At 36.2% G+C, this 288,358-nt stretch overlaps 2 protein-coding genes across 3 annotated transcripts; one reads left to right on the top strand and one right to left on the bottom strand.

The window, feature by feature from the left end:
* The first annotated feature begins 10,356 nt into the window (after positions 1 to 10,356).
* APPL1 (adaptor protein, phosphotyrosine interacting with PH domain and leucine zipper 1) lies at positions 10,357 to 43,449 on the top strand. Of its 2 annotated transcripts, XM_068557409.1 has the most exons (22): positions 10,357 to 10,531; positions 15,633 to 15,731; positions 16,990 to 17,049; positions 17,572 to 17,643; positions 19,901 to 19,988; positions 21,775 to 21,816; positions 22,372 to 22,430; positions 25,255 to 25,401; positions 26,299 to 26,381; positions 27,119 to 27,277; positions 27,973 to 28,161; positions 29,651 to 29,693; positions 30,896 to 30,952; positions 33,400 to 33,491; positions 33,898 to 34,080; positions 35,607 to 35,659; positions 36,261 to 36,435; positions 36,530 to 36,566; positions 37,205 to 37,351; positions 37,936 to 37,986; positions 38,284 to 38,373; positions 39,205 to 43,449. In XM_068557409.1, exons 1-22 carry the CDS (start codon positions 10,478 to 10,480, stop codon positions 39,349 to 39,351), a joined length of 2,127 nt encoding a protein of 708 aa, XP_068413510.1. In that variant the 5' UTR covers positions 10,357 to 10,477; the 3' UTR covers positions 39,352 to 43,449. The 2 variants fall into 2 exon arrangements, with proteins under 2 accessions (XP_068413510.1, XP_068413511.1); XM_068557410.1 differs by lacking the exon at positions 38,284 to 38,373.
* Positions 43,450 to 60,677: 17,228 nt separating this feature from the next.
* On the bottom strand, positions 60,678 to 280,216 carry DNAH12 (dynein axonemal heavy chain 12). The gene is made up of 73 exons (XM_068557202.1): positions 280,047 to 280,216; positions 265,243 to 265,324; positions 265,014 to 265,040; positions 249,943 to 250,132; positions 249,223 to 249,295; positions 248,457 to 248,615; positions 248,047 to 248,242; positions 246,042 to 246,230; positions 245,033 to 245,189; positions 244,291 to 244,382; positions 227,417 to 227,595; positions 224,081 to 224,216; positions 218,375 to 218,500; positions 217,309 to 217,443; positions 216,782 to 216,975; positions 215,526 to 215,769; positions 198,925 to 199,110; positions 198,100 to 198,300; positions 194,954 to 195,148; positions 187,963 to 188,084; positions 187,586 to 187,868; positions 185,473 to 185,592; positions 185,005 to 185,161; positions 184,601 to 184,773; positions 180,331 to 180,483; positions 179,837 to 180,076; positions 179,255 to 179,500; positions 178,808 to 178,927; positions 166,960 to 167,069; positions 164,105 to 164,288; positions 163,832 to 163,972; positions 160,033 to 160,116; positions 159,301 to 159,489; positions 151,755 to 151,874; positions 150,227 to 150,415; positions 148,364 to 148,515; positions 144,857 to 144,995; positions 143,624 to 143,790; positions 141,216 to 141,471; positions 139,184 to 139,483; positions 138,329 to 138,507; positions 134,460 to 134,652; positions 132,961 to 133,122; positions 129,291 to 129,485; positions 124,898 to 125,031; positions 123,470 to 123,632; positions 122,677 to 122,757; positions 122,164 to 122,340; positions 119,805 to 119,936; positions 117,919 to 118,008; positions 117,135 to 117,275; positions 114,953 to 115,194; positions 113,794 to 113,941; positions 113,341 to 113,486; positions 105,162 to 105,376; positions 104,267 to 104,459; positions 102,767 to 102,959; positions 98,369 to 98,541; positions 93,538 to 93,678; positions 88,598 to 88,756; positions 88,260 to 88,404; positions 81,397 to 81,547; positions 80,933 to 81,186; positions 80,589 to 80,729; positions 78,626 to 78,763; positions 77,095 to 77,328; positions 76,625 to 76,813; positions 74,728 to 74,831; positions 72,970 to 73,174; positions 64,375 to 64,512; positions 63,827 to 63,918; positions 62,090 to 62,157; positions 60,678 to 60,869 (listed from the first exon to the last, which is right to left on the bottom strand). The coding sequence occupies exons 1-73, from the start codon at positions 280,214 to 280,216 to the stop codon at positions 60,679 to 60,681; spliced, it is 11,883 nt and encodes a 3,960-aa protein (XP_068413303.1). The 3' UTR covers position 60,678.
* Positions 280,217 to 288,358: the final 8,142 nt, after the last annotated feature.

Genomic DNA, 288,358 nt, shown 5'->3' with positions numbered 1-288,358 from the left:
ATAAAATAGATTGGTGGATGGATAGATATGTGATTATAATTAAACATTATTCTATAATTGTAAACAAATAGAACTTCTAGTCCCATAAAGTTTTCCAAAATGAGAGACATGTTCTGTGTTTGCACTATCCAATATTGTAGCCACTAGCCACATGTGGCTAATGAGCACTTGAAATGTGGCTAGTGCAAGTGCTGGTGCAATTAAATTTCAAATTTAATTATCTTGTAATTTATTTACATTTAGGTAGCCACATTTTGCCAGTGGCTACTATATTGAACAGCACAGACAGAGAATATTGCCATCACTGCAGAAAGTTCTGTTGGACAATGCTGGTCTAGAAGTACAGAACAATGTTGAAAAGAGTGATGACGAAAACAGACATCCTTGTTTTGTTCCTGACATGAGAATAGTGTTTCACCACTAATATAATGTCTACTGTTGGTTTCTAATAAGTGCTGTTTATCTAGAGTAATGTTATAATGAATACAAACACAAAATATCTATAGTGATTTATAGCTTTTAAAGCATTTTTAGTGTATTTGTGCTTAATCCTTCAATAAATCCTCCACTATTTGGTAGTTGAGAAAACAGAGAGTTCAGTTGTAATTTGCAGAAGTCACCAAATAGCAGTGGCAGAGCCTCGACTTTTCCGTCTCCAAATTCCCTGTTCTTTTGATTTTATCAATTAATGGCCACTGTAACATCTTCACCAATGATCTCATAATATAAACATCAAAGTGTACTGATGAATTAAGAAAAAGGTTGTGAACCTAATTGGGAAAAGAACTTGAAAAAGAATAGATACATGTATATGTATAACTGAATCACTTTGTTGTACAACTGAAACTAACACAACATTGTTAATCAACTATACTCCAATATAAAATAAAAAGTTAAAAAGAAAGAAAAAGGTTGTGAAACCTTGCTTATGATCAATCCTCAATATCTTTCAACAATTATTTTGAGATGAGAAATAAAAGCCTGACACATTGACATTGAAGAGACTTTAGGAATTGTAAAATTGGACAGCCTATATTTTAAACATCTACATGTTCAAGGTGAAGTAAAAGTTGAGAGGTTTATGTTTTATTTTGCTTTAGTAACTTGTAAATCAACTCAGGCTTTGCTAACATTTATTTTCTAATTATGTATTTCAATTAAGTCCCAAATCATTAACTATCAGGAAAAATGCCCAATGTGTTAGGTGTTTTGGCAGAGATTTTCATAAACCAGTCATAGCATAATAAGAAATAAAATCAGCCTGTGAGCATAATAAGAAAGAAATGCAATAAGCAAAGCTTTAATGACATTTGCCCCTTACTTTTGCACAGGAATTACACTGTTCTATTTGAGACCCTCAGTATTTTTAAATATTAAAATGTGTTTTCTAAAATAAAATATTTTTTACTATTACACATACAGTATCTTCTAGAGCAATGTTAAAGTAGACATTCAATAAATATTTGTTGAATGAGTGAATAAACGGATGGATGGATAGATGGATGGATGGATGGGACTATCATCTTCCTCTAATGTCAGGAAGAGTTGACATTTGTAAGCTGGACAAGCAATGTAAATTCTGTGTGTTTACTATTGTTGCCATTGCTTTTTAATGTGTAAAAGTATTCCCAGTTTTCTATGAACTACTTATGTATGACTCCAGGGTAATCCACAAATTAGACATTATGACATTCTGAAACTATAATTCAATAAAAAGTGAGATGGGGGATTCATTTTTAAAATCTGAGCTTAAAATTTAAAAATCCTGAGGCACAATTCATATCTGTGACACTCTTGTCATTCCTCAGGCCCTCCTCAGCCATCATTGTTACTTGAGACACATGGTATATTTCCCAGTGGCTACAAGGCTCAGGAGAGTTGGGACTATTTCACACACTTCTGTCTCTCCCAGCACCGCTCACAGTGCCCATCAAACAGGAGATATTAAATAAAGATTTGTAGAATAAGTTCACTCTATTTATAACATTTAGAAAACATTTTAGGCTTTGCTCTTCTCAACTTCAAGAGTATAGTTTCATATTTTTACACTTTCAAATCAGTCAAAATTGTTTTCAGTATAGTGCCTTGCATATATCAAGCCCTTGATTTTAAAAATTTGATATAAAATCATCTAAAACTCTGATACATTTCTATTTTTAAAAAAATTCATTTAATACTATGGTACATAGAGTAAAATATGATAGTCTCCTTCAATTCTACCCCATTTTTACTCTCCAACCCACTGGCCACCACTACTAACAGTTTAACGCTGCTCCTTCCTGTCTTTTTAGAATGCCTTGACATAAAGAAGTAGATGCATGCACACACGTTTTTATCCACATGGAGTCAGACACACATACTATTCTGCAATGTGGTTCCCCCACACTGACATGACATGACATCAGCACGCACAGCTCTACCTCATTCTTCAACAGCTGCTTGGTGCTACATCAAGTGGAAGAACCATAATTTACTGAACTATACCCCTGATAATGGCACTTATGTTTGTCTCTAATTTTTTAAACTATAACAAACAATGACTACCTTGTTAGCACATACGCAGGAGTATTTCCATGAAAAAGTTTCTTTGAAGAATATATTATTTCTTTATCATCCAAAAATAAACCAGAATTTATTATGAAAAAAAAGAATATATTATTTTTTGCTGGATTCTGCCATATTTCCTTCTAAGAAATCTTTACCAATGAACACTCCCACCCAATCTAGCCCTTGTCTTTATGTCCTCCCCAGATTGACAGTGGGAAAAAGAAAACTCAGGGCTAGGTTAAATTAGACTCAGGATTTCCCCAGCCTCAAAAATCAAAGATAAAATAGTTTAGGATTTAAGGCTCCCAGGGGCTCAGGCCTACACATTAGTGCCATTTAATCTAATCATTGTAGATTAAATGAGAGTTGTCAGTTAACCTGAGAACCTGATTGTTATTTATAACATTGTTTCTGGAGGATAAATGTCGTGGTTCTTATCAACTTAGAAACAACCTTTTGAATCACAACAAACATTTATTAAACTCCAGCATGTATCAGGGATGTACTAGGTAACCAGGGGATGAAATGATTTCTGCCCTCAAGAAACTCATGATCAAGAAGGTAGCCATTAATATTAATTTTGTTCAGTGTGATAATGCGATTATGGTTATATTTTTTAAAATGCCCTTCTAAAAGAGATTCTACTTAAGTATTTACAGGTGAAATTTCAGAATGTCTGGGTTTTGGTTGAAAATACTTCAGGAGGGCTTCCCTGGTGGCGCAGTGGTTAAGAATCCGCCTGCCAATGCAGGGGACACGGGTTCGAGCCCTGGTCCGGTAAGATCTCACATGCTGCGGAGCAACTAAGCCCGTGCGCCACAACTACTGAGCCTGCGCTCTAGAGCCCGTGAGCCACAACTACTGAGCCCACACAGCACAACTACTGAAGCCTGTGCCCCTAGAGCCTGTGCTCCGCAGCAAGAGAAGCCACCGCAATGAGAAGCCCGCGCACCGCAACGAAGAGTAGCCCCTGCTCGCCACAACTAGAGAAAGCCCGCACACAGCAAAGAAGACCCAATGCAGCCAAAATAAATAAATAAAATAAATAAATTTAAAAAAAATCTTATATTATAAAAAAAAAAAAAGAAAAGAAAATACTTCAGGAAAACCCAGAAAGAAAACAAAGGTAATTGAAGCAAGTGTTGCAAAATGTTGATAAGTGCTACATTGGACTGATGGGTATATGTGGATTCATTGTCTCCAATGAATAGAAATATAATAATGTGGGTTCATTATTTTCTGTACTTTTGTAAATATAAATAACAAAATTCTCATTCTTCTAGGAACACCAATCAATAAATACAAAATTTCAATATAAGAATATAATAAAGATGTGTGCACAAGAGGCTATGGGAGCAGAAAAGGGCCCAGATCGCTTGAGTGAGACTGAGAAGGGCTGAGGAGTGGTAAGAGCCCAACTCTGGTGTCATACTACTTGGGTCCAAATTCCAGCACTGTGCCTTTTTTAAACTATGTGACCTTGGGCATGTAACTTAGCCTCTCTGTGCTTCAGTTTCCTCTATAATTAAATGGGGATAATTATAGTAACTAATTGAGATCAAATGAGATAATACTTGCAAAGCCCTTGAAGTAACACCTGACACATAGTAAACATTATGTAAACAGCTTGCTATCATTTATTACCATTATCAATGTTACTATGAAGGCTTTTCAGAGATGTCTTCAGGTAGAGATGTTTCAAGAAAAGGTCAGAGAAAAGCAACGTAATGAAGGCCAGTCAGGTATAGGGCTGTGTGTGTGTGTGTGTGTGTGTGTGTGTGTGTGTGTGTGTGTGTGTGTGTGTGTGTGTGTGTGTGTCTGTTGAGGGGAGTAAGAGGGAGGAAGTGAACCTGATTCCCATATTTCTAGCTTATGTGACCAAATGGATAATGACATCATTAACAGAGGGAACAGAGATGAAGGAGAGTTTACCACTTGAAAACTGTATTTCTAATCATATAAACAAATGACAAAGTATTTAGCAAACTGAATTACCTCAGAATTAAAATACAGTTCCCAGATTGAGAAGGTAAAAAACTGATGAAAAATTGGCAGCACACCCAAGCACTCTGTGTGGATGCCTTCTTCACCCCACTGGGGCTCTGAGACCCTGCACTAGGCTGCCCTTCTTCATGGATGTTCTCCACACCCCTTGTGTTCTGAAGTCCTGCAGTAGGCTTCCAACCTGCACAAAAGTCCTCCTCATCATGCTTGGACTCCGCAACAGCCCTCTCAGGCACCCTCACCCCACACTTGCTCCAACATCTTGCTGCTTGGGGGCTGCCCCTCCAACCAAAATGCTGTTTTTACCCATCTTGTGCTCTCACGCCCCCCTATGTAGATGAGGGGGCTCACCTTGCACGGGCTCTGGCACCCCACACCAGGGTGCCCCTTTGTGAGGACGCTCTCCTTGCCCCTGCTGGCTTCAACACCCCGTTCTGGGCCCCCGTGCCTACCCACCCTGCATAGACTCCTACTTTATTTGGCCACACCTAATGGCTTTAGGGCTGAATTATTCAGAAAGGGAAGAGAAAAAACCACACAGCTGTTTTTACATGAAATCACTGTCTTCTGTTATTAAGACTTTACTTTTGACCCTGTATATAGAACATGACTTAGCTAAATCACTCATGCAATTTTTCCTTTAAACCAATACATCTCATAAAGTATTGAGTTTACTTAAGACAATGTTAATTTGCCCATGATTTATGATATCTCATATCACTAATTTATACAGTTTCTCCAACATTTGTTTCAAATCACAACCTCAATTAAAGGTGTTTTGGGGACTTCCCTGGTGGTCCCATGGGTAAGACTCTGTGCTCCCAATGCAGGGGGCCCGGGTTCAATCTCTGCTAGGGGAACTAGATCCCACATGCCCACTGCAACTAAGAGTCCGCATGCCACAACTAAGAGTCTGCATGTCGCAACTAAGAAGTCCGCATGTCGCAACTAAGAAGCCCACATGCCGCAACTGAAAAAAGATCCCACGAGCCACAACTAAGACCCGGCGCAGCCAAAAACAAATAAATAAACAAATAAATAATATTAAAAAAATAAACAAAGGTGCTTTTATCAAAAATCAGGGTAGATGTCAAAATCCTCACACCTTTCCTGCCACCCTGATCTCTATGCAATTCCCAAAATAGCCAGCCACTCCTGCCTTAGGGCTTAGGGTGTCTGCCAGGTTGTTCCTCTCCCGGAACACCCTCTCCTCAGATGTCCCCATTGCGCACTCCAGTGACTCCTTCAAGGTTTTGTTCAGATGTCACCTCCTCAATGAAGTCTACTCTGACAAGCTTATTTAAAATTGCAACTGCCCCTCATCCCATTTTCCCTGCTGTTTTCCATAGCACTTCCCACTTTCTAATATACTACTGATATACTTCTAATACTACATGTTTATTTTTCATTGTCTTTCTTCCTACCATCTCCACTAAACTGTAGCTCTGCAAGGGCAGAGATTTTTAATATTTTGTTCATTACCTAATAAATATTTGTTGAATGACGACAGCCATTTCCTGAGGTAGTTTGAATCCTAAAACTAAATTCAGAGCACCATCTAGTGTTCTTAGAAGGATATGCTGATTAACTCTGAGACTTCTCTGCACCAGCCATGATATACACAGTACTGGTTTAATCAATTCTCAGTAACTGTTTTTTTTACTGCCCTCTGTGGTTCCATAAAAAGTAGAATGATTTCAGTGATTAACCTGTCATGGGACTTATTGGTTTCTCTAAGAGCAACCTCTTCTCCACTGACTTGCCTATTGCTCCCCAGAACTTCTGGGGAGTAGGAATGTCATGCAGATCTTATATCTTTTAATCTGAGGGCATCTCCCCTCCCCGCACTGCCAAAAACCAAAACACAAAAACAGGGTAATAGCCTTTGCTGGTTTGGTACCTACACCATTTCTCCAGAATATCACAATATATATTTATTGATTAAAAATTTTTTGATTTGACCACAAAAGCCCCTAAATCAAAGTGATAAAACACTAGCAAGGGTAATATTATTTAAAATAGTATCAGGATTCTCTAAGACAATGAGGACAATCTTCTGATTTAGAAAATATTGGCTTCTTTAGTTATGATAAAGAGGGGAAAATGAAGAAAATGAAAGCTGCCTTAAAAGCACTGAAACATTTAATATTTAAGAGTAAATAATGAAGAGAATACTTAGCTGATTTTTACTGAATGCTTATTGTGCCCAGCACTATTCTGAAAGCTCATTAATCATCTTCCCAACTCTATCATGTAGGTTCTCTATATTAAGCCCCAGTTTTTAGATGATGAAAGGGAGACACAGAGAAGTTAAGTAACTTGACTCAAGTCACAGAACTAGTAAAGAGTGAGGCCAGGATTCAAAGCCAGCTAGGCTGGCTCCACAGTCCATGTCCATGAGCTCATGCCCATGCTTTTATTCACCTCCCAACAGAAACAGGAATGATGCTGCTTGGTTTCACAGTTCTTGGCTTGGTCAAAGAAATTAGTTTACAATGTCCTCATCTTCCAAAAACGAATCAAGGCAACCATAAAAGAAACAGGCATATACAATTATCCTAGAAGTAAAGTTTTATTCTTTTCACAGTCAAGAAAGTAGAAGCTATGGAATTTGCCTTTCCAAGGATTTATGTTTTAGCCACAAATTTGCAATCTAAGGACGCTGTGGCAAAGAGCAAAAGCAACATTAATATTAAGGTCAAAGACCAGAGTGTGGTTTGCAATGGGCACAATGAAGAATCGCTTGGTCCTGGCTGCCCACCCACCTCTTTTGGAACACACTCCTTAGAACTTTTGATTCTACCCCCCAATTGCCCACAGCTTCTCCCTACTCGACCACTGGTTCAAATGTTTTAGAGTCGATGGAATGACTCAGGTTCCCAAAATATCAATTAATATACTCATTTCTTGAATTTGGTTCATCTCAGCTGAATGCTAAGAAAACAGCTGAATTATCTGTTAAAGTGAGTCTCATTAAGGAGTGATTTATTAGGTAACATCTAGAATTATTTGCATTATATATTATACTCTCAAAACGAGCATGAATTACCCCAGAATTTCAGGTTGATGGAGTCTTTCAGGGGATGTTTGTAAGTGGGAAGATTCCCAAGCTCTTTAGGTGATTCTGGAAATGGTGCTCCTCTCACCATCCTCAGCTGGAACCAAAGACTCTTTCCTAAATATTTACTTGACCCTTTAAATTTTCTAAACTACAAGGTTATTTGGTAAAGGGAAATGGTTATTTTCCATTTTGGATAGAGTTTTTCAACATGTGGTTTGAGGATGACCTGCTTTGGATTCACCTGGGAGATTCCCTGTCCTACCTCTGACCTACGGCATCAGAATCTTCAGCTGGGCTCAGTAATCTGTATTCTAACAACCTCCCCCAGATGACTTTTATGTGTGCATAAGTTTGGTAACCACTAACCTAAGGGGATAATTTTAAAAGGTAAAGCACAAGTGTCATTTGGGTTGTTGGACTCTTTCCTATTATATACCGCAGACCAGAACTTCAAGAGGTATCACGTAAGAACTTAATTATAAGAAGATCAAATATAATTTTAGGAGACTAATAATTAACAAATCTACTTACAAGACTCTATGTCTTTTTGTTGTAAATTATATTGTGAAACGTCTCAATGAATTCTTTGGTGGATGTCGTTTAATCCTGCCTTGCCTTCCATAAAATTAACCTGCTGGCCAGTTTTTACTATGCTACCCACATAAGTCTCCAGCAACCCTTGAGGCGTTCTCTGAACAAGCCTCATTTCCTGTATAAAAGGAACCGAGTTTGGTCAACTGTACACAACTTAGGCTGATTAAACTTAAACTGGTTATCAAAGGAGACTGCAATTCTGCAGTTTTAGAGGTGTTTTAAAATAGGAAATACAATCATTTTTCTGGTTGAGCAGAGTGAACAGTAGCCTAAAGCTAGAGGATCCAAATGGAAAGCCTTTCAAGATTCTTTCTAGCTTTATAATTTGACTAAACTGCCTCTCCACCCAATTGAACATCCACTTGTTTTTGTTTGCTTTGTTTTTTAATCAGCTGAGCCTGGCAAGAATTCCTTGCCTCTCTCTGATAATATAATAGCCTCTTGAGAATCCTTGCACAGTTTAGGTGCACATAACATACAAAAAAGGAAACCATTTAACTTGATGATAATACCCCACCCAGATAATTCAGATACCTAAGATAATTTTTCATTGGAATTATTTAGTTTGGCCAAGTTAACTGGCCTAACCCCTTCAGTTGCACCATGTAATAACTCTTCTTCACTGTTTTCACTTGTCACTTACTCCTGATTCTTATCAATTGTCACTAACTTTCTTCTTCTTCACTTATAATCTAATTACAGTTCAACCAAGAATGTTACTTACCCTGAAAGTCTTCCTTCTTTAGAGCCAGGTTGCATGCCACTGTGCTGATAGACAAGAAATGTTGAAGGCCAGAGTTGTATTGCTGAGATCTGTATGATGCCGGGTACATCCAAGCAGCTGGGAAGCAGTAATCCTGTAAGAACTGACTCCAAACCACCTTTCAAAAACTAAAGATCTCTTCTACCGGGTGACTAGTTGATAAACAATCTAAGGGGAGAGCTCTTATTGAAATCTAAGGATTATTCTGTGAAACTATACTGCAAGTCTACCTGGTAAAACTTTAAAAACTTGATTCTATTTTTCCTTCAAGAGATCATGGTAAAATCTAGTATTTGAGTTTAAAATAAGTAACTTCCATTCCGGTTACTGTATTTGGATTTGTTCCACTGTACCTGTATTTATTTCAATTTATCTGTGGAATTGGGCAACTAATAATCTTTATTCAGCATTTCTTATATTTCTTGAATGAAAATGGGATGGATTGGTGGGATTAATGGCTAGATATTTAGAAGACACTAGTGATTCTGCCATTTTCTCTGTATAATGATTCTTCTCTAAGGAATGTGGACATATAGAGATGGACAAAAGAGGCAGAAGTTCTAATCCAGACCGAGTTCTAGAAGTAGAGCTTCACTTTTCTTTCCTGTAAAAAAAGTTAGAGGCTGAAAAAGCTATTTAAAGATTCTTCCAAAACTTTAACAGAAATGCTGATCAGTTACCAGCATAATAAATCAGTGCACCCTGACTTTAAAAAGACGTTTTGTGATTTATAGGAAATATGGAAGTCTGAATTGTGGCGTGTCAGTCTCTCAAGGCCAGGTAAGAACTGACGAATTGGCAGCAAAGTCATGTTTTTAACTGAATATACTGATATGCAAGTGCTCAGAAAAAAATCTTTCGGAGTCTACTGTCCACGAATTTACCAGAAAGCCAAGTTAACGACACAACTGATCACTCAGATCTGAGTTAGCCAGCACCATTTTGCTGGAGAGGGGAAACTGGACGCTTCAGGCAGGGTTGGGAAGGTTATAATTTGAGGAAACTAAAGAAGGCGCCAGCAGGGAGGTCTCCTTCATGGTCTCTGACGAAAAATGTTGCGGGAGTAGTCAAACCGCCCCGAATTCCCCAGTGCTGTCTTCACTCGAGGCTCTGGTTCCAGAAGACGCACGTCTTGCTAGGGGAAGGCGGTCCCCTACGATTTACAACCAAACGCGCGGGAGCAGGGCTGGTGTTGGAGGTGCGCAGTAAGAGTCGCCTCCGCCGCCTCGGAGGCCCAAACTCGCGGGCAAGCCCAGAGCAGTGAAGGAACCTCCGGGCCAGCCCCGTCGCGGTGACGGGCGTCGCCGCGAGCCAATGGGCGCGCCGCGAGGCGGGGCAGGCAGGCCAAGGGGGCGGGATTTCCCGCGCGGCAGCGCGGCCCCTTGGCTCCTGGCGAGAGCGGTAGACCCATCGAGAGAGGGCGGGTCGCGGTCAGCTGCTGCAGGCGGGCGGGCGCGGGAGCTGTGGGCGGCCGCCGCATATTTTGCTGCCGCCCTACCTCCGCCACGATGCCGGGGATCGACAAGCTGCCCATCGAGGAGACGCTGGAGGACAGCCCGCAGGTGAGGCGCGGGCGGCGGCGGGCTGCGAGGGAAGGAGCGGGGCTGGCCGACACCAGGCCTGGCGCCGCCGCGGCCGCAGGTGCCAGCCCTGGCCTAGGTGGGCTCCGCCCCCAGTGCCCCCGCCGGTAGCGGGCGGCGCCCCGAGCCGCGGAGGCCGGGCCGCCCTCCCGAGGCCCGCGTGGGCCTGCGCCGCTGGGCCGAGAGCCGTGTGCGGGGTCTGGGACGTCGGCGGGCTGCAACCGAGCCGCGGCCGCCTTGGCTCGTGGGCCCGGCGGTCACGTACGCCCGCGGGGCTCCCTTGTATTTGACAAAAGATGCTTTATAATCGCCGTGATGTGAGGTGGTAAATCCCGAACCTGGAATTTTCTCTTCGAAAACCTCTTCGGAGAAAATGCAGAAGGAGAAAAGACCCGTAGACTTAATGATTTCGACCACGCTAGGGAAGGAAATGGATAGTTTTTGGGGGGGAGATGCTGAAAGACTGTTGATATGCCCGTGCGGAGAGTCCTCGGCGAAGCCCGTCAAGGGTCCCAGAGCCTCCCGGCCGAGTGTCGTGGCCGTGAGTGTAGCCGCTGTCACTCGGGCCACGCACGCCGAGTGGAGGACGGCGCCTTCGCGGCTCCACGACTGCTGCGCCCTCGTTGCAGACTTGGCTCTAATAAACTCATCAAAATAAAAGCCCTGTGTTTTGTGCGTTGGGGATGATGCTAGTGTGGTTGCTCTAGCTTAAGATAGTCTAGGGAAACGTAACCATTACTGATGTTTTCAGTAGTGAAGAATGAAATGAGCGAGGTTAAAACCACGTTGGTAGGCGCTGTAACTTGGGTTGAGAAACTTCATCCCTAGGCCTGTCTCTTACACAATAAGGGATTTAAGACAGTGTTGCTGGTTGGCTACCACTTAGAATGAAGAAAATTTTCTGAAATGTTGTTCATTTAGAACTACAACTGCACATATTTCACGTGTCTTGACGGTTTAATATGACTCCAAAAGAACAGGAGGGAGGGCCTGGATCCCCCTTTCCTGTATGATATGTCTGCCATGGATGTGGTGCCAATTTTGATTGCCAAGTTGAAGTTGGGCTCTGATTGTGGAATTGATTTGTTTTTCTTCACGCTGAAAGTTATCTTCACAGGCCAGTTGCCTGCTGGTAATGTACTCTTATCAGCCTATATTGACACAAAGAGAAACTGACTTCTTGGCTTATTTTGACTGCCAGAATAGCCAGTTCAAATGCTTAACGATTTCTGTAGTATAAAGTTATAAGCTACATTTGTTTCAGATGTTTAGCAAAAATGTTGTGGGATGTATTGGTCAGGTGTACTTTTGTCATTTTACTTTTTTATTTTATAAGACTCAACAGGTGCCTTACCTTTCTTCTCATACCTGGGCTCGCTTTTATAGCTCATAAAGACTACACACTGCTCAAAATGGGTTACACAGTGCCCTAGCCATGACTTAGGAGGGTATAATCTCTTGACTCATCTAATTTCTTGAACTTTTCACACAATTAGTTTACAACTTGAGCTTCTTTTTTTACAAGCATGTGCTGTATTAGTATTAGTTTTATGGTAATTTTTAATGAAATAGTCACGTTGATAGTCTTTCAATTTCTAGAAGTAGTAAATTTGAACTAGTTAATGTTTACTTGGGAAAATTAATTGGGACAACTGGGATTTAGAAAGGTAAGACACTGGGAAGCAATTCTTGGGGAAAACCTGTGGCAAGATGGAAAGCCCTGGATTGGGGATTCAGGATATAAGGGTTTTAGTCATTACTGCTGCTTAGTACCTTCTACCTTAGGGCAAGTCACTTAACTTCTCTGAACTTCAGCTGTTATAGATAGTGAATGTTTTAATCTTTGTACTTGATTATAAAAATAATAGTTGTTTGCTTCAGAAAAATTGGAAGATACAGAAAGCACAGAGTTACCTGTCGTGTGCCCAGCAGCAAACTCTGTTAACAGTTTGCTCTCTTTTTTCTAGTTTTTTTTCTCTTACACCTTCTAATGTGATTGAGATTATATTGTGCATAACGATTTTTATTTGGCTTTAACTACACATTGTAGCTTAAGTACCTTCACACATTATTACATACTGAATAAAAAATTTAAAGGTTGCACATTTCCTTGACTCTCTTAATATAGCTGTCCTGTTGTTGGACTTTTAGAGTTTTTCCCAAGTTTTGCTTTTATATATAGTTCTAAGATTAATGCTTTTGGGCATCAATTTTTGTTCTCATCTGGACTATTTATCTAGGATAGAGTCCAAGAAGTTGAGTAACAAAGAGGAGGAAAACTTCTAAAGCTCCTGATAGAGATGTTTTTATTAGATTATTTGATCCTAGTCAAAAATGGCTTGCCAGTTGCTATGTAAAAAAGTTAGAGCCTGGGAGTCATGAAAGACTACCCTGAATTACAATTATCCTTTTTTAGTTTTAATTTAAAGTAACAAAGTATTAAAATAGGGGTATATTTGCAAGTCCAAATCCAGCTGATTGCACATAAACATCTTTAGAATTATCTTGCACAAACCATACCATTCTGCAAAAGATACCATCTGTTGAAGTAGGAAATCTTAAGACTATACTAGATGCCTTATCAACGCTTATATATTGTTTTGAAAATCAGAAACAAAATTAAACTTTCTATTTAGTAAGAAAAGATATGATCTTTAAAAAAATAATTGATTTTATATGTAGATAAAAGTCTTATTAATGATCCATCTAAGCTAGAACTGTGAAGGCAAACTCCAGTCCCAAATGGAGGTTTTTCTCTTTGGCATAATATGAAATACTCAAAGATTATGAGATGTACTTTTTTTAAATTCACATTTTGACATCTCTTATATTGAGATGCCCCTTACAGTTGATGTTGTTTTACTTGTAATTGCCTGCAAATGTACACACTTGGTTACTTCTCCTAGTGACATGACTGGCCAAGTGCAGCCTTTTAATGTTCAGCCAACAAATCAATTCACAACCACTTGAAGGATTATCAGTCTTGTTTTTTGTCGAAAATGTTTCTTTGACAGCTAGTAAGATGAAGCAAGTGCTACCATCAAAACCTGCTGACTGGGTGTCAATAATTTGGAAGAAAATATTGGAGATAAAAGTGGAGCACTTCTGAGAAATATTTGTCACCTGCTCGTGGCACAGAATAATATTGGATGTGAAAACATGGCTAGCGGTGTCTCTTATGTCAAGAAATTACGCACAAGAGTTGAAATTTTCGGGTTATATTAAATTTGTGCAACTTGTGTTTTCTTTTTTGTGTTTATATGAGGGTTATATAAAAAATTCTGTCAAAGATCTGTTTCCATAAATATAAAGTAAAAACTTCAAGACATTAGAAAACCTGAATTCATAGCTTAATTGCCAGCATTGTTTTGTTTGTGACAGTAGTATATTAAACTGGCGCAGCTCACAGTGGATGCCGTCATAGATTCAATGAAATGGTACCATATTGATTGCATTTTTGTAAGCTGCTAACTTTAAACAGTCATTATACAGTGTTGAACTCGATCTTATTAGCTTTACATAAGGAAGCTGTTTCAACCCTGTTTGAGGCTAAGAACATCTTTTTAATTTAAGTCCACTACACGTTTTTGCATAAATGTGTTATTCCTTGAATTAGAATGCTAATTTTTGAAGAAAAAAAAAACCTAAGTGGCAGACTTTTCTTAAGAATGGCACTAGCGAAACAAGATTTCATAATGCTTTCTTTTTTACATCTTGAAATAGCACTTGGGGAATGGCAGTAGGGCACTAGGGCTAAAAAATAAAAAGATTCTGCCAGATGTAAATTTCTGGGGCATGGGGAAGTAGAGGACTGAGATAACTTGGACTTCATATACTGGCATAATGATTTTGCACTGCTTTTTAGAACAACCATAGTGACTTAGCTTTCTCTTCTGAAAATAGGAAGCTAAGGAATAAGTTGATTTTTAGAAACCAACTTCTAAGGCTGAGGTATAAATTAACTATTTGTAGAATAAAAGTACAAGGTCATCTTTTAGATTTTAAGCTGTAGTTATCTCAGTAATTGTTGGAATTTAATTTTTACCCTGCCTTTGGGATATAAAAAGGTGAACATACTTTGCCTTTATGCTGAGTTTCCTTATCTCTGATCCGTTTTATTGAGTCTTAACATTTACTGACTGACAAGTTTTTACTCTTAAAGTGAAGGTAATTTTTACATGCTCGTGCTCATTGTGGGGAAAAAAAAAGCCTAACAATATAGAAATGTATAAAGAAGAAGAAAAATGATTCCAAATTCTGCACTCAGAAAAAACCTAGTTAGCATTTTACAGGCCATGTTGGGGAGGGGAAGGGGTACTATGGTGTTATTTTGGATTATGATGGGGAGGGATTTGGCACTACTAGAAGAGACTATGGAAAAAGAGAAATAATCAGGGACTTCCCTGGTGGCGCAGTGGTTAAGAATCCGCCTACCAATGCAGGGGACACGGGTTCAATCCCTGGTCCGGGAATATCCCACATGCCGCGGAGCAACTAAGCCTGTGCGCCACAACTGCTGAGCCCACGTGCCGCAACTACTGAAGCCCACGCACCTAGAGCCTGTGTTCCGCAACAAGAGAAGCCACTGCAATGAGAAGCCCATGCACCGCAATGAAGAGTAGTCCCTGCTTGCTGCAACTAGAGAAAGCCCCTGTGTAGCAATGAAGACCCAACACAGCCAAAAAAAAAAGAGAGAGAGAGAGAGGGAAATAATCATACTGAGTTATCCTGAAAAAAGATATTTAAAATATTTATACATGGAATACTGTTAATATAGTCTTGACTGATTCTGTAGATTTGTTCTTAGTTTAATTACAGACTTTTTAATTCATAAAAATATACCTTTGTTGTTCCTTCTAAGGTTTGTGTAACATAGTTGGAAAATCTATCTGTTTTAATGAAGTGAAATTTAGAATAAAGAACTCCAGCATCTTGGCATTACTATCAAAAGAGAGAAAACAGATCAAAACTCAGAATTGTTAGAGTTCTAATATTCTGTGATTTTTCCATCTTTTAGGAAAAAAAGATTTCTGCTTGATTTATATAATGGTTAACATAAACTTACTGCTTTTATTTTATACAGACAAGGTCTTTACTGGGTGTATTTGAAGAAGATGCTACAGCTATTTCCAACTATATGAACCAGTTGTATCAAGCTATGCATCGGATTTATGATGCACAGGTAAAGAACTAAAGGCTGACTCAGTGCATTTATAAAATAAATCTTTAAGCCCATGAGGACAGAGATAGTGTCTGTCTTATTTACTGGTGCCTAGCCCTGTCCAGGGTGCATAGTAATAAACATTTGTTGAATGGATGAATGAACATTAAGTATTTCGTATTACAGAGCTTACATTTCAATTACTAGTGTATAGTTTGTAGCACTACAAAAGTGATGAAGATTGAAGCATCTGCTCCTTTTCCCCAAACACAGTAAAGACTTTCTTAGTGAAACTCATTGATAGTGATCTTTGCGTAAGATTTGACTGAAAACCCTGTATTGTCACCAGTATTTTCCCTAATCATGCTTTTAATCTTATGGGATACTTCCCCTTTTTGAGCAGAGGATTTGAAAGTAGCTAGCCTCTATCTAGTTAGAAAGTAATAAAGATTAGATATAGCTCCGGGGTACTAGGAGATGAATTTTAAAAGGATGTGACTAGATTTTTTTGGTTGAACAGGCATAAGATTTGAGGCTTTGTTTATGTAACTTAATTATAAGCCTTAACAGCAACCTGAGTTCTATGATAAACTCTCTTTGGGATTAATTAAGTGTACAAGTTTCTTTTTTGCCCCTTCTCAATTTCTCTTCTTTCTGGACTCAAATTTTCATTATGTACTTTAAAGTTACTGTGATAGTTACTTATTTATTTTTCTTAATGATAGGTCGCTCAAGAATTTGATTTCTGACCACACAGATTAATATGTAAAAGAAACATTACATATGTTGTTATATTCATCACTGAAAAAAAACCTTTAAATTAAAAAACGTATTTCCTTCATATGGCTACATTGCTATATGGTATGACTAGGTCATATGGTTGTATGTTATTTTGGTTGTATGTTATTAAATGCTTATCATGGTCTAGTATCAGCATCTAGAGAGAGGGATAATAGACTCTCTGAAGATTCTGGATAACATTGTGTGCAGTTTACTTCTAGTTTTAAAGCTTTAACTATTCATTTTTATTAGCTAAAAAGAAAAGGCACACACCTGGAACACTGCTGAATTCCTTGACGGTGTCTGTTTCATGGTTTGAGTTTCCCTTTAAAGTGTTTAGTGGTAGTTCCCTTTCCAATGGCTTAATGAGGGGATTTGAGAACATGTTGTACAATGTTTATGTTAAGTGATAAATAAAAGTGGCATAGGAATCTTCAGTTAAAACTTTTTTCTTAATCTGTACTACTGTGTTAATTTGAATGCTTATCTTTTCCCGTAGAATGAATTAAGTGCAGCAACACACCTGACTTCAAAACTTTTAAAAGAATATGAAAAACAGGTACTATATATGAAAGTTCTAAAAGTATAATTTAAAATATACAGTGATACAGTATCTGTATAGATAAATAGAATTTCTTATCAATAATTCTAAGCCTTTTGGGATTCACAGAAGGTAATTTTGATATGCCATTGAAATTCCATTATGCACTTACATGTAATTTTAATGATTTAATGTTAGACACAGAGGTTATCTAATTTACCTCTCTATTTTCAAATGAAGAAACTGAGGCTTGCTCAAGGTTACACAGCTGGCTAGTAGAGAAATTGGAGCTAATTTTAAATCTTTGAACTTCTAGTATGGTGTGCATTCCTGTACACCATGTTGATTGGTCACTTAGCAAACATTTTAATTAATGTGTACTACTTATATGAATTACATTATTTTATTAAAACGATGTTTTTAGAGCTTATTCAAAATTTTAGAAGTTTTCTGAAGTTATTTAAAAATTAAAAATTATAATGTCACTCAAAAGACATACAGCATTGGACCTTTACCTCATCTCTGTTTCTCACTTTTCAGCGTTTTCCACTGGGGGGTGATGATGAAGTTATGAGTTCTACTTTGCAACAGTTTTCAAAAGTTATAGATGAGGTAAATGCTTATTTTATTTTGCTTGGATAAGTGATCTTATAATTACTGAAGTTGTTTAGCTTTTATTGGGAAGTTTTATTATTATGATTTTATGAGTAAATCTCAATGATAAAAGATTACTATTTAAAGAAGGGCCTTATTTCCAAATCTTGGTGGCTGTCTTGTAAAAACAACACTATCTTTGTCTGATTAAAGCAAATTGTTTTCAAGGAATAAGCATATAGATGTGCTCTCTCTACTTTCATGTACCATTCAACCTTTAATTGTGTAGTTTGATGTAGGCAGGGAGAGAAGAGTTAAGCTGTTAGCCATAGCTGAGCTCTTTATGGTTTCTCTGTTTTTTACATTGAGCAATATTTTACCATTCAGTTCATTAATCCTTCCTTCCCAAACAACCAATACCAACCCTTAGTTTCTCTACCAGTCAGCAGAACAAATCATGAAGACCTAGAAGCCAAGAGGAAGCAGGGTGGTGAGAAATGTTCGGAGAATCCATCCATAACTATTTTGTACTAGTGCAGTGAAAGCTCTTCTTTTTAGATGAGCCACTAGGTAGTTCTGTCTTTTCTAGTCTCTTAACTGGAAAAGTAGTTTTTTGAAATATTTTAATAACTCATCATAGCAAAATATTGTCACAGGAGATCAATTTAAAGAAATATTTATAGGAAATGGAATTTTTTATTGTGGTAAAATATACATAAAATTTACCATTAATGACATTTCGCACGTTCACAATGTTGTGCAACCACCACTGATGTTCCAGAACATTTTCATCATCATCCCAAAGGAAGCCTATTAGGTGCCTATTAAGTAGTCACTCCCTCCCTCCCCTCAGCTCCTGGCAACCACAAATCTGCCTTCTGTCTGTATGGATTTGCCTGTTTGGGATATTTCATACAAATGTACTCATACGATCTGTGGATTTTTGCGTCTGCTTTCACTTGGCATAATGTTGTCAGGGTTCATTCATGTTGTAGAAAGTATCAGAATTTCATTTTTTGTTTTTGTTTTGTTTTGCTGAATAAAATTCCATTGTATGTATACCACATTTTATGTATCCATTCATTAGTTGACAGACATTTGATTTGGGTTGTTTTCCATCTTTTGGCTAATATGAACAGTGCTGCTGTGAGCATTCATGTACAAGTTTTTTGTTTTTGTTTTTTCAAACACCAGTTTTCAGTTTTTTTGGGTATATACCCAGGAGGGGGAATTGCTGGATCATATAATAATTTTATGTTTAGCTTTTGAGAAACTGCCAAACTGTTTTCCACAGCTCTTGCACAATTTTACATTTCTGCCAGTAATATAGGAGTGTTCCAATTTCTCTACATCCTTATCAACACTTGTTATTTTCATTAATTTTTTTTACTATAGCCATCTAAGTGGGTATGAAGTGGAATCTCATTGTAGTTTTGATATGCATTTTCCTGAAGGCTAATGATGTTGAGCATTTTTTCCTATGCTTATTGACCATTTGTATATATTTGAAAAAGTATCTATTCAGACCTTTGCCCATTTAAAAAAAAATTATGTTTATTTTTTCATGTTTATTTTATTTTACATTTTTTGGCCGCGCCTCACGGCTTGTGGGATCCCAGTTCCCCGACCAGGGATTGAACCCGGGCCCTCGGCAGTGAGAGCAAAGGGTCCTAATCACTGGACCACCAGGGAATTCCCTGCCCATTTTTTAATTGGGTTGTCTTTTAGTACTGAGTTTAAGAGTTCTTTATTCTAAAGAATACAAGTCCCTTATCAGATATGTGATTGGTAAATATTTTCTCCCATTCTGTGGGTTGTCTTTATTTTCTTGATAGTATCCTTTGATGCACAAAAGTTTTAAATTCTGATGAAGTCCAGTTTATATTTTCTTTGGTTGCTTGTGCTTTTGGTGTCATATCTTAGAAACCATTGCTAAATTTAAGGTTATCACATGTTTTCTTCTGAAAGTTTTAAATGGAATTTTTTTGACTGTCACCTAATTATGTGATAACATCACATAATTTTAGGGTTCCCTTATGTAAATGTATCACTACCTTTTTTAACTTTCTGGCCGCACCACTTGGCATGCAGGGTCTTAGTTCCCCAACCAGGGATCGAACCTGTGCCCCCTGCCGTGGAAGCACGGAGTCTTAACCGCTGGACCGCCAGGAAATCCCTATATCAACACCTTTTTACTAGGTTTTGTTCAGTTTCCATAATGCTGGTTGATTGTCTCTTTGTAGTTATTTGGCCTTTTTGGTCTTTCTTTTACCAGCTTAGCTCTTGTCATGCGGTACTTTCAACGCAGCTTGCTGATGCCATGATGTTTCCCATTACCCAGTTTAAAGAAAGAGATCTGAAAGGTATTGAAGTCAAGCTTATGTTTACTTTCATTAGCTGTTGGAAGATCACTGCTTGTAAAATGTGTAATACTTTATACCTTAACCATTTCTGACTGTAGCAAGTGTCACTTTTACTTTAATTAGTTGCTAAACATTTACAGGAGCTCCTGCTAGACGTTAAGCTAGATACTGAGGAGTACTGATATGAATAAGATGTCACATCCCTTGAGAAAGCCCAGAGAAGGAGATGGGTAAACGGATAATTCTGGTACTCTTATAATTAGGGATGAGCAAGGTGCTGTGGGGCCTCAGAGGAGGGTGTCAGAAAGGCTCCCTCACGGATGTGCCATGAGCACTGAGCAAGGAAGAAGAATTTGCCAGGAGAAGAGAGTCATTGTTCTACTGGAGGGACCAGAAAGCACAGAGTTACGGGTAGAAATGCATGTGTTGTTTTGAGAAATTGAGTGTGGCTGCAGTGTTGGATGTGTTGGGGGATGGCAGGAGACAACTCTAGAAATAGATTAGTTGGGACTAGATCATGCTAAAGATGTTGGACTTGAGTTTATAAGCAAAGAGAAGACAATGGAGGTCTTTAAGAAGTATACCTTTGTTTTTGGAGGATGGATTTGATGCTAGGAGAATGGACTAGGAAGTTGTGAGAGTCCAGTGAGGTGTGACCAGGGCCTGAACTGGGACAGTGGCACAGGAGATGAGGCGTGTTGGTGGGCTGGAGTGTTGGGAGGTAGGGGCTGGTCCATCTAACAACCCATGTCTCAGTAGCTTGTGGTAGCTTTCTTTTTTTCCCCATTTAGGATTATTACGTGATAAAATGAGGGCGTTTATAGACTTGGCTCTGCTTTCTTACAATTTACAATCTCAGACAATCATACAGACTTATTTACAAAGTATGTAGGTAGAGTAAAAACATTGTACTAATGTATCGGTGGATGATAAAGTATTTAAATTATACATGGAATAAAGACAAATGTATTTTAGAGATAGAATTAATATTTGTCTTGGTAATCTTCAAGAATAATCTTTTCCAAGGTCAAGAAACAAGACCTCTTTTCTCAATCTAAGGAGACTGAATATTATAATCTTGTCAATAAAATGTTCCTTTTATCATTCAGTGTTTGAACTTATTAGAGTCAGTATCAAAAAATCAATAAGTTGGATTCTGGTACTAAATCAGAACATTTGTATATCTTAGAATTTGCAGTGTTGTTTTTTTTTTTAATTTACTTATTTTATGACTGCGTTGGGTCTTCGTTGCTGTGCGCAGGCTTTCTCTAGTTGCGGTGAGCGGGGGTTACTCTTCGTTGCAGTGCGCAGGCTTCTCTTGTTGCAAAGCACGGGCTCTAGGCGCACGGGCTTCGGTAGTTGTGGTGCATGGGCTCAGTAGCTGTGGCTCGTGGGCTGTAGAGCGCAGGCTCAGTAGTTGTGGCCCACGGGCTTAGTTGCTCCGTGGCATGTGGGATCTTCCCAGACCAGTGCTCGAACCCGTGTCCCCTGCATTGGCAGGCAGATTCTTAACCACTGCGCCCCCAGGGAAGCCCTGCAGTGGTTTTAAAATGTTGTTTTTGGGTCATATTACAATTTGTGGCAAGTACAGGTTCTGGTGGTGTAACTGTTGTTAATGATAGTAAATGTTAGGCTAGTTGAAACACAGTAACTTTTTCACTTTGAACGTTGAACTTTGAAATATTTGGAGTTTTAATAGTAGCTTAAATGGCAGTTACTGTTTTCTAAACAAAATTAAGATAGTTCATAAATGTGCTAAACTGAAATTATTCTTGAACTTTTCCAGAAATATTGACATTAAAGGAAGTGTTTCAGATTGCTAGTAATGGTAAGCTCTGAATACTTTGTACATTTATTTCTTGTAATGATGCATTTCTTTATCAACACAAATTTGTGGCCAGATTTTATGAAATAATTGAAAAAAATGAACCTAATTAAAAGTTTAAGTGAATATTATTTAAGTCGTTATTTAAGTTGCACTATTTATGCTAGAAGAAAGATTTTAAAGGAAGTTAAATCTTGTGGTTTGTTATCTTCATAATACCTAAGAAGGTGGTATATTTTCCCTTCCTTATTTTCCTGTTTATTCCATATTTTCTTTAATGAGCATTTGCTATTTCTGTACTAAAAAATACTTTAAAAAACTTTTAGTGGACTACTGTTTCCTTGGAATTAAATGTTTTTACCAATTTAATAAACAGAAACATACTTTAGGGGGAAATTTGTCTGTGGGGAACATTTGGGTGGAGTGATCACATAGTAGGGAATTCTTATTTTACTTTAGTACATTTGTTGAAAGATGCACATGTGAAAACCGTTAAAGCACTTATAAGTTTTGCAAAGTACTGTTGTATTTTTGTTAATAGTCATTTCTGTTTTCCAGATCATGATGCTGCAATTAACAGATACAGCAGATTGTCAAAAAAAAGAGAAAATGACAAGGTGTGATACATATTACTCCTTCAGTATCACAATTAACAACTGTTTCATTAGGTGGTCTAGTTTTTCCAGTTTAAAAATGGTAGCCAGCAGTTGCTTTGTATGCTTTGCTGTATTGCCCTTAGTTTATTCTTTCCTTCCAGTTATTTCAAAGCCTTTCTGTTAATTGTTAATTATCAGACAATTAATAATTGTCTTTTTAAACAAAATATTTTTCTGTTGATAGAGTTTTATAAGTAAACATAACTATTCCAAAAATGTAACTGATGCCCAGGTGTAACATTGCCTCCTTTTGCTTTGTATTTTGATAACATTGCATTTGTTTTATATATGTATTCAAAAGTGTGTTCTGATATACAGTGGTTAAAAAGTTGAATTGTTACATACATAATTGAATGAAATTCTGTTTTGAGGACCTCCTCATTTACAGGGTATATATATATATATATATATATATATATATATATATATATATATATATTTATTTATTTATTTATTTATTTTTTTAATGCTTCTTCAAGGAGTGAAATTCAGAAATATTATACTACATTTGAGGAGAAATGCATTTGAGTAAAGAACAAAGAACAGAGTATTAACAAGTTCATCTAGATGCTCCTTAAGATCATTTCTCTCTCAGTGCCTAGTCCAAGGCTTGACCAGAGTAGGCCTCCACTAGATGTTTGTGAGTGAGGTGGTCTCTGTGCCCAGGAATTGGCGTCTGCAGCCTTGGCTGCAGCTGCTGGTAGGGACACAGTGACCACTTGTGGGAATCCACAGTTGGGTATGATTACTGTGCAACAGCCACTGTGACACAAAAAGGGAATGTTTCTCTCACAAATTCAGTACAAAGATCTGCTTTCACTGATTACTTGATGGTGCAAATATTTATAAAATACATACATTTTTAGATCTATATTACTTTGTTACTTTGCCATAGAGAAGCAGTTAAAGGCTCTAAGTATGAATTTTGTTTTATTTTACATTGCCTCTGGCTGTTCCAGGTATTTTTAAAAACATTCTTCCACTAATTTAATTTATTTGAAAAATTTACTGAGCACCTACTATATGTTGGGTACTATGGGGGAACAATGTGAATAGGCTCCACCTCTGCCCTCAAGGAGTGGATAATCCACATCTATCAAAGGCTTCCTGTATGAAGGCATGCGACTAGAGCAGCTGCCAGAATACAAGGATGAAGAGAACACATGAATTAACACTGAGTTAAGTGCAGTAAAGAAGTCTTAACAAAATGCTGGGAGAGCAGAGAGAGGACAGTATATCTTTGATTGGTAAGTTGGGAAAGGTTACACTTTAAGGAGGTGCCATTTGCATTGAAGCTGAGCAGATGTCAGTGGTTTGGGATTGGGGGAGAGGGCATTTCTGGAAGAAAAACGGCCTTTGCAGAAGCACATGGAAGAGTCTGGAGAGTGTAAAGGTTAAGAGCACTGGCTCTGGAATCAGACTGGTTGGGAACTAATATCAGCTGTGCCGCTTATTTTCCTGAGGTCAAATAAGCTGGTTTGGTTTGGTTACACTGGTTACTTAATTTCTCTATCAAAAAAACTCAGTAGTTGTGAAGAGGAAGGAGAATGCATGCCGGGTACCTGGCTTATAGATTTTATTATTTCTAGCAATAATTATGATAATGGAAAGATAATCATAATCATTTCAGTGTGTCTGGAGCATAGGATGTATTTGGGGGAGGTATGGCCAAACGACAAGAAAGAGGTAGTTTGGGGCCAGGTTACTATGTTAATGACTAAAATGTATGTTAGCGGGAGTGGGCAGCCACCAAAGGATTTTAAGTAAATGAGTGACACCATGCAATTATGATAACAGAATGAAAATATTAGTGGAAATATGAAGGGGACAAGACTAGAGGGAATCCGATGAAAAGGTATTGGAATAGTTGGCAAAGATATTAGGAGAGTCTCAGCTAAGGTTGTTATTGAAAGTGGAGAGGAGGGAATACTTTTGGAAGATACTTCACAAGTAGAATTGACAAGACTTATGGTAGGAGGAGGAATAAAAAATGAGTCCCAAGATTCTTGGTTGATGGGATGGATCTAGGAAAAGTTAAGAGAGCTAAGAAAGTAGAGGAGCAGGTTTTGTGAGGAGGATACTGTCTTCAGTTTTGTACATTTCCAGCACATTCACACATAACACGCACACATTCACGCATAAAGGACCCATCTGGAGAACTGCTTCCTCTGACAACTGGGAGAGTGAGGGGCAGGAGATAAAACTTCGGGAGTCATTGGTGTATTAGAATATTCTTGGTACTTGCTTTGGTATTCTATGGAAAGCAGGAAAAGAGAAGAGACAGTGTATGTTACGTAACAGGTGCTCAATAAATATTTGTTGTCTGAACACAAGAACTCAAGGGACATAGTTTAAGTGTGGGTGAAGGAAAACAAGTACAAGAAAAGGGGAGCAGTAGGGAGAGAACCAGAGAACTAGGAGGCAAGTGGTATGCTGTGAACTGAAAAAGGTCAAAGATTAATGGCTAAGCTAATACCAGACTGTTGTCTGCTTTTCCTCCATGTGGTAGACCTTATCTGCCATGCTTAGTTCAGTTACTATACCATTCATAGCTATGTGTAGGATGCTGCTTTTAATGTGCATTTTAAAAAATAAAGTGGTTGGTAGTAAAACAGGAAAACTATCTTAGCCAATATTCTGCAGGATTTCTATCTCAGAAAATAAGAAAGCTATGTACAATTGTTGGTGATGCACCTTTTTCCTTGGGTAGTCTCTTCCCCTCAGCCACTACTAAAGATAATTCAAAATTAAATAAATAATAGTATTTTTAATCTTTCATTCAAAGGTGAAGTATGAAGTAACAGAAGATGTCTACACTTCCAGAAAAAAACAACACCAGACCATGATGCATTATTTTTGTGCATTAAATACTCTTCAGTACAAAAAGAAAATAGCATTGTTAGAACCTCTACTTGGGTACATGCAAGCTCAGGTGAATATTGTACTGTGTTTTGGATTATAACTGTCTTAAGAACTTTATATTAAGTTTGATTTTTATGTTAAATGTAAGGATATGGCAAACTAAGGTCAAATACTCATTTGTGTCTGTGATTTTAAAGCATTTTTTAAAATGTCAGAGTGCTATTTTAAGGAAGTTAGAAGGGTTTTCCTAGCAAATGAAGATTTCAAATATTTTAGGGTAAATGAAACCACTTACCTTGTATTTAGACCTTGCCCATCACAGTTGGGGACAGGGAACAGAAAGATAAATGAATTCCAAAGCTACTCCTATTGCTCAAGCTTCCACTCGCTCTTGCTTCATAATAGATCTGAAAGAGAATGGACATGTTTGAGCTTGTCTCATGTTCCTGGCATACTTTCTGAGTTAAAATTAATGGATGAACTCCAAAGTATTCCAAGAGTTGTACATCAGGAAGGAGGCTAGAAAATTAAATTTGGGTAACATAAGACGAAATAGCAGTCCCCTAAAAGCAAGAGTTTAAAGAAATTTGAATATTCCTTTGAATATGAGTACTTATTATTCCTCAGATATAAAACTTATCTTTGTAGTAAACATGAAATAGTTTATCCATATGACTTACTTGAAATGTTTTAAAATATATTTTCCAATTTTAAAACCTTGCTTAACTATATGCATGTGTTAATATATAAGATGATGCACAGTGAAATTTAAGTGTAGTTTCTTCAGTGGCTCTATGCCCAGTAGAAATCATTGTAAACTACAACCTATTTTTACACAAATGGAAATAATCCTTTGTTTTTTACTTAACTATGTATCTTGGTGATTGTTTATATGATTCACTCTAAGTATTTTGTGTGTATGTGCTTCTGTTGTTCAACCTCCCATTCCCACACCCTCTTGCCCCAGATAAGTTTCTTTAAGATGGGTTCTGAAAATCTCAATGACCAACTGGAAGAATTCTTAACTAATATTGGAACAAGTGTACAGAAGTAAGTATTTTCTTCCTTAAAATTGAAAATGAAGTTATGAGAATGATAAGCTAACAGCTAAATACCATAATCTAAAAATATTTACCACTTAATTTCTGAGGGGCTATTTTCCCTGCCGTGAGAGTGTTTCTCGAGTGGCTCGTGGATACTTCTTGGTTTTCTCACCATCTTTGCCACAGAATTTGAACTCTGAATTTCATAACAGTGTCAAATCTGATGGTATTTTATTGATTGTAGACTAGGTTTTATGTCTGAATACAACAGACACATAATAGTAATTATCCATAAGTGAATTATCTTCACAGTTATCTGAATTGTAGGGGATGGATGGGAGAGTACTAAATAAATCTTGCTTTGCAAGCCATGAGAGATTAAAGAGACAGAGAAAGTAGTTCTAATCAGGTTCAGAGTCTGAGCAGTGATGTGGTTAATCTACGATATGGAGGGAGATGAAAATGATTATTGTTTTAAAGGCACAGGACAGAGCAGTTGGAAAATTCCTCCAAAGTATGAGTCATTCAGTGTGGCTTCATTAGTTTTGGAATTTGGTATTGTTCCCAAATATCTAAGTTTCAAATAAAACGTAAAGCTGCTTTATAACACGCCACTTTAACCACCCATGCCACTGCTGTTCTCTTTAGGAAAATATATACAGAACAAATATACAGATAAATAAAATTGGTAAGGAGTTCTTTGTCTGTTGTAGTTGGTAGTAAATAATCTGTTCCCTCTGTTAGTGTTCGCAGGGAAATGGACAGTGATGTAGAGACCATGCAGCAGACAATAGAGGATTTGGAAGTAGCCAGTGACCCCTTGTATGTGCCTGACCCAGATCCCACAAAATTTCCTGTTAATCGAAACTTAACCCGAAAGGCTGGATACCTTAATGCTAGGAAGTAAGAAAACTATTGTTATTTTCATATATTGTGTATCAATTAAGGTAATAGCAAGTGAATATAATAAATGATATCTCCAAACTGTTTTGATTTTACTAAATGTTGAATCTTTTTACTAATACCACTATTAGTATTTATGCCAATTTTTTGACAGATGAGGTACATGAATAATTTTCAAAAGTAAAATTCTATTTAGATATTTATCAAATGATTTAGAATTATTTTAAAAAGTGAAACCAATTTGAGTTTAAATAAATCTAGCATGACATGTGAATGCGTTTAAATATCATTATCGTACTTTAAAATATATGTAATTACACCATCAAGTCAAATTGTAGTTTTTACCTGAAGATAGGATAAAGCAAGTTAACCCTAGCAGTAAAATAAATTCTTTCGTTTTGAATTTATTCCCTTGAAATACAGTTGGACTGTATTTTATGGAGCATCATAACAGCTGTAATTTGATCATTTCCAGCCTTGTTTTGGAAATATATACATGCACAATCACACAAGTGGGTCAGTTTATGTGACTTTATTTGAGAGACTGAAAACCTGATGTTTATATTTTCTAGGCACCTTGGTGCCTTTTTGCAAGGTGGTTCTTTGTGATGTGCTTTATCTTTATCTTGTGTCTGGCTGATGATGGGATTTTAGGTGTGTTGTTATTAAAGAGTGAATGTACTTTCTTCATTTAGTAAAACAGGCTTGGTGTCATCTACCTGGGACAGACAGTTTTACTTCACACAGGGTGGAAACCTAATGAGTCAGGCCCGTGGGGACGTAGCAGGAGGCCTGGCCATGGACATAGACAACTGTTCAGTAATGGCTGTGGACTGTGAAGACAGGCGATACTGTTTTCAGATCACTTCTTTTGATGGCAAAAAGTTAGTATTTTTCCCTACTATTAAAAAAAAATCTGTCATATTTTAAATACTGAAATGTAGGATAATTCCTTTTCACTTGGACATTGTATACATATTTTAGAATTATTATGTATTAAGATAATTTTCTTTTTAATCTTGTAGAAATTAGTTGAATTTTCCTTTTTGACTTAAATAAATGATGTCTTAATATTTTGAGGTTGTCAAAGCAAGTTTATGTGGTAAAGACCTGGGATTTCATGTTAAGAGACTGGTCACTGAAAATCCAGCATGGTATGGGGAAGGCAGCACAAGTTAGTGGAAAGAGCTCCAACCTTGGGGTCAGAAAGTTCAAATTCTGGATCTACTACCTACTTTGTAGTGTTAGACAAGTTACCTGACCTCTCTGAGCTTCATTTTTCTACCTGTAAAATGGAGGTGGGGGGGGGGGGTCCTTCATTTCTATTTTGTGAATTGTTATGTAGAATAGAAATCTAACATATGTAATGTGCCTAGCATGTAGTAGGTGCTAATAATAATATTTTTAAATGTTAATCAAATATTTCTGATCAAATTAATTATTTAGGCCATTACTGTTTATGTGCCATTTTTTAAACTTCTATTACCTTTGCATTAAACAAGAATCCCATAGAGCAGCTCTTAAAACAAATTTTTGAGAAGCACAGAAAAATACAAAAAGGAGTATGAAAAAAAGCTATAATCTCATTAACCAGAAGCAATAATTAACTTTTTGGTCATTGCCTTACAGTTTTTATTTTTTATTCTAAGTACATTTTTAAAATACTTGAGGAAATACTGAATGTTTATTTCATATTCCTTCTATAAACATACAATGAATGTCAATTACTGTGTCATTTATCACACTGGATGTTGGGAGTCCCTTTGTTCATTTGTGAAAATTACCAAATTGTTAACGTTACTGAATGTATTTACATTTTTGTATTTCCAGTTTTTTGCTAATGCTTAACATGATTTCCCATTTCACATTCCTGGTGTGATTCAAAATTAGTGTAAAAAATTTTTTTCTAACTCTTAAAATATTAACATCTATAGAAAAGCTACATATCCCTGTTAGTGATTAATATATTGAAAAGTTTTACTTCACTATATTCAAGGAAAAATAATAAATAATGAAGTAAAATTAGTATTTTCTATTATGACCACTGATCTATATTTGAAATATATATATTAAGTGTCAGAAAGTTGAAATGCATTGTCTTAGTGTCAATGTACCTTTGTTATAGGCTGCCTTCTGAAAACCAGCACATTTCTTTATTGTTACATCTTGGCATAGATAGACAAAGTCAAGAGTTGTTAAAATCTGAGTCCTGATACCTCTGATAGTCTCCTTTCCTTAAGATACTGGTTGGTTATGTGTTTTCTGTTTGTTTGTTTCATACTGATGTGTATCTTTAAAGATAAAAATTTCTCACTCATGTTAAAAGTACTTTAGAAAAAAGTTGACTGTCAAACTTTTTCTCTATTTTTTCAGGTCTTCAATTTTGCAAGCAGAGAGTAAAAAAGACCATGAAGAGGTAAAATTTTATCTACTTAATTTCTTCAGCATCATCTTAAGATATTTTTCTGATGACAAAACATATTGATGTGTTCATTATAGAAATTTGGAAAATCCTAGTTAATTACAAATCTTTTTTTCATAAAAGTCTACTGTTCTCAAGCAACATTCTTAAGTTTCACATGGAATTTTACAACTGGACCTATAAGGAGAGACCTTAGAGATCCCATCTCTTGCTGTCTTTTTAAAAGCTCAAATTCAGAAATGACCTTGTGACTGCTGCTTTCTGGCAGGCTGTTAGTATCATGAGGCGAGTTTTATCTATTCCCTTCTCTTACCAACTCTCTGAGACAGTATTTGCTGCATTAAGAACATAGTGGCAGATGTAGTATGGCAGGAAGCAACTAAAGCTTAAAACCTTGGGGAAATGACAGACAGAAAAACAAAAATTTGGGAGTGTTTGTTCTTCCTCGTGAGTCTTTTGTTTTTGGCTCCATTTTTACTTGTCGTTCACCAAATATGGAAGGTAAGTTGTTATTATATAATTGTGTTGGTAAAAGACAAGGTTAGAAATTATGTAGAGACCAACTTTTATTTACTTCTTATGGAAAAGAGTAGGTATTAAAACCTACTTCTGGTCTCTGAGGAATACAGACATATGTCTGTTCTTTGCAGGGTTTACCAAGCAGAATATTAGGTTAGCTTCGTGAGGCTCCTCAGGCACTGGAATACTTGAGAGTGAAGCAGAGGATGTGGGGCAGAGAGTGTTTTCTGTGTTATTTATAAACCTGAAAGGGAAGTATGTAAAATACGTTCACAAGGAATATATTTAGCTCTTAACTTTTTTTACATTGGTATTAATCATGATATCTGAGTCCAGACTGTCTTATTTGGTGGGGATTAGAGGGGGGTGTGATATAAAAAGATAAATATAGACTATTAAATTACAGTTTAACATGATAGCTGTATTTTTTATTTCCTTGTATGAAATAAATTTGGGATTTAAAAATAACAAATCTGTTCAGTGTTCTGTTATACCTTCATTATGTTGTACATATATATGCTTTTGTATATAGGAAGGTATTTATCTCATAAGAAAGATTGTATGTTATTTCTTCTAGTGAAACTTCTATGTCAGTTAAATATTAAACATTCTCTTTTAGAAGGGAAGCATTGTAGAAAAAAATATTAATCGTATTTTTCTGTTTTTTCCTCTTGCAGTGGATCTGTACAATAAATAACATATCTAAACAGATATATTTAACTGAAAACCCAGAGGTAATATTTTTATTTTATGTATCCAGATCTGGCAAAATTGAATAATTCTGTGGCTTATATGGCTTTTATTGTATTTTCTCAAGTTCTGTAATCTTTTAATTTGCCCATGAATGGGCTACTTTCATATATCATGAATAGAATGAGTATCTGGTCTTCCTAGAACAGTAAATTATTTCAGAACGTACTGAAATCAGTCAACCAACAAATGTAAGTAGACATCAACCTTGTGTTTAGCACCGTGTTGAGCACCATGGAGAAAGGGGATATAGAAGAAAAACAGGCCATGGCCTCTGCCCTCCAGGAGCTTATGTATGTGGGAAGAGAAAACTAAAACTTTAAGTAACATTTCATATAAATTGACAGTGTATGGTGATAACTGAAAGCTTAAGATTTCAGAATATTAAGATCAGTATGGATTTTAGTTTTAGAGAAAACTCTGTGGAGATGGCAGAAACCTGAGCTAGGTAGGATTTGTCCAGATTTTGAGGAAAAGAGAAGACACTGTAGATAAGAGAATAAAAACAAAAGCGCAAATGCAGAAATGTTGTGTTTGTGAAATTAGTTGTATAATTAGAATTGAAAAGTCTTGTTGGAGAATAATAGAAAACTGAAATGTGCATACAGATCACCAGGGGACCTTGTTAAAATGCATATTACGTTTCAGTAGGTCTGGGGTGAGGCAGCCTGAACTCTCAAGTTTTGCCAGTTATGCTTTGAGTAGTGGGTATCAAATCAGATGAACTCAGCAGTGTAGACAGAGTTGTAGATGCTGTCCAAACATGCAGGCAAAACCCGGGGTGCAGAGAACTCTGGAAGGACCAGTGAATCCTAACTGCAGTGTAGTTGGGAAGAGACTTGGTTTAAGAGAGGAGCCATCTGACCTCTGCCAGTCTTGGTAGGCCCAGCTAGGCTGTGAACCCGGCTGCCTCCCAGGGCTGTTTGGGGCTGATGAGAGGCTGGGGCTGGGGGTTATGGTTTCAGTTGAGGCAGATCAGGGCTAATTTCTCTAGGAAGCCCTACGCTTCTAAGTCTTAAACTGTTGTTGGTGTAGTGGTTAATTAGACAGGACTGTTGAGGGACATGTAGGAGGCCATTATAGTTTAGGCACGAATTGAGGGTCTGAACATGGTGGTAATCTGAGGGAAGAGAGAAGAATGAATCATAGACACAGGTAAAAAGAAATTGACTGGACTAGTTAGTAACTGACCGATGTAAAGGATGAAGAAAATGACCAATATAAAGGATGAAGGAGACAAAGATGACTTCCAGGTTTTAAGCCCAAATGAAGGGAAGAACAATTTGGAAAAGAAGAGTTCTGTTTTTACCATAATGGTTTTGAGGTGCCATCCAAGACACATATGATTTGGATGCCTAGGAAAAAAGTTTTGAACTAAAGAAGCAAAATCTCATGACCTGAAAAATATTAGTAATTTCTGTTAGTTTTATAATGATCTAATGAGTTTAATCTAAGAATATCAGTGCTAACTGTAGAGAAGTCTTCTGCTTTTAGTAACTTGATATCCTGCCAATCTTGCTTTTTCTTTCTGTTATGTCACTTGGGAACAACAAAAAATTAAAATGCAAATTAGATGACTTGTTAATACCTAGGGAATACAAAGGGAATATAGTGTTTGGATTTGAATAAGTCAGGCTTATTGACTTTCCTGCCAATTATCAGAAGTCAGAGTTTTAATATTTTCCAGATTATCCGGAATTATTTATATTAATGAGAGAAGAAATTTTGATCAATTTGTGGTATTGTCTTCATACTTTTGCTAAGACACAGAAGTACAAAGATGTTTTGTGATTATTTTTTCTAATGTACATGCTATTTTATTTAGCTCGTGTTTTAAATAATAAGCTTTAAATTACTTAATAAGTTTAATATTTTAATAAGTTTTAAAATATTTCTTATGGAAAGCTTTTTTTCAAATTTGGCCTGAAAATATCCATGATAACTTTATTAATAAATACACAGATATTTCTGAGCATAAATACATTCTGGAAAATCATGAAAACTTCAGCATCATAGTTATAAAATACTTTAATATTTTGTGACTATTTCCTACTCCTTTTAAATTTCTTTATTTAGCAAATTTGAGTGCCCATGTGCTAGGCACTGTACTAGGTGCTAGCAATACAAACCTTGATCTAAAAAAAATTTGATAGTTAAAATTTAAAGAAAAAATATTTCCTATTATGTATATTAATAGAAAAAAATAAGATTTTCCCCCTAGATTTACAGGAAATAAGAGGAAACTTCAGTTATAATGTTGTGAAGTTAATTATGTGTCTTAATACTAAGACAAGAGAATGTGGAACTACTTTAGTAACTTCAGTTTACATTTGAAGTGTAACTCAAGGACATCCTGACAGTTCAGAGAGTTATATTTAAACTTTTGGTTTTCTTGCTTTACTAATTAGTCCTTTTTTTAAAAAAAAAATAGGAAATTGCTGCACGAGTAAATCAGTCAGCTTTGGAAGCTGTCACTCCTTCCCCGTCTTTCCAGCAGAGGCACGAGAGCCTGCGGCCAGCAGGGTGAGTTACCAGACTGTGGGCTATTTAAAGAACTATATGGGCTATTGAAAGTGTTAGCAAACACTTTGATTTTAGCAGTGCTAGTTACATTAGTACGAAATAGTTCTAGAAAATGTATTTCAAATCGGTAAATTTACCAGCAAGAGTGCTAAATAAATGATGATTCCAGATTTCCCTTGTGTTTATCTCTAGGTGAAAGTGATTTATGTTTCTGAATTTAGTAATTGGAAAGAAAGAAGTCTTTTGATAAAGTCTTTTGACAAAGTAGCTGTGATTTGGGATTGTGTTTATTAAAATTTGTTCTCATCGACTTATAAAATTGTATTTTCTTTTCTCATAGTTTAAGTGTTTAATTTCCAAAAGAGAAAACTAAATGCAATGCCTTCTTGTTTTCTTCTGTGCTTAGACAATCTCGGCCACTGACAGCTCGAACCAGCAGTTCAGGATCCATAGCATCTGAGTCCACAAATTTGGCTGCCCTCTCTCTAGATTCTCTCGTTGCCCCAGACACCCCAATACAGTTTGACATCATTTCTCCTGTGTGTGAAGATCAGCCTGGCCAGGCAAAAGCCTCTGGCCAGGGAGGCAGGTGGGTGATAGGCAGGTCTGTAGGGCTGTAAGGCTTATGAGCCAATTTCTACAGTTGAGAGCCATCTCTCACATATCTTGTGCATCAGCTGTGTTTTACTTTCTTTGTTTAATTACCTAACAGAATTTTGATAGTTGAAGAAGAATCATGCAGGCTTTTCTCTGTTTTTTGCCACAGTTAAATGAGTTAAGATAATTTAGTTTTAATACTCAATTCTGAATTGTTTATCAGATCTACTTCTAAGGTATTTACTCTTAAAATTACAGAAGAAAGTTGACGGTCCTATTTTTACGTCATGACAATATTTTAAAAATTCTTGAGAGTAATACATGTGCTACAGGTTTATTAGAAAACGTTATCTAGGGGACTTCCCTGGTGGTCCAGTGGGTAGGACTCTGTGCTTCCAATGCAGGGGGCCTGGCTTCGATCCCTGGTTGGGGAACTAGATCCTGCATGCATGCCACAACTAAGAAGTCCGCGTGACGCAACTAAGAAGCCCGCATGCCACAACTAAAAAAAAAAAAAAAAAGTTATCTTGTGTCAGAATAAGAAATCTCCAGGAAGGAACTGAAACATTGTCATGCTATGAATTATTAATGAATTAACTTTTGTTTATATAATGAGAAATCCTTGTCAAAGCAGTTGAAATTTTTCTTTGGCTATGGATGAAGGAAACATGCCTTAAGGCAAATCATTTATTAAGTAGGTGGGGCACTTAATAAATTGATAATGTAGTAATTTGGATATACATGGCCGTGACCAAGAAAAGATAATTTACTCTTGATCACAGAAATATACTTAGCATTTGATATGATAGGTCAGACATGTATTAGGGAGATCAATTTCATGTTATCTTAAAGCCAGTGTTATTTTAGAACCACTTAGCTCTCTTGTTTGTCTATAAAACCTACTTTGGATTGTACTTTTCTTCCTTCATTGTGGGTGTGTCATGAGCCATGCACACTAAGGAGGGAGGTAGCTTCCATCTCTAGTTAGCTTTTCTTCTTGCATTCTGTTAACGTATGCCTCGAGAAATACAGGTTTAAAACTAGAAAATGTTCAAATTATCATAGTTAACTTGCAACATGTACTTAGAGGACCTAAAAAAAGGTTTTTTACAATCCAAGGAAATTCCTGGCATTTTTCTCATGTACCTAAAGTTGAAGCTAAATTAGCCATTCCTCTGTCCTACTTTATTTAAATTCAAGAACTTTTGCAACATGTTTTATTATAATGTTGATTTTTGTGTGTCTATGGCTAAACATGCAATCTGTCCACATCTTCTAAAATATAGCAACTTTGAGTTCAGCCTATTAACTTAGTGTGAGGGCAGAGGGCTTCATCACAAGTAAGTTGGTCATCAGTAGTGTTCCTTAACAGGAAGGGGTATTTTGGAGCTTTTTAAAAATGTATGTACAAGGTTTTGTGACTTTTAGTTTTTAACTCTGGGTTCAGTGACTGAGATTCCTTCCATGTGGCTCATGGTAACTGACCACTGGTTCATAATTTTTTAAAATACTTTTCAGGCGTACAAATCCATTTGGAGAGTCTGGAGGAGGTACCAGATCTGAAACTGAAGGTAAAACAAGTGTAGTATTCTTATATTTTAGAAATTCTCACGGCAGTAGACTGTGTGAAGAATTTGATGTTTACATTTGTTTTGCTGTATGCTGTTTTAATGGTATCTATACTTCACAGTTTTCTCTTTCCACTCATAGTACACTTAAAGCAACAGAACTTAATCAAACTTAAGATTTCATTATTTACACAAAATTATAGATTATGATACTTTTGACCTCATAGTCAAATTCTCATTCCATAAGATATCCTTTGACCTTTTCCTAACAGCTGTTTTCTTCTGGTTTTGGAGCATAACTTTTTTTTTCTTTTTCCCATAGCTATTACTTCAATATAATTTCAAACTTACAGAAAAGCTGTAAGCATAGTAAAAGGAATTCTTTTTAACTCAGAAGTACCAATTGCCGAAGCATAACCTTTTGCTATTTGAGTTTGAGATCTTAATTTTTCTATAAGATGAACACTGTAGTTAGGAGTTATTTCTAAATGCTTCTGCTATGTTGAATTTTTCATTGGAAAACCTAAAGAAAGCAGTGTATTTTATTCCTTAGGAAAAGAAATTTGGGATTTAAAAATACATAATGTACCTTGTTTTGTTGTAGATTCTATTCTTCATCAGTTGTTTATTGTCCGATTCCTTGGTTCTATGGAGGTGAAGTCAGATGACAATCCAGATGTTGTTTATGAAACAATGCGCCAAATCTTAGCTGCCCGGGCCATCCATAACATCTTTCGTATGACAGAATCACACTTATTAGTCTCTTGTGATTGTTTAAAGTAAGTAGTAACCTGTCCCTCAAAAAACTGTGGGAAAAAAATGTTTACATGCCTAATTAAAATTTGTCTCCCAAATTTTTAATTATTATTATAGGTTAATTGATCCACAGACACAAGTTACAAGGCTCATGGTGAGTTCTGCATGTTTAAAGCTTTATTTTAAGTCTCTTTGTACATATACACATCTTACATCTTTATAATAATCCTGATTCTGTATATTCAGATATGGTAGCATGAATTATGATTGGTCTTTAGGGTGTTATAATTGAGTCTATAGCTATCTCTCCAAAAAAGTTGTAACATTCCATGTAACTTAAAGAATCAATGCAATCTGGTGTGATACTTAGTATTTATATTTATCTCTCAGTTAGGGAGCATATATCATACACTAAAGAAACTAAAAATTAAATTAAGGGATTAAAAGGCCAACATGATTGAGTTAATTATAAAATAAACTAATAGCCGCAGGCATGTGCTTCTATTAATTCATTTAATAATATAGACCATTTTTGTTACTGAATTTGAATTTGTAAAATGTGTTAATGACTAATAAAACAAATTCAGTGTTCAACAACCTTTTAATTTTCCTGACAATCCAAACCAAATATGACATTGTTTGTTCTTGGATTACCATTAGGTTAAGAAAAACAATTGACTCTAATGTTCTATTTAGGATATTAAATAACTTAGTATGTGAGTTTGTCATATATGAGGGCTGTTTTAATGGTTTGAAAAATTTCATGTTTGCTTCTGATGTTTTCTGTGGCAGTTTCCATTACCCAGTGTAGTTTTGTATGCTACACACCAGGAAAATAAGAGGCTTTTTGGATTTGTTCTTCGGACATCAGGAGGGAGAAGTGAAAGTAATCTGTCATCAGTCTGCTATATATTTGAATCAAACAATGAGGGTGAAAAGGTACGTGGCTTTTCAAAATGCGTTTCTGTTGTGAAATACGTGTCATAGTCAAAGTTCTTACTAAGATTTCTGGAGAAAAACTCCCAAACTTTGCCTAGTCCAACTGAGTTGGTTGACCAAAGCCTCTTGTCTTGAAGAGAGCTGAGCTGATGGGTTGGGCCATCTGACTCCACAAACCTGTATCTTCCTGGCCATTGATAGCTGTTGCAATCTTCTGGCTTCGTTAACTTATCCTGGGAATGCAAAATATTCCCATAATCAGCCATTTCCAAATGTCTTCATCTTAGAGTAGCAGCAGCAGCTGTTTGCTTTGTTCTTTGCAACTTTACCATCTCAGTAATGAATTTGAGATAACAAGAAGTGGGGTATGTGAAAGAGGTGAGAGCCAGCAGTGGGAGCTCATAGACTCTGAAGAAAATACACAAAGGATTGGTTTTGGGGCTGGAACATTCTTAAATCAGCTTTTGTTTGAAGCAGTGTATTAAAATGAGTTATAAAACTAGTTACATCAGCCATTTGGATACTTGAAATTATTGCTTTGATGTAAGAACTGCCTGAGTTTTTCTTACTTGTTCCCCCTTTAGATTTGTGATTCTGTTGGACTGGCAAAACAGATAGCTTTGCATGCAGAACTGGTAAGAATCCAAGACACTTAATTATCCAAGAATGTTAACTAAAGTAATATAAGATCTTTCATATTAGCAAGTAAATAAAAATGATTTTGCTATGCAAGGTCAACAATAGATGCTATTGCTGTTACATAGCATTTAGAATTTGGAAAAATGGCTAACATTAGAATGTAAATTTTTGGTGTGCTTTCTCATAAATGCAAATAATAATTTGAAAAGGTTACAAAGGTAATATTAATTGACAAGTTAAAATTTAAAGTTATTTCATATTTAATTCATTAGTTGTATTCATCTGGTCTTCAGGATCGCAGGGCATCAGAAAAACAAAAAGAAATAGAGAGAGTAAAAGAGAAGCAACAGAAAGAACTCAGTAAACAAAAACAAATTGAAAAGGTATGCAGTCCTAATGTCTAGATCTTCTCTGACTAGATATGATGTTTATGAAGAGTTTCCTTAATTCAGCACTGTGACTTTCATATTGGAATTTTCAAGTGAAGGTCTGTTTCTACTTGCTCAGCCACTTCATACATAACCAGAGTATTCATAGCATAGCAGAAAAGGATGACATCTGTCTTCTTGGCTGCGCCGCACGGCTTGTGGGATCTTAGTTCCCCAACCAGGGATTGAACCAGGGCCCTCGTCTGTGAGGGCTCGGAGTCCCAACCACTGGACTGCCAGGGAATTCCTGACATCTGTCTTCTGATACAATGTTTACATTATAGTTATATTGACATGTAGTGTGACTTGCTGTTTAGCAAACATACTACATATTCCAGAAGAGGTTGGAAGGTTGTCTCTGTTAAAGTAGGTCTTTTGAGAAGAGATATATATATGGCTTTCATCAATGGTAGTTGTGTGTGTGTGTATACACACACACACACATATATATTAGAGAGAGGGAAGGGAGGGGATGTGGAGTGATTCATTATGAGCCTTTTCTGTAGTTTATAATGAGAGATAATGATGGCTTTGAATGTAAGTTGTTGGCCATAAAAATGGAGAAGAGTGACATGTTGGCTTTTATAGGCTTTCTAGAAAAGTGTCAAAATTTACTTTGGTGTTGCATTGGTTGTGTGTAGTCTTTCTTTTCAGTAAGTTGCCAGAATTATGCACACATATTTATGACAAGAGTTGAAGTGGCTCTCAAGTATGTATTTAACTGCTTAGTTTCCTATTTGATTGCAAACAATTAACTTTAAGTTTCTTTTCTCTCTTTTCCACTAGGACTTAGAAGAACAAAGTCGGTTGATAGCTGCTTCCAGTAGACCAAACCAAGCCAGTAGTGAGGGGCAGTTTGTTGTCCTTAGCAGTAGCCAGTCAGAAGAGAGTGATTTGGGAGAAGAAGGAAAGAAGAGAGAGTCAGAAGCATAAACTTATCCTTACTTTTTGGTTGATATTCACCCCCAACCCCTTTGAATTTGTTGACAGTTTCTGTGGTGAAATGGCACAAGGTAACAACAATGCTGAACTATCAAGGAGACTAAACTTTATATTTGCTTGTTTATTTTAACTTCATTTTTTAAACTACAACTGACCTTGATAACTTAGGTTTGCATTGATTTTTTTTTTTCCCTTAGAAATAATATACTATGCAGTAACTCCAAATTCCACATGTCTAAAAGAAACCTGTTCATATCCCTGAAGTAGATTGCTGAGGAATTACAGTTGCTCAAGCCTGTTCTTCCTTCAAATTGTGAACTTATTACCTTGCATTGTAATTGGCTCTGACCATAAGAAATCATTTATTCTTCAGCTTCAGATATTCATGGATATGCTCCCTCTCTTTCATTAGGAACAATTGCTGGCAGTGAGGAAGCTTTTGACTGAATAGGTTTAAAATCCTTATACAGATAATTCTACAAGTTTGCAAATATTTTAACAATGTTAAATGTGCAATAGAACTTTTACAAAATAATTAGAATAGAGATTTTAGACTTAAGGTTTCAAGTTGTGGCAGGTGGTACTGTTGATTTCAGGGCATTTTCTTGGATTGCTCGCATTTCTCTGATGTACTACACCTGATGCCAGTGGGAAAGAAGCTCAAGTGTCTTCAGTTCAAGATTGCTACAGCCCTTGGCATTTTATTATCACATTCTTAGTTCTCAGGTTGGGACTTGAATTATTGCTGCAGAGCAGTAATGGTTAAAATAAGATTTTAGAATTTATTAAAAGGGATTTTTTTGTTGTTCAAATACATTTTAGATTAGGATTTAACATGTAAAGATATTGTTACAGGATACATTGTATTTTCTGCATTGTGTGAAATAATTTTTATTGAAAATCAAGTGACATTTAGAAAGAAGTTCTATAGCAATTGTTTCCTGCTTAAAAATTCTCAGAATTTAGTTTAAAAGTGTAATCTTTTAAATTTCAGACTGATAGCCCACAGTATTTTCATAATTCCATGTTTTTATAAAATACTGATCATCACTTTATATCTGTGAAGGCAAATAATATATGAGAATAGAATAATTTGCACTAATTATTGTAAATACTTGTCCTCTTTAAATAAGTAGAGTGAAAGGTCTAATTCCATGAAAGACTGAAAAGCAATTGAGTGCTTGTTATGGGAGAGTCAACCCAGGAAGGATTTTAACCTGGTGCCAAGGTTAAAATGACATTTCTCTACTGCCTAATTCTATGTCAAAACTTGATTTTTTTTTTTAACTTGGATTTTTAACATTGCTGATAGAAATTATGTTCCTGTGTTTCACATGTAAAAGTATATATGGCCAAGTTAAATATTATTGAATAAAATATTTTACACAGTCATGCATTTCAAATTTTCAGGAGATTAGCCACTAAGACTAATTTTACAAGGGAAAAGCCTTTTGTTATTTAACATATAGTTTTCTCTTTTTAGTTCTGATTTAGAAATGGCATATAGTTCTCACAATATAGTGTGGGTGTTTCACACTGTATATACATTGTTTTCTGTAGGAATGGGATAGATAATTATATATAGGATCATGATTTTTTTTTAGCCATGTGCCAAATGGGAATAATGATTACTTAATCATTATTTTGAAGCCTTATGTTACCAAAACAGATAGTAAAAAAGTAGAAATTTATGGAATACTTTTTGAAAAAAGTTTATTTTGTCCTTGCTAAAGGGAATGCTTTCACAGTAGTTTGTGTATCATTCCTTTTGTAGAAATTGAAATTTCTTCTGTGGTCAGCATTTGCTTAGTCACGGCAGGTCCTGCTTTTAAGAACTTTTTGAGAATTAGTAAGCTCTTTGTTTCAGTAAGTCTTTTGTTTTACTATAAAGTTGTCACCTCACTTAGTTCGGGTGTAACTTGTCAGCCACCATGCAGGGAAGGTGGTCAGCATCAGGAGGCAGTTTTACTAGACTGGTGCTTTACATGGTAGCGTACTACTGCCCTTGGTGAGCACTCTGGGTCAAAGTGTAGGCTAAAGTTAAGGGTACTGGCAGACTTAGGGATGCTGGACAGACTTGTGGTTCCTTTTAAGTCATGTTTTGATAGGAATGTCCACAATAACACACCCATGTCCATAGGTCAGACCAAAGTGCTTTCCAGTGCCAAATAGACGTCATGCCTGGGTTTAACAATTTTAGATGATTCAGCTTCTGTTCCATTACTGTAGAACCATATGAACGATTCCATTACTGCAGATATTTAAGGATCAACTTTAATAAATTCTGTGTTTTGTTTAAAGAAGGCTCCCCATGGATTTCTGTGTAATGTTAAAGCTGATCTTTGTTACCCTTTGAAATCCCTTCAAGCTTTTGGATGCTTTGGTGGTGATTGAATTAGATTTTGGGATATCTTTCTCAGACTTGAACTTGCACTTAATGGTTTTAGAAATTAACAAAACTGATTCTTTAAAAGGAAAGAAATTAAGTCTACCTAATTCTGCTAGGCACTCTTGCTACCTATGTCAACAGTACTTTTGTAACTATGGTAGTGAAGTCAATAGATAGGAAACTGATTATTCCTTCCCCCTTGTAAAATTGGGAAAACTTGCTAACAAGGGACTAAAACTGTTGCCTTGAACACAGTCCCCAGTCTAGTTTTTGCCATGTCTACAATGATTACTTTGTGTTTAATTTCAAAAGAATTCTCAGATTCCACATTCTAGGGGTGGTAAATTTATGTTACTTTTATGCTTGAGGAAAGGATAGTAGGGTGTGCATACCATTCTACATAACATATAATCATATGTGGTAAAGGCATCTGAGTTAATTTTGAGTTATATATAGGAACTGCAAGTATTTAAGATTTGAATCTTCTTATACCTGCTGACAGACCCTAAGAGCCTGTGTTTTGTAAAACCTCTGCCACCCAAATTAATAAAATGAAAATATTAACATTGGTTTTGATAACAGCCTCCTAGCATTCAAACTGTACTTTAAATATTCAAACACACTGATTGTAGCAAGCAAGCCTTTGACTTTATTTTTATCAAGTTCGGCTTACTCTTCTTTCATGAGATGTTTTTCTTCCGTATTAATTAATAATACATAAAAATTTGAAACTGGAACTATATTATACTTTTTAACTAATCTCTTGTGGCTGTACTCCTGTAATTTACTTAGGGTAATATGAGAACTGGGGATTAAGTTATAACTAATGTGCAAAACCACTTTGTATATTTGGTGATTTTGTAATGTAAATGAATTGGTTCATTCTTATTTCACCGATACTATTAATCATGCATATACAATTAAAATTTATGCTTCATTTCCCTTTAGAATTAAATTTGAAAAACTCGACTTTATGTAATGGTGGTATGCATGCGGAGTGAAGAACTTATTTTTTCATTTTGTCAAAATAAGTATTCCTGACAAGGCTTCAGGAGATATGCTGTCAGGAGATTTTTAATGTATAATAAAGTCCATGATTTTTTTATAGTCTTTTTTGTATGAAATATTTGATATATACTCTGAATTTTACTTCTCCAAGTAATTTCAAATGATGCTTATAAAACAATTGGACTTTTTCTTAATCTGTTATGGCACTGTTACTACACATCTAACCCTATTGCAATTCCATAACAGCTAAAATGGGAAAAAAATGTCACTTATGGGGAAATAATATTAATTCATATCTAGTGACTTTTTTCCTTTAGAAAAATTAAGAGAATTTTCAGTAATTACCCTAGACATGTTACAATGTATACTTGCTATGTTGGGTCCTATTCAAAGAAATTCCTGTAATTTAAAGGGCCAGGTTATTGTGTACACCAGCTTAAGTGGCTTGGGCCTGTAGTTTTAATACTAATGCATATTCATCCCCTGTGCTCGTTATGGTTTCCTGTAGCACTTACCAAGTTCTGTTCTTCTACTGGCAGTTTGTTTTGAATTTTATAAAATGTATACACTTGTAGAAGGTCCAGGGAGTGGATGAAATTAACTTCAGAATTATGTAATTTATCTAGGTGCATGTATATCCTAAATATATTTGTGTATCAACATACATATAATCTAGCACTCATTTATAAAGACACCACAATTTGATTAAAAAAAAATAAAAACTATTCATGCCAGCTAATTTTGCAAATTTTTTATGTGAAAACTGTATTATTAGTAATTTTAAGTCTGTGCTTACTGAAATAGTCTGTATAGCCATGCATTCCTACATCAGAAAGAAATCATATAACTTCAGTTTCCTTAAGAAGGACTATATTATGCTAAAAAAAAAGTATGCTAAGATTAAACATATAAACATCAAGCTATAACTGACTGGGCCTGTGGTCATCATCCTGCCTCTCTGTTCTGTCTGTTGATGTGCCGTATAATGGTGCACAGGTATGGCTGAATGAATGTCTTCTTAGTTTCTTTCCTCGCTTCCACATACAGAAACCTGTACTTAAATGCAGCACAGTATATATAGAAATAAAATTTTAAACTAACAAACACCTATAACTGCTTCTATCAATCAGTGAGCCCCTCCTCTGTGTCTGGTAGTGGACTAGGTTCAGTACAGAAATCATAAGCCGTCATCCATTTGAAAACACTTTTAGTGATCACATTAACCAATAAATGGCAACCTTAGCCAGGGTTTTGTAGAAAGAAGGAACGCATGTATCCCATTAATGATGAAATCGCAATTGAGGGTTCTTTTTCAATTAACTGAATTACCTCAGTAATGGACTCTGCAAGTAAACAGACACTAAGCTGGCCTTGGGACTTTTGTACAAGAACAGCTAATTTTAGGGTCATGTACTGTGGTCAATACTTTATTCATTGCAGTCACTAAGACATTTTATATATGTACTTCTCTATAAGAAGGATTACTGTTAAGAATTATCTTGAATTATCAGAGGTAGCATTTATTATTTTGAGCATGTAGAAATGTGGATTTATACATTTAATGTAAGATGAATACAGCATTAGAACTCATGTATCTTAGTTAATTGAAATTTTTACTGTTTGGGTTTTATTTTTATAAAACTGCCTTTCAGAATGCCAGCCATCTGTTGAGAGGCTATGTTCAGAGTGACTTTTTAAAGAATGTAGACTGCATTGAGATTTTAGTTGCTAGGTAAAGTGAGAAATATGAATCAGTGTAACAAGTCAAATTTTAAGAAAGACATCTGCGGAATTATATACCTTTTCATCCAGAATAGTTTGATTACCAGGTTCCCGTGAAAATTCCTTGTTCATAAAGGTCATATTCTTTGTAAAGGACATATGCCTTTAGACGATTGGGTAACGGAAGAAATGACATGAAGATGGGGCAGCGCAAATGTAAACGTCCCATACACTTCCGGATCTTGAGGCGGCACAAATGTTTCAGGGAGCGAGGGTTTGCTAAAATGAAAAACAGGCACATTATCCAAAAGAAAGAATTGCTTCATTTTTTAGTGATCTTTAGCAAATGTATTTTATACTTAAGCCACCAAGATTTTCATTTGCTGTGACTAAATGGAAAAGTTAATTGGGAAATAGCTTTCCACTTCTCATTGCAGATCTCGTAGCTGTGGTTTCAGAGCCATGTCACGTTAGAGTCCAAAGACTGGCATCAGTTGTGGGTCTGGCCTGTGAGACCTAAAGCTCCTACATCTGTGTGTATTAACCCCTTGTTCTGCCCCTTGGGATCAGGCTAAAAACCAAAGATCACTACCTGTGGGGAAATTATATGAAAGAAATTCTTCTTAATTTGACTTATGTGCTGCTGTGAAAGAATTTGATTTGAAGGGTCATTTAATATCCTCTGTAGCCTTAGATCTTAGCATTTTCTCATCCCTGTTTTTAGTGCCATTTCATAGTTTTTAATTCCTGTGTCTATGGTGTTCCATAGGATCAGAAGAAAAGTATTATCTACCTATATAATAAATAATTACCTAACAGATTTTATCTATTGGGAAATGGTAGTAAGTACAAATTAAGTGTAGTTATAAACGGTAACATTTTTTAGATAGGAATAGTGTTTTTCTTGGTTTCTTTTAGGTCAAGCTTTTAACTGAAGAGAACAATGTTCTACAAAAGAAATAAGAGTTCAGTTAGTATTTTTTGGTAAGAATCGTCAAGAAAGAAAGATACTCACTCAAGATAAAATGGATTTCTGACCAGAGCCTCTGTTTTTGGAGCACAGCTTTCAACTTTGAACAGATCCTAACTTGATCAACATAATCAAGTATCACTCGAACAACCCTTCCAGAGAGATGTTGCAGCCATGACAAAGTTATTACTTCGCAGAACTGAGGAAGAAAATCAGAACTATGAAAGTAAATGGAAAACTAAGTATCTGTGGTTTAACACAGTAATCAAAAGGACACTAAACTCAGAGTCAAGAACCAAGGTTTGAAGTTCCTCATTTATAAACTAAGGTGTTGAACAAGAAAATATTTCTTAGCTCTAACATTTGGAAAAATATTTACTACTAAGTCTTACAAACTTTATAAGATACAATGAGGGTTTAAAACAGACTGTTACATAATATCTTTTATCCCCTTTGGTTACCCATACATAATATTTTTTATCCCCTTTGGTTGCCCTCATGGCTGTCTGGAACAAAGATTACCTTTCTAGCTTCACTTGCATCTAGATGTGGCCATCTGACTAAGTTCTAGCCAATGAGATGTCAATGGAAGTGTGAGCAACTTCCAGAATGCTGTTAAAAGAAGAGCAAGGTGTGTGCTGCTTCCTCCTGCCTGCCTTCCTGCCGGTTGGAATGTGGATGTGAGTTTCTCCTGTGAATCATGGAACTGTCCAATTAGAAGGCTATTTACTCTCACCTTTATTTATAGGAGAGGGGAGTAAGCCATCTTATTAGAGCCTCTCTTATTTGGGGTTTTCTATCATTCATAACCTATTCCCACTCTGATACTTGAAACGTATGATAGTTTCTGCCTTTAAGTAATTTACATGTCCTTACACAAGATGCCCATGTAAGAAGGCAAATAATACTATATGAAAAGTCAGGAAATAATACAAGATGACATATTGCTTAAATACCAAGTCCTACATTAATCATAACCTAAAAGTAATATACAATATTAAAATATTTTCCTTTTCAGAATTGACTCAAAGTTCTTTCTCCATTTCATTTATATTTTCAGATTTTAATAATATGAATTCAAGTATCTATAGTGCATCTATTGTGTGCTAAGCACAGATCTGTAAGCTGAGGAAAGTGGTGAACAAGAGCTTACATTCATGTATTTGTGGGGGAGATACATAATCAGTAAAATATTAAGAATTTCAGAAACCGATAAGTACTATAAAAGAAATGAAAAGCATTAAAGAGAATGATTAGGGAACAGAACTGCCTTAGGTAAGATGCATAAGGAAGGGCCTCTTTGAGGAGGTAACACTTGAAATGAGACCTGAAGGGTGGCAGCTATTTGAAAAATCAGGGGAAGAGCTCAAGTTGGGGAAAATAGAAGTGACCAATTAAGTAGGGGGAAAATAGGAGACTGAGGTGTCATGACAGCTAAGAGAAAAATGTCTCAAGAAGAAGAGAGTGGTCAACTATATTTATTGTGATCCTTTTTTCATCAAAATGTGACCAAAGAAAACCATTATTCAAATGTTAGAGCCAAAAACCTAGGGGTACAAGTATCAGGAACCCAGAAACATTTTAGCTAGATAACTCACTTCAAAGAAAAAGCATAACTGGTATATAAGGCTGCATTTATTCTTCAGAGCCTTGTTCAGATGTTGCTTCATTTGTGAAACTCCCTAACTAAAGTTAAATCACTTTTTCCTCTAAACTGTTTTTATACCTTTTACATCTTTCTACTATCATGTTTATTTTATTATATATTTATCATATTAAAATCTTTCCCTCCATGAGCTTCTGGAGGGGATGGAGTTTTATCTTTTGCTGTAGTTCAGGGCCACGGATAATGGCTACATAGGGTGACACAGCCGATACTGTGCACTTACCATAGTATCTTTGATAACTGTAGATGTCCAGCCTTCAAAAGTATAGAAAGGATGAACTTTGTCTCCATGAGGACAATCAAAGCATCGCTCTGTGTCATACCCATAATTCAACAGCATCCTGAGCATGACTTCATCTTTCAGCGTGTATTGAAGTGCTGATGGGAAATGTAAAGGGTTGACTTTGCAGAAGTAATTAACGTTGGCCCCATGCCGTAGCAGCAGGCTTATCAGCTCATAGTTGCCCATCCTTAGGGCTATCTGGAGGCAGTTAACTGGATCTTGATTAGGCAGAGCTCCAGCACTCAGAAGCAGCTTAACTGAAGAGAGGTCACCATTTGATACAGCAAAATACAAAGCTGACTTCCTGTGGTCATCATAGTGTTTGCGAATTCTCTGATCTAGCATGAAATTCACATCAAATCCAGCCTGGATGAGAAGTTCCAGGCATTTGGGGTGTGCTCCTGCTGCTGCACAGTGAACTGGACTGATGCCACTCCGCTTAATGTCAGCAAAATCCGTAACTGGAACCAAAATCTTCAGAGCTCTGAGAAAGAATTTCAAAGTGCATTAAAAAATAGTTTTTGTTAAGATGCTGCATTGACCTGTTTATGATTGCTTTATACTAGCACTGGATGGTATTAATATCAGTTGGTATTTAGACACCCCAACCAAAAAAAAGCATAGTCCTGCATCCAAAAACTCAGATACCATGTAAAGTTAAATGAAACTAAGGTGTAGATATAAAACTCAGAATTACCCCAGTCAGTGAAACCTGAGGCTCCCCATATTGCCAAACGACCTGAAAATAAAGTACTTTTATGTCTCTTCAGGGTCTACAGAGGATGTCTGAATTTACCACTTTCTAGCTGGTCAAGAGTTTCTCACCTTTAAAAGGGGTGTTGGAGTTGTAGGATCAGAGATGAAGAATATAAAATTCCCAGAAGCTACCCCCCCCTCCAAAACCCCATAGCTATTACTATTTCTATTATTTGCAATAATGTAGTTGAACTTACAACAAGTGGCCTCTGTCAGCTGCCACATGAATGGGCAGGTAGCCTGAATTCTTAGGGATGTTGGCATCAGCTCCATACTCTAGCAAGAGAGTCACAGAGTCTGGATTTCCTCCACTAGCTGCTTCAAGTAAGATGGAAGAAGAATCAGAGGCCTGACCAAGAGCATTAGCTCCTAGGAGGAGAAAGAGTGATGTTATGCAAAGAGTCTTTTCCACCGTATTGCTTAAGTATTCTTAAAAGTGTACCACCACTACCAAAAAGCAATTATTGAGCAGCTACTTTAGTAAAGCACTAAGAATCAAAGACATAAAGTATGTACCTCCTGTCTCAGACAGTTTACAAACTAGTTGGGGAGAGAAAATGGTGTAAGCAGTCTCTAAGGTATAAGTAGGTTGGCTTTCAGAGTAATTTTATAAGTTATTTGTTTCTAACTTAAAAATCCCAGGAGAAGTAATTTTATAGAAGATGGTTTTATTTCCAGACCAGCATACAAAAGCTCGCTTACCTCATAACACACTATAAGATGGTACTAACAATCCTGTTGAACTATGTCACCATGACATCTAATGAAGATCTTATGGTGGAAGAGGGTATTTGTTCTGTTTTAACTTGTTCCTAGGAGACTGTTCATACTAAGAGACACTAGCTGTTTTTAGTTGAAGATAGGGACTGCTGATAGTTAAAAGGGTATATTGTAGTACCCTGTAAGCTAAGTGCTGTGTGAGTGGTGTGGATAATAAAGAGTACAGATACAGGCTGTCTTCTTGAAGATCTCAGGGCTGGGGTTGTGAGCAGGGCTGGGAGGTGAAGGAAGGAGGAAGGAATTTGGGGTCAGTTGTGGAAGGCCTCTCAGTAAAGGCTTTGAAGAAAGAGTAGCATTCGAATGGACAAAAGAAAAGGAGGACACTCTGGGCACCTTCACAACTCATATAAAAAAAGATATAGTGACTTTAATTTAGCGTGGACTCCATAATCTTCAGAATATAAGGACTCTAATATTTATTGACTGTCTTGCATGTGTAAGCAGTGAGCCAAAGCCCATTTATGGTGTATGTTGGCTCATCACAGTCATTTGTTCTTCTCTGTTCTTTATTTTGGCAATATCATCCACATACAAATTCTATTTCAATATATTATTCCTAATTTATATGGTGTCCTTGTGCTTTTCATGGAATGGCACTCTATTGCTGTTTTAACTTGGAGGAAATTGAAAGATCTTTCTTCATGGAAAAGATTATGATGAATCAGATCTCAGTCTTAAAAGCTCATATAGTTTTAGATGCAAAACTCCAGACTTAAGTGGAGTTGTACAGTGGGAGGAGAGATGAAAGCAACTTCAGTCTTTGGAAAATTATGTCCCCTCCTTACAAGTGCAGAATGGGGTACCCAAATGATGCCATTCATTGAGTAATCCATCTTGAGAATGAATTCCTAGAAGACAGATTATCTTCTCTATGTTCTGGAAGGAATCCATAAAATGCTTCCTACAGAAGAATTCTCACTGTAGCATTTGATGAGGAATAATCCATTTTAGGTGGGTGTTCTCTTAGTGAAAGTTCTGCATAGAACTATGAGAAATCTATTATATGCACCAGGTTTTTTCTTTTACTGAAGAACTTATTCACATTTTTTGCTAATACACATAATATATATGTCCTGATTATCATCGCTCAATTAAATAACCCCTTCCTGCATATTTTTGTCTAATTGAAAAATTTGTAAATAGATTAAAATATTTTGAAAATTAAAAAAAAAAGAATATAGTGGCTCCCCCAGAACCCCATTCCTAGAATGCATTAAGAAATGTCTAATAAGCCCCCATGTAATGAGTACTCACTATGTGCTGGTTTCTTTATGTATGTAATAATTTCTAAACGTCACAACAACCCTAGGAAGTAGATGCTAATATCTTCATTTTAAAGATGAAGAAACTGAGTTTCACTGAGATTAAATTACTTCACCAGAGATGCACAACTAGTAAGGAAGGTAGTCGGGATTCATGTACAGGTGGGCCAGACCCAGGTCCTATTTCTATGATGCCATGTTGCCACTCTAGCAATGCAGGGTAGTAATGTGATTTGGAATGAGACAGATGTGGGTTCAAAGCTTGGCTCTTCTATTTAGTAGCTATGTGCAAATGACTGTATAAGGGGCTTACCTAAGGGAAATGCTCCCTCACTGACCTCACTGAGGTCAACCGATACTGGTTTCTTTGAAAGGTTAAGGATTTAAAATCTGTCGCCTCTCCTGCTTCTTTATATTTTAATCAGTGATCTACACAAAAGGTTGCTCTTTTTGTGTAGATGAAAGATCCAGTGTTTACTTTGTTATTCCAGCTAATGACTTTAGACATCTCTGGTATCACTCATTTAAAACATCTTACTTAAAATGTCTTATGGCTATTGATTGGGAACTAGCCTCCCCTATATGATAGGAAAGATTCAGGTAAGTCTAAAAAGCAGAAAGTTGTTCTTAAATGTAGGAGTCCCTGCAGTCTAGAAAATTGGACACCAGGACCGTCTATTGTTAGAGAAAGAAATAAGACTTCTGGATACAAATGGGGAGGAGAATAAAGAAGATAATTCTAATATTGGGACTTTGTTAAATCTTGGTAAAGATTTGCTTCTTTGAAAAAAAGCTTTAGATATTACACTGCTTCTTCTAACAATGTCATCAATGAGGGTCTCCTCAAAGACAGTTCTCTGAGCCAGGATCTCTGCCAGTTAAACCAGGATCTAAGATGGCCACAGCTATAGCATGGGTGGCAGGGGAGGGCGTGTTTGAAGGGAAGTTCTACAACTGGTACCATCCCTGACCCTCACTTTCCTCAAGGGTAAAATGAGGATAATGCCTACCTCACAGGATTTGTAGAAGATTATTTGAGGTAAAATAAGTAGCTTAATACCTGGTGCTTAGAAAGTATTCAATACCTATAAATTGCCTTCCCCTTCTCTCAGAGTTTTGTTTATTACTAGAGGGGAGAACTGGGACCCAAAGAGAAGAAATCAGGAAGAATTTCCTAACAACTTAATTCATCTGGTAACAGGTTGGACTGCCTCATAACTTAGCTTAAGCAGAGACAACGTGAAGGGGATGTTGTGGAGTCTTTCATTCTATCAGTCTAGAAAAGAACAACAACACACAAAAAATTAAACAAAAAACAACCATCCTCTTAACGTGGTCAGGGTACATTAAGTAAAAGAGTAACCTGCATCCTAGTAATTTTAGGGAAACTGCTTCACAGCAAATAAGAAATATTCAATCCCTATTTTAGGCTCTTTCAGTAGCTAATATTAACACACACTTCAATAAAATATTAAATTAGGCTTAAATAAAATGTTAACTTCTATTACACTGAAGCTCTCCATAAAGAGGAGAATGCTTAGGTCATGTTATCCTTTAGTACTGTGCTGACTGTATAGGAAAATCTTGCCTTTCTGCAGTAATAGTTCCATGATTTTAGTGTGTCCACTTTGGGCAGCAAGAGCAAGAGGAGTGAATCCGTAGGAGCTCTTTGGGTCAGGGTGTGCCCCAGAAACCAGCAGGAGCTTCACTATGTCCCGTCTGCCCAGTCTGGCTGCTTCGTGGAGAGCTGTCCTCTCGTTGGCACACCGCAGATTGACATCTGCTCCATGGCTGATCAGCAAGGCGGCCATATTGTAGGAGTCCTGTAGAACAGCTGGGAGATTAGAAGTGAGAGAGGCATTATGTTCAACAGGAAATTAAGGCCAGAGTATCAGATCAGCTAGTTTCCCTCAGGCTTCTTAAGGAGTTCTTCCTACCTATCCCCCATATACCAGCATTTGGTGTTTAGGAAACGGATTGTAAAATGAGGCATATATCAAATAATATTAATAGTGTTTTACATCAATAGGCTATTTGCTTTTCTGTAAACCATGACCAATTATTCATTGTCTGTTGGCTGCTTATGTGGCTGAAAAACAAAGTTTTCATTTACCATCTTTATGTTCTCAAGAAAATGGGAACTTAAGTACCTAGTACAGTCCTAGAAATGTTTGTAGCTGCTTTACATGAAGAAAAACAAAAACAGCAATAATTAGGAAATTATTTTTAACCTCACATTTTGTTAACCAATATTCTCTAATTGGCATTTCTGCATTTATGCTGTTAATTTGCATTGGATGATAATCTTTAGTCCTTCAAGATTCTAGAGCACCTTAATTTATCCATCTCCCTATCCATTTGCTAATTGTTGGCACCAACTGTGTTTGGGGAATCTTGCTAGGTGTTAGACACTGAATCAGTATGAATTCTGCTCACAACCACTTATAATGTGCCATATAAAGGGCTATAATTGCACTAAGACTAGAAATATAGAGCGCCAGAGTGTTGGGTCTTTTTTAATTCATTGAGCTGGCACTTTGTGTGCTCTTTCATTCTGGAAAGATGAAACATGTCCTTTGTTTTAGGAAATAATTTTCTTGACTTGTCTCATTGACGGTATATTGCCTCTATTTTTGTCTGTTCTTTTTCTACCATTCCTATTACTCACATGTCGCTCCTCTTCAGTTATCATCCTAGTTCTCTTAGTTATTCTTCTTTCCGATTTGTCATTTCTTTTTTTTTTTTAAAAGAATTACTTTATTTTTATTATTTATTTATTTTTTGCTGTGCTGGGTCTTCGTTTCTGTGCGAGGGCTTTCTGTAGTTGCGGCAAGCGGGGACCACTCTTCATCGCGGTGTGCGGGCCTCTCACTATCGCGGCCTCTCTTGTTGCGGAGCACAGGCTCCAGACGCGCAGGCTCAGTAGTTGTGGCTCACGGGCCCAGTTGCTTCGCGGCATGTGGGATCTTCCCAGACCAGGGCTCGAAACCGTGTCCCCTGCATTGGCAGGCGGACTCTCAACCACTGCGCCACCAGGGAAGCCCCCGATTTTTCATTTCTTATCTTCTTCTTCTGGAAGCTTTCCTAACTTTATCGCCTCGCATTTGAGTTTTTTTAAATTTCTGCCATCATATTTTTAATTTTCAAGAGTGGTTTTTGTTTTGTTCTCCATTTTTTTTTTAGTAGTGTCCTGCTAGTTCATTAATTTTCATTGATTTCTCTGAGGAAATTAATGATAATTTCCCCCTACATTTTATCTTCCCCTGAATAATCTGTTTCCTCCAAGTTGTTTATCTTTGTTTGTTGAAGACTTTTCTCAGATAGTCCTTGGATGTCTGCTCATGATTAAGAGTTGGGGACTAAAAATCTGCCTGGAAATTCTAAACATTGACTGTGGTCTTAACTGTAGGTTAATATGCCTGGGCTATTTGTTCGGGAACCTCCAGTTTTAGTATTTTAAGTTCTTTCTCTTTGAGCTGATCAGATTCTCCAAAGAAGCCTCCTCTTGGAGGGTGAAGTTCTAGCTGCCGGCTTTCTAGAATTTGGTGAAGAGCTGGGAGATCTCAGCCTATGTGCTTAATTCCTCCAGTGTTTTCAATCCAGTGCTCTTGCCCTTGCCAAATAACCCCCAGTCCAGAGAGCCTTTGCTCACACTATTCAGAGAAAAAACTTCCAAAATTCTGCTGGGTGGGGGAAGAGTCTGACCCAGCAGGGTGGATTGAGAGAAGTGATCTAGATACCTGACTACTTGTTTCTTAATAGTTTTCAACCAATTTTTCTATTTTAGCTGCCCATCCTTCATCCCTGCTCCATGAGGTAACTATAGCCAACAATTTCCAGGCCTTTTGATATAACTGTGCTGGTTTTTGGCTTTCTCCACTCCAATTTAAGATTTGGCTTTCTTGACACTTACTACTCATCCATCTGCTATTCTGATTTTTAAAAATCATGTTGTTGTTGTCTCCTCTCCCATTCTTCCCATTCTTTGTATCTTAACCCTTTAAAACACTTGATGAACTGTAATCCTCCTGAAGACTCAGGAGGCAGCAAAGTTAGTCATTAATATTTAATCTGCATCTTTACCCAACCATTGGCTGCTTCTTCCTACACTGCTCCTCTCCTATATTTCTTATAACAGAATTAACTTGTTCAACTGAGGTACCATGTAAAATGATCAGCTCATATTTTGGCAGAGACTTTGCCTCACAGGCCAGCCTATAGAAAGCTTCTTGAGGGTCAGGTACCCATGTGTGGTTATTTGGCACCAGAGTGACGGTGCTGCAACTATGCACAAGAAACGGCCTTTAGGGCTTCCCTGGTGGCGCAGTGGTTGAGAATCTGCCTGCCAATGCAGGGGACACGGGTTCGAGCCCTGGTCTGGGAAGATCCCACATGCCGCGGAGCAACTGGGCCCGTGAGCCACAATTACCGAGCCTGCGCGTCTGGAGCCTGTGCTCCGCAACAAGAGAGGCCGCGATAGTGAGAGGCCCGCACACCGCGATGACGAGTGGCCCCCGCTTGCCACAACTGGAGAAAGCCCTCGCACAGAAACGAAGACCCAACACAGTCATAAATAAATAAAAATTAAAAAAAAAAAAAAAAAAAGAAACTGCCTTTGAAACCTGTGGGCCTGGAGGACACTCAGAGCCACAGACTGTTCTCCAGAGCTAACGTGTTAATTTACCTGTAAGAAGAGGAGAATTGCCTTCGACATTCTTGGCGTTTGGATTGCAGCCATTGAGAAGAAGAAAACAGACATTTTCTAAGAGGCAATTGCTGACAGCCAAAAAAAGTGGTGTTTCACCATTGTGGGTGGTTTGCTCCCACACACTGGGTTTTGAAGCTGAAATAAATCCATTAGACCACACAGATTAAGATACAGAAATAAATTTTAAATTTATTTCTCAGAAGCATCAATAAGAGTTATAAAGGGAGTTTACCTTTCAGGGTTATTTCCAAAATGTTCTTATTTAATTGCACTGCAGCCTTATGTAGAGGAAGCCAGCCTATCTCATCTGCTTCATCAAAAGCAGAATGGTACTTGGTCAACCCTGACAATACATCTTCCTTACCTATTAACAAGTCAGATGAGAACATATTCACATTTGGCACATATACAAGGCAGCCCATACTGCTTCTGAATTCCATCATCAAAGTTAGTGCATGAGACAACAGTATCCTAGCACTACCTTTAATGAAAGACAAATTTAAATGGCATAGGACAAACAAGCAGTAAGGCCTTTCATCTAGCATTCCATACCACCTGGACCTGTGAATACCCGTCATCTTGTTACATACAGAAAACTGCTCTGTCCACCGAGGAGCCCAGGAGCTGTTTGCTAAGTTTTGCTGAAGTAGTTTCTCCCAGGAAAGACCCCATCAGACTCTTGACAATTAGCTGTTGACCCCATAGTGTTCGGCACTTGGGAGATCCTGCTTCTAGGCTTCCTGAACTTAGAGGGGGGAAATGCTACCAGTTGTCACCATCACATCTTACCACAAGTTGAAGGGGATAGAATAGGAAGAGTACTTAACTGTCTCTATGGTTTCAACTATCCTCTTACAGTCTGCAATCAAAAAGCTGCAGAGAAAAAACATATGAATGTAATTCCAAAACTGAGGAAAAAACTAAGGCATTTGATAAAACAAAAGGAAAGGGTAAAGGCAATAGTAGTTAACCAGGAATGAACTCATATGAGGCAATGACTGAGGCACAATAGAAATACTTCAAAACACAAGAGGGAGGAGATATGGGGATATATGTATATGTATAGCTGATTCACTTTGTTATAAAGCAGAAACTAACACACCATTGTAAAGCAATTATACTCCAATAAAGATGTTTCAAAAAATAAATAAATAAAAGATATATGTATATATATTCAGAAAAAAAAAAAGAAAAAGAAAACATAGTATGGCCCCTAATGTGTTCCAGGGAAACTCCCCTCCCATGTGTCTTCCCTCGTCAGCTTCTTTAAGGCAAGAACTGTGAGAGCCTGGATCACAGTTAGCCTTCAATCAGTGTCTGCTGAACTGAATCAAACATGCCTAGGACTGAAATGTCACATTGTCACATGGTAAAATTTAAATGGCCACTCTATAATGTCAATGATTCCAGCAAAAATTATTATTTAAAAAAATGGTAAATAATCATGGTGTAAGTTTTAAAAAATATTCATGATCAGATCTGTATTCAAAAAACACAATTAGCAGTTTTTTAAAGTAATATTTTTATTAAAATATTTAAAGTTTTAAAGCTCAACTTATAAATCTTATATTATTTTTAAATCTAGCAAATAAGGATTGTCACCTTCCCTTTTTCTTTGATTATTCAATGAACCCAGCTTGAAAAAAATAAATTCCCTTAGACAATCTGTCCTACTTAAAATTTAGTCAATCTCCCTATTTAAAGTCAACTGATTAGCAACCTTAATTCCATCTGCAGCCTTAATTCTCCATTGCCATGTAAGGTTACATATCCACAGGTTCTGGGGATTAGGACTTGGACATCTTTTGGTGAGGGTGGGCTTTATTGCTCCTGTCTCAAGTATATTCTATTTTCCTAATTCCTTCAAGTGCCTGATCAAATCAGCAAGCCTTGCTAAGTATCATACAATTCTTGCAAGTCTAATGACTGAAATTTGTAACTGTAGTCAATTTTAATTTCTTTGAAACATTTCAGTACTCTTAATCAAAATCTCTTATGCCTTTCAACCTAAAATCATGACTTCAAAGTTAATCACAAGGTTTAATCACAAGGTTAATACAACAGGTAGCCCAATGAAATCCAATTTCTTTACAAATCTTTTAACTATTTAAAGATTATTCCTAAATTTAACATAAAAGTGTAGGAATAGTGGGGTAAAGAATGCAGACTCTGAAGCCAGGCTGCCTGGCTCTTTACTTACTAGCTCTGTGACCTTGGGTAAGTCATTTAGTTTCTCTATGCTATGCCTCAGTCGCCTCATCTCTAAATGGGAAAAATAATAGTACCTACCCCATAGAGAGGTCATGAGAATTAGAATTTAAATGAGTTAATACATATTTATGAAATGCTCAGAATAGTGTGGCACACAGCGATCACTCCATGAGTATGTTACTTTAAAAAAAAATACTGTAGGTTTGATATACTCCAACATCTCTGTATTTAATTACAAAATCTCTTGGGGTTAAAACACATTTATCCCATTTTACCTCCATCAGGCAAATAGAGGTCACCATCCCAAGCAAATGGGTTTAATACCCCTGAAAAATAATTGTAACTACTCAGGGGCTTGAAGTTGCTGATCACCCAGAGAGCATTTGACTAGCTGTGCTTGGCCTCAGACAGCCCATATCCAGGGCAATTCTCTTACACCACTGAGGGATCCATGGGGTCCTTTTCTAGTGTTGTCATACCAGAACTCTGAGTTCACACCCTTCAGAAGGGGTTAGTCTTTTCTGGGTTTAAGTTTACATAATTACTCCTTTTGATTTGAGTAGATTAAAGACTTTACCCTACTAAAATTTCTGTGTCTTGGTTGGATTTATGCATTTCCTTAGCTCCCCAAAGACAAGATGCATTAGTGTTCTCTAGTCTTACATATCCTCATGTATTTCTTCTTTCTGATTTCTCATCTGCCTCTCCTCACCCATATTTGCTAGTAACCTCCTCCAACTATTTTCTTTCTTTTTTTAAATTAATTTTTATTGGAGTATGGTTGCTTTACAATGTTGTGTTAGCCTCCACCGCGCTACAAAATGAATCAGCCATATACATACAGATATCCCCTCCCTTTTGGACTTCCCTCCCATTTAGGTTACCACAGTGCATTAGGTAGAGTTCCCTGTGCTATAAAGTATGTTCCTATCAGTTGTCTATTTTATACATAGTATCAATAATATCAGTGTGTCAACCCCAGTCTCCCAATTCCTCCCTCCCCACCCCTTTCACCTTTGGTATCCATACATTTGTTCTCTATGTCTATGTCTGTATTTCTGCTTTGCACATAAGGTCATTGATACCACTTTTCTAGATTCCACATACATGCGTTAATATACGATACTTGTTTTTCTCTTTCTGACTTACTACACTCTGTGTGACAGTCTCTAGGTCCATCCATGTCTCTACAAATGACCCAATTTCGTTCCTTTTTATGGCTGAGTAATATTCCATTGTATATATGTGCCACATCTTCTTTATCCACTCCTCTGTTGATGGACATTTAGGTTGCTTCCATGTCCTGGCTATTATTTTCTTTACTGCCTGATTAAATTCTGAATTATTTCCAAATTTCTCCTGTCTGGTCACACATCAAGTCTCATAGATATTCAGCTCCTTGGATTCTGACCCTCTCTTCTGTTTTTTTCACAACACTAGCATCGTGCTTATGACAAGGCTCAACTGTTGAATACTTATACTACATTGCCAGTGAGATACCATTACCTCTCATCTTCAGGTGACTGCTGTGTAGTTTCTGGCTTGTGAATATCCTGTAAACTCTGTTGAATGATGAGCTGGGTGTCAAACTCATCGTCTACGTCTTCATCACTGGTGTAATTATCCATGTGAAATGCAGACAGATTTACTTTAAAGTCAAAAAGAATTAAAAATATTTTTCCAGTTGTGAAAGATTGTCAACTGATTAAAATTATAAATGAAATTCAGAAAACTAAAAAATTAATAGGATTGATAAATGAAAAAGTGCAAAATTTAGAACACAAAATATTCATTTAAAATTTTTTTGAAAACCCCAAACAGTTTTCTGAACTGCCACAGATTCAACATAAATTAGAAGTTTTCCATGAGCAGCCATCTACTTAAAGCTTATTCAGGAAACACAACCTTTCATATAAAACTTAGGTCACTGCCATTGTAACTATGAAAATGTTCATATCAATCTATTTTAAACTTGGCTTATGAGTTTTTCTCATTAATTGTAGCTCTCACTCCAAAGAATATCTTTCCTACACACAGGGAGTATTATGCTGAAAATAATATTTTATTTAGTTAGTAAATACTAAAAATAAACATGTTATAGGAATAAATGTATTCTCATAACATATAACAGGAATAGTGGGAAAAGAAACCCCGATATATTTTACTAGGCAACATCTCAATAGTTTTAAAAGAACATTTCAGTTTTAGCATAGAATAGGTTTGATCACATACCAAAGATTTTTTACCTTTTATTATATCCTTTAGGACAGCACTGAAGTTTTCACTGTTAAGGATTAGCACATCAGAATTTTCATTTATATTTAGGATCTCCACTCCCGTGTAGTGACCATTCCATTAATAGCTTTACTATAAATACTTGATCATAAGACAGTCTGGCACATTCTCCCTGTTTTTTATATGTGGTTTAGCTCTGTTTGAAAACATGATCTCTTTTTTTCACTGCTGTATTCATTAGATTTAAAAGATTAAACATTCTATTCCTGGAATAAAATGCTTTTGCAGGGGGTTGGCCATGTGAAGTGAATTCATTCTCTTAGGGTTCATGCACATAGACACTACAAACCAGAATCACTTTTCTACTTAAGAGAGGCCAAACATTTTGCACTGACTGAATTATCAAAAGTGACTGTCCCAGTGGTCCTGATTCACTGGGATGCTGCATCTACATTTTCTTTGGATTACAGAGCTGCAGCCTAAAATGTCCAGGGAATCCTAAGGAAGGAATAAAAGATAATAAAATAGGATAATAAAAACAAGATAATAAAATTTTGACTATAATTTTGTTGAAATGTTTAAAAATTGTTAATATACACTAATACTATAAGTGCATACTAAATAATAAGAATAATAACTACTAAAAATAACAAAGAGCCCACTTGGCATTTCCAATTAAATATGAAGCAGATGCCAAGAAGCATGATACCACCTCAAGTGTGTAGGATTTCCCTCCAGTCATCTAACTGTCTTTGCATGTCAATTCACTGCTTTGCGTTTCCTTTCCTTGTCACAGGGGTACTGTGAGAAATGGAACTAACGTTTTAAAAGTATGAAGGAAGGGGTTTCGTTCTGAAATTGTTTCAACATTTTCCTTATTTACAATTTATTTATTTATGTATTTGAAATGTTTGTGTATAATCACTTCACATAGGTGAGTGGAAATTATTACTGAAGCTGATGAAATGACTTAACACTTGTGAAACAGATAATTTCTGATATTAGTTAAATTTTATCCAGTCTTCCCAAACCTGTTTTTCACATATATATCAGACTAAAAAGAGGAACTAAATAAAAGTTTCAAAGATTTTCCACATTTCTTTTCATGTTTTTCTTCCACAGATGTCTGTGATCTTGAGAGTCCACGTGGAAGGCTGTACTCCAGTTGAGACTCGTACATCAGGGAGGAGAACAATGCAAAGACCACTCACAAAGATCATTGAAAAGAATTACACCAAGATACTTGGGTTTTATAATATATATTTTTTCAAGTAAGTGAAGGCAATATTTTTTTAACTTCTTTCAGATGTTTTCTTAATTTGTCCAATTTAGTCATCCAACTGACAAAGCAGAGCAACCCCACGTTTGATCCAGTGTTGAGTGGGTTGGTCTGTTTTCAACAACATTGCAATGACAAAGTTAGTAGAATGTCCTGTGGTGGAAAGAGTTCCTTTACGTTCACTTGTCTTGTAAAGAGGACAGACATAGGCATTCGACTTCACAATCTGAGACTTTTTAGCTTGAAGAAAAAGGAAATGTATTCATTTGATAAAAGGAAAACAGCCAATGGTACTAAAAGAACAACTATTTATCTTGTAATAAAATGACCAGTACTAAATCTAAGATCATGATTATGATATTGAACATTTTAAAGTTATTGTTGTTGTGTTTTTACAGTTGGCATATAATTATGGTTGTGAAACAAGGTAAATGATTTCATATGGTGCATGATTCTAGGTCTGGAGGACAGGAATTGATTTTAAAGACCTGATCACTTAGCAGGTATGAAAACACTCAAGAGGACTTGGGAGAGAAGGAGAAATTAGGGAAGAAGGAATAAATTACAGCATAGGTAATGGAGGAGATGCAGAAAGAGGAACACAGCTGCTTAGAGCTCTAATACAAGAAATCCATAAATTAGAAGCTGAAGTTACTATTTGTTTTCAGCAGGTTATTACTAATAAAAATATACCAACTCTTACCTACTCACAAAAAGAATCTATACACAATCCTTGAAAAGCCAGATATGAGATATTAGGAATCTTTCTAAACTGAGGCCACATTTGTCATAGTTATAAATGAACTGCTTTAATAATAAAAAATGCTTAATGGGTTGAGTGGTGATTGGGTAATTTATAAATTTTTCATTTACAGTTATTTGAGAATTAAAAAATAGAGAAGAAAGAAAAAACAAAAGAATGAGCTTCAATTGTTCAGATTTGGTGGGGAAATGATGATTGCAGAAGGAGGGAAGGAACAAGTAGGTTTCCCAAGGGAGCAAAATTGGCCTCCACCCCGTGTGGCTTGCAACATCTGTACCTTGGGGCACCTGGCTGGCTCCTAGGCCTAGGAGTTTCTTATAGCCAGAAAACTCTAGTCAATAGCTGGAGACTGTGTCAAACCTAATTGTGTCTCTGAGAGGTATGCAAAGGCACTTCAGAATCAAAATATTGATGGGAAGCTCTAGACTGAAAAAGGAGAAGTGTAGGGAAGGGGCAAAGGAAACGTTATATCCCATGGGAGAAGAGCAAACAGAGGCAGAATAATATTCCTAAAATAATATAAATGCAACCCAAAAAGGGGGAACAACATATTTCCATTGTAAACATTAAGTCAGTATTTACTATAATTGAACAAAATCCTAATAGGTTTGAACAGAGACTTATTTGGGGAAGCAGTTATAATATCTATCATTATCCTTCCTAAAACTCTACAAAGTTCTGTTAGAAATATATTTACTTGGTTTTATCCATATTACGGGCATCAGGTCAAACAGAAGTTTGGGGTATTGTTCGGCAAGCAATCCGCTGTGAAGAGAAATTGACAGATGTTTACTAGAAATAAAATAAAATTTGCATCTTAGAAATTGCTACTTAGCTATTGGCTTTTAATACAAGAGAGGACCAGAGATATGCAGGAAAAGAAATGTAAAAACAAAACCAAACAAAACCAAGGAAGAGGCAATGAAGAATCGAGAGAAACAGAAGAAAAATATGGAAAGGCAATGTGTCAAACAGTGGACAAATATCAATTCCTGCCATTTTAAAAGTACTGTCCATGAGGCAGACACTATGCTGTCACATTTAACCTTCCCAATAGTCTTGTCCCCATTCCTAATTCTATTTCACAGATGAAGAGTGGAAGCTCAGAGAGATTGAGTACTTTTCTCACAGTAACACAGCTCTTAAATGCCAGCATGAGGATTCAAACATAGATCTATCTATCTAGAAAATGTGGTTTATTTTCCCTATGCTACATTGTTTGTTTGTTTGCTTGCTTGTTTGCTTGCAAGAGGAGGGAAGAAAGGGATGAAAAGATGAATACATATATAAGGAAACGTAAGTTAAGAGAAATGTCAGCAGAACGATGAAAATGAAAAGAGAAATAATCAAATGAACTATGTGCAGCTACGTCTCCTCATATCCCTGTCTTAGAACCATCTCTGTAGAACCACCTTCATGCTACTTCTTAAGTGACTTTCCCTGCCTCGGGCTTTAGCCCTCCCTTGAGAGCAAAGTGTAACCCTGACTCTGGAAATAGAAGATTATGCTTAGTAATGGATTGTTAAAGAGCAGGGCTTCAAGGGAAATAATCTTTCCCCTTCTCATATGTCTGTGTGTGTCTATATATATATATATATATATATATATATAGACACACACATATGCACTGTTTAGTTTCCTAAGCTGGAAATTCAGTATTTATTTAAAATATGTACTTATTATGTCATCAAAATGCAAGAAAAAGTTTTCCATTCACCAGTAGAAATGGGAACTTTGGGCTTCCCTGGTGGCGCAGTGGTTGGGAGTCTGCCTGCCAGTGCAGGGGACACGGGTTCGAGCCCTGGTCTGGGAGGATCCCACATGCCGCGGAGCAACTGGGCCCGTGAGCCACAACTACTGAGCTTGCGCGTCTGGAGCCTGTGCTCCGCAACAAGAGAGGCCGCGATGGTGAAAGGCCTGCGCACCGCGATGAGGAGTGGCCCCCGCTTGCCGCAACTAGAGAGAGCCCTCGCACAGAAACGAAGACCCAACACAGCCAAAAATAAATAAATAAATTAATTAATTAAATAAAACAAAACAAACAAACAAACAAACAAAAAACTAAAAAAAAAAAGAAATGGGAACTTCACTATACTATAAACTGTTTGAAACTGAGGTGTGCCTACACATTACCAAACAGAACGTAACTGTTATAAAACAGAAGAAGGAAAATAATTTCAACTAACTTTTCTACTAGTAAGACCATTGAAATATTAACTCAAAATTGTTCAGAACCTGAAATTACTCACTCATTAACTGTTCAAGCCTGAGTAATGATTTATGGCAAGAATTCTGATATTATTTATTACTTGTCGTATTCTCTAGAAGAAGTCTTTTGGTTGAGGGGGATGGCAGGGGGGAAAGGTAGCAGACAGCTTATCTCACCTATGATTCAGCTACAACTGAATAGGTCCTTGCAGTTGAAACTACTGACCTTGTTCTGTCCCAGCGTGCTCCATCCAGATATAATCCGTGGATATAAACGCCATCTTCTGGTGTTCCCTCAGATGTATCAGAAGAAATAACCTGAAGGCAGAAGCACACACTAGCAATGATTGCCTCCCTAGACAACTTTGTCTCATAAAGAAAGCAGTAGCTAAATCTTCAGAACATATTCAGGGAAACTCCTCCATATAATAGCTTCTTAAACTGTAAGACTTTTTCAGTAAAATGTAAATCTAAAAATATATAATACAATTCCTTTTGACATATTTTATATGGTTTTACTGTACCTCATATTAATTTTTTGCTAAGATAGAAAAACAGCATTAGATTATTTGAATTGAATATTGAGATATATAAAAATTCTCTCACAAAGATAGCAAGACAAATATTATATACTTTCTTCATGAACACAAAGAATGGAAAGAAGTAGAATTGTTTGTAATGGGCTATAAAAATATGAATTCCCCATATCCTCCTTGCTTAAATACATGCCTTTGATGTAATGATATACTCTGAAGTTTAAGGAGTTTACTGTACCTCAAATTCATATCCTAGTAAATCAATAGGGATGGTATATTTTCTGGCATAATTCTGCATCGCTCCAGTTAAAAAGGCTTGGGTGAAAAAGAAACCTGAGAGCCAAAACACACAAGGTTTTCCTGAATTATACCAATCCTATAAAGGAAAAAAAAATGCATTATGTTCATTTTTCAACTTACTCAAGAATCACCAATTCCTGATTCTGGTTTTTGTGTATGTTGCCTACACTTTCCATCACAGGACTCTCTTTCCTGACACCAAACACACAACCTATCTTGGCCCTTCTACCTTTTATCCCTTCTAGTTACTCTTCTTGGAAAATTCAAACTCACCTTAACATTAACCTGAATAAAACAAAATTTGAAAGATTCAAATCTTCTGCAAAAAGGCAAATGTAAATTATTTGAGGGTTTATTACATTACTTAATACCACTCAACTGAAGAGAGAGAAAAAAATACCACTCAAAAGCAACCATCTTGGGGCTTCCCTGGTGGCGCAGTGGTTAAGAATCCGCCTGCCAATGCAGGGGACATGGGTTCGAGCCCTGGTCCGGGAAGATCCCACATGCTGCGGAGCAACTAAGCCCGTGTGCCACAACTACTGAGCCTGCGCTCTAAAGCCTGCGAGCCACAACTACTGAAGCCTGAACACCTAGAGCCCGTGTTCCTCAACAAGACAAGCCACCGCAATGAGGAGCTCATGCACAATGAGGAGTAGCCCCTGCTCGCCACAACTAGAGAAAGCCCGCACGCAGCAACGAAAACCTGGCTCAGCCAAAAATAAATAAATAAAATAAATAAATTTATTAAAAAAAAAAAAGCAAACATCTTTAGACATCTTATGCATTGTCTAACTATAGCCCACGTGTGTTGGTTCCAGTTCCTTAATCCTCTTAAACTCCCTGCCTCCACAACCACTATCCCTGTTCCAGTTTAGATAGCCTGGCCTTCCTTCTGTATCATGTGTACCTCTTCTTGTTTCTTCCCTCTCTCTGCTCAGTACATCTATAACGATGCTGCCAGAGTACACTTCTCCATGCATGGTTTGGATCAAGTTTTAGCATCTTTAATTCTTCAGTGCTCTACTACTACCCTACCAAATTAAAGTCTAAAACATCTTAGTCTCCTATTCAAGATACTTCACAACCTGGCCCCAAATTGTATTTATAGATCCATCCCTTTTAGTTCCCCTTTACACATCTTACATTCTAATCAGAATGTACTTTTGGTGGTCTCTTCTCTGCACTGGGTGGACATCTGTTGTTTTTTCTGCTTATCTTAAAGTGACACAACTCTTATATCCCTCTGGAGGATGAACCCTCCTACACTTTCAATCGAAACACTTCTTGTGGTGGAAATGCACCTTCTGGAAGTGGGCATGTCATTCATGCCTAGCTGATCATACCTGCAGTCATAGTGACTGATTCAGGAATGGACATGTGACCCAATCAAAGCCAGAGATGTAGACTTTTGCTGGGACTTTTGGGGAAAAGATTCACTCTAAACTCTTTGAAGTTTTGTGGATGTAAGGCCAGAGTTGCTGTTGCTATCCTGCTACCATCAGACAAGAACCTAACTGAGAATGGAGTTAACCCACAGAGACTGGAGCCGAGAGAAGTGCAAGAAGCCAGGATCAGGCAACCACATTTGCAGCCTAGGCCAAATGCTGTCTGGAATCACTTTACTCCCTGGCTTTTTCAATTACATGAGGGAACAAACTTAATTTTTGCTTATGTCAAAATTTTTACAACAGAATCAACCCTAAATGATATAATGCCTTTCATCCTACAGCTGTCTCTTAAGTCCTCTTCCTTTATTTGGAGTGTCCAAAACCATTCATCATTTAGACCAGCTCAAATGCTACCTCATCCAATAAACAAACTCTGCTTTCCTAAGTTAAAAGAACTCTCTCCCTTCTTTGAATTCCCAGAGCATCTTATATGTTGCTCTTAGCTTTTTCTTAGATACATAGATTATCTTCCTGTAGGCTATTGGCAACTTGAAGGTAACCTGGCAACTTTATCCAGCAACAAAGCGCTTTAGACAAAGTGGGTCTCAATTCACATTTGAATGAACACATCAATTAATAAAACGAACTTTGTCTCTGAGTGAGCAGCACACTATGGGAAGAAGCCAGCTTTGCTCCCTGGGAAGAAGAGAACAAACCACTGCTGGAGACGTTGCAACAGTACAAGCTGTCAGATCAAGAAGAAGAAGAGAAAGAGATGGAGCTTGACAAGGGTACAAACCGGGCAGAACTAGTACCATGCACAAGAAAGCTATAAGAACCCAGAAGGCAAGTGTATAGAACATTCCCTTGCTCACTCCAGGGCTTCATTTAGCCAAGAATGTCATGAGTGTCTGGGTCAGCTACTTACATACAATCTCTGAATTAGCTACCATTTACTGAGCGCTTAGTGCATACCGTGTAGGCACTAAGTAATTTACATGCATCACCTCATTTAGTCCACGAAATAATTCAGTGAGTTAGGAATTATTCCTCCCATTTTACTGATGAGGAAACTGGGGTGTAGAAAGATGAGTATCTTGCTCAAAGTCACACATATACTAAGTGTCAGATCCCAGATTTAATCTGAGATTCCAGCCAGTGTGCAAAAAGCTTAAAAAAAAAAAAAAAGGCACAGGCAGGAGGAAGGGAAGGTAAGTAGGGTGAACAGTGAGAGAGAAATGAGAAAAGAAGAAAAAACTCCACATGACTCAATTTGTTTAATTTGTTAACTCTAAGAATCATTATTGGGAGGTAAAGTCAAGAGTCCAGGAGAGAGAAAGATGATGGGAAAACTGTACAGCTTCTGTAAGGGTAAGAAAACAATGGGGAAGATCCATTCAGGGGAAGATTTGTGGTGAAGGATGATAAACATGCCCAATAATGAGTGAGATTTTCCTTTCTCATTCAAACAGAATGATTCCAAGGGGAAAGCCAAATTCGGAAAGTAGAGAGTTTGATATGAACTTTATATTAACAATAACAACAAAGGAAATTTGTCCTGGATATTATTCCAGCTGGCACCATGCCAGGACCCCTCTAGGGGACCAAGCTAAAGACTCTTCAAAGCCCTTCAGGAACAAAGCAGTATACGAGAAATGTAAGCAGTTCCGATTAAAATTTCAGAAAAGTTTAGGAAATGAAAAAAAGCAAGATTATGTCAAGGGGAGGATGGAATTAACTATATGTCAGATGCTTTTGATAAGGGACAGAAAGAGGCTGGTACATACAGGAAGAAGTCAAACACATGTCATAGACATGTTGGCTAGAAATCACCCAGGTGCACATACTCTCACCTATTAAATTAGAAAAGATTAAAAAGGAGAACACTAATTACTGAAAAACAGGCACTCACATTCACTATTGATAGGCCTACAATTGCCTAATTTTTACGTAGGGTGATTACATAATGTATATCAAAAGCTCTAAAAATATCCAAAGGGAATAGATTAAAGCATTAGAAGAATAAAGAACCACTGATCAAGAAGGATTTTCTAGGAACACAAGGATGGTTTCACACTTGGAAATCTAGTGATATAATTCAATGCAATAATAAGCTAAAAAAGAAAAAAAATCACATCATCAGCAGTAAGTGCTAAAAAAGCATTTGGAAAAATTAAACAATTTCTGGATTTTATGAAAGAATAGTTCACATTTACTGAATGCCTATAACTGTTACCATATGAAATAAAAGTGCCCATTTTATGGATGAGGAAACTGAGGCTAGTAAGTGGCAACTCTTCTAGAGCCTAAACACTTAAAATCCCTATTATAGGGACTTCCCTGGTGGTGTAGTGGTTAAGAATCCACCTGCCAACGCAGGGGACATGGGTTCAATCCCTGGTCTGGGAAGATCCCACATGCCATGAAGCAACCAAGCCCGTGCACCACAACTACTGAGCCCGCTCTCTAGAGCCCGTGAGCCACAAATACTGAGCCCCTGTGCTGAAACTACTGAAGCCTGCGTGCCTAGAGGCTGTGCTCTGCAACAAGAGAAGCCACTACAACAAGAAGCCTGCGCACCACAACGAAGAGTAGCCCCTGTTCGCCCAACTAGAGCAAGCCCGCACACAGCAATGAAGACCCAATGCAGCCAAAAAATAAATAAAAATGTTTTTAAAATGTAAAAAAAACCCCTTATATTCTGATTCTTTTGTTAAGTGTATAATCTACATAAAAAGATCCTATAAATTAATTTTTAAAAAATTTTTCAAAGAAATATGGGCCTAGGAGATGAAGAGGCAATTCAAATCAAAGAGGAAATTAAAAAACACCTAGAGACAGATGAAAATGAAAACACAACAATCCAAAACTTATGGGATGCAGCAAAAGGAGTTCTACAAGGGAAGTTTATAGAGATACAAGCTTACCTCAGGAAATAAGAAAAATCTCAAATAAACAACCTAACCTTACACCTAAAGGAACTAGAGAAAGAAGAACAAACAAAACCCAGAGTTAATAGAAGAAAAGAAATCACAAAGGTCAGAGCAGAAATAAATGAAATAGAGACTAAAAAAAAAAATAAAATAGAAAAAATCAATGAAATTAAAAGCTGGTTTTTTAAAAAGATAAACCTTTAGCCAGACTCATCAAGGAAAAAAGGGAGTGGGCCCAAATCAATAAAATCAGAAATGAAAAAGGAGAAGGTACAACTGATTCCACAGAAATACGAAGGGATTGTAAGAGACTACTATGAGCAATTATATGCCAATAAAATGGACAACTTAGAAGAAATGGACAAATTCTTAGAAAGGTACAATCTCCCAAGACTGAGCCAGGAAGAAATAGAAAATATGAACAGACCAGTTACCAGTAATGAAATTGAATCAGTAATTTAAAAACTTCCAACAAACAAAAGTCCAGAACCAGATGACTTCACAGGGAAATTCTACCAAACATTTAGAGAAGGGTTAACACCCGTCCTTCTGAAACTATTCCAAGAAACTGCAGAAGGAGCACTTCCAAACTCATTCTATGAGGCCAGCATTACCCCGATACCAAAACCAGACAAAGACACCACCAAAAAAAAAGAAGAAAATTAGAGGCAAATATCACTGATGAACATATTTGCAAAAATCCTCAACAAAATACTATCAAGCCAAGTCCATTAAAAGGATCATACACAATGATCAAGTGGGATTTATCCCAGGGTTGCAAGGATTTTTCAATATCTGCAAATCAATCGATGTGAAACACCACATTAACAAATTGAAGAATAAAAACCATATGATATCTCAACAGACAGAGAAAAAGCTTTTGATAAAATTCAGGATCCATTTATGATAAAAACTCTCCAGAAAGTGGGCATACCTCAACATAATAAAGGCCATATATGACAAACCCACAGCAAACCTCATACTCAACAGTGAAAAACTGATAGCATTTCCTCTAAGATCAGGAACAAGACAAGGATGCCCACTCTCACCACTTTTATTCAGTATAGTTTTGGAAGTCCTAGCCACAGCAATCAAAGAAGAAAAAGAAATAAAAGGAATCCAAATTGTAAAGGAGGAAGTAAAACTATCACTGTTTGCAGATGACATGATACTATATATAGAAAATCCTAAAGACACCACCAAAAAACTACTAGAGCTCATCAATGAACTCAGTAAAGTTGCAGGATACAAAATTAATACACAGAAATCTGTTGCATTTCTATACATTAACAACAAAGTATCAAAAAGAGAAATTAAGGAAACAATCCCATTTACCATCACATCAAAAATGACAAGAAAGCTAGCAATAAACCTACCTAACAAGGCAAAAGACCTGTACTTTGAAAACTTTAGGACACTAATGAAAGAAATTGAAGATGACACAAACAGATGGAAAGATAGACCATGTTCTTGGATTGGAAGAATTAATATTGTTAAAATAACCATACTACCCAAAGTAATCTACAGATTCAATGCAATCCCTATCAAAATACCAATGGCATTTTTCACAGAACAACAACAAATAATTTTAAAATTTATATGGAACACAAAAGACCCTGAAGAGCCAAAACAATCTTGAGAAAGAAGAACAGAGCTGGAGGAATCAAGAGCCCTGACTTCAGACTATGCTACAAAGCTACAGTAATCAAAACAGTATGGTACAGGCACAAAAACAAACACATAGATCAATGGAACAGGATAGAGACCCCAGAAATAAACCCATACACTTATGGTCAATTAATCTATGCCAAAAGAGGCAAGAATATACAATGGAGAAAAGACAGGCTCTTCAATAAGTGGTGCCAGGAAAACTGGACAGCTACATGTAAAAGAATGAAATTAGAACATTCTCTAACATCATATAAAAAATAAACTCAAAATACATTAAAAACCTAAATGTAAGACCAGACAGTATAAAAATCCTAGAGGAAAACATAGGCAGAACACTTTTTCACATAAATCACAGCAATATTTTTTCTGAATCTGTCTCCTAAAGTAAAGGGAATAAAAGCAAAAATAAACAAATAGGACCTAATTAAACTTAAAAGCTTTTGCACAGCAAAGGAAACCATCGACAAAATGAAAAGACAACCTACTGAATGAGAGAAAATATTTGCAAATGATATGACCGATAAGGGATTAATATCCAACATATAGAAATAGCTCATACAACTCAACATCAAAAAACAAAACAAAACAAAACAAACAGCCCAATTAAAAAATGGGTGGAAGAACTGAACAGACATTTTTCCAAAGAGGAAATGCAGATGGCCAACAGGCACATGAAAAGATGCTCAACATTGCTAATCATCATGGAAATGCAAATCAAAACCACAATGAGATATATACACTACCAAATGTAAAATAGATAGCTAGTGGGAAGCAGCCGTAGAGCACAGGGAGATCAGCTCGGTGCTTTATGACCATCTAGAGGGGTGGGATAGGGAGGGTGGGAGGGAGACGCAAGAGGGAGGAGATATGGGGATGTATGTATATGTATAGCTGATTCACTTTGTTATAAAGCAGAAACTAACACACGATTGTAAAGCAATTATACTCAAATAAAGATGTTAAAAAACACACACACACACACAATGAGATATCGCCCTGCACCTGTCAGAATGGCTATCATCAAAATGAACACAAAAAACAAATGCTGGCAAGGATGTGGACAAAAAAGAACCTTTGTACACTGTTGATGGGAACGTAACTTGTTGCAGCCACTGTGGAATACGGAGGTTTCTCAAATAACTAAAAATAGAACTAACATATTACCCAGCAATTCCAGTCTCAGATATATATCGTGAAAAAAACAACACTAATTTGAAAAGATACATGCACCCCAATGTTCATAGTAGCATTATTTACAATTGTAATATACGGAGGCAGCCTAAGAGTCCATCAACAGATGAATGGATAAAGTAGATGTGGTATATATATACAATGGAATACAACTTGGCCATTAAAAAGAATGAAATTTTGCCATTTGAAGAAACATGGGTGGACTTGGAGGGCATTATGCTAAGTGAAATAAGTCAGACAGAGAAAGACAAATACTTTATGATGTCACTTATATGTGGAATCTAAAAAATACAGCAAACTAGTATATACAGGAAAAAGAAGCAGACTCACAGATATAGAGAACAAACTAGTGGTTACCAGTGTGGGAGTGCAATGTAGGGGTGGAGGAGTGGGAAGCACAAACTACTGGGTGTAAGATAGGCTCATGTAATAACTGTAAATGGAAAGTAACCTTTAAAATTTTTACAAAAAAATAAAAACAAACAAAAATTGTCCCGTGAAAAATCAGCCTAGGAGATGAACAGGCAATTCACAGGAGAGAACACAAACAGCAAACACACATACCAAAAGAAGCACAGACTCACTAATAATCAAAGAAACTCAAACTGAAACAAAGATATGGTTGACCTATCAGATTGGCAAAAATTAAAAAGCAATGTATGAGAAAGCCTATCTCTCCACATCTTCACAAGTAGGGTTATTTTATTATTAGCTTCTATAGTGAAACAAATAAAGCGTTTGTATAATAAAAGGGCAACTGAACACTGAGAGGTCACATACCTATGTGAATTTCCAAAATGTATTTTGGGGGCTCTCCCCATCCACTATCCTCACATAAGCATCAACCATAGGATGGGGGCAAGCGGAGGAGTTGGGGAGGAAAATGAGTGTGCTGCCTTACACATCCTTTATGTGTGAGATTGCAGGGTGAAGGGTTCGGAGATTTCAAAGCACCCATCTTTTCCCTGGTTTTATGAGATAAGAGATAAGAAGCACTGATTTCTAGATAATGGCCAATTATTGATAAATCCAAGCCTCAGGCTCTTTTTGTGATTTACCATCAGTAGGAAAATCACAAGACCAAGTTGTGAATCTTCAAAAATATAAATGTCACATATTACTTGGGTTTGAGTAAAATAAAATTTTAATTTTCTACTTAGTACTTTGAAATGTGTGTAATTTTCAATATTCTAAAATTTTGGTTATATTACCATGAAACTACTAATCCATTTCATCTAACTCAGAGACATTCAAGTGACCACAGCCAATTTCTAGTATCTCTTCAGTCAACCAAAAAAATGAAATAATATATACATTATAATATATATATTATATATAATTTTTAACCTGTAAAAAGTTCAGCCGGGCTAGAAAGTCTGTGATGTAACTTCCTAGGGGTTTAAGACTTGGGTATGATCGTTGGGCCCATATTTCTGGAACCTTTCCAACAAGCAGACTGCCAGAGAGTGCCTCCAAAGCAGAATCCATGACAACCACGCCCTTAATAGCTTTTTCAAGGTCCTGTAGAGTGTTGCGTATTGTTTTAATTAAACTGCAAGGAAAGAAATTGTGTCATCAACATATATATGATAGTAAATACCAACATACAGTCTTTCTAGAAGAAGAAATAGCAGGATAGCATTCACAGCTTTATGGGAGTGTATTCCCAAAGTGTGGTCACCTCCCACTTGATAATATAAAGTAATTTTAGGTGATACTTGGATGAACATTTTTCATTTTATTTATTACATATGTATTTTTAAATATAGAAAATAATATAACTTGCATATCAAAATTTCTGCTTTCAAGGTATTATTGCTTAAGACCAGGCAAATTTAAACAGAGAATGATTGAAGGAAAAATATCAGGTAAATAATGTTACAGGTGACATGCAAATATGAAGAAAGTTATAAAGGTACGATACAATGGCTGAAACTTTGGAAACACTGAATTAAAACATACAGTGTATATTCATTTATACCCTTGCAAGTACTTTGTTTCCCACTTAGGCCCAAACTGCTAAGAACACCATAAATATACCTGAAGTGAGGGTTTTAGCCTAGAAGCCTAAGCAACTGAGAGATAGTATGTTATGATATGTAAATACATATGGTCTTTGTATAAGAATTACTAAATTAATTAAGGCATCATAGTGTTTTAATATGCTTTATTTTAAAATTTCAAAAAGTCTGGAAACTGAAACAAACTTGGAAACACTAGAAAATTCATAACCAAAACAATTCTCCATTCCTTAAGCCAGTATTGAACTGTAGAAAATTCAATTTGAAAATTCAAAGCAGGGGCTTCCCTGGTGGTACAGTGGTTAAGAATCCGCCTGCCAACGCAGGGGTCACGAGTTCAAGCCCTGGTCTGGGAAGATCTCACATGCCGCGGAGCAACTAAGCCCATGCACCGCAACTAGTGAGCCTGCGCTCTAGGGCCCGCTAGCCACAACTACTGAGCCCACGTGCCACAACTACTGAGCCCACTTGCCACAACTACTGAAGCCTGCGCGCCTACAGCCCATTCTCCTCAACAAGAGAGGCCACCACAATGAGAGGCCCGCGCCACAACAAAGAGTAGCCCCTGCTCGCGGCAACTAGAGGAAAGCCCATGTGCAGCAACAAAGACCCAACACAGCCAAAAATAAATAAATACATTTATTAAAAAAAATTCAAAGCAAATAATTTGTTTGCTATTTTAGGGTACCTAGTCAATCCAGATAGACTCAGGAAGAAAATGGGGGGGGGGGTGTATATGTGTCAGTGGTAGAAAAATGACAAGAGATGTATTTACACATAGACCAAGACAAGGCTCATTCCATCTTTAGTTCCTGAGGAGAAGAGCAATGGATGGATGAGAAATTATGATTAATGAACATTTTTAACCAGTAAAAGGAGATCTCTATTTCATCACCATTTTTACATTATAAAAGATACCTTCCCTTCTGGGGCAGAAGATTATGCAACTTTAAAAAAGGAGAAAGACTCTAATGAAATGGCAAGTTTTGACAATTTTTTCTTAAAATTTTAATTCAATACCAGTGTATCTTTTTATCAACTTTGGTTGGTAGCCTTCTGAATAACTGGGTATAGAGCTCCTTACTTGTTAAATCTTTCCATTTCTTGTACTAAAACAGTATTCATGCTCTCTTCATATCTCACGGGATACTTGAGTAGTGCTGATTCAATGTTAAAGTCATTTGGTAGCTAAGAGAATAGATTTTGAAGATCACATATTACTCTCAGAATAAATAATTAGTTTCATTCAGCTATAATATCAATTATAGCTAACATGAGGCAATTACTATGTGCCAAGTATTATGCTAACTGCTTTCCAAACACTATCTCATGTAATCCTTACCATTCACTATTAGGTGGCCATCATTACCATTTAAGTACAGAGAGGTTAAGTAAATGCCCAAGGGTACAGAGTCCAAAAGTGGTCTGTTTAAATCCATAGATCTCTAACACTAAGGCCCATGCTCTTTACTACAGGACAGAGTACTATGAAGAAGATATACATTTCTGAAAAGTTGTGTAGTTTTCTTTTGTAAATTGAATCTTATTTTCCATTAATAAAACTGATTTACCATTTCATAACTCTTTTTTATTTACTTCCAATAAATTATCAACTGGCTCAAAATGGATTTGCTTACACCACTATCAAATAATTAATGTGTAAATGTAGCAAGGTTCCAGGGCATAGGGAAAGAGAAGGCCATTGAGTGTCTGATTTCAATGAGGCATCTCAGAGACACTTGAGGAGAAGTGATAAAGGGGACTTTGGGGTTGGTGATCAAGCCCCAAGACAATGGAATTCACACTCTTAAAGGGGCAAAGGAATTTCCCTATGGGGGAACTCCCAAACTAAGAAAGTTGAGCTGCCCAGACTGTCCCCAGGCCATGGTCCTTTGGTGGTACAAAAGAATTCTAAGTCATATTAGGTGGTGTCACTCAAGGCACATTTGGCTCAGCACAAACATTCTACCCCAATTAAGTCCTATATGCCACTTCCAGGTAACTTCCTGCTAGGGATCTTGTAAGAGCCACCATTTTGGGAGGGCAAGAACCTTGCCCCGAAGAGATAAACCACACAAGAAGAAGGGGCTGAGGGTGAGAAGAGGCAAATGGCAGAAGCAGCAGTCCAGGGGTGGAGGTTGGAGGAGGCTAGTTTGATTTTACCCAGGGGTAGCAGGCAGTGTTGCTCCCTTCTCCTCTCCAGTGGCCACAGCCAGGCTTAAGGTGAGGAGGCTCTACTTAAGGACTGGTGTAAGGCAAGGGTACCAACTGTGAGAGTAGAGTAGGTGCCATCCGTGGATTTTCAAGGCAGAGGGGGTAGGGGTCAGGTTCTGCTCTGTCAGAGTGCCTGACACTGAAATATGGGGATAATTATAGTATTTATCCTGGAGGGGAGTTGTGAAGATCTGTGCTTAGGACCATAAAGTCCTCTTAGCAGTTCTTTATTGAATTTAAGACACAGAAAAAAGTGAGAAAAGAGAGTATCATTCCACTTTACCAAGAGGGCTAAGTACATTGGGCTGTAGTATGGGGAAAAAAAGGCTGTAGCTGTTAATTTAGTGCTGATCTTATTTCCCTGTGCCTCCTCACTTCTGAAGGTATAGATTAAAAACCATTCCCTCCTTGAACCAGCAAGTTCAGACCATTTCCTCCATTTAAAAAAAGTAGGCCCACCATCTTTATTTAGAAATGATAATAAATCATATATTCAGTAGCTTATCCACAACTGTAGTTACTAAGAACTTACTATTTGCCAGGCATTATGCAAAGCACTTTAATTTAATGATCTCCTTAATGTTCACAAGAACCTTATACAGTTGGTACTATTATCACCACTTTACAGATTTGAAAACTAATGTTCAGAAAGGCAAAGTATCTCACTCAAGGTCATAATGCCGCTAAATGGAGTTTTCAGATTGACATTTCAGTGCCATTTTGATTTATGTTATATTACAAGTAACATATCTTAAGCTAAACATTACCTTGTTGAGAATATCTTTGGTCATTTCTAGTAGAATCTGGTCAGCACTTCCTGAGGATCCTGTCTGTTTGGAGCCTCCTTGGGTGAGGAGCAAGGACTCAAAGAGGATTTTCGTTTGTTGAAGATCTTTGGAGATATCAACATTTTCATGTAATCCAAATATCTCAGGGTGTTGAGTAAATGGAAGTTTCTACCAGAAAATAGATTCAACAAGCATCACATTTTCACTGGATATGTTAATTCATAAGGTAGACATGTGCAGACCAAAAAGGGTTAAAAATCAACTAAACATCAAACAACAGAGGAATCAAACTTTTCCAGTTTTCAGTAACTACTAGAAACAAAATATATTGAAAGCTGATTGAACCATAGTACTTGTCTAATCCTATACATTATGGGGGACTACTTCACTATTTGTTTTTTAGAAAAATCACACTTGAATCTAACCCTATTTTCAGTGATATCAGTTACCTTAATGAATTCAATGTACTCATTATAAGTGCCTTTGGGAGGAGCAAAATAGTTTCCACTGGGAGAAAACTTATAATGAGAGTTTTCAATTATGTGAGGGTTATAAAAGTCAGCCAGCATGGTTAAGAGGAGACGTCTGTCCCAATCATCTGTCACTCTTCCTCCATAGTTACACTCTCCAGTCAGGTAAGAGATAGCTTCAAATGGAATTGTATCATATTCATTTATAAATAACTGAAACAGAGGAAAAATGAAATGAGAAAAACCTTAAAGTATTTCACTTCATTTCCATTTTAAGATGGCCTTAAATATCTATCAATCAATCAATCATCCATCAATCTATACACATGGAAGTGGGGTTGGAAGAATTATCATCATGGTTGTTTTGGAGCCCCATGTCATAAAGGCCCTTATCACAGCACAGAAGCAGAAAAATACAATATTCTGTGGTTGTCTAATTGGATTAATATATTTGGTAAAACATGACAGAAATAATGGGAAAGTATTGGAGTTGGACAGACCTGAGTTCAAATCTTACCTCAATGGGTAAATTTACTTCTTAGCTTTGGTTTTCTCCAAAATAGGGATAATACCCACCTTACAGGGTTGCTGTGAGAATTAAAGTTCATGTAAGTAATGTGCCTAGTTCAAAGTCTGAGTGAGTAGGAATTTATAGTGGACATTTGATCTTTTTTCTTTGGTGGGGGGCTGCTGACCATCTCATGCATCTCACGTTTCATTGTAAGTCTACAGAAACTGAAAAAGCCGACCACTCACTTTCTCAGCCTCCATTATGGCTAAAGCCTAGGCTTGTGACCTGGGCTTGGAAACTCAGTTGTAGCCATCCTAGACTGAACTGGGGTTTAGGGTGCAAAGAAGCAGGAACAGCAAAGAATTTTTTTGATGACATCAGAGAGTGTGCAACAGACTAGTGTCTGTGTGGCAGTTATGAGAGCTGTGGTGTCTAATATTTAACAAGAGTAGAAGGAATGCTGTTACCAGACATGATATGATTCTGGATATGACTGTGGATGCCTTGGCTCTCCAGCCATCTTGGCGATTCTGTGACCTACCCAATATTCTTTCAATAAATTTCTTTTCTACTGTTTTTGTTGACTGATAGAGCTAAACTGTAGATCTGAGTGGAGGCTAAGAGTAGAGTACAGTGAGGACCTACATAAAGCCAACACTGAGGAGGGCACTGTAAAAAGAAAGAACTAGGGTCCTTGATGGCAACACTTTTGTTGAATCAACCAACTCCAGAGTCTGTCCTTCCTCTGCAACTCTTTTTCATGTGAGATAAAAAGTTTCATTACGGTTTAAGCCAGTTTGAATCAGGTTTCCCATTATTTGCAGCAGAAAAATGCAGATGGAGATTATGCTTTATAAGCCAAAATTATAATTATTAATACCATCTAGCCAACTATTAGTGGTGTTGGGAGAACTGAATAAGTCATTCTAAGCAAAGGGAATTGCCTAGGGCCTGGTACACAGTGATCCTCCATCAATGTTAGTTCCTTTCTAATTTTACCTGTAGTTGTCGAATACTGATGCGTAAATCTGATTCATTAAATCCATATGGAATATTCCAACCAAGAGGACCAAATTTCTTTCTCTCTTGCACAAGGGCATGAAAAAAACAAACTCCAAACAGCAACTTCTCCCATGCCTTTAAGATAAAAATATGCAACAAGAAAAATTTCTGATCAGATTTCCATTACTAAAATGAGGGGAACTGATAATCTTTCATTATAAGATTCTATGATCATATATCTCTACATACTTTTATGTAGAAAGACTATCTGAAATAATGCTTACTATAAAAAGTATTAATCTTATGACTTATCCAAAACCTCCAAGCTAGACAAACTACAATAACATTACACTTTATTAAAATGCAATAGTGCTGGAGAGACATGCCAAGATGGCAGAATAGGAAGACCTTGAACTCACCTCCTCCCTTGATACACCAAAATTACAACTACTTACAGAGCAAACTATCTATGAGAACAACCTGAAGGTAGAAGAAAAGATTTTCCACAACTAAAGACATAAAGAGAGAACCACAAGATGGGTAGGAGGATCAGAGACATACTGTAGTCAGGACCCAGGTTTGCTGACCCACAAATGAGAGGAATATCACAATTATAGAGGTCCTCCCCAAGGAGTGAAGGGTCTGAGCCCCACATTGGGCTCCCCAGTGTAGGGACCCTGAACTGAGAAGACAAGCCCCCAGAACATCAGGCTTTGAAAGCCAGCAGGGCTTATGTTCAGGAGAGCTGGTAGGCTATAGAAAACAGAGACTCCACTCTTAAAGGGCGTGTGCAAAATCTCCCTTAGCACTGATGTTTCCTTCCATGCAGGGAAACTTCAATTAATGTAACACTCCTGGATTTTCTCCATCCTTATACTCACTGGTGGAGGGAAGAGTACCTATCTGATGGGTAAATTTGGGAAAAGTCAAGCAAATATGCTTTGCTCAGCTTTTCCCTTTTCTCTCTTAGAAGTGAGCTTCCTGCAGCGAAGGAAGTTTTCCTCTGTTCCTCTGGGTAGATAAATGTTCCACTTGTTCACAGATGTAAACTACATCTTCCAACCTAGTCTATATCAGTAATTAAGGTTATAATTTGGCTCCCCTATGTTTGTACTTTTTCCTGTTTCTTAACTGGTAAGAATTTGGGCAGAGAAAAGGAGTGCTATTTATCGGAACTCCTAACGTCCTCAATACCATGTGCAAAACTTTTTTACAAATGGATACATTGAAGAGTGTTATTAATATGTCAAAACATTATTACTAGAATTTCCATGAAGGCAGATTTTTTTGGTGATGGCAGTGTCTATTTTACTCTCACTGCATTATATCGTACCTAACAAACATATTTGTTGAAAGAATAAATAAATAATGTTAAAATAGATTGCTACTCTTGGGTCTTAATTGTCTTAATCAAATGCACTGTTGGACTTTTGTACAAACTAAGAAATATTCATTCATTCAACAAATATTTATTTGAGTATCTACTACATGGGAAGCAGAACACAAACAATTGGGAATAAAATAAGATAGGTACAATTTCTATCTTCTTAGGAAATGCCTAAAGTTTAATATTAAATAAAATATTTATGTTTTCATATTTTTTCACTATAAAAACACATTTTAAAAGTTCCAGAGGCTGGGGCTTCCCTGGTGGCACAGTGGTTGAGAATCTGCCTGCCAGTGCAGGCGACGCGGGTTCGAGCCCTGGTCTGGGAGGATCCCACGTGCCGCGGAGCAGCTGGGCCCGTGAGCCACAACTACTGAGCCTGCGCGTCTGGAGCCTGTGCTCCGCAACGAGAGTCCACGATAGTGAGAAGCCCGCGCGCCGCGATGAAGAGTGGCCCCCGCTTGCCGCAGCTAGAGATAAGCCCTCGCACAGAAACGAGGACCCAACACAGCCATAAATAAATAAATAAATAATTAAAAAAAAAAAAAAAAAGTTCCAGAGGCTGAATATTACCAGTTCCTTTCCCTCGCATCCATTGAAAAACTGAGGATCAGAAACTGGATGAGCGAGATATGATTGGAGGAGATTTAGCCGAAGACCCGTAGGAGGTTCATTAGTCATTTTTACTCCATTCTGTAGAATTGTTACTGGGAACTAAGACAAAATAAACAAAGAGCATTACTCTAGATAACCAACTCAAGTCCTAAAAATACATACACTAGTGGATTAAAAATAGGTATAAGGGAGGACTCCAGAAATATTTTTAAAACCTCTTAAGGTTAAGCATTTAAGATATACAATGTATCAATAACAGATAACCAAATAAATGTACTAAACTCCATAGGAAATAAATATACTTTTGGAGATGGGTAACTTGTGAGCCAAAGCCTAAAGGATGAGTTACAGCCTTCGGGAGAAAAATCTTCACATATTTTTTCCAACATGGGCATCCAGGAGACAGCGAGGTGACAGTTCTGTAGGCAAACCCAAGTTCCTTCCTCTATTGCTGCGTTAATCATTTTTGTTGCAATTGGTCCTTGTCCCTGTCCCAGTGAAATAGCTTGAAATTTATTTCCAGACATAGCTTTATCATTTGCAAACTTCAGTAGGCCTAAGAGGGCACAAAAAAAAAATGGTTTCACTGCTTACTCTAAAATTATAAAATATGCCTTATGTTTCAGTGTATAAGTATTTAAGTGTGAAAAATTCTAGTTACCTTTCCTTATCAATACCAAATTTACTGATTTACACTCATGTAAGAAATAGATATTGAACAAAGATGAATTATTTATCATTTATTAAGTTGACATTATGCACTTACTGGCCATGGGATCTGCTCCTGGAGATAACACAAAAATTAAGGGAATGGTGCAATTTGAATCCAAATAACTCTTTGTCAAATCAAATGGTGGAGGCTCTACAAACTTTTTCCCTAGTTTGTCAGTTACATAGTTAGTTATGGCTGGAGTTATCTGTTGAAGAGAGAAAAAATACGATCTTTAGAGTAACTTTTACTTCACATAACAACTTTGGTTATTACTGAAAACCGACAGAGTAAACTATGAGTCTAACGGATAAGAAAAGCATGCAACATATCATAGGCAAAGCGCTAATTTTCCTAATATAGAAAAGGTATCTTTAAATTGATGGGACAAGACTAACAATCCAAAAGAAAACGGGCAAAGATAAACAGTTTATAGAAAATGAAATAGAAATGGATCTTAAACATATGAAAAATGCTCAACCTCATATAGTATAGCAGAGACTGCAAACTGTCCCCATTCTGTGTCTCCTTTTGGTAACAGAACCCCAAGTTTTCCCAACCTTTCATGCAGCTAGATGTGGCCATGTGACTAAGTCTTGGCCAGAGAAATACAAATAGAAATTATATATGGAGCTTCCAGATCCTATTTTTTATAAGGAAACTGTTTGCCTTCAACACTCTCTTTTCCTGTTCAACAGATGTGGTGTTCATGACCCAGCTTCAATCTCACTGACAAGGACCACACTTTAGGAGTCTTCTCTAGCATGAGAGAAGGGACTTGAATCTCTGGATGATCTCAAGAACAGAGGTGCCCTGCCAGCCCTCAAGCAATACTCTGGGCTGTTAGCAGAGATAGAGAGATTAACTTCTATTTTATTTCAGCTACTGTATTTAAGGTCTCTTTGTTACAGCAGCTTTGTCTATACCCTAATACTTATAAATAAGAAAAATACAAATTATAATTATACTTAGATACCATTTTTCACCATCAGATTGTTATATAAATGGGACAAAGATAGCCTGTGTGTATTTACCCCTGGATTGTTTATTTTTCACAGTAGGCTAAAACCTGTTATCTCAAAAGTCCACTGGCACCAAACTCAAAATGCTACATATTCAACTGTTTTAAACATAGCCCAAATAAGCAGATTTTTAACCATTTAGAGTCTGCCTACTTTTCACCCAACATCTGCTAGCCATAAAAAGATAAGCCCCAGGATATAAAGACCCCAAGCCACTGCTGCCCTTCAGAGCTCTGACACAGAGACTCCCAGCCGCCATGCTGATGAATAATGTTGCCCAGACACCACACAAGTCCCCTCTCCATTAGGAATTCCCTTGCCTTCCCCTCTCCTTTGGAGTTGTGGACCTCCCCTCACTCCCAGCCTCTGGACAGACACCTACTATGAGGGATTTCTTCCTTCCCAACAAACAAACCTGTCAAAGTAACATCTAATGAAACTCACGTGTGCTGCTGCCACCTCGATCAGCCCCAGAATCCTCAACCCTTCTGCACAGATTGGCAAAGCTCCAAAAGTTTGGCAACAGGGCTTCCCTGGTGGTGCAGTGGTTAAAAATCCGCCTGCCAATGGCGGGGACACGGGTTCGAGCCCTGGTCTGGAAAGATCCCACATGCCGCGGAGCAACTAAGCCCACGCACCACAACTACTGAGCCTGTGCTCTAGAGCCCATGAGCCACAACTACTGAGCCCATGTGACACAACTACTGAAGCCCGCATGCCTAGAGGCCCTGCTCCACAACAAGAGAAGCCACCACAATGAGAAGCCCGCACACCGCAATGAAGAGTAGCCCCCGCTCGCCGCAACTAGAGAAAGTCTGCACGCAGCAACGAAGACCCAACACAGCCAAAAATAAATAAATAAATAAATAAATAAATTTTTTAAAAGTTTGGCAACATACTGTGTGGGCAAAAGTACAGGTAAACAGATATTTTCATACACTGCTGAGGAAGAGCAATCTGGTATAACTTTCATGGAGGACAATTTGAAAGTATCCATAAAATTACAGAGGGCAAATCCACTGACACAGCAATTTTGTTCTAGGAATTTATTCTGATATATGGTTGCACATGTGAGAAATGACTTTTGAATAAGGTTATTCATTGCAGCGTTTTTATAATAGATAATATATAAATATTATAAAGATCCATCAATAGGAACTGGCTAAAGAAATTATTGTACACTCATACAATGGAATACCATGCAATTGTTAAAAAAAAAAAGAAAGAGAACACTATTTATGAACTAGTAGAGAAAAAAGCAATATGCAAAACAGTGGATGCTACCGTTTGTGTTGAAAATAAATGGAAAAAGAATTTATATGTATGTACATTTATATGTGTATAAAAGGACAACAAGAAGCAGATAACATTAACTGCTTGAGAGGAAGGATGATGAATGACTGAGAGATGGAGACTGGAGGCACACTTTTCATTGTATTCATATATTCATGGGATTCAAAACAGTGCATCAGTTTTGAACCACAGGAAGATGTGACTTCCTTATAAATTATATTAAAATTAATTAAAAATAAAAGAATGCTGTTCATCAATATTAGCAGCAGAAAAATCAGTACAAAGAGGTATCAGACATTATCTTCTAAATGCCAAACGACTTTCTAAAGGGAAACTGTAGGAATTTGATGGAGAGAGGAGTGATCATCACAGGCTTCTTTGGTCCTGGAAGGTTTGTGGAATACATGGGGAGGAAGGATAGAGGCTTCTATATGGGTAATTTACTGTAGTTGTGAGCAATTGTATAGTTTTAAATAGTAGAAGTTTCAAGGAGAAGAATAGTAGAAGTTTCAAGGAGCTTCTATATGGGTAATTTTGTGTAGTTGTGAGCAGTTCTGTAGTTTTAAATAGAAGTTTCAAGCTGAAAAGAGGTCTGATTAGCCAAGGTAATAAGACTGCAAAGCTGTACTTTTGTCATTATTCTACAGGTATTGACAGGCTCCTGAAGGTTTCTTTGAAAGAAGAGATCACAATGACATAGCAGCTTTTTATTTTTTTCTTTAATAACTACACATGAGCAATGATGAAATCTTTTTCATCCTTTTACCATGAACACCATGTATAGTTTCTACCTAGCACAGGAGATCTTCAGTATACATTTTTAAGGAAAGGGAGATGCTGAGGACACAGAGACCTTGCTCCACATTACCCTACGCACTGGCCAGGGGCAATGCTCCCTGACATGATGTAGCTGCAATTGAGTATGATAGTTTTCTATAGAAAAAGTATCTTGTTCCAGTAATTTAACCTGAGAAGAAGTTATTAGACTTTTCTATAATATTAAAATATATATTTTAATCCTTCATGTAAGATACTCTTGAGAAGAAATTATGGAGACTTAAACAGACCTGGATATGGGCTTTGTGATGATTAATTTTCTGTGCCAGCTTGGCTAGGGCACAGTATCTAAATACCTGTTAAGGTATTTTTAAAATAAGATTAACATTTAAATCAGTAGACTTTGAGTAAAGTAGATTACTCTCCATAATGTGATTCGGCCTCATTCAATCAGTTGAAGGCCTTAAGAGAAAAAAGACCGATTTCTACTGAGGAAGAGGGAATTCTGTCAGTAGACCACCTTTGGACTCAAGCTGCAACATCAGCTCTTCCCTGGGTCTGCAGCCTGCAGATTTTGGACTTGCCAGCTGCTCACAATCATGTGAGCCAATTCCTTAAAATCAACGGAATCCTACTGATTCTGTTTCTCTGGAGAATCCTGACTAACACAGACTTTAACTGGATTTGGTTTAATGCAATTAAATTCAACTCAACTCACAGATATTTACTGAGATGTCCAACCATCTGCCAGGTACTGCTTTAAGTCCTGGAGATATTGAACAAAATAAGACACGGGTCCTGACCTCAAGAAGCTCAGAGTCCAGTGGGAGACCCTAACAAATAAACAGGCAATGATTGTGTATTCCAGTGTGGTCAGTGTGGTGTTTAAGCACAGGATCCCAAGCATGGCAGACAAACCAGTAACCCTACACGTGGTACTGAAACAACATCTCCATTGGTCATCAGAGAGCCATTCTGTGGAATGCAAATACGCAGGGGTTTCCCAGATGCAGAGCTACTCATACCTAAGTTTACCATGAACAAGGGAAGCTATTTGTGATAAAATAATGAATAAAGCACTGTTTTGGCCTTCAAGGGGCTTATTTTCTAGTGAAAGGAACATATATATATATACATACAACTATCAGGTAGGAAAGAATGAGGTACATTTTAACAATGTACAAAGGTCTTTGGGAGTTAGAGTAAGGAGAAATACTCAGGAGTCACGTAATTATATAGGCCTCTGTTTGAACATACTCAGAGACTGAATGAAGCATTAGATGATGCTCCTTGTGAAACTTTACTAAAAACATAAAATGTGAAAAAAAAAAAAAAAAAAAGGAAAAAGAAAAGACAGGACCATTGCAATCACTTTCAATACCTTCATTTTATATGTGGTTGTAACTGGAACTCAGAAAGGTGAAGTGACTTACTCAAAGTTTTAAACTACATATATAAGCATAGCTTTTAGTTTTTTGGGGTTTTTTTTAACATCTTTATTGGAGTATAATTGCTTTACAATGGTGTGTTAGCTTCTGCTTTATAACAAAGTGAATCAGCTATACATATACATATATCCCCATATCTCCTCCCTCTTGCGTCTCCCTCCCACCCTCCCTATCCCACACCTCTAGGTGGTCACAAAGCACCGAGTTGATCTCCCTGTGCTATGTGGCTGCTTCCCACTAGCTATCTATTTTACATTTGGTAGTATTTATAAGTTAGCTTTTAGTTTTTTGTTTAAAATTTTTCCTTTCGTAACACTATAACACTTTTCTCGAGTGTATGAAAATTGGTATCAGCCTATTTATTTCACCTAAAGAAAGATTTTTGTGCATGTTTGAACTAATAAAATTATGACACATTCAAGATTTTCTACTATCTTCTGCTTCTAGTCAATATGGAGGAAAGGGACCAGATTTACCTTCTTGCCATAAAGAACTAAAAAATGGGCAATGTTAATGAAACAGCCATTTTCAGACATAAGGCTGTTCAGACAATAGGTGGTACAGGATAGTGATCCCTGATAAAAAAAGAAACAAACAAGGTGAGACCTATCATTCCCTTGACTTTCCTCTGGGAGATACATTCCAGACTGTGTAACAAGGAGAGCAACTGAAAGTAGTACAACACAGTGTTGCTGAGTTGGGAAGACAGGAATCAGAGTTCAAGGAGGCTCAGGCTGCTGGAAGTTTCAGAGTTCAAATTTGAAGGGAAGTATCCAGAGAAAGAGCTCAGAAATCTGCATAATATTGTCCTTGTATCTTTGCTGAACACCATGGTATGTATACATAGGCCAAGCAAAGAGTGACTGGGGAGCTGTGAACTTGGGATATGAGGAGCTACCAGAGTTCATGAAAGGCTGGGAATCATTCAAGTTCCCAGTAGCCACAATGGAAAGTCCTTGGTGATCACTTGGGGCATTCAGTAAAGGCCCTAGAAGGGCCACACTTTAGCCATGGAACTAAACTATCCATGGAGTAAAGGCTATTCTATACCTGCACTAACAAATCTTAAAACAATCTTTGAAAGGAGCAATCTGAATTTAACTGTATAGTCAAAGGGGTAGGTAAACATTTTCTATAGAGAGCTAGATAGTAAATATTTTAGGTGTTGTAGGCCACATACAATTTCTGCTGCTTATTCTTTTTCTTTTTTTTTTAATTTACTTATTTTATTTAATTTATTTTTGGCTGCGTTGGATCTTCGTTGCTGCACGTGGCCTTTCTCTAGTGGCGGCAAGCGGGGGCTTCTCTTCGTTGCGGCACGCAGGCTTCTCATTGCGGTGGCTTCTCTTGTTGCGGAGCACGGGCTCTAGGCGTGCAGGCTTCAGGAGTTGTGGCATGCGGGCTCAGTAGTTGTGGCTTGTGGGCTCCAGAGTGCAGGCTCAGTAGTTGTGGCACACGGACTTAGTTGCTCCGCGGCATGTGGGATTTTCCCAGACCAAGGCTCGAACCTGTGTCCCCTGCATTGGCAGGCAGACTCTTAACCACTGTGCCACCAGGGAAGCCCTATTATTTTTCTTTAAAACAACCCTTTAAAATGCAAAAATCATTTACAGTTCATGGGCTGGACAAAAATAGGTCACTGGCTAGATTTGGCCCAGAGGTGTTGTTTGCTAACCCTGAACTAGCAGAACAAAAGTCAACAATCTTTAAAGGAAGATGACAAAATCAAAATCATAAACAATGTCCAGCATCCAAACATTACTGGGCATGCCAGGATGTGGGAAAATATAATCTATAACCAAGAGTAAAATCAGTCAATAGAAACAGATCCAGAAATGATGGAATTAGCAGTCAAGGATTTAAAAACAGTTATTATAACTGTTTTCAAGTATTTAAAGAAAAATATAAACAGAATGAAAAGAGAAATAGAATATATAAAAAAGAACAAAATGAATGTTCTGTAAATGAAATATACAGTTGCTGAAACAAAAATTAACTGGATGGAATTAATAGCAGATTAGACACTACAAAAGAAGAAATCACCAAATTTAAAGATAGCAATAGAAACTGTCCAAACTGAAGTACAGTGATACAAAGGATTTTAAAATAATTAACAGAGTATCAGTCACCTATGGTATAATATCAAGCAGTCTAATGTATATTTAATTGGAATCATGGGAAAAAAATATTTGAAGAAATAATGGCCAAAGTTTTTCTCAAGTTGAGGAAAACTATAAACCTACAGATCCAAGGAACTCAATGAACCCATGTGAGCATCTGAAATAAAAGTTAAAGTACCAAATAACAATAAGTTTAAACCTTGTACTTCACAAAAATGGCAAATTATCTGGGTTCCAAATAGAACACATTTGTCCTTTACCTTATCAGGTCTTAAGCACCGAAGAATTATGATTTTCTGTAGTTCATTTAGCCTCGTATCCATTGGTGCTGGAAATTTAGCATTGTGTGGCTCTTTACTATTGTAGATCTCCCGCCATTCAGCTATATTGTCACAAAAATGATTCCTAATGGAAAGAAAAGCTTAATGATTATCTTTTCATTGGGAAAAAATTTTAAAAAGAGATTGTTGAATGAGGAGATGAATCAAGACAGCTATAGAACTATTTTTTAAAAATCACTACATTAAATAAAAAAATCACTAGATTACAAATTTACCCATCACTATTCAGTGCTAAGTCATTGTGTTTAAACAATTACCTGAGTCCTTTGAATGCAGGAAATTCACTTGCACGACAGATTTCCTCCCAGCTTTTATCCTGTAGCCAAGTTGGATCAGGATTTTTCTCAGAACTCTTAAGACTTACACCTCCAGTTAAAAGAAACATCAGTTCCTGGTATTCAATCTCTTTCTTTGCCCTGTGTTCCCAAAATAAGGACTGTTGTAAATTGTTGTTTTAAAATTGAATGAAGTCAATTTCTGCTTATATAGCCTGGATAAAACAATCAGAATTGACCTACCCTACTGCTATAAACAACTAGAAACTGGAAAAAAAATAAAAGAAACAATTGTTTTTAGAAATTATAATAGCTAGTGCAGGATTGTGGTCCATGAAAAAAAGGGAGACAAGGTGATCCCCATGATTGCCTCAGCTAACCGCCTGGAGGCACTTTTCAGACTACAAAGCATGAGGGTAATCAAATCAGAATCTAGGAGTACTGCTGAGTTGAAGAGACAGAGATCAGAGTTAGGGAAGGCTAAGGTGGCTGGAATTTGTGGGCAGAGTACCAGAAGGGAGGGAGATACATGGACGAGGAGCTCCAGAAATCTGCATACAAATCCTCTTGATTCTATTGCTAAATGCTGAGTTATGTATGAGTAGGGTAAAACCCCAGGGGGCCAGACGAAGAATACCTGGGGAGCTGCAAACTAAGTAGCTACCAGAGCTCACACAGGACTGAATATATGAGTTATTGCCAACTAGAGTTGAATCTTTATTGAACACCAGAGGAATTCAGTGGTGACACTGGAGATACTTTAGTAGTGAAGCTAACCTAGCTGTAGAATAATGTCTACTCTAAAACTGTCATAAGAAATCTTAAAAATAAGACTTGAAGAGATCAAACGAATTCAGTATAATTTAAGTACCTGCAAAAGTAAAGTCTAGTGCTCTTTAAAAGAATAAAAAAAAAAAAAAAAAAAAAGACCCAGCACTTACCAATGTAAAATTCACAACATCCATAACCAGGAGAAAAGTCAGTGCATAGATACCATGTAGAAGTGATAGAGATGATATAACAAGCAGATAATAATGTTAAAAGAGCTATTATAAACATGCTGAAGGAGTGAAAGCGAAACATGAACATAATGAAGAGAGAAGTGGGCAAAATAAAAAATAACCAAATGAAACTTCTAGAGATAAAAAATTAAAATCTGAAAGAAAAATTCACTGACTTTTTCTCAGATTTACAGAAATTGAAAGTATGCATTACCAGTAGACCTACACTACAAGAAATGTTCAAGGAAATTTCATGTAGATGGAAATTTGAATCAACAAAAAAGAATAAAGAGCATCAGAAATGGTAACTAGTAGATAAACATAAAAGCCATTTTTCTGTTACTTATGTCTCTTTTAAAAGTAATTGACTATTTATAGCAAAATAACGTGCTGTGGGCTTTATAACATATATACAAGTAAAATGTATGACAATAAAACAAAAGCTATGAGGGGAAAGATAAAAGTATATTGTTTTCAGTTCTTATATATATATGAAGTAGTATAATTTTACCTGAAGATAGACTATAATAAGTTCAAAGGTATACTATAACCCTAAACAAATCACTAAAATAATAAAACATAAAATTATAGCTAATAAACCAACAAAGGAGATAAAATGGAATCATAAAAATACTCAATTTAAAGAAAAATAGATTTGGGCTTCCCTGGTGGCGCAGTGGTTGAGAATCTGCCTGCCAATGCAGGGGACACGGGTTCGAGCCCTGGTCTGGGAAGATCCCACATGCCGCGGAGCAACTAAGCCCGTGAGCCACAGCTACTGAGCCTGCGCGTCTGGAGCCCGTGCTCCGCAACGGGAGAGGCCGCGATAGTGAGAGGCCCGCGCACCACGATGAAGAGTGGCCCCCGCTTGCCGCAGCTAGGGAAAGCCCTCGCACAGAAACGAAGACCCAACACAGCCAAAAATAAATAAATAAATTAATTTAAAAAAATAAAAAAAAAAGAAAAATAGATTTATAGAGACATGGATGAACTTAGAGACTGTCATACAGAGTGAAGTAAGTCAGAAAGAGAAAAAGAAATATCGTATATTAACATATATATGTAGAATCTAGAAAAATGGTACAGATGAACCAGTTTGCAAGGCAGAAATAGACACACAGGTGTAGAGAACAAATGTATGGACACCAAGGGGGGAAGGGGGGTGGGATGAATTGGGAGATTGGGATTGACATGTATACATTAATATGCATAAAACAGATAACTAATGAGAACCTGTTATGTAAATAAATAAATAAATAAAAATAAAACCCACAGGTGAAAAAAATAAATAAAACAGACACTAAGTTCCCCCCAAAAAAAGAAAAAAGAAAACTAGAAAATGAGGAAACATGCAACAAAGAACAGACGGGCAAAACAGAAAATAAATCATAAGATGGTAGATTTAAACATAACTCTATCTATTATCTCATTAAATGTAAATAGTCTAAACAATTTCATTAAAGGTAGTGATTATCAGATTGGATAAAACAAGTAAGACCTAATTACACGCTGTCTATAGACACAGTTTAAATATAAAACAAATAGGTTAAAAGTAAAAGTATGGAAAAATATATACCATGCTAACACTATTCAAAAGAAAGCTGGAGGGGCTACAATAATATCATACAAAGTAGATTTCAGAGCAATAAATATTACCAGGGATTTTAAAAAGTCAAGTCAATTTATTAAGAGGACATAACAGTCCTAAACATTTATACATCTAATAACAGAGCATCAAAACACAAAGTAATATTGATAGAACTGCAAAGAGAAGTCTCTATAGTTAGAGATTCCAACTCTCTCTATATAACTGAACAAGTAGATAGAAACTCAATAAAGATACAGGAGATACATGGACCATCTTGACCTCCTTGACATTTTAGAACATTCCACCCAAGAACAGCAAAATACACATTCTTTCCAAGAGCACATAGAACATTTACAAAGATGGATCATATTCTGGGCCATCTAATGTCTCATTCATAAAATTTCTGGAATAGGAATAACTATAGAGACAGAAAGCAGATCAGTATTACCTGGGGCTGGAAGTAAGAGCAGGAATTGACTAAACTGGCAAAAGGAAGCTTCTGGGGATGATGGAAGTGTTCTAAAACTGGATTTTGGTGATGGTTGCACAATTATATAAATGTACTAAAAATCATCTAACTCTATTCTTACAATGGGGGAATTGCATAATGTGGCAATTATACCTAATAAAGCTGAAAAAAAGAGGATATCTCTATTGAGTGACTTCCATTTATATTAATAGAAAAAGGTGCAAAAGAACATTTACAGTGTATTCCCTTTGTGTAAGAAAGGAAAATAAGAAAAACATAAACAAATTTATATAAACACACACACACACACACTTCACAAAAATCTACTCGAAATGGATCACAGACCTAAATGTAAAATGCGAAACTATAAAATTCCTAGAAGATAACATAGGAAAAAATCTAGGAGGCTTTAGGTATGGCAATAACTTTTTAGAAACAACACCAAAGGCACGATCCATGAAAAAAAAGAATTGATAAGGTGGACTTCATTAAAATTTAAAACATTTGCTCTGCAAAAGACAGAGAATAAGAAGGCAAGCTACACACTAGGAGAAAATATTTCCCAAAGATGCATCTGATAATGGACTGTCATCCAACTCAACAACAAAAGATGAACAACCAAACTGATTAATAAGTGGACAAAAGACCTAACAGATGCCTCACCAAAAAAGATATAAAGATACCAAATAAGCAAATGAAAATATTTTCAATATTATATATCATTAGTGAATTGCAAATTAAAACAAGATTACACTACGCATCTATTAGAATGGTGAAATCCAGAACACTGACAAGACCAAATGCTGGCAAGGTTGTGAAGCAACAGGAACTCTCATTCATTGCTGGTAGAATGCAATGGATTAAGGAATGTAAACTATATGCTTGTTGAGCCTCTTCTGGGATCTGTGATGCAGAATGGGTTTAGACTTTCACTTAGGACCCATTTTCAAAGTAATTTTCACAGAGAAAATATTAGTCAAGAAGGAAAATCTTTTAATATTTTAGTGGTCCCATGAGTGAGAAAATAAAGGTGCTCCTTCAGCACCTTCCCCTGCCCAACATGTTCTGGCCCCTGAGTTTTTGCTTTTTCCAGAGTGTGGGTCAGTTTCAACATTCAGGACGCCAAGGACCACAAGGCAAGATTCCTAAAAATGCTGAGGTGATGCATGGAATCTCTTGGAAGACAGTTTCTTATAAAACTAAACATACTCTTACCCATGATCCAGCAATCACACTTCTTAGTATTTAACCAAATAAGTCAAAAACTTATGTGCACACAAAAACCTGCAGTTTTATTCATACTTTTCAAAACTTGCAAGCAACCAAGATGTCCTCCAGTAGGTGAATAGATAAACTACAGTACATCCAGACAATGAAATATTAGTCAGTGCTAAAAAGAAATGAACAATCAAGCCATGAAAAGACATAGAAGAATCTTAAATGCATATTATTAAGTGAAAGAAGCCAATCTAAAAACTCTATTTCTTTCTTTTTTTTTTTTTTTGGCCACGCCACACGGCTTGCAGGATCTTAGTTCCCTGACTAGGCTGGCGGTGAAAGCGCCAAGTCCTAAGCGCTGGACTGCCAGGGAATTCCCTGAAAACTCTTATTTCTTGATCTGAGTGGTAGTTATGCAGATTTTTGCTTTGTACGAATTTACCAAACTGTACCTGAACATTTTGTGAGCTTTTCTGTATGATCCAAATTTTAAAAATCAAACATCAAAACACCAATACTACTATAGAGAAATGTACAAGTAAAATCATGAATTATGCAGAGCTAAAACATGATATCCTTCTGTGAGAAGCCATTGATTAGGTTTTCCAGGCAAGTTTTTAAAATAAAGAAAAAGCAAGTAACTTACAAAAGAAGATTGGCACATAATAAAAAAGAAAACAATAGCTTGTCCTTCTCAAACAGTGATCGGCATATATTACAATATAAGTTGTATGTGAAGTGGTCATTTAAATATCGTAGGCGTTTTTCCAAAATTTTGGATTTGTTACTGAAAGGTTAAAAAAAAAGGAAAATATATTGAGTCAAGTAAAACTAAGAAAAAATAAGTAACATATGAATTAACATACAAGTTGTTTTTATTTTATCACAATAACCACTGTTAAAAATATGAAACTACACACACACACACACGTGTGCATATATTGGGTTCACCAAAAAGTTCATTCAGGAAAAATCCGAACGAACTTTTTGGCCAGCCCAATAAAAATGGTGACATCTGAGTAAGCTCTCTGGATTGTACCAGTGTGAACTTCCTGGTTGTGATATTGTACTATTGTTATATAAGATATTATCATTGGAAGGGAACCCTCATGCACGATTGGTGGGAATGTAAATTGGTACATAGTCCCACTATGAAAAACAGTATGGGGGTTTCTCAAAAAAATAAAAATAGAACTACCATACAATCCAGCAATGCCACTTCTGGGTTTTACCCCCCACAAAACTCCAAAAACACTAATTCAAAAAGATATATGCACCCTATGTTTACTGCAGCATTATTATTTTTTTAATTGAAGTATAGTTGATTTACAATATTGTGTACATTTCAGGTGTACAGCACAGCGATTCAGTTATACATTTATATATATACATATAAATCTATATATTCTTTTTCAGATTCTTTTCCCTTATAGGTTATTACATAATATTGAGTGTAGTTCCCTGTGTTGTAGAGTATGTCCTTGTTGGTTATCTATTTTATACATAGTAGTGTGTATATGTTAATCCCAGTCTCCTAATGTATCCCTCCCCCGACTCCTGTTTTCCCCTTTGGTAACCATAAATTTGTTTTCTGTGTCTGTCTCTTTCTGTTTTGGAAATAAGTTCATTCGTGTCTTTTTCTTTTTCTTTTAGATTCCACATACAAGCGATGTCATATTTGTCTTTCTCAGTCTGGAATACTTCACTTAGTATGAGAATCTCTAGGTCCATCCATGTTGCTGCAAATGGCATTACTTCATTCTTTTTTATGGCTGAGTAATATTCCACTGTACATATATACCACAACTTTTTTTTCCTCTCTTCTTTTTATTAATGTAGTATATCATATTGATTGATTTTTTTTAACATCTTTATTGGAGTATAATTGCTTTACAATGGTGTGTTAGTTTCTGCTTTATAACAAAGTGAATCAGCTACACATATACATATATCCTCATATCTCCTCCCTCTTGTGTCTCCCTCCCACCCTCCCTATCCCACCTCTCTAGGTGGTCACAAAGCACTGAGCTGATTATCTTTTCAAATTATGGTTTTCTCTGGATATATGCCCAGGAGTGGGATTGCAGGATCATATGGTAGTTCTATTTTAAGTTTTTTAAGGAACCTCCATACTGTTCTCCATAGTGGCTGTACCAGTTTACATTCCCACCAACAGTGTAAGAGGGTTCCTTTTTCTCCACACCCTCTCTAGCGTTTATTATTTGTAGACTTTTTGATGATGGCCATTCTAACTGGTGTGAGATGATACCTCATTGTAGTTTCGATCTGCATTTCTCTAATAATTAGCGATGCTGAGCATCTTTTCATGTGCCTTTTGGCCATCTGTGTGTCTTCTTTGGAGAAATGTCTATTTAGGTCTTCTGCCCATTTTTTGATTGGAATTTAAGTGTCCATCAATAGATGACTGAATAAAGAAGATGTGGTATATATACACAATATATACTTAGCCATTAAAAAAGAAAATTTGCCATTTGCAACAACATGGAAGGAACTAGAGTGTATATGCTAAGTGAAATAAGTCAGAGAAAAATATCGTATGATCTCACTTACATGCAGAATCTAAAAAACAAAACAAATGAACAAACAAAACAACACAGAAACAGATTTATAGATACAGAGAGCAAACTGGTGGTTGCCAGAGGGGACGGGGTGGGGGCCATATAGGTGAAGGGGATTAAGAGGTACAAATTTCCAGTCAGAAAATAAATCAGACATGGGATGCAACATAGCATAAGGAATATAGTCAATAATATTGTAATACTTTTGTATGGTGACAGATGGTTACTAGACTTATTGTCGTGATCATTTCTTAATGTATTTAAATGTTGACTCACTATGTTGTACACCTGAGACTAACATAATATTGTATATCAACTACACTTCAACTGAAATAAAAAAGATGTAAGAACTGGAGAAACTGGGTAAAGGGTACATGGGACTTCCCTGTGCAGTTTTTTTGCGTGTGCAACTTCGTATGAAGCTATATGTTAAAAATGGGGTATAATTCTATGAGAAAATGAAATATGGTTTACACCATCTGTTTATTTTCAAAATTCTAAATTTCTTATTGTACTCGCAAATGACTGAAAACAATCAGTTAATTAAAAAGCACCTACTGAATATCTATTAGGGTGAGAATCTAAGCTGGGGAGGGAACTGTAAGAGATACAGAATTATGAAACATTTACCTGCCTCAAAGAAGCATAAAATCTAGATCAAGATCCATATGTTAAAAAAAAAATGAAAAGAAAACATATGGACAAAAGTGATTACTTCTGGATGGGTTATGACTAATATTTATTTTCTTCTTTATACTCTTACATGCTTAAAACTTTTGCAATAAGAATACGTTGCTTTCATTTTTTTAGTTCAATTTTTTCAGTAATACTTATGGGAATCTAAGACGATACATCCATTCTAGGAAAGTTTAGCAGTTACTTAAAAAAAAATAAACAAGCAACTACGACATGACCCAGCAACTGCACTCTTGGGCATTTATCTTGGAGAAATGAAAACTTATGTTCACACAAAAACCTGTCCATGCATTTTATAGCAATTTTATTTGGAAAAGCCAAAACCTGGAAATAACCCAGATGTCCTGTAACAAGTGAATGATCAAACAAACTGTAGTACATCAATATCATTAAATACCTCTCAGCAATAAAAAGGAGTAAACAACCTAAATGAATCCCCAGAGAATTATACTGGGTGAAAAAAAGCCAATTCCCAAAAGTTACATAGTGTATGATTCCATTTATATAACATTCTTGAAGTGACAAAAGTATAGAAATGGAGAACAGATTAGTGGTTGCCAAGGGTTAAGGTCAGGGTGAGAATGGGAGGAAGGTGAGTATGGCTATAAAAGGGCAACATGGGTATCCTTGTGGTGATGAAAGTACTCTGTATCTTGACTGTGTCAACATCAATATTCTGGTTGTGATATTGTACTACAGGTTCTCAAGATGTCACCATTGAGGAAACTGCATAAAGAGTACACGGGATCGCTGCATTTTTTCTTATAATTGCATGTGAATCTACAATTATCTCAAAATTAGAAGTTTAATTTTTAAAAAGTAATACTTGGATCCATGGGAATGGGATGGAAGGGGAGGGGGTAGTGACACTTCTCTGAGCAGACCTTCTGTATGGGATTTACTTTTGGAGTCATATTGATGGCTTACGTACTCAAAAATATAATATAATTAAAATCAACAAGGAAAAGGGGAAAACTCTAAAATGAAATATAAAAATAAACAAATTACCCTAACTGTATTTCACATGAATAACAAACATCACCATACTAAAGGAGGAAAAACTAACCCAAGTAACTTTTGAATATATAGTTTTTTGCGTATAAAAACGAAAAGACTGTAAGTTTCTGTGTGAATACATGCATCCAATTCTCTTTAGTATATACCCAAGAATTGCTAGATTTGCTGGAAATATTGGATCATATGGCAAATCTATGTTTAATATTTTGAGGAACTTCTAAAAATGTTTCCAAAGTGGATGCATTATTTTACAATCCCACCAGCAGTGTATGAGGGTTCTGATGACTTCACATCCTCGACACTTGTTATTGACATTTACGTCAATTCTTCGACTTGAACATCCTACATCATGTAGGGTATGTTAATTCAAATTCCAAATCCCAACTGGGAAAGCTTAGGGATTTCAATCACTCAGGAAAGATTGTTCTACCAAGAGCCCATGTAGAACACATATGCTAGGCTCAAATCATATTTTTATTCTACTTAACAAGTTACTAAATACCAGATATTGTTAAAAAATACTCTATAAATATTATCTTTTTAATTCTCATAACAACTCTTAAAGGTAGGTATTATTATTATCCCTATTTTATAGATAAGAAAAATTGAGGCTATTACAGAAAAGTTAGCTGACTTGCCTGTATTCATGCAGCTATTATGTGGCAGAACTGAAATTTAATCCCTTACTCCAGTCTAACTCCAAAATCTGTGTACATTCAGCAATTGGTTAAAGTGAAAATATCTAGCAAATTATTAGAAATGTGGGGCTGAAATTTTTTAGAGACCTCAAGGAGAAAGATATATTGGAGCTGCTAGCAAAGATAGGTCGTGTGTTTTATCAAAATATTTAAAAGAGAGGGGCAAAAAGACCTAAAGCTAATCCCCCTATGCCTAAATCTTGAGTAGAACTGAAACAAAACTTAAAATAGAAATGAGGCCTGCTTGCTTGCTTTTTCCTTCCTTCCTCCCTTCCTCCCATCCTTCTTTCCTTCTCTCTTCCCCTTCCTTCCCTCCCTTCTTCCTTCCTTCCTTCCTTCCTTCCTTCCTTCACTTTTCCCATATTTTGTAATGTTCTATAGTGAATATGTATTATATAAACAGTAAGAAAAATGATTATATATTTTAAATAGAAAGGATGGTGAAAATCCAACCTAGGGAGCATGAATGAAGCTAGAGAATGTTTACCTGTCATGAATAGAGTTGATATAAAGGTTCACAAACCAGACGAGAGAGTACTGGTACATGGGATCAATGTTAGCCAGGTCTGCAATGCTAAAGAATAATACTGATGAATGCTTAGCAATAGGTCTATAGCCTTCTCGAGACTCTGCTATTTTGAGTTCTGTTTTTTCTGCAATCTAGAAGAAGAGAAAAATCAAGATTAAGAAATAGGAGATGTTTTAATTATGTACTTTTCATATAATGAAATTTATATTAAAAATATCCCCTAACTTAATGACAAAATTATACAGGCATAGTTTACATCAAAGGGCTTTACTATGCTAAAATCTATAAAAAAAAGAAAGAGAGGGACTACCCTGGTGGTCCAGTGGTAAAGAATCTGCCTTCCAATGCAGGGGACACTGGTTCGATCCCTGGTCCGGGAACTAAGGTCCCACATGCCGCAGGGCAACTAAGCCCGTGCACCACGACTACTGAGCCTGTGCACCTCAACTAGAGAGCCTGCATGCCGCAAACTACAGAGCCCACGTGCTCTGGAGCCCACGGGCCACAACTAGAGAAGAGAAAAAAAACCCCGCACGACACAACTAGAGAGACGCCCATGCGCCGCAATGAAGAGCCCATGCATTGCAACTAAAGTTCCCACATGCCTCAGCGAAGCTCCTGCATGCTGCTACTAAGACCCGACGCAGCCAAAAAAAAAAAAAGTCTAAAAAAGAAAGAAAGGGAAAGGAAGGAAGGAAAGAACTAGGGAGAGAGGGAAAAGGATGAAGACAGGGTGGAAAGAAGGGAGGTAAAAGAAAGAAAAATATCTTTACAGATTGAAGGTGTAACTACCCACCAATCATCTCTTTCTTATTTGAGGAATACAAAACTGTCAATCTTTGCTAATTCTTTGAGTTCATCTGACATGTATCTATTATTGTCACTCACCCTCTTTTATTTTAATAGGTCAGAGATAGAGAGAGAGGGAGATGGAGAGAGAGACAGCAAGTGTGCATGTGTGTATGGTTTAAGGTGTCAACATGTGTACCAGAACCCAGCACAAAGTCTGGCAAAGTAGGAATTCAGAAATATTTGTTGGCTGATGGTTTGATACATTAAGAATACCTTTTTTCAGTGAAATTCTCAAATTTTTAACTTTTCTGGGCTTAATAGGGGTATAGATATTTAACCCCAAACGAAAAAATTTCTCCAAGATAACAGCCCTTCAAATGACAACTCAATCTGATAGGTTGATATTCTATAGGAAAAACATGTAGAGCATTTTTCCAACCCTCTCTCCCATCTTTGGAAATGCTATCCATAGACTCTGTTGAATAAATGTGCCTATATAGCCATGTTTATATTGAATGATCCTGTTTGTAGCTGATTCAATCAGGTGGGAGGGATAGAACCAGACCCAAAATAAGCTAATTAATTTTCCCTCCAGAGAATGAGAACTTTAGCAGCATCAAAAACCAAAATCAGATGGTACTTGGCCTTAGTGCTAAAAGGTAATGGTATCAGAGTTGGTTTCTATGTGCAAGATAAACGTACGAAGGAACAGTACAAAAGTTTTACAGAAAAAATTGGTCTCCGGATGGAGCAGAAAGAAGCACATATGAGGACGACACAACCTTAGAGAAAGGGAGAGACAAAGAGCATAGAAACTTAATGCTTTCCATTAATTCCTGAGGCCTGTATGTACTTCCTATAATTGGGAAAATAAAATATCCCCTTGTATATTTTTTATTTAAGCTAATTTGAGTAGGTTTCTGTTCCTTGCAAGCAAACTTTCCCCCAAATTACAGTGTAGCTACAATTAAAAGTAAGGTTTGAACCTCAATCTTGACTATAAGTAAAACAAAGTTATCAACAATGTAAATTAATGACATTTTTACAAAAGAAAGCATAATCTTGGTATTCTCATTTAAACCTCCTGTTATTTAACCCTTAATTTTTTCAGCTAAATGCCATTTACCATTAATGGCAACAGTAAGCAAAAATATTTAGCAAATATTGTTATTATTTTTAAAGAGTAAATAATAATTTAACTCAGGTTCCAAGGCTTAATCTGCAGTGTATTTATAAATATTGTTATATTTATATATACTTGGCTGCTTAGCATGAAACGCTAAACTCAAGACATACAGATTTTTGATTAATTACAATTAATGGCCTAAAATCAAAGGACAAGACATTTTCTAACAAATAAACATTGTGAGCATACGACGTTAAAAGAGGAGAATTTATTATTTGTAAAAATTTCCTGGGCTGTGCTATTTATGTATATTATACTTTCCAAGAATCCACAAGACTAAACTTCAATCAAGACAACTTTTGCGGGGAGCGAAGGCTTTGAAACTTATAGAACAAATTCTTTTTTTAAAAAATATTTATTTATTTAATTGCACAGGGTCTTAGTTGTGGCATGTGAACTCTTAGTTGCAGCATGCATGTGGGATCTAGTTCCCTGACCAGGGATCGAACCCGGGCCCCCTGCATTGGGAGTGTGGAGTCTTATCCACTGCGCCACCAGGGAAGTCCAGAACAAATTCTTAAAGTTTTGCTTGTGTTTGTTTAATCTTATGGGTTGGGATAAAAGGCAAAAGCAGGTTTTAGACTATGTGGGAACACTATGCTCTGAAGATGGTTTTTCTTATATCTGGGTGGGTGGGTGGATAGAAGTCAGGGCCAGATACAGAGCATGTTTTGAATCAAAATATATAGTGAATTCTATTTTTTTTCCCTTAGATTCCATATATATGTGTTAGCATACTGTATTTGTTTTTCTCTTTCTGACTTACTTCACTTTGTATGACAGACTCTAACTCCATCCACCTCATTACAAATACCTCCATTTCATTTCTTTTTATGGCTGAGTAATATTCCATTGTATATATGTGCCACATCTTCTTTATCCATTCATCCGATGATGGAGGAGATATGGGAACGTGTGTATATGTGTAGCTGATTCACTTTGTTACAAAGCAGAAACTAACACACCATTGTGAAGCAATTATACTTCAATAAAGATGTTTAAAAAAAAAAATATATATATATATATATAGTGAATTCTAAATTATGTTTGTAATGATCAATGAGACCCAGTCAAAAAGACATTATGATTAAATTTCTCTCTTTTTGTAAGATGAAGTATTTGAACCAATAAATATTGATATCTACTTTCCTCTTTGAGTCTAATAGGAAATAAGCTGATAAATGCTTCCTGTCTTTTCTTCCCTTTGAAAAAACACTGTGGTGAGAGGAAAATGAGGAATGGGTTCTGCTCTGACGAACATTACTTGGTAAGGCAGACATTATAGAATATCTCAGCCATGGTCCCCAGATGGGAGGCTACCACAGCATATTACTCTAGGACACTACTCCTTTCGGCTCTCCTGAAATGAAAAACAAAAACACAAAACAAAACAGTACACCTGGCTAGAGAGAGTCATTACCATCACATTCACATAAAACTAAACCCATCCCAAGGGGAAAGGTGCCTAGACCTTTTGGAAATCCTCTACCCCAAAACTGGGGTGCATGGGGTAGGGTGCAAACAGAAGGATGCTGAGCAATTCGTGAAATGCCTATTTAGGTTTCTTTTTATTTTTTAATTACGCCAATATTAAGATGTGTTTAATTCATTGGGTGGGCCAAGGAGGATTGAAAGGTCTGAAAATCAGTAAAGGTAGCCTACTAAAGTTATTCTGTATTATCATTTCATTGTGTGAACTTGGGCCTTAACTACTTTTTCTGGGCCCTACTTTTCTCAACTATGAAATGCTAAAGATGACAAATAGCTAAGCCTTCTTCCACCTATAACACTGTAGGATTATATTTTTTAAAAGAGGCAATATAAAAATACCATTTAGCTGTGTTAGATGAATTTGCAATAAGTACACTATTGTATGTGTCTTCCTTCCTCTACCTGCCACTCCCAACTCTCATACCTCTCTCCCAGACAAAAGACAAGGCAATGTCAGAAGATCATCCTTATTAGTTCCTAGAACCACTTACTGTCCAATTAACCAGCAATTACCTTCACACATCTTAAGTTCCAACCAGGAACAGAGGCAAGCCATATTCTCAAACTTAAGTTTTAGGTGAAGAGTCAATTAAAATTTGAATGAACGTTACTAGCTTACCCTACCTACGCAATAATAAAAAGTATGTTTAAAAATTTTTTCATTCCAAATTTATTTCTTCTGTGTATAGGTGCCACATAGATGATGCCAGGTTTTGAATGATTCAACAGTATAAGATATTCTCTTATGAGTTTAAAATTAGTTTCTATCTTTTGGTATTTTATGAATTCTTTTCCTCTTCCCATAAGCCTAGTATAGCACTTTCCTTAGGGAGCGGGAGCGCACTGGACTCTTAAGAATCTAAAAATTTCTAGGATTCTTTTTTCACCTGTTGTTTCTTTGTTATCTCATTGGACATCAATTTAGCGGAGTCTAAGACTTTAATTGTACTTTCATCTTCTAAAATGTTCCCTTCTGAAGATGATAATGTTTCTAAAATTTTTTTCTCTATATCTTTTAGCTGTTTCTTATTAGCTGCAGACTGAAGAATAAGAGCATTTCGTTCCTCTTCTAATTCTGGTCTAAAAAGATAAAAACATTTAGTCTAAATTTGTAGTATTTTATCCAAATATTAGATATCACAATTTTGTAGACAGTTAAATAATTTTGTAGACATATAATACAAATTAAGATGATTAATCTCTTTATCCCAACCTAAGGAAAAAAATACTCCCATGAAAATAATAATTTGAGAAATTCAAGCAAAAAAAAGCATTAATTACATATATGTAAAATGTGGCAATAACATATACTACAGTAAGTCTAAGAATATGTTAAATTTATCCATATGGCTTAGCTCGTTGTGTGAGAATAAGAACTGGAAAAGAAACTCAGAATATGAGACTTCTTATCTATTCCTTGGCTTAATCACATTCAGTCCCATTTTCATCATCTCTTCTACAACAGGAGACAGAAAAGATGACTCATCCTACAACTGGCTCTTCAAGTAAAAGACAAAACTCCCACTTATATCTTAGCCATGAAGGTATGAAACTTCAAAATAACATAATTCACCATGTTATAGAATATGTTATGATATAGTTCTGTCTTGGATACTGCACAAGTGGGATAAATATTGAAAATAACAAAAGTACTTCATGGTACATATTTTCACTTATAATTTGATTTCATGTAATAGACTACTTGATAGTGTTATATTAAGCTTCAAGTGGAATCAAAGATTTCCTTCAGGAAGCAATTCTTTACTAGTAGCCCTTCTAGGTATCATAATATTTTTTCTCATTTAAAAAATATTACATGCTGGTAATGGAAAAATACATAAAGTATGAAGAAAATAATAAGAATTATCCATAATCTTACCACTCCTAAGGATTATCACTGTCAGTATTCTGGTGTATTCTTTCTCAATGTTTTTTTGGTGTATATGGATATCCATTCATGCATTAACTTTTTAAAAACAAATATTACCCCTACCATATATAGGTTTGTATCCTGATTTTTCATTCTTGTCCTAAGTATTTTCTTATTTCATTAATATCCTGTATATGTCTTTGAACACATTTCTGATTTTGTCTGTAGCATACATTCTTAGGGATGAAATTTTTTGGCTCAAACAGTCAGATACAAGTCAGAAGTCATGGCATATCACCTGAATCCTGCTACCCATACTAAAAGCCCAATATAACATGGTTGGTTTTTAACTTACTTGTTATAGAATGGCTATTTTAAAGAATTAAATACTTATTTAATTTATAATGACAAAATATAAAATTTTGACAAGGTTTCAAAATAATCACATAACAAAAGTATTAATGGCCTACAAATATTCCTCTCTAGACCCCCTGGAAGTATCTAAAAAAACACATACCTCTCCTTTGCAACAACAATACCTAGTAATTGATCTTCAAGTCCTTCTGGAGTTATCATGAAATTGAGCAAAGATAGCTTTGTAGCCAGCTCTGGCATATAGTGTGGATTCCTCAGCTTTGTGGTGATATAAAACTTGAAATCAAAGGAATACTCAATAATGACCTCACCAAGTCTGATGCAATCAATGCCACCTGTATTTCAGAAAAAAAATGCAGAATAAATAAGCCGAAGTTACATAGCCCATCCCCCCTATGTTAAAGCCCTTCCTAGGTTACAAGTAAAAAGTCATAAAGTAATTTCAAATAGAATACAGGTGTTGCAAAAGTCACATATAACACAGAGGCAAGTAAGCAATTATACAGCAGAACTCATTAATTCTGGGGTACTATGAGACATTTTCTCTGGTTGTCATGGAGCCTTCTAAATCAAGATTCCTTTTGATCTTACTTCTTCCATTACTTTTCAATAATGATTCCAAAATTATTTATATATTACTAAAGCTCTTAAAAGTACTAGAGTTTGACAGAGATAAAATTTTTATAAGCAGAAAGATATAAGGTGGGCAACGTTTACCTAAAGTCAACTCTGGTCCACATTAACCACTACTATTCATAGTAATGGACTTTGTGTGGTCTTTGGTCACAAGATAAAGGAATTTCAGGCTGGCTTCAACTTCATGTTCTCTACTGAACAACAGCCTAGGTAACAGTGATTAAGGCAATGAAGGTTTTTACTTTAGAATATCTGATACTTGTTCCAAATTTCCTTTCATGCATAACAATGACACAGAAGTTCTGCGTTAACATTATTATTAAGATATGTAGTGGTTTTCTTGCCTCAGAGATAATCCAATCACCTTTCAGTTCTACCAACTAATATCAATTGATTTCTACCTTGTTTAAAAGTTTGTCTAAGTAGTAAAGGCTCCAAAGATGGATCCAGTTCTTCACCAACATTTTCTAATAGAAGTGGAGTTCCAAACTGAATACAGTTTTCCAGTGTTCTCATATAGTCTGAATCTGATAGCTTAATAACACTAAGCTGATTTTCTTTCTCAGAGTTTTTGATCCATTTATTGGCTTGACCCTGGGGGTCAATCATTAAAGGCCTAGAATATAATAAGAAATATTCTGAGGGGAATAAATAGATGTTGAGATTTCTTTAAAATTATATAATTTACATAATAAACATGACCATCAATCTGTACAAATACAAAGTGTTTCATGTACATTATCAGGATTAATCTTCACAAAAGTCCTGTGAGAAAAAAGTGAAAAGGAGTTTTAGTCTCATTTATTTTTGAAGTGAAGAAATTCAGTCTCAGGGAGTACTTTGCCCAAGGTTCTAAGGTTAAAAAACTAGTTCAATGTCAGAAGTAGGACAGAGAGCTGTGCTTTTTCCAACATAACATATTGTTTTCATGGTAATTTTAATACATGTCATCTGTTAACAAAATATAAAAAATAATCCTACGTATTTGATAAAAATTTAAAATAAGAGATCCACTAGCCTATAACGGATTTCCTTAGGTTATGAGTAGAACCATAAACTAAGTTTCCAAGTTTAGTTTAGTATATATTTGAGATCTATTTAGCAATTTTCTCTATGTAAGTATGGTAAAGACTTTGTGTTTAAGAACATATGATTCATGGTTTCAGAGAATCAAAATATGATGTGCTTTCCTCTTCTTCAGTGATGATGCTGACTGTCTTAGGTTCCTTTTATATTCAGTACAGTGCATTAAATTATCTTTAAAAAATATTAGCACAGAAAGGGGAGTTTTCATTCCATGTCACTTTGGCTTTCCCATTCTCCTTCTGTTTCAACAGCTTCTAGGGATAAAAATCCCCTTTCCCTTTGCCTAAAAATAAGCTCTTTAATCAACTACTCCCAGATAACTTTGTTCTTTTATTTTCTTTCCTTTCCAAAAAACAAAACAATCCAATGCTAGCTGACTGGTTGTTTTCTTTCTCTGCTCAAACTGTGCTGAAATCCCACTGAAAGTGCAAAAAGTCCAGACACTAGTTAAAATTTACTTTTGCTATCACAGCAAACAGAGGAAAAGTGTTCTGGAAATGAGAAAGTTATTTTGCACACAATTGCTTAAAAGTTGTCTAGTAATTATACTAGATGCTTTTAGTACCTTTCAAGGCCCTGTTTAAAGGGACATTTTTTCTTCCTTATATAGCCTTACTATTGGAAAAATATGGTATTTGTTCATTCCCCTGCAAAAAGTAACTATTTCTGTCAATTAAGATTTTTAATGCCTATCAATATTCTTGGTAAAACCTAAATCAATCAATGTTCTCAGTAATGCAATAATTAGAGATCCTGTTTATTCTAAAAGAAATCCAACTTCTACTTAATACAACTTTCTGTGAGTATTACAAATACAATTGGAAAATTGAGTTGTGTCCATCAGAGAAATAACGCCATGCCAAATTATTTGTATTCAATGTGTACCTGACTGTAGGTATGAAAGTAATGCTCATCTACATTTGAGATCCTTGGGCAGTCTGAAGGAAAAAGCATTATCAATCTACACTTCTGACAGAGGTAGTAATTTTGGGGAAAACAAAGCTTTGCTGTTAAGTAGCAGTAGCCAGTGTTGTATTAGTAAACGATAATAAAGCAGAAGAGTAAGTATTTTCATTGTGGTTAAAAAGTAAGCAAGGGGCTTCCCTGGTGGCACAGTGGTTAAGAATACTCCTGCCAATGCAGGGGACACAGGTTCGAACCCTGGTCTGGGAAGATCCCAAATGCCGCAGAGCAACTAAGCCCGTGTGCCACAACTGCTAAGCCTGTGCTCTGGAGCCCGCGAGTCACAACTATTGAGTCTGCGTGCCACAACTACTGAAGCCTGCGCACCTAGAGCCCATGCTCTGCAACGGGAAGGCCACCGCAATGAGAAGCCCGCGCACCGCGAAGAGTGGTCCCCGCTCAACGCAACTAGAGAGGGCCCGCACGCAGCAACGAAGACCCAAAGCAAAAAAAAAAGTAAGCAAAGTCAGAATTTGAGATATAGACACTAAAATGAGGTATTTGAAGATGATAATTATTTTTAAAAACTAACATTTACTGAGCATGTATCATGTGCTAAGCACTTTTTCACAATGTTCCTATGAGGTAGGAGTTACTATTATCCCCATTTACAGATGGGGGACCTGAGGCAGTGAGAGGTGAAGAGGGTTACCAAAATCTCAAGATAGAAGGTGACAGAGGAAAATCTGACTCCAAATATCCTGATACCAGAGTCTGCACTACTCTCAACCACTGTACAATATTAAAACAGACAAACCTTTAGAAATTATAAGCAAGCACAAAAAGCACTGATTAATAATCAACTATGGTTCCAGCAGCATAACTGTTAAATAACCTAGAAATCCTTCTGCTACCTAGTACTGGTGGATAAAATATGACATTTTAAAAATACACAGGTGACTTACATTTTAAATATACATACATACATACAGAAAAACACAGATGCCAGAAACACAGACAAAGCTGAATTCCAGAACACTAGGTATGTGAGCTGAAATTAAAGCTAGCCTTGGGGAGAGCGTCAGTACTAATAACCTAAGGGCTCCTTGAGCCCATATGTGGCAGGAAGCTGAAACTGAGACCCTTGTATTAAGCTTAAACCCACAAAAGGCTTAGTGAAATCATAGGAAAAAATCCAACTCTATTCTTAAGGGGACAAGAAGGAAGTGTTCTGATTCCCGTCTCACCTCCAGCTTGGAAAAAGTCCCCTGAGAATCTGTAATCATGGGTTTATAGTTCATGCAGGTTCAAGGTGCAAGTTTATACTATGTACATGATACAGGAAACTCCAGCTGGGAAATTGACATATATTGAGCCAATAACACTCATGGGAATCCTAGAAGAAGTAAGGACAAAATACAAATTGCAGCTGGGGCAAGAGCAAAAGAAAAACTCAACCCCTGGAGGGGAGGTAGAAAAATGTCTTGGGCTAAAAACATTATACCTTTACCAACCTTTACTAAGTAGAAATCTCTTACTCTAGGAGAGGGGTGTGAAACTCCTGTTCAAGACCAACCAAGGTAGAATGCAGAACTTAGCTGTCATAGGAAAGAGGGGCAGAAAGGCTGAAAATGTCCTACTCCTAGGCCCCAGATGCACAGGACCTTCCTAAGACTAAGAATCTGAATAACAGAGAACTCACACTCTGCCTCCAAAACAACCTAACATAGAGTACCAAACAATAGCTACCTCTAGGGGAACAGCAAAAATAGAGAGAGACCCCCTCTGTGTCATGGGCATTCAGGAACAGTTGAAAGCTGAAGGTAAAACTCTGACACTGAGAAGAACACTCCAGAAAGCTACCCCTCATTCTCAGCATAGACCCATAGCTAGATTAAGTTGAAGCCTCTGGTCCCCTGAACTTTACCATAGTAACAACAAAACCCAAACGTAGTTCAATTGATGATTAGACTGACTCAAACCTCTGCACTAATGGTGAGATACAAGAAGAGGCATGACTATATCCAGGAGTTAATACCATTTAGCTCAATCCCTACTGTTAGACCAATAATATCTAGCATTCAATCAAATATTATGAGATACTTAATTAAACAAGCAAGGAAAAAAACTTAAAACATTCTCAAAAGACAAAGAAACTAACAGAAACAGGCTCAAAGATGGCACAAATGTTGGAAATATTAGATATGTATTTTTAAAATAACTGTGATTAAAATGTAAAAGAGCTAGTGAAAAAGGTGGACAACATGCCTCAAGAGGCGATCTTCAGCAGAGAGATGAACTATAAGAAAGAGTTAAATGGAAATAAAAACTATGTTAAATCTAAAGAATTTGTTTCATGGGTCGTGTAGACTCAACACAACTAAGGAGAGAGTCAGTTAATATAGTTATTAACTTGAAGATAGTTTTATAGAGTTATCTAGCGTGAAACTCAGAAAGAAAAAAGAGTGGTTAAAAGCAGAACAGGGCATTCAGTAGCTTTGGGACAATATCAAAAAGACTCACAAATGTAAGTTTTCTTACCAGAAAGAGAAGAGGGATAAAATGAAATAGATCTGAGAAGCTCAGAAAACCTCAATCAGGAGAACTACTGAGATGAAAAGAGACAGACAGACAGACAGACAGACACACACACACACACACACACACACACGCAACTAGATACATCACAATCAAACTGCTGGAAGCTAAAAATAGAAAAAAATTTGAAGTTTGTCAGAGGAAAACAAAGACATTACAGAAAAAGGAATTAAAATTAGAGCAGACTTCTTATCAGAAACTATGCAGTCCAGGAACAATGGAGTGACATCTTTAAAGGAAAAAAGGAAAACCAAAAGAATCCAAAAAACTGTCAACTCAGAATTCTAAACCCAGCAAACAATATCTTTCAAAATGAAGATGAAATAAAGAAAAAAAGCTAAATGAATTAATTGTCAATAGACCTGTACTCAGGAAGTGCTGAAAAATATTTGTCAGGCAGAAGAAATATGAAAATAGATAGAAACATAAAGAAATGAAGAAGTCTAAGGGAATTCCCTGGCAGCCCAGTGGTTAGGACTTGGTTCATTCACTGCTGTGACCCAGGTTCAATCCCTAGTTGGGGAACTAAGATCTTGTAAGCCGTGCCACCACAAGGCCAAAAAAAAAACAATCAAAAAGTCCAAAAATGGGGAAAAAATGAACATAAACATAAAAGACATTTTTCTTATATTTAATCACCCTAACATAATTACTGTCTAAAGCAAAAATAGTAACAATGTATCATGGGATTTATGACATATGAAAAATAAAATATACACTAACAGCACAATAAATAGGAGAGACATTGGAACTATACTGTTGAAAGATTCTTATACTATATGTGTAGCAGTATATTGCTATCTGAAAGTATTCAGAAACTAAAGATGTATATTGTAAACTCTAGAGCAAACACTAAAGATAGGGAATATATAACCAACAAGCAAATAGTGGAGATAAAATGGAATCATAAAAAAATTCAATTAATCCAAAGCCAGGTGGAAAAAGAAGATAAAAGGAACAAAAAACAAATGAGACAAACAGAAAAGAACTTGTAAGACAGTAGATTTAAATCTAAATGTATCAATAATTCCATTAAGTATAAATGATCTAAATACTCTGATTACAAGTGAGAATTATATCAATTATATCTCTATTTTAAAAAATAGAAAAAAAGTCATGTAATCCCTCCCATTTAAAAGCTTCAAATGGTTGGTAATGTTCTGCATCTTGATTGTGGCAGGGATCATATGACCATAGGCCTTAATCAAAATTCATAAAACACTGCACCTAAAAAGGGTGAATTTTATTGTATATATCATATCTCAATAAACCTGACATAAAATTAAAGAAAAAATAAAGTGAGGAGAAAAACAAAGACATTTTCAGACCAATTCACAAGTCCTTACTAAACGAAAGACTGAAGGGACAAAGATAGCATTACAAATCAGTGAGGAAAGGAAGAATAACTCAATAAATGCTGCTGGGGTAAATGGTTATCATTATAAAATAAATAAAATTAGATCCTTACCTTTCATCACATCCAAAGATGCAAAAAGAAGCAAGCAACAGGGTCCTAATTGTAAACTGCTTTCCCAGTTCACGACTCTTTTTCTGAGAACTATATTCTTGACCTACTCATGTGTGTTACTACAATGGCTTGGCCCCCAGCCATAGGTGACAAGACGTAGTATGGATATTTGTCCCACACTAAACTAATCAGATTTTTCTCTCATGGGAATTTGAACTTGTACTTAATGGTTCTGGTTAATGTATATTATTCAACTGATGTGTTTTGTGAACTTAGGAACTAAGGCTTCATTAGGGAATGGCCATGTATACAGAAGAACAGAATCAGCATATAATCAGAGATAGACTAATGAAGCAGCTGCACAGAGAAAAACACAGAAGATAGGTCCTACAGTGAGGGAGAGAAAGAGAGACAGAGGGAGAGATTGAGACTGATTGGGAGAGATACCAATTTTCACATTACAAAAGCCTGCTGGCCCAACTTTTCTCTGAGGTACACTTAAGATACTCTAAAGTGAGTAGCCAAAAGAGTGAACATTAGTTACATTACTGGGTTCTGCTGTTAGGAGGCAGAGAGAAGAGATTAAGCCTCTGTGGTCACTTATAATGTCCAGAAGGATGATAGCCATAGATGAACACATTGGTCCCAACTGGCAAGAAGTGAAGTCTGGTCTATAAGGATGGAGACTCATCCCTCAGAACTGACCCAGTCCATGACTTATTGACCAGCCAGTCCAAAAATAACAGGTAGAAAGGAGTAACACCACTGAAATATTCCTGTATTACAAGAGTCATCTTTCTGCCAGAAAATGACAGATTGTTTTCTTCAATTTACATACAATCCCGAAACCTCTGGTTTCCCTGGATTTCAGTTAAGCCTTATAGATATCCTAATAGCATTTTTGAACTGCAATTTAAAAAATCTGAATGGCCACCAAATGCATAGAAAAGAGTTCTAAAACAGAATACTCAGGGTCAAATATTCTGTTAAATAGAAATTTCCCTGCTTTACAAGAGAACACATTTTCTGGACTAGTTAATTAAACTTCCTCTGATTGTAATAAATTTTACTAATTGCCTAGAAGTTTCAACCTAACGATGTTCACTCTCAAGTAAAATTTTGAGTGGATAAGCACTCAAAACACATACATCAATATTTCAGTAAAACGATGCTATCAATATAAAGGAGACTTAGACGTCTTGAAGTATCTAGTAAAGTTTCCAAAGAATATAACAAACAATACCTCGAACTTTTAGAATGTAAGATTTCCTTGTATCTTTAATGTATCTTATATCCCAAAAGAAGACTGAAATTTCCATTACAGTTATAAAGGTAGCAAATGTGATACCCTATTCCACATTTCACTTAACATAATAAATAAGAACAAGGATTTGGAAGTTAAATTGCTTGGGTTCAAATTCTTACTCCACCATTTATTAGCTCAGTTATCTCACTAAATTTCAAATTACCAAATAACTCTGGGCCTCAGTCATCTCATCTGTAAAATGGAATAATAAGAACTAACTCATAGGAATTTGTGAGGATATAAGGCACTTACAAAGTACCTCATGAATATAAGAACTCAATAGTATCTATCATAGTATATTTGACATAAGATCCCAAGAAAAGACTTAAATTAGATGACAACATGACTAAATAACCATTTATAAGAAACTATTTCTCAGATGAGAGTAATTTCCCAAGTTTTTGAAAGTGATATAAATAAAAGGATAACAATAAAACCCATTTGGAAAACTCATAGTTATCACACTATCAATGATAGTGTTGAAAAAGATATACATGAAATTGCATAAATTATTGTTATAGTATCATGAAAATGGGTAGAAATACCTAGTTAAAATAAATACATTGAATAGCCAAAACCTGCAAACGGCCCAAGTGTCCATCAACAGGAAAATGCATAGTTATATAGTCATGTAATGGAATACTACTCAGCACAAAAATTAGTAAGGTTATGCTGTGTGGAAAAAGCCTTATACAAAAGACTACATACAGTATGATTCCATTTATATGAAGTTCTAGAATAGGCAAAACTAACCTGTGATGGAAAATAATCAGAATAATAATCTCCTATGGGATGAGGGTGGGGATTTACCGGGAAGGGACAAAAGAGAATGTTTTATACCTTGACAGAGGTTTGGGTTGCACAAGTGCATACTTTTGTTAGAACTCATTGAACGGTATAGTTTTAAGTTTTGTGTATTTCATTGTATGTAAATTTTACCTCAAAAGAAAAAAAAACAAATATTGAACTTTAGTTAATGATATGCATGCTGAAGTATTTGGAAGGAAGTAGATCCATGTCTGCAACATATGTTGAAATACATAAAAAAGGATGAATTGATGGATGGATAGAGGGATAGATAAGAATAATAAAATGTTAATTGCAGGACCTAGGAGGTAGTAGCTATACAGGCACTTACTCTAAAATCCTTTCAACTTTTCTCTATGTTTGAAAACCTTAAAATAAAATAATTGAAAAATAAATACTTTATGTTCCTTACCAACGCCTGGAGTTATTAACAATCACTCCATTGTCTATGGAGAAAGTATCTGTAGGCAATCCAGCAATATTCCAAGCTCTAATTTTTACTGGATCACCCAGGGTCTTACTCAGTGAGAACTCCTCTGAACATGGGATTTTTTTCTGCTGTAAGAAATAAACAAATTTCTTTTGATGTTTTCTTTTGTCTTGTTGATTGAAATATTGTTAACATTAAAATACTGATTTAATTGTTATTAGATATTGTTTAATAATTCTAAAGAAAAGAAAACTGAAAGGAAAGTTGGACTATGGAAGTATTTTACTGATCAAACAAGAAGAAAAAAAGAAAAACCCCACATTTTCAGTCATTTCTCCCCTTCTCTGTTTTTATTATCATCTTTTCCCCCCAAATACCCCAACACATACTTTAAGTGTTCTATATAAAAAAACTTATGAAATATAAAACCATTACCTTGCACAACATGCTCCAATCTTCTGTACATGTTTGTCGAAAGCCAGCAGTGAAAGCACCAAGGTAGGCTATTACTCCTGCTGATACTAAGACATCACCAGTCAAATTTTCATATACTATCTGAAGGTCATCTGCAGCTTGAGACCATCTGGGAGATTAATCAAAGGCAAAATAGCCTCACCATAGAGAATGATCTAAGATAGTAATTGAAAGGGCTAGGGGCTTCTAGTCCAAACTCTATAACAAAATGCCATGAAATGTTGGGCACTTGCTTATCTATAAGCGAGGAGGTTGGGTCCCTTCTAGCTCTAACATGCTATAATATATATCTATGTTATACAAATGATAATCTACCTTTGATTATTAGAATATTAGGCATTTCTTACAGGACTTGTTCTTTCAGAATAAGCAAAACAAAAACAAAAAAAAAACACCAGCATTTTGTCTAATAATTTTAATCAGGATGATTTGGTCTAGTGGCCCTGCTATTTGTTCCTGAAAAACATAAGAACATTTGCAATTCATTACCAAAAATTACATTTAAGTTGTATAGCAGCTGACATACTAATGCTAAGGTTGATATTTTTTTGCATTTAATGAAACCTTTACAATAAAAAGTGCATGCCAAAAACATCTAATCTACGCTACAAAGTATTGTCAAAAGTATGTAACTTTATCATGCTATTCATTCAACAAATATAGTTAATAACTATGATAGTTGGCTGGCCAGTACAAATAAATAGATTAAAATAAAGCTAACTGGGCTTTGTTATAGCAAGTCAGTTATCCGAAATAAATTTAACAAAATGAACCATATATCCACTACTCCCTCCCAAACATTTTATTATGAAAAATTTTAACATACATAAAATTGGAAAGAATTGCACAATGATCACCCACATACTCACCACTTAAAAATTATCATTTGCTTTATTTGCTTCTTTCTCTCTCTCTCTCTTTTTTAACATTTGAAAGAAAGTTGCAAACACCATCCTTGACATTGATACTCTGTTAGGAGAAGCTTAGCCAGGTGCTTTATAGAAAGTCCCACAATCTCAACCAGCCATTTAAAAATCAGTAATCATAATAAATACCCAAAGAAAGTCACATATTCAAGCCTGACATTTTAAAATATTGTTAAAAGGAGTAGAAATCTGACCTTGATTTTTCTCCACCTAGTCCTCCAATTAGTTTTGAGGCTCTTTCAAGTTTCTTAGCACAGAGTTCCACCTGGTCTTCTAAACGAGACTTTTCCTCAGTTTTCTCAAGAAATGTTGCTTGTAAATTTTCCAGATGATGTTCTACTTCTGCTAGTTCTGCTCTCTTCTGATTCAAAAGCTCCATTGTCTCAGCTAAGGACTTCTGAGCTTCTGTTAAGCGGGCTTTCTTAGGAGCCACTACCTGTTTGGGATCAATATATGCAGCTATAATGTGTACTATATAAAACTGACAATCGACATAATCCTTTATACATATTATGAATTTTAAATGTTTATTTATGATTATAAATACATTCATCACTTATAACAATAAATTATATAAATTTTAAATGCCTTAAATCTTACATCATATTTTTATATGCAGATAAAGTAAAATATATTTCTATGTCTTATAAAATATATAAAATCATTCTGGACTAGCAAACTGTTATCTATAAAATAGGCAAGTTATTCTGGACTAATAAAATGTCATAATATGTAGCAAGAATAGCATAATATATAGCAAAATATCTGAAAATAATGAGGAGTTGCCATTCAACTGCTGCAAAAGAAATAGAAAAACATGTAACAGGAATTACAAATGCTTAAAAATACATGAAAGTGCTTTTTTTTTTTTTTTTTTTGGCATTTCCAAGTCAGCTTGGAAATTCTCAGTGTCTTCCCAGTCAGCTGAGGCTTACATTTGCCTTGAGGGGATTAAGACAGTAGCAGTAATACAAAGAGAAACAAAGTCTCGGTGTTCAGCTTCACTACCAAAACTGAATTTTCCTCAACAAATCTTGAAAAGTGACACTTTGTTGAGAGAAAAAGAATTTTCTAAATTTCTTATTTTATTATGCTCATTAGTATCAATATATCAAGAATGAGGTTTGGCCAACTTGATCAGAGTGTACTATAAGCCACCAGGAGAAGGAATTACAAGATGACCAAAGAGAGTATATGTCCATTTGAAAGAAGGGAGACCTAAGTCTTCTGGTACATTGCCGTGAATGAGCTGAGGGGTAAGAGGAAGAGTGAGGCAAAGAATCAGATATTGGGGCTTCCCTGGTGGTGCAGTGGTTAAGAATCCTCCTGCCAATGCAGGGGACACAGGTTCGAGCCCTGGTCCAGGAAGATCCCACACGCCGCGGAGCAACTAAGCCAGTGCGCCACAACTGCTGAGTCTGCACTCTAGAGCCCATGAGCCACAACTACTGAGGCTGCGTGCCACAACAAGAGAAGCCACCGCAGTGAGAAGCCTGCGCATCGCAACGAAGAGTAGCCCCCGCTCGCTGCAACTACAGAGAGCCTGCGCGCAGCAATGAAGACCCAACACAGCCAAAAATAAATAAAAATAAAGTAAATGTATAAAAAAAAATTAATTTTATTTCTTTAACAGGTGTATAAAGGTCTACTCCCCTGAAATTTACAGTCACAGTCTGTACCTCTCTACAGGCACATACACACCTTATTAAGAATATCTTCTCAATCATTACAGCCTGATCACTCATCCTATACTCTGAGGTTGTTCTAAACACATGCTATCATGTATTTTCATGGGTATTTTTATTTATATTTCCTGCTCCCCTTGGTTGAATTCTGCAAGCTCCTGAGGGCAAGGCCAGTGTTTCCTTGGTCCTTTGCTAGTCAAATTTACAAAATGCTCTTAACCATTCTCTGCTCTCCCAGGAATTTGGCCTCAGTGGGTACTCCAAAAAAGACTCCCTATCACTGCATGCCATGGCTTGATTCCACACTCTGCCTCTTAACCCTACTGGAATTTCTTACTTCAAGATTTTAATCTGCCACTTTGCTCTTGGTGTTTTGGATTTTTCTTTGCTTCTGCTGTCCCCTCATAAAACTTAATTCTCTTTTGCCCCAGGTCCCTGTAGCTATAGGTCAGTCTGGCCAATTCCAATGATCATCCCTGCTCTCACTTACACTAGTCCCAAACAGGTTACGTCACACATAAGTATTCTCTTCATCTACTAGATACTCAGTTAATGTCTGATGATTATGCTGTAGCAGGACAAATTCTTTGTGGTATCACTTTTAGAAACTTCTTAACTAGTAAATATCGGCATAGATTTTAATTTATGGGAATATTTCAACACAAAACGGATGTGCTGATCCTCAAAATACCTTTGCAACTCTGTCATACACTTCCATAGCCATGATCCATTTACACAGACCCTCAGCTGCAGAGGAAGCTTTAGCAACCTTAGGGGGATCAAATTCAGGGTTTGTTAAGTATTCACCACGAACCTTCTGCATAACAGTCACCTATAAAACAAAGATTTCGCTTTTAAAATTTCAACATATATCACGCAACCATAGATGAAAAATTAATCATACACAGTAAAAAAAAGTATATAAAAAAGTTACGTTGCCTTTAAAAACCAAAGTGAGTACTTTGAGATATTTTTAAAATAAGCATAATTGTAGCAGTCATATTTGTGAGCAAAATATGCAAACTTATTACAGATAGTGAAACAAGATATTTCTTCCAAAAAAATTAAAAGACTTTTGTAGTTTGGGAAAACATATGGAAACAAGGAAAAAGAACAATTAAACATAAATAAATAGAAGTTTGGATGAAAAACAACTATACTTTTTTACCTCACAAACTTGTATATCCAATTTATTAAGAAATAAGCTATTATAAGACACTTTGAGAACTCTTTCATGTCAATAATACACTAAAACAGTCATTTATTCAATGACTTTTGATGGTCTGAAAGAGGAGAGGTTTTATGTATTATGAGAATTCATAATATAGTCATTAATAAATATAATATTCATTTATTTATTATCTTAATTCTAAAGACAGACTATCTTCTTACATTTTATATAATATTGCAAAATGTTAAAGATTTTATACATCTTGGCAAAATTACATTTGTAGAAAAAATCCAATGAAACTCACCGGAATGTTGTCCTTGTCATATTCTCTCAAATCTCTTAGGAAATTCATATCTCCCAGAAGTTTTTTGCTAGGTCCCCAGTAATCTAATATCTATAAATAAAATTTATGGAAACTTATTAGATGTGCAATTAAATATGCTTGATATAAAACTTTTCTTCTTGAGGTTTAAGATATATTAATCCAGAGAAACTATACACTGTACCTTCAAAATATAAACCTACATCTCCTCGGAAATGAAATAAAGAGACTTCTCTCCCTGAGAACATGTTAAGTATATCAAATATTTAAAATATGTATATTAACTTATATATTGAATTTATTATTAAAAATTAAACATTAAAAGGCAAAAGATATGATTATTTCTCTTTAGAAAACTTAAGAAAAGCAGCTGGTATAAACACCATCACAATTTTCATATAAGAAAATATATTTTTTAAATTTCAACTTCTATTTTCCATTAATCTTGACTTTCAAACCAGAAAGGTAGTGCCATAGACTGAAAGTTTGTGTCCTTTCCCCAAATTCGTATGTTGAAGCCTACTCCCCGGTGTAATAGTATTTGGAGGTGGGGTCTTTGGGAGGTGGTCTTTGGTCTGAGAAATAGACCTCAGAGAGGTCCCTCACCCTTCCACTATGTGAGGACACAACAAAGAGATGGTAGTCTATAAACCAGGAAGTGAACCCTCACCAGACACTGAATCTACTGTAGTCTTGATTTTGGACTTCCCAGCCTCCAGAAGTGTGAGAAATAAATTTTTGTTGTTTATAAGCCACCCCAATCTGTGGTAATTTGTTACAGTAGCCCAAATGGACTAAAACAGGTAGCAAATATTTTTCTTATAGAAAATCTCCTCACCTACCTAGACTTCCCAAGTGGAATAAAGAAGAGAAAGCAGAAAGACCAAGATTATACACAGCTCTGTCAGTTATAAGATAAAGCACATGGTACTTGTGCTAATAAAAGGTGTTAAATAAGGAGCTGCACATTCTTTTTATTAATTTCAGAAGCCTGATGGGGTGTATGTGTGTGTGTGTATGTCTATCTGTGTGTGCGTAAGTGAGAATAACTTGTTAAGGTAAGAGTCTATTTATTTTCTTTATCTTTATTATGTCAACGAAGGATAGAATGGCCAGAAAAATAAATCCCAATTATCCAATTCAGGAATTCAAACCGAGGTATTGTAAAAACCTAAAAAGAAAATAAGTCTATAAATTTAGTTTAGGATAGATGTTACACCATCTTTTTTAAGGGAGATACCTTTGAATAATAATTGTAATAACAACAGCTAACATTTAGTAATAAATGTGTAATATTTATTATTATAAACAGCTTACTGTTTATAAGGCCTTATACGTAAGAGCTTTATATGTATTAACTAATCTAATCCTTGCATTAACTTTGTGAGGCAGGTACTATGACAATCCTCTTTTTACGGAGTTCCACAGAGATTAAGCATTGTCCCCAGGGTCACATTGCTAGGAGGGTCAGAAGTTCTGAATATAGACATTCTGGCTCCAGAGCAAATGCTTTTAACAACGTCACTGTACTGCTTAACAGCAGAATTTTTTGAATGCTCAGAAACAACACCTATATAACCATATCACGTTCTTGAGACTCTTAGCTGGAAAAGCACAGGTGTCTCACTGTTCATTCAACCCCACCCCATGACAGTGGGGAATTCTGCACAGACAGAAAAGGAGATGGAAACAACTGGAACTACATTTTTCTGATGCTATACTGCCTTAGCTTTATCTAGGATACATATAATCTGGAAAACAATATGTCTTCCCTGAACTGGGTACTGTTGACATTTAATTTGATAATAGTTGCTGTAAAGTGTTCTGTACATTCATGAATATGATATAAATCTGTGTCTAATTATTACCTTGCCTCCAGTTCCTGAAGGATCTGAAATTTTTTCTGGTTTTATATCTTTCATAACACAAACAGCTGCCATAACTAGTTTAACACCAGATGGAGGATTCTTCATTGACTTCACAATTGTAATGTCAGCTGGCTAAATAAAAAGAAAACAGGGTATCTTCAGAATAGCCTACTTTTAAATAATGAGAGTTTCAAAAATAATGTTGGAGAATAATAAAAGCATAAATTTTCATTTGAAAATGTAATTGTTTTTTGCTTTGCATGGTTATGAAAGAATTAACAAAAGAGAACTTAAGTACAGTAAACCAATGGTTCCCAAGTGTTTCAGAGTTCATAGGTCCTTATGAGAATATGGTGACAGCTAAGAATCCTCCAGAGAAAATATTTTTGCACACATGCACAAAATTTTTATATAGTCACATGCCAAGCCCACACATGGAATCCACGTTAATAACCCTAAGTTAAATAAAGACTTAATTCTATATTTGCTTACATGTTAGCTTTACCCACCAAAAATGAAAGAAGAGGTAAGTTCCAATTCCAAACTTATTTTCTAAAAAGGTGTATATTGTTATGACAGACACAATTGATTCAGTTAGTTATTATCCACTCCAGTATCCTTCTGACTTCCCTTGCAATTGCTGGAAAGCTAAAAATTTATCTTAGTTTCCCATGCAGCTAGAGTTGTGGGAGGTCGTTAGGTCCTACCATCAGATCACTTGAGTGATACTAGAATTCAGAATGAATAAGTGAGGAGACTTGCAGGGCACGAGGCATCTGTTTTGCTGATATGGATTATGGTGGAGGCAATATGGCTCTGTTAGAAGGCTCTGCAGGCTTCCAGCTCAGAGGGATCATTCCTCTGGTAGATTAGTGTCTCAGTTTAGCTTTGTGAGTCATTCCTGGCAGCTCGGCCTAGAATCTATTTATTTAGCTCTTCCAAGAATTCTGTAATTTATTTATAAAATTCCCTAAAGAATCTTTTCTAACACTAAATAGTCAATTCTCTTCTCTGCAACTGAACCTTAACTCTTTTATATAATACAGTATTTGATACTAGGAAGGGTACAAACAACTGAAAGGGAAACCTGATACTGATAACTTGAACTGGTGGTGTTTAAAGGCATCAAGAATCCTGTATCAGAGATGCAGTACTGAAAGTCCATGGTACACAGTGATAAAAGTTACCTAAATTCATGCTCATGGTCGTCTAGAATGGAGTGTCTATTAAAAACAAACTTTGTCAAAATGATTGGCTCCTGTGATAAACGTCTAAGGAGAGAATGAAGAAAGACTACTGGGTAGAATGTGGCTTTTAAATGTGACAGAGAGCAGACATGAAGAAAATAATAAGCTCAGAATTTTAATATTAAAATTCTGGTTAAATTCCTGGTTCACAGCACAGTGACAGTTTCTAAATATAAATGCCCTAACACAATCTTAAGTCTTACAACTACAAGTCTGATATAACTGAAAATCAGATATAGAGTTTGATCCTGAAAGATGCTGAATTACTGATAGGTTGAGCTCACCATCTTGTCAGGTATCTTACGTGAAAGTTGTAGCGGTCCCTAAACTTTCTGGCACCAGGGACTGGTTTCGTGGAGGACAATTTTTCAACGGATGGGGATCGGAGGGTGGCCGGGGGATGGTTCAGGCGATACTGCAAGCCATGGTTCAGGCGGTAATGCGAGCGATGCAGAGCGGCAGATGAAGCTTCGCTTGCACGCCGCTCACCTCCTGCTGTGCGGCCACGTTCCTAACAGGCTGCGGACCACTAGCGGTCTGCGGCCTGGGGGTTGGGGACCCCTGAGTTAGGGCATTGATTAGGAAAAAACGCAAAGAATGGGGTCTGAATATCCTGAACTTCCATACTACGCTGGGCCTCCCTAGTCAACAGAAGCTGGTCTCTCTGCTCTGTTTGGTGAGGTTATTCTGGTTTTGCCTAAAGACCCTGTAGAGTCATACACAACATAGTGTAATGCAGACAGGTGTGACCCACATCTATACTGGAAATGATCTTTAGGTTCAGCTGTACATGCATGTCCAGAAGGCTGCAGAAAGGTAGCTCGACATTCTATTTAACATATGCCTCCTGGTCCATGTACAGAACCACTGTGGCCTCTTGGAGATTATTCCATTCCCACTGGAATATCCTGAATGAAAATTATAAATAATATATGAAAAGCAAAAATATAAGATAACAGTATAGCAAAAAGGAATTGTTAAGAGTCAAGTTTCATTTGACTGGACAAAAACAATATAATACCACCCACTGAAAGTGAACTACACCGAATTAACCAAGTATCTGTATGCAGTTTTACTTTGTTGATGAAACACAAGCTAATTCAAACCCTTGCCTTTAGTGTATCCAGTGCAGACAGAGCTGCTTCCAAAGCTGGAATCGCCTCAGCTAGATCACTTTCACACTCATTTTTCAGAGCTTGGGCTTCTTCAGCCTTTCCACTGGCTATTTCTTCATCAAGTTTCACAAACTTTCTTTTTGCTTCCACTTGTGCAGATTCTATCTCAATAATCTAAAGAAAAGAAAGAAAAAAATAAAGACATTTCCTTAAACATTCTAATGCTTTCTCTATCCTAGAGAGAAAAGAATATTTGAAGATTAGGGAAACTGACATATCATTTTGAAGGATAAAATGAGGAGAAATGTAAATACACGTGACCTAATTTGGTAATGGGCTCCCCATCTCTCTTCAAAAACAACAGAAACCACATGGAACCCAATGAGTCAACTGAAAAGGGTATCATCCCTAAGATCTAGTGGCAAAATAATTAAGGCTTATTTTCAAGGCTGATTTTACATATTTCAATTGTCCTCTGACATCAGTTTTTAAAAATTCAGGATACTTTACCTGCATCATATGTGCATTTTCAATTTTAGCTTCCTCCAATTTGGGCTGTAACTGAACAAGCTCTATTTTCATTTCACCAACCTAAGTAGACAATTTGTCATTAGTTTTCATAACTACAATAGCTACGGAAGCCAAACAGATAAAACTGAAACTTAAATGTATCATAAGGTATTGGGGACAGAAAACCTTAACTTCTTTTTTTTCCAGTTCTTTACATGATAAACAAAACCATGAGAGTGTGGCCAGTTTTCTTCACAAAAGACTTTATCTTCCTTGAGTATGACAGGGCAGTGGAAGAATGCAGTTGTTGTGGAAGAAAATCAGATAGAAAAAAGGTGGCAGCTTGGGCTATCCCTATTATACTATGTGCCCGGTATACAGTGCATCCAGACCACCCCAACACTCTGTTGCCTATGTTGAAATAATGCTAATAAGTATTACTAGCACTTGACTCATTTAAAAAAAAACCAATCCTATATTTAACCAGCTATTACAATAAAAAGTCAACCCTGACATTATATTCTCTCCAAATGCCAAAAAATTAAGAATAAAACTGGGTGTATTTGAGTCTGTGTGGTCTGGGAAACTCAGTGAACTTCTGTAAAATTCACTTTACTCATCTGTAAAATGAGGATCATAAAAGTGTCTACCTCATGGAGTTGTTATGAGGAATAATTGAAGGAATGCACATGAAGCACATAACACAGTACCTGGCACATAATATATTCTCAATAAATTATAGCTCTTCTATTTCCCATTATGTATTACCATTTGAGCAGCTCCTCAAATTTACCTGAGACTCAGCAAAAGCTAATTTGTCAAGTCCATTCACATATCGCTGTTTTGCTTCCATTACAGCTTGTTGTCTCTTAGTCAAAAGCTGTCGAAATGAGGCAATAAGTTCAAGGTAAGAAGTAGCAGTAACATAGTTATGTCGTCCTAACGCGTGCAAGAACCTAAAAGAGAGGCAGATAGCATATCTTACTATAAGTAATGGGTTTTACAAAGTAAGAAGTAAATTCGACATAGCATTAACAACAAACATTTAAGAATAAAGGTTAATTTTATTCAGAAGCTGCTGAGTACTTGAAGTTTACAAAATCCTAGAATTTTACACAGAACCATATCCTAATTTCTTGTCTACAAAATATCAAATAGCAATGGTGTAGTTAAAAAGCACAAATCAACAAAGATATGTCTCAAAAGAGAACTATAGCAAGAAAGATATAGGTAGGTCTTCTTACATGTTTCATATGCCAGGAGGATCTAAGAGACCCAAGATACTGTACACAAGTATAGTAGGAAAGGGGACTGCAGATAGCATAGCAAGAATGAGTCATCATTCCTTGCACACGTGTCACATGTTGGTTGAATGGGGTTTGGCCAGAAATATAAGACTACTACCCACACACATAAAAACAATGGATACAATGATGTTTCACAGCAAGTATGTAGACTAGAGCCCACTGATTGGTTTTAACTGTCCAAGCCAAACATGTTAGCTGGCTGTAAAACTCTGGCAATATACTATGAGCACCTTTGAAATGAGGATCTCAGAGATGAGCAGAGGTAAAACTTATACTTTTAAGGCATCCACAGCCCACCAACCATCTCCCTCCTTGTCTGAGAACTTCCAACCAGTGCCCCAAGAGCAATGCTTGTTCTGTGAAACCTGCCAGCATAACCACAGCAGATCAGAGCAGGGTTGGGCACTGGACACAAACAAGGCTAATCATATTTTGGAATAAATTTGGAATAGAGAGCTGGAAACAGCCAATCAGTCTCTGCTACAGCTGGAATTGCAAGAAGTAAAATTGAGAATCTAGAGGCAGACAGCTAGCTTCCTCCATATATACTGGTAAGTAAAAAATTCAGTCTGTAAAGAGAAAGAAGAAAGCAGATGCCCCAAGAGAAACAGGGATGAGAAACAGAGAAAAAGCATTTCTGAGTTTGTGGTGGCTTTTTAACTCCTGCTTCCAGTCACTTCTAAGATCCAACTGTATTCTTTCCCTTAAACTTTGTAAGGTACCCCTGTATCTTTGTAATAAATTCCTCTCTTTGTGAAACCTAGATCAAGTAGCTTTCTATTACTTGTAAGTCTTAACTAATTAAATGATTGGAGAGACTTAGAAGACATAGAAATCCTATTAAAATTTGGGGCTTTCACAAAAAAAGATGCTTTAAAATACAAGGCATTATTGTAAAATTTATTAATATTAACCTTTCTGAAAGACGCATAATGGAAGTGTGAAAGTGTTTGCAGATTGGAACTATCTCTCGTCGTTCAACCTCAGTAAGCTCCAGTGTTTCTAAGAATTTCACAGCTACAAGTTCAAGAGCATCTTCGGGCCATGGCTAAAAATAAGAAAAAGAAAAGCAAATAAAAGTTAAGATGATTAGTCACACTTCAGTTATATAAATTGTCTTCCTGTGCGAGAAGAATTTGGGGTTGAGAAAATTAAAACCTTAATAGGGAAAATAGAATTAGGGGGACTAAGGTCACAATAAATCTATGAAAGATCTAATAAATATTTTATACAGTAAAATTAAAGATAACGCAATATAAAGGAAAGGTAGATAATAATTTACGTATCAAAGATATACTACACTGCTTCCCTAACTCTTCCACTTGGACATCTAGTAGGCACCCCAAATTTAGTAGGACAACGGCACAGGCTGCTTAGTTGCTCTCCTAATACCTATCAGCCCCCTTTCCTTAGGACTCCAATTTTATTCTAGATAGCAATATGCCCAGTTATAATACAACATTTCCTAGACTCCTTAGCAATTCAGAGTAAATAATGACATATAAGCAAGCTCTCTAGAGAATTACATAGAGCTGGCATGGGTCCTTTTTGCCCTACTTTCCATTATTCTACTTTGTTCCCGGAGCACAGATGTGAAAGTTGGAGATCTAGCAGCCACATTAGACCATATGATGACTCTGAAGATGGAAACCACATGCTAAGGATAGTAAAGAAGAACATGGGATTCTGATGACTTTGTTAAGTCACAAAAGTCCCAGTCTGCTTACCTTCAATTTTTTTTTTCTATATGAGAGAAGAAAAGAAAAAAAAACCCTATGTGTTTAGTTTGGGTTTCTGTTACTAGCAGCCCATCATAACTCCTACCTGTTATAACATCCAAAGTTGAACATTTGATTTTCTTCCCCACAAATTCACTTTTCTTCCAGTATTCCCCATCTCAGTGAAATGGTTCCTTTGCTTTTCCTAGAATATACCAAGTGTGCTTCTGCCTCTGGGCCATTGGATGTGCTTTCCCTCTGACTAGAACCCTCCCCACCTAGACCTCCACGTGGTTCACTCTTTCACATCTCTGTGCAAATGCCAATTTACCAGGAAGTTCTTCCCAAAGCACTCTTTCTAAAACAGCATTCCTTCCCTCATTACTCTTTCCCTTATCCTGAATTTTTTCTTAGCACTTACCAATGTCTGACATATATATTTATTTGTTTTTGTCTGTCTCCCCGACTCACCACTAAAATGTAAAGTCCACGAAAGCAAGGACTTCTTCCTCACTGCTGGTATCTTCATTGCCCAAAACAGCTCTTGTCAATAAATATTTGAAATATTTATTCAATGAAATAATTTATGTTAAATGAGTAATTAATCTCCACTTTCTCATTAGAGTATTTTCCAAACTTCATTTCATTTAGATTCAACAAGATGCTTATAATTTTTTTCTTTATAGTAGACAATATGCTTTTGAAGATCAATTTTTTCAGTGTCTGGCCCTCTATCCTGGTAAAAGTCAAACTTTTTTGATCAAGCACCCTATTAGTAAAAAAAAGTTTTAAGCACACACTACCAGTGTACACATACTTATTAACAGATTATATTCATATGGTATCACTGTACTAATATATATATTTTTAAACCTCAAAAGGGGCATCTAAAGAATATTAAGATAAACGAATTTTTGTAAAATGCCAAAATAAGTGTCATATGACACTTTTCCGATCATGTAACTCTTTTTATACTGAAAAAGCTTCTCCCAAAAGCTCCCTGGCAGACTTTAAATCCAGATCCATTGGCAAGCAACGGGTCATGACCAGGCTCATGTGTAAAATGGTCAACAGTAAGAGGAGTGAGAGCACCAGTGCTGACTTAGACAAACCAGGAATGAATCCCTATTATACATGGCTACATGGAGAGTGATTTCCCAAACAAAATCAGAATTCTGTCAGCAAAGATGGAGTGGGTAGAAAATGGCTGTTGATAGGTAACCACGCTATCATAAGCTAATATTGCAAGTCACGACATACCCTGGGGATAAGCTTTATTATTTAAACACTTGATATAAATCCATATTCCAAATAGCCTTCTTAAATTTGTTTTTACGAATGTCTTACCGGATCTTGTTAAGCAGTCATTGTTTTTGCCTTATAATGTAGCTGACACAGAGCTTGGGCTAGCTCCTACTAGTTTATGACATTCTCTTACTGTCCACTTACAACTGCATTATGTATCTTCAATTTTTAGTTCATTGCAGGAATCCCTCAGGGTACCTTGCATACCATCTATGACACGTGGCCATTTGACATACAAACTGAGTAAGGGTGTCAATGTTAATCCATATGAAATATTTCATACAAAAGCGAATATTCCAGTAAATCCTTCCCTTATCCTCTGAGTTGTTTTGGCACCTCTGGTGAGAGTACACCCTACTTTGGAGAACAGATATCTATCCAAAAAGCCAATGACTTCCTGACTATGTGACACAGTAGTTTACACTCACTTTCTGAGTTTAAAAGAGCCAGGCCCCAAATAATGCCATCAGCGCCCCTGACACAGGTTCTATAGCTCCACTGTTCCACTATAAAATCTCTGTTCCTCTCTGTTATCCACTTCATCTCCCTTATCTATTTGCAACTCCTAGTTCCACCTTTTTAAAAATTTCCCCCAACAAGTATGAATCACATATAACAGAACAGAAAGTCTCATGGTTATAAAAAACATATCCAGAAGTAGTAGAATTGTATTTATAAGATTTCACAAAAGAAAAACTTATGGTTGGACATGCTTTGTTCATTTGTTTGTTTGGTTTTGGTTTGGGGCTACTTAATGGAAGCAATATTAAGATATAGTTTGCATAAAGCGAAACACAGCTTTTATTGTTGTATAAACACTAAAACATCCACTAGCTGAAACATATTGCAATCCTCAAAAGGGCAGAATTAGTTTTTCAAACATGCAATTGATAAATAGGCAAAAGAGAATAAAACAAATCAGTATCAGAAATTATCTTTTAAAGAAATTATCCAGGGTCGATCTATAGTCCACATTCTGTTAGGCATAAAACAAATAAATAGAAGGCACCATGAGCTACCCTTCTCAAGAGCATAAATACTTAATGGTTTTACACAGGCAGTGACGATTTGCCTTGTTTAAATGAGGTGGTGGCCTGCATCATTTGCTGCTGGCATGACTGAAATTGCCACCAAGTTGGTCTTCCTGTTTCTTGTTTTGCCCCACTCCAAATCATCCACCATATAGCCTCCAAGTGTTTTGGGTTATTCCTAAAATATAGATTAGCTAAATATATGTTAATGCCCCCACAGTGTCTTTGGGATAAAACCAAATTCCTAGGCACATTTACAGATTCCTTTATAGCCTGGCACCCACTTAAAGCTCCAACTTAACTTCTGCTGCCCTCATTGCCAGTCAGCCATACCAAACTATTTGCCCAAATGAGCCATGCTCTACCCACTGTTCCACCTTTGCACGTACTAACCTCTTGTGATAGTTAATTTTATGTGTCAACTTGCTACGGGCCAAAGGGTGCCCATATATTTGGTCAAACATTATTCTGGGTGTTTCTGTGAGGTGCATTTTTGGATGGGTTCAATATTTAAATGAACAGACTGAGTAAAGCAGGCTGCTCTCCCTAATGTGAGTGAGCCTCATCCAATCAGTTGAAGGCCTGAATAGAACAAAAAGGCTGACCCTCCCTCAGATAAGGGGGACTTCCTCCTGCCTGATGGCCTTCAAGCGGGAACATCAGTTTTTTCCTGCCTTTGGACTCAGATGGAAATATCATTTCTTCCTAGGTCTCAAGCTTGCTGGCCTTCAGACTGGAACTACACCGTCAGCTCTTGTGGGTCTCCAGCTTGCCAGCTGCAAATCTTGGAACATGTCAGCCTCTATAATCATGTGAGCCAATTCCTTATAGTAAATATATGTACAGAGAGATAAAGATCTCTCTCTCTATATATCTTTACACATATACATGTGTGTGTATATATATATGTATATATAAAACACATTCTGCTGGTTCCTTATACACCCCCTCATCTATGTAACGAATTCATTTTCATATTTCAGAGAGTCACTGTCTTAATAAGTACACCTTTCCCACACCAAGACTATGGCTCTTTTATATAATTGTTGACTGCTCACTTGCTGACTGCCTTTTTTGTCTTCCAGTCTAGAGTGTGAGCTCCTTTTAGGGATCATGTAGTCTTACCAGTCCCTGGTGCTGCCATTAGAGTAAGTGATCAAGAAACACTTGATGAATGTAAATTAATAGAGGTTGAGTAAGATTTCAGCAAAATTCCAAAAGATTTAGTTGTCCTTCCCCCCCAAATTACAAACCTGAAACCAGTCAATGGTACAGCAATTGATGAGGGATGGGAACTGCCTCAAGCAATTTCGAAAGGCATCTCCAATGGGACTAAAGGCCACTACAACATGAAGATTATCTTTGCAGCGATTCACAAAGAAAGCAAACAGGGCTAAGGGGCTGAATTCATCGTGTTTATTGCCAGCCTGAGCCACAGGACGAACACCCTAGGGAATACCAGAAAAAACCTCATAAATAAAAACATGTATGCTGATAATAAGATTAGTAGATATTGGAATATTAAGAATTTTTATTACTCCCCTTCTAAATATCTTTAAATTTTTGTTTTTATATCAAAATAATGGTTTTGTTATAGCTTGCACTTAGAAGACTACTTTCAATTCTGTAATTCTATAATTTAAAAACAAATATCTGCCAAAAATTTAACTTATAAAAATACAAAAGTTCACCAAGATATATGTGTGGGACTATAATTCAACATTGTTTTTAGGAGGAAAAAATATAAACAACTAAAGTGTCCAGTTAAAAACATTATAGGGACTTCCCTGGTGGTCCAGTGGTTAAGACTCCACGCTCCCAATGCAGGGGGCCCGGGTTCGATCCCTGGTCAGGGAACTAGAGCCTGCATGCCACAACTAAGATCCTGCGTGCCGCAACTAAGACCCGGTGCAGCCAAATAAATAAATAAATATTTAAAAAATAATAAAAAATAAAAATAAAAACATTATTAAACATCCATATATTGTAATTTTATACAACTGTTAAAAATAATGAGATGCATCAACATGTGCTATGGCAAGATCAGCAAGATAAAATAAATGCAAGAACAAACTGTGCAACAGTATGTATAATACGATCCTTTTCGTTAAATTAAAAAATATATAGGTGCATATGTGTGAGCACGTACACACTTTTTTATGGAAGCAATCACAAAGAACAATTAATAGTGGTTATTTGGGTGAGAGGGACTTAAGGGAGAGTGAGAGAGAGGTCTTCATATTTTATCTTGGACATTCTTCTTGGTTTATATAATTTTTTTTCCATTTTGGACGTTCTTATGTTGTTTGAATTATCTAATTTTATTCTTACAATATTTGTATTTTTTGAAACGTTAATAGAGTTGTTTGGTAATGAGATTATAGGTCACTTTTAATTTTCTTCCCTTGTATATCTCTATATGAGAAAGGCATCTTACATGTAGTTAGGCATAATGGCTCTAGAACCAGACTTCTTGAATTCAAATCCCCGCTTGCAGCTGATTACCTATGTGACCTGAAGGCAAGTTACTTAACCTCTCTGTACCTTAGTTTCCTCATCTGTAAAATGGGGAAAAGAGTACCTACATCAAAGGATTGTTGAGGAATCAAAAAGCCATTACATGTGAATACTTAAAATAGTTCTTTCCACATAGGTAAGTACCTTTCAGCTTTTTATATGCTACCTTTCTCCTTGTTCAAAGCAGAAAAGGTTTCATAGTCAATAAATTATCTTATAAATAGATTTAAAATTTTTTCAATAGCAAATTTAGGGAGTGGTCACAATGATCATACAATTTCCAATGTTATAACAATGAATTTATTTCTAAAAGAATTCTCTACTATAGATATATGATAGCTATATCTATGGGAAATGGTAAGTCAACTCTGTATATTCATTCTGACAGTAATTCTCAAATTACGACTATTATGATCAGTGTCAATCTATGAAATTATGTTCAGGTGGTCTACCTGCATTAACTCTGAGTTAACAGGGGGACATTCAGATAGAGAAAGGTAATACATGGTTGTAACTGTAGAACAAGAGTTCACGAAAGGGCCAGGATGGTGATATAAATATAGGGGTTATTTACACAGAAATATTGGTTAATGCTTCTAGAGTAGAAGTAGGGAGTAATACACACACACACACACACACACACACACTTTGGGAGCACAACTGATTCTGGGGAGCAAGAAAAAGACTAGTTACTGAAGGAATAATTAGGGAGATAGGAAACAAACTGAGTGAAATTTCATAGCAGTCAAGAGAAAGCAGAGTTTAAAAGAAGGAATGATGAATTATTTCAAAGATGAATCAGAATTTTAAAAGGGAACTGAGAAAATATCACTAAATGTGGTAAATAAGTCACTGCTACACTGAGAAAAATATTGCAATAATTTAATTCTGCAAGGAGTGCAAATGGAACAGTGGAAACGGTAGTCAGGAAATAGAGGTTTCTAGAACTCAGAGGTTCTGAGTCTAGAACGCTGATGTTGATGCCAGAGAGATGTGCTGAGTCTATAAGAGGTGCCCTCTAGGCGGTGCCAGGGCCAAGCTACAGAGGTCAGTTATAGAAAGTGAGGTTTAGAGTAAAATGTTTGCCAGATGGATGAAATAAGCAAAGTGGTCTTCAAAGTGGGATGCAGGGTATGTAAAGAAATTAATATAACTTCTTTTACATTACCTTTTATATTTTTAAAAATTAGTATAAAGCAAGCAAAAACAGGAATGCATTTCAGTACCCCTGAGTTCTGACCATGACTATTTCCTTGTGGAAAAACTGGTACAGTGTTCCTAGGGTGGAATATGAAGGAAAGAAGTTCTTAAGGCTACTGTTGGGTCATACCATAAAATAGTGAAGCAATGGAAAAGCTTTGTAGCAAAATGATGAGAAGAAAAGATAAACAATAGCTACAGTGAGCAGAAAAGCCTTGCAAAGCTTAGAAAATCCCACTCCCCAAGGTGCCCTATTCCTTGGGTAGGAGTGTGAGGGATGAATTTATCCTATAAATTAGGAGAATTACGATTCTTCAGCAGCCTTAGCCACAACCTGGATGCTACTTGGGATTTTTTTTTTCCTTTCTCCTTCCCCACGCCAGGCCATGAACTGGTAATGTATCAGATTTACTGAGGGCTTTCTAAGTGCCTGACATTCCATAAGCGCCTTACATTCTATAAGTGCCTTATTTCACTTGATCCTCAGAACTCACAACAACTCTATGTAGGAGGAACTATTTTGTGTATATAACAGTTTCATTCCATAGACAAGAAAAGCAGGGTGCTTGAACAACCAGGGTGAAACCATTTTACTCCAGATGTTATCACTAGAGGCTGGAATGAAGCATCCTGATGTGAGTGATAAAATCTGTGGGTAAAAGTAGTTATGGTACATGAAAGGGGAAATTACTAGCTGAAATCTTGTATGGGAAGATCTTAGAAATGGGGGTCAAAGGTCAGGACATCTGAAGTACTGGGTGCTTCAAAAATGTATTTTTTTGTCATTTAAATCACAAAGCATGACTCTCAGATATATCAGAATTAATACAAGTAGTTTTGTTAAAATTTGAAAATTTTACTAACCAGTGGTAAACCATAAAAGCTAATCAAGTAGTGTTTTAAAGCTATATTTTCTCATATCACTGTAACCCTAAGATATGATTTTAAATCTCTAATCACTCATAAAACATGTTAAATAAGATCAAATGGATGAAACACACTGTCATCATTATGGAAAAAATCAATTAAAATAATTAAAATTCTGTCTCATAACTATCGAAGCTATTTAAAATTCACCAAAAAAGTATTAAAATAATATACATTAAGTTTTCAATTACCAAAATCCTCTGCACAAGATATATTTATCATGAAGAGCAGAAAAGCTTCAAGACATGTTGGGAGCAGCACTCCCTAAAAAGCATTTACCTCCATCACTTCTTGTTTTTCATCTGCTGCAAAAATATTAGGTACTTCTCCAGTATTGAGCACACTGTCGATATCCTCTAGAAAAGCTTCCTCTTTAATCTGAGTGTCCGTGATTAGAAAGACTGTCTTCTGGCCCCTCATGCCCACTTTCCTTAATAGAACCTTAAAATAAAAATGTACTTATAACCAGAATCAGGTGGAAATCTGTTGGTTTTGCTTTCCTTTCTTTTGATAACATCTCAAATTTAGAGTAGTACCTCTTCCATTTTGGCGGGGCTGTCAATCTGGGCCTCCATTTCTCCCACCCTTTTGGTGGGAGACTCCAACTGGCCAGTTTGCCAACCCCTTAGACATAGTCATTGATTCAGAGTCTACTTCAGGGACTGAGATGGATTTCAAAACAGAAAGAATCTCTGTCCATCTAAGATCGAAGATATAAAGACCAGTTCTCTACACTAACTTTTAGGATGTAGAATTTTAGTATGTCAGGGTCAGAGAAAGTTTAAAAAGTCCAGTAATGTCTCTCTTATTTTTTTCCACTTTAGGTCATCTCTCTTCTGGGGCCTGCAGAGCCCTAGGCACATGAAGATGAAGCCCCAAGTATGTACTCCACTATTCTATTTGTTACTGGAACAGCAACACAGCTCCAAAGAAACTATTAAGATTTGACAACATTAATGACATCATCATCATCACTGAGGTTCATATTTAAGTCTACTGGAAAACATACATTTACCTGAAATAAGGCCTCTCTGAACTAGAATAAAGGTAGAATCAGCAGCAGCCATGGTAACAGCAGTGGATAAGACTTAAGTCATAAATCCTGCTCTGCTGTGCATACCTTCTCTCAACTTCAGTTTCCTCATCAGTAAAACACAGAGACAACCATACCTGCTGCATTGAAGTGTCATACCTATAGAATGACAGCATGTATATAAAGCACTTAAAACAGTGCTCAGCACACACAGTAACTGCTCTAGGGATAATATTATTATCATCATCACCAGTGTATTTAGCACACAGCTATACAGGTTGGCTCTCTCTTTACAGATAAAATAATGCATTGTAACACATATATGTAGAATCTAAAAAAAAAAATGGTTCTGAAGAACCTAGGGTCAGGACAGGAATAAAAACGCAGATGTAGAGAATGGACTTGAGGACACAGGGTGGGGGAAGGGTAAGCTGGGACGAAGTGAGAGAGTGGCATGGACATATATACATTACCAAATGTAAAATAGATAGCTAGTGGGAAGCAGCCACATAACACAGGGAGATCAGCTCGGTGCTTTGTGATCACCTAGAGGGGTGGGATAGGGAGGGTGGGAGGGAGACGCAAGAGGGAGGGGATATGGGGATATATGTATATGTATAGCTGATTCACTTTGTTATACAAAGGAAACTAACACACCATTGTAAAGCAATTATACTCCAATAAAGATGTTAAAAAAATAATGCATTGATATTATTTTAGACACTAGATTTGCTCACAATTTTACCTTCAGGTCCTCTCTCCATTCATTCATACCATAGCTCTTAGAAATTTCTGGTTGGAAAATTTGCATTTTTGCCATGGATGTAGCCAGACGAGTTAAAGATTGACGACCACTTCCTCCAAGTCCAACAAGCAAAGCATTTCCACCAGACTGCTTTAGAATTCGACATATTCGTGATAAATGTTCCAATACATACCTATGAAATATCGATATTATTATACTTGAAAATATGAATATAAATGTATATTTACACATAACTATCATTTTGCTTTCCTAGAAGAATGGACCTTGCTGCCCCATATATTACTATCCCAATTTTAAAGAGGTAATCATCAAAAAGCATGATTTTTCAAATGCAGTTGCAATTGGATCATTTGATGTAAAGGAAAACTATTTGAGGTACAAATTCAGGAAATGTACTATACAAATTATAAAAATAAAATGAAATTGTAGTCATTTATACTGGGAGTATATTATTGCTTTTATTAAAAACATTTCTTTGGGAATTCCCTGGTGGTCCAGTGGTTAGGACTCTGGGCTTTCACTGCCAAGGGCCCAGGTTCGATCCCTGGTTGGGGAAATAAGATCCCACAAGCCACACAGCTCGGCCAATAACAAAACAAAACAAAACAAAAACCCCCAAATTTATTCAATCTTTTAATACTAGGATTTCTATGAGAGAAATAGAAAATCAGTTATATACAAAATAGTAAATTCAGGAAACGTAGCCTCACTAGTAATTAGGGGAATTAAAACTAAAGTCACAAAGTAGGCATAGAGGGAACTTACCTCAACACAATAAAGGCCATAAATGACAAACCCACAGCCAACATCGTTCTCAATGGTGAAAAACTGAAACCATTTCCACTAAGATCAGGAACAAGACAAGGTTGCCCACTCTCACAACTCTTACTCAACATAGTTTTGGAAGTTTTAGCCACAGCAATCAGATAAAAAAAGAAATAAAAGGAATCCAAATCGGAAAAGAAGAAGTAAAGCTGTCACTGTTTGCAGATGACATGATACTATACATAGAGAATCCTAAAGATGCTACCCGAAAACTACTAGAGCTAATGAATGAATTTGGTAAAGTAGCAGGATACAAAATTAATGCACAGAAATCTCTTGCTTTCCTATACACTAATGATGAAAAATCTGAAAGAGAAATTAAGGAAACACTCCCATTTACCACTGCAACAAAAAGAATAAAATATCTAGGATTAAACCTACCTAAGGAGACAAAAGACCTGTATGCAGAAAATTATAAGACACTGATGAAAGAAATTAAAGATGATGCAAATAGATGGAGAGATATACCATGTTCTTGGATTGGAAGAATCAACATTGCGAAAATGACTATACTACCCAAAGCAATCTACAGATTCAGTGCAATCCCTATCAAACTACCACTGGCATTTTTCACAGAACTAGAAAAAAAATTTCACAATTTGTATGGAAACACAAAAGACCCCGAATAGCCAAAGCAATCTTGAGAAAGAAAAACGGAGCTGGAGGAATCACGCTCCTGGACTTCAGACTATACTACAAAGCTACAGTAATCAAGACAGTATAGTACTGGCACAAAAACAGAAATATAGATCAATGGAACAGGATAGAAAGCCCAGAGATAAACCCATGCATATATGGTCACCTTATCTTTGATAAAGGAGGCAAGAATATACAGTGGAGAAAAGACAGCCTCTTCAATAAATGGTGCTGGGAAAACTGGACAGGTACATGTAAAAGAATGAAATTAGAACACTCCCTAACACCATACACAAAAATAAACTCAAAATGGATTAAAGACCTAAATGTAAGGCCAGACACTATCAAACTCTTAGAGGAAAACATAGGCAGAACACTCTGACATAAATCACAGCAAGATCCTTTTTGACCCACCTCCTAGAGAAATGGAAATAAAAACAAAAATAAACAAATGGGACCTAATGAAACTTAAAAGCTTTTGCACAGCAAAGGAAACCATAAACAAGACGAAAAGACAACCCTCAGAATGGGAGAAAATATTTGCAAATGAAGCAACTGACAAAGGATTAATCTCCAAGATTTACAAGCAGCTCATGCAGCTCAATAACAAAAAAACAAACAACCCAATCCAAAAATGGGCAGAAGATCTAAATAGACATTTCTCCAAAGAAGATATACAGATTGCCAACAAACACATGAAAGGATGCTCAACATCACTAATCATTAGAGAAATGCAAATCAAAACTACAAGGAGACATCATCTCACACCGGTCAGAATGGCCATCATCAAAAAATCTACAAACAATAAATGCTGGAAAGGGTGTGGAGAAAAAGGAACCCTCTTACACTGTTGGTGGGAATGTAAATTGATACAGCCACTATGGAGAACAGTATGGAGGTTCCTTAAAAAACTAAAAATAGAACCACCATATGACCCAGCAATCCCACTACTGGGCATATACCCTGAGAAAACCATAATTCAAGAAGAGTCATGTACCACAACGTTCATTGCATCTCTATTTACAATAGCCAGGATATAGAAGCAACCTAAGTGTCCATCGACAGATGAATGGATAAAGAAGATGTGGCACATATATACAATGGAATATTACTCAGCCATAAAAAGAAACAAAATTGAGTTATTTGTAGTGAGGTGGATGGACCTAGAGTCTGTCATACAGAGTGAAGTAAGTCAGAAAGAGAAAAACAAATACCGTATGCTAACACATATACATGGAATCTAAAAAACAACAAAAAAAATGGTCATGAAGAACCTAGGGGCAAGACGGGAATAAAGATGCAGACCTACTAGAGAATGGACTTGAGGATATGGGGAGGGGGAAGGGTAAGACGGGACAAAGTGAGAGAGTGGCATGGACATATATACACTGCCAAATGTAAAATAGATAGCTAGTGGGAAGCAGCCACATAGCACAGGGAGATCAGCTCCGTGCTTTGTGATCACCTAGAAGGGTGGGATAGGGAGGGTGGGAGGGAGGGAGACGCAAGAGGGAAGAGATACGGGGATATAAACCAATCCACTTTGTTATAAAGCAGAAACTAACACACCATTGTAAAGCAGTTAGACTCCAATAAAGATGTTAAAAAAAAAAACAAAAAACTAAAGTCACAGTCAGATACCATTCCACTCTCCTTCGACTGACAAAACTTACCAAGTCTGGCAATCCTAAGTGTTGTGAAGGGTGAGAAACAATGGAAGCTCTTAAAAACAATAATTATTTTTGAAGATACTTTGGCAAAACTTAGTAAAGTAGAAGATGCTTACATACCATGACACAATAATTCCATTTCTAAGAATATAGCCTAGAGAAGTTCTTACACATGTAACTAAGGAGACATGAGTGTTCAAATCTTTTTTTTAATTACATAAACTAGAAATTACCTAGAAGTCTATCTCAGAAGAATGACTACATTCTGTTAAAATTATACAATGCAGTGCAATACAGTAGTAAAAATTCATCTTTTGTGACTCTCACAAACAATCTAGAATAAACCAACTTGCAGAGGAATGTGCACAGTATGAGACATGCAAAATAAGATTGCATATATGTTTAGGAACACACACGTGTAGTAAAAGGCCAAAGAAACACATGAGTTTCTTTTTACCCCTGTAAGGTACAATAGGGATGCAGTGAGGGAGGGCTGGCTACACAAGGGACTTCAAATAAATTGCTAGTATTTTATGCCCTTTTTTTTTAATCAAAGTATATTTGATTTACAATACTGTGTTTAGTATTTTATGTCTCAAGCTGGGTGATGGGTACAAGATTGTTCATCATATTTTTATATCTTTTTGTACATTTTAAATATTTCACAATAAAATTTTATAAACAGTAATTTTAACCATCAATACCAAATATAGGTACCTAAAAATGACAAGATTCATTCTTGCTTTGTGAGTTTGATTATACTCATCTAAGCATTGTTCCACGATGTCACTAAAATCATGAATATTTGGAATTTCAATATAAACTCTGTCATCTCCTTCAAGGTCAGGATTCATATAGTCACCAAACATGAGATTTCTTAAGTCCTCTTCAGTTACCTATAAAAATGGAAATCAACAAATTATATTAAAACTTAAAATTTTTTCTAAAATAATTTTAAAACAAAAATTTTTCTGAAATAAATTTAAGAAAATTTTAAATTTTTTTCTAAAATAAATTTAAGAAAACGTTACACAAAATTTTGTTTTATCTATGTTATGGGATGATTATCAATTAGATAATTCTTTTAAATATTAGGATAGTAAATAATATACTTGTAAAATTAACACCTGAAATTATACTATATCCTTAGGAAGTTAAAAAAACCCAGTTTTTTCTATCATATAAGTTTTTTGCCCCCAGGGGCAGGAAAAGTCATTCTGAGCATCCCATTTGTGAGTCATTACTAAGGGATGGTTACCATGTTAAGCACCTTATATCAATTATATCATTCAATCCCTATCATATAACTTCTATGTTATACACATAATTCCTCTGAAAGCAAATCTTCTCAAAATAAATACCTATCTATGAGGAAAGTTAAAAGAATATGATCATTAAGAAATAAGTTTGTTATAAAGCAGAAACTAACACACCATTGTAAAGCAATTATACTCCAATAAAGATGTTTAAAAAAAAAAGTAATAGTATTCTTTCAAAGATAAGTTGATTGTAATAATTCATGCTATTGGATTGTTTTAACTTAATATATTTTTAATCACTAAATATACTCACTGGTGCATTCCCTTTCCTCAAATGTGAAAAGATACTATCAAATGATTCTTTAAAATGGTCTCTTATAACATTTTTGGTTAAAGTGAACAGCCAGAATCGGTCATTATCATTAATGAGGCGATCATAAAACACTCGGAGAACCTCATGCACAAACAGACGGATCATAGTGTGCTTGCTCTGCACGGCACCTCTTTCAATGAGCAAGCAGCCTCGGATGACATGTGAAAAATCCCGTAAGTTGAAAGTGTAATGAGATTTTGTGGGAGTGGGCAAAAGATTTTCCATGGATTGCTTATATATCTGAATATGAAAAAAGCAACAAAGCAAAAATAAAATGCTTATAATCAGCAAAGTCAATAATACAAAGCCAACAACAATGTAATATACTGTAAAAGATAGTATATTATATAAAATATTTTATTTATCCTATCAGATCATATTGACTTGGAAAATTGTATAGTACTGAGTCTAATATAGCATATATCTATTTCTTTTGGTTTATAGCACTCAACCAGGCATTACAAAGTTGAGGGAACTTAATATTATCTGATTCCATCCAAGCTCAAGAAGTGACAAAGCTTTTATTTCCCAGTAATTATGGTTGTTCCATTTAAAGGCGAATGACCTGGGATTAAATAGTTAACAAAAACTTTAGTAGAAAGTGAAATCAGATAACTCATTCTGAAGCGTTCGAAATGAAGAGGATGATGAAACAATTTTCTTTGACCACCACTGACTTCAAAACAAATCAGCGTGTTCTCTACCTTCCCTTCTCTCTCGTTTTCTCTCTCCCCTCTCCTCCTCCTATCTTAATCGGCTATAATAATATCAAAATGAAGTATATTTTTACTACATGCTGAATTCACCAAATGAAGTTTAACATCCTCTTTAAGAAAAGTAAATTAAATCTTTTATAATATAGCCTGAAAAAAAATCCAAATGAAATTATTTTTTATTTATATATGTTCTCTAATTCATCTCCCCTAATCTCCACACATGGTAGGTCTACAATACATCAAAGACAAAAAAAAAAGAGGATCCTTTCTGTATCCTCTTTTGCCTAACCAACTCCCCTCTCTTTCCAGGAGATGCCTGAAATATAACTACCATATTTTATAAATAGAAGAATTTTTCTGTATAAGTACAGAAATTATAATGTACTATCTCTTTGCTCATAGTTTCTCTATTTTAACAACCCAATTTTCCACCAGAACAGGGGCAGAAGAGCTTTAGAAAGATACAATGCTCTTGGAAACTGATGGAATGATTCTAGGGAGCTTTTTGCCTCTGGTTGCAGTGATGCCAAAGTGAACCCCACTGTATCGAGGCTCCAGAAAGGTTAGTTCAATGAGATTATCACTAAATTACCTTAAATACATTTTTTTCCCTTTTACCATCAGCGATGAGGCTGGCTCTGGCCTCTGACCCGAAGCAGGTAACACACCCTGAATAAGTTAAAGGCTGCTCTTTGGCCATATGGGCAGTCTTGTTTTCTAGTCCCACCCTTGTATTCTCTTTTTTTTTTTTTTCACTGCTACTCCTAAGTTATGTGGTCTGGCAAAAATAATGTATTCATAAGCTTCTTAAGTTTCTTTCTTTTTTTTTTTTTTGACACAACATGAAGAATGGGAGGGAAGAGAGAGAAGGGAAAATTTGTAAATACTGGAGTAGGAACCCAACAATTAGGGAAACACCCACAATGTGGCAGATACTGGTTCTGGATGATTTCCTTATAATAACCTTGTGATATAGGTATTATCTCCCATTTTAGTGATTAAAAAAGTAAGTTTCTGGAAGGTCAAGTTACTTGCTCAAGGCCAGATAGCTAGGAAATAGCAGTCAAGACTCAAACCCAGTTAGATTCCCCAATTTCAAAGCCTATGATCTTCCTGTTCTCAAGCCTTCCTAACAGCTTCTCTGACGCTGAAGACTAAAGTGGCTAAGGGAAAAAAGAAGTTAAAAAAAAACAAAAAGGAAGGATCAAATAAGGATATATGTAGTATTAAAACACTCTATTGCATTCTTTGCTCACCTCCATAGTCCCATTGACAATTTGGTTCCCAACTAAAAAGTACTCAGGAGGAAATTCACGAGTCCTAAGGTAGAATGCTACAATTGATGAGAAGATTCGGAGCATGGTTTCATCACTAAAAGTATTAATAGTGCAGATGTTGAAATGTCTAATAAAACGGGGAGTGACTGGATTTCTTCCACCACCTGGAGGGCCCATGGCAGCAATCAGTTCGATGTCAACCAATGTGATTTTACTTGTGTCCTTAAGGTCATACCTTGAAAGCACATAAAAATTCCAAAACAATCAGTTATAAAGCCAACAAGATGGATTCAAAAGTAGATCTCCTTAGAAAATTAATCTGATTTTAGCTTCTTTAAATGGAAGAAGATTAGATAATGCTTGGAGTGAGAAAGAAGTTTTTTTTTAAGGATTCCTATAATTTTTATTTCTTTTTTTTTTAAATTGAGGTATAACTGACATAACATTAGTGTCCGTGTACACCGTAATGATTTGATATTTGTCCAAATTGTAAAATGATCACCACAATAAGTCAGTTAACATTTGTCACCATACATAGTTACAAAATTTTTTTTCTTGTGATAACTTTCAAGATTCACCCTCCTAGCTACTTTCAAATATGCGATACAGTATTATTAACTATAGTCACCATGATGTACATTACAGCCCCCTGACTTCCTCATTTTATAACTGGTAATTTGTACCTTTTGACCCTCTTCACCTATTTTGCTCCCCCTATCCCTCGCCTCAGGCAACCACCAATCTGCAGAGAAAACTTGTTTTAAAGCAGCACTCTATTTCTCCTTTCAGTGACACTGATTCTGTTGCCCAGATTCTGGGTATCTAGAAGGTCCCTTCCTCTTGCTCTTGCCTTTCTTTTTTCCAGTTCTTTCCAATTTGACTCTCTGCTTTGCCTCTTCACACTCCAAATCCAGAAGCATGGATGAGAGATCAATCTTTTTTGTGGATGGTTACAGGTAAATGACAATATGTCTCACTTTGCCTAGGACAATTGTTGTTTGTGCCTGTCCTGTAGTAACTATTAACACTACCCTTTTTCTCTCAGAAATGTCCTGGTTTGAACAATAAACTATATACTTATTCTACTTACAGCTAAGTCCTGATTTCTTTTTCTCATCTCAAATCTTATCTTCAGAGCACAAAAGGATGTATAAATAGAACCTATACACAATTTTGTTATATAAAAAGAGACCCATCAGGGAATAACAAAGCTTCAAAGAAGTTTTAACCAGAAAGGGGTATACAAATGACTCGGTTTAGCTGGAACCACTCAGAGTGAAAAGCTGCTTATTTCCAACAGGTCATAAAGTCCTTTAATATTAAGTTCTTGCAAAAAAGGGGGGTGGTTATGGGAGAAATCTATACAGCCAGTTCTTAGTCTAAAAGTACCATAGAAAGTATGAAAATATGACTTGATTTTTGGCAACAACTCTAGTAACTGTCAATAAGGGACTGGTTAAGTAAATTATAGCAAGATCCACAAAACTAAACAGTATTAAAAGGCAACAAAATGAATGAGATAGACAAATAATATAGATAGGTGAATGAGACAGACAAATAATATCGATAAATATTTAAGTGCAAATAAGTTGCAAAAACATTATATGTAATATGGGTCTTTTTTAAATAAAAATATATTTATACAGAGAAAAACCTTGCAAGAATAGGGAATACACACTATTAACAGTGGTTATCTCCTGGAGGCAGGATTCCAAGGGCATGCAATAACAACAACAAAAATATAATCCCAAAATATGACCTAGCTTCACAATTAGGTTACCCTTACCTTGAGATAAAAATCATGGCATATTAGGGATTAGGAAAGTATTTTAACAGGAGGAAATGAAGAATTATTAATCCGAACTAAAAGATACAATGTCTTATTTGTTGGAAACTAACCATGTCATCATAAAATAGGGTGGGAGGAATGGAAGAGTTATCTACGAAATTGCTGTCAAAACCAAGCCATCCCAAGGATACAGTACTCCCAAATAGTTATAGATAATATAAAGAATTTTAAAATGGTAGAAACGTAGGGTGCTGGTTACGGTTAATTAGGTTGGAGACTACCCACAAATTCTCAGCACTGGGTGATGGTAAAAGATGTAATTTGTAAATTATATTTAATAATTGAAAGTAGTAGATAAAAAGGACAAAAATTAATACATTATTGAATAAATATATCTCCAATACTGGATTATTCTTCCATGGTATAAAAAGGTATAGAAAAGTCTTCCAAAATTTTCTTTATAGGAAAATCTGAGCAACCATTTTCTTCCATAAGTAATTTGAGAAAATGTATTATTTTGATGTGAGAAATTAAAATAGAAAAAGAGAACAAGAAATAACTTCAGCATGGCTACTTAAGACTTTAATTAAATAGTTACCAATTCCCACAGTCAAAAAACTGTCGTAATAATTCAATAGGAGGTTGAGCTCCATATTTCTCCAATGCAGGCATATTCATGTCATCTATAAAAATTATGCACTTCTTTCCCATAGGTGGTCCAAAAACTCCTTTGCGTCTTTTATCCAGCCTAGCCATAATAATGTTCTAAAATATAAAAAATAAATAGTAGTATATTTAAAGCCATACTTAACACCAGAAAAAAAAAAAGAAATTTAACAGTCTAATTATGTAAGGGAATAATGCCAAGCAACACTATGTGCGTGTTTATTCATTTATATTTATTCATTTTAGGGTTATACCAAACTTCATATTCAACATCATTCAAAGAGCATATATTGAAATCCTTCTATGTGCTCAGAATTGTTACATGTTTATATGTAACCAATTGTTACACCTATTTATATATTTATATTGTATACACACACACACAAAATATTTTCTATATTGGATACCCCAACATATCTATTAACTTTAACTTAATATCTAAAAGCACTAATCTAAATTTGTAGTATTTTGAAATTAGGGAATTCTACTGGCTTAAAACAACAAAAATGAGCACCATAGATCAGGAGAGAATGGACAGATATAAATTTAGGAATGGATGATAAAAATGGTGATTAGAAAAGATCTCATGCAGTACTTTCATCTTGGCACCTCTGGGGGTAAAGGGTGGGATGCACAGTTTCCTGTCACAGAAGGTCATACAATAAACAGTGTATCGTTTGAAAGGTCTTTCAATGACAGAACTTCAGTAGGCAGCAAATACCCCTAGGGGACCATCTAGGAGAGTCTCGAAAGAACAAGTTCTCTCTCTCTCTCTCTCTCTCTCTCTCTCTCTCTCTCTCTCTCTCCCCCCCCCCTCTCCCCCCCGCCTTGTCTCCTTTTCTCTCTCTTTCCCTCTCTCTCTTCCACCCTCCCTCCCTTCTCCTTTTCTTCTCCAGTTAAGAAATCAATTGTTGCTTCTTGGGCTTGAAAAAAAAGATGACAAAGCTCAACAATTCAGTATTAATGCAAAAAATGTTCTCTTGAACTTTTGTCCTTAAAACCTGATTTTTAAAACTTACTTGTAATGCCAAAAAGAAGTTTTGAAGTTTTATTTAAATTCATAGAGGATTTACACAGCTGCTCATTTAAAATACAGTTTTAAATGCTAACCGAAAAGGCAAAAATATTAATAATTATAGACCCATGTTTCTGGCTTTTAACTAACCTGAACCTGATTGGCACTGGTCCGTGCGGAGAAATTAACATAAAAAGGAAAGTACAGGTCCTTTTCCAAGTGATTCATCAGCTTATCCTTCACATACACTGATTTTCCTGTACCCGTTGGACCCACAAGAAGTAGCGGCCTTAATGAAACAGTGAACATATCATTCAAAAGGAGAAAAAGTCAGAATACATTTCAATTAGACGAGGCTGGATTTAGTTGAAAACCTAAATAGTAATCAAATCATCTTCATCCAAAAACTCACATTTCAATTTATCATTGTAATTTCATAAAAGACTGGTGAAAGTAACAATTGGCACTCAGTTTTGCTTACTTACTGAAACTTAAATAGTAACAAACTATTATTTGAACAAATGTAACATTGCTATATGCAAAAACACTCATAAAACAAGTAGTAACATGCTTAACTTTTCAGAAAAAAAAAAAAAAGCCAAAGTTTGTCTCCTCAGAAAAGTGATGTATTTGTACTTTTTAGTTAGAGGTACAGGCAAGAGGGTGCCGTGTGGAATAGACTAATAGGATGATGACAATAAGAGAGGTTGAAAGTGTTTCGCAGTTATCTCAATAGCATAAAGCTTTTGTGAGAAACTAAATAACAATGAATTCTAAAGGTAACGGTTATATATGCCCATTAATAGCATTTTTGAACCAAGTCAATGTTACTAACTGAAAATACCTGTCTAAAAGCAAACTCTAAGGAATTCCCTATTCCAAGGGCTTCAAAAGCAGAGTTTCTCATTTTTGAGTGGTCTGAACTAATTTTAAAGGGAAAAAAAAAATCCTAAGAGTTTATGTTCACAGAACCCTGGAGAATCCCAGTTTGAGACATACTGAATTAAAAATTAAATACTGTCACTTTATTTGACAACTTGGCACCACATGCTACATAAAGACAAACACAAAGGCTGGCACTAAAACTTAGCAGCAGTAATCAGGTATAAAGAGTCATCTATATGACCCAAATTATGATAATATTAATTTTTAAAATTATCATTAAAGTAGAAACATAAAATTAATACTATAAACAAAAAAAGATCATTTAGAACTACAGTGATGCCTGAGAATTCATCTACGCTTTCCAGTCTGAGTAACACGTTATAGAAAACTATTTATTAAAATAATTTTACTAAATAAACACTGTTCTTAACTTGAGGTCCATGGATCAAACTGAAGAAATTCTTAGATAGTATTGAGAGTTTGTGAACTTAGATGACATAGAGTTTATACCTTTACTTTCACTACCCTTAACTAAAATGGAGCAATTTATAATATAGTACCTGTGTACTTTATTATCAATAATAATATTGATAATATTTGTCATCAATAGAAATCACAGATATTATACTAAATATTACAATTGTTAGAGATATCTCAAAAATATCACTTATGCCCATTGCTTCTTCAAAACTCTGATCATCATCAGACTCACTGCTAGATCTTATTATGTGTTAATAAAAAGCACATTATTACTACTATAGCTCAAACTTGTTCAATATTTTAATAAATATATTTTAATATGTGGTTTGCTTTATAATCCTATGTTTGTACTTATTCATTTAAAAGCATTATTCTGACAAATGGTTCATGGAACAAGAGAATTCCTGTACCAGGAATTCCCCAGAATTGACAAGTACCTTCCTTGCTTAATGAAGTTTTTAATATTAGCCTCTAAATGCAAAAATGCAACTATGGGTACAAAACAGGGATAAAATAATGTTCCCTCATAAGCTATTTTTCTTTTTTTTTAATTTAACAGGATAAAACTGTCACAAAATTCACTCAGAAACAGGTTCTTCATCAAAAACAAATAAACCATGACATTCATGCATATTATGTAAGCTTGTCCAGTTTAAATAATATTTTTTTAATAATTTTATTTATTTATTTTTTTACTTTTGGCTGCGTTGGGTCTTCATTGCTGCGTGCAGGCTTTCTCTAGGTACGGTGAGTGGGGGCTACTCTTCGTTGCGGTGCGTGGGCTTCTCATTGCCGTGGCTTCTCCTGCTGTGGAGCATGGGCTCTAGGTGCGTGGGCTTCAGTAGTTGTGGCCCACAGGCTCAGTAGTTGTGGCTGATGGGCTCTAGAGTGCAGGCTCAGTAATTGGGGCACATGGCCTTAGTTGCTCCGTGGCATGTGGGATCTTCCCAGACCAGGGCTTGAACCCATGTCCCCTGCATTGGCAGGTGGATTCTTAACCACTGTGCCACCAGGAAGGCCCCAGTTTAAATAATATTAATGATAAATTATGGTTAGTGTTTCAAAGAAAAGTAACTATAAAAGTATTATTAAGAAAATTGGTATGGATATGTCTATGGTACGTGCTAGCCTTTTCATCTTTTTTGATGTGCTCTTCTTATTTAAGTCTGAGTCTTTTATGTTCATCTTAAGTTATGAAAAACTAGCATAGGACATATCTCAAAAATGCCAAATGGGAAAATGTGGGTCATGGTTAGTCTGATCCCTCAGGAGTACAATTAACCTGTGAGTAGAATGCATACCTTTTTAACAGTAACACTGTAACTGACTTTTAATCTGCTATTACAAATAAAAGAAATAAAAGATGGCTTATGAGGCAACAAAGTATGATGGTAAAGACTTTGAAGTGGGCAATAGGAAACCTGGATTTCAGGTTTACCAATAGTAACAGATGTCACTATGGAAATGTCAATTAGTCCCTCAGGGTCCTAGTTATCTGAAAATGGATGACCTCAAAGCTCACTTCAAAAATCCTATGATCCTGGGCTTCCCTGGTGGCACAGTGATTAAGAATCCACCTGCTGGGCTTCCCTGGTGGCGCAGTGGTTGAGAATCTGCCTGCCAATGAAGGGGACATGGGTTCGAGCCCTGGTCTGGGAGGATCCCACATGCTGCGGAGCAACTGGGCCCGTGCGCCACAACTACTGAGCCTGCGCGTTTGGAGCCTGTGCTCAGCAACAAGAGAGGGCGCGATAGTGAGAGGCCCACGCACCGCGATGAAGAGTGGCCCCCACTCGCCGCAACTAGAGAAAGCCCTCGCACAGAAATGAAGACCCAGCACAGCCAAAAATAAATACATAAATAAATTTATAAAAAAAAAAAAAAAAAAAAGAATCCGCCTGCCAATTCAGGGGACACGGGTTCGAGCCCTGGTCCGGGAAGATCCCACTTGCCGCGGAGCAACTAAGCCCGTGCGCCACAACTACTGAGCCTGCTCTCTAGACTCCGCAAGCCACAACGACTGAGCCCGCACGCCACAACTACTGAAGCCCGGGCGCCTAGAGCCCATGCTCCGCAACAAGAGAAGCCACTGCAATGAGAAGCCCGCACACCACAACAAAGAGTAGCCCCCACTCGCCGCAACTAGAGAAAGCCCGCGTGCAGCAACAAAGACCCTACGCAGCCAAAAATAAATAAAAATAAAAATAAATAAATTTATTTTAAAAAATCCTATGATCCTATTAGAAAGGTACTATAATATTTAAAATGCATGTTTATAATAGAGTTTCTTACTTTGCATAGGTAATACTCAAATCCATTAGAAATGTATATCTAATTGTATCCATTGTAGGGACTATGATATCTTGAATCTTGACACATTTATCTCCTAAATTAGTGCTTTTAATTAATTCATTCCAGTGGATCCAGCGACCTCGGTTTTTCAACTAAAAGAGAACATAAATTTTAAAGTATTATAACCATGCACTTGCTATCTAAAAGGCTCTTTTTAGCACAGTTATCATACTTGCTTTTAAAAACTTTACAGCCTTTTCCTCCTTTATATTGTGAAATACGGTGGCTTCTCTTGTTGCGGAGCATGGGCTCTAGGCACGCGGGCTTCAGTATTTGCGGTGCATGGGCTCAGTAGTTGTGGCTCGTGGGCTCAGTAGTTGTGGCTTGCGGGCTCTAGAGTGCAGGCTCAGTAGTTGTGGCACATGGGCTTAGTTGCTCCGCGGCATGTGGGATCTTCCCAGACCAGGGATCTAACCCGTGTCCCCTACATTGGCAGGTGCATTCTTAACCACTGCGCCACCAGGGAAGTCCCTGTCTTCTTAACACTCTAATCTTTCCAGACTGCCTTCAAGATGTCCTTGTGCCTATATCAAGAATTTATCTGAGAGCCACTCTTATGTGGCTGAAGTTACAATTGACAGGACTTTGGCTTAATGTTTTCATATTTTAAAGTAAATGGGCAATAATCTAACTAGAAACAAAATATCAAATAAACTCATATTTGTTTCTCTAAAATTATTCTCTTTGGCATATTGATCCAGGCTGATATTCAGCCAGGACATATTGGAATGTCTGGACTGATTGTTACATTATTGAAGTTCTTCTGAACCAGGGGCTAAATAGCTGCTGTCTTGACACCCTAAGTGATCCTGATTAGTGAATCCACCCTCCCCCACACAGATATCTTCCTCTCCAAGTTGTCCTGCCCTTCCCTGGAGATCCTAAGGCCTCTCACCATCAATCAACAAAAGAGTTAGCACCTGGCAAAGAAGAAGGTCTCTTGGACTCCAGTGCTATGGCTGGCATCTAAGAATCTTTAAATATTTTCTGGCAAGTTGTATATGTATATGGTTTGTGTCTGGGTGACAGTAATTTTGCAAGTTTGGGTGAGTGTTTCTTCAGTAATTCATATTCTTAATTTCTTAGGTTTTAGCTTTTATTTTTATCAAAGTTATTTATGCACTATTTTAGAGTCAAAAATTTACAAGGTTAAGGAAAAACAGCAGTTTCCCACTCTTATTTTCTCCTCTCTAACAGCAACTACCTTTGCCTCTTTAAGCTGGATATTTTGATATTTACCTTCAATTCTTAAAGAATATGCTTGTGTTATCATTTCTTGATTTTTTAGTTTTAGAGATTATTCTATTGACTTCCCACTGTGACTAATGAGGATGAAACTCTCTTTCTGGTCATATTCTTAAAATCCTGTGTTAACACGGTTTTAGGGAAAGATTTCTGCACTGGCAATCAGGAGAGCTGGGCTCAAGTCCTGGCTGTGCTAGTCAGTTGTGTTTCTAGGTTTAGGTAAAATTGTAATAAGTCTCTATCCAGATCTTATGGCTCTGTGAAGTAAAATTTGCATGAATCAAATAATTATGCAAATGCTTACTGTTTAAAAGAGTCTTCTTGTGAATTCTTTTTTAAATTGGAGAAAATAGATTTAATTTAAATCTGAAATTATAAAATATTCTCAAAGTAAGTTTATCTACACTGTCCACAAGTTATAGGAGGAGAAACTAAAGAGAAGGGACTAAAATGCTAACCACAGGAGTCAAAGTAACTCTAGGATGGGAACCCAGTTTTGACTGCTGATCTAAGACTTTGTGTTTTACAGTTTATCATAACAAGCATTTTATATCATACCTCATACATGTAGTCATAGACTAGGCCTTTTTCATCAAAGTGGCATTCCCATTTACCCACAGAGTCAGGTATTGGGTTGCTTTCATCTTTTCCCAGTATGACTAATCGTATGTAAATGTCAAAAACAATGCGACCATCTGTATCACAACTTCCTCCAATGGACCAAATCAAAGAAAATATAAAGCAAGCCTGTTGGTTAAAAAGAAAAATTAAACTATTTAAAAGAAAATTTTAACAGATTAACTAAAATATAGTATATTAAGTTCTGATTAATCTACTTGGAAAAGGTCAGATTTACAAATAAAGTAGAATGGAGCACATCTAAGTCACGTAACGAATCATTCCTCTGGCACTATGTATCTAAATTAAAATTCTCATGCCAAATGACCTAAGAATTTCTCTTTTAGGAGTTTATCTTCAAATATATTCCCACTGGACAAAACGATATATGTACAAGAATATTTACTGCAACACTGTTTGTGGTAGCAAAATATCTGAAGCAACCCAAATGTTCTTCAATAGAAGTCAGCTTAATTGGAATATGCTACATACACTGGAATACGTGTAGCTATTTAAAAAAAAAAAAAATAGGTAACCCAATACTGATACGGAAAGATCTCCAAAATATATTGTGAGAAAAGATGCAAATCAGTATGTATAGTATGCTAACATGTATAAAATATGTATACATATAGAAGAGGATATGCATCAAATATCTCTAGCAGGCTACATGAGGCACTGGTAATAGTGGTTGCCTTGAGGGTGGCTGGGGGACTGGTATGGGTGGAAAACTTACTTTTGTCTTTTGAATTTTGCTCTAGGTACATGCCTTATCTAGTTAGAAAAATCTACCCAAAATATTTTAAGAGAAAATTTTCTGTGGCAACAAAGTGAAGGGAAAACCATGGGAGGGAACTGCTATTATCACAGAGTAGAATAGAAGATAGATTGAAAGAGGAGATCAAGGCATTTGAGAATAAGGTGGTGGATAGGAAAGTAGCATAGACCAGGGAAGAGTACAGAACACCTCTTTCCTTTGGCTCCCTGAGAGCCTTATTCTCTGGCATTCTCTGATCTCTAGACATTAACTAACCTGGACCACTGACTCCTTCCTACATATATCCTCTATGAATTCTGCCTGCAATGCTCCAACCAGCTGGTTGGATGCCTGCTCCTAGTCTTTCGTAGCCAGTTTGTTGTAGCCTACACTCTAGCTTAACATTTAGACAAGATCAATTCACCTTAAGTCCATATTGGTTTAATACTGTCACCTTATTAAGTGTTTATTAAATTATGATCTTTCATAAGTAATAGGGTGTCTTGATTCATTCTGACATATTTTACTTTCTCTAAATCATTTTTTAAATCAGAATACCAGGTCAGGGCAACTTTAATGTCTTCAGGTATTCTTTTGGTGCTCACCAAAAAAACAGCTCTAGGTCTTGTAATGTCTTTCTCAACACAAGTATCATTTGCCAGAGGCATATTTTATTCCATAATTAAAAAACACAATAAGTATAAAACCAACCATAATCCAAACACGAATGTGCTTGCTGGTAGGATCGTTTTCCACCACGTTACAGAGTAGTACTTCAAAGAGGCGTGTGAGAGATACAACTACATTGCTATCGCTTGTAGGAATCAGTTCCTTCAAAGTGAAAAGAATAAGATACTTTACTTTCATCTTATTTATATAATAAAAGAAAATAAACATTTCATTTTAAAAATGTAGTTTTCCTAAGGTCTTTATAAAATTTAAACTTAAGGAATTTAAAGTGTAGGCATGATAAAAATCTCTCAAATATTTTAGTCTAGCATATTACATTACACAGTTGTGCAAAACATATTCTTATTCTGAATTCTTTGAGAAATGAAAACTAGTAAGAGAATAAACAATGCTCTAGAGATAGTAGAAATGAAGTTTATAACACCCATTTATTCATCTGTTTATTTAACAAACATTTATCAAAAACACAGTATACCTATATACCAAGCTAGGAGATATGAAAATAAAACCCATGATCTCTGAAAAGAAGTGATATTGAAATTAAATAGACTAAAATAATATGGTATAATAATGACATGACAGAGGAAGTCCCAAGGTAGTGGGAGGCTACTAGAATACTTGGGATAAACAATTAGCCCAGACCCAGGTAGGAAGACAAGGAGGGAAATAGGAGAGGAATAATCAAGGAAGATTTCCCAGATGAAGGAATAGCTGAGATGAATTTGGAAGGAAAGTGTGAGTTAACCAGGTGCAGAAGGGAATAATGTTCAAGGCAGGGGAAACAACATATATACAGACAGGGAGATGTGAGTGGACACAGAGTATTAAAGGGATTCTGTAGGATGTGAAAAGAGGGTGTGAAAGAGGAATGGCAAGAAATGAAACCTGAGAAGCAGACAGGGGTCAGATCCTGAAAGGCTTTATAAGCTATGTTAAGGATGTCATGCTAAGACGAAGAGGGTTCCAACGGAGGGTTTTAAGTAGGGGAGTAAATGGAATGAATTTGTGTTTTGGAATCCTCATTCTGGTAGCAGGATGTAGACTGGACCAGAGTAGTTCTATTGTATTGATTCAGGTAGGAAATGATGAAGGTCAGAACTGAAGCTATTATTACAGGATGAAGGGGGGTGGTCATAGGAACTGTGATGGAGAGGAGAAGACAGATACGAAAGTTAGCAATGAGGGAAAAATCAATAGATGCTGGGGACTAACTGGCTATGGAAAATATGGGAATGAATTATGAAAAGAAAATCTATCACTCATTATCAGAAAGATGAAGTTTATTTTGTATTTTTTACAACGTATAGTATTAGCTTTAAAATTTTAAAAACTGAAAAATGATTATTTGTATATTTTTTCTATGAGACGTACAGAATCTTCATAAAGTGAAATTGTCTTCTTTTATTTTATGCAGGATATTTTTCCTATCTCCAAAATAGTATTTTAGGATGAAAATCTACTGAATACTCTTTTCCCTTCTCTATATGTGGTGGTCCCCAAAAAGATATATACACATCCTAATCCCAGGAAGCCACAAAGGTGATCTTATTTGGAAAAAGGGTCTTTGAAAATGTAATTAAGTTAAAGTCTTAAGATGAGGAGATCATTCTGGATTATCTGGTGGGCCCTAAATTCAAAGTCATAAATCCTTATAAAAGTCACATAGTGGAGAGACACACAGAGTAGAAGGCCATGTGAACATGAAGAAAAAGACTAGAGTTACGTAGGCACAAGTCAAAAAAGGGCTGGAGCCAAAAGAAGCTGGAAGAGATAAGGAAAGAGTCTCCCTTAGTGCTACCAGAGGAAGCACATTCTTGCCAACACCTTGATTTCAGACTTCTGGCCCCAGAACTGTGACAGAATAAATTTCTGTTGCTTTAAGTCACCAAGTGTGTAGTAATCTGTTACAACAGCCCCAGGAAACTAACACAATATGTAAAGTTTTCTCACAAAATACTATATGTATATGTGAATTTTTAAAGGTACATATTTAAAATCCTTTTATTATTTATTTATTTATTTATTTATTTTTTGCAGGGAGGCACTTGGCTTGTGGAATCTTAGTTCCCTGACCAGGGATTGAAGCCAGGCCCTGGCAGTGAAAGCGCCGAGTCCTAGCCACTAGATTGCCAGGGAATTCCCTAAAATAATTTTAAAATATGGAATTTTTAAATCTTTAGCCACTATAGTTTTAATCCAAAGAGTATAGCTGGAATAAAATTTACCTCTGGGTTATTCAGATGTAACTTCAGCAATATAAAACCACAGGGTGGTGGGGACTTCCCTGGTGGCACAGTGGTTAAGAATCCACCTGCCAATGCAGGGGACATGGGTTTGAGCCCTGGTCCAGGAAGATCCCACATGCCGCGGAGCAACTAAGCCCATGCGCCACAACTACTGAGCCTGTGCTCTAGAGCCCGCAAGCCACAACTACTGAGCCCGTGTGTCACAACTACTGAAGCCCATGCGCCTAGAGCCCATGCTCTGCTACAAGAGAAGCCACCACAATGGGAAGCCCGTGCACTGCAACGAAGAGTAGTCCCCACTCACTGCAACTAGAGAAAGCCCGCAAACAGCAATGAAGACCCAACACAGACAAAAATAAATAACTAAATAAAATAAAATTTAAAAAAACCAAAGGTGGATATTGCTATAATGGTGCTGTGTAAATCACTTTTAATTCAACTATAAAAGCTAAAGGACAAAAGTATTAAAAACAACTATAACTAAATTATGTTAATGGATACATACTATAAATAAATGTTAATTGTGACATCAATAGCCTACAATGTGGGGAAAGGAGGGATAAAAGTGGAGAGTTCTTACATGTAAATGAATTAAGTTGTTATCAGCTTAAAGTACCCTGTTTTAAGATAATATATGTAAGCTCCTTGGTAACAACAAAGAAAATACTTATAGAAGTTACACAAAAGAAAAAGTGAAAGGAATCAAATCCTATCAATACAAAAAAAAAAAAAAACCCAAAACACAAAGGAAGACAGCAAGAGAGAAAAGAGGGACAAAAGAACTACAAGATAAACAGAAAATAGTTTTTAAAACAGCAATAGTAAATTCTTTCCTAGCAATAGATAGTTTAAATGTAAATAGGTTAAACTCCCCAGTAAAAAGATACAGAGCAGCTGAATAGATTAAAAAAACAAAGATCCAACTGTATGGTGTCTGTAAGAAACTCACTTTAGATTCAAGGACACACATAGGCTGAATATGAAGGGATGTAAAAAGATATTCCATGCAAATGGTAACCAAAGGAAAGCAGGAGTGGCTATACTTAAATAATACGAAGTAGACTTTAAGTCAAAAACTATCTCTAGAGACAAAGAAGGTTATTATTACATACTGATAAAATGATCAATTGAATAGGAAGATAAAGCAACTGTAAATACATATGCACCCAACATCAGAGCACCTAAGTATATAAAACAAATACTAACTGATATGAAGGGAGAGACTGATAGCAATACAATAATAATTAGGAGACTTCAATATCCCATTTTCAATAAGGGATAGAATATCCAGACAGAAAATCAGTATAGAAACAGTGAACTTGAACAACACCATAGACCAAATATACCTAACAGATATACACAACTTTTCACCCAAGAGCAGAAGAATATACATGCTTTTCCAGTGCACAAAGAATATTCTTTAGGATAGACCCCATGTTAGATCACAAAACAAGTCTTAAGAAACTTAAGAAGATTGAAGTTATACCAAGTATCTTTTCTGACCACAATGGATTAAAACTAGAAATCAGAAAAAAAAAAAAAAAGAGAAAATTCACAAATATGTGGAAACTAAATAACATACTCTTGTACAACCACTGGGTCAAAGAGGAAATCAAAAAATATCCTGAGACAAATGAAAATGGAAACAATAATACCAAAACTTATGAGGTACACCAAAAGCAGTACTAAGAGGAAGTTTATAGCAATGAACACTTTCATTAAAAAAGAAAAAAGATCTCAAATAAACAACCTAATTTTACACCTCAGAGAACTAGAAAAAGAAGAACAAACTAATTTCACAGTTGGCAGAAGGAAGGAAATAATAAAGATCAGAGTAGGAATAAATCAAATAGAGACTAGAAAAACAACAGAAAAAAAATCAACAAAACTAAGAGTTGATCTCTTGAAAAAATATACTAAATAAACAAACCCTTAGCTAGACTAACCAAGAAAAAAGAGAGAAGACTCAAATAAATACAATCAGAAATGAAAGAGGAGACATTGCAATGGATGACTCAGAAATAGAAAGAAATAATAAGGAACTTTTATGAACAATTATATGCAAACAAATTGGATAATCTAGAAGAAATGGATAAATTCCTAGAAACATACAACCTACCACAACTGAATAGAGAAGAAACAGAAAGCCTGAATAGACCAATAACAAATAAGGAGATTGAAGTCGTAATCAAATACTTCCCAACAAAAATTCCCAGGGCCAGATAACTTCACAGCTTCACAATTCTACCGAACATTCAAAGAAGAATTAATAAAAATCCTTCTCAAACTCTTCAAAAAATAGAAGTAGAGGGAATACTTCTGAACGCATTCTCTGAAGCCAGCATTACCCTAACATCAAAGCCAGAGAAAGCCACCACAAGAAAAAAACAAAAAAACAAAAAACTATAGGTCAGTATCTCTGATGAATGTAGACGCAAAAATCCCCAACAGAATACTAGCAAACTGAATTCAACAACTCATCAAAAAGAGAATACACCATAACCAAGTGGGATTTATCCCTGGGATCCAAGGTTGGTTTAACATATGCAAATCAATCAATGTGATGCAACACATTAACAGAATGAAACATAAAACCACATAATCATCTGAATAGATTCAGAAAAAAACATTTGACAAAATTCAATATCCATTCATGATAAAAATCTCTGCAACAAAATAAAGGCCACTTATGAAAATCCCAGAGTTAAAATCATAATTGGGTAAAACTAAAAGCTTTTCCTCTAAGATCTGGTACAAGGCAAGGATGCCCCCTCTCACCACTTTTATTCAATACAGTGCCAGAAGTACTAGCAAGAACAATGAGACAAGAAAAAGAAATAAAAGACATGCAAATCAGAAAAGAAAAAGTAAATTTATCTCTCTTTGCAGATGACATAATCCTATTTGTAGAAACCCTAAAGACTCCACGGAGATGGGAGGGAAGGGGGGACACAACATTTTAGAACTAATAAATTCAATAAAGCTGCAGGATACAAAACCAACTCACAAAAATCAGTTGCATTTCTTTTCATCAACAATGACCTATTTAGACAGGAAATCAAGAAAACAATCCCATTTATGATAGCATCAAAAAGAATAAAATACTTAAGAATAAATTTAACCAAGGAAGTGGAATATCTGTACACTGAAAACTATAAAACAGTAATGAAAGAAACTGAAGACACAAATAAATGGAAAGATATTCTTTGCTCAAGGATTGGAAGAATGTCCATCCTACCCAAGTGAACTACAGATTCAATGCAATCACTATCAATATTACAATGACATTTTTTACAAAAATAGAAAAACCAATTCTAAAATTTGTATGGAACCACAAAAGACCTCAAATAGCCAAAGTAATCTTAAGAGAGAAGAGTAAAGTTGGAGACATCACACTTCCTGATTTCAAATTATATTACAAAGCTCTAGTACAAAACAGAATGGTAGAGGCATAAAAACGGACATATAAACCAGTGGAACAGAGTAGAAATAAACCCAACCATATATGGTCAGCTGATCTTTGGCAATGGTGCCAAGAATATACAATGAGGAAAGGATAGTCTCCTTAATAACTGGTGTTGAAAAAACTGGATGTCCACATGTAAATGAATGAAATGGGACCCTTACCTTGCACTAGACATAAAAATCAGCTTGAGATGGATTAGACTTAAATGTAAAACCTGAAACCATAAAACTCCTAGAAGAAAACATGATGGGGGGGCGGGGGGGGGGGGGAAGCTCCTTGACACTGGCTTGGCAATGATATTTTTGGATATGACATCAAAAGCTCAGGCAAAAATACAAAAATAAACAAGTGGGACTACATCAAACTAATAAGCTTTTCTGCACAGCAAAGGAAACCATCAAAAAATGAAAAGGCAACCTACTGAATGGGAGAAAAATATCTGCAAGTCATATATATAATAAGGAATTAATATCCTAAATATATAAGGAACTCATACAACTCAACAGCAAAAACACAAACAACCCAATTTTTTAAATGGGCATAGGACCTGAATGGACATTTTTTTCCGGAGACAACATACAAATGGCCAACACGTATATGAAAAGCCACTCAGCCTCACTAATCATCAAGGAAATGCAAATCAAAACCACAGTGAAATATCACCTCACACCTGTTAGGATGGGTATTATCAAAAAGATAAAAGATAATAAGTGTTGGTGAGAATGTGGAGAAAAGAGAACCCTTGTGCACTGGTGGTGGGAGTGTAAATTGGTCCAGCCATTATGGAAAACAGTATGGAGGATCCTCAAAAAACTAAAAATAGAACTACCATATGGTCCAGCAATGCCTTCTCTAGATACAGCACCCAAAGGAAATGAAATAAGTACCTCAAAGAGATATCTGTGCTCCCATGTTCATTGAAGCATTATTCACAATAGCCTAGATATGGAAACACCTAAGTGTCCCCTGGTGGATGAATGGATAAAGATATTGTGGTATATATATAATGGAATAATATTCATTCTTAAAAAAGAAAATCCTGCCATTTTCAACAACATAAACAAAACTTGAGGACTTTATGCTAAGTGCAATAAGCCAGACACAGAAAGGAAAAAACTGCATGATCTCACTTGTATGCAAAATCTAAAAGTTGAACACATAAAAAGAAGCAGAGAGTAAAACAGGTTACCAGGGGTGGGGAGGTGAGAGAAATGGGGAGATACTGGGCAAATAGTACAAAGTTACATCTATGCAGGATGAGTAAGTCTAGAGATCTAATGTACAACATGATGACTTTAGTTAATAATACTGATACAATATGTATCAGTCCTGGAAATTTGCTAAGAGAGTAGATTTCAGGTGCTCTCATCACACACACACAAAAGTATGTTAACTATTTGAGGAGATATGTTAATTAGCTTGACTGTGGTAATCATTTCACTACATATATGTATATCAAATCAACATGTACACTTTAAGTATTATAACTTTTATTTTTAAAATTAAAAAAATTAAATGCATGCACACACATACATACACACACACCCCCCCCCCAAGCAGAAGTATAACTAGGGAAATGTAAATAAGATCAATGGATATTATAATATAGTCTTGCAAAATGTTACCATGGGGGGACATTAGGTGAATGTATGTGGGATCTCTCTGTATTATTTCTTACAACTGCATGTGAATCATGGATTGTCATAATAAATATTTCAATTTTTTAAAAAAGTGGATACTACATGTCTAAGGAGAAACTGATTTTAGTTATTTATCCAACCATTCTGACTTTAGACTTAGTCAAACTGAATGGAAAGTAAAGAAATTTGAGTGTATAAGAGAATTATAGTGTTACCTTGCATTTTTTCTTACGAAGACTTAAAGTGGGCTGTATTAACCAGTCAAAAAGTCCTCTCAGAAGAGCTTGATGATCTGGTTCCTGTAGAGGTCCTTTCAGTGAATTCAACCAAGAAGACACAAGTGGTTCCCATCCCAACTGTGAGGGCTCCAAATAAATCATGCCACAGCGGCTTACAGTGGCAGGCTACAGAAAAAAGACAAGTTTTCCTTTTCTAATCTGGTAGTTATTAACTAATTCTTTGCATGACTTATAAGGCCCTTCATGATCTGGCTCCTATCTTCCTCTACAGCATTCACATACACTCGATGAAACCATTTGCAGTTACAGTTTCCCAGATATGGCATGGCTCCATGTCTCTGTAAGTTATCTTGTCATGATTTGGAATGCCCAGCCCCAACCAGTCTCTGCGGAGAAGTCTTACCCCTCAAAACCAGATCAAACACTCAAACATTTTCCACTGTCTTCCTCCTCTACCCATTCCTCTCTTGGGTGCTCGCCCCCTCCATATTCTTAGAGCACTTAACATGTAGCTCTGTACTGGGATATATATATTTATTAGCACGGTTCTCATCCTTCCTAAATGAGCATACACTGTGTCTTATTCATCTTTGTATTCCTTGTGCCTAACTCCCTTTCTGACACATAATAAAAGGTACTTATTGACAAAGTGAACAAATGAATAAATGAACAAACAAAAACTACTGTTATATTAAATTATGAACTTACTGAGGCCTGGGAAAGGTCCATTGCTTCAAAGATGAGACTCATTTGAGGGGACATTTGAATGATTTCTCCACTCATAAGGCAGAGCTGAAGGCAATAATTTTTCAAATGTTTATTTTTAACAAATCTCAAACTTCTCAGGTAAAAATTTATTCTATTTATTAAAGTATCTCCTATGATATAATAGAATAAGTATTAGGATGGAAGTCAGAAAAATCTTAATTCTAGGTCTAGTTCTGTCAATTACTTACTAGGTAAGCAAATATATAATATCTCTGACTCTCAGTCTCTTCATCTATAAAAAGGGATAATTTTCCTCTCATAGAATTAGGGGAGAGGGGAACTACATGATATATTGAAAAAAATACAAAATCCTATATAAACGTCAGCTTTTGTTATTAAAAAATTACATGAAATACTCCTGATTTTATAAAGTTGTCATAAGACCTTTTTTATTAATAAAAAAAGAGAAATAGAAAAAATAGAGAATACTATGAACACTCACATACCCATCTCGTAGATTTAACCTATGTTAACATTTTGCCATATTTACTTAGTCTTTTTAAAAAGTATTTTAAAGATCATTACAAACATCATGGCATTTCACATCCAAATATGTCAATATTCATCTTTAAAAATAAGGACTTTTCTATATAACCACAATAACATTATCACATCTAACAAAATTACCAATAATTCCTTAATATCATCTAATACTCAGCCAATACTCAAATATTCCCAGTTGTATAAGAAATGTCTTTTCAACTGATTGATTCAAACCAAAATTCAATCAAGGACTATGCATTGGGCTTACCATGTTCTCTTGGTCTCTCTTAATCTAAAACATTCCTCTTTAATCAAATATGTGAAAAACTGAATTTATCAACTGTGTCCTTTCTGCCAAATTCCTATCTTGTCCATTATTATTAAAGCCATTGTATCCTCTCAATCTCCTTGGCTTCCACCTTTGGAATTATCATTAACTTTTAATAATGTTGGTAATAATTATAAACTGTTGATACCCCAAATTAATTGCATTATTAAGTCTTCAAAATTCTTCCTCTACATTTATTTTTCAGTGCTTCGTCTCTGATTCATTACTCTAATCCCAATTTTGCCCCTATCTAGTTCGTCAACAACGCAGCATTTAACATTTCTGGATCTGTTTCTTATCTGTAAAATGAATGAACGGTCTAGTGCTGGATTGTCCAATAAGACAGTCAGTAATCATATGTGGCTATTTATATTTCATTTTAATTAGATAAAATTTAAAATTCAGTTCTTCTATTGCACTTAGCCACATTTTAAATGCTCAACAGCCGCATGTGACTAGTAGCTACCTTATTGGACAGTGCAGATATGCCCATCACTACAGAAAGTTCTATTGGACAATGCTTGTCTAGAATACTTTTAAGTTTCTACCAGGCTGTTTCAGCAAACATTCTTCTTCTTGCTACAAATTTGGGAGGGGGAGTCAACATTCTCCTCGCTCCCCCATGCTATTTCCCAACTACTTCTATTCCATCCTCTATTACAGCCCTTGCCCCTTTGACAACTCCTGCTTGGCTAAAGCCTTTGACAGCTGGCTCAGTCTCTTTCTCTCTACTATAACTCTGGCCTGATCCAATGTTCATAAGGGGAAACATCTCATTACAGCACCCCTGCTCCCTGCCTCCGGTATTTAACTACCTTGTCTTCACGTACTTCTCCCCTACTCCACTCCAGCCATCCACCTTAGATACCTGGGACCTTCTCTCCTGGAACACTACACAGTTCTGAGCATTCAAGTCTCTGCTCCATCCAGCTCTCTCACTCATTGACTCCTACTATATTTGCTCTTCATTTTCATAGAGATTTTCATATCCTTGTTGTTTTTACTTCTTTCTTTAGGTAGCTTCTGTTCTATGGTCCAGCATTTCTATCGTTCTCATGCCAATATCTTTAAAGTCTTTCTGTATTTCCAGTCTGGCAACATTATCTACACCCACATCCAAGGTGCTTAAATTGGTAGAGAAAAATCTCACAAAGGCAGACTTTGGCACTATAGTTTATAACTCATGGTCTTCAACTCCATCAGGTTCTCCATAACACTCAGATATGCTTCTATGTTTTCCTAGGCAGCTGTCTTTCCCATTTTTCATGATGGCTAATTTAAATCTTCCCCTTTCTCCTTGAGTATACAAAGAACCAGGGCCTGCCACTGCACAAAGGAAAAATAAATCATCAAAAGGATTTGCCTTCAAATTTCCACTATCAAAGCCATACATTCACCTTTCCTGCTCTCCTCTCATCCAATATGAAACAATCCTTCCATTTGGCTCTGAATCCTTAGACTTGACTGGACTGATTAACCCCTCTCTTCTGAATCATCACTATTTCTCCTCTGTTTACTTTCCCCTTTAGTTCAATCAATATGACTGACTGACTGAATGAAAGAAAGAATATGAACAAATGACTAACCACCTATGATAAAGTACTGGAGTATATGTTTGAATGTTAATTAAATTAGTTTGCTTATTTAGTATTATAATTATTTCATAAAAGCAAAAAATAAATAGTGATATACTAACACAGTAGAGTACTAATACAGACACAAAAAGAATAATAAATAAATAAATAAATAAAATGGATCTACAATATAAATATCACAGATCACTATATTGACCAAATGAAAGAAAACACTAAAGAGTATGATTCTATTTATACGAAGTTCAAGAACTGGTAAAACTAGTTTATCACAGTAGAAGTCAGAATAGTGATTGCCCCTTGGGGAGGGTATACTGATTGGGTAGGGACATGAGTGAACTTTGTAGGGGGCAATAAATTTTATGCACTTTTATTTAGGTGATGGTTATGTGAGTGTACACATATGTAAAAAAATCTTAGAATCTAAACTTAAACTTAGTGCACATTTTATACTTATGTTATCTCTCAATTAAAATAAATACTAGAAGACTTCCATTTTCTCTTTTTTTGTATATCTCATAGGTTTAAGGTAATGTACCACATATAAGCACTCAAGCAACTGATGTTTTCAAAAAAGAATGAGGGCCAGGAGAAGCCTAAGGAGACATGATGACTAAATATGGTATCCTGGATAAGATCCTACAACCAGAAATGTGGGATTAGGTAAAACCAAGGAAATTTATATAAAGTATGGGCTTTAGTTAATAAGTATTAATATAGGTTCATTAATTGTGACAAATTTACTATACTAATGCAAGATGCTAATAATAAAGAAAACCATACAAAAAAAAAAAAGAATGAGGGCTTTTTATTTTCTTCTAAAATATTAAAGTTCTATAAGAAACCTTAACACTGTAGTCGCTTAACTTATTGCCACCCATTACATTACTATGCTTTCCTGCTAATACAGTAATTTTAATACAGTAATACAGTACAGTACAGTAATACAGTAATACAGTAATTTTAATATATTTCATTAAATTAATATATTCATTAATGAATTAATTCATTAATGAATTAATATTTCATTAATTTAATATATTTCATTCTAATTAAAAAATTAAGCAAAGAATTTACTACAGCATAGTTTTCATTGAAAAGATAATTGATAAACTTATTCAATTGGTGCATCCCTTATTTTAAATATATAGTCTGAGATAATTAGTTGTTGAACACATAACATTGTTTAAGCCTATCTGCATCTGCTTTGTTTTTTTAATTGTGGTAAAAAAAATAACATAAATTTACCATATTAACCATTTTTAACTTTACAGTTGAGTAGTGTTAAGTATATTCATATTGTGCATCTGTTTTGCTTTTAATCATGATGATTTACCTTTTTATTATCATCTAATACTGTGTTCATGCTCTCTATCCACAAAGTGTCAATGGGACCATCAAATACAACCCATTTCCGGTCAGGTGTTTCTGATAAGGCAAATTCTCTAAAAGTGTTAGCCACAATACCATCAGTCCACTGAGGAGGAAAAAAGGAAGAGTTGGAAAGTGTCCTTAAAAAACTGTAAAGTGATAATACAAAAACATTTCAAATTTCTTGGCTTAATGTGCATTGTCAATGAGAGTGGAGAATGTTTATACTGTAGATTACCTCATGGGACACTGGGTCAAATTGTCCAAAAAGTTGGCCCATAGTAATGGATTTGGGGTTTACAGTCCTATAAATGACCTTTTCTTCCTCTCCATAGCCACGTTCATTCATAAGAGTTAGAGTATCAGCCAGCATATGCAGAACTTTTGTTTTAGCAGCAAAAGGCTCTCCTACTAACATAAAACTATTAAGGAAAAGAAGTCATTATACAATAAGATTCTAAAAAATAATGGTAAATTAAATTATTTCCCTATATATAGGTATATAAAATTTTACCCTATGATAATTACTACATATAATTTTTGAAATTATATTAATTTTTCTCAGATATAAGGGAAATACATTTAACTTCTTAATTGATTGATCTCTAAATCAAATTCTCGACATTAATACCATTACCTACAAGAGAATTAAAAATTTCCAAATGAAAATGGAAACTTAGTAACTGCCTACTCAAAAAAAATTTTTTAATGACTTGGGGTTTCCTAAGCAGAGGAGAGGAGAAGATTCACTTTTCCTCAAGATTTCACTTGCTATAGTGCTCTTTGCCAAAAATTTCTGAATCTCCTCTCTCCTGGCTCATAGGATTCCTCACTCTCTTGTGAGAATACTAGGTGACTAAGGAGTAATAAATGGAAATGATGGGTGTTGCTTCTTAGGGAATAGATAATTACCAGTGAGGGACCTTACAGAGCTCTCCTTTCCCTCTAGCACACCTGGGACGCACAATGTTGAGATGGTGGCTGCTCCAACAGCCTGGGACCTGAGTGATTATGATGAGCAGAACCTCCCTGTTAAACTATAATGGAAACAGTACGAATGAGAAATACATCTTTGTTTTTAAGTCACTAAGATTTGGGTGCTGATTGTTTCTATGGAATAACCTAGCCCATCCTTATTGATAGAAATTGGTAACTAGAAGGGCAAAAGGCATTCTTGCCATAATAAAAAAGACTAAAATAAGTGGCACTGGCTTAGAGGCTAGGTTGTGGGTGGCGGCTAAAGGATTGGCAATTAATATTATGCAATGATCAAACATTTGGTAAATTTATCCCTGAGATAACCTGGAAGATCGATAATATATCTAATGAAATTGTAGTTTTAAGGGAAAAGGATAGTGAACAGAATATTATTAGTATATATTGGCAGCTGATGGCTGTATTTAACAAGGAACTACAAAAAGAAATAAGCTTAAGAAAATATGGCCAGTTTGCAAGCAGGAATGAAAGTAGAGGGAGTTGAGAAATTCAGAGACTTGAGGGATTGAATGAGGTAATTTATTCTCACCTGCAATTGGTAAAACATAAATTGAGAAAATCTTTGAACAACAAAGATCAACTCAGCCTAGTATCAAGGATCAAATCAAGAGTAGGGCCATTGTATCACTTTATTAAAACCTATGAAAGATTAATATGGTTCCCAGTAATCATTTCAGGATGGTGAGATAATTTAGGGAAAATAGATTAAGGGTGGGGCCCTCTCATCTAAGCCTAATATGTTCAAGGATACTACAAGGAAGTTTAGAAAGGTATGACTTAATAAGGACTATAGTTGTGGCTACTGGCACATGGAACTACCTGGAATCAAATAAAAATAAACTTATTAAATAGTTTTTGAGAGAGTTTACTGACAAAGAAACCATGAGTCTAGGCTAAATCACATGTGAATGTTTAAGATGTAAAGAAGACTCTTAGGTACTGAATGCATGAGGGTTGACTGTACTAATTCCCTCTATTATTATATATGTTTGAAAATTTATATAATACAAAGGTTTGGTTTTTTTTAAATTTTGCATTTAAAAAAATCATGACCTTTGAGACTTCAACTTTCTACAGGCAGTAAGTGGGCTGAAAACATTTCTCAGCTCCCAAGGATATTTTCTCTATTGTCCACCTCACATGTGACCAGGGAAGAAAATGGAGATAGAAAGACCTCTCAAAAGGTTGAACCAAAGTCCACAGAGCAGAGGTTACTGGAAAGCCTCTCTCAGGGAGCAAAATCAAGCAGAAATAGATCCAGGTTTTATGGGGATTTCAGTTTATACAATTGGTGGGGAAAGCTTTCTAAGGAAAAAAATATATATGTAATTACAAATACAAAAATGTCCACTGCCACTTTAATGACACCCTTTCCAATAAATTATATATAAAATGATCATGACTCCCTGGAGGGGCCTCTACAAATAAGAGGTTCTGAAGTTTAAACTCCAGTAGTTTCACAATCTATCTCTGGAACTGGGCTCCCACACGCACAGCTGGGTTTCAGAACTGCTACTGACAAGTGTTGGCTTTGTCTCTTATTCTTCAGTTTCTGAATGGGAGTATTTGCTCTGATAATCCTGCTCTGGTAAACCCACTATTATAATACTGGATGTATGCAGGGCAGATAACTTGTCTTTGTAGTTTTAGGTCTTTGGAGCAAGAAGAACAGCTTCCAAATCTGATACACAAGCTATCACGCATCACCTAGAGATCCTATACTTTGAGTCTGGTTCATTGATTGATCAGAACTTTTAGGTTGTCTCCCTGGGAAAGGAAAAGTGTGTTCTACGTGCATGAAGTAGAGCAAATAACATATTTGATGATCAAAAGGGCAAATTGTGGTGGTCATTAGTGCTACATCACTGAATGAGTACTCCTTACCACTCCTTTTTGGACAGGTAACATGAGAGAGAAATAAACCTTTGTTTTTAAGCTACTGGAATGGAGATGGTGGGGAGGGGGGCGTTGTTCCCTAGCCTACCTAGCATACAAAGTTTGCTGAGTCTTTTAGTTCACAAATTTTAGTTGTTTTAATAGTTTAACTTAAAAAACAACATCTAACTATGGCAGACTATCTATAATCTATAATCTTACCCATGTCTAACAATCATCATCTCATATGTCTGAATCATTTTTTCAAGAAAAAATTTAACAGGCTGAAGATTATGTACTTTGCAGGCTTCATGAGCACATTCCAAAAATTCCTAAAATAAAAGAAAAATGGAATGCATTTCTACAAAATGGTATTATAAATCATGTCATTCATGTCTTATAAATGTAGACTTTTCATTTAGAAATAAGAAAATTGTATCTTCTTATATTTATAAATTATTTCTTGAAACTTTTTTTTTTAATTAAAAGGAGGAACAAATAAAATTAAAATACTTTAAAAATATTAGTATTCCCCATTATAAGTTATCAATGATTATGGCACCATAGCATTGGGTGTACGCTGCATGAAAACAACTCCTCTTAATAGTTTTTCCAGAATTTCACTTTTGGTTAGGATATAGAAGAACATGCCAAACAATCCTTCACACTATAGTAAATAGAAATAAACAGAGGTTACAAAAATTACAAAGCTTTTAAAGATACAGGAGCACTTTGGATGCAAATAAGTCTAAAGGAATTAAACTTCAGAAAGGGATGAGCCTTTCCTAGGTAAACACAGATCAACAGCTAATTTTGCCTCTGGGAGCAAGTATAGACATATTGGGCATTGGATTGAGCCTGCTATAGGCAGAGGGACTTTGTTGAAGTAAGGAGAAAATAACAGATATTTTAATGGTCGTGTGGACTTATGTGAACTTCATAAAACTGGAGGAGCCTCAAATGCAAAGCTGGTTTTTCCACGGCCTATGCTTTTGCTGAGTCTGAAGTGACATAAGAAATCAAAGGCTTAGCTAGAAAGGCACATAGAGAGAGATTTTCTTAGTCTTCAGATGCTTATATCCCAGAATGCTGCTATAGGAAGGGCCTTATTATACAATAGGACAATTTTCACTCTAAAGACATTTGAAACCAGAGGTAAACTAAAGCTCAATAATTCTGAAACAAAACTCTGGCTTAGGTCAACTCCTGATTGAACTGATCAACAGCTCAATCTAGCGATCTGACAAAGGAAAAGCATGGGTTTTCTGCAGGAAAATAATACCAGTTCAGCCTCTACAATTATTTTCTATACAATTTTTAATACAAGTCATGAGAAAAAAAAAGCTGATGATCAGTAGAAAAAAAAATTAAATAAAACAAAATCACAGTTGACCTAGATGTTATAATTAGCAGACAAAACATTAAAATAACTTTTGGGACTTCCCTGGTGGTCCAGTGGTTAAGACCCTGTGCTCCCAATACAGGGGGCATGGGTTCGATCCCTGGTCAGGGAACTAGATCCTGCATGCCTCAACTAAAGGAGCCCACATGCTGCAACAAAGATCCCGCACATGGCAATGAAGATCCCGTGTGCCACAACTAAGACCTGGCACAGGCAAATAAATAAATAAATATTTATAAATAAATAAATAACTTGTATAAATGTATAAAAGAAAATGGACAATATGACAAAAAATACATGAAAAATGAAGAATTTAAGCAAAGATATGGGATCTCTTAATAAAACCAAATTGGATACACTAAAACTGAAAAAAATAAAATATGTGAAATTAAGAATTCATTGGGGAGCTGGAGTCAAGATGGCAGTGTGGGAAGACGTGGAGTTAGCGTCTCCCCACAAATAGGGCGCCTTCCCTCAGCTGGTGGGGGACTCCAACGCCCAAGGAGATGGGAGGAACCCCAAAGTGAACCAGTAGGACGTAGGGGGACTGACAGGGGAGGAGAAGTGGAAGCCAGACAGGATTGGCACCCCTGAGGCAGGGAAGATCAGGAGAGGCAGGTGGGAGGGACTCTCCGGGAAGAGCAGGACAGGAGTAGAGGGTGATTGCTTGGCCCACTCGGGCTGGGGAGCCTGCTGAGCTCCCAAGAGGGTACTCCCCCTCCACAGCCCCGCATGGGTCCTGGGAGCATAGGAGGGAGGTCAGGGAGATCAGGAGAGGCAGGTAGGAGGGGCCCTCCCACACTGGAGGAGCAGGAGAGGAGAGAAGGGTGTTTGCCCTGCCCAGTCGAGCCCAGGAAGCCTGCTGGGCTCCCAGGTGAGGTCCCCTGTCCTCTGAGACCAGGGGTGGGGGGCATGCCTGGGCGCCTTCTGTTTCTTGAACCTAAGCCCCAGCCCCCACAGCCCCAGGGCCTTTTCCAGCCCTGTGGGTACTAAGCATAGGCCCCACCCACCACCCAAACCTTGCCCTTGCTTAGGCCCCACCCTCCACAGCCAAGGCCTTCCCTTCTCCCCCTTTTTTTTTTTCTTTTCCCTCCTCCTCTTTTTTACTATTGTGCTCTTGATGTACCTTCTGGTTGTTGATTCATCTATATTTTCATTTTTATATTCTTTCTAACATATCTGTTAAGTTTCCTAGTCTAATTTTATTTTTTACTTTGTTATTGTTCTCTTTTTTTTTGCCACCCCACATGGCTTGCAGGATCTTGGGTCATGAGCTGGGGATTGCACGGAAGCTCCTGCAGTAGGAGCTCCAAGTCCGAACCACTGGACTAACAGAGAACCTCAGACCCCAGGTAATATTCATCAGAGTGAGGTCTCACAGAGTTCCTCATCTCAGCACCAAGATCCAGCTCTACCCAATAGCCTACAAACTCCAGTGCTGGAAGCCTCAGGCCAAACAACCAGTAAGACAGGAACACAATCCCACTCATTAAAAAAAAAAAAAAAAAAGAGAAGGCAAAAAAATATGTCACAGATGAAGGAGCAAGGTAAAAACCTATAAGACCAAAAAAATGAAGAGGAAATAGGAGGCAATCTACCTGAAAAAGAATTCAGAGTAATGATAGTAAAGATGATCCAGAATCTTGGAAATAGAATGGAGGCACGGATTGAGAAAATACAAGAAATGTCTAAAAAAGATCTAGAAGAACTGAAGAACAAACAAACAGAGATGAACAACACAATAACTGAAATGAAAAATACACTAGAAGGAATCAATAACAGAATAACTGAGGCAGAAGAACAGATAAGTGACCTGGGAGACAAAATAGTGGAAATAACTGCTGAGGAGCAGAATAAAGAAAAAAGAATGAAAAGAATTGAAGACAATCTCAGAGACTTCTGGGACAACACTAAACACACAAACATTCGAATTATAGGGGTCCCAGAAGAAGAAGAGAAAAAGAAAGGGTCTGAGAAAATATTTGAAGAGATTATAGTCAAAAACTTCCCTAACATGGGAAAGGAAAGAGTCACCCAAGTCCAAGAAGCACAGAGAATCCTATACAGGATAAACCCTATGGAAAACACACCAAGACACATATTAATCAAACTAACAAAAATTAAATTCAAAGAAAAAATATTAAAAGCAGCAAGGGAAAAACAAAAAAATAACATACAAAGGAATCCCCATAAGGTTATCAGCTGATTTTTCAGTGGAAACTCTGCAGGCCAGGAGGGAGTGGCAGGATATACTTAAAGTGATGAAAGAGAAAAACCTATAACCAAGATTACTCTACCCAGCAAGGATCTCATTCAGATTCGATGGAGAAGTCAAAAGCTTTTCAGACAAGCAAAAGATAAGAGAATTCAGCACCACCAAACCAGCTTTACAGCAAAGGCTAAAGAAACTTCTTTAGGCGGGAAACACAAGAGAGGAAAAGACCCACAAAAACAAACCCAAAACAATTAAGAAAATGGTAATAGGAACATACATATCAATAATAACCTTGAATGTAAATGGATTAAATGCCCCAAACAAAAGACACAGACTGGCTGAATGGATACAAAAACAAACCTATATATATGCTGTCTACAAGAGACCCACTTCAGACCTAGGGACACATACATACTGAAAGTGAAGGGATGGAAAAAGATATTCCATGCAAATGGAAATCAAAAGAAAGCTGCAGTAGCAATACTCATATCAGGTAAAACAGACTTTAAAATAAAGACTGTTACAAGTGATAAAGAGGGACACTACATAATGATCAAAGATTTATCCAAGAAGAAGATATAACAATATATTTATGCACCCAACATAGGAGCACCTCAATACATAAGGCAAATGCTAACAACCATGAAAGGACAAATCGACAGTAATACAATAATAGTAGGTGACTTTAACACCCCACTTACCCCAATGGACAGATCATCCAAACAGAAAATAAATAAGGTAACACAAGCTTTAAATGACACAATAGACCAGATAGATCTAATTTATATTTATAGAACATTCCACCTAAAATTGGCAGAAGACACTTTCTTCTCAAGTACAAACGGAACATTCTCCAGGACAGATCACATCTTAGGTCACAAATCAAGCCTCAGAAAATTTAAGAAAATTGAAATTGTATCAAGCATCTTTTCTGACCACAACGCTATGAGATTGGAAATCAATTACAGGGAAAAAAACTGTAAAAAACACAAATACATGGAGGCTAATCAGTGCGCTACTAAATAACCAAGAGATCACGGAAGAAATCAAAGAGGAAATCAAAAAATAGCTAGAGACAAATGACAACAAAAACACGACGACCCAAAATCTATGGGATGCAGCAAAAGCAGTTCTAAGAGGGAAGTTTATAGCAATTCAATCTCATCTCAAGAAACAAGAAAAATCTCAAATAAACAATTTAACCCTACACTTAAAACAACTAGAGAAAGAAGAAAAAAGAAAACCCAAAGTCAGTAGAAGGAAAGACATCTTAAAGATCAGAGCATAAATAAATGAAATAGAAAAGAAGAAAACAATAGCAAACATCAATAAAACTAAAAGCTGGTTCTTTGAGAAGATAAACAAAATTGATAAACCCTTAGCCAGACTCATTAAGAAAAAAAGGGAAAGGATGCAAATCAATAAAATTAAAAATGAAAAGGGAGAAATCACAATTGACACTGCAGAAATACAAAGGATTATAAAAGACTACTACAAACAACTATATGCCAATAAAATGGACAACCACGAAGAAATGGACAAACTCTTGGAAAGGTACAATTTTCCAAGACTGAACCAGGAAGAATTAGAAAATATAAACAGACCTATCACAAGTAATGAAATTGAAACCATAATTAAAAATCTTACAACAAACAAAAGTCCAGGACCAGTTGTCTTCACAGGTGAATTCTATCAAATATTTAGAGAAGAGCTAACACCGGTCCTTCTCAAACTCTTCCAAAAAATTGCAGAGGGAGAAACACTCCCAAATTCATTCTACGAAGCCACCATCACCCTGATACCAAAACCAGAAAAAGATACCACAAAAAAAAGAAAATTATAGACCAATATCACTGATGAACATAGATGCAAAAATCCTGAACAAAACACTATCAAACAGAATCCAACATCACATTAAAAGGATCATACACCATGATCAAGTGGGATTTATCCCAGGGATGCAAGGATTTTTCAATATATGCAAATCAGTCAATGTGATACACCACATTAACAAATTAAGGAATAAAGCTATATGATCATCTCAATAGATGCAGAAAAAGCTTCTGACAAAATTCAACACCCATTTATGATAAAAACTCTCCAGAAAATGGGCATAGAGGGAACCAACCTCAACATAATAAACGCCATATACGACAAACCCACAGTGAGCATCATACTCAATGGTGAAAAACTGAAAGCATTTCCTCTAAGATCAGGAACTAGACAAGGATGTCCACTCTCGCCACTCTTATTCAACATAGTTTTGGAAGTTCTAGCCACAGCAATCAGAGAAGAAAAAGAAACAAAAGGAATACAAATTGGAAAAGAAGAAGTAAAACTGTCACTGTTTGATGATGACATGATAGTATACATAGATAATCCTAAAGATGCCACCAGAAAACTACTACAACTAATCAATGAATTTGGTAAGGTTGCAGGATACAAAATTAATGCACAGAAATCTCTGGCATTCCTATACACCAACAACAAAAAACCAGAAAGAGAAATTAAGGAAACACTCCCATTGACCATTGCAACAAAAAAGAATAAAATACCTAGGAATAAACCTGCCTAAGGAGGCAAAAGACCTGTACTCGGAAAACTATAAAACACTGATGAAAGAAATCAAAGATGACATAAACAGATGGAGAAATATACCATGTTCTTGGATTGGAAGAATCAATATTGTGAAAATGACTATACTACCCAAAGTAATCTACAGATTCAACGCAATCCCTATCAAACTACCAATGGCATTCTTCACAGAATTAGAACAAAAAATTTTACATTTCGTATGGAAGCACAAAAGACCCCAAATAGCCAAAGCAATCTTGAGAAAGAAAAATGGAGCTGGAGGAATCAGTCTCCCCAACTTCAAACTATACCACAAAGCTACCGTAATCAAGACAGTATAGTACTGGCACAAAAACAGAAATATAGGTCAATGGTACAAGATAGAATGCCCAGAGATAAACCCACGCACAGATGGGCACCTAATTTACGACAAAGGAGGCAAGAACATACAATGGAGAAAAGACAGCCTCTTCGATAAGTGGTGCTGGGAAAACTGGACAGCTACATGTAAAAGAATGAAATTAGAACACTCCCTAACACCGTACACAAAAATAAACTCCAAATGGATTAAAGACTTAAATGTAAGACCAGACACTATAAAACTCTTAGAGGAAAACATAGGAAAAACACTTTTTGACATAAACCACAGCAAGATCTTTTTGACCCACCTCCTAGAGTAACAGAAATAAAAACAAAAATAAACAAATGGGACTTAAAAGCTTTTGCACAGCAAAGGAAACCATAAATAAGATCAAAAGACAACCCTCAGACTGGGAGAAAATACTTGCAAATGAAACAACAAAGGATTAATGTCCAAAATATACAAACAGCTCATGGAGCTCAATATCAATAAAACAAACAATCCACCTAAAAATTGGGCAGAAGACCTAAATAGACATTTCACCAAGGAAGACATACAGATGGCCAAGAGGCACATGAAAAGATGCTCAACATCACTAATTATCAGAGAAATGCAAATCAAAACTACAATGAGGTATCACCTCATGCTGGTCAGAATGGCCATTGTCAAAAAATCTAGAAACAATAAATGCTGGAAAGGGTGTGGGAAAAGGGAACCCTCTTGCACTGTTGGTGGGAATGTAAATTGATACAACCACAATGGAAAACAGTATGGAGGTTCCACAAAAAACTAAAAATAGAACTACCATATGACCCAGCAATCCCACTACTGGGCATATACCCTGAGAAAACCATAATTCAAAAAGAATTATGTGCTGAAGTGAATATACCACAATGTTCACTGCAGCACTTTACAATAGCCAGGACATGGAACCAACCTAAATGTCCATTGACAGACGAATGGATAAGTAAGATGTGGCACATATATACAATGGAATATTACTCAGCCATAACAATAAACGAAATTGAGTTATTTGTAGTGAGGTGGATGGACCTAGAGTCTGTCATACAGAGTGAAGTCAGAAAGTAAAAAACAAATACCGTATGCTAACGCATATATATGGAAGCCAAAAAAAAAAAAATGGTACTGATGAACCTAGTTGTAGGGTAGGAATGAAGAGGTAGACATAGAGAATGGACTTGAGGACATGGGGTGGGAGGGGGAAGCTGGGGTGAAATGAGAGTAGCATAGACATATATACACTACCAAATGTAAAATAGTTGTCTGGTGGGAAGCAGCAGCATAGCACAGGGAGATCAGCTCGGTGCTTTGAGGTAACCTAGAGGGGTGGAATAGGGAGGATGGGAGGGAGGCTCAAGAGGGAGGGGATATGGGGACATGTGTATGCATATGGCTGATTCGCTTTGTTGTGCAACAGAAACTAACACAGTATTGTGAAGCAATTATACTCCAATACAGATCTATTTAAATAAATAAATAATTCATTGGATAGGGACTTCCCTGGTGGTCCAATGGTTAAGACTCTGTGCTTCCATTGCAGGGGGAGAGGGTTCGATCCATTGTCAGGGAACTAAGATCCCACATGCCCCATGGTGCAGTACTCGTCCCCCCCCCCCAAAAAAAAAAGAAAAGAATTCATTGGATAGGTTTATCAGCAGAATGAACAAAGCCAAGGAAAGGATCATTAATCTTAAAGACAGGTCAATAAAATTATCCAAACTAAAGTACAGATAATAAAAATCAAAAAACAAAAACAGAGCATAAGAGATGTGAGATGACATAAAATGTTCTAACATTCATGTAACTGGAGCCCCAGAAGGACAGGGGAGAGAAAATAGGGTAGAAGAAATATTTTAAAAGATAATTACTGAGAATTTTCTGGAGAAAGATAGCAATACACAGATTCAAGAAGTGCAGCAAATCCCACGTAGGATACGTAAAAAGCAAACCACACTAGGCACATAGTCAAGCAAGGAAAGAAAGAAAATATTTCAAACAGCCAGAGGCGAGAAAACATATTACATTCAAGGAAATATACATAAGAAAAATTCCTGACTTCTAAGCATAAGAATGAAAGCCAAGAATTAATGGAATAACATCTTTAAAATGATGGGGGGGGGGGTAGACTCCTGCCAATCTAGACTTCTATACCTAGTGAAAATATTCTTCAAAAAATGAAGTCTAAATAAAGATATTTCAAAACAAAAACTGAGAGAATTTGTTGCCAGAAGACTCAACATGTACACAATAAATACTGAAGAAAGTTCTTAAAGTTGAAGGGAAAAGATCCCAGTTTAAAGCACATATCTGCTGGAAGAAATTAAAAAACACTAGAAAGGGTAAATATAAAAGACTTTTTTTTTTTCGAATACTAATACCTAAAGCAAAAAATGTGGAGTTTATAACGTATATAGAAGTAAAATACGTGACAACAGTACAATGGGCAGAGATGAGTGGATAATGGAATTATAACATTTAAAATTCTTATATTGTGTCTGAAATGGTTCAGAATACAAACCTGAGGTAAACTGTCATAAATCAAGGATGTGTATTGCAATCTGTGAGTGACCACTGACATAAAATTAAAAAGCCAACAGAGAAGATTAATGAAGTTAATAAACATTACCTGAAACCCAAAAGAAGTCAGTAGATGAAAAACAAAGTAATACGGTACATATTAAAAAGCAAGATATTATAGTTAAGACGGGCATACCTCAGAGATATTGTGGATTTGGTTCAGATCACAGCAATAAAGTAAATATCTCAATAAAGCAAGTCACACAAATTTTTTGGTTTCCCAGTGCATATAAAAGTTATGTTTACACTATCCTGTAGTCCAGTGGTCCCCAACCTTTTTGGCACCAGGGACTGGTTTTGTGGAAGACAATTTTTCCACAGACAGGTGTGGGGTTGTGGAGGGGATAGTTCAGGCGGTAATGTGGTAATGTGAGCGCCGGGGAGAAATAGGGATTGATAGATGAAGTTTCCCTGGCTTGCTCACCTCCTGCTGTGCGGCCCAGAGGCCGTGGACCAACACCAGTCCGAGGACCAGGAGTTGGGGACCCCTGCTGAGTCTATTAAGTGTGCAATAGCATTATGTCTAAAAAACAATGCACATACCTTAATTAAAAATACTTTTTTGGGGGGCTTCCCTAGTGGTGCAGTGGTTGAGAATCTGCCTGCCAATGAAGGAGACACAGGTTCGAGCCCCGGTCTGGGAAGATCCCACATGCCGTGGAGCAGCTAAGCCCGTGCGCCACAACTACTGAGCCTGCGCGTCTGGAGCCTGTGCTCCGCAACAAGAGAGGCCATGATAGTGAGAGGCCCGCGCACCGCGATGAAGAGTGGCCCCCACTTGCCACAACTAGAGAAAGCCCTCGCACAGAAACGAAGACCTAACACAGCCAAAAATAAATATAAATAAAAATAATAAAAATTAAAAAAAAAAGAAAGCATTTTCCTTTAAAAAAAAATACTTTTTTGCTAAAAAAAATGCTAACCATCATCTGAGCCTTCAGTGAGTCACATCAGTAACATCAAAGATCACTGATCACAGATCACCATAACAGATATAATAATAATGAAGAATTTTCAAAATTTCAAGAATTACCAAAATGTGACACAAAGACAAGAAGTGAGCAAATATTGGGAAAATGGCACTGATAGACTTGCTTGACACAGGGTTGCCAAAAACCTTCAATTTGTAAAAAAACACATCATCTGCAAAGCACAATAAAATGAGGTATGCTTGTAGTATTTTTTTTTTCTATGACCCTGGCTCCCCTGCAGCTCAGTTGCAGGCATACACAGTTGCTCAGCCACACACCTCCCAGCACTGACTCCTAGTAGTGTTTTTCAAACTGGATTCTATGAATCCATGAAACTATTTGCTATATTCATAGGAGTACAAGAGTTCTCCAAGAGAATATTAAAATTTTGTATTTTCATTTTGATTTAAAAAATCATATTAGCGTATCTTGAATCATCTTGATAATCACCTGTGGTATAATACTAAAATATATAGAGTCTTTGTCCCTGGTTCCTGGCACAGAGCTCCTAAAACTCTTGGAATTTTCTGAGTGATAGTAGTGTCTTTTGTTATTCATAAAGAGTCCTTTACAATAACACCTGAGTTTATGCTAATGAGGTGACGTTGTGGGAACCTAGATAGCTTCAGGATTGGGCTGGTCACCAAAAAGACCCAGTGACTAGAGGGTTGGAACTTTCAGCCCTACCAACCTTTGGGGAAGAAGGGGCTGATGACTGAACTCTATAAAAATTCTTGAACAATGAGATTCAAGAGCTTCCGGTACAGGGAGGGTGACTCTCCCTGAAAGGGCACGGAACCTCCACGCTGCCACCTGCCCATACCACGCTCTATACATTTCTTCCATTTGGTTGTTCCTGAGTTGTATCCTTTATGATAAACTGGTAAGCAGATGTAAATTGTGTTCCTGAGTTCTGTGGGCTGTTCTAGCAAATTATTAAACCTGGGTGGGGAGGGGTCAGGGAAACCCCTGGTTTATAGCCCGTCAGTCAGAAGTACAGGTGGCCCAGGACTTGAGACTTCTGTATGAAGTGAGAGGCAGTCTTGTAGGACTGACACTAACTTTAGGCAGTTAGTGTCAGAATTGAATTGAATTTTTGAACACCCAGAGGGTGTCTAGAGAATCAGAGAATTAGTTTTTGGTATTGGAAAACAGCCTAGAATCACCTTATTCTGATCCTGCCATAGGACGTATAGGAGTATTTGAATTTGAAGATTAAAAAAAAAAAAAAAAAGAAGGTTAACATTCACAGCAAGATGGATGGACCTAGAGATATCATACTAAGTGAAGTAAATCAGACAGAGAAAGACAAATATTATATGATAACACTCACATATGTAATCTAAAAAATAATACAAATGAATCTATATGCAAAACAGAAACAGACTCACAGACACAGAAAACAAACTTCCGGTTACCAAAGGGGAAAGTGATGGGGAAGGGATAAATTAGGAGTTTGGAATTAACAGATACAAATTCCTATACATAAAATAGATAAGCAACAAGGATTTACTGTATAACACAGGGAACTATATTCAATATCTTGTAATAACCTACAATGGAAAATAATCTGAAATGTATATATATAACTGAATCACTTTGCTGTACAAAAAAACTATAGGATGTTTTACCACTTTCAGTTTATCATCTTTTCTACCTGCGGAGGTATATAATAGTATTATAGTATACATAGTAGTAAATATTATAAATCACAAGATAGGAAATAAAATATGTATTCTCTTACAATAAACATTATCTTTGACCTGAATCTTGTTAACCCTACTATCGTATAAGGTACTAAAATTTACTCTTCCTCATTAATTAAAGTGGCCAAAATAGGGGTTTATCCTCCAAACAGAATAAGTCACTCATTTAATAAAACTTGGAAAACTATTGAGTCACCAGATGAATTTATTTGCAGAACAAGTCATTCTCACAGGTTTACTTACATGATAGTCAGCTTCAGGAAGTTTAACACCAGGAAATAAGTCACTAGTTATTCCATTAAATAAGGGTATATCATGTGATAAAAACTTTGGTTCATTTACATCTTTAATTGATCGCAGAAGCTAAAACCATCCAAAAAGTGCAAGATAAGTTAATTGCCAGTATTTGCCCTTCTCTCACCCCCACCCCACCAAAGTCAAAGTTTCTTTTACATTGTTCCATGGAATCCCCATACTAAAAAGCCAATACTACACTTATCAAACCTAATGGTCCTTGGATTCATACAAAGTATAATGAAAAACAGAACCTCAAAACTATCATTTCAACCCCATGTAAAAAGGCTCAAAGCAAACAACTCTCTTATCTGCCTATCTATAGTTCATGATCAACCTTGCTGAAAAAGTTATCTTTCTACAGATACTTTCACAACGTGTATATTTAATACTTACAAGTATATCTTCATTTTCATTTGGAAATTTTAGTTTTAAGTTTCCAGCAGCCACTAAAACTGCTTTTACTGCTCGCATTCCATAGTCATAATGAAACTGTGATGAGAGCTGCTCTGAGCAGAGCCTGTAGGTCATTACTATCTTCACAGACAGAGGTTTTGCATTCAAAAATCCATAGGAGTAGAGGGAGATTTCTGCTATGAGGGCATAGTTTGGAACCATCATAGCCACTGTTCTAAAAAGAACCTGAAATATATAATAAATGAAATATATTATTTACCTAAAGGAAACCATTTTTAAAGCTGAGCATAAGCACCCAAAGATAATGTGTTGATATTCAAGTTTATTCCCCCAGTGCAGCGCCTTTTCATTAACTTTGTAATTTTTTCAGTAGCACTTTAACAGTTTTATGTACTCTAATATTTTTTTTAGACATCTAAAAAAGTTTTTAGAGGTTTACCTTATAGCAAATGGAAAAGGTAAAAGGGAGATTACAAATACATGTGAGAAAATTATACCATTTTGAGTAGATTATGCTGTTACTTTTGATTACCAAATTTACACTCTTTAAAAAAATATTACCTTAAGATTATCCGGTAATTCAGAACGTCCTGCATAGCCAGGATTCATAGTAATAGCTACAAAACAGTTTGGATTGAGCTTAAGTTCTGTCCCTTCAAAAATAAACACTTCTAGCTTCTGTTGAATGGCTCTCTGAATGCAAAGAATCTGTTGAGCTACCACTGACAGCACTTCCAATTCAATTCGATTAAATTCATCAAAGCAAGCCCAAGCACCAGAAGAAGCCAATCCTTTAAAAAACTGAGGACAAGAAAAAAGGAGATGATTTTCGTAGGAAAGGGCATCATTTGTTAAAACAAAAATTTAACCTTTTTAAGTCAAAAGTGACAGTTAATAAAAGCCCCAAGGATAAAAACGTCTTTACCCCTAAAAAAAAAAAAAAAAAAAAAAAGTCAAGTAATGCTTAAACCACATTCAGTGTTTTAAACGAGTTTGCTTCAGTTTATCCAGTTTGACCTAGCTGTAAATTTGTAACATTTAATATGTAACTTTACCTTTCCCATTGCTAGATAATCTAGCCCATCTGAACAGTTGAATACCACACACTGTACAGCAAGAGCTTTAGCCAAGTCCTTGGTGGTTTCAGTTTTTCCTGTGCCTGCTGGCCCTTCTGGAGCACCTCCAAGGTTTAAATAGAAGGCACCTATCTGAAAAGAAAAATAAACGTGAAAAGAAATCCATGCTTAACTGAAAACAAACAAAAAACCCTATAATAGGACAATTGCTTATAAAGTGGATTTAGTCTTATTTGTAGCTTCAGAGAGGCAGTAATACAATTACATCATTCAGTTAATTTTTAGCACTCAATTTTCTAGCTGCACAAAGAAAAAGCAGTTTAAAGGATCTAAAAAAAAGTGAAACTGTATCAAAGTCTCCTTATTTTCTAATACTTCATGTGTATCCCATTTGCCTTTAAAAACAAAGAGAATCCAGCCTTGAAGTGTTAACATGTAGTCAGAAAAGTTTAATTAGAAGTGCTTATGGAGGGACTTCCCTGGTGGCGCAATGGTTAAGAATCTGCCTGCCAATGAGGGGGACATGGGTTCGAGCCCTGGTCCGGGAAGATCCCACATGCCACGGAGCGACTAGACGCGTGTGCCACAACTAGAGCCCCCGGAGGGGCCACCGCGGTGAGGAGCCCGCACACCGCGGCGGGGAGTGGCCCCTGCTCGCTGCAGCTGAAGAGAGCCCGCAAGCAGCGACGAGGACCCAATGCACCCAGAGTTGAATGAATAAACCAATTAATTAAAAAAAAAGAGAAAAAGAAAGAGGGCTTCCCTGGTGGCGCAGTGGTTGAGAATCTGCCTGCCAATGCAGGGCACATGGGTTCGAGCCCTGGTGTGGAAAGATCCCACATGCCGCGGAACGACTAGGCCCGCAAGCCACAATTACTGAGCCTGCGCGTCTGGAGCCTGTGCTCCGCAACAAGAGAGGCCACAATAGTGAGAGGCCCGCACACCGCAATGAAGAGTGGCCCCTGCTCGCCGCAACTAGAGAAAGCCCTTGCACAGAAACGAAGACCCAACACAGCCATAAATAAATAAATAAATAAAATTTTTAAAAAAAGAGAGAGAGATCTCCTATAAAATAAAATAATATAAAATTAAAAAAAGAAGTGGTTATGGAGATGGTTGTAGAGATCAATGATGACAACCTCTACGGCTAGCTGCAAAGAGAGAAAACACCTAAAAGTGAGGGTCATAAATGGGGGCCCATCAGTGGGAAAATAAACAGATGACCTACTATATAATTTTGTCTATGATTCACCCTCGCTGTTGCATTCCACTCTTGGTATGTTCTTCATTTTCTCCATCCCCATAGCATTGCTCTGTACTTCTCTAACCAGTAGTATCAGTTTCAACCTTGTGAAACCCAGAGTAGTTATCAGTTACCCACTGATAAATGGTAAACTGTGACCTACCTTCGCTGGTTGGACTCACTTTTATTGTTTTTATGAAAGCTGGCGTATCCTCCAAGCGTCCTGTAGCCTGGGCATTTGGATGTTTGCCCAAGTTGCTTTTTACATATTTGGAGTCTACTGTGTCAAATCAATCAGCTCAAACTTCAGACGGTTAAGACCACCAACCCTCCATCTGGGCATCGGCAAGGGTCCGCTCAGTGACATTTTGATGTCAGAGGCCAAAAACTCCACCCTCAGAGCATGCTAACTAGGCTGCTTTCTGAGCTTTCCTCCCATGAAAAAGCCTATGGCTTGGGTGCATATGCGCAGAGCAACGGTTGCCTCACCTTTTTCTTGTTTTCAATTACATTTCCCCACTCTCCCCACACCTCAGCTTTATCTCATAGATATCCTGAGCCCTTCGCCTTCAGAGAGGCATATTTGAGTTGTTTTTCTATCTCCTTGCTTGGCTGCTTTGTGAATAAGCACTTTCTCTGCTGCAAACCTCAGCGTTTCAGCATTTGGCTTACTGCAGAGAGTCAGACAAATGAACCTGGTTCATTTGGTTCAGCAACACTCACATTACAGTTAACTATGTACATTTTTTCCCCTCTCAATTAGTACTTAAGTTCCTTTATTTTTTAAATAATTTTAAAAAATATTTATTTGGTTGTGCCAGGTCTTAGTTGCTGCATGTGAGCTCCTTAGTTGTGGCATGAGAACTGTTAGTTGCAGCATGCATGAGGAATCTAGTTCCCTGGCCAGGGATTGAACCCGGACCCCCTGCACTGGGAGCACAGAGTCTTAGCCACTGCACCGCCAGGTAAGTCCCAGTCCTTAAGCTCCTTTAGAGTAACATCAGCAGTATCTGAATTCTTTCTGGGTCCCCACAGTGACTAGAACAATGGCTGGAAATTTTTAGATGCATACAAGTTACAGTCAACTCTCTCCATGAAGTTTGTTTCATGAAAACTGCTATGAGAGTTTGTGAAACTTAACTCCTTTTAGATAAAATAGGGTTAAAGGACCAAGACTGTACATTTGGGGAGGCAAGGGGTATATGGGAACGCTCTGTTCCTTCTGCTTAATTTTGCTGTGAACCTAAAACTGCTCTAAAACAATTAAGTATTTAAAAAAATGATAGACCTATGAAAATCTTAAATATTTTCACATTTACTAAAATAAAACAATAGAGAGAGCTCATTAAATAAAGGCAATATCAATGATATTTTACCCATCTTAAACTTATAGTAAACGCTATACTGTTAATGTCCATTAAATTGATTGCTGGAAACAGTCTTTCCCTTCTTTATAATTTCCAAAAAATGCTTACAAATGTGTTCCCTTTATTATGGATAGTAAATATAATAGGAGACTTTCAATGTTTAGTGTTGTATACAAGTGTTTAATGTGATTTTGATTATACAACTCAGTCCTTAGCGTCCACTTTACAAATATTCACAGCTGATTTCAGTGAGGTCTGAGGACACAGAAGCTTGAGATTCATTTACTCAACAAATATTTAGGGAGTAACTTATGTACTTGTCAATCACTAGAGTAGAGAACAAGACAGATGTGGTCTGGCCTTCAGGTAGCTTCCTGAGAAAGACGATTTGGTGAAACATTTTATCATAGATGCACTAGAACCTTACTCAGATTCTTTTACTGGTCATTGCATCCGTCCTTCCAATTGCTGTCAGTCATCTACAGATAGCTCACAACTGTCCTTTTCTCCTGAGATTTGCCCTCAATTAATAGGAGCTCCCTTATCCACAAACACCTGAAAGCTTACCCACACCCCACCCCCCCAGCCCTAGGAGTGAACCATAGCCAATGATAATAAAGGGATAGAAAAGCTAGACCCCTTTGCCTTAAAGTGAAGTACCCCTGAGATGCCATTCATGCTCAAACGCTCCCCATGAGATCAGGCTAAGGCCATGCATCCATCAAAACCACATCTTTGCTTAGCTTTCCTGCCTGCTTTCCTCATTTCCTTATGGGTTTTTACTGAGAGCATTCCCTAGAAAATCATTTGCCCAATAATCCCCATTTCATTTCTGCTTCCAGAAAACTCAAAGACACTTTAATTTACTTACTCAGCACAGGTGGATTGGTGTTTCTTGATGCATCTCCTCAATTCCCAGGTAGGGTTGCCAGATTTAGCAAATAAAAATACAGGATGCCCAGTTAAATTTGAAAATCAGATAAACAATGAATAATTTGCTAGTATAAGTATGCCCCATGTAATAATTAGGACATATTTCTACTAACAAATTATTCATTGTTTATTTGAAATTCAAATTTACCTGAAAGTCCTGTATTTTATCTGACAACGCAATTCCCAGGGTTTCACTTTGTTGTTGTTGTTGTTTTCTGTAGTCATGGCTTTATCTTCCATAGCTTCCCAACAAGCACAGCCCTCAGTACCACCTGCCTACATTTCAGCGCTCCCTCTCCTATTCAACAAAAGTAACTTGGAGTTCTAAGGCCCAAATGTGCTTCCTTCATCTTCTTGTCATCTCCCAGAACTCCACTGCAAAAACTGATACCATTTTCCGAAGCTCTGGTTTCTTCTTTAAATCTCCAGTACCTTCCTTTTTCTAATTATCCCCAACGGGAGTGACTCACGATTTTAAAACATTAGAATTCACCCACTCTTGTATTCTACAAGAGCACGCAGAAGTAAATATTCACTACTATAACTTCACATAAACGGAATTTGGGATTAGGAAGGGATAGCTGTATTCAACTATACAGATAAGAGAATAAAATGAGGATAGCCATGTTAAATTTAGACAAGAAAATATGACACCAAACCAAAAAGGAATCTTTAATGTGTGAATTAAAATAATTTAAACACATACCAATGTTCTGTAACATCTGTCAGTTAGAGGAGTAATGACAAGTCGAGGTGAGTTACCAAGGTATTCATAAGCATATTTTACGTTGCAATTAATGATACTAACTCGAGCATTGTCATATTCCCAATAATATCGAAGCTGAGCAAGCCACTGGAAATCTGTATCATGTGAGACACCTAAAAGGAATAAAGTAAAACAAGACAGATAATCCTGAAATGGAGATAATTTGAAAAATAAGTATTTTATCATCTTTACAACAGCAAATATTAAAATAATTCATGTTTTCTAACTTATGGAAAAGATCATATAAAATAAATTCTGTTGAGAGAGAAAAAGACATAGAGGGTAAGTCCTTGTTTCTAAAGGCTATCTATACCTTATTTTTAAAATTAAAAAGAGTCACATACCCATATCAATCATGTCCATAACCACATCTCTAGCATGGACATCAATAGTAACCAAAGCCCCCAGAGTAATCCTGGTCTGCTTCGACAGTTTTCCTCTTACCAGCTCTACAATATCATTTAGTTGATTCTGAAGTTCCTTATAGTACTTCTTTAATCCCTACAAAATAAAAAAAGCAATTAAACTAATGTTATATAGTAGCTGAAACATGTATTTCATACATTTACTCTTTAACAATTCTGACATCATAATATAGCTCAATATAGAAATGAGTTCTCGAATAGAGTGATTTTTGTCTAAGCATAAGAAAAATTAAGAACAAGTTTTTAAATAATTGTACAATTTTAATGCTACATGTAGAAATTGGGGGGAAGGTTACCTTTGCAAATAATAGATAAGCTAACTGAAAAAACATAGCATGTAGAAAAGAAAGTTATTTAAAAAGAATGTTATTTAAGGTAATGATTTACCTCTGTCCCACTACTTATAACTTCCTGTGTCTCAGAGGTCCAGAACATTTGAGAAACACAAAGTACAACTTGGCCAGGCCACTCTCGAACCCAGTCTCTTCTTGCAGATTCTGGATAAGCCTGAGTAATTAAAATGCATTTCTAACTTTAAAAGTTTACAAAAGGGGAAAAAAGCTTAATGTTTAACAATAAAGAAGTGCAATATTTGGTACATTTGTAGGCTAGAATGTAGTCATGAAAAATTTTAGATGACTATTTAAAAGACCTGAAAATTTTTTACAAATCATATTTTTGAAATATTTATTTATAAAAGAATGGAAAGATAAGCACCAATATGTTAATAATCAGTTATCTTTGGAAGGATTTGATTATTGATTCTTCTGGAAATTATTTTCCATAGGATTTTTAGGTTTCTTTGCTGTGGGGAGTTGTCAATTTTCTACATAGAATACATATTACTTCTATTATAATGAAATATGAGGGTTTATTAAAGTAAAAAATAAATCAGTCTAATAGGTTATGTATATTGATACCAAGATTTAATTGAAAAGAAGACTATGCCATCTAGTAGAAAACTGACCTAGTAGCTAGAACCCTTGTATTATTTATCCATTGCTTTTCTAAAAACTTGTATGACCAGCATATATAATTTAAACAATAATATATTTGTTCATTTATATACAATTGAACAATCTATGCTTTTGGGTTCAAAGTATACTTTCATTTCTTCTAACATTTTTATGTTCAAAATGCATTTAAATGGATTTATTGGGGGGGTAGTCTTTTTAAAAATAACTTGTTTCAAAAGTAAATGATAATAGCAGATCCAAATTAAAAACTGAAAAAAAACAACTGCAGAACAAAGTATGAAGAGTGGATACTAAAGGAAACTTCATATATATATATATATATTTTATTGGCCGTGCGGCACAGCTTGTGGGATCTTAGTTCCCCAACCAAGGACTGAACCCGGGCCACAGCAGTGAAAGCGCAGAGTCCTAACCACTGGACTGCCAGGGAATTCCCTGGAAACTATATATTTAATACAATGACACCATCTTAGATATAAGAATATTAAACATAAGGATATAAATATCTATTATTAAAATGCATTTTATTAGCAATATTTATAGATAAATGCAAATGACAATTTAACCTAAGTTTCAAAGAAGGCTGAGTTTCGAAGAATTGATGAGCCATTGCTAGGTACACAGAAGGTAAATTTCTATATGGATTAAGGAAATACTTTCATGGATAATGTTGATTCTTTCCTATGTGTTTTAGTTTGTTTGGAATCATAAACAGAAAAAAGGAGAGAAAAAGTCAAGATTTATCTGCAGGAACATTGAAGCTGAACAGAATAGTCACTGCAAGATGATTCTCATAGGGCTCTTGGTGAAGGAAAAAGGATTCCTCACTCATATAGAGTGAGTTGCTGGATATAAGGCTGCAAAGCCTTTTTAAATGACATTTTTACTACACAACTATTCCTTTGTGATCCTAAAGGAAGAAATATACTGAAGTTTATCATTCAAGATTAGGTTAATTGAATTAGCAAAAGTGAGATACATGTAGTGCCTACGTCTTATATTTCTCTCAAATATTGTAGATCCTCCGTTAATGTTTGTTCATCTCGTTTTGAGTTTTTAAGTAATTGTTTGAGTGTAAATAGCAATAAGTAAACTAGATCATGAATTTAACACCCATGTCTGAGGTTCTTTCTTATCTCAGGGGCTTTACACAGGATACTTAGGTGCTCTCCCATTTGCTATTTATCTGGTTAATTCCTACTTATCCTTTGGGTCTCAGTTTCAATTTTACTTTCTCTAAGAGCCTATCACTAGCAACCCACCTCCCCCATTCTAAATTATATACACCTTATTATTCTTTCTCATAACACCTTTTTTCTTTTGTAGCACTTAATCACATATTATTATCAATTCTTACTACTATTATTATTTTAATAATAATGTTAGGAACAAAGAGTAAAGAAAATAATAAATGGCTTAAGATAGTAAGACCTTAAGTGTTCATTTACTGGTACCCTTTCAAAACCTCCTAAAAGAAAGCATTTACAGAATATAGGATATACATTAAATCCTAGGAAACATACCAGCCTGGCTGCAGCGATCACATCATGAATACTCTGGAGCATCAAATCTTCTACTTGAAGGAGCCACTTTTCCACAGCACCTCGCGCTGCAGACGTGGAAATAAGTGCAATCAGCTCCACTCGCTCACCTTCGGAGCTATACATGGCTTTAATGTCCAAATTGGGAAGGAACTCCAATTTAGCGATGCCCTCAAAGCATTTTTTTAAATGAGGCTGAACTCTAAGTGGATCTTTGGTCTCTGACAAAATCTCTAACATTTCGTCATTAGATAAGAAGAAAAAACTAGGGAAAAACATGCAAATACAAAAGTTTTAGTTATAATTTATCACACATCAGAAAATGCTTTAATTATAGCACAATTGATTATCCATCATACCGAGGGAAGAAAAGTCGTTTTTTTTCAAGATATGCATTAAGGCCTTTCATAATTTTCTCCAAAAGTTCATTGCAGTTCTGCAGTTTTTCCAGTAAACCTGTTAAAGAAGTAACAGCAAGAACCTAAAAGAGACCAATTCGTTCAGGTCAGCACTTATATATCAGATATTATGATAAGACCTAAACATTAACTTATATGTCAAAAATGTTAAGGTGTCAAAACGTTTATGAAAATTGTCAGGAAATTTTTTATAATGTAAAACTATTAGAATTCAATAAATCACAAATATTCTTATCCAAAGATGCTAGTTATAAATGAGAAATTATGATTGTCATGCATATTTTCATTTCTCCTACATTGTTTTGAATGATGTGGGAAGAGTCTGCTAGGTTGGTGTGTGATTTAATTTTTGCATTAACAACTGTCAACTATAAACAATCTATGCTATGAGTTGGCAAACTACATCCCATGAGCTAAATCCAGTCTGCTACCAGTTTCTTTTTTGTTGTTCTTGTTTTTCAGCTTTTATGAGGTATAACTGACAAATAAAAATTGTATATATTTAAGACATATAACTTGATGCTTTGATATCTGTATACACTGTGCTGCCAGTGTTTTCTTTTTTTAATGTTTTTTTTTCTTATCAGTCATCCATTTTATACACATCAGTGTATACATGTCAATCCCAATCTCCCAATTCATCCCACCCCCACCCCCACCCCCACCACTTTCCCCCCTTGATGTCCATTCGTTTGTTCTCTACATCTGTGTCTCAATTTCTGCTCTGCAAACCGATTCATCTGTACCATTTTTTAGGTTCCACATATATGCGTTAATATACGATATTTGTTTTTCTCTTTCTGACTTCCTTCACTCTGTATGACAGTCTCTAGATGCATCTACGTCTCTACAAATCACCCAATTTTGTTCCTTTTTATGGCTGAGTAATATTCCATTGTATATATGTACCATATCTTCTTTATCCATTCGTCTGTCGATGGGCATTTAGGTTGCTTCCATGTCCTGGCTATCGTGAATAGTGCTGCAATGAACATTGGGGTGCATGTGTCTTTTTGAATTACGGTTTTCTCTGGGTATATGCCCAGTAGTGGGGTTGCTGGGTCATATGGTAATTCTATTTTTAGTTTTTAAGGAACCTCCATACTGTTCTCCATGGTGGCTATATCAATTTACATTCCCACCAACAGTGTAAGAGGGTTCCCTTTTCTCCACACCGTCTCCAGCATTTGTTGTTTGTAGATTTTCTGATGATGCCCATTCTAACTGGTGTGAGGTGATACCTCATTGTAGTTTTGATTTGCATTTCTCTAATAATTAGTGATGTTGAGCAGATTTTCATGTGCTTCTTGGCCATCTGTATGTCTTCTTTGGAGAAATGTCTATTTAGGTCTTCTGCCCATTTTTGGATTGGGTCGTTTGTTTTTTTAATATTGAGCTCCATGAGCTGTTTATACATTTTGGAGATCAATCCTTTGTCTGATGATTCATTTGCAAATATTTTCTCCCATTCTGAGGGTTGTCTTTTCGTCTTGTTTATGGTTTCCTTTGCTGTGCAAAAGTTTTTAAGTTTCATTAGGCCCCATGTGTTTATTTTTGTTTTTATTTCCATTACTCTAGGAGGTGGATCAAAAAGGATCTTGCTGTGATTTATGTTAAAGAGTGTTCTTCCTATGTTTTCCCCTAAGAGTTTTATAGTGCCCAGTCTTACATTTAGGTCTCGAATCCATTTTGAGTTTATTTTTGTGTATGATGTTAGGGGGTGTTCTAATTTCATTCTTTTACATGTAGCTGTCCAGTTTTCCCAGCACCACTTATTGAAAAGACTGTCTTTTCTCCACTGTATATCCTTGCCTCCTTTGTCATAGATTAGTTGTCCATAGGTACGTGGGTTTATCTCTGGGCTTTCTGTCCTGTTCCATTGATCTATATTTCTGTTTTTGTGCCAGTACCATACTATCTTGATTACTGTAGCTTTGTAGTATAGCCTGAAGTCAGGGAATCTGATTCCTCCAGCTCCGTTTTTTTCCCTCAAGACTGCTTTGGCTATTCGGGGTCTTTTGTGTCTCCATACAAATTTTAAGATTTTTTGTTCTAGTTCTGTAAAAGATGCCATTGGTAATTTGATAGGGATTGCATTGAATCTGTAGATTGCTTTGGGTAGTATAGTCATTTTCACATGTTGATTCTTCCAATCCAAGAACATGGTATATCTCTCCATCTGTTGGTCTCATCTTTAATTTCTTTCATCAGAGTCTTATAGTTTTCTGCATACAGGTCTTTTGTCTCCCTAGGTAGGTTTATTCCTAGGTATCTTATTCTTTTTGTTGCAATGGTAAATGGGAGTGTTTCCTTAATTTCTCTTTCAGATTTTTCATCATTAGTGTATAGGAATGCAAGAGATTTCTGTGCATTAATTTTGTATCCTGCAACTTTACCAGATTCACTGATTAGCTCTAGTAGTTTTCTGATGACATCTTTAGGATTCTCTATGTATAGTATCATGTCATCTGCAAACAGTGACAGTTTTACTTCTTCTTTTCTAATTTGTATTCGTTTTATTTCTTTTTCTTCTCTGATTGCCATGGCTAGGACTTCCAAAACTATGTTGAATAATAGTGGTGAGAGTGGACGTCCTTGTCTTGTTCCTGATCTTAGAGGAAATACTTTCAGTTTTTCACCATTGAGAGTGATGTTTGCTGTGGGTTTGTCGTATATGGCCTTTAATTTGTTGACATAGGTTCCCTGTATGCCCACTTTCTGGAGAGTTTTTATCATAAATGGGTGTTGAATTTTGTCAGAAGCTTTTTCTGCATCTATTGAGATGATCATATGGTTTTTATTCTTCAATTTGTTAATATGGTGCATCACATTGATTGATTTGTGTATATTGAAGAATCCTTGCATCTCTGGGAAAAATCCCACTTGATCATGGTGTATGAGCCATTTAATGTGTTGTTGGATTCTGTTTGCTGGTATTTTGTTCAGGATTTTTGCATCTATATTCATCAGTGATATTGGTCTGTAATTTTCTTTTTTTGTAGTATCTTTGTCTGGTTTTGGTATCAGGGTGATGGTGGCCTCGTAGAATGAGTTTGGGAGTGTTCCTTCCTTAGCAATTTTTTGGAAGAGTTTGAAAAGGATGGGTTAGCTCTTCTCTAAATGTTCGCTAGAACTCACCTGTGAAGCCATCTGGTTCTGGACTTCTGTTTGTTGGAAGATTTTTAATCACAGTTTCAATTTCATTACTTGTGATTGGTCTGTTCATATTTTCTGTTTCTTCCTGGTTCAGTCGTGGGAGGTTATACCTTTCTAAGAATTTGTCCATTTCTTCCAGGTTGTCCATTTTATTGGCATAGAGTTGCTTGTAGTAGTCTCTTAGGATGCTTTGTACTTCTGTGGTGTCTGTTATAACTTCTCCTTTTTCATTTCTAATTTTATTGATTTGAGTCCTCTCCCTCTTTTTCTTGATGAGTCTGGCTAAAGGTTTATCAATTTTGTTTATCTTCTCAAAGAACCAGCTTTTAGTTTTATTGATATTTGCTATTGTTTTCTTTGTTTCTATTTCATTTATTTCTGCTCTGATCTTCATGATTTCTTTCCTTCTGCTAACTTTGGGTTTTGTTTGGTCTTCTTTCTGTACTTCCTTTAGGTGTAAGGTTACATTGCTTATTTGAGATTTTTCTTGTTTCTTGAGGTAGGCTTGTATAGCTATAAACTTCCCTCTTAGAACTGCTTTTGCTGCATCCCATAGGTTTTGGATCGTCGTGTTTTCATTGTCATTTGTCTCTAGGTATTTTTTGATTTCCTCTTTGATTTCTTCAGTGATCTCTTGGTTATTTAGTAATGTATTGTTTAGCCTCCATGTGTTTGTGTTTTTTTCATTTTTTCCCCTGTCATTGATTTCTAATCTCATAGCGTTGTGGTCAGAAAAGATGCTTGATATGATTTCAATTTTCTTAAATTTACTGAGGCTTGATTTGTGACCCAGGATGTGATATATCCTGGAGAATGTTCCATGCGCACTTGAGAAGAAAGTGTAGTCTGCTGTTTTTGGATGGAATGTCCTATAAATATCAATTAAACCTATCTGGTCTATTGTGTCATTTAAAGCTTGTGTTTCCTTGTTAATTTTCTGTTTGGATGATCTGTGCGTTGGTCTACGTGAGGTATTAAAGTCCCCCCTATTATTGTGTTAATGTTGATTTCCTCTTTTAGAGCTGTTAGCAGTTGCCTTATGTATTGAGGTGCTCCTATGTTGGGTGCATATATATTTATAATTGTTATATCTCCTTCTTGGATTGATCCCTTGATCATTAAGCAGTGTCCTTCCTTGTCTCTTGTAACATTCTTTATTTTAAAGTCTATTTTATCTGATAGGAGTATTGCTACTCCAGCTTTCTTTTGATTTCATTTGCATGGAATATCTTTTTCCATCCCCTCACTTTCAGTCTGTATCTGTCCCTAGGTCTGAAGTGGGTCTCTTGTAGACAGCACATATATGGGTCTTGTTTTTGTATCCATTCAGCAAGCCTGTGTCTTTTGGTTGGAGCATTTAATCCATTCACATTTAAGGTAATTATCGATATGTATGTTCCTATTACCATTTTCTTAATTGTTTGGGTTTGGGTTTGGGTTTGTAGGTCCTTTCCTTCTCTTGTGTTTCCCACTTAGAGAAGTTTCTTTAGCATTTTTTGTAGAGCTGGTTTGGTGGTGCTGAATTCTCTTAGCTTTTGCTTGTCTCTAAAGCTTTTGATTTCTCCATCAAATCTGAATGAGATCCTTGCTGGGTACAGTAATCTTGGTTGTAGGTTCTTCCCTTTCATCACTTTAAGTATATCATGCCACTCCCTTCTGGCTTGTAGAGTTTCTGCTGAGAAATCAGCTGTTAACCTTATGGGAGTTCCCCTGTATGTTACTTGTCGTTTTTTCCTTGCTGCTTTCAATAATTTTTCTTTGTCTTTAATTTTTGCCAATTTGATTACTATGTGTCTCGGCGTGTTTCTCCTTAGGTTTATCCTGTATGGGACTCTCTGCCCTTCCTGGACTTGGGTGGCTATTTCCCTTCCCATGTTAGGGAAGTTTTCAACTATAATCTCTTCAAGTATTGTCTGGGGTCCTTTCTCTCTTCTCCTTCTGGGACCCCTATAATGTGAATGTTGTTGCGTTTAATGTTGTCCCATAGGTCTCTTAGGCTGTCTTCATTTCTTTTCATTCTTTTTTCTTTATTCGGTTCTGCAGCCGTGAATTCCACCATTCTGTCTTCCAGGTCACTTATCCATTCCTCTGCCTCAGTTATTCTGCTATTGATTCCTTCTAGTGTAGTTTTCATTTCAGTTATTGTATTGTTCATCTCTGTTTCTTTGTTCTTTAATTCTTCTAGATCTTTGTTAAACATTTCTTGAATCTTCTCGATCTTTGCCTCCATTCTTTTTCCGAGGTCCTGGATCATCTTCACTATCATTATTCTGAATTCTTTTTCTGGAAGATTGCCTATCTCCACTTCATTTAGTTGTTTTTCTGGGGTTTTATCTTGTTCCTTCATCTGTTACATAGTCCTTCTGCCTTTTCATCTTGTCTATCTTTCTGTGAATGTGGTTTTTGTTCCACAGGCTGCAGGATTGTAGCTCTTCTTGCTTCTGCGTGCTGCCAGTTTTTACATGGCCATCAAGGTAAGAATTATTTTTACACTTTTAAAAGGTTCAAAAATTAAAAGAAGAATAACATTTCATGGTACATGAAAATGTCAGTTGTCCATAAACAGTTTTGATGTAGCACGGACACATCCATTCAGTTACATATTGTCTTTGGCTGCTTTCTTACTGCAACAACAGCAGAATTGAGTAGTTACAAAAAACACTGTACGTCTCACAAAGCCTAAAATATTTACCATGTGGCCCTTTGCAGGAAAAAACTGCTGACTTCTGTTCTATGAGAAATAATGTCTTACAATGGTTCTAAAGTCAACATGTAAAGGAAATCCTTGAAACTCATAAATTTCAGTACTATTGACTCTCAACAGTTCAGCACAGCTAGTTTTCCTTTTTTTTTTTTTCTTTTTTTTTTGGCTGCATTGGGTCTTCGTTGCTGTGCGTGGGTGGCGAGCAGGGGATTCTCTTGTTGCGGAACTCAGGCTCCAGGCGTGCAGGCTTCCGTAGTTGTGGCTCGCAGGCTCTAGAGTGCAGGCTCAGTAGTTGTGGTGCACCGGCTTAACTGCTTCGCAGCATATGGGATCTTCCTGGACCAGGGATCCAACCCGTGTCCCCTGCACTGGCAGGCAGATTCTTAACCACTGTGCAGCCAGGGAAGTCCCCAGCACAGCTACTTTTTCATCCAGCATTGAAACAAATCATTATTTCTTAAGTTGAATACCAGATTAAAAAGTGGATATATATATCTATGAACTTTGTATACTATGTGTATGAAAAATACATGGTCTGTCTTTCAACATTAAAATCACACTCAACAAGGTGCTATACTCACTAGAAGAGACACATAGCAAGTGAAACCAACTGAGAGAATTGCTGACTCTTTTTTCCCATCACCCCCAAGCATATAGAGTCATTGAGTAGAAACTCAGGTGAATCACATGCAGTACTCATTCGTTTGTATTCATTCTCTGTCTCTCTGTCTCTCTGTCTCTCTCTCTCTCCCACCCTCTTGCTTTCTTCATTTTATTTTATTTTACTATTTATTTTTATAAGAGGGATCACTGAGTATACATAGTAGAAGCCAAGTGAGTTAAATGAATGTTTGAAGCAGCTCCACTATACATATTAAAGAGTTATGAGTAGTGTATCTTATGAATTGAAAAGTAAAATTATCTATGCTTTCTTATATTTTTCTGAGCTTTCCAGTTTGTATACAATGAGCAGGTTTTATTTTTGTACTTGGAAAAAAAGCCAAATGCTTTCTGTAATCGCCAAAAATAAAGGTTCCCCTTTATTTGAAACAGAGAAAACAAACACTTCACCTTTGGATCTTTTGTACAAAACTTCATGATATCCCTCCAATGTCGGTCTACTGTCTGAAACTGATGCCCTTCTTCTGGCATCTGTTGCATGATATCCTCAGAACAAAAAATGGGCTCCAAGTACAGCCATTGAGCTTGTACTTTTAACCATTCATCAGTTGTTTCTTGTATTCGAATCAAACGGTCCTCCCAGGCCTTAATGAAAAGCATAGTATACTAAGTTCCAGTTATTAAAGAAAACCCATAAATCATAGCAAGGAATATGTATTTTAAATTTATTGTTATTTTTGAATCAATGCAAAACAGCTCAAAGTCACTTATAGTGTCTCACATGGGCTTTGAAAAACTCTAGGAGGTCTGAAGTTTTCCTAAATCATTGGAACTCACAATTGCAAATGACTGTAGTTATTTAGAACAATTTCCTAATCTCTAGGTGAACTGTCCCATGTCCAAAAAGCATACAGGAATACATCCTGCTCCACCAGTAGCTATCAACCTAGGGGCTATTTTGCCCCCACCCCAAAGGCCATTTGACAATGTCTGGAGGCATTTTCATTTGTCACAACTGGTGGGGTGACAGTTCTACTAATATCTAGTGGGTAGAGGCCGTGGACGCTGCTAAACTTCCTACAATATACAGGACAGCCCCCACAACAAAGAATTATCTAGCCCCAAATGTCATTAGAGCCAGGTTGAGAAACCGTGCTTTACATCAATGCATTTGGGGGAAAGAGTCTTCCTTATTGTCACAGATCTCCTAGAATCCATAAGGTATTTCATTAGCCAAAGATCATTCATATAAGCTCTTTGTTGCTTAAATATATGGCCTAAGGTCCTATATATCAAGAGATTGGCCTCATATTTTTGTTTTAAAAGCTCTAAGAGAGGTTTCAAACTTGTCTTGTAAATTCTCCTTTGTTAAACAAGAAATATCAGCAAAAGCATAACATCTTACCAGGAAAGGGTAGGTCAGCCTGATTTAAGGGAAAATGTGCAGCTTTATGTCTTTTTGGAAGAACACAACTCTTTGTCTTCTCCAAATATTGAAAGCCAAGATGTCCTATAAATACACTATTTATGCTTAAATTAAAACCAAACTGCCTTTTTTGAATTCCAGGTTTGTCGTTTATTAGCTGTGTGAACTTGGGTAACTTACCTATCCCTCTATGCCTTGGTTCCCTTAACTATGACTACTGATAATAACAGTGCCTACCTTGAGGGTCTGCTATGGGGATTATATGGGTTAATAAATGTAAACCCCCTAGAGTAGTATCTGGCACACATTTAGAAGTCAATAAATATCAGGGAGAAAATCCATTTGTTGTTGATCTTTTCCCCATTTTATATAGTCTCCAGTTTGAATTTTGATACTACCTATAAAACTATTAGTTATTATAATTTATTTGCTTTGTGCACTTACCCACATCAACTATAAGGACATTAAATAATCTTACAGTCTCAAATATCATTTGTTTTTGTCAAGTGGACAATATTTCATTAATTATTCTAAAAGACCCTCAAGCTATTTGTTCCCAAATATAAAGTACAGTATATAGAACTTCACTACAAGTTATGAGAATATAGCATGAACTGTTGGTGGGAATGTAAATTGATACAGCCACTATGGAGAACAGTATGGAGGTTCCTTAAAAAACTAAAAGTAGAACTACCATACGACCCAGCAATCCCACTACTGGGCATATACCCTGAGAAAACCAGAATTCAAAAAGAGTCATGTACCACAATGTTCACTGCAGCTCTATTTACAATAGCCAGGACATGGAAGCAACCTCAGTGTCCACTGACAGATGAATGCATAAAGAAGATGTGGCACATATATACAACGGAATATTACTCAGCCATAAAAAGAAATGAAATTGAGTTATTTGTAGTGAGGTGGATGGACCTAGAGACTGTCATACAGCGTGAAGTAAGTCAGAAAGAGAAAAACAAATACTGTATGCTAACACATATATATGGAATCTAAAAAAAAAAGAAAAGAAAAAATGATTCTGAAGACCCCAGGGGCAGGACAGGAATAAAGACACAGACATAGAGAATGGACTTGAGGACACGGGGAGGGGGAAGGGTAAGCTGGGACGAAGTGAGGGAGTGGCATGGACATATATACACTACCAAATGTAAAATAGATAGCTAGTGGGAAGCAGCTGCATAGCACAGGGAGATCAGCTCGGTGCTTTGTGACCACCTAGAGGGGTGGGATAGGGAGGGTGGGAGGGAGACGCAAGAGGGAGGAGATATGGGGATATATGTATATGTATAGCTGATTCACTTTGTTAAAAAGCAGAAACTAACACACCATTGTAAAGCAATTATATCCAATAAAGATGTTAAAAAAAAAAAAGAAAGATTAGCATCAACTTGAAACAATCTTTAAATGAGAATTTATTCATTGCCCTTTGAAGAAAATATTTCTTTTAATTCAGAGTGTAAAATTCATGTTTTGTCTTATCTGCTATTGAATTGTATAAAAAAAATAAGAAATGTCCAAAGTCTATTTTGTTTTATAATGTAACACTCCTGCATAAACTCAAAATTATTATATTGGTTCTTTCACTTTAATACCATTTCCTTATAGCATTACCAGTGTTGAAAATTTGTTGCTTCTTTTCTCCTCCCTGTTCAACACCATTTTCCTGCCCCATATCCACTAAATAATGACAGCAGATATTCTTTAACTGCTCAGCCTACCATTTTGCACAATTATATTTATTAAAATAACCAGATTGATTTTCTGCCTATAAGAAAAGACATTTTGAAAACTTTATGCTTCTCGGTCAAAGCTTATGTCAATAAAATACTCAGTAAAGTGGAAAAAAATAAAGAATATAGCATGAGACAGGGTCTAGGCTGTCTACAGTTAGATTAAATAACACCGTTTTCCTTCCAAATCTATCACTGTCATTGGAGAAGATTTTTCTTAATAAAAATATCATTTGTTCTTTTAAAAATCATTAGAGTTAATGGCTCATCTGTTCTATATATTTTCACATTAATTTTAAGTTATCTGTTTCTATATTTCACCAAAGCTATCCAACAAACTGACTTATTTTCACAAGAGCATATATGTAATAAGATTGCAGTTTCTATAAATGACCAGGAGTTGACTATCATATTTAACATACCTTGATCTCCTTTTCAAATGGTTTGATGAAAGGTGAGCCTCTCATTGTCTGAGTTTTTATAATTTGATCATCAAGGAGAGCCTGAATCTCGTCTACTGAAGAAAGAATACAGACTCCAGTATCACGATATAGACTTATATGAAAAGCAATATCATCCCAAGTTCTCATCATTGTATGCATGGATTTCTCTAATGAAAATTCCTAAATGAGAAAAAGAAGAAAGAATTTGGTGCATTACACAGCAATTTTTGTAAGATAATCTGCAACTGTCTGTAAGTTAGAAAAGTTTTTTAACAATTAAAAAATTCCTATGGAAAATGACAATGTAGTTTTTAAAAATTCACTTGCTCTGAAAACTACTGCTGTCAGTATTAAAATAGACAGCAGAATGAAAGACCTGATGGATTTTCCCTGAAGTGGCTTTTCTGCAGTCTATAGTCTGAAGATGTTTTCAGTGTATTTTGAGAACACTAGACGGCCATACTTACTCTGTTGTAATACACACACATCACATGCCACACACACATGCATCTATTTCCATTCTTAATGGAACAATTATATATCAAGACTAGCATATCATCCATGCATATCAGAATGTGGCAGAATTAACAAGAGGTCAAAGGAACCATTTCTACTCTGGATTCAGGACAAGGAAATCATAGAGAAGCAGACACTTTGTGGGGAAAAATAAGAGTGGTCTTCTACCACTTAACCCCATCTCCTCCCACTGCTAGCCAGTACTATACATTCAACCACAACAAAAACTATGATTATTTAATTAACAAACTCATCAAATAAAGTAGTTCAGTTGATCTTCATATTTACCTTGCTTGCACCTGCACTTATAACTTCAAATTTTTCCAAGTATGGTGTAAGGTTTAATTTTAAAACTTTCCTCATTGTAGTTCCAGAATCTGGAGTTAAGTCATAGCCTACAATTTCTGTTAACTGCTTCCAGTGACGTGTTCTCATTCCTGGATTGCACAGGATGGAGACAGTAGGGATGTATTCCTAATGGTGAAAATAGAAACAATAATGAGTCACTCATTTGAATTCCATACACATACACTTGAAATTAGGTAATATACTTAATGAGTCCAATCAAAATCCCGATTAGATTTGGAAGGGGAGAAAAAGTAACAAAATTATTCTAAAGTTCATCTGCACAAATAAACATGTAGAAATAGCCAGGAAAACTATAAGAGTAAGAAAAAGGAGGGTTATAAATGTTCTATAAGATATTAAAGTATATGATAAAACTACAGTAATTAAAACTGTTATATTATTATTATGGAAATACAAAGTTAAGTTTATTCTATATATTATATGGAGAAAAATATACTATAACACAACATAATATAATATATAGTTATAAATACACACACAAAACATAAATGGGGAAAAGCCTGCAACAAAATGCCAAAATGTAACTGTGTGGAAATAAAAATTAAATATTCACCAAAAACACTTAGTTCATCACTTTCGATACTGACATTAGAACATTTCCTTTAAAATCAGGAACAAGATAAGTATACCCATTATTAATACTTCTAATCAACACTGTATTGAGTGTCTCAGCCACTGAGATAATATAAATAAATAAAAGATATGGGGGAGGAGGGGGATCAAGATGCCAGAGTCGCAAGATCCTGAATTCACCTCCTCCTATGAGCACAGCACAAAATTACAATTACTTTATACAGCAACTATCTATGAGAATGACCTGAAGACTAGCAGAAAAGATTTTCCACAATGACAGATATAAAGAAGGAGTGACAATAAGATGGGTAGGGAAGTGGAGATGCAATCTTGTCAGGAGCCAAACTCTAAGGTTGGTGACACACAAATGAAAAGGACGTCACCACTGCAGAGGTCCTCTCTGAGGAGCAAGAGGTCTGAGACCCATGTTGGCCTCCCTATCCTGGAGGTCTTGCACTGGGAAGACAAGCCCCCAGAACGTCTGGCTTTGAAAACCAGTGCGGATTCCATTCAGGAGAAATGGAGGGCTATAGGAAAAAGACTCCACTCTTAAAGGGCACAGCAAAATCTCACATGGTCCAAGTCCCAGCAAAAAGGCAGTAGTTTGAAAGTCACCTGTGTCAGACCCACTTGCTGATCTTGGAGAGCCTACCAGAGAGGCAGGAGGCCTCTGGGACTCCTCCTGGGGATGGAGATGCTGGTGGTAGCCATTTTGGGGATCTTGTTCTATTGGACTGACTCAAGCACTGGCAAGCACCATTTAGAAATCCTCCCTCTAGCCTATTAGTGCTGGGGGCTTGCCCTGTGCACCAGAGGGCCCACAGGAATTCTGCACCACCAGGCCACATAGTCAAATGCACAGGGAGCCTGCCCCACCCACCTGTGGTCCCGAAAGGGTGCACTGCCCAGCTACACAGTCAGCCTCACCAGGAGACTGCCCTGCCCACCAGGGCACCTACAACAACTGCATGAGTCAGAGTATCACAGCCAGACAGGCCAAGGGCCAGCCCCACCAACCAATATGCCCTCAACAGTTAGCTCTTCCACAACAGAAGGGAGCATGCAGCATGAATAGAGGACACCCCTGGAGCATAAGGTCTAGTAGCCAGGAGGGAGTGTGCTGCTGAGCTCATAGGATGTCTCCTATATAATGTCACTTCTCCAAGATCAAGAGACATAACAGTCCTATCCAATATATAGAAATAAACATTGGGAATTAGGTAAAATGAGGAGGCAAGAGGAATATGTTCCAAACAAAGGAACAAGACAAAACTTCAGAAAAAGAACTAAATTAAATGCAAATAAGCAATCTACCCAATAAAAAGTTCAAGGTAATAATCATAAAGGTGCTCACTGAACTCAGAAGAATGGATGAACACAGAATTTCAACTAAGAGTTAGAAAATATAAAGAAGAACAAATAAGAGTTGAATAATACATTAACTAAAATGAAAAACACACTAGAAGGAATCTACAGCAGATAGAATAATATAGAAGAACAGATCAGTGATCTGGAGGACAGAGTGGTAGACATAATCCAAGCTGAACAGAAAAAAAGAAAAAAGAATTTTAAAAAATGAGGATAGTTTAAGAGACTTCTGAGACAATATCAAGTGTACTCACTTTCACATTATAGGGGTCCCAGAAGGGGAAAATTGAGAGAAAGGAGCAGAGAACTTATCTGAGGAAACATTAGCTGAAAACTTCCCTAGCCTAGAGAAGGAAACAAACATCCTGCTCTAGGAAGCACAGAGAATCCCAAACAAGATGAACCTAAACAGGTACACATTATAATTAATTATAATTAAATGACATTATATTTAAATGACATTACAATTAAAATGACAAAAATTAAAGATAAAGAGAGAACCTGAAAAGCAGCAAGAGAAAAGCAACTAGTTATGTACTGTAAAAAGGAACTCCCATAAGACTATCAGCAGACATTTCAGCAGGAACTTTTCAGGCCAGAAGGAAGTGGAACAATATATTCAAAATGATGAAAGGAAAAAACTACAACCAAGAATACTTTACCTGGCAAGGTTATCTTTCGAATTTATCTTATCTCTGAAGGAGAGATAAAGAGTTTTACAGACAAGCAAAAAGCAAAAAGAGTTTATCACCACAAAACAGACCTTACAAGAAGTGTTAAAGGGACTTCTTAAAGGAAAAGGAAAAGGCCAAAACTAGAAATAAAAAAATGTGAAAGGAAAAATCTCACTGGTAAAGGCAAACATAGAGTAAAAATAGTGGATCAACCACTTATAAATCTAGTAGGAATGTTAAAAGACAAAAGTAGTAAAAATCATCTATATCTACAATAGTAGTTATGGAAAAATTAAAAGATGTAAAATATGATATCAAAAGCACAAAACATTTGGAGGGTTAGTAAAAACGTAAGGTGTTCAAATTTAAGAAATCAACTTAAAATAGACACCTGTTTGTTATTATATATGAACTTCCTGGTAACCACAAACCAAAAACATATAACAGATACACACAAAAAGAGAGAATCATTGGGTCACTGAAAAACTCAAGTAGAAAATTTAAAAATACCTTGAGACAAATGAAAACATAACATTCCAAAATCTATGGGACACAGTAAAAGCAGTTCTAAGAGGAAAGATTATAGCAAACAAGCCCACCTCAGGAAACAAGAAAATTCTCAAACAATCTAACCTTACCCTGAAGGAACTAGGAGAAGAAAAACAAACAAAACCCAAAGATAGTAGAAGGAAGGAAATAATAAAGACCAGAGTGGAAATAAATAAAATAGAAACTAAAAAGAAAAAAGAAAAGATCAATGAAACTAAGAGCTGGTACTTTTAAAAGATAAACAAAATTGATAAACCTTTAACCAGACTCATTAAGAAAAAAAAAAAAAAAAAAAAAGAGGACCAAATAAATAAAATCAGAAATGAAAGAGAAGTTACAACTGACACCACTGAAATACAAAGGATTGTAAGAGACTATACAAACAATTATACACCACTAAAACAGACAACCTAGAAAAAAATTAATAAATTCCTAGAAATGTAAAATCTTCCAAGACTGAATCAGGAAGAAACAGAAAATATGAATAGACTGATTACCAGGAATGAAATTGAATTAATAATAAAAAATGCCTAACAAACAAAAGTCCAGGCCAGATGGCTTCACAGGTGAATTCTATCAAACAATTAAAGAAGGACTGCCCTTCCTGAAACTATTCCAAACAATTTGCTGAGAAAGGAATGCTTCCAAACTCATACAACAAGATCAGCACCACCTGGATACCAAAATCAAAGACAACACAAAAAAAGAAAATTATAGGCAAACATCACTGATGAACATAGATGCAAAAATCCTCAACAAAATATTAGCAAACTAAATCCAACAATTAATTAAAAGAATCGTACATCATGATCAAGTGGGATTTATCCCAAGGATGCATAGATGATTCAATATCTGCAAATCAATCAATGTGATACACCATATTAAAGAATAAAAATCATATGATTATCTCAATAGATGCAGAAAAAGCTTTTGACAAAATTCGACATCTTTTTATAATAAAAACTCTCAACAAAGTGGATATAGAGGGATCATACCTCTTGTCATATGACAAGCCCACAGATAACATCATACTCAATGGTGAAGAGCTGAAAACATAAGTTCAGGAACAAGACAAGGCTGCTCACTCTCACTGCTTTTATTCAACATAGTATTGGAAGTCCTAGCCTCAGCAATCAGACAAGAAAAAGAAATAAAAGGAATCCAAATTGGAACAGAAGGAATAAAACTGTCACTATTTGCAGATGACATGATAATGACATAGAAAATCCTAAACATGCCACCAATAAACTATTAGAACTCATCAATGAATTCAGTAAAGTTACAGGATACAAAATTAACATACAGAAATAGGTTGCATTTCTATACACTAACAATGAACTATCAGGAAAAGAATTTAAGAAAATAATCCCCCTTACGATCATATCAAAAAGAATAAAATACCTGAGAATAAATCTAATTAAGGAGGTAAAAGACCTGGACTCATAAAACTACAAGACACTGAGAAAAGAAATTGAAGACAACACAAACAGATGGAAAGATATACCATGCTCATAGATTGGAAGAATTAATATTGTTTAAATAACTATACCGCCCCCAAGGCAATCTAGATTTAATGCAATTCCTATCAAAATACCAGCAGCATTTTTCACAGAACTAGAACAAATAATTCTAAAATTTGTATGAAAATACAAAAGATCCTGAAGAGCCAAAACAATCTTGAGAAGGAAGAACAAAGCTGAAGGTTATCAGGGTTTCCCTGGTAGCACAGTGGTTAAGAATCTGCCTGCCAATGCCGGGGACATGAGTTCAAGCCCTGGTCTAGGAAAATCCCACATGCCGTGGAGCAACTAAGCCTGTGTGCCACAACTCCTGAAGCCCGCATGCCTAGATCCTGTGCTCCCCAACAAGAGAAGCCATGGCAATGAGAAGCCCACACACTGCAATGAAGAGTAACCCCTGCTTGCCGCCAACTAGAGAAAGCCTGCACACAGCAATGAAGACCAAAAAAAAAACGCAGTCAAAAATACAAAAAAAAAAAAAAAAAGCTGAAGGTATCATGCTCCCTGATTTCAAACTATACTACAATGATACAGTAATCAAAACAATATTATACTGGCACAAAAACAGATACATAGATCAATGGATCAGAATAGAAAGCCCAGAAATAAACCCACACACTTCTGATCAATTAATCTATATTTAATAAGCGACTTGTATCTAGAATATATAAAGAATTTGTACAACTGAATAAAAAGAGATAAATAACCCAACTTAAAAATGGGCAAAGGGGCTTCCCTGGTGGCGCAGTGGTTGAGAATCTGCCTGCCAATGCAGGGGACACGGGTTCAAGCCCTGGTCTGGGAAGATCCCACATGCTGCAGAGCAACTAGGCCCGTGAGCCACAATTACTGAGCCTGCACATCTGGAGCCTGTGCTCCGCAACAAGAGAGGCCGTGATGGTGAGAGGCCCGCGCACTGCGATGAAGAGTGGCCCCCGCTTGCTGCAACTAGAGAAAGCCCTCGCACAGAAACGAAGACCCAACACAACCAAAAATAAATAAATAAATAAGCCTACACCTTAAAAAAAAAAAAAAAAAGAATGAGCTTGTCACTAAAAAACCTTTAAAAAAAATAAATAAAAATAAATGGGCAAAGGATCTGAACACACACTTCTCCATAGAAAACATAGAAATGGCCAATATGCATATGAAAAGATGCTCAGCATCATTAGTTATCAGGTAAATGCAAATCAAAACCAAAATGAGACACCTCTTCACACACATTGGGATGGCCATAATCAAAAAGATGGACAATCACAAGTTGGCAAGGATGTAGACAAACTGGAACCCCCATGCATTTCAAGTGGGAACAGTGCAGCCACTTCGGAAGACAGTCTGCAGTTCCTTAAAAAGTTAAACATAGAATTACCATGAGACCCTGCAATGCCACTTCTACGTATACACCCAAATCAAGTGAAACATATGACCACACAAAAATTTGTACATGAGTACTAACAGCAACATTACTCATAATGGCTAAAAAGTGGAAACAACACAAATGTCCATTAAGTGATGAATGGATAAACAAAATGTGGTATATCCATATAATGGAATATTATTTATCAATAAAAAAGAATGGGGACTTCCCTGGCGGTCCAATGCTTAAGACTCCGCACTCCCAATGCAGGGGGCTCAGGCTCAATTCCTGATCAGGGAACTAGATCCCACATGCCGCAACTAAGACCTAGCGCAGCCAAATAAATAAATATTTAAAAAAGGAAAAAAAAAAGAATGGAGTATGAGGCATATTACCACATGGATTAACCTTGAAAACATGCTAGGGAGAAAGAAGTCAGTCACCAAGGCCATATAACAACATGATTCTATTTATATGAAATGTATGGAATTCATAAATCCATAGAGACAGAAAGTAGATTCATAGGACACCAGGGCCTGGGAGGAGGAGGGAATGGAGAGTGACTACTAATGGTCATGGGCTTACTTTTTGGAGTAAGGAAGTTGTTCTAAAATTAGATAGTGGTGATGATCACACAACTCTGTCAATATTCTAAGAAACCACTGAACTGCATAATTTAGAAGGTGAACTTTTATATGTGAATTATATCTCAATAAATCTATCATTAAAAATTCAAGCCAATAACAAAGAAAAAGATAGTAAACTAATGATAAAATAATAAGTACATAACAGTTTTTATTCAGATATGAAAGCAATCAACTGGATAGCCTCGTACACCAGATGGCAGAAAGCAGAAGCAAGAACTACAATCCTGCAGCCTGTGGAATGAAAACCACATTCACAGAAAGATAGACAAAATGAAAAGGCAGAGGACCATGTACCAGATGAAGGAACAAGATAAAACCCGAGAAAAACAACTAAATGAAGTGGAGATAAGCCACCTTCCAGAAAAAGAATTCAGAATAATGATAGTGAAGATGATCCAGGACCTCGGGAAAAGAATGGAGGCAAAGATCGAGAAGATTCAAGAAATGTTTAACAAAGATCTAGAAGAATTAAAGAACAAACAAACAGAGATGAACAATACAGTAACTGAAATGAAAAATGCACCTGAAAGGGGCTTCCCTGGTTGGCACAGTGGTTAAGAATCCGCCTGCCGATGCAGGGGACATGGGTTCGAGCCCTGGTCCGGGAAGATCCCACATGCTGCGGAGCAACTAAGCCCATGCACCACAACAACTGAGCCTGTGCTCTAGAGCCCACGAGCCACAACTACTAAGCCCACGTGCCACAACTACTAAAGCCCTCAAACATAGAGCCCGTGCTCCGCAACAAAAGAAGCCACCACAATGAGAAGCCCGTGCACTACAATGAAGAGTAGCCCCCGCTTGCCACAACTGGAGAAAGCCCGCATGCAGCAACGAAGACCCAACACAGACAAAAATAAATAAATAAAATAAATAAATTTTAAAAAAACGCACTACAAGGAATCAATAGCAGAATAACTGAGGCAGAAGAACGGATAAATGACCTGGAAGACAGAATGTTAAATTCACTGCCGTGGAACAGAATAAAGAAAAAAGAATGAAAAGAAATGAAGACAGCCTAAGAGACCTCTGGGACAACATTAAATGCAACAACATTCGCATTATAGGGGTCCCAGAAGGAGGAGAGAAAGGACCTGAGAAAATATTTGAAGAGATTATAGTCGAAAACTTCCATAACATGGTAAAGGAAATAAACACCCAATTCCAGGAAGTGCAGAGAGTCCCATGCAGGATAAACCCAAGGAGAAACACTCTGAGACACATAGTAATCAAACTGACAAAAATGAAAGACAAAGAAAAATTAAAAGCAAAAAGGGAAAAACGACAAATAACATACAAGGGAACTCCCATAAGGTTAACAGCTGATGTCTCAGCAGAAACCCTACAATCCAGAAGGCAGTGGCATGATGTATTTAAAGTGATGAAAGGGAAGAACCTACAACCAAGATTACTATACCCAGCGAGGATCTCATTCAGATTCGATGGAGAAATCAAAAGCTTTACAGACAAGCAAAAGCTAAGGGAATTCAGCACCGCCCAAACCACCTCTACAACAAATGTTTAAGGAACTTCTCTAAGTGGGAAACACAAGAGAAGCAAAGGACCTAAAAAACAAACCAAAACAATTAAGAAAATGGTAATAGGAACATACATGTCGATAATTACCTTAAATGAGATTGGATTAAATGCTCCAACCAAAAGACACAGGCTCGCTGAATGGATACAAAAACAAGACCCATATATATATGCTGTCTACAAGAGACCCACTTCAGACCTAGGGACACATACAGACTGAAAGTGAGGGGATGGAAAAAGATATTCCATGCAAATGGAAATCAAAAGAAAGCTGGAGTAGCAATTCTCATATCAGAGAAAATAGACTTTAAAATAAAGAATGTTACAAGAGACAAGGAAGGACACTACATAATGATCAAGGGAACAATCAAAGAAGAAGACATAGCAATTATAAATATATATGCACCAAACATAGGAGCACCTCAATACATAAGGCAAATGCTAACAGCTATAAAAGAGGAAATTGACAGTAACATGATAAGAGTGGGGGATTTTAACACCTCACTTACACCAATGGACAGATCATCCAGACAGAAAATTAATAAGGAAACACAAGCTTTACATGACACAATAGACCAGATAGATTTAATTGATATTTATAGGACATACCATCCCAAAACAGCAGATTACACTTTCTTCTCAAGTGCACATGGATCATTCCCAGGATAGATCACATCTTGGGTCACAGATCAAGCCTTGGTAAATTTAAGAAAACTGAAATCATATCAAGCATCTTTTCAGACCACAACGCTATGAGATTAGAAATCAATTGCAGGGGAAAAAACGTAAAAAACACAAACACGTGGAGGTTAAACAATACGTTACTAAATAAGCAAGAGATCACTGAAGATATCAAAGAGGAAATCAAAAAATACCTAGAGACAAATGACAATGAAAACCCGATGATCCAAAACCTATGGGATGCAGCAAAAGCAGTTCTAAAAGGGAAGTTTATAGCTATACAAGCCTACCTCAAGAAACAAGAAAAACCTCAAATAAGCAATGTAACCTTACACCTAAAGGAACTAGAGAAAGAAGACCAAACAAAACCCAAAGTTAGCAGAAGGAAAGAAATCATGAAGATCAGAGCAGAAATAAATGAAATAGAAACAAAGAAAACAATAGCAAATATCAATAAAACTAAAAGCTGGTTCTTTGAGAAGGTAAACAAAATTGATAAACCTTTAGCCAGACTCATCAAGAAAAAGAGGGAGAGGACTCAAATCAATAAAATTAGAAATGAAAAAGGAGAAGTTACAACAGACACCACAGAAATACAAAGCATCCTAAGAGACTACTACAAGCAACTCTATGCCAATAAAATGGACAACCTGAAAGAAATGGACAAATTCTTAGAAAGGTATAACCCTCCAACTCTGAACCAGGAAGAAATAGAAAATATGAACAGACCAATCACAAGTAATGAAATTGAAACTGTGATTAAAAATCTTCCAACAAACAAAAATCCAGGACCAGATGGCTTCACAGGTGAATTCTATCGAACATTTAGAGAAGAGTTAACACCCATCCTTCTCAAACTCTTCCAAAAAATTGCAGAGGAAGGAACACTCCCAAACTCATTCTACGAGGCCACCATCACCCTGATACCAAAACCAGACAAAGATACTACAAAAAAAGAAAATTACAGACCAATATCACTGATGAATATAGATGCAAAAATCCTGAACAAAATACTAGCAAACAGAATCCAACAACACATTAAAAGGATCATACACCGTGATCAAGTGGGGTTTATCCCAGGAATGCAAGGATTCTTCAATATACGCATATCAATCAATGTGATAAACCATATTAACAAATTGAAGGAGAAAAACAATATGATCATCTCAATAGATGCAGAAAAAGATTTTGACAAAATTCAACACCCATTTATGATAAAACCCCCAGAAAATAGGCATAGAGGGAACTTACCTCAACATAAAAAAGGCCATATATGACAAACCCACAGCCAACATCGTTCTCAATGGTGAAAAACTGAAGAAACCATTTCCTCTAAGATCAGGAACAAGACAAGGTTGTCCACTCTCACCAGTATTCTTCAACATTGTTTTGGAAGTTTTAGCCACAGCAATCAGAGAACAAAAAGAAATAAAAGGAATCCAAATCGGAAAAGGCGAAGTAAGTCTGTCACTGTTTGCAGATGACATGATACTATACATAGAGAATCCTAAAGATGCTACCAGAAAACTACTAGAGCTAATCAATGTATTTGGTAAAGTAGCAGGATACGAAATTAATGCACAGAAACCTCTTGCATTCCTATACACTAATGATGAAAAATCTGAAAGAGAAGTTCAGGAAACACTCTCATTTACCACTGCAAGAAAAAGAATAAAATACCTAGGAATAAACCTACCTAAGGAGATAAAAGACCTGATTTGCAGAAAACTATGACACTGATGAAAGAAATTAAAGATGCTACAAATGGATGGAGAGATATACCGTGTTCTTGGACTGGAAAAATCAACATTGTGAAAATGACTATACTACCCAAAGCAATCTACAGATTCAATGCAATCCCTTTCAAGCTACCAATGGCATTTTCCACAGAACTAGAACAAAAAATTTCACAATTTGTATGGAGACACAGAAGACCTCAAATAGCCAAAGCAATCTTGAGACAGAAAAATGGAGCTGGAGGAATCAGGCTCCCTGACTTCAGATTATACTACAAAGCTACAGTAATCGAGACAGTATGGTAGTGACACAAAAAGAGAAATATAGATCAGTGGAACAGGATAGAAAGCCCAGAGATAAACCCACGCTCATATGGTCACCTTATCTTTGATAAAGGAGGCAAGAGTATACAATGGAGGAAAGACAGCCTCTTCAAAAAGTGGTGCTGGGAAAACTGGACAGGGACATGTAAAAGAATGAAATTAGAACACTCCGTAACACCATACACAAAAATAAACTCCAAATGGATTAAAGACCTAAATGTAAGGCCAGACACTATCAAAGTCTTAGAGGAAAACATAGGCAGAGCACTCTATGACATAAATCACAGCAAGATCCTTTTTGACCACCTCCTAGAGAAATGGAAATGAAAACAAAAATAAACAAATGGGACCTAATGAAACTTAAGAGCTTTTGCATAGCAAAGGAAACCATAAACGAAATGAAAAGACAACCCTCAGAATGGGAGAAAATATTTGCAAATGAAGCAACTTACAAAGGATTAATCTCCAAAATTTACAACTAGCTCATGCAGCTCAATATAAAAAAAACAAACAACCCAATCCAAAAATGGGCAGAAGACCTAAATAGACATTTCTCCAAAGAAGATATACAGATTGTCAACAAACACATGAAAGGATGCTCAACATCACTAATCATTAGAGAAATGCAAATCAAAACTACAATGAGGTATCACTTCACACCAGTCAGAATGGCCATCATCAAAAATTCGACAAACAATAAATGCTGAAGACGGTGTGGAGAAAAGGGAACCCTCTTGCACTGTTGGTGGGAATGTAAATTGATACAGCCACTATGGAGAACAGTATGGAGGTTCCTTAAAAAACTCAAAATAGAACTACCATACGACCCAGCAATCCCACTACTGGGCATATACCCTGAGAAAACCAGAATTCAAAAAGAGTCATGTACCACAATATTCATTGCAACTCTATTTACAATAGCCATCGACATGGAAGCAACCTAAGTGTCCATTGACAGATGAATGGGTAAAGAAGATGTGGCACATATATACAATGGAATATTACTCAGCCATAAAAAGAAACGAAATTGCGTTATTTGTAGTGAGGTGGATGGACCTAGAGTCTGTCATACAGAGTGAAGTAAGTCAGAAAGAGAAAAACAAATACCGTATGCTAACACATATATATGGAATCTAAGAAAAAAAAAAAAAGGTTATGAAGAACCTAGGGGTAAGACGGGAATAAAGACACAGACCTACTAGAGAATGGACTTGGAGATATGGGGAGGGGGAAGGGTAAGCTGTGACAAAGTGAGAGAGTGGCATGGACATATATACACTACCAAACGTAAAAGAGATAGCTAGTGGGAAGCAGCCGCATAGCACAGGGAGATCAGCTCGGTGTTTTGTGACCACCTAGAGGGGTGGGATAGGGAGGGTGGGAGGGAGGGAGACGCAAGAGGGAAGAGATATGGGAACATATGTATATGTATAAGTGATTCAATTTGTTATAAAGCAGAAACTAACACACCATTGTAAAGCAATTATACTCCAATAAAGATGTTAAAAAAGCAAAAAAAAACCCCAAAAAACCTAAAACTAGAATTACCATATGACCCAGCAATCCCACTACTGGGCATATACCCTGAGAAAACCATAATTCAAAAAGACACATGCACTCCAATGTCATTGCAGCACTATTTACAATAGCCAGGATATGGAAGCAACCGAAATGCCCATCGACAGACAAATGGATAAAGAAGATGTGGTACATATATACAATGGAATATTACTCAGCCATAAAAAGGAACGAAACTGGGTCATTTGTAGAGACGTGGATGGACCTAGAGACTATTATACAGCGTGAAGTAAGTCAGAAAGCGAAAAATATCGTATATTAACACATATATGTGGATTCTAGAAAAATGGTACAAATGAACTGGTTTGCAAGGCAGAAATAGAGATAGAGATGTAGAGAACAAACGTATGAACACCAAGGGGCGTAAGGGGGAGTGGTGGGATGAACCGGGAGATTGGCATTGACATATCTACACTAATATGTATAAAATAGATAAGTAATAAGAACCTGCTATATAAAAAAATAAATTAAAATAAAATAAAATAATTTAAAAAAAGAAAGCAAACAACCAACATTACCCAGCAATGACTTTGTTTCCAGTACCATATTATAGAGCACTGTTTCCCCAAATTTTAGGTTTTACAGCAGATGTTAATAAAAATTATTTAAAAACTTGGGGAGAAAAAGCAAAAAGAGGGAGGTGGTATGTCCTTTCAATGCCATGTGGGGTACAGGGCCACCTAAGGAAAATTTAACGTTTAAAGAGTGTATTTTGTTCAACTCACTGTTTACTACTTGAAGTCCCAGACTGAGAAATTACATGTTAACTTGTAGATTTGACCAGCAGAAATGCAAGTAATTTCTGTCTAATAAGAAGGATAATTCCAAATGTTACAGTTTATTGTCCTGTCTGACATTAACCAGCCTTATATCAATATTAGCAATCTTTTGCCAACATTCCTTTACTAAATTGTCTGTAAATACTCAGCCCATCAAATGTTCTTTGAACCAGCCTTACCACCTTAGTGGTTCTCCCATTAATTAATAAATAGAATAAAATATTTGACATATGTTCATTTTTATTTTTGTATGACAGTCACGTTTTCATTTTTTGTAAATAATAATTAATAAGGTAATTTTTTTAAAATTGGAGAACCATAGACTTAAGTTTACTCTAGTTGCTATATATATATTTTTAAAATTTATTTATTTATTTATTTATTTTTGGCTGCGTTGGGTCTTTGCTGCTGCGGTGGTATGCGGGCCCCTCACCGCGGTGGCTTCTTTTGTTGCGGAGCACGGTCGCTAGGCAGCAGGCTCAGTAGTTGCGGTGCACGGGCCCAGCTGCTCCGCAGCATGTGGGATCCTCCTGGACCAGGGCTTGAACCCACGTCCTCCGCACTGGCAGGCGGACTCCCAACCACTGCACCACCAGGGAAGTCCCTAGTCCCTACATTTTAAATAGATAATGGGGTAGGGGTTGGGGCAAAGGTAGAAGCAGGGAGTCCCAACAGGACCTTTTTGTAGAAATCCATGTAAAAGAAGATGTAGGTTGGACCAGATTGGTGTCACTGGGAAAAATGAATTTTGAGTTTGCCATGTGTATTGGACATCCAAGGGAAGATTACAAGTAGGAAGTTGTAGATATGAATCTTGGGTTTGGGAGAAAGGTCTGGACTGGAGTTAAACATTTGGGAGTTGCTAGCATATAGATGGTATTTAAAGTCACCTATATTTTTGATGAGATTGATTGATGAGATTGATGAAATCATCAAGACAGTGAGGGTAGAGAAAGAAAAGGACCACTGACTTAGCCCTAAGACTTTCCAACATTAAGAGGCTAAAAATAATAAGAAGAGAATAGCAAGGATGGGAATACCCCGGCAGTCCAGTGGTTAGGACTCTGTGCTTCCACTGCAGAGGGCATGGGTTCTATCCCTGGTCGGGGAACTAAGATTCCACATGCTGCGGCCAAAAAAAGGAAAGAAATGAAAAGAAAATAGCAAGGAAAAAATTTAGTGATACTACTAGTGGTGTGGGACAATTTGTTTATCTTCCATCTCAAGATGACTTTCAGAGTACATGATGACGCACTGCTATGAAGATAGGAATAATGGATGGTGCTGATAAGAAAGGAAAGGAGGAATATCATTTAGATAAATTAAAAAATGACCAAAGGCTTAAATGTTAACAATAAACTATAACTAAATCCCTAACTAGGCTGATTAAGAAAAAAGAGAGAAAATAAAAATTATTAATATTTGGAATGAAAAAGGAGTTATCCCTATAGATTCCACCAACATTAAAAGATAATAAACAAATATTATGAGCAACTCTATGGCAATAAATTTAACAACTTTAGAAAATGGAAAAATTCCTTGAAAAATACAATTTACCAAAATTGACACAAAATTAACACAAATCTGAATATTCCTATATCTATTTTAAAAATTAAAACTGCTTTCAAAATCCCTCCCATGAAGCTCCAGGTCAATGGTTTCACTGGCAAACGCTTCTCTAAAATATTTAAGAAAGAGATAAAAACAATTTTATACAAAACTCTTTTGGAAAATAGAGATAAAACTTCCCTTCTGTTTCATAAGGCCAACATAATCCTGATAGCAAAACCTGACAAAGATATTACAAGAAAAGAAAATTAAGACCAACATCACTTCTGAACATAATCTCAAAAATCTTCAATAAAATATTAACATACTATTAATATTAACATACAAAGCCTAATCTCCCTAGTCCTGTTTCTAGGACTAGAAATCAGTAAGGAAAAGACCATTAATTCAATTTAAAAAATAGACAAGAAGACCAAACAGTTCACAGGCAAAGAAATACAAAATATTCTTAAATATATTAATTTAGGCTTAACATTTTATGTAATAAGAAAAATGAAATTCTTCTAGCAGATTAACAAACACCCAAGTTTGATGATATTCTGTTGTCAAGGTTGGTGAGAGTACATACTGGTAAAACCCATACAGAAGGTAATTCAACTGTAGATTTTAACCTGGAATTTACTCTTTGGCAATTTACGTTACAGTCACACCTTCACACACAGAAATTTTACACCAATATATAATATTTATAGGTGTAAAAAAGAATGAAAAAACTCTATATACAATAAGAAAAGGTCTCCAAGATAAATTAAAACAAAGGGGGGAAATAATATAAACGATATGCTATTTTTTTTCAGTATGCTATTTTTATGTAAAAAGATGGAAGGATTAGAATATATATTCACATTGTTATACATGTAAAAAAACTCTGAAGTATACAACAGAAAGTAGTAACATTGATAACCTAATAACAGGTGAGAAACATAGCAAGGAGACCGTTCAGGTATATCTTTTTATATTTTTAAACCATGCGAATGTATTAAATATTGAAAAAAATTTTAAGTAGTTACTTTAAAAATTTTTTCAGGCAGCTCATAGAATATCTGAGAGTGCTAAACACAGACAGGAACAATGTTGAAAAACAGAGTTTGCACTCTGAGCATGCTGACAGTGGAAACTTGGCACTACCACTAGAACCACTGCCAGTACTGCCTTGGGAACTTAGATGTATTATTTACTGTCACAAAAACTGTTATTATTCTCTATTTATAAATGAGGTGACTGAGGTATGAGAAGTTAAATATCTTGCACAAGAGGCATATTGCGATTACCAAGCACAGAATTGTGATATAAACCTAGGTAAGTGTGACTCCAAACCTTTCTCAGCTAATTGGTACCCTGGGTTGCTGCCCATAGTATAGGCTAACTTGTTTATTCTAGTAATTTTTTATCCTCTTCAAATCATTGTAACTGGTCATTACAGTCTTTTCTATTTGTTAAGGATTGTTCTATGAAGGGATTGATTTCGATGACATCATCAGGAAAGAATGAAGCATGTATTGAGAAATAGATCAAGTTTTCTGGATTCAGCTTTGGTTTTGCTTTCCAGTTTTTCCATTTCTCTTCATTAGCACTTGATGCAAACAACTCTACCAGGGCTTTTAAAAATGTCATTAAATGTGTTTATACCTTAATAACTTTTATCTGCTCCATTACTGCAGTGCACATAGTAATAGTAGGATTCTCTTTTGGTTCTTCTTCAAGTTTCTCTTCTCCCAGAGATCGTCTTTTTGCTGCCTTTCTTTTTTCTTGTAATTCCTTCTTTTGCTTTGTTTGGAAAAATTTCAGAGTCTTAAAAATTTCTCGGGAAAATTCATCTACATCAGCTTCCATGCTTTCCCCATTAAGGTCCAAAAACCCTCCATCCATCCACCTGAATTGAAAGAAAAAGTAATATTAAACTCAGAGGGGCCTCCCTCGTGGCGCAGTGGTTAGGAATCTGCCTGCCAATGCAGGGGACACGGGCTTGACCCCTGGTCCAGGAAGATCCCACATGCCGTGGAGCAATTAAGCCTGTGCGTCACAACTACTGAGTCTGTGCTCTAGAGCCTGCAAGCCACAACCACTGAGTCTGTGCTCTAGAGCCCACGAGCCACAACTACTGAAGCCCGCATGCCTAGAGCCCATGCTCCACAACAAGAGAAGCCACCGCAATGAGAAGCCCGCACATCACAACGAAGAGTAGCCCCCGCTCGCCGCAATTAGAAAAAGCCCGCGTGCAGCAATGAAGACCCAACACAGTCAAAAATAAACAAATAAATAAATAAATTTATTTTAAAAAAAAGACTAAGGAAGAATGATTAAAAACAGAATTAAAATTAAGTGAAAAAAATAGAATATTTTAATTTAAAAAAATATTAAACTCAGAGACTTTTGGTGTGTGAAAAGGCCTTAGAGATTCTTTAGGCTAGGCCCTTCATTTCATAATAGAAACAACTGAGAACAAGAGCAATTAACAGTTTTTCTCAGTCACACAGATAGAATGATGACAGACAATACTAAAACCACAATTTCAGCTATGCTGCATGTGCAAAAATATGAATCAGACTGTAAATGGACAACTAACAGTATCCAAATAAAATGCTGATTTGACTCCATACTTCTAATTCTTAGTGTCAAATGAATGAGTCAAATGAATTAATTGCATTAAAAAATGAATCAACTCTGGAAAACCCAAGTGAGACTTTAGATATTATATTAGTAAGGCTAGGTGGCGCCTTAGCAACATTTGATGCTTCTCCTATATGATATTTGGTTTTTCTTTCAAATGGACAGATAAATCCTACTTTTAAACACCTAGCCAACAACAACAACAAAAATCAATGTACATTTTATAAATCTTTTTATATCTTTGCTTAATTTTTTATTACATTACCAGAAATTACCGTTTTTCTGTTCGTTGCCACTTCAAAACTAAATTAAAAAACTTCTGATAGGGCTCAATGTTAACTTTTAATTTATCCAGTTCAGGATATTTTGTCAATTCCCATCTGAAAAGTTCCTCTTCTTTATTAATAAATTGAACTGCTTCTTCAGATTCCTGAATACGTTTTTGTAGTTGTCTTACATCTGTCACATACTGAAAGCAAATAATTTTTTATTTCAAGAAATACCCAAGAAATGTTATAAAAATAAAATTATATAATACTGCATAGGCTATGTCTTTGCATATATATAGCAACTTTAAACATCAACTTCACAACATTACCATGACACAAAGCAAAAAGTATGGTTATGTCTATCTTACAAATAGAAAACTAAATCACAAAAAAGATTACATAATTAGCAGCAGTCCCAGGCCTAAGAGTCAGGCCTCTGTTTGCCTTAGTAAGCACAGGTTTTTCTATATTATAGAAACATGTCCTGTATTAATCTACCAGCTTGCCATAGCTACTGTCTATATTTATCAGACCTGCTGCATGTGGTCCAGTTCTGCAAATTCTGCAAACTCTTCCATGTGGCGTGATTCCTTTTCTATTTCCAAAATCAGTTTCTCTCTCTTTGCTATTAGCTCATTTTCTTTTTTATGTTTAGCATTCTCAAGGAGCTTTAAAAAAAAATTAATCATGTTAACTATTTTGTTACAAAGCAAAGAATTATCAAATCAGAAATCCGAATGCTTTATACAGTAACAAAAAAATCAGCGAAGTAAAAATAAAACATTGTACAAAAATAAAACATTGACTGATATAAAAATGAAAAGAATAATAAACCACAAAACCACACAGAAAAACTTTCCTATATCTCCGAAGTGACTGTAACAATTCTTATTTATTAAATAGATACTTTAACTATTTAACAGATTCTGGGAAAATAATAAAAGCTACCATATATTGAGCACTTGTTATGTCAAGATTTATTAAACACTCTACCTATATTACCACAAGTATTAGTATCCTCATTTCAGAGGTGAAGAAATTTAAGCATATAGAGGTTAAGAGGCATGTCCAATGTCACAAAATCATAAAAGTCAAAATCTGGATTAGAACTCTGGCTTATCTAACTGAAGTCCATGCTTTTCATTACTACTGTACCATCTCACTTCCCAATTTAGGAGAAACTAGTTTACATTAGGACTTTTTCAAAATCTGAAACTATATTCAGTCTTATATAAAATCCTGAATCTGCTACTTCTTCCTGGGAAAGTTACTTAACTTCTCTGAAACTCATTTTTCTCATCTATGAAATGGGGAAAATAGGAGCACCTGGGATTTTTGTATTAAATTATTTAATAGCACAGAGCTTACAATTATTATTATTAATTTGTAAATAGTTCTGACTTTTTTAATGTCAGTCCCACTTTTTACAACCTGTGGGTTAAGCCTAAGCCTGCAGGGCCATAAATGTTGCTAACCCCAAAATCATACTGACACATGAAGATACTTTTTAAAGGTAGATGGCAAGTATGTATGAAAATTAAATGAACATTGTGCTTAAAATATCATAATACAAAAATACATATTGAAAAATATATTCACCTCATCATTTTCATCAAAGATGGGATTAATTTTCCAAGGCCACATAAGGACAGCTGAATTTAAAGCTAAGTCTTCTGGAGGAAATAGAAATACATCTAAAAAGTAACTCAGCCGGCGTTTGGATTCCTACAGAAGAAACTCCAGATATATTAAACCATATAGAAAATCTAAAGCATTATGAAAAAGAGAACCAATAACAATTTCTAATACTCTTTCAAATTTCAACCTGACTCAGATTATTAACTGATATTTCATATTACCCAAACCACATGGGTATTTTAATAACTGTAGGGTTATTTATTTGGCTTCATACCACAAAACTGCAGATTTTTATACCAGAAATAAAGCTTTTTAAAGTTTTCACTTGCAGTTGACTTAACAGAAAGGTACTCTTGAGTCTCCATGTAGATGACTGAAAATGATGATCAAATATGCAGCTTTTGTTCAGCAACCCTTTAAATTTTTTTCTTTTAAAAGATTTTACATTTTTTATTCTTATGTATTTAATTTTTGAATCTTTGTTGACAAAGATTTTAGCATCTTTTATTTTGTTTTGCATCTTCAGTGACAGTACCACTTTTTTTGCCTACCATTAGCATACAGCAATTGTCTAGAAAGAGTTTAGGGGTGAATGGCAAAAACAAAACAAAACAAAATAGAAACCTTTAAAACCAATAGATTTACCTGAATAGAGAAGTTGAATATCTTTACCCTCTATAGCTTACATATTTGCTGTATATGTATATAATATATATAATATGCAGAATGCATCATATATGTATTATGTTGCATGTAGAAATTAACCTAATAAAACCTGATTCATGTAATTAATTATATTAATAGATTAAAGGAGAAAAAGCATAAGATCACCCCAACAGATGCAAAAAAAAAAAAAGATAAAATTCAACATGCATTCACAGTAATGTTTTTCACTTAATTTTTATTGGAGTATAATTGATTTATAATATTTTGTTAGTTTCTGCTGTACAGCAAAGTGAATCAGTTATACATATACATATATCCACTCTTGTTTAGATCCCATTCCCATATAGGTCATTACAGAGTACTGAGTAGAGTTCCCTGTGCTATACAGTAGGTTCTTATTAGTTATCTATTTTATATATAGTAGTGTGCATATGTCAATCCCAATCTCCCAATGTATCCTCCCCAGCCCCCCATAGAAGAGAATTTACTAATCTGATAAGGGAACCTATAAAAAACCTATAGCAAAAACAAAAAACAAAACTATAGCAAATTTCATACTTAATAGTGAAATCTTGAAGCCTTTCCCTTTGAGACTGGGAACAAGATGACTTCTATCCAACATTGTACTAAAGATCCTAACCAGTCCATTGTAGCAAGGAAAATAAAGTTTTGGAAATGTGTAATGTTTGATAAGGACAAAACCAAAACTGTCATTAACTACTAGTTATAAAATAGTATATGTAGACATTCCAAAAGAATCTTCGGATAAACTGTTAAAAGTAAAAAGAGAAAAAAAAAACATATAAATTTTAAAGTTAAGATATTTAGATAAAAAAATTTTAATTAAGAAAAAATTTAGTGATAGCTACTACTTTGCATATAAAAATAAATTTTATAATATATAATAGTCAAAGTATAAAATAAATATCCATAAGTTCATATAAATAAATGATTGAATAAATTAATAAGCAAGGGAGAAGAAACAAGTCTCCTATGCAGAATAATTCCAAATAAATAATGTAGCTACACTACTCTAAAGGAGGAAAGCACAACTCCCCGGTTCTTAAGTGTGGATGCATACGTTGACTTCCTTCCAAAGAAGACGGTATGGAAAGGGGGAGAAAAGAGTGGAGAAACATGATAAACACTACTTCTGCCTGGTGATCAAGCTCAACATCAAATGCCATGTTGATAATATGTATCCTTGAGATGATGTGATGAAAATGGCACTTTTCCTTTGTGATTCTCCTCCAAAAAACCGACTACCCCGTTCTAATCATGAGAAAAATATCAGACAAATTCCTACTTCTCAAAACTATCAAGAACATCAAAAGCAAGGAAAGTCTAAGAAATTCTCAGAGCCAAGAGAAGCCTAAGGAGACATGACAACTAGATACAATGTGGTATCTCAGATGAGTTCCTGAGATAGAAAAAGGGCTTTCAGTAAAAAATAAGGAAATTTGAATAAACTATGGACGTTAGTTGATAATATATCAATATTGGTTTATTAATTATAACAAACGTACCATATTAGTGTAAGATGTTAATAATGAGAAAATTGAGTGTGTGAGGATGTGTGTGTAATATGGGGACTCTCTGTGCTATCTACTAGGTTTTTTTGTAAATCTAAAACTATTTTTGTTAAAGTCTATTAATATAAGTTAATTGTATTTTTGTATTCAAGTAACTAAGATAAGATGAAAAATTTAAGATATAATTTAATATAACATTAAAAGCTATCAAGTACCTGAAAATATAACTAACAAAAGATGTGCACGACCTCTACAGAGAAAATTATAAAATATTAAGAGATGTTAAAGAAGAGGTAAATGAATAAAAGATATATGATGAACTGGAAGACTCCACAGTGTATGTACCGATTCTCTCCATCTATTTAATGCATTTCTAATCAAAATTCCAACAGACTTTTGTGGAATGTGAAAAACTGATTCTAAAATTTATATTGGAAAGATGCTAATTCTCTACATTTATTATCAATTTTATGCAATCTCAATGAAAATCCCAAAACGTTATTTTATGGGCTGTGATCATCTAATTCTAAAATTTATATGAAAATACTAATAGCCAAGAACAAACAAGAAACTTGATGAAGAATAGAGTGGGAGGACATGCTCTACCGGGTATCAAGAATTATTATTGCTATTACAATTAAGCTGTTGTAATTAAGTCAGTGTGGTATTGATACAAGGATAGACAAAAGGCCAATAAAACAGAATAGAATGTCTTAAAACAGATCTGCACATATAGGGACACTTGATATATAATAGAGATGGCACTGCAGAGCAGTGTGGAAAGTATAGTCTCTTCAATAAATATGTAACTGCTCATGCATATGAAAAAGTAATTAAATAGGACCTCACATCATTCACAGAAATAAAATTCAGGAAGACTGAAAATCTAAACCTGAAAGGCAAAACTAAACAGCTTCCAGAAAAGGACACAAGAAAAAAATCTTGATGACCCTGGGTAGAAAAGGATTTCTTAAACAAGACACAGAAAGCACTAGCTGTAAAAAAAAAAAAAAAAAAAAAAAATTGCTCCATTTGACTACATTAAAATTAAGAACTGCCATTCATCAAAACACCATTAAAAACTGAAATAAATTACAGAGTGAAGGAAAGGATATTTATCAATAATATATTCAAAACTACTACACTGGGGGCTTCCCTGGTGGCACAGTGGTTGAGAATCTGCCTGCCAATGCAGGGGACACGGGTTCGAGCCCTGGTCTGGGAAGATCCCGCATGCTGCAGAGCGGCTGGGCCCGTGAGCCACGGCTACTGAGCCTGCGCATCTGGAGCCTGTGCTCCACAACAGGAGAGGCCGCAATAGTGAGAGGCCCGCGCACCGCGATGAACAGTGGCCCCCGCTTGCCACAACTAGAGAAAGCCCTCGCACAGAAACGAAGACCCAACACAGCCAAGGATAGATAAATAAATAAATAAATTTATTAAAAAAAAAAAAAAAACTACTACACTGAACTATACACTTAAAAATGGTAAAGATGGTAAACTTTATGTTATGTATATCTTATCACAATTTTTAAAAAAACTACTATAAATCAATTAGAAAAGGACACACAACCCAAAAGAAAAATGGGTAAAAGACATGTACTGGAGTGAAATACTACACAGCCATAAAAAAGAATGAAATTTTCCCATTTGTAACAATGTGGATGGACTTGGAGGGTATTATGCTAAGTGAAATAGAGAGGAAGAAAGCCAGATAGAGAAAGAAAAATACTGAATGATATCACTTATATGTGGAATCTAAAAAATACAACAAACTAGTGAATACAACAAAAAAAGGAACAGACTCACAGATTTAGAGAACAAACCAGTGGTTACCAGTGGGGAGGGGGGAGGGGGAGAGGCATTATAGGGGTATGGGATTAAGAGATACAAACTATTATGCATAAAATAAGCCACAAGGATATATTGTACAACACAGGGAATAGAGCCAATATTTTATAATAACTATAAATGGAACATAACCTTTAAAAATTGTGCATCACTATATTGTACACCTGTAGCTTATATAACATTGTACATCAACTATACTTCAATTTTAAATATAAATAAATAGATAAATAAAAATTTAAAAATACAATTTTCTTTTAATTTTTTTAAAAAACGAATACTAGTATTTCACAAAAGAGGAGCTCCAAACGGTCAATAAGCATATGAAAAGTGTTCTGTTCATTTGTTTTCAGGAAAATGCAAATTAAAAATACAGTAACCTCTACCCAACAGACTGGCAAAATTTTAAATATCTCACAATAGCAGGTATGGATAAGGATATCAAACAACAGGACTCTTAAACACTGCTGATAGGAGTATAAAATTGGAACTACTTTAGAAAAGAGTTTTGCCTTAGCTAGTAAAGGTGAAAATAAGTATATCTTATAACACCTGGAAGAAATGCATGAATATACGCACCAGCGTACACATACAGAAATGTTCCCAGAAGCATTGCTTTTAGTAGCAAAAGTAGAAACAACCCAACTATCCAGAACAGTAAAATTAAAATAATAAATTATTCTATGGTTATATAATATGAATACCAGACATCAATGAAAATAAATGAAAGTTAAGGAACAATGACATTACTAACATAATGTTGACAAGACACAAAAGAATAGAAATAGTATGATTCTATTTATATAAAGATCAAAATGAAACAAAAATTAGCTATATTGATTAGGAATGCATATTTAGATGGTAAAACTACAAAGAAGAGCAGGAAATGACTACTATAAAAGTCAGGATAGTGTTCACATCCAGAAAAAGACAGGAGATTGTAATGGGCTTCTAGGGTGTTGACAAGGTTCTATTTCTTTCCCTGGATGATAATTACTGGATGTTTACTTTATAACATTTTAAATTGTACAATTTATGTTTTATGCAATTTTTGGTGTGTGTTGTATTTTACTTTTTTTTTTTTTCCTTTCGGCCGTGCCGTCCGGCATGTGACATCTTAGTTCCCCGACCAGGGATCAAACCCATGCCCCCTGCGGTGGAAGCGTGGTGTCTTAACCACTGGATCGCCAGGGAAGTCCCTATATTTCACATTTTTAAACAAAAATTAGAGTACAATATAGGTGAATAGGTATATAACCTTGTGGTGGGGAAAGCATAAGCATATATACTACTAAATGTAGAAACTATAAAAGAAAATATTTTTTTAAACCTTTGTTAAGGATGCACACATGGTGGAACTAAAGAAAAATAAAAAAGATTACTGTAGAAACCAAGTCAACACCTCTAGGAGGTAAAGGAAGGGAAGTAGTTATGGTCAGATAGTCATACACAGAGGGTTTCTAGGGTGCTGGCAATACCCTATTTCTTGACCTTGGTGGTGGCAACATAGGTGTTCACTTTATAACTTTGTTTAACTATATGTTTTATACACTTCCAATATGTTTATCATATTTCACAATGAAAAAAATATTTTAAAATATGTAAATTTAAAAATTCTTACCTTGATCCGTGAAACCAACTCATGAATTCTTACAGTCCGGGCTTTTTCTACATAAGATATGAGCTCCATCATCTCTTCTGTTGTCTCAGGGACTTTTAATGCATGCTCTTTAATTGCTTCAAATTCACTGCAAATACTGACATAATACCCTGCTTTATTATAGTTAGAGTAATTAATGCTATATCACACTAAATAAATTTTATTATGATTACTATAAAATAGGAGCTGTGATCCTAAAAAAATTGGTTAATTCACTAAGATATCTTAAAATATTTAAGCATAACTTATCTGACATAACTCAGGATACATCATACATCTATAAAATCTATAAAATTAAGGTAACATTTTCTGTGTGACATAGAGCATGCTTTGGATCAAGCAGCCCTATGTCTAAATCCTGCCTCAGCTGCTACTAGCTTTGAGAACTTATGTAAATCTCATAGGTTTAGCTTCCATATTTGTAAAATGAAGTTATTAACATTCATCTTGCAGGATTGTTGTAATACAATAATGAATAATGAATGTAAAAGAGCTTAGCACATAGTACACTCTCAATTACTGGTAACTATAACTATAATTTTTAGTATAGTCATCAGCTTAATTATTATTATTATTAGTGTCCCTTGTGAAATGTGGTAAGTAAAAAGATCAAACCTCTGTATACATTTAAAAACCTATGATTCTTTCAGAATATATGTGTATGTAAGTATGAACCTAGATACCCTATAGCCATTATTCAACTAAAGGTATATGTCATAGAATTTTTTTCCTTGTGCTTTGCAGTATCAGTACTGTCATGCCATTATTAGAAATATCAGAAAAAACCCTTGCAAAAACGAAGTACAAAAGAGGTAAGTGATTTTAAAAATCAATTTTAGCTCGTGCAGGTATTTCATTTATATTATGTGAGTAATTATTCTTATTCATTCATCTAATAAATAATTGAGTACCTACAATGTGCTAAGCAAAGTTCTAAGCACTGGAGATATAACAGCAAATAGATAAGTCCCTACCATCATAAAGCTTACATTCAAGTTGATGAGAGAGACAAGAGCACATAAATATATAACACAATGTTAGGTAGTAAAAAGTGCTATGAAGAAGAAAAAAAAAAAGCAAAGTAAAGGGATAAAGAATGATGGAGTATAGAGAAGGGGCCAGTATTTTATATAAAGTAGCCAGGAAATAACTCTCTAGAGAGGTGATATTCAAGATGAGAGAAGGAAAAAATGAGTCATTCAAATATCAGGAAAAAAGCTTCCAAGGAAGAAAAAATAGCAAGGATTAAATCCTGAGGTAGCAATAAGCTTCGCATAGTTTAGGAATGGCAAGCAGGGCAGTGTGAATACAAAGGAGAGGACATAACATGAAATTGTAGAGATGAGCAGGAATCAGATAATGTAGGGCTTGACAGTTAATTCTTGATTATCAAAATTTTAGGAGGATGCATTAATGTTGATAATGCAAAAAAGACAGATGATCCTATTGTGGGTGCTTTCTTCTTATTAGAGCAGAATCTGAGTCCCTTGGGGAGTGACATTACAGCAAAAGAAAAGGAGTCTGGAATTCCCTGGCGGTCCAGTAGTTAGGACTCCGTGCTTCGACTGCGGGGGCATGGGTTCGATCCCTGGTCGGGGAACTAAGATCCCACATGCCGCGTGGCACGGCCAAAAACAAACAAACAAAAAAGAACGAAAGAAAGAAAGAAAAGAAAAGGAGGCAAACAAGATTATTGAGAGCAAGGTGGCCCAAGCAGATACTAAACCAAACTATGAAGTAAGAAAATTGTTCTTTAATAATTATTAATTTATTTAATAAATTGTGCTTAACATAGTGGCACATATTTCCTCCTTTTGATGTTACCTATCTCAAGTATGGAACTTAAACCGGAAAGAATCAAAGAATGAATGAGGCAGAGGAAAATGGACTTTTCAGCTGCTCTTATGTCATGGGTTTATAATAAGACAGTTATTTTGTTGAAAGAATTTCCCAGAAAAGTGACAGATATTACAAAAATAAATGCCAAAAAAGTCATGTCAAACTTTAAAAATTTTTAAATTAACTATGGTATTGTCACTGCTCTTACTCAAAGGGATTGTTAGAAATGAAGAGTCTTAATACTTTACCATCTTCAACATCTTTTTGTAGTATAATGTTGTACAAAGTACAGCTGACCAATACTTAACTTTCTGAGAGTCATATATTTTTTATTCATTTAAAAATATTTATTGATGTGATAGCTCCCTTTATTGGGTGCCTCTTCTATGCCAAGCATGGTGCCAGATACTTTACAAATGTTATCTGTGATCCTAACATTAGTCCTGCAAGGAAGGTATTATTTTTCATAGTTGGCACCGCAGGAAATTGAGGCTCAGGGAAATTAAGTAACTTGCCTAGAGTCACGGAACTAGTTCATGGCAGAGACCGGATTCAAATCCAGGTCTCTCTGATTCCAAGGCACATAATTCTCTTACATTGCTTCTGGGAAAATAAACATAATGGCTAACATTTCTTGAGTACTATGTTCCAGGCACTGTGCTAGGTGATTTATATAAATATTAGTTTTAATCCTTATAGAAGTTGCAAACTGAAAGTCCTCTGGAGCCAGACAGGTAACAAATAAGTTAAATTATTTGGAGGATCAGTTGCTTGAGCACTGGATGAACAAACCAGAGGTCATTCTCCCTGTCAAAGGGAAAGTTTCTTCTCAACTCCATTTACCACTATAGGCCTAATGTGGCATGGTCTTCCCACTTTTTCAAGAAAAGTAAGAGATCTGGAGAGAGAGTGTGTGTGTGTGTGCGTGTGTGTGTGTGTGCGTGTGAAAACTCCTAATTTTGAAATGTTGATAGCAAATTCAAAATTTGTTTAAACAAAATAAAATTCACATTCACATTCAGCTAGTAGGCCACTAGTTCATGAATCCAATCTATAGCTATCCTGCCAACTAGGTATTACTGTCTCCATTTTACAGATGCAAAAAATAAACTAGGTGACACAATAAGTAAATACCGTGGTCAGGAATGATCCCAGATCTTCCCAATATCACTGAAAGTCTATGGTTTTTTCATTACCATGCAACCTGTATCCAAAAGCTGGTGTATGTCAATTTCTTTTTTCAAAAAATCCTGGGTTGCCTCAAAACTAGTCTCAAACAGTATCAAACGAAAAGAAACCAAACCAACAGGACTATAAAGAAACCCTCTTAGGAGGTAGCTATGGAGAAAAACTTGTAAGTACTTATATTTTAATCTTTTATTTTTAAACAAGAATTGTCACTAGCAAACTATTTCTTTTAGCCTTATAATTCTGAGTTTGGCAACTAATTCTACTTACCTTTCAATTTCTTTCCTATGTTTTGAAGCTATGTCATTTAGTAATATGTTTGCGAAGGCTTTTGCTTTGTTTGTTAGGCCTGTCTTCAAATCTTCACAATCCAAACGCACCATAGGAAAATGAGCCCACTGAGGCAAAAGCATTATTTCTGAAGCAAGACTGAAAAATTTTCCTACAAACTTAAACAAAAGGATTTAAAACAAAAATGCTTAGAATTTTCAAATTCAGCTGTGATTTTATAGTACAGTATTATGGTGAAATTCTTAATTATATGATATAAATGTAAATTCATTTCTTTTTGTTAAGTGACTAAAATTTTATCCATTATCGCACGAATCTTTTTTCACCTGTCCTTTCATTAAGGAATTGACAAATCTACCAGTAAATATCCAATACGATGACATTTATAGCATCAATATCTGGACATGTCACAAGGTGAAATTTCCCTCAGTAACTATTAAAAAAAATTATCATCAAAGCCAACTCATCTCTTGGTTTAAAAACAAATCTGTATCATGTGACAATTTGTGTAGCTAACTAATATCAATACTTGCTTGTGCCATTACTGATGCCTCACTGAAAATTCTAATTCAATCTTCAGGAAAATAAATAGAAGAAATTTTTTGATTTGGGTCAAAATAATCCAGGAGAGAAACATTGTGCCCTGCTGTTACCAACATTCCAAGATATTGGAATTTATACAAATTCCTAATACCCAGACACTGGGATAATTTTTTTAAATTGAGCAAAGTAGTATGGAATAAAACCTGGCAAGTTATGTTGTGATAAGTTTTATGGAAAGTGAAACATATCTACCAACTTTGGGTAACTTTGACTTAATTTCACAATCCATTTTTTTTTTTAATTCTTTTTTAAAAATTTTTTGGCCATCTCGCATGGCATGTGGGATCTTAGTTCCCTGACCAGGGATTGAACCCACACACCCTGCACTGGAAGCAGGAGTCTTAACCATGGGACCATCAGGGAAGTCCCTCACAATCCATCTTTAATGTTGCCTCTACCTTCCTCCTCACCTCATCTCCACCCTCCACCAAAAGGCCTCATATTCCTTTTATTCTTCCTTAAGGAGACTTTTTCTTCATTTCCCTCTCTCTCAAGTCTACCCTATTTTTCTTGTCTCCAGTATTCAGTGGATTGGGCTTAAAATTTTCAAAGTTTAAAGGAAATGAGGATATTAATTAGTTAGTTTAAAGACTATACTCAGTAGTCTTGGATTTTGGTTACAAATATACCAAATAGAGAGTTGATAGAGCTGATGGCACCTGAGAAGGGAGAAAAGATGTTTTCTCATTCTCAAAGGCCATCATCCAGTTTTTCAGGGATGTAATTAACAGATATGGAAAATAAAATGGGCTGGATCAAAGAAAACATGGCAACTGGAAACAACACGAATGTCCATTTACAGTAGAATTGATGGCACATTCATATATTGGAGTGCTGTGCTATAATAAACTAGGACTATATGCAAAATATGGATGAATTTCATAATGATGAAAGAATAAAAACACAAAAAATACATGTAATATGATATCTTCCATATAAACTTACCATGGGAAAAACTAAACTATATTATTTAAGGATGCATACATAGGTGGTAACTATAAAGAAAAGCAAGAAATGTCAGGATAATAGTTCCCAATAAAGAAGGGAGAAGATTACGGTTGGAAAGAGGCACATGGGTGGCTTCTGGAATACTGCAAAATTCTAACTGTTAATCTAGGTAGTTATTAGGTTATAATTACCTATAAATCTGTACATATATGCTTTACATGATTTTTGTATTATATTACACTTTTTAATGGAATATTTTAAACGTACAAAAGTAGGTAAAATGTACCCATTTTCCAGCTTCAACCATTATGAACTCATGGCCAATCTTGTTTTCTCTATACCTCTAACCACTCCCCTTCTGTTTTATTTTTACAAAAATCCCAAGCATCATATCATTTCCTCTACATATATGTGTAGTTCATAATTTATTTCTCCCAAATAGGCATATTATTCACAACTATAGTATGTCATAATTGACAAAAAGTCCAGGGGTAGATCACTAAACCTAAAAGTAAATTTTTATATAGTTACGTAAGCCATCCAGAAATTATAAAATTCTAGAAAATTTCACAGCAAAATACTAGGCCTAAGAAGAGAGTCACTGTGAAACCCAATGAAACATGTTCCCAGCCTAGAGATTTAGGGTTTCCAGATGCTAAAAGTTATGGCCAGGATCAAAAAATTTAGCTGTTAGCTCATAGAATATTTATTGTGCCTATTCTCTGAAGAGCACTGTATTGAGATATATGGTAAAATACAAATGAAAGAGAATATACCATCACTGATTTTATGAAAGTAATAATGCATTTATGAATCCATTATGTATTTTTATAAACACACAAAAACGAAATAAAGTATAAAGTATGCAAATTAGAAAAACGTACAATCATCTCATAGATACAGAAAAAGCATTTAATGAGATTGGTTCAAGATGGCGGAGTACAAGGACATGCTCTCACTCCCTCTTGCAGGAACACCAGAATCACAACTAACTGCTGAACAATCACCAACAGGAAGACACTGGAACTCACCAAAAAAGATACCCCACATCCAAAGACAAAGGAGAAGCCGCAATGAGAAGGTAGGAGGGGCGCAATCACAATAAAATCAAATCCCATAACCGCTGGGTGGGTGACTCACAAACTGGAGAACAATTATACCACAGAAGTCCACCCACTGGAGTGAAGGTTCTGAGCCCCACATCAGGCTTCCCAACCTGGGGGTCTGGCAATGGGAGGAGGAATTCCTAGAGAATCAGACTTTGAAGACTAGCGGGATTTGATTGCAGGACTTTGATAGGACTGGGGGAAACAGAGACTCCACTCTTGGAGTGAACACACAAAGTGGTGTGCACATCAGGACCCAGGGGAAGGATCAGTGACCCCATAGGAGACTGAACAAGACCTACCTGCTAGTGTTGGAGGATCTCCTGCAGAGGCGGGGGGTGGCTGTGTCTCACCGTGAGGACAAGGACACTGGCAGCAAAAGTTCTGGGAAGCACTCCTTGGCATGGGCCCTCCCAGAGTCTGCCATTAGCCCCACCAAAGAGCCTGGGTAGGCTCCAGTGTTAGGTCACCTCAGGCCAAACAACCAACAGGGAGGGAAGCCAGCCCCACCTATCAGCAGACAAACAGATTAAAGTTTTACTGAGCTCTATCCACCAGAGCAACAGCCAGCTCTACCCACCACCAGTCCCTCCCATCAGGAAACTTGCACAAGCCTCTTAGATAGCCTCATCCACCAGAGGGCAGACAGCAGAAGCAAGTAGAACTACAATCCTCCACCCTGTAGAACAAAAACCACATTCACAGAAAGACAGACAAGATGAAAAGGCAGAGGGCTATGTACCAGATGAAGGAACAAGATAAAACCCCAGAAAAACAACTAAATGAAGTGGAGATAGGCAACCTTCCAGAAAAAGAATTCAGAATAATGACAGTGAAGATGATCCAGGACCTTGGAAAAAGAATGGAGGCAAAGATCGAGAAGATGCAAGAAATGTTTAACAAAGATCTAGAAGAATTAAAGAACAAACAAACAGTGATGAACAATACAATAACTGAAATGAAAACTACACTAGAAGGAATCAATAGCAGAATAACTGAGGCAGAAGAATGGATAAGTGACCTGGAAGACAGAATGGTGGAATTCACTGCTGCGGAACAGAATAAAGAAAAAAGAATGAAAAGAAATGAAGACAGCCTAAGGGACCTCTGGGACAACATTAAATGCAACAACATTCGCATTATAGGGGTCCCAGAAGGAGAAGAGAGAGAGAAAGGACCCCAGAAAAGATTTGAAGAGATTATAGTCGAAAACTTCCCTAACATGGGAAAGGAACTAGCCACCCAAGTCCAGGAAGGGCAGAGAGTCCCAAACAGGATAAACCCAAAGAGAAACATGCCGAGACACATAGTAATCAAATTGGCAAAAATTAAAGACAAAGAAAAATCATTGAAAGCAGCAAGGGAAAAACGACAAATAACATACAAGGGAACTCCCATAAGGTTAACAGCTGATTTCTCAGCAGCAATTCTACAAGCCAGAAGGGAGTTGCATGACATAATTAAAGTGATAAAAGGGAAGAACCTACAACCAAGATTATTCTACCCGGCAAGGATCTCACTCAGATTCAACAGAGAAATCAAAAGCTTTACAGACAAGCAAAAGCTAAGAGAATTCAGCACCACCAAACCAGCTCTACAACAAATGCTAAAGGAACTTCTCTAAGTGGGAAACACAAGAGAAGGAAAGGACCTACAAAAACAAACCCAAAACAATTAAGAAAATGGTAATAGGAACATACATATAGATAATTACCTTAAATGTGAATGGATTAAATGCTCCAACCAAAAGACACAGGCTTGCTGAATGGAAACAAAAAGAAGACCCATATAAATGCTGTCTACAAGAGACCCACTTCAGAACTAGGGACACATACAGACTGAAAGTGAGGGGATGGAAAAAGATATTCCATGCAAATGGAAATCAAAAGAAAGCTGGAGTAGCAATACTCCTATCAGATAAAATAGACTTTAAAATAAAGAATGTTACAAGAGACAAGGAAGGACACTACATAATGATCAAGGGATCAATCCAAGAAGGAGATATAACAATTATAAATATATATGCACCCAACATAGGAGCACCTCAATACATAAGGCAAGTGCTAACAGCTATAAAGGAGGAAATCGACAGTAACACAGTAATAGTGGGGGACTTTAACACCTCACTTACACCAACGGACAGATCATCCAGACAGAAAATCAATGAGGAAACACAAGCTTTACATGACACAATAGACCAGATAGATTTAATTGATATTTATAGGACATTCCATCCCAAAACAGCAGATTACACTTTCTTCTCAAGGGCACACGGAACATTTTCCAGGATAGATCACATCTTGGGTCACAAATCAAGCCTCAGTAAATTTAAGAAAATTGAAATCATACCAAGCATCTTTTCTGACCACAAAGCTATGAGATTAGAAATCAATTACAAGGAAAAAAACGTAAAAATCACAAACACATGGAGGCTAAACAATACATTACTAAATAACCAAGAGATCACTGAAGAAATCGAAGAGGAAATCAAAAAATACCTAGAGACAATGACAATGAAAACACGACGATCCAAAACCTATGGGATGCAGCAAAAGCAGTTCTAAAAGGGAAGTTTATAGCTATACAAGCCTACCTCAAGAAACAAGAAAAATCTCAAATAAGCAATGTAACCTTACACCTAAAGGAACTACAGAAAGAAGAACAAATAAAACCCAAAGTGAGCAAAAGGAAAGAAATCATAAAGATCAGAGCAGAAATAAAAGAAATAGAAACAAAGAAAACAATAGCAAAGATCAATAAAACTAAAAGCTGGTTCTTTGAGAAGATAAACAAAATTGATAAACCTTTAGCCAGACTCATCAAGAAAAAGAGGGAGAGGACTCAAATCAATAAAATTAGAAATGAAAAAGGAGAAGTTATAACAGACACCGCAGAAGTACAAAGCATCCTAAGAGACTACTACAAGCAACTCTATGCCAATAAAATGGACAACCTGGAAGAAATGGACAAATTCCTAGAAAGGTATAACCCTCCAAGACTGAACCAGGAAGAAATAGAAAATATGAACAGATCAATCACAAGTAATGAAATTGAAATTGTGATTGATAATCTTCCAACAAACAGAAGTCCAGGACCAGATGGCTTCACAGGTGAATTCTATCGAACATTTAGAGAAGAGCTAACACCCATCCTTCTCAAACTCTTCCAAAAAACTTCAGAGGAAGGAACACCCCGAACTCATTCTATGAGGCCACCATCACCCTGATACCAAAACCAGACAAAGACACTACAAAAAAAGAAAATTACACACCAATATCACTGATGAATATAGATGCAAAAATCCTGAACAAAACACTAGCAAACAGAATCCAGCAACACATTAAAAGGATCATACACCATGATCAAGTGGGGTTTATCCCAGGGATGCAAGGATTCTTCAATATATGCAAATCAATCAATGTGATACACCATATTAACAAATTGAAGAATAAAAACCATCTGATCATCTCAATAGATGCAGAAAAAGCTTCTGACAAAATTCAACACCCATTTATGATAAAAACGCTCCAGAAAGTGGGCACAGAGGGAACCTACCTCAACATAATAAAGCCCATATATGACAAACCCACAGCAAACATCATTCTCAATGGTGAAAAACTGAAAGCATTTCCTCTAAAATCAGGAACAAGACAAGGATGTCCACTCTCATGGCTATTATTCAACATAGTTTTGTAAGTCCCAGCCACGGCAATCAGAGAAGAAAAAGAAATAAAACGAATACAAATTAGAAAAGAAGAATTAAAACTGTCACTGTTTGCAGATGACATGATACTATACATAGAGAATCCTAAAGATGCCACCAGAAAACTACTAGAGCTAATCAATGAATTTGGTAAAGTTGCAGGATACAAAATTAATGCACAGAAATCTCTTGCATTCCTATACACTAATAATGAAAAATCTGAAAGAGAAATTAAGGAAACACTCCCATTTACCACTGCAACAAAAAGAATAAAATACCTAGGAATAAACCTACCTAGGGAGACAAAGGACATGCATGCAGAAAACTATAAGACACTGATGAAAGAAATTAAAGATGATACCAACAGATGGAGAGATATACCATGTTCTTGGATTGGAAGAATCAATATTGTGAAAATGACTATACTACCCAAAGCAATCTACAGATTCAATGCAATCCCTATCAAATTGCCAATGGCATTTTTTACAGAACTAGAACAAAAAATCTTAAAAGTTGTATGGAGACACAAAAGACGCCGAATAGCCAAAGCAGTCTTGAGGGAAAAAAACGGAGCTGGAGGAATCAGACTCCCTGACTTCAGACTATACTACAAAGCTACAGTAATCAAGACAATATGGTACTGGCACAAAAACAGAAATATAGATCAATGGAACAGGATAGAAAGCCCAGAGATAAACCTACGCACCTATGGTCAACTAATCTATGGCTAAGGAGGCAAGGATATACAATGGAGAAAAGACAGTCTCTTCAATAAGTGGTGCTGGGAAAACTGGACAGCTACATGTAAAAGAATGAAATTAGAACACTCCCTAACACCATACACAAAAGTAAACTCAAAATGGATTAGAGACCTAAATGTAAGACTGGACAGTATAAAACTCTTAGAGGAAAACATAGGAAGAACACTCTTTGACATAAATCACAGCAAGATCTTTTTTGATCCACCTCCTAGAGTAATGGAAATAAAAACAAAAATAAACAAATGGGACCTAATGAAACTTAAAAGCTTTTGCACAGCAAAGGAAACCATAAACAAGACGAAAAGACAACCCTCAGAATGGGAGAAAATATTTGCAAATGAATCAACGGACAAAGGATTAATCTCCAAAATATATAAACAGCTCATGCAGCTCAATATTAAGAAAACAAACAACCCAATCAAAAAATGGGCAGAAGACCTAAATAGACATTTCTCCAAAGAAGACATACAGATGGCCAAGAGGCACATGACAAGCTGCTCAACATCACAAATTATTAGAGAAATGCAAATCAAAACTACAATGAGGTATCACCTCACACCAGTTAGAATGGGCATCATCAGAAAATCTACAAACAACAAATGCTGGAGAGGGTGTGGAGAAAAGGGAACCCTCTTACACTGTTGGTGGGAATGTAAATTGATATAGCCACTATGGAGAACAGTATGGAGGTTCCTTAAAAAACTAAAAATAGAATTACCATATGACTCAGCAATCCCACTACTGGGCATATACCCTGAGAAAACCATAATTCAAAAAGACACATGCATCCCAATGTTCATTGCAGCACTATTTACAATAGCCAGGACATGGAAGCAACCTAAATGCCCATCGACAGATGAATGGATAAAGAAGATGTGGTACACATATACAATGGAATATTACTTAGCCATAAAAAGGAATGAAATTAGGTCATTTGTAGAGACATGGATGAACCTAGAGACTGTCATACAGAGTGAAGTAAGTCAGAAAGAGAAAAACAAGTATCGTATATTAACGCATGTATGTGGAACCTAGAAAAATGGTACAGATGAACTGGTGTGTAGAAATTGAGGCACAGAAGTAGAGAACAAACGTATGGACATCAGGGGGAGAAAGCGGCCGGGGGTGGTGGGGGTGGTGTGATGAATTGGGAGATTGGGATTGACATGTGTACACTGATGTGTATAAAATGAATGACTAATAACAACCTGCTGTATAAAAAAATAAATAAAATTAAATTTAAAAAAAAAGCATTTAACAAAATCTATCACTCTTTTGTGGTAATAACACTTAACAAACCAGGAATAGTAGCCAACGTCCTCAACTTGATAAAGAGTATCTAGGAAAAATCTACAACTAATATTATATTTAATGGTTTAAAAAATAATGTTTTCCCTCTAAGATCAAGAACAAAAAGGGTATCTACTATCACTACTTCTACTCAACATTATACCAGGGGTACTAGCCAGGGAAATTAAGCAAAAAAAATAAATAAGAGGCATCCATATTAAAAAGGAAGAAATAAGACAATCTCTTCTTCCAAATGACATATATAGAAAACCCTAAACAGTATACACACATACAGATAAAACTATGAAGATTAATAAAGTTCAACAAGTTTGCAGGATATAAGACCAATATACAAAAATCAATTGTATTTCTAGACATTAGCAATCAACAATACAAAAATGAAATTAAGAAAACAATTCCATTTATAACATCTTCAAAAAATAGAATACTTAGCAATTATATTTTATGAAACAAGTACAAGACTTATAGAACACAAAAATGTTGGGGGAAAATGGAAAAGCACTGTATGATGGACTGAAATGATACAGACCAGCCTCCCTGTAACCTATTAGAAATATGCTCTACTATGTTCAAGAATGTAAAATAAAATATGAACATAATAAAGCATAAATAATATTTACAAAAAAATTGGGAAAATACAATATCTGAAACGAAGATGTTACTTAATATGAGTAACAGCAGTTTAACACCAGAGAAGAAAGGATAAACGTATTTAATATTTTATTTATTTATTTATTTTTATTTATTATTTTTGGCTGCGTTGGGTCTTCAATGCTGTGCACGGGCTTTCTCTAGTTGTGGTGAGCAGGGGCTACTTTTCGTTGCAGTGCGTGGCCTTCTCATTGTAGTGGCTTCTCTTGTTGCGGAACACGGGCTCTAGGCACACAGGCTTCAGTAGTTGTGGCTTGAGGGCTCAGTAGTTGTGGCTCGCAGGCTCTAGAGCACAGGCTCAGTAGTTATGGCACACGGGCTGAGTTGTTCCACGGCATGTGGGATCTTCCTGGACCAGGGCTTGAACCTGTGTCCCCTGCATTGGCAGGTGGATTCTTAACCACTGCACCACCAGGGAAGCCCTTAGTGTACTTAAAATGATGCAAAAGAACTATCCAAAATGAAGCTTAGAGAGAAGAAACTGAAAACTCTGAACAGAACTTCAGTAACCTCTGGAATAATATCAAACAGTCTAATACACATGAAATTGGAATTCCAGAATTGGGGGAAGGAGGCAAACAAAAAAAATTTAAGTAATAATGTCTGAATATTTTCCAAGTTTGATAAGAGCTAAACAGACCTAAGAATGTCAACAGTATTTCTTCTCAAACAAAAGAAATACAAAAGAAACAATAGAAAAGCACTTCACAATCAACTAGCTGAGAAGCAATGAAAAAGAGAAAATCTTAAAAGAAGCCAGATTTTAAAAATTACAGAAAGAAACTCAGAAAACACTTCCAGCATGACAACATGAGGAGCTCTGTGGATATGCTCCCCAGTGAAACTGGTGAAAATTATTTTAAAAACAAGCATTTAATTTAAAGCCTCTGAATATGGTCATAAGAGTATACAGAAAATGAAGAAACATCTATTCACGAAAAATCTATGAATATTTGGTAAGAAAAGTGAGAATCTGTGGTATTTGAACCTGGATTGCTCCCTCCCTCCGTATTCCCAGCTCAGCAAGGTTGAAACTCCACTCCAGATAAGTGCGCTCAAGAACACAGGGCTATCTTTCCACACAGGTTCCAGCTGGAGGGCTTAAACAGCTGTTGATAAAGCTACGTTCTTGGTGAGTACAATTAGAAGGTGGGGACTCTCTTGTTCCATCCAGATACCACTCATGGAAGGGAAGGTCTACCTTGGTCATGGTACCACTGAGAATACTGAGACATCAATCACACTTTCCCTGGCTGGTAAGGTGGTGCTTCCATATCAGAAGAAAGACAGGAAAACCTCAGGTTACTGCTCTCCACTCCACTTAGGGTTCAACCCCTTCAGTGGGGTTGTCACTGAGAGAAGCATGTCACTATCCCCATTCCCAGCTCCAGGGCCTTGGCTCAGAGATTTTGCCTGGAAGTGAAGGGGAAGCAGGTCAGAGGTAAAATAGATACTTCCTAATCTTTTCCCAAAGGAATTGACTTCATTTGCAATAGAGCATGGAAAAGTTCAAGCCTAAGTGTGCCCTCAAAAACATTGGAGGTTGTGGTAGGGAGCAACTGTGAGGAAGATTCAGGAATTTGGTGAAGATTTGGGCTAAATCACAGACTGGCTAGTTTGAGGGAGAGAGCCAGGGAAGGAGACTGCTGGTAGAAGCCCTCCTAGGGTAGCATAACTATCAAACACTGACCCTGGGAACTGCTCTTTCAAGGGAGTCTGAATTTGATTAATCAGTAGAGCAATTTATACCTCCATGGCATTGTTGAAAACAATACAGCAATTAGCCAACAAAAAGTGAAAACTAACAGCTATGTGTGGCCAGAGAAAGAGAGAAGAAAGCCACTTGAAAGCATGGCCTCCCAGGATGACTTTGGGCACACCGAAAGCTGTGGCTCCTGGAGGAGCAACATCAAAGGCTTAACACTTCAGAGGGTGGGGGAGAGAAACAGGCTTCACTAAAATAATCTACCCAGTCACTAAACAAATAAACAAACAAATAAAAATAACAAACTGGAAGGGGGAACAGGGCCTAGAGTTGCTACAATATATTATCTAAAATGTTCAGATTCCAACAGGAAATTATGAGACATACAAAGAAACAAGAAAGTAGGACCCATACACTGGTTTTAAAAAATGCAGGCAACAGAAACTGCCTGTCAGCACAACCAAAAACAATCGAATTTAACAGAAAAAAACTTGAAAGTTGCCATTACAAATACATTCAAAGAATTAAAGGAAATCATGCTTAAAGAAGTAAAGCAAGGTACAATGACCATGTCTCATCAGATAGATGAAAGGTTTAGAAATTACAAAAAAAAAAAAAGAACTAAATGGAAATTTTGGAGTTGAAAAGTACAATAACTGAAATGGAAAATTCTCTAGAGTGGCTCAACAGTAGATTTGAACTGACAGAAGAAAGAATTAACAAACTTGAAGGTAGATTGATAGAATTTATGCAATCCAAAGAACAAATGAAAAAAAAATGAAGAAAAAAACAGAGCCTCTGTTAAATATGGGACATGATTAAGTGGACCAATGCATGTGTAATGAGAGTATCAGAAGGAAGCACAAGAGAGAGAGAAAGAAGCACAAAAAATATTCAAGACCACAATAGCTGAAAGATTCCCAAACTGATTGAAAAACACCAATCTACACATCCAGTAGTTCAAAGCACTTTAAGATAAATGCAAAGAGATTCAGAAACAGACAAATGATAGTAAAAATACAGAAAGCCAACGAAAAGGAGAAAATCTTGAATCAGCAAGAGTTAAAAACTGTCAGCCAAGAATTCTAAATCCAGAAAAGCTGTCTTTCAAAAATGAAGATAAAATAAAGATATTTCCAGATATACAAAAACTGAGAGAATTTTTTAAGCAGACCTGTCCTATAAGAAATACTAATGGGACTTCCTCAGGTTGAAAGCAAGTAACCCCAGATGGTGATTCAAATCCATAAGGAAAAACAAAGAGTACCAGTAAAACAAATTATGTAATTATAAAAGATAGTGTAACTACATATTTTTCTCCCTCTTTCTCTTAACCAATATTAAAAAGAGTTGTATAAAATAATATGTATAATACACATCACATATATTATATCTATATTATATATAATGTATAAAATAACATGTATAATAATGTATTGTTGGGCATCTAACATATAGAAATGTAAATATATTTTAAACATAAATGTAAGAGTACAAAGAAGAAAGGTGGAGGCAAAGCTGTACTGGGCTAAGGAAATGACTACAGATGGTAAAGTAATAATTATAACAATGTATTGTTGGGTTTGTAACATTAATATATGTAATATGTATAACAATAATACCACAAAAAGGGGGAAAGGGTATAGAGCTATATAGGAATAATGTTTCTATATCTCACTGGAATTAAGCTAGCATAAATCTGAAGTTATTTAAATTAGGCTTCTCTCATAAGCCCTAGAATAAACACTAAAAAAAACTTTAAAAATTGAAAAAAATCATTAAAGAAATGTAATTGCTTCATTAGAAAATATTCATTTAATGTAAAAGAAAGCAGTAAAAGAGGAAGAATAGAAGAACAAAAAAGACATGAGACATATAGAAAACAAAAAGTAAAATAGCAGACAGAAATACAACTATATTAATAATGTTAAAAGTGAATAAATGACCGGGACTTCCCTGGCAGTCCAGTGGTTAGGACTCCACACTTCCACTGCAGGGTGCAAGGCTTCGATCCCTGGGTGGGTAACTAAGATTCTGCATGCCGTACAGTGCAGCCAAAAAAAAAAGAAATTCAATTCAATCCTAATCAAAATCCCAGCTGGCTTCTTTATAGAAATTGATTTTGAAATGTACATGGAAATACAGAAAACATAGAGTATTCAAAATAATTTTGAAAAAGAAGAAAAAAGTAGAGAACTTATAATTAATACCTAATTTTGAAACTCACTGTAAAACTACAGAAATCAAGATTATGGTATTGGCATAAGAATAGATCTGTAAATCAATGGAAAAGAATAAAAAATCCAGAAATAGACCCACAAATATAGAGTCAATTGAATTTCAATAAAGATGCCAAGATAATTGAATGGGGAAAAGACGGTATTTTCTTTTTTTCTTTTTTTTGTTTTTGGCTGTGTTGGGTCTTTGTTGCTGCATGCAGGCTTTCTCTAGTTGTGGCGAGCAGGGGCTACTCTTCGTTGAGGTGTGCGCGCTTCTCAGTGAGGTGGCTTCTCTTGTTGTGGAGCACAGGCTCTAGGCGCGTGGACTTCAGTAGTTGTGGTGCACGAGCTCAGTAGTTGTGGCATGTGGGCGCTAGAGAGCGCAGGCTTCAGTAGTTGCAGCGTGTGGGCTCAGAAGTTGTGGCTCATGGGCTCTAGGTGCGCGGGCTTCAGTAGTTGTGGCGCATGGGCTTAGATGCTCCGCAGCATGTGGGATCCTCCTGGAGCAGGGATCAAACCCATGTCCCCTGCATTGGCAGGTGGATTCTTAACCACTGCGCCACCAGGGAAGTCCCAATGATGGTATTTTCAATCAATGATGTTGGTACAGCTTGATACCCACATGGAAAAAATCGAACCATGACTCATATTCCACACCATATGTTAAAATTATGTATGATGGGTAATGGACCTAAATGTAAAAGCTGAAACTATAAAACGTCTAGAAGAAAATATAGGCACAAATCTTTGTGACCATGGAGTAGGCAAACAAAAAGATAGATAGGACCTTAAAAAGAATGAACCTTAAAAGAAAAAATTGATAGACTGGAATTCAATAGAATTTAAAATGCCTGCTCCTTAAAAGACATGGTTACAAAAAATGAAAAGTCAAGGCACATACTGGGAGAAAATATTGCAAAACATTTTGCAGATAAAAGACTTTTAGACAAAATATATAAAGACAGCTTAAAACTCAACAATAAGAATTTTATAATAATATAGCCCAATAAAATAAATCCATTATAATTAAACAATAAGAATAAAAAACACAACTTAAAATATAAAAATTACTAGAACAGACACTTTATTTTTAAGAAGATACATGGGTGGAAAGTAATACATTAGAAGATGTTCAGCATTATTAGTCATCAGTGAAATACAAATTAAAACCACAATGAAACAACCAATGGGTCACTGAAGAAATCAAAGAGGAAATAAAAAAATACCTGGAGACAAATGAAAATAGAAACACAATGATCCAAAATATATAGGGAAAACAAACTTATGGTTACCAAAGGGGAAAGGGAATTGGGGGATAAATTGGGAGCTTGAGATTAGCAGATGCAAACTACTATATATAAATTAGATAAACAACAAGGTCCTACTGTAGAGCACAGGGAACTATATTCAATATCCTGCAATAAACAATAATGGAAAAGAATATGAAAAAGAGTATTTATATATATGTATAACTGAATCACTTTGCTGTACACCAGAAACTAATACAACATTGTAAATCAACTATACTTCAATAAAAAAAAAAAAATATATATATATATATATATATATATATATATATATATATATATATATATATATATATATATGAGATACAGCAAAAGCAGTTCTAAGAGATAAATTATAGTGATACAAGCCTACCTCAGGAAACAAGGAAATCCTCAAATAAGCAATTTAACCTTACAGCTAAAGGAACTACAAAAAGAAAAACAAAATCTAAAATTAGTAAAAGGAAAGAAATAAAGATCAGAGTGGAAATAGAGATTTAAAAGTTAATAGAAAAGATCAGTGAAAACAAGAGTTGGTTCTTTGAAAAGATAAACAAAATTGATAAACCTTTAGCCAAACTCATTAAGAAAAGAAGAGAGAGGGCCCAAATAAATAAAATCAGAAATGAAAGAGAAGTTACAACTAACTCATAGAAATACAAAGGATCACATGGCATTGTTACCAACAATTATAAGACAATAAAATGGACAACCTAGAAGAAATGGACAAATTCTGAGAAATGTACAATCTACCAAGACTGAATAGGGTAAATATAAAATATGAACAGACCAATTACCAGTAAAGTAATTGAATCAATAATTTAAAAACTCCCAACAAACAAAAGTCTAGGACCAGACAGATTTGTAGGTAAATTCTACAAAACACTTGAGAGTTAACATCTATCCTCAAACTATTCCAAAAAATTGCAGAGGAAGGAATGCTTCCAAATTCATTACATGAGGCCAGCATCACCCTGACACCAAAACCAGAAAATGACAACAGAAAAAAAGAAAATTACAGGCAAATATCACTGATGAACATAGATGCAAAAATCCTCAACAAAATATTATCAAACTGAATTCAACAATACATTAAAAGGATTATATACCATGATCAAGTGGGATTTATCCCAAGGATGCAAGGATGATTTAATAACTGCAAATCAATCAATGTGATACACCATATTAACGGAATGAAGAATAAAAACCATCTGATCATCTCAATAGGTGCAGAAAAAGCTTTTGGCACAATGCAAATTCCATTTGTGATAGCAACTGTCAAAAAAATGTGTATAGAGGAAACATACTTCAACATAATAAAGGCTATATTACACAGCCAACGTCATACTCAATGGTGAAAAGCTGAAAGCATTTCCTCTAAGATCAGGAACAAGACAAGGATGCCCACTCTCACCACTTTTATTCAACATAGTATCGGAAGTCCTAGCCACAGCAGACAGACAAGAATAAGAAATAAAGGGCATCCAAATTGGAAAGGAAGAAGTAAAACTGTCACTGTTTGCAGATGACATGATAACCCATATAGAAAATCCTAAAGACACCACCAAAATAGTGTAAGAAGTAATAAATAAATTCAGGGAAGTTGCAGGATGCAAAATTAATATACAGAAATCTATTCTGTTTCTACACGTTACTAATGAACTATCAGAAGGAGAAGTTAAGAAAACAGTCCCATTTACAATTGCATCAAAAAGAATAAAATACCTAGTAATAAATCTAGCCAAGGATGTAAAAGACCTGTACTCTGAAAACTATAAGACATTGATGAAAGACATTGAATCAACACAAAAAAATGGAAAGATATACCAGGCTCATGAAGTAAAAGAATTAATACTGTTAAAATGACCATACTTCCCAAGGCAATCTACATATTCAGTGCAAGCCTACCAAAGCATCAATGGCTTTTTTCATAGAACTAGAACAATTAATTCTAAAATTTGTATGGAAACACAAAATATCCCATATATTGTATCCCTAATTACCTACTCTTCAGCCATTTGGGGTTTATATGACGTTCTCTGAACACCTCTAAATACTTTCGGCCTTTTCTTATGTTACATTTCCTCTCTTCTCCACCTATAAACATCTACTTCAAAGTCCAGCCCACTTTTCACTTTTTCTAGAAACCTCCACCAATTTCCGAAAGCAAAAGTAATCATTCCTTCTTGTGAGCTTCCACAACACTTTGTCCCTATCTCCATTCTAGTACTAATCTCAATATATTACAGTTGTTATTTCGATATCTGGCTTCCATGCCAAATACAAGCTCTTGAGGATAATGCTTATGTATTATTTATTTTTGCATCACCAAAATCTTGCTATGTCTCTGAATGTGATGAAAGATATTTTTGTTGAATCAATGAATGAATTAAATGAATGACTAGGGAAATTATTAGATGAACATATGAGTTTACTAAAATGACGTTTTGAATAAGAAATTCTGTTAACTTAGACTGAAGCATTTATTTTTTAGAATAAAAAGATCTTAATTTTAAAAAGAAATTCACAGACATTAATGAAAAACAGAATTAACACTTACCTCTGTGTATTCATCAAAAGTATGATCTTCTGCCTGAAAAGTCTCTATCAGCTTAACTGCAGTCCCATCAAGGAGCCAATTGTATTTTTCAACTGAAAATTAATAATCTAATTTAAATCTCAGTAACACCCTCTTAAAAAGGTAAAGTGCTTTTTTATATAGTCATAGAATGGAGTAGCCTATTCAATTAAATGTTATTAATAGACTATTAACATACACTAATAGGAACAGACAAAATAACATAAAATAGACTTAATAAGCAAACCAGGTTAAATGCAGACTTTTAAAATAAAGATAATAGGGTATGTAAAATAACTTAGAGGTACAGATAAGCCAGTCAATAAAAGGTTTTGGTTAATAGAATGTCAAATAACAACTATCTATCCTGAGCCCATAACACACTTGAGGAGGCTACTGAGCTGCAGACTCTTCAAAACTATTCTTAGAAATTACCTTGTTTTTGCCCTTGATTTAACTTTCTCCTTATGCCAACAACTCTTCTCTCTACATTTTGGCTTTATGACCCTGCTCCAGTTAACACTCACCCTTTGGACTGAACAACAGAATTCAAGTTTCTTGGGTTTGATCCATGACTCTGCCAAAAGCCATGCCTATGCTCACTTCTGGCTCTCTGCTCTTTCATGACAGATCCAGACAACCAAATAACTGACCAAATTCTAGTAAAAATAAAATGGCATTCTTTTATGACAAAAAAAGAGATATAATATTGTGTCATATATACCATATGTCTCATAATGTTTTCTTGCACCTTCTAAGTTATGATGTACTGCCACCTTCAGTGTATCAAGAGCCCATTGTAACACATGTTCAGGAAGTTCTGCGTCAAGATTCACAGTTGTTGAAGTTCCTGATAGCCAAGAGGGTACTGTTTGGACATTCTAACATAAATAAAAATGACAATTCATGAAATAAATATCTGTGCAATTGATCTATATGTAGATCTTATACTATACTTTTAAAAATTCATTTCAGATTTCAGTGGTCCAAGAAAAGATAACTTGATGCAAAATAATGATTTAAAATTGTCTGTAGTCTAATATAAAACCTTAGTTGGGTTAGTTTTCTATCATTCAACAAATATTTATTGAGGAACTATGTTGAAGTGATTATACTAGAAAGCTCTAGAAAGAACAAACATGACTTGGATCTTGTCCTTAAGAAGTTCACAACTCAGTAGGGAACATGAGACATGCACAAAAATATCAATTCATAACTGCAATAAAAGTTCTAAGAAGAAAAAAGTCATCTCAAGCCAGGAAACTTTCTCAAAGAGAAAGCACTTTTAACTTAAAATAACCTGGAGGATGGAAAGAAAACAACGAGTTATAACATTTTATGTACATATACACTTTATAGAGCTTCAAGTCAATTTAAAAGTTCGAAAAAGGGCCATATAAAGAAACCCAATGCGCAGAGTCACAGATGTAGAAAACAAACTTATGGTTACCAGGGGGTAAGGGGGAGGGAGGGATAACTTGAGAGATTGGGATTGATATATACACACTACTATATATAAAATAGATAACTAATAAGGACCTATAGGGAACTCTACTCAATACTCTGTAATGGACTATATGGGAAAAGAATCTTAAAAAAAGACTGGGTATGTGTGTATGTATAACCGATTCACTTTGCTGTACACCTGAAACTAATGCAACATCGTAAACCAACTATACTCCAATAAAAATTTTTTTAAAAAAGAAACCCAATGGATAAGAATAAAGAAATACCTGCAGAGCTTCAGCTATTCGCTCAACCAAACCCAAAACAACATCTTCCAAATCTTGAAAAGTAGGATAAAATTCCATTTTATCATCATCAAACGTCAATTCCATCTTAAATATTGGCAGCCCTCGTTGATCTTCTTGGTCAAAGAGTTTTACAAATCCTTCTACAGTTCTCTTTAAGAGCTCTTTTAGCTGCATGATGCCATAAGTTATTATTACTTTAGAAAGTACAAATTGAACCTTTAACTATAATCAGTAAGCTATTGCCTATAATTAATTCACTCTACCAATCCATTTAGTCCTGAAAATTATCTTCATTCAGCACAATATGTTCTTAATAAATATAGTCTAAAATAAATAGGACAATATATACAAACTTTAATTTTTCTATAGAATATCAACAATCTTAAAATGGCAACTCAGAATCTTCTACATCCTTTAGTAATTCTGTCCCTGGTACAGAAAAAGTTCCGGAAGACCCAACAATATGGTAAAGACTGAGGGGAGGAGAGGCCTGAAACCTAAGTTTGGGGGTGTCATGAGGTGACATGTATACGGGGCAAGGGACAGTAGTGTACTAGAGCTAGCTCCTACAATTATAAGAGCCAATTGTTAAACATTCAAGAATTTTGTGAGCCAGACACTAAACTCTTGGATGCTTGACAATCACCATGGTGGGAATATTTACCCCATGGAAATTGGCAAACACTACAAACCAGGGCTTTTTCTCCTGGGGTCAGATTTCCAGCACATCACTAGGTGAGAGTGAAGCCACTGGAACTTAGAAATGTGCACTATAAGTTACCAAAGTATGAATAATGCTTTCTTATACAGAACCAACTATTAGATATTTAAGCAAGGTAGACAAACATGTATCTAAATAATCTTCAAAACATTCCTCATCTCTTTACTTCTTATCATATAATCATAGTCCTCTTAAGAGGATAAAGGTAAAAAGGAAATCATGTATATTCGTTACAGTATTACATACCAGATATACATATATATGTATGTATGTATGTATATATATATATATATATATAAATTCCCTTTAAAAATGGCAAAATTCATGGAATATTTGGAGGTCTTTACCAAAAGGAAAAGTTTTTATTCAAAACTATTTTTCTAGGATTACATTTCTACAATAGTAAAAATTCAAGGAGCCCATAAAATAATTGTATAAAATTCATATTCTCTTTCTGTTTGTCATTTAAAGACGATCAATAACGTTTCGAACCAAGATTTGACTGAGAAGAAAACGAAAATCAATTAACTTGTAATTTCATAAGTTCAAAAATATGTTCACTAGGATAGTACTTTTGTTAATTTACTCCAATAAAGCTATAGATAATTAGCTTATAGCCTTTAAGCATGATTCCAGTAATCAATCATAATATTGACACATACTTCTAGACTTACCTCTCATTTTATTTTTTATTTTTATTTTTTATTTTTTAGATTTTATTTATTTATTTATTTATTTATTTATTTATTTATTTATTGGCTGTGTTGGGTCTTCGTTGCTGCGCACGGGCTTTCTCTAGTCGCAGCAAGTGGGGGCTACTCTTCGTTGTGGTGCGCGGGCTTTTCACTGCGGTGGTTTCTCACTGCGGTGGCTTCTCTTGTTGCGGAGCAGGGCTCTAGGCACACAGGTTCAGTAGTTGTGACTCACCGGCTCTAGAGCACAGGCTCAGTAGTCGTGGCGCACGGGCTTAGTTGCTCCGCAGCATGTGGGATTTTCCCAGACCAGGGCTCGAACCCACGTCCCCTTCATTGGCAGGCAGATTCTTAACCACTGCTCCACCAAGGAAGCCCTTCCCTCTCATTTTTAGACTGCTTCCAGAAATGAAGCATTTTTCTGCTAAAGTTATTTAAACAAAATTATAGTAAAAGTCTTTCTTAATTTATTTCAAAATAATTATATAGCACTATATCTAAAGAAGATATATTTAAAATACTAAAGTAACTTCAATAACATTATCATTTAAAATATACAAAACCTATTTACCTGATTTGACATAAGTGTGGAAACACAGTTATAAAATGCATCCAGTTTCTCAGGTTTAATGCCTTCTAGTGACTCCTTCTTGGTAAAGAGACTTATAACCTTTGGATACCAAGTGTTCATTATCTTCTCTTCTGCCTTTCTAGCTTGTATTGATAAATCATTTTTCAATGATTCACAGTCAATTGGGCCTTTACCTCTATTTATGAGAAAAAAATGATTTAAAGCAAACAATAGATATTGGTCATGATGCAAAATTGTTGAAACAAGTAAGATAAATTAAAAAATTTTTTAACCTAAGTAAAGTCCTGAGTATTTATCAATCAGTTTTTTAAATTATATAGTCAAAATATGAAGACTCAAGCAGGAGACATTCAAATTTTAAATGTTAATTAATAAATATGGGATTTTACCTAATTCCAGTTAAGTCTAGCAAAACTGTATTGGCAAATGTTGTATAACCAAGGTCCAATAACATTTTCATAGTTGGATGAACAATGTACAAATTAGCTAATATTTGATTTCTTGTCTGCAGATAGTTAGAATGCCAAAGCTTAGAATAATCCAGGCCTCTGGAAAAGCAAAACATCATATCAAACAGGATTCAAATGATACATTCTAAATTTTAGGAAATAATATTTGTGACATGGAATTAGTATCAAAGTGAGAAGACTGGGGGTTGAGAAGAGAGAAATGTGCTCAGCAATGGGAAACTTAGGAGATAAGCATGTAATAAAAATACATCAAGAACTTAAGAGTTCATTATCTTCGGAGAGACCAGAGATCATTTGTGGGTAAGGCAGGCTAATGGGCCAGGCATGAGTTCCCTAACTTCCACTGTGCTCTGGCTCAGTTACCCTGGGTAGTGATAAACAAACTCAGTCCTTAGGGTTGGGGAGAAGAGACGGAGAAATCTGTCTGGCATACTGCAAAGCTTACTTAAGGCCAAGTTGAGTTATACATCCATAAATGTTCCCACTAATTGCATAAGCAACAACTAGATAAGTTCAATGTAGAGGATACCTTTGGGGAAAAAAAAAAACAGTAGTACTATTTTTTTTTACATGTTTTCAAAACACTTTTGAGCTTCACAGTTGTAGCCTTGAATGTAAGACCAGTTTATTTTCAATCAGTTATCAAAACCTAGATACAGTACTGTTTTATAAAAATTTTACTTACACAGGGGATTCAGGTAAAGGGCCTCCTTCATCTTCAAGCCATTTAACTGGAGGTATCACAAGAACACTCCTCACTAAAAAAAAAAAAAAAAATGTATATATATACATATATTTTATAGATAGATAGATAGGTTAATACTTCTTGAAAATCCTTGCAAGACTTAACTGAAATCAAAGTTTCTAACTTTTGATAATGGATAGTATAGTTTAATATGAATCAAAATGAGTATAAGAAAAAAATCCCTTATGTGAAACAAAATCATGCTCTTGGTACTATTTCGGCCCTGCTTTGGAGGTGAATTCAGATACAGTAAAGCTTTAATAAGTTCTCAGTTTTTCTCATCCTATGTATTCAAAGGTCACTGGCATGGCCACTTAAAAAAATTAATCCAATTAAAAATTGCAAAGGTTAAATCCCTAATAAATCTCCCCAAACACATTAATATTTTCTTACAATCCTGTAAATAGTATAACTATAACCATAAAGACAAAGTAAAAAATTAAAAAGCTATTAAGCACATAAAAATTACAAAAAGTACCCTTAAAAACAGTGTCCTTAAATTACAAAGATTTGACTAGGTTATAGGCTCAAAGTTAAAACTTTAAAAATATCTAAGAAATACATATAGCTAAACATATAATGTTCATTATTCATATTTCTACTTTCGATTGGGAGAGGTGGGGGAACAAGCAAGCTTGGCGTGTGTTAAATGCCACTTACCCAAATATCTCTTCATGCTTTTTTCAAAATCACTTGACACCTCATTTATGAGACTTTGAATGAGTTCTTCTCTTTCTTTCCCTTCCTTCAAAGACTCAGGTATCAGCATTAACATGTGATCCAGCCATTCCTGCTGAATAGGTACTATGGGACTACTCTCTACACATTGTTTCAAATAAATATAGTTGAACTGAGAATGTAATAAGAAAAAATTAAATGTTCTAAATGGTGTAGCATTTCAATGATACATGTGAAATGTAGCATTTCAGAGTAAAAATATTATGAAAAATAACATGTTTTCAGAATAAAAATATTTTATCCAAAAGTACAACCTACAAAGAAACTATTTTATATTTTTATTTATGATGAGTTCTCTCCAAATTAATGTTCTTAGTATACTCTTCACTTTCTTAAGGCAAAACAAACATCCTTAATCTAACTTAACTATTCCTTCATTTAACAAATATTCATTAATTCAACAAATATTCAGGTATTGTTCCAAATGCTGAGGATATAGTAATAAACAAAACAGACAAAGCCCCACTCTCCTGGAGATACTATTCTGGTATAATAGCATCATAATATAATTTCATAAATTCTCCCATAACAATGAGTAGTCTGACAAAAATAGACATGAACAAATGGAAAGACAGTACTTGATCTTGGTAAAGATATTTTAACATCATGAAAATTTAAAGTTGTCCCAAAATCAATTTAATGCAATACCAATAAAAATATCTACACACATTTTTAAGAAACTAGACAAGTAGAGACTAAAGTTCAAGTGGAAAAATAAATAGCCAAGAAATTCCTGAGAAAGAAAATTTATAAGGAAGGACTATCCCTAGGAGACATTAAAACATATTATAAAGTCTCCCTGATGAGAATAGTATGGTACAGGTACATGAATAGACAGACGACTGGGAAAAAAAAAATAGAAAGTCCAGAAATAGATCCAGTCCATAGGAAAATGTAGCATATGATAAATGTGGCACCCCAAATCACTGAAGCAAAGATAAAGATTTTAATAAATATTTCTGGGACAACTGGTTAGCCATTTGGAAAAAGATAAATTTAACACCTTTCTTCCAACATACACAAGAATAAATTCCAAATAGATCAGGAATTTAATTAAACTAAACAATAAAACTATACAAGGCCAGAAAAAAACTGATAAAATTCTTCTATAATTGAGCGTAGGGGAAGACTTTAAAACTATGATTCAAATTCCAGGTACAAAAAAGGAAAAAATGATTGACAAATTCTGACTCCATAAAATTAAAATGCTTGCATGTTTTAAAAACATCATAATAAAAAAGGTCAAAAGACTACTGACACTCTGGGAGAAAATATTTGCAAAGTACATCTCAAATAAAGGGGAAAGAATGCTTAAAAATTTAGGAGATGGGTGAAACTTGAGGACATTATGCTAAATGAAATAGGCCAATGACAAAAAGATAAACACTTTATGATTCCACTTATATGAGGTATCTACAGTAGTCAAATTCATAAAACAGAAAATAGAATGCCACTTGCCAGGGACTAGGGGGAAAAGGAAATGGAGAGTTGTTTCATGAGTGTAGAGTTTCAGTTTTGCAATATGAAAATATTCTGGAGATTAGTTGCACAATGTGAAAATACTTAACACCACTGAACAGTACACTTTATTTATTTTTAATTAATTTATTTATATATTTTTGGCTGCATTGGGTCTTCATTGCTGCGCTCAGGCTTTCTCTAGTTGCCGGGGGCTGCTCTTCACTGCGGTGTGCGGGCTTCTCATTGCGGTGGCTCCTCTTGTTGCGGAGCACGGGCTCTAGGCATGCGGGCTTCAGTAGTTGTGGCACATGGGCTCAGTAGTTGTGGCGCACAGGCTTAGTTGCTCCGCGGCATGTGGGATCTTCCGGGACCAGGGCTCGAACCTGTGTCCCCTGCATTGCCAGGCGGATTCTTAACCACTGCACCACCAGGGAAGTCCTGAACAGTACATTTTAAAATAGTTAAGATGGTGGGACTTCCCTGGTGGTGCAGAGTAGGTTTCTCACATGTTATGGGTTAGCAATTTAAAAACAGTTTATGTGTATTCTAGAATTTAACAAAATCAGTAAATATACTGTGGTTCATAAAAGCTAGGTTTCTGACTGTGAGAGAAGGGAGCAACAAATAAGGAAAGAGGGAAGACTAGAATGAACCCAGTGATATTAAATTGGAATAGGAGGCATAAGTATAAACTCATGGTTTTTAAGATAGACAGAGGAGAGAAGGAAGGATGGATAGATAGATAGATAGATAGATAGATAGATAGATAGGTAGATAGATACATAGATAGACAAACAGAAAGATAATTTCCTGGCTCTTTCTGCTGAGAGAACAAAGAAAATTACATCTCAGGAACACAGCTAACACCCATGTCATGGTTTCTAAATACCATTCTCTACTAAAAAGAGGCAGGAATCCTTGGAGAAATGACTGACTCCAGGATTAGAATAGGAAAAGTACAGTATAAGCCTGGAATATCTTACTGTATCAAAACATGAGATCTCAAAGAATGATGGGATAAGCTAAAAAGAATATAACAGTCAATTTGAAGGGCTCCCACTGGCCAAATCTGGGGCAGCTGAACATCAAAATAAACCACAGTAGTAACACATTAAATTCAATAGCTAAAATAAGACTGTCCGTAAATAGTCCATACTGATATAAATGAATTAATGAATGAGGAAAGAAAGAGAGAGAGAGAGAAAGAAAGGAAAAGGATGAAGTTCTTCCTTACTACAAAATTCCAACTAAAAAATATACAAGGAATGGTGGGAAAATTACTATCTGGCAACCACCATAGTAATCATTGTTTCAGGCAAGAATATTAACATTATGGGGACAAGTGAACATATAGGAGAATTCTTTGTACTCTTTTTACAATTTTCTATAAGTCTGAAATTATTTCGAAATAAAATATTTTTTTAAAAGAATGACCTGGTTGGACATTTTTTCTTTTGTCTCCTACTTAAAATTTTTTTTCAATTAGTTGCTCACTCCAAAATTCTTCTAGAGGGTCATTTTCTATGGCTATTCCACTAATATGCTGCTTGATCTTAAACATCCTGTGGTGGTCCCCAATCCCTCAACAGACTTACTCTGTCTAGTAATGAATCTGATCTTCTCTCCACTCTTTCTCTTCCCTCTCCCCCTAGGTGATTTCATCTAGTCCCGTGACTATAAATATCAACTATATATGTTGATGTGTTCTAAATCTGTATCTCTAGAACTCAGCTCTTCCTGAAATATCCAGCATAGCCAAAAGAGATCTCTTGATCTCCCAGCTCCTAAAACGTTCCTTCCTCAGTCTTAGCCATGTCAATAAACAACACCAAATTAAGCTATAAAATATATATATTTGACCCTTACAATTGGAGTATATATTCTTCCATTAGCAAAGAGATATCTGACTTTTCTGAGTGAGACCATGTGCTTTCAAAGTCTTTTTTGAAAACTTCCTACTTTATGCCCTCACTGTGGTCTCTTCATACTTCTATCACACCTGTTGTATTTTACTGAACGTAATTGTTTATATTCATTAATTCATCAAGCATTTATTGAATATCCACTATTGGTAGTCAATACCATAGTTGTTAAAGACACAAAGATATTTAAGAAGCAACTCCTAGCCTCAAGACTAGAAAATACATCATTTTAATACATAAAAATATCAAAGGAATACCAAATACAATATGCTAAGAAAAATAATAAAAATGAACAATGTATAATAGGAGCAAAGAAGAAGTCATCTACCCAAACCCATAGAAATAGGGTAAGACTTCCTGGGGATGGTAACTGAGCTGAAATAGAGACAGCCAGGTAAGAAGAAGCATGGATGGTGAGGGGACGTGTGGGGCAAAAGCAGCGAGGTGAGAAACGTTATGTTTCCTCAAGGATGAATAAGAAAGTCCATGCTGGTGAAGCATAAAATATGATACAGAGCGTGGCGAGAGGAGAGGCAGGAGAATAGGTAGGAGTCATATTACAGAAAGCCTTGCATACACATTAAGATTTAATTCTGTAGGTTATGAGAAGCCACTGATGGCTATTGTAGTCAAGGCGAAAGAGGAAGTCCTGATCTAAGGCTAGGACAAAAAGAGGACTGATTGGAGAAATATTCGTAGCATTTGGGGACTAATTGTATGGCAGAGAGGGGGGAAAAAGAAGTTAAGACTCAGGTGTTTTAAGCATGAGTGACTGGGTAAATCGTGATAACTAGAAGAGAGAATAAGGAGGAAGAGACGTCTTATGGAAGAAGCTGATAAGTTCATTTTTTCTGACATGTTGAATTTGAGGTATTTGTGCATCAAAATCTATGGGAGTCATCAAAATATGGAAGGTACTTGAAATCAGAAGAGAATCATCCAGGAAGATTCAAGGAAAGAGAACAGTGGGCCACAGTCAGGCAGGGAAGAGAAACCCATGAAGATGACAGAGAAATAATATTTAGAGAACTAGAAAAATAAGTATAAGGGCATTTAAAAGGAAGTGAATATTCAGCAGTGTCAAAAATCAGCTGGAATTGTCACTATTTTTTATTTTAGCCATACTAATGGGTATGTAGTGATAACTCATCACAGTTTTAATTTACATTTCCCTAATGGTTAATAATGTTGAGCATCTTTGATGTGCTTATTTGCCATCCATATATCCTCTTTGGTAAAATGTCTAGTCATGTCTTTTACTCATTTTCTAATTGGATTTTTTGTTTTTATCCTGTTGAGTTTTGAGAGTTCTTAAATATTCTAGATACAAGTCCTTTGTTGGATATGTGATTTGTGAATATTTTCTTGCAGTATGTAGCTTGTTTTTCCATCCTCTTAACAGAATCTTTCACCTAGCTATAGATTTTAATTTTTATGAAATAAAATTTATTGGGTTTTTTTTATGGATTGTGCTTTTTATTTTTTGGCCGTGCTGCGCAGCACGCAGGATCTTAGTTCCCCGACCATGGATCGAACTCATGCCCACTGCAATGGAAGTGCAGAGTCTTAACCACTGAACAGCCAGGGAAGTCCTGGTCTGTGCTTTTTTAAATTCAGGTATAGTTGATTTACAATATATATTAGTTTCAGATGTACAACATAGTGATTCAAAATTTTTATAGATTATACTCCATTTAAAGTTATAAAATATAGGCTATATTCCCTGTGCTATACAATGTATCATTATAGCTTATTTATTTTATACATAGTAGTTTGTACCTCTTAATCCCCTACCCCTATCTTGCCTCTCCTCCCTTTCCTCTCCCCACTGGCAACCACTAGTTTTTTCTCTGTAAGTGTGAGTCGGTTTCTGTTTTGTTATATTCCTTCGTTTGTTTTATTTTTTAGATTCCACATATAAATGATAACATACAGTATTCATCTTTCTCTGTCTGACTTATTTCTCTATGCATAATACTCTCCAGGTTTACCTTTGTTGTTGCAAATGGAAAATTTTCGTTCTTTTTTATGGCTGAGTTATTCCATTCCATATATATATATATATATGTATATAAATTATATATATGTATATAAATTCACATCTTCCTTATCCACGTCTTGGCTTTTGTAAATAATGCTGTTGTGAACATTAGGGTGCATTTATCTTTTTGATTAGTGGTTTTGTTTACTTTGGATATATACCCAGAAATGGAATGGCTGGGTCATATGCAGTTCTATTTTTAGTTTTTAGAGGGACCTCCACACTGTTTCCCATAGTGGCTGCACCACTTTATGTTCCCACCAACAGTGTACAAGGGCTCCCTTCTCTCTACATCCTCACCAACATTAGCTATTTGTGGTCTTTTTTTTTTTAACATCTTTATTGGAGTATAATTGCTTTACAATGGTGTGTCAGTTTCTGCTTTATAACAAAGTGAATCAGCTATGCATATACATATTTCCCCATATCCTCTCCCTCTTGTGTCTCCCTCCCACCCTCCCTATCCCACCCCTCTAGGTAGTCACAGAGCACTGAGCTGATCTCCCTGTGCAATGCAGCTGCTTCCCACTAGCTATCTATTTTACATTTGGTAGTGTATATATGTGCATGCCATTCTCTCACTTTGTCCCAGCTTACCCTTCCCACTCCCTGTGTCCTCAAGTCCATTCTCTGCATCTGTGTTTTTATTCCTGTCCTGCCCCTAGGTTCTTCAGAACCATTTTTTTTTTTGATTCCATGTATATGTGTTAGCATATGGTATTTGTTTTTCTCTTTCTGACTTACTTCACTCTGTATGACAGACTCTACATCCATCCACCTCACTACAAATAACTCAATTTCGTTCCTTTTAATGGCTGAGTAATATTCCATTGTATATATGTGCCACATCTTCTTTATCCATTCATCTGTCGATGGACACTTAGGTTGCTTCCATGTCCTGGCTATTGTAAATAGAGCTGCAATGAACATTATGGTACAAGAATCTTTTTGAATTATGGTTTTCTCAGGGTATATGCCCAGTAGTGGGATTGCTGGGTCGTATGGTAGTTCTACTTTTAGTTTTTTAAGGAACCTCTATACTGTTCTCCATAGTGGCTGTATCAATTTACATTCCCACCAACAGTGCAAGAGGGTTCCCTTTTCTCCACACCCTCTCCAGCATTTATTGTTTGTAGATTTTTTGATGATGGCCATTCTGACTGGTGTGAGGTGATACCTCATTGTAGTTTTGATTTACATTTCTCTAATGATTAGTGATGTTGAGCATCCTTTCATGTGTTTGTTGGCAATCTGTATGTCTTCTTTGGAGAAATGTCTATTTAGGTCTTCTGCCCATTTTCGGATTGGGTTGTTTGTTTTTTTGAAATTGAGCTGCATGAGCTACTTGTAAATTTTGGAGATTAATCCTTTGTCAGTTGCTTCATTTGCAAATATTTTCTCCCATTCTGAGGGCTGTCTTTTCATCTTGTTTATGGTTTCCTTTGCTATGTAAAAGCTTTTAAGTTTCATTAGGTCCCATTTGTTTATTTTTGTTTTTATTTCCATTTCTCTAGGAGGTGGTCAAAAAGAATCTTGCTGTGATTTATGTCATAGAGTGCTCTGCCTATGTTTTCTTCTAAGAGTTTGATAGTGTCTGCCTTACATTTAGGTCTTTAATCCATTTGGAGTTTATTTTTGTGTATGGTGTTAGGGAGTGTTCTAATTTCATTCTTCTACATGTAGCTGTCCAGTTTTCCCAGCACCAATCATTGAAGAGGCTGTCTTTTCTCCATTGTATATTCTTGCCTCCTTTATCAAAAATAAGGTGACCATATGTGTTTGGGTTTATCTCTGGGCTTTCTATCTTGTTCCATTGATCTATATTTCTGTTTTTGTGCCAGTACCATACTGTCTTGATTACTGTAGCTTTGTAGTATCATCTGAAGTCAGGGAGCCTGATTCCTCCAGCTCTGTTTTTCTTTCTCTAGTTTGCTTTGGCTACCTGCCCCAGTGATAAGGAGGTTGAAATAGCATACAGTGATGTAGCCAAAAGACTTACCAAATAAAATAGCACTTACAAGAGACATGTCTTCACATCTTCCCCTGTCTTCCCCTGAAAATAACATGCTTTTCCTAACACACTGTTCGTCTTCCTATAAAGTAGAAACTTTATTTTGCACAAACATGCAGTTATTCCAGATTAGGATAAAGGATAGACAAGGTATAGTAGCTATCTTTAAATATACACTCCTAAGCAGTGTCATTTTAAAATTGTTTTACCCTGCTTACCTCCCCTACCCTATATCCTCCTCTCCTCTAATTTGGAGACACTCCATAAAAATTTTTCACTTTAAAGGTAGCTTGCCATCTCTCTAGAGCCCTCACCACTGTCTCCATTCACTGTGTATAGATGGCAGAACTTTTCAGGTGCACTGTTTAACTGTTAAAATAGTAACCACAACCTCATCAGGCCCAAAATGGAGCATAATGCATGGTACAAGGAATATTTATGTATTTTTGGAATTTTATAATATTTAGTAAGAGTATATGAAAGGATTACTACTGTATCAAAATATATTGTTTCAATTTAGTCTATCCTGGATATGTACTAAAGGATGTTACCACAAGAGAAGAGAGCCTTCTACAGAAAGTCTCTACAGATTTTGCTGTTTTATTTTGTATGTGGATTTTTACTTTTGCCTAAATGCATTTATCCTTCATATCAATTATAACATCTGACACTATGTAGAAGCTAAAAATTTAGAGGGAGGAACATTATTTTCAAGATCTTCTTCAAGCCTCTTATGCATATAAGAGAAACCAATCGGCACCTGATACTCTCTGTCTAAATATGTTACTGGTAATATGTATTTTGCCCAGTGCCATTCATTTGGAACATAATTGTTTTCTTCCTTTATTTTAAAAATGTTCGTTTTTTAGGTAAGCATCAGCTTTGTTGTTTGTAGACCTTTTGAGCAACACAACGTAAAACTATATTTAGTTGATTTAGCTATAGCAGTACAATGATTAGTAATATAAAAATTAACTTAAGGGGAAAAAAAAGATTGCTTTGGCTATTTGGGCTCTTTTGTGTTTCCATACAAATTGTGAAATTTTTTGTTCTAGTTCTATGAAAAATGCCATTGGTAGTTTGATAGGGATTGCATTGAATCTAGATTGCTTTGGGTAGTATAGTCATTTTCACATGTTGATTCTTCCAATCCAAGAATATGGTATATCTCTCCATCTGTTGGTATCATCTTTAATTTCTTTCATCAGTGTCTTACAGTTTTCTGCATACAGGTCTTTTGTCTCCCTTGGTAGGTTTATTCCTAGGTATTTTATTCTTTTTGTTGCAATGGTAAAAGGGAGTGTTTCCTTAATTTCTGTTTCCGATTTTTCATCATTAGTGTATAGGAATGCAAGAGATTTCTGTGCATTAATTTTGTATCCTGGTACTTTACCAAATTTTTTCATTAGCTCTAGTAGTTTTCTGGTAGCATCTTTAGGATTCTCTATGTATAGTATCATGTCATCTGCAAACAGTGACAGCTTTACTTCTTCTTTGTCAGTTTGGATTCCTTTTATTTCTTTTTTGTCTCAGATTGCTGTGGCTAAAACTTCCAAAACTATGTTGAAGAATAGTGGTTAGAGTGGACAACCTTGTCTTGTTCCTGATCTCAGAGGAAATGGTTTCAGTTTTGCACCATTAAGAACGATGTTGGCTGTGGGTTTGTCGTATATGGCCTTTATTATGTTGAGGAAAGTTCCCTCTATGCCTGCGCTCTGGAGGGTTTTTATCATAAATCGGTGTTGAATTTTGTCAAAAGCTTTTTCTGCATCTACTGAGATGATCATACGGTTTTTCTCCTTCAGTTTGTTAATATGGTGTATCACATTGATTCATTTGCATATACTGAAAAATCTTTGCATTCCTGGGATAAACCCCACTTGATCATGGTGAATGATCCTTTGAATGTGCTGTGGGATTCTGTTTGCTAGTATTTGGTTGAGGATTTTTGCATCTATGTTCATCAGTGATATTGGCCTGTAGTTTTCTTTCTTTGTGACATCTTTGTCTGGTTTTGGTAACAGGGTGATGGTGGTCTCGTAGAATGAGTTTGGGAGTGTCCCTCCCTCTGCTATATTTTGGAAGAGTTTGAGAAGGATAGGTGTTGGCTCTTCTCTAAATGTTTCATAGAATTCGCCTGTGAAGCCATTTGGTCCTGGGCTTTTGTTTGTTGGAAGATTTTTTATCACAGTTTCAATTTCAGTGCTTGTGATTGGTCTGTTTATATTTTCTATTTCTTCCTGGTTCTGTCTCAGAAGGTTGTGCTTTTCTAAGAATTTGTCCATTTCTTCCAGGTTGTCCCTTTTATTGGCATATAGTTGCTTGTAGTAATCACTCATGATCCTTTGTATTTCTGCAGTGTCAGTTGTTACTTCTCCTTTTTCATTTCTAATTCGATTGATCTGAGTCTTCTCCCTTTTTTTCTTGATGAGTCTGGCTAATGGTTTATCAATTTTGTTTATCTTCTCAAAGAACCAGCTTTTAGTTGTATTGATCTTTGTTATTGTTTCCTTCATTTCTTTTTCATTTATTTCTGATCTGATGTGTATGATTTCTTTCCTTCTTCTAACTTTGGGTTATTTTTGTTCTTCTTTCTCTAATTGCTTTAGGTGCAAGGGTGGGTTGTTTATTAGAGATGTTTCTTGTTTCTTGAGGTAGGATTGTATTGCTATAAACTTCCCTCTTAGAACTGCTTTTGCTGCATCCCATAGGTTTTGGTCATCGTGTTTTCATTGTCATTTGTCTCTAGCTATTTTTTTATTTCCTCTTTGATTTCTTCAGTGATCTCTTGCTTATTTAGTCGTGTATTGTTTAGCCTCCATGTGTTTGTATTTTTTACAGATTTTTTCCTGTAATTGATATCTAGTCTCCTAGCATTGTGGTTGGAAGATACTTGATACGATTTCAATTGTCCTAAATTAACCAAGGCTTGATTTGTGACCCAAGATATGCTCTATCCTGGAAACTGTTCCATGAGCACTTGAGAAGAAAGTGTATTCTGTTGTTTTCGGATGGAATGTCCTATAAATATCAATTAAGCCCATGTTGTTTAATGTATCATTTAAAGCTTGTTTCCTTATTTATTTTCATTTTGGATGATCTGTCCATTGGTGAAAGTGGGGTGTTAAAGTCCCCTACTATGATTGTGTTACTTTCAATTTCCCCTTTTATGGCTGTAAGCATTTGCCTTATGTATTGAGGTGCTCCTATGTTGGGTGCATAAATATTTACAATTGCTATATCTTCTTCTTGGATTGATCCCTTGATCATTATGTAGTGTCCTTCTTTGTGCCTTGAAATAGTCTTTATTTTAAAGTCTCTTTAGTCTGATATGAGAATTGCTACTCCAGCTTTCTTTTGATTTCCATTTGCATGGAATTTCTTTTTCCATCCCCTCACTTTCAGTCTGTATGTGTCCCTAGGTCTGAAGTGGGTCTCTTGTAAACAGAATATATATGGGTCTTGTTTTTGTATCCATTCAGCCAGTCTATGTCTTTTCGTTGGAGCATTTAATCCATTTACATAAGGTAGTTACTGATATGTATGTTCCTATTACCATTTTCTTAATTGTTTTGGGTTTGTTATTGTAGGTCTTTTCCTTCTCTTTTGTTTCCTGCCTAGACAAGTTCCTTTAGCATTTGTTGTAAAGCTGGTTTGGTGGTGCTGAATTCTCTTAGCCTTTGCTTGTCTGTAAAGGTTTTAATTTCTCCATCGAATCCAAATGAGATCCTTGCTGGGTAGAGTAATCTTGGTTGTAAGTTTTTCCCTTTCATCACTTTAAATATGTCCTGCCACTCCCTCTGGCTTGCAGAGTTTCTGCTGAAAGATCAGCTGATAACCTTATGGGGATTCCCTTGTATGTTACTTGTTGTTTTTCCCTTGCTGCTTTTAATATTTTTTCTTTGTATTTAATTTTTGATAGTTTGATTAATATGTTTCTTGGCATGTTTCTCCTTGGATTTATCCTGTATGGGACTCTCTGTGCTTCCTGGACTTGATTGACTGTTTCCTTTCCCGTATTAGGGAAGTTTTCAACTAGAATCTCATCAAATATTCTCTCAGTCCCTTTCTTTGTCTCTTCTTCTTCTGGGACCCCTATGATTTGAATGTTGGTGCATTTAATGTTGTTCCAGAGGTCTCTGAGACTGTCCTCAATTCTCTTCATTCTTTTTCTTTATTCTGCTCTGCAGTAGTTATTTCCACTATTTTATCTTCCAGGTCACTTATCCGTTCTTCTGCTTCAATTATTCTGCTATTGATTCCTTCTAGAGAATTTTTAATTTCATTTATTGTGTTGTTCATCATTGTTCGTTTGCTCTTTAGTTCTTCTAGGTCCTTGTTAAACATTTCTTGTATTTTCTCCATTCTATTTCCAAGATTTTGGGTCATTTTTACTATCATTACTCTGAATTCTTTTTCAGGTAGACTGCCTATTTCCTCTTCATTTGTTTGGTCTGGTGGGTTTTTACCTTGCTCCTTCATGTGCTGTGTGTTTCTCTCTCTTCTCATTTTGCTTAACTTATTGTGTTTGGGGTCTCCTTTTCACAGGCTGCAAGTTTGTAGTTCCCGTTGTTTTTTGTGTCTGCCCCCAGTGGGTAAGGTTGGTTCAGTGGGTTGTGTAGGCTTCCTGGTGGAGGGGACTGGTACCTGTGTTCTGGTGGATGAGTCTGGATCCGGTCTTTCTGGTGGGCGAGTCTGGATCTTGTCTTTCTGGTGGGCAGGGCCGAGTCCAGTGGTGTGTTTTGGGGTGTCTGTGACCTTATTATGATCTTAGGCAGCCACTCTGCTAATGGGTGGGGTTGTATTCCTGTCTTGCTAGTTGTTTGGCATAGTGTGTCCAGCACTGTAGCTTCCTGGTCGTTGAGTGGAGCTGGGTTTTAGCATTTAGATGGAGATCACTGGGAGAGCTTTCACCATTTGATATTACATGGAGCTGGGAGGTCTCTGGTGGACCAATGTCCTGAATTCAGCTCTCCCACCTCAGAGGCACAGGCCTGACACCCAGCCGGAGCACCATGATCCTGTCAGCCACATGGCAACAACAACTCTGTCAATATGTCTTCATCAACCAAATGAGCAATGCCAATTTGGGACCCAGGACCATTACTCGGTGGAAGAATTCCGGGTTCAGGCAGGGGACAGGCAGAGTGCAGATAATATCTGGATATTGCTTGACACTTTACAGACTGTTCTCAATGGATTTCCCTTCTTTGCTGAGCTTCAAAGCTTCCAAGATCTTGGGAGCTGGGAAGTGAAAGGCAGAGGGAGGGAGCGTGGGGCAGGAGCAGCCCCTGGGCGTTTGCCCATGGGAGTGGCTGTCTCTGTGGTCTTTTTGATGGTAGCCATTTTGACAGGTGTGAGGTGATATCTCATTGTGGTTTTTGTTTGCATTTCTCTGATGAATGAATGATAAATGAATGTTGAGCACCTTTTCATGTGCTTGTTAGCCATCTGTATGTCTTCTTCAGAAAAATGTCTATTCAGGTCTTCTGCCCGTTTTTTAATTGGGTTGTTTGTTTTTTGACATTAAGTTAGTTGTATGAGCTGTTTATATACCTTGGATACTAACCCTTTTTCAGTCATATAATTTGCAAATATTTTCTCCCATTCAGTAGATTGTCTTTTCATTTTGTTGATGGTTTTGCTGTGCAAAAGCTTTCAAGTTTAACTAGGTCCCATTCATTTATTTTTGCTTTTGTTTTCTTTGCCTTAGGAGACCGATCCAAAAAAAATATTGCTACAATTTATGTCAAAAAGTATTCTGCCTATGTTATCTTCTAGGAGTTTTATGGTTTCCAATCTTACATTTAGGTCCTTAGTATGGATTGTGCTTTTGATGTCATGTCTAAGAATTCTTGACCAAGTCCTAGATTTTCTTCTAAAAGTTTTTTAATAGTTTTGTTTTACATTGAAATCCATGATCAATTTTTAGTTAATTTTTGTACAAGATGCAAAGTTTAGGCTGAGGTTTGGGGGTTTTGTTGTTTATTTCTTTTGTTATTTTATGGTTGTCCTATTGCTCCACCCCATTTGTTGAAAAGATTATCCTTTTTCCATTGAACTGATTTTTGCACCTTTGTCAAAAATCAGTTGGCTGTAGTTGAGTGTGTCTATTTCTGCATCATCTATTCTGTTCTACTGAACATGTGTTCAATTGTTTGAAAGTAAAAAGTTTTTAAAAGTCAGCTGAAGGTCTAGTTAGAGAAATATTGAAAAAATATCCTTTGGGTTTGGCAACTAGTGGTCACTGGTGACATTAATGATGAAGTGGTGGAGTTCCTAGAAGCCAGATTGCCAGGGCAGTGGGTTTAAGAGCGAATTACTGTTTCATACCCAGCTACCTATTTTAGATTTTAAGACACTAAAGGCAAAAACTATGAGGGAAGAATGAGGATGCTAACACATACACACAAAAGTATCTTGCAATTCACCCAGCCTCACATTAAATATTTATAAATGTTTTGGGGTTGTTTTATATCAGTTCTTACATCTAGTAAAGAGGCAAATCCACAGCCAAAGTCTCCAGAAAAGTTGGGAGGCAGAGGGAGGAGGAGGAGGAGGAGTATTTTAAAAAGACAAAAAACTTGGATTAGCTAAAATGAGGTTCTTCCAAAGATCCTCAGTCAGTAGGGAGGTATCCTTAGCCCTCTATCCCAAGAGGGAACTTCAAGTGCTCTGGAAAGCCTGTACCCCCATCTGGTAACATGCTGCATAAGTTCTTCTTTTGTGTAACCAGCTCCATAACTTTCCATAGCCTTTGCTGTTAAGGAAATTTTACATGTTTTCATCTTTCCAACAATCACATCACAGTCCCATGTTGTCACCCATGCAGTCAGTGTCTTTTTTTTTTTTAATCTCTATCATCTAGCATGTGGGTAGCACACAATAGATTCGAAATAAGCAGTCATCATTATATCAACATCAAGACAATAAAAAGGGAGATGCATTTTCCTTTATAACTACCACTTTGAATATTTTTTCAGTTATTTGGAATAAAAACAAAAATATTTACAATTAATCCTCAAATAATGAATAGCAACAAAAATGTAACTCTTAAAACCTGTATTGTCGGGCCTTCCCTGGTGGCGCAGTGGTTAAGAATCCACCTGCCAATGCAGGGGACACGGGTTCAAGCCCTGGTCCAGGACGATCCTACATGCCGCGGAGCAACTAAGCCCATGCGCCACAACTACTGAGCCTGCGGTCTAGAGCCCGCGAGCCACAACTACTGAAGCCTGTGTGCCTAGAGCTCATGCTCTGCAACAAGAGAAGCCACCGCAATAAGAAGCCACACACTGCAACGAAGAGTAGTCCCTGCTCTCTGCAACTAGATAAAGCCCGTGTGCTGTAATGAAGACCCAACTCAGCCAAAAATAAATAAATAAATAAATAAAACCTGTGTTGTCATCATGGCATGCTTGTTCCTCTGGCAGAGAAAATAATGTGTTTCTAAATTTCTTTCTTCTCTAGGACGGAATTTAGCAGGTGGTCTTAGAAGGAGCTACTCTGTAACAATTTGAACATTTTCAAAGCAAGAAATATAAAAAATTGAACTCACTCCTTTCTTTTTAATTTCACTGGTCATCTGTCAAAAGCAAACAAACAAGACATAATTACATCAAGAAGAAAATTTTTAAAGTAATTTAAAAATTTTTTAAATCAAAAATATAAATAGTTTTAAATATATGTATTATTCTTTTAAAAATACTAGTTGCATTGAGACTGATTTAAAATCAGAGTTAAAATAGTATAAAGATACACTTTTTAAAGAGAAAATATAAACCTACAGTTGGAGGATAATCTGGCTCTGGTGATGAAGGTGTTCTTTTATCCAATGTTCTGTCTAAATTTCTTTTGGCTCCTTCAATTCTGAAATTTATAGTTAGAAAAATGTATGACTCTCTTGAATATAACATTAAGATATATTATTAAAACATGACAATTTGAACATTTTTTCAACTATACTTGAAGAAGAGATATTCAAGAGTTCTTTATCTTACTGAATTTTCTGTAAGAAATAAATCTCAATTTCCATTATCAATGAGTCCTTAATATTCAAATTATTCATTTGTAATACAAAAGGAGACTAAAAATAATAGTCAATAATGTTCAATTATAACATGACAATTTTTAAGTTAATCCTGATGCATGTGGGCCCTTACGCATGTATTATCTCTGTTCAAATGCCATACTGTCAGAGAAGACTTCCCTTACCCTTATATTAAGTAGCACTTCCTTCACTATCCATCCCTTTTATCCTCACTTACCTTGCTTCATAGTACTTACCACCATTTAACATACTATATGTTGTAGACCGTTTTATTCATTGCCTTATCTCAATTCTCAGAATAGTACCTGGTACAGAGTAGGTGCTCAATAAACAGTTGTGAATGTAGGAATTTATCATCCATAAAATATAATTTCTTCTTTAATTAAAATTATATGATCATATAATCCGTTCATCTGTCACCAAATACTTACTGAATGTTTATATTCTGCAAGATACCCTACTAGGTTTTATTAAAACATAGCAGCAACAAGTTTCAAGGAATTTATAAACTGAAAGGGTAGGAAGATAAAATCAGAGTGCCATATAAAAAGTATGGGACCCTGATGGTTCAGAGGAGGGACAAGTTCACTTCCACCTGAAGGTATCTTTGAAGGTTATGTGAACAAGTTAGCATTTGCAATAAGCTTGAAATGAAGAAGAGGATCTCAGTTGGAGATGTGGCTTTCCTGGGCAGAGGGATCTGAAAAGATAAAGACCCTAAGAAACAGGGAGACAAGGGAACAATCAAAGGGAAATATTGAAAATAAGGAGTTGTCCAACTCCAATTTTTGGAGTTGTCCAAAAATTGAAAATAAGGAGTTGTTCCAGAAGATATGGAACCAGATGGAGATAAGTTTGGAGAAGTGGATTGGAATATCTAGCTAAGGGTCTCAAATAGCAAGCTTTTTTATTAGTAGACAATGGGGAGTCACTAAGAGTTTTTAAGCATGAGAACATTTTTAGGAAGACAAATCTATCAGTTTGTAAAGGCTAAATACACTAGAAGGGATGGCCAAAGCAGAAAGTATACAAGGGAAAGAAAAGAGGCTTAAGAAGATTGAAGGATGCCAAGCATGACAGGAATGAAGAAGAACAACTGAAGGAGGCAAAGGAGACATGGTCAGAGGCAAAAGGAGAACTAAAAGGAATTTGAAGGAAAGGATGGCCACCAGAACGATAAAAGCATAAACTAGTAAATGCCATAAAGACAAAGATCATGTCTGTTTTGCTCACTGCTCTATCCATAGCACTTAGATAGTGTCCGTCAGGGTCAATAAATATCTGTAGAATGAATGATCAGAATAGTGGATTTGGAAAAGATTCTGCATGTCTAGTTCAGTACTTTATTTAATGCATGAATACTCTCAAAAATTTCAAGTTGTACTCCAGGATGAGTGAGGGGAGATGACATTCATCACTTTCTGAGGTAGCTCAATTTATTGTCAGCTAGCTCATATTCTTAGAAATAAATTTCTTGAGTTGTATCCTTTTAAATTCTATTCTCTGGAGCTATATAAAAAAGTCATATTCCTCTTCTTTGTTACCCTTCCAAAACTTAGTAATACCTATCCAGTTCCTTTGACCATTCCTGTCAATAAAAGTTACCATTTATGGTGAGTTTATGATGTTCTAGGCATTGGCTTAAGATCTTTATATGCATGGATCTCATTTAACTCTCACAGAAATCCTAAGAGGTAACCACTATTATAATATTATCCCCATCTTACAGATAGGAAGATGAGGATAAGTAAAGTTACTCGACTTGCCAAATTCAAATTAATAAGCTGTAGAGATGGGATACGAACTCAGGCCTGTCTAAACTCCTCCCCATTAAGCAAATCAGTTCCCTTCAAATTAGGTAGTTTCAAAATTCCTCACTCTCCTTGGTAGCTATAATGGTTTAGCAACATCCCTCTCATAGTGTGACCCCAGAATTCCAGATGTTGCATGACCAATGGAGGGTGAAAATTTTCTCTCCCACATTCTAGTCATTCTTCATTTATTAAAAGAGACTAAGACTGAATTAGCTTTTTTGAGTAGCCTCATTTCCCTGTTGTGTCGTACTGAGCCTGACTAAATCAAAATGAAAACACGATGACACAAAACCTATGGGGCGCAGCAAAAGCAGTTTTAAGAGGGAAGTTTATAGCAATACAATCTCACCTCAGGAAACAAGAAAAATCTCAAATAAACAATCTAACCCTACACTTAAAACAACTAGAGAAAGAAGAACAAAGAAAACCCAAAGTCAGTAGAAGGAAAGAAATCATAAATATCAGAGCAGAAATAAATGAAATAGAAATGAAGAAAACAATACCAAAGATCAATAAAACTAAAAGCTGGTTCTTTGAGAAGATAAATAAAATTGATAAACCCTTAGCCAGACTCATCAAGAAAAAAAGGGAGAGGACGCAAATCAATAAAATTGGAAACGAAAAAGGAGAAATCACAACTGACACTGCAGAAATACAAAGGATTATAAGACACTACTACAAACAACTATATGCCAATAAAATGGACAACCATGAAGAAATGGACAAACTCTTGGAAAGGTACAATTTTCCAAGACTGACCAGGAAAAATTAGAAAATATAAACAGACCTATCACAAGTAATGAAATTGAAACCATAATTTAAATTATTCCAACAAACAAAAGTCCAGGACCAGATGGCTTCACAGGCGAATTATATCAAACATTTAGAGAAGAGCTAATACTGATCCTTCTCAAACTCTTCTAAAAAATTGCAGAGGGAGAAACACTCCCAAATTCGTTCTACAAAGCCACAATCACCCTAATACCAAAACCAGAAAAAGATATCACAAAAAAAGAAGATTAAAGACCAATATCACTGATGAACATACATGCAAAAATCCTGAACAAAATACTAGCAAACGGAATCCAACAACACATTAAAAGGATCATACACCATGATCAAGTGGGATTTAACCCAGGGATGCAAGGATTTTTCAATATACGCAAATAAGTCAATGTGATACACCACATTAACAAATTAAGGAATAAAAACCATATGATCATCTCAATAGATGCAGAAAAAACTTTCAACAAAATTCAACACCCATTTATGTTAAAAATTCTCTAGAAAATGGGCATGGGGGAACCTACCTCAACATAATAAAGGCCATATATGACAAATCCACAGCGAGCATCATACTCAATGGTGAAAAACTGAAAGCATTTCCTCTAAGATCAGGAACAAGACAAGGATGTCCACTATCGTCACTCTATTCAACATAGCTTTGGAAGTCCTAACCACAGAAATCAGAGAAGAAAAAGAAACAAAGGGAATCCAAATTGGAAAAGAAGAAGTAAAACTGTCACTGTTTGCCGATGATGTGATACTATACATAGATAATCCTAAAGATGCCACCAGAAAACTACTACAACTAATCAATGAATTTGGTAAGTTTGCAGGATACAAAATTAGTTCACAGAAATCTCTGGCATTCCTATACACCAACAACGAAAAATCAGGAAGAGAAAATAAGGAAACACTCCCATTTACCATTGCAACAAAAAGAATAAAATACCTAGGAATAAACCTGCCTAAGGTGGCAAAAGACTTGTACTCAGAAAAATATAAAACACTGATGAAAGAAATCAAAGATGACATAAACAGACGGAGAATATACCATGTTCTTGGATTGGAAGAATCAATATTGTGAAAATGACTATACTACCCAAAGTAATCTACAGATTCAATGCAATCCCTATCAAACTACCAATGGCATTCTTCACAGAATTAGAACAAAAAATTTTACATTTTGTATGGAAACACAAAAGACTCCAAATAGCCAAAGCAATCTTGAGAAAGAAAAACGGAGTTGGAGGAATCAGGCTCCCCAGCTTCAAACTATACCACAAAGCTACAGTAATCAAGACAGTATGGTACTGGCACAAAACAGAAATACAGATCAATGGAACAGGATAGAAAGCCCAGAGATAAACCCACGCACCTATGTTCAACTAATCTATGACAAAGGAGGCAATGATATACAATGGAAAAAAGACAGTCTCTTCAATAAGTGGTGCTGGGAAAACTGGACAGCTACATATAAAAGAATGAAATTAGAACACTCCCTAACACCAAACACAAAAGTAAGCTCCAAATGGATTAAAGACTTAATAAGACCAGACACTATAAAACTCTTAGAGGAAAATATAGGAAAAATACTCTTTGACATAAAACACAGCAAGATCTTTTTTGACCCACCTTCTAGAGTAACAGAAATAAAAACAAAAATAAACAAATGGGACTTAAAAGCTTTTGCACAGCAAAGGAAACCATCAACAAGACCAAAAGACAACCCTCAGAATGGGAGAAAATATTTGCAAATGAAACAACAGACAAAGGATTAATCTCCAAAATATACAAACAGCTCATGGAGCTCAATATCAAAAAAACCAACAATCCAAATGAAAAATGGGTGGAAGACCTAAATAGACATTTCAACAAGGAAGACATACAGATGGCCAAGAAGCACATGAAAAGATGCTCAACATCACTAATTATCAGAGAAATGCAAATCAAAACTACAATGAGGTTTTTTTTTTTTATATCTGTACCTTTTTTTTTTTAACATCTTTATTGGACTATAATTGCTTTACAATGGTGTGTTAGTTTCTGCTTTATAACAAAGTGAATCAGTTATACATATACATATATCCCCACATCTCTTCGCTCTTGCATCTCCCTCCCTCCCACGCTCCCTATCCCACCCCTCTAGGTGGTCACAAAGCACCGAGCTGATCTCCCTGGGCTATGCGGCTGCTTCCCACTAGCTATTTATTTTACATTTGGTAGTGTATATATATATCCATGCCACTCTCTCACTTTGTCCCATCTTACCCTTACCCTTCCCCGTATCCTCAAGTCCATTCTCTGGTAGATCTGCATCTTTATTCCCGTCTTGCCCCTAGGTTCTTCATGACCTTTTTTTTGTTGTTTAGATTCCATGTATATGTGTTAGCATATGGTATTTGTTTTTCTCTTTCTGACTTACTTCACTTTGTATGACAGACTCTAGGTCCATCCACCCCACTACAAATAACTCAATTTCATTTCTTTTTATGGCTGAGTAATATTTCATTGTATATATGTGCGACATCTTCTTTATCCATTCATCTGTCGATGGACACTTAGGTTGCTTCCATGTCCTGGCTATTGTAAATACAGCTGCAATGAACATTGTGGTACATGACTTTTTTTTTTTTTAATTAATTAATTAATTTATTTATTTATTTATTTATTTATGGCTGTGTTGGGTCTTCGTTACTGTGCGAGGGCTTTCTCCAGTTGCGGAAAGTGGGGGCCACTCCTCATCACGGTGCGCAGGCCTCTCACTATTGTGGCCTCTCTTGTTGCGGAGCACAGGCTCCAGACACGCAGGCTCAGTAGTTGTGGCTCACAGGCCTAGTCGCTCCGCGGCATGTGGGATCTTCCCAGACCAAGGTTTGAACCCGTGTCCCCTGTATTGGCAGGCAGATTCTCAACGACTGCACCACCAGGGAAGCCCCTATGACTCTTGTTGAACTATGGTTTTCTCAGGGTATATGCCCAGTAGTGGGATTGCTGGGTCGTATGGTAGTTCTATTTTGAGTTTTTTAAGGAACCTCTATACTGTTCTCCATAGTGGCTGTATCAATTTACATTCCCACCAACAGTGCAAGAGGGTTCCCTTTTCTCCACACCCTCTCCAGCATTTATTGTTTGTAGATTTTTTGATGATGGCCATTCTGACTAGTGTGAGATGATATCTCATTGTAGTTTTGATTTGCATTTCTCTAATGATTAATGATGTTGAGCATTCTTTCATGTGTTTGTTGGCAATCTGTATATCTTCTTTGGAGAAATGTCTATTTAGGTCTTCTGCCCATTTTTAGATTGGGTTGTTTCTTTTTTTGATACTGAGCTGCATGAGCTGCTTGTAAATTTTGGAGATTAATCCTTTGTCAGTTGCTTCATTTGCAAATATTTTCTCCCATTCTGAGGGTTGTCTTTTCGTCTTGTTTATGGTTTCTTTTGCTGTGCAAAAGCTTTCAAGTTTCATTAGGTCCCATTTGTTTATTTTTGTTTTTATTTCCACTTCTCTAGGAGGTGGGTCTAGAAGGATCTTTCTGTGATTTATGTCATAAAGTGTTCTGCCTATGTTTTCCTCTAACAGTTTGACAGTGTCTGGCCTTACATTTAGGTCTTTAATCCATTTGGAGTTTATTTTTGTGTATTGTGTTATGGAGTGTTCTAATTTCATTCTTTTACATGTAGCTGTCCAGTTTTCCCAGCACCACTTATTGAAGAGACTGTCTTTTCTCCACTGTATATTCTTGCCTCCTTTATCAAAGATAAGGTGACCATATGTGCGTGGGTTTATCTCTGGGCTTTCTATCCTGTTCCATTGATCTATATTTCTGTTTTTGTGCCAGTACTATACTGTCTTGATTACTGTAGCTTTGTAGTATAGTCTGAAGTCAGGGAGCCTGATTCCTCCAGCTCCATTTTTCGTTCTCAAGATTGCTTTGGCTATTCGGGGTCTTTTGTGTTTCCATACAAATTGTGAAATTGTTTGTTCTAGTTCTGTGAAAAATGCCAGTGGTAGTTTGACAGGGATTGTATTGAGTCTGTAGATTGCTTTGGGTAGTAGAGTCATTTTCACTATGTTGATTCTTCCAATCCAAGAATATGGTATATCTCTCCATCTATTTTTATCATCTTTAATTTCTTTCATCAGTGTCTTATAGTTTTCTTCATATAGGTCGTTTGTCTCTTAGGTAGGTTTATTCCAAGATATTTTTGGTGACCTCGTAGAATGAGTTTGGGAGTGTTCCTCCCTCTGCTATGTTTTGGAAGAGTTTGAGACGGATAGGTCTTAGCTCTTCTTTAAATGTTTGATAGAATTCACCTGTGAAGCCATCTGGTCCTGGGCTTTTGTTTGTTGGAAGATTTTTTATCACAGTTTCAATTTCAGTGCTTCTGATTGGTCTGTTCATATTTTCTTCCTGGTTCAGTCTTGGAAGGTTGTGCATTTCTAAGAATTTGTCCATTTCTTCCAGGTTGTCCATTTTATTGGCATATAGTTGCTTGTAGTAATCTCTCATGATCCTTTGTATTTCTGCAGTGTCAGTTGTTACTTCTCCTTTTTCTTTCTCCTTCTCCTCTAATTCTATTGATTTGAGTCTTCTTCCTTTTTTTTAGATGAGTCTGACTAATGGTTTATCAATTTCGTTTATCTTCTCAAAGAACCAGCTTTTAGTTTTATTGATCTTTGCTATCATTTCCTTCATTTCTTTTTCATTAATTTCTGATCTGATCTTTATGATTTCTTTCCTTCTGCTAACTTTGGGGTTTTTTTGTTCTTCTTTCTCTAATTGCTTTAGGTGTAAGGTTAGGTTGTTTATTTGAGATATTTCTTGTTTCTTAAGGTAGGACTGTATTGCTGTAAACTTCCCTCTTAGAACTGCTTTTGTTGCAGCCCATAGTTTTTGGGTCGTCGTGTTTTCATGGTCATTTGTTTCTAGGTATTTTCTGATTTCCTCTTTGATTTCTTCAGTGATCTCTTGGTTATTAAGTAGTGTATTGTTTAGCCTCCATGTGTTTGTATTTTTTACAGATTTTTTCCTGTAATTGATATCTAGTCTCATAGCATTGTGGTCGGAAAAGATACTTGATATGATTTCAATTTTCTTAAATTTACCAAGGCTTGATTTTTGACCCAAGATATGATCTATCCTGGAGAATGTTCCATGAGCACTTGAGAAGAATGTGTATTCTGTTGTTTTTGGATGGAATGTCCTATAAATATCAATTAAGTCCATCTTGTTTAATGTATCATTTACAGCTTGTGTTTCCTTATTTATTTTCATTTTGGATGATCTGTCTTTTGGTGAAAGTGGGGTGTTAAAGTCCCCTACTATGATGTGTTACTGTCGATTTCCCCTTTTATGGCTGTTAGTATTTGTCTTATGTATTGAGGTGCTCCTATGTTGGGTGCACAAATATTTACAATTTTTATATCTTCTTCATGGATTGATCCCTTGATCATTATGTAGTGTCCTTCTTTGTTTCTTGTAATAGTCTTTGTTTTAAAGTCTGTTTTGTCTGATATGAGAATTGCTACTCCAGCTTTCTTTTGATTTCCATTTGCATGGAATTCCTTTTTCCATCCCCTCACTTTCAGTCTGTATGTGTCCCTAGGTCTGAAGTGGGTCTCTTGTAGACAGCATATATACGGGTCTTGTTTTTGCATCCATTCAGCCAGTCTATGTCTTTTGGTTGGAGCATTTAATCCATTTACATTTAAGGTAGTTATCTATATGTATGTCCCTATTACCATTTTCTTAATTGTTTTGGGTTTGTTATTGTAGGTCTTTTCCTTCTCTTTTGTTTCCTGCCTAGAGAAGTTCCTTTAGCATTTGTTGTAAAGCTGGTTTGGTGGTGCTGGATTCTCTTAGAATTTGCTTGTCTGTAAAGGTTTTAATTTATCCATCAAATCTGAATGACATCCTTGCTGGGTAGAGTAATCTTGGGTGTAGGTTTTTCTCCTTCATCACTTTAAATATGTCCTGCCACTCCTTTCTGGCTTGCAGAGTTTCCGCTGAAAGATCAGCTGTTAACCTTATGGGGATTCCCTTGTGTGTTACTTGTTGTTTTTCCCTTGCTGCTTTTAATATTTTTTCTTTGTATTTAATTTTTGATAGCTTGATTAATATGTGTCTTGGCGTGTTTCTCCTTGGATTTATCCTGTATGGGACTCTCTGTGCTTCCTGGACTTGATTGACTATTTCCTTTCCCACGTTAGGGAAGGTTTCAACTATAATCCCTTCAAATATTTTCTCAGTCCCTTTCTTTTTCTCTTTTTCTTCTGGGACCCCTATAATTTGAATGTTGGTGCGTTTAATGTTGTCCCAGAGGGTCTGAGACTCTCCTTAATTCTTTTCATTCTCTTTTCTTTATTCTGTTCTGCAGTAGTTATTTCCACTATTTTATCTTCCAGGTCACTTTTCTGTTCTTCTGCCTCAGTTATTCTGCTATTGATCCCTTCTAGAGAATGTTTAATTTCATTTATTGTGTTGTTCATCACTGTTTGTTTGTTCTTTAGTTCTCCTAGGTCCTTGTTAAACGTTTCTTGTATTGTCTCCATTCTATTTCCAAGATTTTGGATCATCTTTACTATCATTATTCTGAATTCTTTTTCAGGTAGACTGCCTATTTCCTCTTCATTTGTTAGGTCTGGTGGGTTTTTGCCTTGCTCCTTCATGTGCTGTGTGTTTCTCTCTCTTCTCATTTTGCTTAACTTACTATGTTTGGGGTCTCCTTTTCTCAGGCTGCAGGTTCGTAGTTCCCGTTGTTTTTGGTGTCTGTCCCCAGTGGCTAAGGTTGGTACAGTGGGTTGTGTAGGCTTCCTGGTGGAGGGGACTAGTGCCTGTGTTCTGGTGGATGAGGCTGGATCTTGCCTTTCTGGTGGGCAGGTCCACGTCTGGTGGTGTGTTTTGGGGTGTCTGTGGCGTTATTATGATTTTAGGCAGCCTCTCTGCTAATGGATGAGGTTGTGTTCATGTCTTCCTAGTTGTTTGGCATAGTGTGTCCAGCACTGTAGCTTGCTGGTCGTTGAGTGAAGCTGGGTCTTGGCGTTGAGATGGAGATCTCTGGGAGATTTTTGCCATTTGATATTACATGGAGCTGGGAGGTCTCTTGTGTACCAGTGTCCTGAACTTGGCTGTCCCACCTCAGAGGCGCAGCCCTGACGCCGGGCTGGAGCACCAACAGCCTGTCATCCACATGGCTCAGAATAAAAGGGAGAAAAAAAAGAAAGAAAGGAAGAAGAAGATAAAATAAAATAACATAAAATAAAATAAAATATAGTTATTAAAATAAAAAATAATTATTAAGAAAAAAAATTTTTAAGTAAAAAAAAAAAAAGAAACGGACAGACAGAACCCTAGGACAAATGGTCAAAGCAAAGCTATACAGACAAAATCACACACAGAAGCATACACATACACACAAAAAGAGTAAAAGGGAAAAATATATATATATCGTTGCTCCCAAAGTCCACCTCCTCAATTTGGGATGATTTGTGGTCTATTCAGGTATTCCACAGATGCAGGGTACATCAAGTTGATTGTGGAGATTTAATCCGCTGCTTCTGAGGCTGCTGGGAGAGATTTCCCTTTCTCTTCTTTGTTTGCAAAGCTCCTGGGTTTCAGCTTTGGATTTGGCCCCGCCTCTGCGTGTAAGTCGCCTGAGGGCGTCTGTTCTTCGCTCAGACAGGATGGGGTTAAAAGGAGCAGCTGATTTAGGAGCTCCGCCTCACTCAGGGCCGGGGGGGGGGGGGGGGGGGGGGGGGGGGAGTAGAGGGGAGGGGAGGGTACAGATGCGGGGAGAGCCTGCGGCGGCAGAGGCCATCATGACATTGCACCAGCCTGAGGAGCGCTGTGTGTTCTCCTGGGGAAGTTGTCCCTGGTTCACGGGACCCTGGCAGTGGCGGGCTGCACAGGCTCCCAGGAGAGGAGGTGTGGATAGTGACCTGTGCTGGCACACAGGCTTCTTGGTGGCTGCAGCAGCAGCTTTAGCGTCCCATGCCCGTCTCTGGGGTCCGCACTGATAGCCGCAGCTCATGCCCGTCTCTGGAGCTCCTTTAAGTGCCGCTCTGAATCCCCTCTCCTCGCGCACCAGGAAACACAGGGGCAAGAAAAAGCCTCTTGCCTCTTCGGCGGCTCCAGACCTTTTCCCAGACTCCCTCCTGGCTAGCTGTGGTGCACTAGCCCCCTTCAGGCTGTGTTCACGCTGCCAACCCCAGTCCTCTCCCTGGGATCCGACCGAAGCCTGAGCCTCAGCTCCCAGCCCCCACCCACCCCGGTGGGTGAGCAGACAAGCCTCTCGGGCTGGTAAGTGCTGGCCGGCACCGATCCTCTGTGCGGGAACCTCTCCGCTTTGCCCTCCGCACCCCTGTTGCTGCGCTCTCCTCCGTGGCTCCGAAGCTTCCCCCCTCCGCCACCCGCAGTCTCCGCCCGTGAAGGGGCTTCCTAGTGTGTGGAAACCTTTTCTCCTTCACAGCTCCCTCCCACTGGTGCAGGTCCCGTCCCTATTCTTTGTCTCTGTTTTTTTTTTTCTTTTGCCCTACCCAGGTATGTGGGGGAGTTTCTTGCCTTTTGGGAGGTCTGAGGTCTTCTGTCAGCATTCAGTAGGTGTCCTGTAGGAGTTGTTCCACATGTAGATGTATATCTGATGTATTTGTGGGGAGGAAGGTGATCTCCGCGTCTTACTCTTCCGCCATCTTGAAGCTCCTTACAATGAGGTATTAACTCATGCCAGTCAGAATGGCAATTATCAAAAAATCTAGAAACAATAAATGCTGGAAAGGGTGTGGTGAAAAGGGAACCCTCTTGCACTGTTGGTGGGAATGTAAATTGATACAACCACTATGGAAAACAGTATGAAAGTTCTTTAAAAAACTAAAAATAGAACTACTATATGACACAGCAATCCCACTACTGGGCATATACCCTGAGAAAACCATAATTCAAAAAGAGACATGTACCACAATGTTCGCTGCAGCACTATTTACAATAGCCAGGAGATGGAACCAACCTAAGTGTCCATCGACAGATGAATGGATAGAGAAGATGTGGCATATATATACATGGAATATTACTCAGCCATAAAAAAAAAACGAAATTGAGTTATTTGTAGTGGGGTGGATGGACCTAGAGTCTGTCATACAGAGTGAAGTAAGTCAGAAAGAGAAAAACAAATACCATATGCTAACACATATACATGGAATCTAAAAAAAAAGGTATTGATGAACCTAGTTGCAGGGCAGGAATAAAGAGATAGACATAGAAAATGGACTTGAGGACATGGGGTGGGAGGGCAAAGCTGGGGCTAAGTGAGAGTAGCATTGACATACATATACTACCGAATGTAAAATAGTTGGCTGGTGGAAAATAGGGGAGATCGGCTCGGTGCTTTGCGATGACCTAGAGGGGTGGGATAGGTAGCATGGGAGGGAGGCTCAAGAGGAAGGGGATATGGGGACATATCTATGCATATGGCTGATTTGCTTTGTTGTGCAACAGAAGCTAACACAGTATTGTGAAGCAATTATACTCCAATAAAGATCTATTAAAAACAAAATTCCTAAAGCTTTCTCACATGGAAAGAGCAGTCTAGCTCTCAGTGATCAATACTTTGAAGGAGTTTGCCTTATACTTTGGTATGCTAGTTGGCACTAGCTACCTTGCACTGTAATGATCCCAACATAAATATGCCTAACTTCCTTGAGCTTTTTACATATAAATGTCACCCTTTAATATAGCAATAATTTCCTGGAGTGTGTTTTCTCCTACTGATATAAATAAAAAGAGCTGAGAAGAATGTAAGAGCTAGCATTTTCACTCCCTGTTTTTGCTTTCTGCGTTAACAATCAAAAACAGATAAATAAACAAAAGTGGATAATTTCAAAGTACTGTGTAAGAGACTACATACGGTGAAGGAGAGAAAGGCTGGTCTGAATCAAGAGGGAGGTAGTGGCCAAGGAAGAAGTGGCTCATTCATGGGAATCTGGAAAGCTATGAAACAATTTTCGATCTTTGCTCAGCCAAGTGCTCCCAGGAACTGGTCCCAGCAGAGGGCTCAGTTCTGCCTAGGACTCCTTACATCCCACCTTACTCCTGGAACGCTCTATCCACAGACCTCACCTGATAATAGTCTTCCCCAGGTCCCTGATACTCTAGTGACATTGACCTTTGTCAATTCCTAGAACACATTGAAAGCATTCACATTTCAGGGCTTTCGTGTTTGCTATCCCCTTTGCTACAGTGGTGTTCTCATGTTTATTTAAATGACAAGCTTCGTATTCTTTAGATCTCTCTATTATCATCTCCACGGGACTTTCCTGCAATGTTCCTAGAAACAACTTCCCTGTCACTCTCTATCTCACTATTTTATTTCTTCATAGTATCTATCACCATCTAAAGGGTTAACATACTTTTTTTTTAAATATGTTTACTATCTGCCTCCTCCCACCAGAATATAAGCTTCTGAAAGACTAAAGTCCTTTCTGTTGTGTTCTCTGTGGTCTTTCTAGTAAAAAGCACAGTGTCTGGATAACAGTAGATATTTAATATCTGTTAAATAGATGTAAGAGAATATGTAGACAGGGTTAAAGCTGCACAAAGGGGATTAGGAGAAAGCTTTCCAGAGGAGGTGATTCATAAATTAAGCCTTGAATAAATTGTATAAGTATTCAGACAGACTTTTCAGTGAAGGAAACTGCAGGGAGCGATTGTGAAATTTATTTTTCACTAAATGTAAAAATATGGAACTGCAAGTAGTTCAACATGGCATTCTGAGGTTATGAAAGGTTTTGGAGCAAGAACAATATGCAACTCCTAAGGAACCCCTTTTTCTATTCTCTAAGTCCACTGAAACATTGATTAGAGTCTTAGAAATTAAAGGGGTAAAGGGTATCTAACAATACATATACTGCCATTAGTTAATATACCTTATAATTTTGGATTTAAATATGATTAGAAGATTGACAGACTAATAATAATGTAAATTTAAAGAAGTTACATGATTAACAGACCTGTTTAATTATAAGGAAAGTAAAATCAGCAAAAACTTAAATTATTTTAACTAGCAACAATATGATCATCAACAATGTAACAGAGAGTAAAACTTAGTCAGTTGCAAAAATATGTATAAAGGAGGCACACCAAAGAGGGAAAGAGAATGCAGAAAGAGAAGCAGAAATCCACCAGAGAGAAATTGCCTGTTTTATAGTTCAGTGTTAGGTTCAAAGCTTACAGATGAGCTCAATGTCTTTTTCTTCTTATTTATCCCCAGAGCCCAGCAGAGTCAGGTACCTAGGAAATTCTCAGTAACTGCTGAATTGACTGAACCATCCTTATCAGTGCCTTTGGTAGCTGGTACCTAAATTAGTTTTAATTTCCACTAAATTGGAGGGGAAAGGGTAGGATGTTAGACTGTATTTTCTTTTGTAGAGAAAAAATTTTAAGTACAAGTAGTTTCAAGATATTTTATTAAGTATTTGCTCCAGTGCAATGCTATTTGTAGAGGCCCAGTTACTTGCTTTTACTTTCAGGGACCAGTATGGTTATAATATATCACAAGGAGGAATAGCGTGGTGTTCAAAGTATGTGAACTCTAGGACCAGACTGTCAGGGCCTAAACTCAAGCTGTGAGACCTTCGGCAAGTTACTTAACTTCTCTGCACCTCAGTTTACTCATCTATAAATAGAAATAACAATAGTACCCATCGTATAGGGTTGTTGTGAGAAGTATAGGTAAAACAATAAAAACAATGCTTAGAATAAACACTGTAAGCACTATATAACATTTACTATCATTACAATTACTTTTTCAATTGTTTTCCTACTTGAATTTGAAGATGATATTTTGACCATGAACAACCTAAATAGTTAAACTTTTTATGAGAATACAAACACTAATTATTTCACTCAAATTCCAAACAAGGATTATTTACTAATATGCTACTTACACTAACTGATTAATTGTCTTCTGCTGCTCCTTGGATCTTCTGTAACTCAGCAGCTTACTTTGTGCTGGTGCGTCAACACCTATGTCTTCTGGGGGACGAACAATGGGAGGTAACTTCAAGTTCAGAGCCTCTTTTTCTGCTGCAATGGCAGCTTTGTTTGTATCTGACATCTTGGTCCCCTAAAGATTAAAATATACTCTGAGGAGAAAAAGTCCGTAAAGCCATTATTGTAAAAGCTAGCCTCGATATATTCATTACATATCAATACCAAAAATTCTAGGCCTCTTTATATCTTTTTCCCAAGGATGGCAGTTGAGATAAATGGGCAGGGATTCCTGTTAGAGCTCTACCATCCATTGCTATGAAGAAATGAAGCCAGTCACTTCCCGGTGAGTGAGGGCTTCAGTTTCCTCATGGCTGAAATTAAGGAACTGGATTAGATGCTCTCTAAATACCTGTACAGTTCTAAAATTTTGAGTTCAAATTTTCCCTAAGAAGCAAATCACAACAACAACAACAAAATCCAGTTGTTGAGGTATAATCCCTCTCCCCCAAAAAGCTGATACTTTAACATCATTAATATTTTTAAACATCACTATTGTATCTTAGTTTTGCTACCTTCCTAGAAAGCCAGACTATGATCAAACAAAAATAGGCATACTAAGTGCATAAGAAATCTAAAATGTCATATAAATGCTGAATAATTAACCGTGATATCAACTGCATATGCTGCAGATGCCCACACAATTTGGAGATTCCTGCCTTGAAAAAGACAGTTTCTGCTGGCGCCCAGTTCAAAATCTCCTGCCCTGGGAGAGGGGTGAAGAGAAACGCTGAGGACACGAAAGTACCTCTCCGATTGTTTTCACTACTTCCCGGCTGCTCAGATAAGAGGGGAACGTTCAGTGAACTTCTCCAATGGTGAAAGGAAGAGAGAAAACAAGGGTTGAAACCTCCGGAACGCTCTACGTCCTACGGGGTCCTGCCGGGCTGGGCAGTCGCCTGCCGCGTAGAAACAAAGTTGTCGCCATAGAAACTGTCGCGGTCGCAACTGGAGAGACTGGGTAAATGTTGCCTGGAGAGGCAGTTGCTGAGCTGCCACAGATTAGGATTACCTGTCACAACAATAATTCATTACTCGAGTAAATGGAGGGTCGGTGAATGAGACTTTTTTACCTGTCTTCCCTTAGAAAGGGCACGGAATCAGGATCTTCAAATTGTGGAAAACTGCAAGACTGGAGATTTGGATCCGTTGGAAAATAGATTTATATAAACACTCTCAAGGAGGATCAAGTCTTCAAGTGTCCCCCTAGCGACTTCCCTGTAAATATTATAATTAATCAAGATTTTAATTTATCTTGTTTCTCTATTCAGTATTTGTTTAGACAGCACTTCTTTCAGAAAATTTTTGGCAGAGAAGATTAAGCTGTGTAAATTTTTTGAGTATGCATGAGGAGAGAAATGTGAAACTTTGCTATTTGAGGCTGCACAATGGATACTCCATCTAAATGATAATAGCCTACACAAATACCATGTGCATAAATAAAATTGGTAGATAAATAAATCCTGGTGGTGTATTAATGGCATTTTCATTCAATAAATATTTGAGCATCGTCTATGTGCCAGTCAGCATGTAAAGAATTTTTTTTTAATGAGAGTACAGCCTACACTATTGTGTCTGGCAAACAGTTGTTCCTCTGAAAATGTCATTTGAGTCAGTGAATGAACAAATTGAAATTCCTCCTAGCTTGTAAAAACAAACTATCTTTCTGTGGAAAACAAAACACTTGTATGTGATTTTTTTGTCACAATGTCTTTTAAAAAATTTTTATTGAAATATAGTTGATTTACAATGTTGTGTTAGTTTCAGGTGTACAGCAAAGTGAGATATATATATATATATATTCTTTTTTAAGATACTTTTCCATTATGGGTTATTACAAGATATTGAGTATAGTTTCCCATGCTATACAGTAGGTCCTTATTTGTTATCAATTTTATATATAGTAGTGTGTATATTTTAATCACAAACTCCTAATTTATCCCTCCCCCCACCTTTCCCCTTTGGTAACCATAAGTTTGTTTTCTATGTCTGTGAGTCAATTTCTGTTTTGTTAATAAATTCATTTGTATCATTTTTTCAGATTCCACATATAAGCAATATCATATGATATTTGTCTTTCTGTGATGGTTTTTTGACATGTCAATTTGGTTAGGCTAAACTACAGAACTGAACGGAGGACAGTATTATATCATGCACTCACCTTCTCCCAGTTACTCAATCAAACACTAATCTAGGGCTGCTGTGAAGACATTTTCCAGATGTAATTCAAGACCCCTGTAAATTGATGTTAATCTAGGGAGGTTATCTGTGTGGGCCTCACTCAATCAGTGGAAGTCCTTTTAAAAAGTTTTAGACATGCCCTGAGTTAGACTCCAAACAGCAGCTAGGTGTAGCAGCTCTCCCCTCTCTGGCTCTTTCCTTCCTGACAGCCTGCTGCTAGAGATTGTGGACTTGCTTCACGAGCCCCCACAGTTACATAAGCCAGTTCCCTGTAAGAAACCCTATATATAAACATACAAACAATGGATACATATAGGGTATATATATAATCTACTGGTTCTGCTTCCCTCATTAGATCCTAACTAATACAATGTACATCTTTTTTCAAATAGCTTTTTATAGGTATAATTTACATACTATAGAATTCACCATTTTAAAGTATACAATTCAATGCGTTTTTTAGTAAATTTATACAGTTGTGCAACCATTACCAAGATCCAGTTCTAAAAAATTTCCATCACTGCAAAAAGTTCCCTTGACCTCATATACAGTCAATCCTCACTCCCACCTCCAGTCCTAGGCAACCACTGATTTGCTTTTGGTCTCTATAGGTTTACAACTTATGAAAATTTCATATAAATGGAATCATGTATTATGTGGTCTTTTGTGTCTGGCTTCTTTCACTTAATAATGTGTTTGAGGTTCATCTATATGTAGTATGTGACAGAAGTTCATTCCTTTTTACTGATGGATAGTCTTCCATTATATGGATATATCGTATTTGGTTTATTCATTCACAAGTTGATGGACATTTGGATTGCTTTCAGTTCGGGGCTATTATGAATAATCCTTCCATGAACATTTGTGTGCAAATCTTTGGATGAACATACATTTTCATTTCTCATTGGTAGGAATTGCTGGGATAAATGATAAGTGTATGTTTGACCTTTTAAGAAACTGTCAAACTGTTTTCCAAAGTGGCTGAAAGATTTTACATTTCTACCAGAAAAATATAAGCGTTCCAATTTCTCCACATCCTTGCCAACACTTGGTATTGTCTATCCTTTTTATTCAAGGTATTTGAATGGGCATATAGTGGTATCTCATTGTGGTTTTAATTTGCATTTCCCTAAATGCAAATATGTTGAATATCTTTTCATGGGCTTATTATCCATTAACATATCTTCTTTTTTGATGAAATGTCTATCTAGATCTTTTATCCATTTTTAAATTGGAATATTTCCCTTTTTATCATTAAGTGGTAAGAGTTCTTTACATTCTGGATACAAATCCTATATCAGATAATTTGCAAATATATTCTCTTGGCCTGTAGCTTGCCTTTTCATTTTCTTAATGGTATCTTTTTTTTTAACATCTTTATTGGAGTATAATTGCTTTACATTGTTGTGTTAGTTTCTGCTTTATAACAAAGTGAATCAGCTATACATATATATATATCCCCATATCCCCTTCCTCTTGCATCTCCCTCCCACCCTCCCTATCCTACCCCTCTGGTGGTCACAAAGCACTGAGCTGATCTCCCTGTGCTATGCGGCTGCTTCCCACTAGCTATATACTTTACATTTGGTAGTGTATACATGTCAATGCCACTCTCTCACTTCGTCCCAACTTACCCTTCCCCCTTCCCGTGTCCTCAAGTCCATCCTCGACATCTGCATCATTATTCCTGTCCTGCCCCTAGGATCTTCAGAACCATTTTATTTTATTTTTAGATTCCATATATATGTGTTAGCATATGGTATTTGTTTTTGTCTTTCTGACTTACTTCACTCTGTATGACAGACTCTAGGTCCATCCACCTCACTACAAATAACTCAATTTCATTTCTTTTTATGGCTGAGTAATATTTCATTGTATATATGTGTGACATCTTCTTTATCCATTCATCTGTCGATGGACACTTAGGTTGCTTCCATGTCCTGGCTATTGTAAATAGAGCTGCAATGAACATTGTGGTACATGACTCTTTTTGAATTCTGATTTTCTCAGGGTATATGCCCAGTAGTGGGATTGCTGAGTCATATGGTGGATCTATTTTTAGTTTTTTAAGGAACCTCCGTACTGTTCTCCATAGTGGCTGTATCAATTTACATTCCTGCTAAGAGTGCAAGAGGGTTCCCTTTTCTCCACACCCTCTCCAGCATTTATTGTTTGTAGATTTTTTGATAATTGCCATTCTGACCAGCGTGAGTTAATACCTCATTGTAGTTTTGATTTGCATTTCTCCAATGATTAGTGATGTTGAGCATCCTTTCATGTGTTTGTTGGCAATCTGTATATCTTCTTTGGAGAAATGTCTATTTAGGTCTTCTGCCCATTTTTGGATTGGGTTGTTTGTTTTTTTGATATTGAGCTGCAGGAGCTGCTTGTATATTTTGGAGATTAATCCTTTGTCAGTTGCTTCATTTGCAAATATTTTCTTCCATCCTGAGGGTTGTCTTTTCGTCTTGTTTATGGTTTCCTTTGCTGTGCAAAAGCTTTTAAGTTTCATTAGGTCCCATTTGTTTATTTTTGGTTTTATTTCCATTTCTCTAGGAGGTGGGTCAAAAAGGATCTTTCTGTGATTTACATCATAGAGTGTTCTGCCTATGTTTTCCTCGAAGAGTTTTATAGTGTTTGGTCGTACATTTAAGTCTTTAATCCATCTGGAGTTTATTTTTGTGTATGGCATTACGTAGTGTTCTAATTTCATTCTTTTACATGTAGCTGTCCAGGCTTCCCAGCACCACTTATTGAAGAGGCTGTCTTTTCTCCACTGTATATTCTTGCCTCCCTTATCAAATATAAGGTGACCATATGTGTGTGGGTTTATCTCTGGGCTTTCTATCCTTTCCACTGATCTATATTTCTGTTTTTGTGCCAGTACCATACTGTCTTGATTACTGTAGCTTTGTAGTATAGTCTGAAGACAGGGAGCCTGATTCCTCCAGCTCCGTTTTTCTTTCTCAAGATCGCTTTGGTTATTCAGGGTCTTTTGTGTTTCCATACATACTGTGAAATTTTTTGTTCTAGTTCTGTGAAAAATGCCATTGCTAGTTTGATAGGGATTGCATTGAATCTGTAGATTGCTTGGGTAGTATAGTCATTTTCACAATGTTGATTCTTCCAATCCAAGAACATAGTATATCTCTCCATCTGTTGGTATCATCTTTAATTTATTTCATCAGTGTCTTATAGTTTTCTGCATACAGGTCTTTTGTCTCTTTCGGTAGGTTTATACCTAGGTATTTTATTCTTTTTGTTACAATGGTAAAAGGGAGGGTTTCCTTAATTTCTCTTTCAGATTTTTCATCATTAGTGTATAGGAATGCAAGAGATTTCTGTGCATTAATTTTGTATCCTGTTACTTTACCAACTTCATTGATTAGCTCTCATAATTTTCTGGTAGCATCTTTAGGATTCTGTATGTATAGTATCGTGTCATCTGCAAACAGTGACAGTTTTACCTCTTCTTTTCCAATTTGGATTCCTTTTATTTCTTTTTTGTCTCTGATTTCTGTGGCTAAAACTTCCAAAACTATGTTGAATAATAGTGGTGAGAGTGGGCAACCTTGTCTTGTTCCTGATCTTAGTGGAAATGGTTTCAATTTTTCACCATTGAGAATGATGTTGGCTGTGGGTTTGTCATATATAGTCTTTATTATGTTGATGTAAGTTCCCTCTATGCCTACTTTCTGGAGGGTTTTTATAATAAATGGGTGTTTGTTGAATTTTTTTGAAAGCTTTTTCTGCATCTATTGAGATTATCATATGGTTTTTATCCTTCAGTTTGTTAATATGGTGTATCACATTGATTAATTTGTGTATATTGAAGAATCCTTGCATTCCTGAGATAAACCCCATTTTATCATGGTGTATGATCCTTTCAATGTGCTGCTGGATTCTGTTTGCTAGTACTGTGTTGAGATTTTTGCATCTATGTTCATCAGTGATATTGACCTGTAGTTTTCTTTTTTTGTGACATCTTTGTCTGCTTTTGGTAACAGGGTGATGGTGGTCTCGTAGAATGAGTTTGGGAGTGTTCCTCCCTCTGCTATATTTTGGAAGAGTTTGAGAAGGATAGGTCTTAGCTCTTCTCTAAATGTTTGATAGAATTCACCTGTGATGCCATCTGGTCCTGGGCTTTCGTTTGTTGGAAGATTTTTAGTCACAGTTTCAATTTCAGTGCTTCTGATTGGTCTGTTTATATTTTCTGTTTCTTCCTGGTTCAGTCTCGGAAGGTTGCGTTTTTCTAAGAATTTGTCCATTTCTTCCAGGTTGTCCATTTTATTGGCATATCGTTGCTTGTAGTAATCTCTCATGATCCTTTATATTTCTGCAGTGTCAGTTGTTACTTCTCCTTTTTCATTTCTAATTCTGTTGATTTGAGTCTTCTCCCTTCTTTTCTTGATGAGTCTGGCTAATGGTTTATCAATTTTGTTTATCTTCTCAAAGAACCAACTTTTAGTTGTATTGATCTTTGCTATTGTTTCCTTCATTTCTTTTTCATTTATTTCTGATCTGATGTGTATGACTTCTTTCCTTCTGCTAACTTTGGTGGTTTTTTGTTCTTCTTTCTCTAATTGCTTTAGGTGTAAGGTTAGGTTGTTTATTTGAGATTTTGGTTTCTTGAGGTAGGATTCTATTGCTATAAACTTCCCTCTTAGAACTGCTTTTGCTGCAGCCCAAAGGTTTTGGGTCATCGTGTTTTCAATGTCATTTGTTCCTAGGTATTTTTTTATTTCCTCTTTGATTTCTTCAGTGATCTCTTTCTTATTTAGTAGTGTATTGTTTAGCTTCCATGTGTTTGTATTTTTTTACAGTCTTTTTCCTGTAATTGATATCTAGTCTCATAGCATTGTGGTTGGAAAAGATACTTGATACGATTTCAATTTTCTTAAATTTATCAACGCTTGATTTGTGACCCAAGATATGATCTATCCTGGAGAATGTTCCATGAGCACTTGAGAAAAAAGTGTATTCTGTTGTTTTTGTATGGAATGTCCTATAAGTATGAATTAAGTCCATCCTGTTGAATGTATCATTTAAAGCTTGTGTTTCCTTACTTATTTTCATTTTGGTTGATCTGTCCATTGGTGAAAGTGGGGTGTTAAAGTCCCCTACTATGATTGTGTTACTGTCAACTTCCCCTTTTATGGTTGTTAGCATTTGCCTTATGTATTGAGGTGCTCCTATGTTGGGTGCATAAATATTTACAATTGTTATACCTTCCTCTTGGATCGATCCCTTGATCATTATATAGTGTCCTTCTTTGTCTCTTGTAATAGTCTTTATTTTAAAGTCTATTTTGTCTGATATGAGAATTGCTACTCCAGCTTTCTTTTGATTTCCATTTGCATGGAATATCTTTTTCCAATCCCTCACTTTCAGTCTGTATGTGTCCCTAGGTCTGAAGTGGGTCTCTTGTAGACAGCATATATACGGGCCTTTTTTTGGTATCCATTCAGCCAGTCTATGTCTTTTGGTTGGAGCATTTAATCCATTTACATTTAAGGTAATTATCAATATGTATGTTCCTATTACCATTCTCCTAATTGTTTTGGGTTTGTTATTGTAGGTCTTTTCCTTCTCTTGTGTTTCCTGCCTAGAGAAGTTCCTTTAGCATTTGTTGTAAAGCTGGTTTGGTGGTGCTGGATTCTCTTAGAATTTGCTTGTCTGTAAAGGTTTTAATTTCTCCGTCGAATCCGAATGAGATCCTTGCTGGGTAGAGTAATCTTGGTTGTAGGTTTTTCCCTTTCATCACTTTAAATATGTCCTGCCACTCCCTTCTGGCTTGCAGAGTTTCTGCTAAAAGATCAGCTGTTAACCTTAGGGGGATTCCCTTGTATATTATTTGTTGCTTTTCCCTTGCTGCTCTTAATATTTTTTCTTTGTATAATTTTTGATAGTTTGATTAATATATGTCTTGGCATGTTTCTCCTTGGATTTATCCCGTATGGGACTGTCTGCATTTCCTGGACTTGATGATTTCCTTTCCCATATTAGGGAAGTTTTCAACTATAATCTC

The sequence above is a fragment of the Eschrichtius robustus genome, chromosome 12 (assembly GCF_028021215.1).
Source record: "Eschrichtius robustus isolate mEscRob2 chromosome 12, mEscRob2.pri, whole genome shotgun sequence".
NCBI lineage: Eukaryota > Metazoa > Chordata > Mammalia > Artiodactyla > Eschrichtiidae > Eschrichtius > Eschrichtius robustus.
Note: the sequence above shows the minus strand (reverse complement) of the source record. Positions and strands in the feature narration are given on the sequence as shown.

Bases quoted from the DNA above. Each gene is read 5' to 3' on its own strand.
- APPL1 (XM_068557409.1), top strand. From the start codon at position 10,478: ATGCCGGGGATCGACAAGCTGCCCATCGAGGAGACGCTGGAGGACAGC. The intron at 21,817-22,371 runs GTAAGCTCTGAA...TCTGTTTTCCAG, and splicing joins GTTTCAGATTGCTAGTAATG to ATCATGATGCTGCAATTAAC. The intron at 22,431-25,254 runs GTGTGATACATA...TTTCATTCAAAG, and splicing joins AAAAAAGAGAAAATGACAAG to GTGAAGTATGAAGTAACAGA.
- DNAH12 (XM_068557202.1), bottom strand. From the start codon at position 280,216: ATGTCAGATACAAACAAAGCTGCCATTGCAGCAGAAAAAGAGGCTCTG. The intron at 249,296-249,942 runs GTAAGTGGCATT...TTTTTTTTTTAG, and splicing joins AAGCATGAAGAGATATTTGG to TGAGGAGTGTTCTTGTGATA. The intron at 185,162-185,472 runs GTAAATCATTAC...TTTATTTTGTAG, and splicing joins TTATAAGTAGTGGGACAGAG to GGATTAAAGAAGTACTATAA.